This window comes from Hemicordylus capensis, chromosome 5, assembly GCF_027244095.1.
Source record: "Hemicordylus capensis ecotype Gifberg chromosome 5, rHemCap1.1.pri, whole genome shotgun sequence".
In the NCBI taxonomy this organism is placed as follows: domain Eukaryota; kingdom Metazoa; phylum Chordata; class Lepidosauria; order Squamata; family Cordylidae; genus Hemicordylus; species Hemicordylus capensis.
The window spans coordinates 45,408,650-45,652,442 of record NC_069661.1 but is presented as its reverse complement, the minus strand read 5'-3'; the positions used below and the strand labels follow the sequence as shown (position 1 = coordinate 45,652,442).

At 43.0% G+C, this 243,793-nt stretch overlaps 5 protein-coding genes and 2 long non-coding RNA genes across 10 annotated transcripts; 4 read left to right on the top strand and 3 right to left on the bottom strand.

Annotated features, from left to right (window-relative positions):
* The first annotated feature begins 7,788 nt into the window (after positions 1–7,788).
* On the top strand, positions 7,789–95,797 carry TRPC3 (transient receptor potential cation channel subfamily C member 3). The gene is made up of 12 exons (XM_053257302.1): positions 7,789–8,398; positions 24,546–25,317; positions 49,499–49,684; positions 56,927–57,091; positions 58,936–59,152; positions 61,126–61,359; positions 62,942–63,206; positions 65,735–65,930; positions 73,190–73,399; positions 75,187–75,270; positions 88,619–88,694; positions 94,679–95,797. The coding sequence occupies exons 1-12, from the start codon at positions 8,160–8,162 to the stop codon at positions 94,819–94,821; spliced, it is 2,787 nt and encodes a 928-aa protein (XP_053113277.1). The 5' UTR covers positions 7,789–8,159; the 3' UTR covers positions 94,822–95,797.
* On the bottom strand, positions 49,491–51,627 carry LOC128327926 (uncharacterized). Its single transcript, XR_008308889.1, has 3 exons — positions 51,506–51,627; positions 50,416–50,480; positions 49,491–49,616 (listed from the first exon to the last, which is right to left on the bottom strand). It is a non-coding gene; the product is annotated as an uncharacterized LOC128327926 (long non-coding RNA).
* A 5,862-nt stretch (positions 95,798–101,659) lies between the features above and the next one.
* BBS7 (Bardet-Biedl syndrome 7) lies at positions 101,660–158,749 on the top strand. 2 transcript variants are annotated; one of them, XM_053256038.1, is made up of 19 exons: positions 101,660–101,863; positions 107,626–107,691; positions 109,611–109,673; positions 111,342–111,517; positions 115,671–115,857; positions 121,883–121,955; positions 133,268–133,384; positions 135,629–135,759; positions 136,471–136,555; positions 141,371–141,473; positions 142,587–142,779; positions 147,081–147,155; positions 148,618–148,683; positions 153,098–153,237; positions 153,798–153,962; positions 154,438–154,547; positions 155,393–155,496; positions 157,242–157,365; positions 158,096–158,749. In XM_053256038.1, the coding sequence occupies exons 1-19, from the start codon at positions 101,828–101,830 to the stop codon at positions 158,188–158,190; spliced, it is 2,109 nt and encodes a 702-aa protein (XP_053112013.1). In that variant the 5' UTR covers positions 101,660–101,827; the 3' UTR covers positions 158,191–158,749. The 2 variants fall into 2 exon arrangements, with proteins under 2 accessions (XP_053112013.1, XP_053112012.1); XM_053256037.1 differs by having other exon boundaries at positions 101,661–101,863; positions 158,054–158,749.
* A 6,779-nt stretch (positions 158,750–165,528) lies between these two features.
* CCNA2 (cyclin A2) lies at positions 165,529–176,046 on the top strand. The gene is made up of 8 exons (XM_053251444.1): positions 165,529–165,874; positions 168,274–168,523; positions 169,183–169,295; positions 170,133–170,356; positions 171,582–171,786; positions 173,363–173,476; positions 174,606–174,739; positions 174,883–176,046. The coding sequence occupies exons 1-8, from the start codon at positions 165,722–165,724 to the stop codon at positions 174,929–174,931; spliced, it is 1,242 nt and encodes a 413-aa protein (XP_053107419.1). The 5' UTR covers positions 165,529–165,721; the 3' UTR covers positions 174,932–176,046.
* A 5,156-nt stretch (positions 176,047–181,202) lies between these two features.
* On the bottom strand, positions 181,203–197,907 carry EXOSC9 (exosome component 9). 3 transcript variants are annotated; one of them, XM_053258149.1, is made up of 12 exons: positions 197,722–197,907; positions 196,424–196,518; positions 195,087–195,206; positions 194,884–194,986; positions 193,729–193,866; positions 190,867–190,949; positions 190,439–190,571; positions 190,035–190,123; positions 186,065–186,211; positions 184,721–184,911; positions 183,571–183,646; positions 181,203–181,454 (listed from the first exon to the last, which is right to left on the bottom strand). In XM_053258149.1, exons 1-12 carry the CDS (start codon positions 197,785–197,787, stop codon positions 181,376–181,378), a joined length of 1,320 nt encoding a protein of 439 aa, XP_053114124.1. In that variant the 5' UTR covers positions 197,788–197,907; the 3' UTR covers positions 181,203–181,375. The 3 variants fall into 3 exon arrangements, with proteins under 3 accessions (XP_053114124.1, XP_053114125.1, XP_053114126.1); XM_053258150.1 differs by having other exon boundaries at positions 196,424–196,604; positions 197,722–197,871; XM_053258151.1 differs by lacking the exon at positions 196,424–196,518 and having other exon boundaries at positions 197,722–197,852.
* Positions 197,908–218,727: 20,820 nt separating this feature from the next.
* Positions 218,728–230,818, top strand: SMIM43 (small integral membrane protein 43). The gene is made up of 2 exons (XM_053251653.1): positions 218,728–219,414; positions 229,617–230,818. Exon 1 carries the CDS (start codon positions 219,095–219,097, stop codon positions 219,278–219,280), a length of 186 nt encoding a protein of 61 aa, XP_053107628.1. The 5' UTR covers positions 218,728–219,094; the 3' UTR covers positions 219,281–219,414; positions 229,617–230,818.
* LOC128325823 (uncharacterized) lies at positions 219,416–222,428 on the bottom strand. Its single transcript, XR_008307654.1, has 2 exons — positions 222,357–222,428; positions 219,416–219,631 (listed from the first exon to the last, which is right to left on the bottom strand). It is a non-coding gene; the product is annotated as an uncharacterized LOC128325823 (long non-coding RNA).
* Positions 230,819–243,793: the final 12,975 nt, after the last annotated feature.

The following is a 243,793-nucleotide window of genomic DNA, read 5'->3' as shown; positions in this document are numbered from 1 at the left end:
CTGCCCGATCCCACCATTTGTACAGGAAAGAGGAGCTCGCTAGCAGAGCTTCTCTCTCTGCAAAGGCTCTTTTCAAACTGACGCTTTGAGCGGAAAGGGCGTCCTTTCCGCTCAAAGCGCCAGTTTGAGAAGAGCCTTTGCAGAAAGAGGAGCTCTGCTAGCGAGCTCCTCTTTACTGTACAAATGGTGGGATCGGGCAGCTGGGAGGGCGGTTTGGCGGCGGCGTCCGCGGCGGCATTTTTCAGGGCCAATTTGGCCCTTAGTAATTTGGGGGGGGGGAATGGTGGGATCGGGCCCCAAGGTTTCCCCCCCGCCCGGCTTTACTGGCGGCGCCGGGCCTCGGCGGCTCTTCCCCCGGCGCCTCTCTCCTTTATTTGCGGAGGCCGCTTCTGGCCCCGCCGCCTCACCCGCACTCCCGCCGCCAGTTGCCCCGCCGCGGCCACCACCACCTCTGGCCGTGGCCGCGGCTGCGACGCCGCCGCCTCGCCCGCACTCTCCTCCCAGCGTGGGCGGCGGCCACTTCTCCTTCTCCCGGCCCCAACATGGCTGCCGGGTCCTGCCGTTTGTGCCTCTCTTGCTCTGTTCTGGGCATGCGCTGCGCGCATGCCCAAAACAGGCCAGGCACGAACGCACGCTTGGTGTCCATCCACGGACGGACACCAAGCGTTTTATTAGAGAGGATGTAAAGGCACCGGTCCCAGTACAGATACCTGGGGGACCCCACTTCTTACTTCCATTGTGAAAACTCTCCATTTATCCCTACACTCTGTTTCCTGTCCTTCAACCAGTTAGCAATCCATACATGTACTTTCCCCCTTATCCCATGACTGCTAAGTTTTCTCAGGAGTCTTTGATGAGGAACTTTGTTGAAAGCTTTTTGGAAGTCCAAGTATACTATGTCATCTGGATCACCCTTATCCACACACCCGTTGACACTCTCAAAGTACTCCAAAAGGTTGGTGAGGCAAGATTTACCTTTGCAGAAGCCATGCTGGTTCTCTACCAGCAGGGCCTGATTTTCTATGTACTTTACAATTTTATCCTTGAGGATGCTTTCCATCAATTTGCCTGGAACGGACGTTTAGCTAAATGGCCTGTAATTTCCCAGATTGCTCCTGGATCCCTTTTTGAAAATCGGTGTTACATTTGCTACTTTCTAGTCCTGTGGTACAGAGCCCAATTGCAGGGATAAGTTATATATTTTAGCAAGGAGGTCGGCAATTTCACATTTGAGTCATTTGAGGACTCTTGGATGGGTGCCATCCAGCCCTAGCGATTTGTTAGTTTTCAGTTTTTCCAGACAGTTTAGATCATCATTTCTTGTCACTTCTGTCTGACTCAGTTCCTTAGCCTCCATCCTTTAAAAGCCTGGTTCAGGAACAGTTATATGCTCAGTATCCTCTGCTGTGAGGACGGACGCAAATAACTCATTCAGCTTCTCTGCAACTTCCATATCCTCCTTAATAATCCCTTTCACTCCCTCATTGTCTAATGGTCCAACCGCCTCCCTGGCAGGTTTCCTGCTTCTGATGTACTTAAAGAAGTTTTTGTTATTCCCCTTGATACTTTTGGCTAAATGTTCCTCAAACTCTCTTTTTGCCTCCCTTATTGTCACCTTGCATTTCTTTTGCCAGAGTTTGTGTTCCTTTCTGTTCTCTTCATTTGGACAGGCCTTCAAATTTTGGAAGGAAGTCTTCTTCCCTTTTATGGCTTCCTTGACATTACGTGTTAGCCATGCTGGCATTCTCCTCGACTTAGTGGTACCTTTCCTCCTTTTGGGTATACAATCTAACTGGGCTTCCAGTATTGAGGTTTTGAGTAAATTCCATGCATTCTGGAGCGAAGTGACTCTCCTGATTTTCCCTTTCAGCTTTCTTTTCACCATACTCCTCAATTTGGAGAAGTTTCCTCTTCTGAAATTAAAAGTGTCTGTGTTAGACTTCCTTGGTGATTCTCTCCCTGCATGTATGCTGAATTTGATCGCACTATGGTCATTGCTCCCTAAAGGGTCGATGACACTGACATCACAGACCAGGTCCTGGGTGCCACTCAGGATTAAGTCCAAGTTAGCCTTCTCTGTGGTTGGTTCCAAGACCAACTGTTCTAGGGCACAGTCATTCAGCATATTTAGAAATTTGACCTCTCTGTCATTACCTGACTGTGAATTTATTGAGTCTATGTGTGGGTAGTTGAAGTCACCCATTATTACTGCCCTGCCTCTCCTTGACATCTCCCTGATTTCCTGCTGCAACTCCCAGTCACTGTCAGCGTTTTGATCCGGAGGGCGATAGCACATGCCCAGTAGCACATTTCCTTTCAGGCCTTGTATTGTCACCCACAGGGTTTCTGTGGAGGACTCCAGTCTACCTAGGTTTTCTAGCTTGTTAGATTCTATCCCTTCTTTAACATACAGTGCTACTCCACCTCTAAGGCACCTCTCCCTGTCCTTTCTATAGAGTTTATATCCAGGGAGAACAGTGTTCCACTGTTTCTCACTGTTCCACCATGTTTCTTTTATGCCCACTATATCTATTTCTATGTTAGCAACCAAGCACTCTAGCTCACCAAACTTGGCTTGGACGCTTCTGGCATTGGCATATAAGCATCTATACACTGAATCTCTTACCTGGTGTATGCTATATTTCTTTTGACTCTTTGACCAGCTGGCACAGCCTTCTGTCTGCTCTTTATGCGGTTCTGGTCTGTTCCCCTCTGGTTTATCTGAATCCTTTGCACCCTCACACTTTAAAGGATGGCTTTTGCCGAACCGGATACTGCCTAGCTCCCGTCGGCTATTCCCTTGGCATCATTTTAAAAGCTGTTCTACAACCTTTTTTATTTTAAGTGCCGGCAGTCTGGTTCCAGCTTGGTTCAAGTGTAGCCCATCCCTTTTGTACAGGCCTTGCTTGCCCCTAAATGTATCCCAGTGCCTAACAAATCTAAACCCCTCCTCCCGGCACCAACGGGAGGAGAATCCATGCATTGAAACTCCTCAGCTCTGCCTGTCTCACTGTACCTGCATGTGGAACAGATAGAATTTCTGAGAATGCTACCTTGGGGATCCTGGACTTCAATATGCTACCTATCAGTCTAAATTTGGCTTCCAGGACCTCCCAACTACATTTCCCCACATCGTTGGTGCCGACGTGCACCACGACAGCTGTCTCCTCCCCAGCACTGCCTAACAGCCTGTCTAGACTCTGTGCAAGAGGATATGGGCTCATCTTCCACGGAAGGGTTCCCTTCTAAAGGAGCATTTCCCTCTTCCTCAGACTGATGTCCTCCTTTCCCAAGACCTTCATTGTCCCTGACAGCAGAGGAGCTATCAGCTCTGGAGTCGGATGCCTCTACCACATCCCTGAAGGTCTCGTCCGCATGCCTCTCTGTCTCTCTGAACTTCTCCAGATCCACCACCTTGGTCTCAAGGGAATGAATTTGTTCCCTGAGAGCCAGGAGCTCCTTGCACCAAGCACACCCCCATGACTTCTGCCCATGGGGCAAATAGTCATACATGTGGCACTCTGTGCAATACATTGGGAAATGCCCCCTCCACTGCTGACTTTCTATCCTCATACTGGTCTTTTTGGCTTTTTACAGTATTTAGAGATAGTTTATTAGAAGGATAGGTCTCAGCTGTAATGGCCAGCTATTTAACTATCCAAACAGCCTTTCTCAAGAATATGAGGGAGAGATCAGTAATTATATGAGGAAGGGATTTGTACTTACCTTCTCTTCTCCACTGGGCTCCTTGTGATTGCAGGGACTTGTTCCAGGTTTCTGCGCACACCTCCCACTAAACTCCCGCAAAACTCCAACATCCTGTTTGCTATCCCTGTTCACTATGCTCTCGTGCCTTCACCTCTTATGTAGAGAGTAGGCTTCAAACTGAGACACAGGATGTGGCTCAAAGGAATGTGGGGCTTCCCACAGCCCTAGCTGACTCCACCCCCTCCAGTCAGGGAGAAACAAAATTAGATTTATAGAATCTGTTATTGTTTTAAATTGTTTTACTGTTTAATGTTTTAATTCTTGTTTTAATTTACGTTATTTTACTGCAGTATATAAGTATGCTAAATAGATAAATAAATAAATAAGTTTGCTTGTTGAGGAAATTAAATCTTGATTCCTGATGTTAAAATGGCATGCATTACCGGTGGTAGAACAAAACATAGGATATACTTACCCTGACCAAAATACTGACACATTCGGAAACAATCCTGTGTGTTAAGAAGACCCTCAAGACACAGCTGTTTTCTCAGGCTTTTAACTGAAATTAATTTTAAACAGTTTAATTGTTTTTATCCCATGAAATTATTTTAATAGTTTTTATTCTGTGAAAATGTTTTAATTGTTTTAACTCTGTTTTATATTTGTTGTGCTTTAAATTGTGTACACCACCTAGAGATACACATATCAGGCAGTATATAAATGTGATAAAATAAGAAAGAAAGAAAGAAAGAAAGAAAGAAAGAAAGAAAGAAAGAAAGAAAGAAAGAAAGAAAGACTTCTTAGGAAAAAATTGTACCCTTGCTTTAAAACAGCATACTCTACTGACTGGAAGTAAAAGCAAATTACCTCTGTTGCTATTTACTGATTTTTCTAATATTTGACTACCCATTGCCTTGAAATTGCATTTATAAACAATTACTATCCAATATGCCATAGAAATTGTATTGTTTTTCTATTTCTGAAATAAATTTCTTTTATTCTTTGCATTGTTTAGTTTATTGATGTCACTAACTGTTCCTGAAGAGACATGTGTTTTAAAATTGAAGAATTCTATCATAAAGACATCTTAAAATACAAGTTTAATAATACATGTTTTAGTAAGGCAAGTCGCCTGTGGAAAACAGTGGGTGCTTTCAGCTGGATGCCCTAAAGGCTGTTGCAACAGAAGGCAAGCGGCTTGCTCAGTTACTGTCTGGTCCACTGTTTTGCTTGGAGTGCCACTCAGACCAACCTCCATGAGGCAGCATGGTGAAGATCAAATCAGCAGACTTTGTCCATTTAAAGGAAGGAACCAGTTTGTCACAAATATATTTATTACATGTCTGTAACCATTGCTGATACATGCAGGGGCAGAGCTACAACTGGGTAGATGAGTTCAAGGAACATGAGCTGCCCAGCATCTGGGAGCTGCCTCACTCACCTCCCCGCTCCCCTAGGCCAGCTGGCCACTTCTGCTCCTGACGGCTACTGGCCACTCACCTGCCACCCATTTGCCATCCACACTGCCTCTGTCTGCCAGCTCCTGGGAGGCGGCTGGCAGTCATCTGCCCTCTGATTGCCCGGCACTCCTGTTGCTGCCGCTGCTGCCAGCCACCTCCCCTAGCTGCTTGCCCTGGCTCCCAAGACTGTCCTGCTTCCTTCAGGCCAGGCGCCTGCTTGGAATGATGGTACACATGTGTGCCCCAGTGGAGACATAGGAACACAGGGAGCTGCCATATACTGAGTCAGACCATTGGTCTATCTTGCTCAGTATTGTCTTCACAGACTGGCAGCGGCTTCTCCAAGGTTGCAGGCAGGAATCTCTCTCAGCCCTCTCTTGGAGAAGCTAGGTAGGAAACTTGGAACCTTCTGCTCTTCCCAGAGTGGCTCCATCCCCTGAGGGGAATATCTTACAGTGTTCACATTTCTAGTCTCCCGGACTCTGCTTAGCTAAGGGGACAAGCTATGCTTGCTATGGATAGGAGAGCTGGTCTTGTGGTAACAAGCATGACTTGTCCCCATAGCTAAGCAGGGTCTGCCCTGGTTGCATATGAATGGGAGACTTGATGTGTGAGCATTGCAAGATATTCCCCTCGGGATGGAGCCACCACTCTGGGAAGAGCAGAAGGTTTCAAGTTCCCTCCCTGGGTTCTCCAAGATAGGGCTGAGAGAGATTCCTGCCTGCAACCTTGGAGAAGCCACTGTCAGTCTGTGAAGACAATACTGAGCTAGATAGACCAATGGTCTGACTCAGTATATGGCTGTTTCCTATGCTACCACAAGACCAGCTCTCCTCTGGACACAGGGCCCTCATTCCCAGCGGGCTTCCAGACCCTTGCAAGCAAGCGTGAGTGGGGCAGCAGGAGTGGTGGAAAGATGGTATGGGTGAGTGTACATGCCATCACAGGGGCCAACACATCACTGTTCAGTGCCTGAGTGCATTTGGTACTCTGCTTAAGACAGCAAAATGTTATGGGCCCAAATCAACGGGATTCGAGGCATAGATCAGAGGTGGCCAACCTAAGCCTCTCCAGCTGTTTTCGGAGTACAATTTGCATCATATCTAGCTGCAATTTAGGGCTGGGAATGGTGGGAACTGAAGTCCAAAAATAGCTAGAGGGCTTCAGGTTGACCACCCCTACCCTAGAGTAAATCTTACAGTGCCAACAGTACGATTGCAGTACTGAGGATTAAATTCAATTCATTTTTACTAAAAGCTATAATGATACTGGGCACAAAGGAAGATATAAATATTTTGTTCTGACAATTACAATAATTTTTGCTCACTCTTTCTGTACAATATAGCATAATGAGATTCATTTTCAAATAAGAGGAAAATTTCTGCATTATTACTATTTTCAGCTTGGCTCCATTCATTTCCCAAAGTCTCAAAATCTAGACTTTGGCTGTGATTTTGTCAAAGTAAAACCAGTAAATATGTAGGGAGACACACGATTATGTATTACAACACCATGTAATGAGCTAATTGCCTTCTTGGGATTCGGTGCACTTTTTGTGGAACAGATTTGTGGAAGATGAAGACTGTGTCCTAATTGACTTCATATATGTTTTTAAAATCTTTAAAAGAAAGAAAAATCTGTGATTTTAATTTAAAATGAGGGATAGAATTTTGTGTGTGGAAACACTGGAATGCTCTACTGCCTTTCAGTGGGCAGCAGCCAAGGCCGATATTTTTCATTGAAGAATGTTGTTTAATAGGTATGTTTTTGTTGTGTGGAAAACAAAACAAAACCCTGGGATCCTGATGTTTGCAGTCTGAATTTTAAATGGATTGGATATTTTGATTTTTATGCCCTTTTAGTGTAATTTCAATTTGATAATGTTTGTGGTGTTGTTCTCATCCACATATACTTGTTTGTTGCTTTGAGCAGTCCTTTAGAAAAGTGGGGGTTGGGGAGCAAAAATGTTGAAAAGAAATAAATATAAACGAACAAACCTAACCTGGTTAGAATGTGCATTCAGACCCAAACTGGCGCTTTTCCCCTTTCTGTCTCGCATGGCCAACATGCATAGGCGTGCATAGAAATATCATCCCATCACAGGCGCTTCTAATGGGTCGGGTATATTAAAAAGCCCTTAACCCGAGAACGAATTCAGCATTTCTGTTTAATGAGCACAGTCGGATTAGCCATAACAACCACCCAGAAGCCTTTATTATGATCTATAATACATTGCGTTAAATGCTAATGGCACTGGCATGCCCTCTTTAAAAGAAAAGTAACGCGTGTGGGAGGTCCGTTGCCAGAAGCAAATGCCCTTATTAAAGGCAACGGCACAGAGCTGCTTTGGACTTGGCACTTACAGGAGTCAAGTTGCACCCCGGAGTACCCTTTTCTAGCAGCGCCTTAGGTCGCCGCCTTCGCCTCGCCTGGGTGTGCGCGGGAGAGCCTCCCATTTCCTTTGCTCCGGTGCCTGCCTGTGTGTGATAGAGAGGCTATACTCCCCCTCTTTGCCACCGCCCTCCTCCTCCTCCCCCCCCCCATCGCTAAAGGAGTGAAATTCTCTGGCGATGGTTGCTGCTGACTCGCCCTCTCGCCCTCCCCCTCTGAGTAATGAGGCTGTCCTAGCACGAGATGATGAAAAGGCGAGAGGGGAGAAGGAGGCATTGCTGCGGCGGCTGCCTTCTGCTGCTCCGGGGACTCCTTTTTTCCTCTTCAGCAGCGCCACGCGCCGAATCGCGTCCCGGCACGTTCTGCCGGGCCCGCCCTGGCCAGTCCCCATAGAGGCGCAGGGAAGCTCTCGATTTGATTGGGAAAGAGAGAGCGGAGCTTTGTCCCTTCACGCTGCTCGGCTCCCTTTGCTGGCCAAGGCTTCCCTCCTCTCCGTTTGCCCGCCAGCAGCCCCAGCGGCGCAGCAGAGTCTTGCCGTCCAAGGGCGGCCGCCTGTGCCAGCAGAGCAGAAGCGAGGCAGGTCGGAGGCGCCGCCAGAGCATGTCCGGCAAGGGCAAGAGAGGCAAGGAGCAGGGGAGAGTGACCTTCCCCCAGCAGCAGCAGCAGCAGCAAGAGGACGAGGATGAGGGGACAGCGGAAGAGCCGCAGCGGCCGCGCCGGGGCTGGAGGGGAGTCAATGGGGGGCTGGAGCCCCCGCAGCAGCAGCAGCAGAAGGCGGTGAAAACCCAGCGGGAAACCTACGGCTGTTACCCGCCCTCGCCAGTGCTGGGCAGCAGCATGTATGTGTGGAAGCAGCGGCCTGCCCGGGGCTGGGTCCGTGGGTGGTTGTGCGGTGGGTGGCGCCGCCGCCACTCTGTGAGAGGGAAGGAGACTTGTGGTTGCGCCTCTGCAGGTGGCTTGCTTGTTGGGAGGGATGGAGCCCCGAAGTTTGGGCTCTCCTTTTCCTTGGCTCGTCGTAGTCGACGAGCAGCCCGCCTGCTCCCGAGGATACTGCCTTAGCCCTCAGGATGGAAGTGGATGATGATGCCATCGAGGGGTTCTTGTTAGGGAAGGCACAGTTGACCGGGCGGTGCGCGGGGCGCAATTAGAAATAGGATTACGCTCCCAAAGATGGTCTTAGAGTGAATCGGAATTTGGGAAGACCAAAATTCTGCTCGAGAGACTAAGCAAAAGGAAAGGTTGGAGAAATGGGGCTACATCTGCTGGTATTCATGCGAAAGTCCTCTCCCCACCACTGATGCTGCTAGTACTTGGGATCTGGTGTGCAGTCCTGATCCACGGTTCTCAATGGAAGTTTGGCCACTGGTTTGAGTAATGTGTGGCTGCTTGCTCTAGCAGTTGGCTGGGGTGTGTCTGCAGCAGCAGCACTCTTATTCCATGTCATCTCAGTCTCCTGTTATCCTGAAACTAATCTTTCTGTGTTTCACTTAGATACATGCTTCATGCTTCTTTCTTCTAGAATTGCAGGATTCACTGTAAAGATGTTTTCTTAATTTCAGATCTGCAGCATTCAATTTATAACCCCCCACCACAATTTGCTGCAGTGTGCTGAAAAGTATGTATGTGGCTGATCACAACTCTTGAGATGGACCATGGTGTAGTTGGGTTTAACTTCTAAAATAAATTAGTTGGTGAATTAGCAAAGTCCCAGTGCATGGTTACAAATACACTGAAACAAAAGAGAAAAGGCGATGATAAGTAGGAAAGAGACGAGGACCTCGGTGCACAGTTTAGAGTGCTGCCAGATGGCCCTTCCTTAGTGATTGGTTGGTGGGCAACCAGAAATGGGCTAAAAACCTTTTAAAGAAGTTGTTTGCCTGCATCATTGTAACTCTGGCAACTACTTAGGCACTATGGCTGCTGTCCCCGCCCCCATCTTTATTCCGGGCAGCAGTGATAAAAGAAGGTGCTGAAAGCCATCAGATAATAGTGCGCAGGAGAAGGCAATGGTAAACCACTCCTGTATTCTGCCAAGAAAACCACATGGTTCTGTGGTTGCCAGGAGTTGACACCGACTTGACGGCACAACCTTTCCTTTTCCAGTCCAGATTAGCAAGGTTCAGCACAGGGATCTATACAGCCCCTGTGTAGACTGTGGGTAACTGATACTCTGATTCAGAATGATCATTCGTAAAAACTTTATCTGGAATTACTGCTGAACCAGCCAAGGGAAGGTATGTACCTTTTTAATGAGCTGCAAAGGGGGAAAAAAATGGAGCGCTGAAGAGCTCCATTGCAAAGGAAAAATAGGAAATTGAGTGCTAAAAGGATTTTACACATCACAGAGTGTAGTGCAAACTGTCCACTTTAAGGGTGCCAACTCTCTGAAGGTATTCCTGGAGATACCACGCCCCCCCCCATATGTTTTCCAGTAGTTTTAAGTGAAAACTTTTCACAGGATCAGCTCAGGATTGCTTTCCATAGTCATTCCTGGAGATTGATGCTGGCTCCTGAAGACTCCAGACCAATTCTGGAGAGTTGTCAACCTTAGTTTGCCCCCTTGCATGTTGTAGCTGATAGTAGTGCATAGTGAAAGATTGCTGGTCTAGATGCACATTCATGAAAAGTATTTGTCAGGGTTTAGAAACTGAAGGATGTCAGTGCTGTCTGTGCAGGCAGAAAAAGCAGTGTTTGAATAGCTGTAATGAGATTAGTGATATTTTTCCTGGGAGTTGAAATCTGGGATTAGAAGATATCTCTTGGTGAGATGAAAAATGGGTTTCTATTTCAACAGAATTAATATAGAGCTAAAAAAATATTGAGGTCAGAGACATTCAACCTATAGTCAGTGTAGGTACCAGGTTTAATTTAAGGCAGGATCACATGATCCCTGGAACGTGTGAAATAATGATTGAGAATTCCTCAATAATTGAACAAGTGCCTGGTGCCTTTTCTCTCACCAAGAAGTAACCACAACCAGTTTCCACACATCTTGGATTTCAAGTGACTTCTAGGCATGCACACTTCAGAAATTAGTTGCATCCTTCCTCCTTTTTCTAATGCCCTAGGTGTGATGGTTAGTGTGTAGGGCTCGAACTCGGGAGACTAAGGTTCAGAACCCTACTTAGTGATGCAGGTCACTGGGTGACCTTCGGCCAGTCACTCTTTCAGTTTAACCTACTCCATGGGGTTGTTGTGAGAGTAAAATGTGCCAAGGAAGAGCAATGTATGTTGCTTTGAGTTCCTTGGAAGAATGAGATAAAAATGTAAGAAATTAAATTTTGATCGCTCCTTTTTCAGTTTGTCTATGCATCCCAACTTTTAAAGTTGTCCCATACCATTTCCTAAACCAACCCACTCCAAAGGAAAACAGGGAGAGTGTTTCTCCAGCACTCCTGGTGTCTGCCCTTTGTGATTTCGCAGAACGCTCCCTGCAAATGTAATGGAGCTGTTTTCTTGCCTGTGTTGTTTAACATCTTAAGAGCTAGGTCACAGAATCGGGAGCATTTCAGGCACCATCTGATGGATATCAAGTCCAGCAATGACTGCCCTGTTTACAGACCCCCTTTCCACCTCTGATTTTATTTGTCCTAAGGAAGGCCATTAAATAGATATGATGCAGTTCTCCTAAAAAGAATATCTAAATGCCCAAGTGAGGAGATTGCCTTACCTTTCTTTGAGGTTTGATATGTTTGATGGAGATGTGAGACAGTGTCTCAGTCTAGCATGTTTTAATATCCTGCTGAATACATTTAATTGACATTGGAAGCATTTATTTAATAGAAACGGATGAGTCAGGGGTGTTTTTCTCAGACCACTAGAATAGCTGCTGAGAAGCTCCAGTCAGTTCAGGTTTTGGGAGCTGGTGTAATCATTTTGCTCTGCTGCCAGTAAAAAAAAACAAATTACCTTTTCTCCAAACTTTCTTTAAATTTTCACATGCCCAAGTACATTTTTCAAAGGGAAAGAATGTCACATTGAAAAAGGAGAAAGATGGGAGGATATTTGAAGGTAGATTCACATTTGTGACATTTGGTTATCAGAAATGCAATTGTGTTTCAAGTACCAATCTCTGTATTGGTTTTAGGAAACGTAGGGATTGGTAGAAGAGCTGCTAAATATGTATGCATTTGCTTTTCTGTTATATCCTGTCCAAAGACCTTCTCTTATCACAAAGGGCTCAGAATCGAAATGCTTTTCCATATGGTTTAAAAGAGTATATGCGTCATTTTTCCGAGGTCATAGCAATGCTCCTAAGAAGTGCTGTTCCCAAGTTTTGTTTTGTGTTACCAGACTGCTTTGCATCTTCATGCCCATACCACATGATAAATGAAGGAAGGGTGGGTTTCTCTTTAAGCTATAAAAACAAGTATGGCATAGATTACCCTTCTTCTGTGTCGAATGTATTGCTCTCCCTTTGCTTTTTGCAGCTATGAAGCGATAAGAATCTCATTGGTCAATGATACTAACATAAATTTACTTTCAACTTGCAATAAAATAGCAGCAGAGATGTTGGAGCATAATATCCTTCTTGCATTGCCTATACGATAATGAACAGTGTGTAGGAAATAGACAAAATAAGCTTGAACTTGTATACTCAGGAACATAGGAAATTGCCTTACACCAACCATTGGTCCATCTAGCTCAGTATTGTCTACACAGACTGGCAGTGGCTTGTCCAAGGTTACAGGCAGGAGTCTCTCTCAGCCCTATCTTGGAGATGCCAAGAAGCAAGCATGCAGTTGCTTTTCCCAGAGCAGCCTCATCCCTTAGGGAAAATACATGTAGCTCACATGTAGTCTCCCATGCAAATGCAACCCAGAGCGGACCCTTCCTAGTGAAGGGGACAGTTCATGCCTGCTACCAGAAGACCAGCTCTCCTCCTTACAGGAAGGTAAATACGACTTGATATGTACAACTGAGACTTTGTCAGATGACCAAGGTTTTCAAACTAGTGACTGAAGGATAGAAGTTATTCAAAAATAATAGATTCAATAGAAAGCAAGAGGAAGTAATATTATTTGTTGAAAAATTGTGTGCATGCAAACATGAGAGAAGTGATAGTTTCACTTTATTCCACATTAGTCAGACTGTATCTGAAGTACTGTATCCAGTTCTGGGTGCTTCACTTTAAAAAGGATGTAGACAAATCGGAATGGGTTCCAAAGAGGGCCCTGAAGATGATCAGGGTTCTGGGGGAGGGGAAGCTGTGAGGAAAGGCTAAAAGATCTGGGTGTGTTTAGCTTGGAGAAGAGAAGATGTGGTGGTGGGGATGTGATAGCATCCCTGAAGGCCTTTCACCAAGCACTTGTTCTCTGCCACCCCCAAGGGTGGGACTATATCTAATGGACTTAAATTACAGGAGGGTAGCTTTTCACTTATTAGGGAAAACTTCTTAATGGTAAGAACAGTCTGATAATGCGGCCAGTTATGAGGCGAGCTCTCCTTTTCTAGATCCATTTAAGGAAAGGCTGGACAGCCATCTGTTGGGAGTACTCTATCTCTGAATCTTCTTGCATTGAGCAGAAGGTTGGATTACAGACAGGATATACACCTGTCAGGAATGCTGTATCAGTTTCCTGCACTGAGCAGGATGTTGAACTAGAAGACCTCCAAGGTCCCTTCCATCTCTAGCATGCTATGACTCTTGAGGGCCTACAAAACTCCTTCTAACTCTGTGATTCTCTTCCCCCCCATTAGCTTTCATGCATTTATTTCAGATACTTTAAAAATGTCATTAAAATCAGTTGAGCCAAAAAATATGTCATACTGGGATCTATACACATGTACCAGAAAAAGAATAATTTGGTCCTCCCCCCGCCCCCCACCAATGGCCTGGATGGCCAAACTTTTTTCATTGGTCACAGGTGCTGAATACATTAGTAAGAGGGAGAGGCAATCCATCTGCACTCCAGACTTGCAGACATACTACTTGCTTCATCTCTTGGTCATGTTGAAACATAGGCAAGTCAGGACTAGCTGATTTATGTATGTGAGGCTGTTCATCAATACACTGTATACTCCAGTTGTACATCATAATATCAAAAACTGGTTTGGTATTAGCTTGGTTGTATACATGGACCATTATTTTTAAAAATTATGGCTATAAGAGGGAGATCTTTTGTGGCCATAATGTGCAATCTGTGAACACTACTAGAATCCACATAGTAAGTGATAACAGCATGTTTTGACATGGTACTTTTAATGATGCAAATAGTGATGCTATGACAATCTGGAAAATCTGTCCATCACATCACAGGAAGAAAGTATGCATTACTTGTTGGATTCTGAAAATCATAGTACAGTATTTCCAGTCTCAAAAAACTTAATGTATGCAAATGCCATGTCAGATAAGGGATGGGTGGACAAGAAAGAAAGAAGATAATCCATTTAATTTGTAATATATTGGTATAAAATCAGCAGTGGAATGCTTTCTACTAATCACATTTCCAATTGCCCTTTTCCCTTATTCAACCTTTGCTCACCCTTGATTCCTTTCACATAATGTCTTATTCACTCAAAAAGCTCCTTCACACCCACACTAACCACTTCCTGTGCCATGCCATCTCATACCCAGGGGAGATAAAGATTATGATTATAGGGATGTTTGTATGCTAGGAATGCATTCACTTTTTCTCATTTTGTGGAGTAATAATAAATTTGGTTTCTATTGGCAATAAAATGTTTGAGCTAGAGAGGAAATTTACCTCAGAGAGTGAGAATACAAGAAAATGAATGAACTGAAATTGTTCTTTCTCCTTATAGTGCATTATATTCTGCGTTCACATTTCAGTATTTTGGTCTTCAGGGATAACTCACATACAGTTTAATTCTTAACTTTATAATGAAAAACCTTCTGTCATGAGCTCCTTATTATGATGTATAAAATAAAGTGTTTCTAAAGAGGTAATTAATTAAACTCAGGCTGGTGATGAATTCCAAATATGAAATTAGTTCACAAGTTTCTAGACTTTGTCATAGGAAGCTGCCTTATAGCGAGTCAAACCATTCGTCTATCGAGCTCAGTATTGTCCAGGGCTGCACAACTTCAGCCCTCTTGCAGGTGTTGGACTACAACTCCCATCCCAGTGTGCCCGGGGATTATGGGAGCTGTAGTCCAAAAACATCTGGAGGGTTGAAGTTGTGCAGCCCAGGTCTACACTGACTGACAGTGGCTCTCCAAGGTTTCAGGCAGTAGTCTCTTCTAGCACTACCTGGTGATGATAGGAATGAACCCGGGACCTTCTGCATACAAAACAGATGTTCCACCACCACTACAGTCCCATTGTGAACCCCTTAAATCAAGGAGACAAAACTCCATTTGAGTCTCCTCCAGTATAAATTAGAGTAAATTCATACAAGCAGTTCTCATCATCAGTAATTTTGCAATTACTGTGCAGTGGGATCCACAAGAAATAGCCTTATCTTAATCATGATTACTTAGAAGTAAATCACCAGTACTTAATTTGCACAGCTCACATGGTACATTTAGTTAATAAATGATACATATTGGGTTCCATCCTAATGTTTCCTGACTCCAGAGGAAAATCTGCTCCAAAGATGTCCCTCCAGATGAGGCTCCTTTCTCCAGTGGAAGGAAAGCTTTGGATTAAGTTGATTGAATCCAGAAGAAATGTAATGGACTGAATCCCCTGGAGGAAGAGCTCCTTGTATCAAATCCAGAATTATCAGAATAAAACCCATTGGCCTGGTTCACACAGTTTGAATCTAGATTAAATGTGGGTTACCAACATTAGCATGATTGTGTGATACCATGCCAAGATGGTTTTGGACCCGAGATACTGTAATCTGCGATTCCCATCTCAGAATCACACAGTCACTCTGATGTTGGTAACCCACATTAAACCTAGTTTCAAACAATTGTGTGAATCAAGCCATTGTATTCAAAGTTTTTGTTCTGTGAATAGGACTCAAACAGAAAAGTTCCTGTTGTGGAAGAGACTCTCTCATTCACAGAGTAAACACTTTTGATACAACCCATGATTATAATAAATAATGTTCAGGATTTCACAGTAACTCACAAATGAGTCTGAAACATGACTATAGTCAATTTCATATTTGGCCTCTTTATAACTGAATTCCTGGATAGTGACACTGATTCTGATCATAAACTTATTAAGCATGGCCAAGGGGCTGCTTTAAGGACTTTGTGGTAGGTAACCAAAAATATGTATTTCATGTGTATGTGTCTGAGGGAGAGTGGTTTCCATATTATCCTCCAGAATAGCCAGTAGGTATGAGGGTATAGAGTTATGCAGCCCCACACATGTGTAAGGATTCAGAATAAGGCAGATCCTGTATACTTTCTCTCTCTAGCTCTTTAGAGACATTTCATATTTGGTGGCATATATGGCATCTTGGCAGAAGTACTTTGGCACACTGCAATTGTCCATTTGACTATTGGACGTAGTGATAGCAGTGCATTGGTTTCATGCCAATATAGCTCTGTGGGATCTATATTGTACTCGGGTTTCCAGCCACAGGAGCCAAAGAGAAACTGACAACTAATTCAGTTGTTCTGGAAGCTGTACACCTGCAGGGTTGGTGCTCACAGCCATTCTGCTGGACATTACTGCTGCTTTTAGAGGGACTAGTAAATTGAAGCCCATTCTTCCATGCTAGAGCAGCAGGAAGGGAAGATAGATGCAAACCGAACTTAAGAATGGATAATTCATTTAGAGAGCTGGTGTAATATACTGATTGAGAGTATGATCTCTCAGCCAGGAGTCCCTGATTAAAATCTCTCTATGAGATTTTGAGACTGTCTCAGGCAAACAGCTGTTCTTTCAGCCTCAGCATCCCCGCCCCCTGTATGTGTGAAATGAAAATAATAATAGTGACCTACATTATAAGAGGTGCTATAAAACTTATTGAGATTACTGATATGAGGAGCTTAAAACTCTAAAGCACTGTATAAATGCTTAATATTGTCAGTATTCATCATATTCATCTAGATGGACAAGGTTGTCTTGTGATTTGCATGGAGGAAGACTGTCATCAGAAGCCTTAAGGAACAAATGTTGCCAGCATCCTATTCACTTTTCACTTGGTTTTTTATGGCACCAAATTCTTTTGGAGTTTGCTTATTGAAATGCATTTTCTGTATTCTGTCTCTCCCTGGCAGTAGTTGTAAAAGACAATCTTCTAGACTGTTGCTAGCACTCAGTTAATCAATTCAACAGGATGTACTGAAGCAATAGGGCATCTGAGACGCTGGGGCTGTGGGCATGCGTGCATGTTCTCTGGTGCCAAATTCTCATGTGCCCGTCTATAAATTATTATAGAAAGAGGTGCTTTCCTCTTGAATTGCATTTTAATTTGAAGTTCATACACACAGCAGTAGGCTGCACATGCTAGTGAAATCAGCAGGTCAAAAGCTAATACTAAATCCTGTACTAATTAATTTAAGATTAAGGCCCCCCTGATTGTGCTGAGTGCTGATATCTATGTAATTCAGAAAAAGAGACGGTGGCAATGCTGTGTTTTAAAATGGATTATTGACGCACTGGAGACATTTTCCTGGTATTATTTTAGAATGTTCACTGCTCAACATTCCACACTAATGCAAAAAAGACAAAAAGCATTCAACAGTTTAGACCTATACACTGTTCCCTCTAAGGCGTGCTCATGTGCGCGCACTCACAAGTTTTCTGATGTCCGCTCAGTTAATTTTAGATCCCGCTCAGGTTGAATTAGGAAGGCCCCACTCTGAATGTGTGTGAGCACACAGTGCCCTGATACTGCCACCCAGAACAAAAATCATTCCGCTCAGAGATGAAAAAAATTAGAGGGACCACTGGACCTATACTTTCCAGCTTTAAGCTGGTATAATCCTGGCAGGGTTTCCAGTGCCAGTATTATGCAGACACCAACTGATCAGACTGGGATTATGCAGATACTGGTGATAGTTAATGAAATCCTTATGCACTGGCAAAGTTTATTCTAGTAAGGCAGAGCTGGAGAAAGAGGGAAGAGCCTGAATAAGATTTTTTGAGTTCTACTGAATTTCAACTGATTTATGAGACTGCCCATTTTTAGGAGATTACTAGTCCCATTATAGATTTTCCCCTTCTTAATAACTAGAGGATAACTCACTCTAGTAACTCACTCTAATAACTCACTCTAGTTATTCTATTCTATTCTGACTTACTCTAGTTAACACTCAACACATTATTTTCAAGAAATTCAGTGCTGGCCAACAGGGATTAAACTTCTAGGCATAATCATAATAATTCTTTATTTTAAGAATATCTTACCACAATGAAAAGTTGCCAATATGATTTAGAAAAATTAAAGCAAAAACAAACATTAAAAGATGGCCCAATCAATCTATTACTGAAGGAAGAACAGAAAAGAAAAAAATTAACCAGCCTGTGGAAAGAAAATAAAGATGAAGTCATTTGAGTCTTACAAGGAAGAAATCTTCAAAACAAATCACATATATTATCTTGACTTTGACATCCTGTAAAGCAGGAGAGAAGAATGATTTGCCTAGAACTATCTAGTGAGTTTATAGCAGAGATGAGTTTTGAATCGAGGACACTGAGATTAATAACTCAGTCTTTTTGGTACTGTGCTGCTGGGAGTAATGCACTGGAATATGCTCTTGAGACATCTTGAGAGGTTCATGTTTTCTTAGGAAATTCCTTTTTCCTCTAGCCAGTCTGCCTATGTGGACAATTTGGTGGTTAAGCACAAACTCTTAACTAATCCATGCAAAGGAATCTTGAGAATATGCTCTAAATATTAAATTAACTTTATTAATAAGAAAAGACAAATCATGGGTTATGTTCTCTTACACTAATCAGACTAACTAGTCTAGGATAGAAGAGCGTGACTTCTGGAATGTCACCTGAATTCCTCTGAACTACACTTTCATCCTTCAGGTTCTGTTGATGGTGGGCAACTATCAACAGAATGGTTGTTTGTTTTATTTGTTGTTGGTTGTTCTTTTGGCTGGTCGATGACCATAATAATAGTTATCCTATCCTATCCAGGTTATTTGATGTCACTGCCCAATCTATCGCATCTAACCAAAATGGAGCTTGGGATCAATGCAGGTCACATAATTCACATAGTCAATGAAGCACTATAACAACACTTGCTTGGCTGACTTCCTCCTTTTTCAGGTTAGAAAACATGTGCTGAACTGAGAGCATGGAAAACGATTGCCTGAACATACCTTAAGGGCATCTGCAACAAAAAACATTACTAGGCAGTTGTGTATTTGGCAAATCCTGACCGTAGGGAAGCAAGCGAAGATATCTTGCAAACACTAAGGGGTTCATTCTAGATAGTAGGCAAACTCTGATATTTTACTGTGAGAACCATGTTTTCAAATGATGGCCTTACTTTTTCCCAAATAGAAAAAAAATAGTGGAAATCACAAGAAGTTCAGTAATATTTATGTTTAAGTATGGTAAAGATACTTAAACATGCTTTGAGCATTAACTGCTCATTGGGCGTAAAATGATTGTTGCAACTTTGTGGGTTTCTGCTACTTCTTTTTCATGGATTGATGTGGTTCTATTTCTAGTTTTCCTCCCATCTAAACCAGCTGCTCTAAGTGTACTGCTGTGACAAACGTCCTCATAATAATTTCCTTTAGGAAGAGACCTGTATTAAGAGTAAACTTTATGCTGAAATGGTAAATAAAAACACATACATGTGGAAACAGGAATTTTGTGCAAGCTCCATTGAAATGAAGTTGTGCAGTAGCTGTTGGGATACGTTCATGTTGATGGGAGGCTGAATGGGTCGGGAGCTGAATGTGAACATTTTGTATATTCTCTTCATGGCTTCCATGTACCGTATACAACTTTGCTCGGCATTTTTCCATGCATCCTGTCCCTGTCATTTTTCCTCTACCCCATGGCAAATAATTGAAATGCTAGAAAAAGCAAGCACAAAATCAAGAATGCAAATGAAGTGCAGGTGTACTTAGCTATTTGACATACTGCAGTATATACAAACTTGCCTATTTTGGTTGCAGAACTTATTTTATTGCAGCATTGAATGACATCAAAATGCACACAAATACAAACATAAAATCCTGATGAAAAAAATGCTTCATTTAAAGCCATCTTTAGATTATTTTGGGAAGGAGAGTCCTTCCTCAAGAAATGAAACCATGAAACTCATCTATTCCTTACAAAACTGAAAAGAGTTTTCATACCATTATGAAATTTAATATGGAAAATCTCTTGGGTGAGGGGTGCAAGTTTCAAAGAAAATTAGTTCTTCAAAATGTGTTGTGTATTTCTGTTGTGATGGTCTCCATTTCCCATGTTATTCAAGGGAGATGATACTGAAAGAGCTGTGGGACCATTCTCTGTTAGACAAATAAAAGTATGTTCTCTTACTCCATTGAACAATCATCACTGTGAAAGTTGTTATGGGTGACATTTTGAATAAGGAGCACACAAGATATCTAGATTTCAGAGAATTCATGTGAAATCTGGCCAAGTTACAGCAATCTAAAAGCTGGGAGCAAGTGGTTATTTTATGTCATGCATCTTCAGTGAAAGCTGGCTCTAGAGATGCTGTTAAAGTAGTGCTGTGCCCTCTGGCACAGTCTAGAACTAGCTTCCTCTGGCTCTCCTCAAGTGCTGCAGTTTCTCCAATAATCTTGCACCTCACTATTTTAAAGAATAATTTTAATTAATAAAGACAACTGGGAACTTACTGCTTCCACCATGCTGCAGTTGTGCTAAGTGCCTTCTCCTGTGCATTTCCATGTGCAAAGGAGCCCAAGCTCAGAGACTTTGGACTAAGCACACTCAGTATAGCAATGATGATGGTGACAGAGATTTCAGGATGCTGGCCATTGGCAGTACAGCTTCAGAAGGTTTCTTTCCTGTCTGGCTGACTAAGAGTAGGCAGGGGTGTGGATGGCTGGCGGATGCTGGAGCTGGCCCATGAAGAACAATTTTGGGAGAAGATAGAAAAGGTGGGTGTTGCCATTTTGCTGTATTCCCCTTCTCCACTTTGTGCTTCTGTTGACAATGGTAGCAACTGACTCTTTGAAAACCTGTAGGGGAAGCGTACAGAGGAAGAAGTTGTGGGAGGGAATCCTTTTCTAGCACAGTTTTCAATCCAAGCTGGAGAAGAATTTGGCACATATTATTTGGCATATGTTCATACTTGGGGTGAATATTGTGAGCTCCCTGAGACATATCCTTCTGAGACCTGAAGTGCAACCTCAACAATGGGAAAATAAAACATTTTCCTATTGAAATGTTGGACTCAAAAGTTCTTAACTATGGCTGGATTGTGCCCATTGTGATATCATTGTATCTTGGTGTCCATTCCTACAGTCCTTGCACCACCAAAATTATATTTAAAGTCCCAACATTCAGTAGGCAACTTCATGGCTATTGATTACAGTATTGATTACAGTATGTATTCTCTTTAGACATGTATCCTGGTAATTCAGCACCATAAAAACTCCAAGTCACACTTTTAGAAATGCCAAGCTACAGATTGATCATCAAAGCACAAGCTACTTCCTTAGTAATATATTTTGAGAGGACCTCTTAGCCACATCAAGTATATGACTTTGTCACAAGATATTTAGTGGAAAATTTATTCATAACTGGCAAAAACTGTACCTTTAGAATGACGTGTCCTGCAGATGCTGACTTTTGTCTGTGGAAATGCACAATCCTTCCCTCTCTGTGCTAAGTGTGGTGGGGGCCAGTCGTCTTTTCCTCACAAGGGGGAGCAGAAAATGAAAGCTCATTACTCCCAGCTTTACTGCATGACCTTGAGAACACAGGTCATCCTCTCCCACTTCCTCTACTATGGGCCAAGGATGGAGCCTGGTGTAGAAAACCATCAAACTTTGATAGTTTTAGGCTAGCAAAAAAGAAACAACATATTGAAAATGTGTTAAAAACTGGGCATGGAAGAGCAGTAATTGTTGCTTAGGAAAAGTTGCTTAGGAAAAGATAAGTCAACTGCACAGCTAATAGTCAGAAATTCCATTTAATAAGAATATTTTTGTTCCTCCAATTTGCTGCATCATGGTGTGATGAAATATATACTGGAAAAGTAATAAATGCAATATTGCGATATTAAAAATTTACATGTAGTATGATAATTTTAGAGGATGAGGCAGAATGGACTCCATAGTTGGTGACACTGGCTTTCTAAGTGTGTGTGCTTCTTCCTTGGAAGATTGCTAAAGAAGACATGAACTCTTCCCTGGCAATTCCCAGCCTAATTGCTTTGTGCAGAGTCCAGAGCAGATTTATCCTTTCCCATTCATTATATATGTTAGTCCCCGGTGAATGCATGGAGGGTAGTGGGAGCAGGATCTGATGTACCTGATTTTCATGTATTCACAATAAGATCTGAAATAGCCCCCCATGTGCAGAAGTTCCTCCATGCATCCAGGAACCCTGCCCTCTACTCTTCCTGCAGTCCTTCTATATATTAACAATAAAATGCACTCCCAATTGACTTCTGGGTGTGTTACCTATAACCGTGGTGGTGTGACAGTGAAGAGGGAAGAGAGACTAGGTGCCTTTAGTATGGAATGTATCAATGAATGCTGTCAATTTCTACCTTTTTCTGTAAGATCTCCACTACCTATTAAGATCATCAAGAAAGGTCCATCTTGGGTTGCTGCCAGTTTGGAGGCAACTTGGGGTCAAGCCTTCTCAGTAGCTGCTCCTGGGTTGTGTAATGCACTCCCCATGGAAACAAAGGCATGCCATCCTTAGAAGCATTTAAGAGAGCCCTAAATTCTCAGTTTAAGCCTGGTTATCCAAAACCAGATTTAAAATGGGGGGCTAAGGATATGGGTGGGGTAAACACTTACGGCTTTGTAGCCGTATTTGCTGTCCTAGTGGATGATCTCCAATTGGGAATTGACAGAGGAAGTGTGACTCTGTTGGTCCTTTTGGACCTCTCGGCGACTTTCGATACTATCGACCATAGTATCCTTCTGGAACATCTGAGGGTGTTGGGGGTGGGGGGCACTGTTCTACAGTGGTTCAGCTCCTACCTCTCGGACAGATTCCAGATGGTGTCGATTGGAGACTGTTGCTCTTCAAAATCTGAGCTTAAATATGGTGTCCCTCAAGGCTTCATACTTTCTCCAATGCTTTTTAACATCTACATGAAACCACTGGGAGAGATCATCGGGGGATTTGGAGCGGGGTGTTATCAGTATGCTGCTGACACCCAAATCTACTTCTCCATGTCAACTTCTTCAGGAGATGGCATATCCTCCCTAAATGCTTGCCTGGAAGCAGTAATGGGCTGGATGAGGGAGAATAAACTGAAGCTGAATCCAGATAAGACGGAGGTCCTTATTGTGCGGGGTCAGAACTCTAGAGACTATTTTGATCTGCCTGTTCTAGTTGGGGTTACACTTCCCCAAAAGGAACAGGTTCGCAGTCTGGGAGTACTTCTGGATGCACACCTCTCCCTGGTATCTCTGGTTGAAGCCAGGGGTGCTTTCTATCAGCTTCAGCTGATACGCCAGCTGCATCCGTTTCTTCAGATGAACAACCTCAAAACAGTGGTACATCTGTTGGTAACCTCCAGACTTGACTTCTGCAATGTGCTCCATGTGGGGATGCCTTTGTACGTAGTCCGGAAGCTTCAGTTGGTACAGAATGCGGCAGCCAGGTTGGTCTCTGGGTCATGTCGGAGAGACCACATCACTCCTTTGTTGATAGAGTTACACTGGCTGCCAATAGGTTTCCGGGCAAAATACAAAGTCCTGTCATAACTTATAAAGCCCTAAATGGCTTAGGCCCTGGGTATGTAAGAGAACGTCTTCTTCATTATGATCCCCACCGCCCATTGAGGTCCTCTGGAGAGGTCCGTCTCCAGTTGCTGCCAGCTAGGCTGGTGGCCACACGGGGACGGGCTTTCTTGGTTGCTGCCCCGAGACTGTGGAATGCGCTCCCTACTGAGATACGATCCTCCCCATCTCTGACAATTTTTAGAAAGCATTTGAAAACCCACCTCTTCACCCAAGCTTTTTCTTTTCTTCAACATTTTAAGGTTTTAATTCGTGGTGATTTTTAAATTGTTAAATTGTTTTAAGTTTTTGTATATATTTTAACTTGTTTTATACTATTGTTAACCGCCCAGAGATGAAAGTTTGGAGCGGTGTACAAATGTAATAAATAATAAAATAATAATTATAATTATAGTGTTGGCTACTCTGATTGCCAGCAGCTCCTCTGTGTCCCAGGCAGCAGTGTCTTCAAGCCATGCCTTCTGCAATTAGAGACACTAGAATCTAACATCAGATCTTAGGCAGCACAATATATTCTCTGCTATTGAGCTGTGGCTCCTTCCAGACCAGGTGGTGTGGCCAGTGGTCCGTGGATCTCTGGATGGGTTCAAGAAGGTGAGAACTGGGAAAGTAGCCAGTCACAAGCAGTGTTCCCTCTAACAGGAATTCCCAGATGTTGTTCACTACAATTCCCATAATCCCCAAGCAAAAGCCACTGCAGCTGTGAATTCTGGGAGTTGAAGTCAACATCTGGGAATCCCTTTTAGAGGGAACACTGGTCATAACCCAGAATTACTGAAGGTCACAAAGGGCATTGGTATGACTGCACTGTTTTTGTAGGTGGATCGTTATGGTGTTGCTGTGAAGCATGTGAATATTGAGTTCTTGTTTACTGAATCCTATTACCTCCACACATTTCCATTGGCAATAGCCTTTGAAACATCCACTATGGCTAAGTTTAAAGAGGAGGAGCAGGAGTAACAGCAACTGGTAGGAATGAATTTGAACCTGTGTTTCCCAATGAAGCAGGTGTCTGAGCCAGACTATTTCCAATGCCCTCATTTCTTGTTAATACATCCCTGGGCAATGGATCAAAGTGGCCAACAATAAACCCAGGCAGACAGATGTGGATGCTATCTCATAAATGTCTATAGATGCTGGAGTGGTTCTGTCATAAAATCCCCACAGCGATTATTTCTTTTTATTAGGTTGGTGGATGGAAGCCCTTCTTTACGACGTATGACTGTAATGCGGGAAAAGGGAAGGCGACAAGCAATTAGAGGTCCCGCCTTTATGTTCAATGAGAGGGGCACAAGCCTGACTGCAGAGGAAGAGCGCTTTCTGGATGCAGCAGAGTATGGGAACATCCCTGTGGTGCGCAAGATGCTGGAAGAGTCAAAAACACTAAATGTCAACTGTGTTGATTACATGGGCCAGAATGCCTTGCAGCTTGCTGTGGGGAATGAACATTTGGAAGTGACAGAGCTTCTGTTAAAAAAGGAGAACCTGGCACGGATTGGAGATGCCCTACTGCTTGCAATCAGCAAAGGGTATGTCCGGATTGTGGAAGCAATCTTGAATCATCCTGGGTTTGCAGCCAGTAAGCGACTGACTCTAAGCCCCTGTGAGCAGGAACTCCAGGATGATGACTTTTATTCTTATGATGAGGACGGCACCCGCTTCTCCCCGGACATCACCCCAATCATTTTAGCAGCCCATTGTCAGAAGTATGAGGTAGTGCACATGTTGTTAATGAAAGGTGCGAGGATAGAGAGACCTCATGATTATTTCTGCAAATGCAATGACTGCACTGAGAAACAAAAGCATGATTCTTTTAGTCATTCCAGGTCAAGGATAAATGCCTATAAGGGACTGGCGAGTCCTGCCTACCTGTCCCTGTCTAGTGAAGATCCAGTTCTCACTGCTCTGGAACTCAGTAATGAGCTTGCCAAATTGGCCAATATTGAAAAAGAATTCAAGGTAAGTCTTAACTTTTTCAAACCTTCTCTATCTGCTGCATTGGCTTCCATGGATTCAGATACTTAAATTATGTTCTTGCATTTAATCTGATCCTGTTAATGTTGCTTCAGACCTTTAGGTAATCAATTTTGCTATAAAAAATACTTCAGCACTTAATATGAGCTGACTGTAATCAGAAGAACACATTACTCCCCCACCCCCAGAATAAATGAAAACTGGTTTGTTCGCTGTAACAGAAAATAATTTTTATTGAAGTGCACTCAGTCAAAATAATGCATTCTGAGCAACCAGCAAAACTCTACTTTTTTTAGTCTAGCTTCTAAATGAATATTCTTCTGTCTATTCACACCTTTTGAATGCTGTTTACAAGTTATGAAAACTACATGCATTTGTCATTTCCTTATTAGAACACTACAGTGTTCATTTATCTTCCAGAAATGTACTAGTGTGTTGAGACCAGCTGTTAAAATCTGTACAGATGTACCACCTCTCATTCTGCTTTTTTATTTATATCTGTTATAGTGCCAAAGAATGCTAATTACTCTTTTTTCAGATTATTCATAATTAGACTGATAAATGTTTCTGTCTTTCTGACTTTTCATACCTCACACAGTTACAAAGAATAGCCCTATCTGAGGCAGATCTATCTATGTAAAAGAAACTGGGTCAGAGGATGCAGGTTGTAAATAACATATTTATATAAACGGCACTACTTAGCTGTAGCAGATATTTTAATGGGGTCCTTCTGGTTCACTGTGGGATTCTGCTTCTTTAATTAACTTTTCCCCTAAATTATTGTGAGGAAGCAAAAGATGCATTAATCTTTGAAGCCTGTTCTGAGTCTGAAGAGCTGTGAAAAGATATGTGTGTTGGAGGATGGGACGGTGGTAATAGTACGTATATGGTTGTTGTATGCCTTGTAACAGCAGCAAAGGATCACTATGGTTCCATATATAATATACAACTCCAAATCTACCAAACCCAGCTATAGTGCAATTCAGCTCCTCCAGTGGCACTTCCAATGTAGAGTTTGCTTATGATGCAGGAAAGTTATGTTTAAAATTTCAAGTTTGATATTAATATGCATGGCATTAATTAGGATTCAAAGAGAGTTATATTTAATTACCTCCTGTTTTATACATACTTTTTTTACAATGCTTGGCTTCTGGTGTAATTTGTCTTGCAATGCAGCAGTTTGTTTTACTTTATTATATTACAGCTTTGTAAATCTTCTGTATTTTATATGCAATGTTATGGTGATCCTGTGTAGCATTGTACTGTCTTTTGTGTGCATACTTGGAAATTGCCTTTCTTTCTTGCTCGTTCTGCGTGATCACCTTGACTATTATTAGAGTTAGGATGATAGTGTTGGAAGGAAGATTGCAATGCTGAGAAGCCCTGACTTTCAGCTATTTACAGGTACAAGAATTTCTTTCAAGTCTAGCCTCTGGTAACACTACTGCTAATAAAGCAATATTTATGCAGATGACAGAAACATGAAGTTTTGATGTCGTGAATATAACTGAGCGTACATTATATTATTAATGGAACAAACGTTTGGTGCTGTGATAGTCTGGAGGTGATATAGACTGATATAGGCAATATAGATTGAAGCAAACAATGACAGCATTATGGAACTTCCCTTGCTTTCACCAGAATTAGCAAGTACAACATAGAACTCTTCTTCATGACTGAGAAAGTTGTGGGCTTACTGAAGTAGAGGAGCTGGGAGTGGTTGGGCTGAGGAGATGTGTCTGGGAAAGCAGAAGAGTGGGGATGTCGGGGGCAGTGATTTCACGGGTAGCGGGCAGAGGGAGATATGGTGGTTAGGGATGTGTGAATTGATTTGGGTACAAATCAATTTGTACCCAAATCTAGCTGATTTGGGTGATTTTGAGACAGAACAAATCACCTCTGTGGTCCATTTGCTAGATTTGGGTCCAAATCGAATTGCGCCAGATTTGAATCGAACCAAGATTCAGATCTGTCCTATTAATTTCCCCAGATTCCCAGCTTTCATTTTAAAAAAAGATTTTTAAAAAGCTAAAAGATTTTTTAAAAGCTAGCCCTTGTATAAGTGGGGTTATTGAGCAAAATGTGTAGTCACTATTTTTCAAGTGTTGGGATTCTTTGGTGTCTAATAACCTTTTCTCATAATGAATCCCTGTGAGGATTCATTATACACCAAAGAGTCTAAACACCTCAAAAATCCCTAAAATACAAACTGAGTACCCAATGGCTTGCAGGTTTGGTGGGGGGGGGTAGTTGGAACATGGGATGCCACTAATTCCCCACCCCCACCTGCAAAGCAGTGGGGTCAAAATGAACAGAAGAAATGAAGGCTTATAATGATTCCTCATAGGGATTCATTATGTGGAAAGGTTATTAGACACCAAAGAATCTAAACACTTCAATATTCAATATTCACTTCAATATTCAATATTCAATAAACACTTCAATCATAAACAATTCAATAAATATTCAACATTCAATATTCAATATTCAATAAAAACTTCAATATTCCTGAAAAATAAATGAAAGCTGGGGGGGGGTCCATGTTAGGGTTAGGATAGGGTGACTTCGAATCTTTATTATTTTCTATGGCAGAAGTATACAAAATCAGTAAAAACTTTTAAAAACTCATTAAAAATCAGTCAAGGAAGTGATCTGGAAGTGGGGGAGTTTGCGATAACTCCCTTGTCATGGACAAATCATCATCTGGTGGGGCTTAATTTGACTGCTCTATCTACTCTCTGCAGGGGTGATGGACCAATTAGAATAGTCCACCCCTGGAGGCTTATGAAACAGCCATTTTCGGACACTTAGTTTCCAGACAGCCCTTGGGGAATTTCCAGTGTTCAGAGCTGATGACTCTGTGACAAGGCCTTTGTGAATCTCTGGAACGTGGAAAAAGTCCACCCTCTCTGACTTGTTAGAACCCGATCTGCTCCTTGGTTTTCCTTGGAGCTTAGGGCAGTGAAATAACTCAGACAACAGCTGGAACGATGCTAGAGGTAGAGTTGTGATTAATCCAACTGAACATGGGTTATAGCCTGTTTTCAGGACTACTCCATAGCAATGAGGGTGGCGAAGAAACATTTTTTCTCCACCTACATTGCATCTTCTCAGTGCAGACCGGTGGAGCTGTTTCATGTAACAAAGACATTGCTCCACATCTCCCCAGGTAATGGGGGAGGAATAATCTACAGCCTGTTGTGATCAGTTTTGCATAGGTACATAGGAAGCAGCCGTTGTTAGACCATTGGTCCATCTAGCTCAGTATTGTTTACACAGACTAGCAGTGATTTTTCTAAGGTTGCAGTGTCTCTCAGCCCTATCTTGGAGATGCCAGAGAGGGCACTTGGAACCTTCCTCCTTCATGCAAGCATGCAGATGCTCTTGCCAGAGCGTCTCCATCCTTTAAGGGGAATAACTTACAGTGTTCGCATGTCTCCTATTCAAAAACAGGGTGGACCCTGCATTCATGCTTGCTACCACAAGACCAGCTCTCCTCTTGCACCACCTCCTTGCATGTCACTTTATCTACAAAGTTGCTGACATTCCTGCTGATTTGGATTTCAGGGTTATGGCAGTACCAGCAGATGTGCCGTGGGTACCACCATCTGGTCCTGTTTTGTTGGATTATTTTCAATTAGTGCAGCCTAAGGATGTGGACAACATCCTGGGCAGTGTGTGGGTGACATCATATGCTCTTGACCTTTGTCCTTCATGGCTAATAAAATCTGCCAGATTGTAATTCATGGCTAATAAAATCTGGCAGATGGTTGGAGGCTATAATCAGTGCGTCATTAAAGGAGGGCAAGATACCACCATACTTCAAGGAGGTGATGGTAAGACCATTACTAAAAAAATTCCTCCCTTTGATCTATCCAACCTGGACAACTATAAACCTGTTTCTAACCTTGCCTTTTTGGTGGCATCGGGATGTGGTGGCATCCCGGCTCCAGAGGGTTTTGGATGATATGGATTATCTATATCCTTTTCAGTTTGGCTTCCTTCCTGGATATAGGACTGAAACTGCCTTGGTTGCCCTAGTGGATTACCTACATTGGGAGCTTGATGGGGTATTGTGCCCCTGTTGGTTCTGCTGGGCCTCTCAGCAGTGTTCGATGGCATCGACCATGGTATCCTTGTGGACCGTCTCCCATGTATAGGGATTGGAGGTACTGCTTTGGAGTGGCTTCGGTCCTTTCTTGGGGGGAGGGCCCAGAAGGTGGTGCTGGAGGACTACTGCTCAGCTCCTTGGCCTGTGGGATCCTGCAGTGTTCAGTTTTGTCCCTCATGCTGTTCAACATCTACATGAAATTGCTGGAAGAGGTCATCCGGGGACTTTTATTGAGTTGTCAACAATATGCAGATGACACTCAGCACTATCTTTCCTTACTACCTGATCTTAGAGAGGCAGTGGATGTCCTAAGCTGGGGGCTGGAGGCAGTGATGGGTTGGTTGTGGACTAATAAACTGAGATTGAATCTGGGCAAGACAGAGGTGCTGTTGGTCAATAGGAGAGCCAGTCGGGATAAGGGGGTTCTACTGGTTCTAGATGGGGTTGCATTCCCCTTGAAAGAGCAGGCACACAGCTTGGGGGTATTGCTGGATCTGGCTATGCTTTTGGATGCTCAGGTGGAGGCGGTGGCCAGGGGTGCCTTTACACAGTTTCAGCTCGTACTCTAGCTGTGTCCCTTTCTTGAGGAGATCTGGCCACAGTTAGGCACACCTTAGTCACATCATGGCTGGATTACTGTAACACGCTTTACGTGGGACTGCCTTTGAAGAATATTTGGAAACTGCAGTTAGTGCAAAATGTGGCACACCTAGGATTTTATCCAGAGCCGCCTGCTGGGATTGTATTATACCCATTTTGAAAGAGCTACATTGGCTGCCAATTAGCTTCCACGTCCAATTCAAGGGGCTGGTTTTGACCTTTAAGGCCCTTAACGTTTTGGGCCCTGGATATCTGAGAAACCTCCTGCTCCCAAGGGTTTCTGCCTGCTTGACAGTGTCATCAAAGGGGGCTGTGCTAAGAATGAGGGAGGCTCGGCTGTCGTGCACACAGAACAGGGCCTTCTCAGTTATTGCCCTCAGGCTTTGAAATGCTCTCCTGGTGAGCATCTGCTTCTCAGTCTCCATCACAGTTTTTAGAAAGCAAGTGAAATCCTGGCTTTTTACCCAGGCTTTTATGAGTGTTGCTTTTTTTGCTGTTGCTCTGTATTTTATGGTCTTATAGTATATGTTTTAAAAACACTTTTAATTAGATTTGTATTTTGATATTCCAATTTTAATATTTTATTGTGTAACTGTTTTACAGTTTTATATGGTTTTAAATGTTTTGTAAACCACCTTGAGATTGTATAATGTAAGGCGGTATAAAAATCTTACAATAAATAATCTGCTAAGGTGTCAGCTTTGACTTACACTCAGAAAATGCAATATTTATGAAAAAGTATTTGATGGAAGAGTTTTTGATGAAAACTGTTTGATTTTCATCAAAAGTATTTCATGAAAGATTACAATTCGGTCTTGCAATATCTCTCTAGTGCTGCCTCATAGAAACTCCATTCTTTGCTTTTCTGTCTTGTACCTGTATAAAAACTCGAGATCGAAAAATGCATCATATAAAGGCTGTTCTCATGATGATTACTAGGATAGGAGAAGCCCCTGACACTAGTTTGGGAGTTGTGCATGTTCCCGATTGGTCATCCTGGGAATTCAACAAGTAAGGAAGGAAGAGGGGGAAATGCTTGTCTGTGAGCTGAATATGGAGATGGGAGGTACAGGGTACCTGTACAAAAGTACAAAAGCCATTTTCGCTGGGGATTCTGGGAGTAGTAGTCATCAACATCTGGGAATCCTTCTTAGAAGGAAAATTGGATCTGGGTACACATTCTGGGCTTGCTGCTGCTGCCTGCCTCCATACCCAGCTCGCAAATGCGTATATCTTGCTTATAGAATTCTCACAATGGTCAAACCAGGCATTGTGAGAACTAGGGTTGGAGGCTTCTCCTGCTCTAGTGATCATTGTGAGAACAGTCCTGTTTACTAAATTCCTTGGATACTAACTCATATAATAACAAATTAAAGCCACAGCTAAGGCAAACACTATGTGACAACCGAGAGGTATGAATGCCTCTCTGGCCTCATTAAATTTTTACAAATAGCAGCTGCAAAGGCCCCAATTCAGATTTGGTCCATAGCACGGAGAAGAGATGGTTAAACTCTTTCCTAATGAAAATTACATCTGCAAAGCTGCTATTTGCCCTGTTAGGGAAAACATATGTGCATTTATGCATCTGTTAATATGTCTATTTTATCTCTAAAAGCATAGCTACTAAAGTACATTGGTTTGGGAAAGGTCTTAGAAGACAGACAGGAAATGTTAAAACAAATCTTGATAAATATATAATATATAATTTCTCTAATGTGTTTATTTTTCATTAATAGGGCGAACCTTTGGAAGTTCTACTATTGTTGTAAGCTGCCATGAATTATTTTATGAAGAGTGGCAGCATATAAATCTTTTAAATAAATAGGTATTGATTAAACTCTTGGAGGCTAGAATGGAATTTGATTACAAAGCACAATGACTGAGTTCTAAGGAAACCCCAACAGCCAACTTCTGCCTGCAATTGCTTCCTACTTAGATTATGTTTGACAGGAGTGCCCTTCAATGCCCGGGAATCTTGCGGTAGGCTAGAGCTGGATTAAAAGACTGCTGTATTAGAACAAGGCATGTTGGTGCCCAGCATTGAATGAGGCTCTTGTGTGAGGGAGACACTTGGTAGATACAGCTTCTTCCTGCCCCGTTATTTTTAGGATAGGGAAAGTTGCAGCAGAAGGATTTCCTTGTCACACCGCTACTAAAGGTACATGAATTAAACAGGTTGACAGTAGGCAACTTTAAATGGTGGAATAAGGTTGTATAAGTGAAACAATGATGATACCTTTGGGGAGTGTAATGTAACTCATCAGTGCAGTGAAGCAAAAACAAAATGCTGCACAATAACATTAACACAACAGCAGCATCAAAATAACACCTGAGAAGAAGCAAGGGCCAATCTGCCCCATATATAGACTCATGGCCTACAAAATAGGTTTAGTACCAGGAGGGTGCAACGATCCCAAACTGATGCTCACATTCTCCACCCTTGAGCAAACATGGCAGCTCTCTGAGAGTCTGTGTGCCGCCTTCTGCTACAGGCAAAATGCTTCTCTTTTTGAATGGGTGGGGGTTCTGACTGAGTCCAAGCTGCTGCATTTTCTGGAAGCAGCGTAAGTCATTTTGTTAGGCAGGCCTTTGGTAGCTGGGGATGGGAATTGGACTTCAAGTGTAGGCATATGCTGTGTGTGTTACATTTTTTAATAATCTGTTTGAGCTAATTGGTGGGTTATGGTAGAAGCCACCGCTCTGGAAGTGTGCCCTAGGTGCCTTGCCATCCAAGAGCCAAACTGCTCGTGATGTTGAACCCCTCATGAAAAGATGGACTTAAACCAGCAAGTGGATTGGAAATGGCCCTTTTATGTCCAAACACAGTTCTTGGGACCTTGATTTGGCTTGTTACTGTGTCGTGCAATGAAGATGTAGTTTCTCCTGGGCCATTTTTTGTGCTGAAAATATTCCCCCAAGTAACTATTTGCTTCAGGATATTCAGAATACCACAACTCTGGACAGAACGTAGCTAATGCACTGACAGTTGTGGAAGCAGAGTAAGAGAGGGCATACAGTTCTGTCACAGGTTTTAATTGATTGCTTGCTGTTCCAGGAGGTTTTTTTTCTCAAGTCGCACAGCTTGCTAGAGAAGGATTTTCTGCTTCAAAATGGAGGTGGAATGTCACTTGAATCGTGCACTCGATTTTATTGCCATTTGAGGCACAGCAAATGTAAAAAGTCTTTGCCTTATTCTGCTGCAAATTCCTGTATGTTTGGAATAGATGAGTTCCAGGATTCTCACTAGCACTGTTGGCAACCATAAGGAAGTGTTTAGTCTATTAAAATTATTGCTACTTTGCAGCATTTAAGTCTTCTAATAGTGTACCTTAAAAGAACAGAAACTGCTGTTAGTCAGATTATCTTTTGTCAAGGAGATATAGCTGGCATTAATAGGTCTTTATAAAAGTTTTGGCATGATTAAGTGGAAAGAGTAATGCTGAGAAAACCGAATGATTAAAAGGTAGTGCCAGTAGCCTGGGATTGTTTCTTGATGGCTTGTGCCAATCCTGACATTTGCAAAGTCCTTCTCAGTATTGCACTGTGCTCACAGAGAGTTTTTGTAAGTAAAGTGAAGTGTTCCGTCAAGTCGATGTCGACTCCTGGCGACCACAGAGCCCTGTGGTTGTCTTTGGTAGAATACAGGAGAGGTTTACCATTTCCATCTTTCATGCAGTATGAGATGAGATGATGCCTTTCAGCATCTTCCTATATTGCTGCTGCCCGATATAGGTGTTTCCCATAGTCTGGGAAACATACCCGTGGGGATTTGAACTGGCAACCTCTGGCTTGCTAGTCAAGCCATTTCCCTGCTGCACCATTAGGTGGTACAATTATTTTTAAAGCAGGCCTGCTCAACTTTGGCCCCCCAGCTGTTCTTGGACTACAACTCCTATAATCCTCAGTCACAGTGGCCAATAGGCAGTAATTATGGGAGTTGTAGGTCAACATCTGCAGGAGGGCTGAAGTTGAGGTGCCCTGCTTTAAAGCAATAATAAATTTTACCAGCTGGTGTTGATACCTTTGCGTGTGTGCGCTCTCGCTCTCTCTTTCTCTCTCTCCCCCCCCAGGAAATACTTTTATGGAGTTCTGTTTGTAGCTTTAAACATCCTCATTCTTTCTCTTTCTTTCTCACACACACCCCTCCCCCCTCCATACAAGTATTTTCTGGATCCAGAAGGATGCTGTTAATCAAAAGGAATTGTATACATTTATTGTTGATTAACAAACAGAAATATATGCAAGACGTTTCGGCTTCCGCCTTCTTCATAGGAAGCTGCCATAAACTGAGTCAGACCATAGGTCTATCTAGCTCAGTATTGTCTACACAGACTGGCAGCGGCTTCTCCAAGGTTGCAGGCAAGAGTCTCTCTCAGCCCTGTCTTGGAGATGCTAGGGAGGGAACTTGAAACCTTCTGCTCTTCCCAGAGTGGCTCCATCCCCTAAGGGGAATATCATACAGTGCTCACACATCAAGTCTCCCATTCATATGCAACCAGGGCAAACCCTGCTTAGCTAAGGGGACACGTCATGATTGCTACCACAACTCTAGCTCTCCTCTCTTCAGTTGCTCTGATGTTATATGAAATGTACAGCAGCTGCAGTAAGAGTTATAGAATGCCCATGATGGAGTGTTTAGCAGACTAGAATTGGGCCTCTCATCCCAGACGTCGGGCATGGTTTGCTCGCCTTTAAAACGCAGGGAGAGTTGCTCTAGCTGTGCTGTGAATGCGGTGCTGGGTGGATTTTACCTGCAAACCACACCCCCTGTGTCTGATGTCAGACGCTGATGTGACATACTGGGTGTAGCTAGGGGGGCTGCGGCAGGAAGCTGTACCCAGGCCGCTGCTGGCCTCCCTCTGCACCTGATTTCATACGCTCTTCCAGTCCTGGTACTCTTGAAAGTAGATTGTGTCACAGAGATAGATGTAGGTGACCCATCATTTTGAATCACATCAGTGTGATCCTAGACTGCTGAACCACTCCATCTTGGATATTCTACAACTCTTACTGCAGCTGCTGTACTCTTACTGCTGTAAGAAGACGGAAGCTGACATTTCTTGCACATTATATTTCTGTTTGTTAATCAACAGTAAATTATACATATTTACCACCAGGTCTCTGCAGTAGATGGAACACTACATTCTCTCCCTGTGGTCTCCCCTCCTCTGCTTTTTGTTGCTATAAGTAATACAAATATTTTTATTTATTCACTTACTTACTTATATCCCACTCTTCCTCCAAGGAGCTCACAGTGGTGTACATGGTTATTTTTATCCTCACAACAACCCTGTGATGTAGGTTAGGCTGAGAGATACATGCCTGGCCCAGAGTCACCCAGTGAGTTTTATGGTTGAATGGGGATTTGAACTCTGGTCTTCCTGGTCCTAGTCCAACACTCTAACCACTGTGCTTCTGTTGAGATTGTTGAGCCATGCTTTTCCATTTACTCTATAAATGTCTATCCAACGGGAGCCTCACACATGATCACTTCCTCCCCCTCCTACCTTGCTTGTACCTCACAGATAATCAAAAATTGGGAGAGTGCTCAGGTCCCAGACTTGAATAGGACACTTGTCCTACCCTATTGAGGGTTGTATGAACTGCCTTATAAAGTAGGGAATATGTCTGCCACAATATCAGTAAGCTATCTACATATCTCTTAATGTTGTATTAATGTATTAACTCATATGTGTGTTTATCAAAATAAAACAATAACATCTGAATATCAGTTGAAACAATAATTAAGTTAAAACTACAGCCAGCAATTTAAAAAAGAAAGCAAAACTGCAGATAAAACAATGGCATAGCATCAAAGCACCAAGATTATGGAGCTTTGATTATGATTAAACACACATATGAGTATAAAATCAGATGGGAGGCACAACCAATTAAATATGAAATAGTGTTTTACATGCTGCTCACCTTCCAAAGAAATCAGAGTAGTTCTGGGTTCCAGGGTGGGTGGGGGCTTTCTACCCAGTTCCTAGCCACAGTCATGCCCAGATCTCCATAGCTTCATTGTTTGAACTACACAGGCACCTTCAGACCATTAATGGGGTAGGTTGTAGGTCAGGTTTTTGCAGGGTCTTGCAGAAAAGGATAAATGGTATTTGTGATTAATCGAATTATTTGATGATTGCTAATTTTTCAAAATGAATTTATCATTAAAAGGGCATATTTCAGATAATTAAAGGTGAAAAACAGCAAGAAGAAGCCTGTGGGGTAATGCTCTAGAAAATGTTTAAATACTTTTCAAATATTGGGTCTTAATTTAAAGTCATTTTAAAGTAAAGACTAGTTTTGTATAAAAATGCCCAGGTGACCATTAGGTAGCAAATTCAAAGGTAACACAGTATAGACAGTATTTAATTAAAGAATTTGTTTTATTAAGAAGAGTCCAAAATGATTTAAAGATTTTGAAAAATCAGTGGATTTGGTGCAAGGGCAAAAGCAAAATAAAGAATTGTTTTTCAAAAATCTGGAAATAGGATTAACAATGTAAGTTCATTGCTATTAAGATTGCAATCCTAAAATTGCTCATTAGGGAGCAAGTTCCATTGAACTTCGTAGAACTTACTTCTGAGTAAATATACATAGGATTGTTCTGTATACAGAGAGTACAATTCATCTGGTACTGTTGTTGAAATCTTCACTTCAATAGAGTTTGCATGGAGACCCCTTGTGAGACCAATTGAAATGAACTGAGGCTGCACTGCAGTGGCATCTGGTGAATTGTGTCTACAGGTGGCAGTGCTGAATCATGCCCAAGTCCCATTTATTGTGTAGCGAGATAATACATTCGAAAAATGGTAAAGGCTTGAGTTTCCTTGGCTCCGTTTATTTTTAATCTAGTCCATGAAGAATGGACTTTATTGAAGTTATAATGTTACTGAAGCATATGAGATGTTGTAGAAATGGACCTCAAAGCAGAATAAGAGTGATAAACTATTTAAGTGTAGGGAGAATGAGTAGCAATATCCTGTGGATGAAAGATTTAAGCATAGATGAAAGAAATACAGAAAGAAAGTGAAACTATTAAAGTGTGTGTTTATGTTCTCTAAAATCAGTTGCTCAGATGGATATACATAGCCAATTTTGCAGAAGAGGTGATGAAAATAAAAGCTCTGAAAGTGAAGGAGTCTTGGGAATGCTTCACAATTGCAAAAGGAAGTCAATTTGATAAATTGAGACACAGTAATAGATATTCCGTGAAGATAAGCAGGAAGGGTAGGCTAAGAAAAAGATGTTTATGTCTGAGCAGCCAAGTGCAAAAAGTGTAAATGTTAGCAGTGGGGCTACAGGCAGCATTGACGTAACTAGAAACTATTTAATGTAAAGAATAGTCCACTGATAAATATGGTTGTGCTACTTAATGAGGGCAGGAAACCGTATACAGAAGAGCAATCGATGAGCCCTGGAAGGAAGGAATCTGAGCAGCCTTGCACAAATATATAGATAAAAGGAAGATGCACTGACAGTAACTGGAATTGAAGAGTCTTCCCAGTGATACAAAGACTGATAAGCTGCCATGATTGTACTGTCTCGTCTTTAACTATTTTGCGTGGTTGACGTTAGCAACTTCGAATTTATGTCTTGGTGGTAGCATTTGGAGGGAGTTGTATATGTTTGGTTTTTTTTTTGTTTTTTTAAGCCAATCTCTTTGGACAGCAATAGCTTCAGAAGCACTTGAAGTGCTGGTAATGTTTGGAGGGGGGCTGGCTCATGCTGGTTGCCTTGTGCCAAGAATTACCTTGGACAGGGGCGTAACTACCATTAGGCAAGGGGAGGCGGCTGCCTGGGGGCCCCCATGCCTCGAGGGGGCCCCCAGAGGCAAGTCACATGAGGCAAGTCACATGACTATATATTGTGAAGTGTGTGTGTGCATCAGCGAGGGGCCCATTTTAAAATTTTGTCTCTGGGCCCACTCCAGCATTGTTACACCCCTGACCTTGGGGTCATTTTCTGACGAATTGTAGAGCTGGCCACTGGAATCGTTTTCAGTACTTCAAGCTGTGTTGAAGCCTCTGCTCACAGAGACATGGCAAAACATAGTTAAAGGAAAGCAAGCTCCAGTGCCCCCAAAGATGTCTACAGAAAATTTGTGGGTGGGTATATTTCAGGGTGGGGGTGGGGTTTACAAGGCTGATTTAAGCCATTTTGTTCCATTCACTTCAATAGGAAGAAGTGGTTTCTGGATTACAGCTTATATGTGCAGAGGGAGATGTTTTCTATAGAAAAAATAGAAAATAGTTTCTAAAAAAATTAATACTGGGTTTTAAATGTTTTAAATGATTTTAATTGTTAATTGATTTGATATTTTAAATGGTTTTAATTGTAAACCAGATGCAAGCTTTGGGCAATATAGAAATGTTTTAAATAAATAAATAAAATAAAAGAGGCTTCCTTGGTTTTTGCAGTAAAAAATAATTCTTGTGCAAAAGACAGCTGGAGAGATGTGAAAAACAGTGGCTGGCATCCTGACTAATGCTGTACTTGTACAAGGATGTTGCACTGGTGTGAGACTGTCGCACTAGCAAGTAGCGCAAACTCTGATGCTTGTGTTCCATTTTTGCACAAGCATAAATAAATTTGTGTTTGTGCAACAAGGTGTCCTGCTTCTTCTGAGTAGTCTCTGTCCATCACACAGATGGGCTTCATGCTTGTGTGAAGAAATATTCGGAACCTATGGCTCCTCCCCTCCACTCCTAGTCATGTGCTCTGCACCCTTCTCCTCAGTTCTTTTTCATCCACCGAGGAAGATTCATCTCTAGAGAACCTTGTGAGCTTTAAAAATTCATTTAAAATTCACTTTTATTCTCTTTCTTATACTTTAATATTCAGTCATTCTCTTTTGTGTTTTGCTTTAGATCACATTTTTATTCCTCCCCCTTTTTCCCCTTGTGGGGAGGGAGGAAAACTGTTTTCCTGCCCAAATTGTATGGCCAAGAAAATTACCAGATAGCCAATCAGCTATCTCCTCTTCTGACGGCCACATTTTCTGTCTTTTCTGTCTGGGGGAATCCCATCTAGTGGCAGCCTGCTCCTACTGTCAAAATTTCACATGCCGGGTGAGGAAAAATAGAGTTTTGAGGCTCCACTTGTCTCTGTGGGAACGAGCTCTGTCAGCCCCCAGTACTATGGAGCATTCGGCCACTCAAGCAACGATTCACCAGGGGGTGATTAATGTCCCACAGGGAAAGCCTGGGACTCTGCCTCTGACTCCCTTAATATAGTGCCAGCTGCACCAGTGGTGCTACTTTCTCGGACCCTCAGTGGCTGATGGATACGGCGCCCCTGACTTTGCCACCCTCAGGTGATAGCCAGAGCCCCAAACCTGGGCTCCCTGATGCCAGGCAGCAGGCTCTGTCTCTTCCACAGAAGTGGCAAAAAGGAAAGAAAACTTCCTGATGTCGACATGCCGGCAAAGCCAAAAAAGAAGCGAGTGCCGAAGACTCCCAGTCCTGGACCCTTGTGCATGCGCAGACAGGACTCTGCTGGCTCTAGTGCCAGCAGCAGCCCATCCATCCGAGGCAGCTGCAGAGTCGAAGCATTCTTCACCCCCGGCGCTGAAGGCTCAGCTCGCGCTTGAAGAACTGCTGGGGCCAAAACCACCGTCCCGACGGTCCTGGGGCGAGGAGCAGACTATCCCAATTAGAGACATGGGGATTTTTAACTGCCCAGACCGAGCTGCCTCCCTGATGCTTTATCCAGACTGGGCTGCCTCCACTACAGGGTTAGAGAACTTATACCCATTTAGAATGGAGGCAGATTTGGAAGAGGAGTCTTGGCATTCCAGTTATTACAGATCGCAGGTTAACTCCCCTTGTCAGATTGGAGGAAGACCAAGAAGGTCCACAAATTCCCCCTACAGGTCCATGGGAGACTACAATTATGATTTACACTATGAGGACCCAGGGGTTGATAACCAGGCCTTATTGATTATCACACAGGGCCTCTGGGAGACATCCTCATCTGTCCCACCAACTTCATGTAAGTGGAAAATGTTTACAAAGTGCGAACTGAGGACTGCACAAGCACCCTGTTCCAAACTCAATAGTTGTAGAGGCAGCCCAGTCTAAGTCCAGATACTGGATGCTGTCCACTCCTATGGACAAGGAGGGCCGTAAGTTAGACTTGGTTGGCAGACGCTTGTATTCGAGTTCCACTCTTCAAATGGAGATTGCAAACTGTCAAGCGTGTATGTCACGTTACAGCCACCTATTGTGGGAAAAGCTCTTGCAGCATCTGGAGGCAATTCCATCTACAGAGAAGGAACCTATTCTAGCTCTGCAATGTGAAGCGTTTAAACCGAGCAAACGACGGTTGCACACATCACGTCATTCTACAGACTGTGCAGCCAGGGCTCTTGTAAGTTCTGTCTCTCTCTGGCGCCATGCGTGGCTGCATTCTTCTGGCTTGAGGCTAGGACTCGCATCAAGGACTTGCCCTTCGATGGCTTGGCCTTGTTCGGAAATCAGACAGACGAAACAATGGAATGTGTCCAAAAGTTAAGGAATTCTGCCAAATCTATAAGCCTGTCTTTATCAAAGGAATCCAGGTTTAACAGACCCTTTTGGACCCAGAAATCTTATTCAGCTCGCCAGTCCATGCTTTCAGGGTATGACCAGTCCTTTCGGCAGCCCCGCTACTCTCAGTACAAGAAGAGACCATTCTCCTCTGCCAAGTCCTCTCAGCCTAAGTCCAACTCTACCTCCTTCAGTAAAAGAGCCTGACTTCCCCCTGGATTGGAATGTGTCTTGACGCCATATCTGGATACCTGGGAAAGCATCACCTTGGACACTTGGGTCCAGACTATCATACGTTTAGGATACACGATAGAATTTATGGAGTGTCCCGAAATTAAACATGGTTCCGATTCAAAGTGTAGTGCAATGTGCCTGACTATCCAGTGTGTTGGCATGAATGTGCAGTCAGTAATTACAGCTGTCTAGCAAATCCTAATAAAAACATTTATTATTATTATTTCTTGTTTACACAGTCAGACAGGTGTTATTGACTGGTTTGTTTTATCCAGACATCGAGTCCTTCCCAAGGACCTGGGATGGCTGAATTTTATTGTCAGTTGTTATAGATATCATCGCAGAATATAGGCTGTTCCCAGTAAAGCTGCTTTTTGTAATTGGCTGATGGTGATTTCTGTGGCTCCTATGGTGTTGAGGTGCTCTTCAAGGTCTTTTGGAACTGCACCCAGGGTGCCAATTACCACTGGGATTATTTTGGTCTTTTTCTGCCACATCCTTTCAATTTCAATTTGTAGATCTTTGTATTTGGTAATTTTTTCTATTTCTTTTTCTTCTATTCTGCTATCCCCTGGTATTGCTATGTCGATTATTTTGACTTGTTTTTCTTTCTTCTCGACTACAGTTATATCTGGTGTATTGTGTGGCAGATGTTTGTCTGTTTGTAGTCAGAAGTCCCATCATATTTTTACATCTTCATTTTCTTCAACTTTTTCAATTTTATGGTTGCACCAATTTTGGGCTACAGGTAGCTTGTATTTTTTGCAGATGTTCCAGTGTATCATCCCTGCTACCTTGTCATGCCTTTGTTTGTAGTCAGTCTGTGTGATCTTTTTACAACAGCTGATATTATTATTATTATTATTATTATTATTATTATTATTACATTTTTATCCCACTCTTCCTCCAAGGAGCCCAGAGCGGTGTACTACATACTTGAGTTTCTCTTTCACAACAACCCTATGAAGTAGGTTAGGCTGAGAGAGAAGTGACTGGCCCAGAGTCAAACAGCTAGTTTTATGGCTGAATGGGGATTTGAACTCGGGTCTCCCTTTAGAGAGCAACAGAGAGAGAAGGAAGAAGGGAGGGCTTAGGAAAGGGATTGCAGTGATTAGTAGGGAGGAGAGGATGAGGGAGCAGGCTGAGCTGTTGAATAGGCATCTCACCACTTTCACAGAGAAGACTTCAAAGGACTTGTTCGTTGCTAGGCTTGGGAACAATATAGGCTTCCAGCAGTCAAGTAGGCTGGTGGTAGATGCTCAGAGCAAGGCGGGGAGAGAGAGCACCATGGCTGAGTAGTCTTGACGTAGCAAGACTGCATAGCAGAAGTCACAGATAGTCCCTGTCCATGGAAAGAATTCCTGCTTTAGCCCCGTGGCTTGAGCAGCCAACTCTGGGATCATTCTTGAGCAAAGATTTGCTGGTTAGGCAAAGCTTGTTGATTTGCCGTGTCTCAGAGACCCCCTTTTTATACAAACTGGTCCTTTTGATCTGTCATGAATCTCAAAAGTGTAAATTGCTGTTCTCTAGATCCTGTTTTCTGACAATTACTGATCAGTCTCAGGATATTAGTTCAGTCCAGGATATATCTTGATTCCATCTTCTGTTGGCTGTTCTCAGGATACTTTGTATTTCACAGACTTCCTGGTCCCAAAGAATGTTAACTGTCAAAGGTATATAGAAATAACCTATATGTGTGAGACAGCAATTAAATCATTTTCTTTTGTGTCCATCTACCAAGGGTGTAAAGCCAAAGGTGTTAGGAAAGAAGCAAAGCTATATGCGTGAGACTAGTTAATCAATGCATCTGACTAAGGTCAAACTATAGAGGTGATATCAAACATGGTAAACATTCTGTCAGAGGAAGATGGGATTAGACTATGGCTCTTCCAAAGTCATTACCTGAGAGCAAAGCTCAGACAGTTGTAGGAGTTAATCATTTCACTCCATTGAACTCCTGTTACAAGGAATTTAGTGATTCTTTGCAACAGGGAATCTCTCAATGGAATTGCTGGCAAAGGCACACAGGCCTCAGCCTGGCCTGCTGGGCTATGAGTTTGGGTCCAATATGAGTAGCCTGGGCCATAACAGTGTTCAGACCGGATGCATTGTTCTTACCTAAAGTGGTCCATAAACTTACCTAAGGTTTCCACCAGTCTCAGTTCATTTTTTTACCGACTTCTTTCCGAATCCCATGTCTGCAGAGGAATGTAGATGGCATACACTGGATGTTAGGAGGGCGCTGGCCTCTTACATTCAGCATAAAGAGCCTTTTAGACTATTCCCTGCTCTGTTTGTGGCATATAGTGCACCATGCAATTATTTATTTTTTTTTTTTTACATTTATATCCCACTCTTCCTCCAAGGAGCCCAGAGCAGTGTACTACATACCTGAGTTTCTCTTTCACAACAACCCTGTGAAGTAGGTTAGGCTGAGAGAGAAGTGACTGGCCCAGAGTCACCCAGCTAGTTTCATGGCTGAATGGAGATTTGAACTCAGGTCTCCCTGGTCCTAGTCCAGCACTCTAACCACTACACCACGCTGGCTCTCATGCAAGAGCCACAGAACTTTGGCACAGTCCATCTCGCCTTGGATTGTTCAGGCCATGAAATTGGCATACCAGGTGGCAGGGATGGACCCTCCGTCATCTGTGAAGGCCCATTCTACTAGAGCAGTGTTTCTCAACCACCGGTCCGCAGACCGGTGCCAGTCTGCAAGGCATTGGGTACTGGTCCGTGAGGCATCACTAATAAAATCCCCCCCCCCCGCAAAAAAACAATTTCGGGCTAGCGGGGGCCGCCAGGAGCTCATTTCCCACCGGGAGCTCATTTCTGCCTTGGGATTATTTTAATGAAAGGTGGTATATAAATTTAACAATTAAAAATTTTTCCAGGCAGCCCTCACTGCTGGATAATGTTCATTTTGTTTCCTTGAAATGAACATTATCCAGCAGCGAGGACAAAAATTCTTTTTGGGGGGTGCCAAGGGGTGGGGTTGGGGGCAAAAGGGGTGAACACATTTCTAATGGCTGGACCAGGAAACTGCACACAAATAGTGTACCAGTCCAGGACTCCAAAAACATTGAGAAACACTGTACTAGAGCGATAGCTACTTCCCTAGTGTTTGATCGTGGACTTCCTCTGGATTCAATTTGTCAAGTGGCGACCTGGGCTTCACCCACATCCTTTATAAGACACTATGTTTTGGATTTCAAGGCACATAATGATTTAGCCTTCGGCAGGTTGGTTCTGCAGGCTGTTTTCCAGTAAAGGGCTGTGAGGCCTCTGTCACTCCTGGTCTGTAACTCTGCTCCGTCCTCCAATGATGATGTGAGAGCTTGTGATGCACCCATCTGTGTGATGGACAGAGACCACTCAGAAGAATTTCAGGTTGCTTACCTGCAACTGGGGTTCTTCTAGTGGTGATCTGTCCGGTCACACACCTGCCCATCTTTCCCGCTGCATAATTATGTGGTGGCAGTCTCCAGAACTGAGGAGGAGGGTCCAGAGCACATGACTAGGAGTGGAGGGGAGAAGCCATAGGACTATGTAGAGGAAAGTAAAGACAGCTTGGAAGGTTCCAAACATCTTTTCACGCAAGCGCGAAGCCCGTCTGTGTCACTGGACATATGACTACTAGAAGAACTCCAGTTACAGGTAAGCAACCTGAAGTTTCTCTGAAGGGCTAAGACAGATAGGTTCAAATGTGGGGTGGGTGGGGTTTGCTTTAAGGCGTAGGGAGGGTGCCCTTATCTCACCTGCCACACTTCCTCCTCTGGCGCTACTTCAAAAACAGCTGGTGTAGGGCATCTGTATACTCTCTTGCTGCGCAGTCAGTGTAAAACTGGAAGTGGTGAGTGGCACAGGCTTGTTGGGGATCTCCTCACAACCCACCTTCAGAATTATCTCAGGAGGTTTGTCTGAATCCGTCTCTTCCCCCACTCCCTGCCCCCGAGTCCACCTTGGGGAAATCAAGTGGATCCTGACAAAAGATGTGCAGCCTGGGGCATACCTCATAATTTTCAGGCAACTTTTGCACAAGAGTGCAGTTCCAAAAATCCCTGTGATATAATGCAGCTATGAAATCTTCTTGTACTAGGTTAGTGTTGTTCACTGCACAAGTTAGGATGTTGGCAAGTGTTTGCATTCCATAGTGTATGTCAAATTTTTCCTTAAAACTTCAGTTCCTGCAATCACTGCATTACAGTAGAGCTGGTCTTGTGGCAACAAGCATGAATTGTCCCCTTTGTTAAGCAGGGTGTACTCTGGTTTGCATCTAAATGGGAGACTACATGTGAGCCCTGTAAGATATTCCCCTTTAGGGGATGGGCCGCTCTGGGAAGAGCACTTGTATGCAGATGGTTCAAAGCTCCTTCTTGGCATCTCCAAGATGGGGCTGGGAGAGACTCCTGCCTGCAATCTTGCAGAAGCCGCTGCCTGTCTGTATAGACCAGGGATTCTCAATGTTGGGTCCCCAGGTGTTATTGGACTTCAACTCCCATAATCCCCAGCCAAAGGCCACTGAGGCTGGGGATCATGTGAGATGAGGTCCAATAAAATCTGGGGACCCAACGTTGAGAATTCCTGGTATAGACAATACTCAGCTGGATGAACCAATGGTCTGACTTACTATAAGGCAGCTTCCTATGTTCCTACAGCCAATTCACATGACCTACTGACATGCTGAGAATGTTGGCTGTATAGCCAATCACATGATGTTTGATATATGATGAAGTGGTTGTGACCAGGGGTATATTAGTGAGGTTAGAGTGGGCTCTGGGACAAAAAGTGAAGATGGGTCTCTGCCCCCCACCTACCACCATCTTCTTCAGAGAGGCAAGAGTGGGAGAGCAAAGAGCAAGCTGCTGCTCAGCTGGTGGACTCCCTCTTCTTCAGGGGCCCAGGAACAGTTGTCCCCCACTGTTCAAGTACAGCTATGCCCCTTATTGTGGCATTGTTTATGTGCCCAGCTTGCAAGTTGGGACAACATTTGCTGAGTCACTACTTCATCTACTTTTGCCAGATTTGTGGTGATGTGGGTGGGATACACTGTGAACAGTGATTTTAAGTACAGACTTGTGTCAAACATTCTAAACTTTGCATGGATGAATTCAGCTCGGTTTGACTATGTGAACTATTTTGTATGCATCGTGCCTGTGGTAGGTGGATATTGACTGGTATGAGAAACCTTGAAAATAGTTTAGCTTGAAAATACCAATTTGAAAAGCTAGAGGGAATCAAAAAAGGAGGCCAGTAAAAATAGCCCCTGGATCTACACTCTTTGAATTTCTGTGACCTGAGTATAGAGTAAGAGATTGTAGGGCAGCTCCCACAAAGGGCAGTTCCCACAAGGTTTAACCATACTGATGATAGTAACTGTGTGAGTATTAAATGATTTTCTAAAATAAGAAAATAAACTCCTCCCCTAATTGAGGAGCTGTGTGTGCTCCTGTTTGCCAGTTGTGTGTGAGTTGAAATCAGGGTCGGAGGAACCATCCGTACTCATCCGCTAAGCCGCAGCTGGGTCGGAGAAATTTCCCTCCTGCCTCATTCAGCAGCTGAGTACAGCTGCTGGGCAGGAGGGAACCCTTTGACCCAACTGCTGCTTAGCAGGCAAGCATGGATGGTGCCTCCAATCTTGGTTTTAATCTTGGTTTGCCAATCCAATCTTGGTTTGCCAATCACACATGATTGCTAAACGGGAGTGTGCACAGCTCCTGTATTAGGATAGGAGGCTTCTCCTATCCTAATTACGATCGTGTGAACTGCCCTTATGACTTTTTAAGTCCTAGGTGTAGCTATACTGATGATAGCAACTATGTGAGTTTTAAATGATTTTCTAAAATAAGAAAAGGGTGGAGATGCTTCCTACATAGAGGGCAAGACATGGGGACAAGTAGGGACATGTCATTTAAAGCACAGTTCTAAAATATTGTAAGGAAAAAATAACTTTTCAACACTGTTCAGCATTGCTATAGCAAAAGCCCCCAGTCTCAGGAAGTACTATTTAAATTCCCAATGAGAACTGTGCTCTCAAGAATGCCTGAACAAAAGGACAATTTGTTTAAAGGTGAGAGACAGTAATAAAAGATTTATAGAGAACTGTGGAAGGTAAGAGACAGAGATAACTCACAAATGTAGTAACGGAAAGGAAAAGTGAGATGGTGGGCAGACAGGTTTGCAAAGTGACTGACTTATAGCCAATATATAGAATATTGTAGTGTCTTCTGTGTGGTGCTGCTCTTAATTGCTGTTCAGAAACCTCAGCCGGTGTAAAATGTGGTGGTCTGCCTTTTAGTGTGTTTTCAGGAGCATATTAGACCAGTGCTCTGGTGCTTCTTTTAGCTTCCAGGGACGATTCATGATACTACATTTTACTCTACAAAGGTTAAAGCCCCTACATGACTTGAGCCCTGCATACCTTTAGAAGGGATCTCCTCCCCTGTGGTCCACCCCAATTTCCCAGACCAACCAAGAGCACCATCTTAAGCATGGGACGGGGAGGACTTACAAAGCATATCAGTGGTGTACAAAGAAGTGTTGTTGATGCTTTCTCAGTTCTGAAACTCTCTTCATCTTGAGTGGTTTTAAAGCTCTGAGCCTTCCAGAAGTGCTGCAAGAACTTTCCATTTTTATTCTATTAAGTAGCTAAGGATAGGCTTTTTTTAAAAAACAAGTCTGAAATTTATATGTTAATGTTTTGTAATTATTTTCACAGTTGCTGCTAGCCTCATAGCCTTTGTAGACAAGAAGGGTTTTTGCTCAGATAAACATAGAGCAAAAACATTAAACATTATTTTGTGAAGGTCTGTATATCCCAGGCATAGTTGCAGTGTTGAACCACTCTCATTAATAATAGAAGATCCAGTATTGGTTCCCAACATTCCAGGGAAACTGCGGCTAAGTTGTCAGTGAAAAAGGAACATGAAATGTCGGTCCACTTGGGAGCAAAACAGAATAGTTTCAAAACAGAGTAGCTTTTGTTCATGAGAAGCAATATATCCCCCATTTCATAATATTTATATTATTATTCAGCCAATTGTTTTAGACGATTTTGTTTGTTTTCTGTTGTTGTGCCTAGATCCTCTGGATGGGGTGGTATAAAAATGTAATAAATAAATAGCTTGTGAAATGAGAACCTGTATACTAATTTGTGAATTAGGGATGTGCACAAACAAGTTTGGCGGTCCCTTTCCAGAGTGCCGAACCTGTTCATGCCATTTCAACAGGTGGCGAGGGGTGGGGGGTGCCTTTTAACAAACGGGTCTCCTTACTTGCTCATCCCCTTCCCACTGCTTCCCTCCTGCCGGCACTTATTTTAGAAACAGCCGTGCAAGGCTGCAGTGAACGCTGGCAGCATCAGCATGCAAATGAACAACAAGTGTGTGCCCCTGATCAGTTGCATGTTGATGCCGATGGGGCTGCTGGAAGGAACGCTGCAGCTCCATGCAGCTATTTCTAAAACAAACACAAACAAACACCAGTGCGGGATAGTGGGGAAGCGGCAGGGAGAAGGTGAGCAGGTAAGGAGCTACTTACCTGTGTGTTAAAGGCACCCTTCCCTGCCCGCAAGGGAGTGCATGAACAGCTCGTGCACATCCCTATTGTGAATCTGCATAATTTTGAATATCCAAAAGTAAAGTGTGCCGTCAAGTTGGTGTCGACTCCTGGCGCCCACAGAGCCCTGTGGTTGTCTTTGGTAGAATACAGGAGGGGTTTACCATTGCCTCCTCTTGCGCAGTATGAGATGATGCCTTTCAGCATCTTCCTGTATCGCTACTGCCCAATATAGTACCAGCGGGGATTTGAACTGGCAACGTTCTGCATGTTAGTCAAGCATTTCCCCGCTGCGCCACTTAAGGTGACCTTTTTGAATATCTACACAATCTAAATTAAAAAATGCATACTACCTGAGTATCTATGCACTATTTTTGCAACAATCATTGACAAGATATGGTACAGCCTCCAGGATGAAGGGTTTTTAGAATCAGACTGGTACCAGTTGAGGGCAGTTGCATTTGACTGATGTCAGTTTTGAGAATGATGTAGTTTTAGCATGGTTAATTAAGATAAAGTTCCAGGTACACTTTATGTTCTAGGACAATATACTGTCTGTCTACAGTGACAGTACCCTCCTATTTTAAAACCAACTTCAAATTTAACTCCCACCTGAATTTTGCTTATTCCTTTTGCTGGCTTCTGCTAATTGTATTTACCTTAAATTGCTGTCTGTTTTTCCTATATCGTGTCATTTTATTGCATTATGTTTCTAATGATTTTTTTGTGAGCTGTTTAGGGGGCCTTCAACTGAAAAGCTGCTATAGATGACCAGATAGATAAAAACACAAATAAATAGTGTATCTACCTACACTTTTCCAGCAGTTTAATTTAAATACTGGATTATCCCTTTCCTGTCTTAAAATGTATATTGATATCTGTGTGTCTCTGCATTTTAAAGCATCATTTCGATACTGTGACAGAAAAAGAGGGCAAAGGTCTAGGTATAAATGTGCAATCCAGCCTATTTCAGTAGTGAGAGTACATATAAGTGCACATGCTAAATACTGTAAATGTGTTTTATTGCATTACTAAATTGCTACAGTTATTAATCTGAACTGTATTTTTTCACTGCCTGCTAAATAAGTCTATATTATGTTAATCAGGTCATTATCTTTATGTTTTTGCTTTTTAGAATGACTATCGCAAGCTGTCTATGCAATGCAAGGATTTTGTGGTTGGTGTCCTTGATCTCTGCCGAGATTCTGAAGAGGTAGAAGCCATTCTGAATGGAGATTTGGAGGCTGAGCTGCCTGAAATACAAAGGCACAGAGCTTCATTGAGTCGTGTCAAACTGGCAATTAAGTATGAAGTCAAAAAGGTAACTAGCTAGCTCTTTCCAGTAATATGATGTGTAATGTGTTCCGTCATAAACTGTACATATTAAGTCTGTTACAAGGTTTGCTAGCTTTCTATTGGAACTATTCTTTCTTGTCAGATTGATGTCAAAGAAAAACATCTGAGAACCCAGTCTTTTAAAACATGAAATTGATTTGCTGTTGTTCACAACCTAATTCGGAAGTTCTTAACCTGGGACCCATGGGGGTCCCTGGGGGTCCATTGGGTGAGTCCAGGTGTTCTGTGGAAAATCTTTGCTGCACTGAATTTTATTTGTTTCCTGGTGAGCCAGAAGAAAGTTCTTGAAACTATCTTGAGTACTTATTTTTTCCATAGTTTTTACTGGAGCCTTATGAAAATATATTATATAAATGGGGTGGATCTGTGGGGCCCATAGGTGCAAAAAGGTTAAAAACTATGGATCTAATTTAAGTGGTTGGATGTGTGCATCTTTGTCTGTAGTAAAGGCAGTTTAAGGTAATTGCTATGTCTTCCTCCACTTCAGCATAAAGAATAATTGAATCCCTGCTGATATGTTTCCCAGACTATGGGAAACACCTATATCGGGCAGCAGCAATATAGGAAGATGCTGAAAGGCATCATCTCATATTGGGCGGGACGAGGCAATGGTAAACCCCTCCTGTATTATACTAAGGACAACCACAGGGCTCTGTGGTTGCCAAGAGTCGACACCGACTTGACGGCACACTTTACCTTTTAAATGAATGTGATGTTGAATGCCTTCGTCACTCTTGACTGCAGTGACATTACCCTCAACCCTAAAATAAAGAGCATAATTCAGCCAAGTTAAGTACTTCAGTGTCCCTCCCATTTATTTCAATGGGCAATGCACCCCCCCCAACCAAAAACCAAAAACACCAAAGCCCATATGCAACTCTTCCATTTAAATCAGGGCTGCTCAACTCCAGCCCTCTTGCGGATGTTGGCCTACAACTACCATAGTCCCTGGCTGTTGGCCAATGTGGCTGGGGATTATGGGAGTTGTAGTCCAAAAATAGTTGGGCCTAATTTGAGCAGGCCTGATTTAAATCAATGGCACTTAAAGTATTTTACTCTGGGTGGAGTAAATTACTATTATTTGTGGATCAAAAGTGCCATATCACGTTCATGCAGAAGAGCTTTTAACTTCTAGCTGATTTCTAGAGGTATATTTTGTTCCTGAAACAATGAGGTCCAGTTATAGCTTGTAAAAACATTTCTGTTGTGATATATTTCTAGGAGTTTGCACTAACAAGAATCTTTAGAAGAACTTAGAAACTAAAATCTTTGTGTACACACTTGCCAGCATTAATCCAGCCCTGCTAGAAGCATCAGCAGAAACTGAGTCCAGCTGAAGGCAATAGAAGGCTAGCCTTACCCAGGGAGACATTTCACCTGTCCAGGAGGACAATTAATATGGCCAGAGAAAGAGGCATGAGGAGGGAGAGGCAGGGGCCAGAATAGGTCACAATGAGAAGAACAGGATCTTGGCATTGGAAGCTGCCGTGGTTCTGTGGCTTCCAGGACTAGGATGATGCTGTCCCTTAAGGAACCTGAAAGTTTTCCACAGCCAGCTTTTCGCTCGCATGTCCTCTGGGATGGAGCGGGAGCATTCACATATTGGGAAGATTTACCTCGAAGTCCCTGTAAGCTATTGGGGAGCACTTCACACACAATTTGGGTTTTTCACTGCTCGTTAGAGTGCAACCCGATTTATACTAGAGGTTAAAAAAAAAATCCACTTTTTGCATTGGGTTTTTTGATAGTGTTTGCAGTAAAGTTTGACTTTGCAGTAAAGCCTCACAGAAAACTCGCTGTAAAGCCTGCTGTGTGGAGAACTCCCTCAGGCAAAGACAGCCGAGGACGGATTCAAGTGGCGGTCCGTGTGCTGCATCCGCCACGGCCCCCCCAGCCCCACCCCCTGCATCTGATATCAGACGCAAGGAGTGTTTAGCCATGCCCCCATGTCTGACATCAGATGCAGGGGCGTGGTTTTACTCCCAAATGGGGCTGTCCGGCCCTGTTTGGGAGCTCAATCAGCCAGCGCTGCAAATGCAGCACTGGCCGATCTAGCTTGGGAGCGAAATTGGCCAGTGCTGCATTCTCAGCGTGGCCAGAAGCGACTCTCCGTGCCTTTAAAAGGCGGGGAGATTCGCTCTGGCTGTACTGCGAATGCGGCGCTGTCCGATTTCACTCCGAAACAGGGCCGTGCGGCCCCGTTTGGGAGTGAAATCACACACACCGTGTCTGATGTCAGATGCGGCGGGGGGGGGCATGTCTGGAGTGCCTCTAATTGGTGGCAGCCTAGATTCTTTGAACCCGCTTGCCCAATGGTGGCTTCGCCCCTGGGCAAAGAGCTTATCTGTTCCTATCAGAAAAGGGCAACAGGGATACAGGGGGACTGAGGAAGATTCTACCTCCATCCTGACAGACAGGATTGCAGCGAAGGTGAAACAACTTAGTCAACACTGTGACTGGCGTTTAGTGTGTCTGTATCCTGCTGGGATGATCATGAACCAAGCAGTATTGACCTTCCATCTTGTGGGCTAATGGACATCATGCCACAGATAGGATGTTTTTAAGAAAAGAAAAGAATTAAAACTTTGATGCCATGCTTTTATAGCAGTTTTATAGCTCCAAATGTACATGCTATAACTTTATGGTTGTTTTTATAAAATGATTACAGGAAATACAGTGACACTCCATTAGTTATTAATATTAATTATTAATAATAGGATCCTAAGGGAAAAGGTTACAAATTTGTTAAAATTCACCTGCTTGCCCATTTCGTTTGTGGGTTGGTTGGGTAGTAGGTTGGACCAGGTTGTTTCAACATAACATTTTGGCCATCTGCATTTTGTTTCGAGCTCAAAACAGAACACAAAATCCATGCTGTGCATATTCCTAGAAAATAGAGTTCTCATTCAAGTAACATGCTAATATACTACTTACAAAATCCAAGGTGTTTTTTGTTAGGGGCTTAACACATGTAAAATTATGTAATATATTTCCCACTAGCCATTCAGGAAAATAAAATGGGATTACACTTTTAACTGGGTTTTTGAATTGTGAGACTGAATGAACATTGCATTCTTTGGATGAAAAATTTGGTTGTTTGTTATCAGTCAATAAAATGCTGCTCTCTCTTGTATTGTGAAAGTGACTGTATAAAACTCAATTTTTTCTTACCGAATGAATCTGTTTTTGTGCATGTTAAAATGATAAAAAGTACTAGTTAAGGGTGTCTTTATGTAAGAGAAAACACAAAAGGAATGCTGAAAATGCCACTGGAATAGGTGGTGACTGGAAAATTATTTGAGATTCAGAATTTTGAAAAATATAGAGAAGGCAAAGTCCTCAAAAAAGAGGCTACAGTAAATAAGGCTGGTGGTGTTTAAAAAGCACTGGTTTTGTGTGTTTGGAAGAAGAGGAAAAAATGCAGCTACTGGTTGATAAAATCAGCTCTAATATGCTTCAGGTACCCTTTTGAACTGCTGTCAAAAGGCAGCTCAAATAGCCATTGACAAATCTCTCTCCTGTCTTCTATGCTAATCTCTTCTGCTGAGTTGCCCTATCTGCAAATGTGCATATGGAAAAAAATATGGACAAATGGAAACTGTTTCTTCACATTTTTAAGGCTGGCATTCCAAGATGCTCTGCATTCCTCAGGCTCCACTAAGAAATGCTGGCTTTAAAATCAGAATTAACATGTTGCTATTAGAGAAATTCATTTTTACAAGCCACAAGGCAGAGTATCCCTGACTGCTGGATATCTGGAGGCAAGGAACAGGGCAGGATTATTGCATGATTTCCTGCTTGTGAGTATTTCATAGCATATGACTAGCCAGATGGCTGGATTCTAGATGGATCTTTGGTTTGATCCATCAAGGCTCTCATGTTCTCTTTGAAGTAACATTCTAAAGGCTTTTTCCACTGTCTATTTCTGATACTTCCTAGCTGTGCCAACAACACCTTATTTGTTCTCTTGAAGATCTTTCTTTTACTTCCAGTTCACTTTTCTTTAAGGTTAGCTACAGGTGAAACTCGGAAAATTAGAATATCGTGCAAAAGTCCATTAATTTCAGTAATGCAAATTAAAAGGTGAAACTGATATATGAGACAGACACATTACATGCAAAGCGAGATAAGTCAAGCCTTAATTTGTTATAATTGTGATGATCATGGTGTACAGCTCATGAAAACCCCAAATCCACAATCCCAGAAAATTAGAATATTACATGGAACCAAGAAGACAAGGATTGTAGAATAGAACAATATCGGACCTCTGAAAAGTATACAGTGTACTGTGCTTGATTGGCCAGCAAACCCGCCTGACCTGACCCCATAGAGAATCTATGGGGCATTGCCAAGAGAAGGATGAGAGACTTGAGACCAAACAATGCAAAAGAGCTGAAGGCAGCTAATGAAGCATCCTGGTCTTCCATAACACCTCATCAGTGCCACAGGCTGATAGCATCCATGCCACGCCGCATTGAGACAGTAATTGCTGCAAAAGGGGCCCAAACCAAGTACTGAATACATATGCATGCTTATACTTTTCAGAGGTCCGATATTGTTCTATTCTACAATCCTTGTCTTCTTGGTTCCATGTAATATTCTAATTTTCTGGGATTGTGGATTTGGGGTTTTCATGAGCTGTACACCATGATCATCACAATTATAACAAATTAAGGCTTGACTTATCTCGCTTTGCATGTAATGTGTCTGTCTCATATATCAGTTTCACCTTTTAATTTGCATTACTGAAATTAATGGACTTTTGCACGATATTCTAATTTTCTGAGTTTCACCTGTATTTCCTCTTTTAACAACAATAGAAGTCATCCAGTCAGGACAGTTAGAATGATGTGTGCATTCTGTTGCACTTCAGTAGGCTTTCCTTGTTTGTTCCTCCTTATGCACCCTTATCTCAGTATCTCACTGTCCCAACAAAATTGCCTTCTGGATATGAGGGAGATGGGGAAGAAGGGAGACCAAAAAGAGAGCGAGGAAGACCAAAAAGAAAGCGAGGAAACCTCTGATATAGATCAGAATGCCTCACTGATTTATATTCGGCCAAATACATGTTGGATTAAACCCTTTAAGGGTACTTTCAAAACTTAATAAAGCACTTTAAAAAGAGGCTAAAGCCAAGAGATCTCACCACAACTCTGCTATGCTGATTTCTGGATATAAACAGTAAATAGGCAATACAGCTTCATCTTCACAAAGAGAAAAATAAACCAACAACAACAAAGGAGATTCCCAAACTGAAACAAATAAGCTGTACAAAAGGGACCAATTTGTGTTGTAAGAGCCTCTCAGTTCACATTAGTCCATCCTAATCCATTTTGCTTACATAGATGATGACTACTGTATTACTTTTTAAATCTACCATCCCATTTTAGGCCCAAAGTACATTAATAAATGGTCTGGTATGCTCATAAGCCGCACTCATTCCCAACCATTAGTTCACATCAGCTGACCATTAATTAATTGTGGATGATTAACTAAAGGGGGGGGAGTAAACCAGAAGATGTAACACTATGAATGCCTCCATTAATTATACTAGTCTGTGTAGCTAATCTCATCAATCCTCAATAGCTGTCTTGCCATTCCCTCCTAGGCAATCACTTTGGCCTCACTGCTGTATTTGTTCAGCGGGCTGACTTATTTTGTTTGATGCCTTTGTGTTCTACTTCATTGTGAACCTAGACTAATAGCTCCCATATATGAGAGAAATGTTTCAAATAAAATGCCCATTTACAACCAAAAAAGAGCAACTCTTAATATTTTTAGTTTCTCAAAATGCATCTCTCCAATCTCATTTGAGCCTCTGGAGGTGTTACTGTGATGTTAGCAACTTTGAAGCACACTAAATAAACAAACCTAATAATAGCATAAAATTTTATGGCGATAACAATTTGTACATTCAAAACCTTTAGAAGCTGAAAATAGCCCATGAGGAAAAACCATTTGGGGAAGCTTGTCATTTAATATTATTTTCAAACTAAAGGCCTTGGATTTAAGAACAGTGGCAACATGTGAATGGCCTGTTAATATATAATTTTAGTAGCTGATAATGAAGTTTATAAAACAATTAGTGAAATTACATTGGCAACATCAGAATCAAAAGGAGTTGTTTGCTACATAAATAATCCCCATGAGAATTTCCACATGGCTGAGTAGTGCTTGATGCACAAATGCTTGATAAATTTTTGGAGCTGGAAGGTTCAAGTCTTGCTAAATTTCATACTGTGTAGATGCCTCCAATTCACAAATGAAAATGGAGATGTAATTTATTAAAGAAATCAAAAGTAAGGTAAAAGTAGATTGCTGTCCACATTGCTCCCAGTGATTTGATGGGTAATTTTGCTTTGCATGGACTTTGCATTGCTATATTGGTCACTCATAACCCAGTATAAATACAATCTCTGGGTCTATCCCACATTTTTAAGGCTCTTTAATTGTCTTTGCTGCAATGACATTGAAATCAATCATCGAGTAAAACACACACACAAACCTATTGATTTCAATGTGCTTAAGTGTGCCTGTGACCATTGTTATGTTAATTTATTGCAAAATGTATCAGGTTCCCTTTCTGCTCCTGTAAGGAGGCTTCCACTCATGGAGATGCTGTGTTCCCTCATCTTCATGGGAGGCCACTTGTTTGAAAGACCTCAACTTCAAAATCTCACTCCATGCTAACAGAGTGGCCCTACGGGACAGACAAATCATCATAACCTCTTTCACCGTTCATCCTTTTATTCCATGTTAAAGTAATACTTATTATTGTTAAATATTATTTAAATATGAAAAGGATATGTAGGAGAGGATTAGGATTACACAAAAGAAAAAGAGCACTTCATGTAAGTGGTTTTGCTATGTAAACTGCTTTGATATTTTTTTTGTTTTTAGATATATACATATTTTTAATAACCATAAACTCAGTCTCTTTTTTGGCTAGAGAGGAGCAAGACCTGCAGTGTGCTAATGTTTGGCTTGAGTAGGAATTAGCCCATAACATGTTGGTGCCCTAATGGCTGTGACTATAAAAATGCTATGAAACTTCAAAACTGAAAGCTTGTGTCCACAGCAGAAGTATCTGTTTTATTCAGAACTGTACGTTCTTTGGGAATGAGAGAAACAATGCTTTGCAAGAAATAAAGATATATTTACATGTGCTGTAATGACTCTGTTATGTTGTTTCTTCTGTTACCCACAGTTTGTGGCCCATCCAAATTGTCAGCAACAGCTATTGACTATCTGGTATGAAAACCTCTCAGGATTACGAGAACAGGTCATCGCTATCAAGTGTCTAGTTGTATTGGCGGTTGCGTTGGGCCTCCCATTTCTTGCCATTGGCTACTGGATTGCACCATGTAGTAGGGTACAAGGTTTTTTTGTGTGTTTCATTCATCAGTTCTGTTTCAGAAAGCCTTCTGCTGTTGTGGGCTGGAGAGCACAGCAAAGCTCATGCACATATTTCTGTGTTGATGCCTAGCTCAGACAAAATTATCAATTTGTTTCCATAGCACATTTCAATGTACAAAGTGCTAAATAATTCTTATTTTGTAACTCTGCCATGTAAACCAATTTGGAGTATGTATGGATTTGTTAGTAGAGGGGAATAATCTTCTACTTGCGCAAGCAAAATAATGCTAAAGTATAACAACATAATATGCTTCTAGAGAGAAAGTATATTATGATTGTTCACTTTTAACGACCTGGGGAAATGTATATATTCTGCTAGGCCTATAATAACCTTAATCTACTTTTAAAGGTGCCTTTCATCCACCCACCCCACCTGGCTGCCCTTTAGAAAACTTTTCAAGAATTCTCCCCCACCCCCCGGCCACCTTTGCTTGTAAAGGGAAAACTTCGCAAGATTCTCCTTTACAATCATAGCCCCTCGATCCCAAACCAGTCCACCATGGACTGGGTTCAGTTTGATCTTGGACTGGACCACCTGGTTTGAGGCGAACTAGTTTAGGATCGAATGGTTCGTGCACACCACTACTGAGGACTGTGGAGCCCTCAGGTACAGGTGTGCACAGACATTTTGCGTGGTCCGGTCCAAATTCAAATCTAATTTGGACCAAATTGTGTGTATATGAACTGGTTCAGTTGAACCGATTGTCTTGGCTGGTCAGTTAGACAAACCAGCTTGAAGTGGTTCAAAGTGGTTTGCAATGGAACTGCTCAAACCGGCCGAGTTCACAGCGGTCTGGTTCGCGATCGAACTGGTTCTGTACATCCCAACTTCGGGGACATATTTTTGGGTGGGTGGCATAGATGGTCTCTTGAAGAAGGGGAGGTAATAAAAAAATCACCCCTTCCTCAGTGCACTGGTGCAGTTAGACTGAAAGTCTTGTTATAATAGGACTTTCAGTCTAACTGCACCAGTGCACTGAGGAAGGGGTGATATTTTTATTACCTCCCCTTCTACTTGCACTGAACCAATGCTTTCTAAATCAGGATGGCAGCCACTGAGTTTAATGGGACTTATTCCTAGTAAGTGTGTTTAGGATTGCAGCCTTAGAGTGCAGCTTTCTGAGCATATTGGTAAGGAAAATAAACACACGGGTTTAACTATGTAGTTTAATGATTTTTTGGTCCAAATTTCTAGTGTACATTTAAAAAGAAAATTTTAGTTGTTTCTTATAAAGATTAATTTTTATCAAATCTCTAATGCATTATTTGGAGAATTAGTAAAAAAAAACCCCAACCAGCTGAAAAAGCAAGCAAGTAAATAAAATGGCATCAGTTTTCTGGGGTTGTGGAGGAGAGTTTCAAGTGATTGGCCTCAAGGGGGGTGGGATTAACCATTAATGAAAAATAGAAATAATAAAAAGATAATAGTCTCATACAATCCAGATATCATAGATTGCAAAGGTTTTTGGAGTATTCTTTAAGGAGGCCTCTTTTTTTTTTTTTTCCTTGTCGTGCTGAAAAATAAAGCATTGTGAATTATCTGGAGACCATTTTCCAGATAACTGGCACTGCAACTAGTTTTGGTGTACTTGAAACCCCAAGTATAACATTCCCTAAGGGATGTCTGAAAACTGATTTAGAAGAGTGATTATAGTTGTACAGGGCATGTAGAAAAGTATTCCTACATTCTAATATAGCATTAGATATATGGGTTTTCTGCCTTTAGAATATTTGTTGAAACTGAAAGCATGCATAGCTAAAAATAAAAACAAACCCATGTATTTTGCTTTGCTTTCCCAGCTTGGAAAAATTCTCCGCAGTCCGTTTATGAAGTTTGTGGCACATGCAGCCTCCTTCATTATTTTCCTGGGCCTATTGGTATTCAATGCTTCAGATAGATTTGAAGGCATCTCAATATTACCGAACATGACTGTTACCGATTATCCTAAACAGATCTTTCGGGTTAAGACTACTCAGTTCAGCTGGACAGAAATGCTGATCATGGTATGGGTGCTTGGTATGTACATGTCTACATCTCAGTGTTACCTAATTTGTTTCTACAGAACTTAGTTTAGGCAAAACTGCTTTCTGCCACAACCTCTGTATGCTGCTCCAGAAACCAACAAGATTTCCAGTGGCAGGTCTCCTGGCAGAGGTCTGGCCCATACAATTAATAATACACACCATTATGGCTCAGATTTCTTTTTAGGAGACCAAGGGCAAGGACACACTTGGAAGTGCATTATTAGATTCCTCCTCTCTTGATTATTTGGCATTTGATAATCCACATTTCAGTGTGTAAAATAAAGAGCATTGTGTTTGAGATAATGTGAAATTCTATCCAGAACAAGCCTCATGTTTTTGCAGGCCTTGTACCAGAAACTTCAAGTACACCCTTCACCCCCCCACACACACACTCTTGCATGCACATATACACACAGAGAGTCTGACTTGTCAGTTGCTAAGTTCTGTTGGGCAGGCACCCCTTTGTTGGGGTAGCCAAGTGCAGGAATGCTGCTAGCCTGGGGCTCAGTTCTTTCTGGCCTGAGTCCCCTGCCAAGCTCTTCCTCCACTGACAGGGCAAGGGACACTATGCTTGCTTGCTTGCATGACTACTTGCTTGCTTGACTGCTTCCATTTCTGACTTTCTTCCCTGGGATCAGAAGAGGCTATCGCTGTGGGTTGTGAGGACTGGGCGGTGAAACATGAAGACTAGCTGGATGGGTAAATGAGACTCCTCACTCCATTGCTTGAAGTGAAGAAAGAGAGTCTGGTCCGGGCCACTCAGCCTAAACTACCTCACAGGGTTGTTGTGAGAATAAACATAACCATGTACCAAGGAGTCCATAACCTCTGGGCTCCTTGGAGGAAGAGTGGGGTATAAATGTAAAAATAAAAATAATTAAATATCTTGGTCAGACCATGGCCGTGCAGAGAAGCTGAGCTGTCAGCTCTGCTGCACATAACTGGGAGGATTGGAGTAGGCTCCTAAATGGCAGACAAAGTGCGTATCTCAGCCTTCACAGACACTGGATTGGGACCCCAAGACACAATGGACTGGCTGGGTTTCAGAGGAACACACGGAAGCTAGCTTACATTTTAAAAGGTCACCAACAGTACACTATACCTCCCATTCTTTATTGGATTTCTGCCTATTGGATAATAGCGGAGTCATGCATATAGGCAGCACTCACCTGTGTTCTCAATGTCTGTGGGTCTTGGCAGCTGCCCGTCCATGATGACATGTGGCCTTGCTCTATCTGTGGTGTCTAATCTGTGATGGCTTATTCACACATGAAAGTCACCACTTAATGTTGCAGTAATCGAATGATGAGTGAACCAGCCCTAAGACTGTCATTCAGTAAATGATCTTGCACAAAGCACGGGGCCTGTTCAGATTCTCAGTTCTGCCCATGAATACCTGTGTGCAGTGAGACTGGGAAAAGCTTATGCCCACCCCTCCTGTGTGCATAAGCTCTGTAGCCTGGGGAGATTAGGGTTCAGCATCACTCTTCAGAGAGGCCTGTCACTGCATTACGGTTGTGGTGTGGTTGTTGCTTCCTCATGGCTCCGCTGCTCCAATAATTTAGGAATGCTGAACCCACGTGGGAAGGGGATTATTTGAGGAGAACCACTGCACCACCACCACCCAGCCTCTGATGCTGTTGTGGTTCTTCCTACATAATCCATATCATTTCTTGAGCCACATGTAGTCTGTATATACAATTGGGGAGGTGCTTCCAAGTGGTGATTTGTGGCAGCTTCGTGCCGCATACTCACATGACAAAACAAGGAAGTGTGTGTCCTTCATATGCGACAAACCACACATGAAATTCATGCAACCTCATACATGTGAATGGCTTCCGTATAGGTTTCTTGCATTTTGTGAAGCGCTTCTGACAGAAATATAAATGATCTTCACTTGTGCATATCTTTTGTTAATGGTCTTAGTAACCTTTTTGCTATGTCCCATCATGTTCTTTGTTTCAGGGATGATGTGGTCTGAGTGCAAGGAGCTCTGGCTGGAAGGACCTAGGGAATATATTTTGCAGCTCTGGAATGTTCTGGATTTTGGGATGCTCTCTATTTTCATTGCTGCGTTCACAGCCAGGCTGTTAGCGTTTCTGCAGGCTACAAAAGCCCAACAGTATGTGGACAGCGAGATTCAAGGGCCAGACCTCTCTGTGGTCACACTTCCACCAGAAATAGAATATTTTACATATGGTGAGTCCAGAGATGCTTCTGTGTTTCTGGTAAACTTCAGGTGGTTGTATTTTTAAATTAAATTATTATTATTAAATTATTATTATTATTATCTCTTGTTTACACAGTCAGACAGGTGTTATTGACTGGTTTGTTTTTATCCAGACATCAAGTCCTTCCCAAGGATCTGGGATGGCTGAATTTTATTGTCAATGTTGTTGCTGTTGTTATAGATATCGTCGCAGAATATAGGCTGTTCCCAGTAAAGTATTATTATTATTATTTTACACAGTCAGACAGGTGTTATTGACTGGTTTGTTTTATCCAGACATCGAGTCCTTCCCAAGGACCTGGGATGGCTGGATCATCATCATCATCATCATCTTGTTTACATAGTCAGGCAGGTGTTATTGGCTGGTTTGTTTTATGCAGACATTGAGTCCTTCCCAAGGACTGGGATGGCTGAATTTTATTATCAATGTTGTTGTTGTTATAGATATCGGCACAAAATATAGGCTGTTCCCAATAAAGTTTGTTGTTGTTGGCTGATGGTGATTTTTGTAGCCCCTATGGTGTTGGGGTGCTCTTAAAGTTGTTTTAGAATTGCAAATAGGGCACCAATTACTACTGGAATTATTTTGCTCTTCTTCTGTCACAGATTATTATTATCATTATCAATATTATTATCATTATGACTGCCATTCCTTGAGTGTAATCTCATATTTATATTAGATATAAGATTTCCCCACGCACAGTGTTTTTTGTTTATCCTTAGCTTGAGCGTATTAGGTTTCTAGTGCACTGTTGTCCTTCATCTTACAACTTTAATTTACAGAAGGCAGCATGAGTTTAAAAAACATCTGGAGAATTATGAAAATAAATGCAATTACTTTCTTTAAAGTAATTTTAAGAATTAAATTGCAATTACTTCAAAAAGTATTTTGAAAGTGTGAATTTATGCAGGTTGAGTCTGTAAGGTCAATGACTAAGAAACTGTAACAGGAGAGCCTTCTTAATCGTGGGTCCAGCACTCGCGGTTCCGCATATCCGCGGTTGGGTAATGGATACCTGACTCAGTATATATGAAAAAACCATAGTAAAAAAGGGGTTAGACTGGTGTATCTGCAGGTTGGAGGTGGCAGGAAATGACCTTGGCAGTAATTTCTGGCCACCATTTTAACCTTGAGAGCTATTTTGTGGCTCGTTGCTACAAAAAACAGGGCAAAAACATTTCCAGGTGCTTTTTTTACACTTGGGACTCTTTGCAGGCAGTGGAGCACAGTAGGGCACTTTATTTGTCTGTTTTGTCCATTTTAGGAGCAGTGCAGGAACCTAAACCCCCAATTTTCATTCACTTTAATGCCCCATTATCTGCAGATTTGCTATCTGCATGCGCGTGCACACCCACACCATGCTTCTGGGTTCTCCTGTATTTGAATGGTGCATGAAAAATATTGCTCAGAATATGGGTGAATTCTACTTACCCCAAAATATATATTTGGCTCTATAAACATTTAGCTATATAAAGATAAAGGTCTTTATATACATGTAGAACAATGTATAATGTACATTAAATGTTTCTCATTTATGGCATTTCTTCTAGCTCGAGATAAATGGCTCCCATCTGATCCACAGATCATATCAGAAGGTCTTTATGCAATCGCTGTTGTGCTTAGCTTCTCTCGGATAGCTTATATTCTGCCTGCAAATGAGAGTTTTGGTCCATTACAGATTTCACTTGGAAGGACTGTTAAAGACATTTTCAAATTTATGGTTCTTTTTATTATGGTATTCCTTGCATTTATGATTGGGATGTTCATATTGTACTCCTACTATCTTGGAGCCAAAGTAAATGCAGCTTTTACTACGTAAGTACAAAGTGTATGCAACAACAGGTAAAAATAATTTTGTCCTTTATGTCTGGTGCAGTCAGATGGAACTTTGTGGTATGGATGGATGTACACGTACATATACATCATTTGGTGATTGATCACTCAATCCCTTGGGATAGATTCTGGTGGTTGTTCCTGTTAATATTGTCATCAGTACACATTCTGCCTTACATACTTGCACAGGCAAAAATAGATAGTTCCCTGCCCCTAAGGAACTTATAATTTAAGTAGGAAAACAAAAGAGGGAGAATAGGGAGGGATGCATGTGGGCAGATGCAGTTATACATACGTGAAGCTTGGTTTTAGTTGAGATTGAGAGTTCCGGGGTTGCCACTTAAAGCCACAGTGTGTGACACCTGCAATCGCATGGGGAACTGGCTGTCTGTAGTTTGATCACATGCTTAAGTCTGTATTACCAACCCTTCCACAACCTCTAAGAGTTCCAAAAGAGTAGGAGGGTGGTAATGCTACACTCAGGATCAAACTAGATGTTCACCTAAATACATTTTAAAGATACATGCTTATTATAATGGAGAGCATCTTTCAGAAAAACACTTCAAGGGCCCCAATTCTGATTGGGATGATGGGAAGAAGGAAGCTAACTTTTCATTTTGTGCCATTGTCCTGCCCCAAATCATCCTCTTAAACGACCATTTGCCTTTGAAGTGGCTCTCTGCAGCAAAGAGCTGTTTCAGGAGCTCATCAAAACTTCCTAGGGTGAATTTCTGTGGGAGAATGGCATGAGGGAAAAGAGTTAACCTTCTCCTCCTTGCTGTCCCAGTCAGGATTGGGCCCCAATGGCTGTTTAATCTGGAAGAAGAGGTGCTTTGAGTTTTAAACACAGCTCTTTGGGATTTTTTCCTTAATGGAATCCTGATTTCTGTGAGCTTCCAGGGTAGCTTTAATGTTTGCTTGTTATAATAAGAATCTAATTTATTTTCTATATTGTTTCTCATAATCAACATTGATAAGATTTGTGTAGTAAATCTGTACAGTCCCACAATTGGACAGAGTATAATCAAGCCAGAACTAGAGATTATTTTTTTAAAATCGCAGCTCTCATCTCATCCTCTAACTCCTGTGCAAGACTCACCTACTGTCAAGCCTGCTGTATTGACAGCTGGTCCTGTAGAGAAAGGCAGCCAGACTCCTCGAAGCAGATTTTTACAGCCAGATTTTAATTTCTGCCTAGAGCTTTTGTTGCCTTCTTACCTCCCACAGAGGTTTACTATCAATGACTCTTGGTAAAGAATTAGGGGCATTTAAAGTGTATATCCGCCCCCCCCCCAATATAATATGAAGCATGCATACCTGAAGTGAGTGTACTTTTTAGCCTACTTTCCAGTAGGCTTATGAGATCACCCGGCATTCCGTATGTGTTAGTGTCTGTGTGTAGGGACACCTTAGTGGTGTAGTTTGTGATGATGTCACTACTTCGATTCAAGATGGTGTATGCATAAATGTTTAAAGCACAAGTGGGCTAACTTGTGGACCACATAACTGATTTGAACCAAATTTGGTGCAGTTGTAGTGAGTGACACAGAGGGACACCTCAACGGCATGGTTTGTGATGATGCCATCCACCCCAATTCAAGATGGCAGACATGTGAACACTTGAAGCACAATTGAGCTAGCTTGTGAACCAACTGATTTGAACCAAATTTGCTACAGATGTGGGGACACATAGGGATGGCTCAAGGGTGTTGTTTGTAATGATGTCATCCATCCTCATTAGAGATGTTGGAGATGTGGATGTTTGAGATGCAAGTGGGTCCAGGAACTGATTTGGACCAAATTTGGTACAGTTGTAGGGATAGTAAAAGGAAAGTAGGCAGATTAGTTCTTACTAGAATAACTGGTTTATTTTCATTTTGTCCTTTCTGCTCCCATCTTGTTTATGAGGGGCTTTAATGAAAAGTGTTGCACTCTCATTTTTCGTTTTTTTATGCCTTGCTGATATCCAAAAGGTTAAGCATGTTTAACCTGTTGAATTCACTGGGCTTGAGCATATCTCACTTTATGCTGGATTTCATTGCAGCCATTATAATTGTGGGTAATTACGCTCATACAAATAACAATCAACACTAGTTAACTCTGTAAAGGGTAATTGTTGAGAGACAGAATATCTCTTTCACTTCCTCAAGGCCTTCCTGGTTGTTCTTGAGATGTTATTTCCTGTGTTAAAGATTTAGTTAACCTAAGTTGTAAGACAGCATTCTGCTATTTGAGAATATATAAAAACAGCAATATAAAACTTTCCCGTGTCCAACTTAGTTCTGTTGATACAGTTCACTGGGTACATACATAGCTGGCAATGGGTAAAAAAGGCACTGGGGAATTCAGTTCTCTGTGAAAATATTTTATGTTGTGTTGTACATCTTTTTGTATAATTAAATATTTACAACAATACCTTTGAATTCTCTATAAAAACTATAAAAACCATCTAATTAGGAAATAAGATATATTTATAATATAATTCATTAATGTTCTGTTCTTCTATGCAGAGTTGAAGAAAGCTTTAAGACATTGTTTTGGTCAATATTTGGCTTATCAGAAGTCACATCAGTTGTCCTCAAATATGATCACAAATTCATTGAGAATATTGGCTATGTGCTGTATGGAATATACAATGTAACGATGGTTGTGGTTCTACTTAATATGCTGATTGCTATGATCAACAGCTCATACCAAGAAATTGAGGTAGGTTTCGTTACTTTTTGCTTCATTTTGGTTAAAATGAATAGTGATCTCCTCTTACAAGTTTACTGGAAAAATAGTGTGCTTCCAAGTAATTTCTTCTTATGGAAGAAATTTTGGTTTAGATTTTTCAGCAATGTATAAACATTCTGGCAAACGCTGGTTAACTTGGAACAACTTAGACCTTTTTTACAGAGGAACTGTGAATGTTTTGGTACATAGTTTTGATTAAAACACTTCAGAGATGTTTGAAGTAGTTGTTGGACCATGGACCACCACTGCTTTAAGGCAGTTTTGTGTGTGTGTGTGTGTGTGAATAAAAGTGTGCATGCGCCTGGAAATTTTAAAGGCTATTATTAGCTGAGGTTTACCCCTTCTGTCTAAGGAAAATTTTTGTTGGAGATGGGCTTTAAGTGTATTGACCTTTTGCCCCAACTACCCTAATGACCACTGGGGCTCTGAGTGGTGAGATGGTGAGTAAGAGTCTCCCTAACTATTCTACCTGTCTCTACCCCATGACCCCTTATATGACTCTTCAGGTATTTCCTGTTGAGAGTCAGAATCCCTTCCTTTCCTCTTAGAGAGCAGATGGAAACCTCTATCTCTCAACCTACCTATTCATTATGTAGCTGTAGATTAGGGTTAGGTCTTTCCTCTCCAAAGCTGTACTTCACCAATAAATACTTAGTATTTATTCTACAAGAATCTCCATGTGTCTTCTATAAATAGCTGCAAGAACTAAACTTGGCAAACTACTCTGTAACGGGAATGGGTGCCTTCCTTTGTGCTCTGCTTGCTTATCTATCTATCTATCTATCTATCTATCTATCTATCTATCTATCTATCTATCTATCTATCTATCACATTTTTATACTGCCCAAAACATAAATTCTTCCTATGATAAAAATTACAACCCCCAACAAATTTTGCAAAAGTATATGGGCTAAATTTAAAAGCCCAGTTTGATTAGTATTGTGGGTCTGTCATCTGTGGTATAGTGTAACCTTGTTAACCAGACACTGCCATGGCATAGCTTACTTTGCTGTGTAGCACCCATGTTCTCAACAAAATGATAGCTGTCACATTTAAAGATAAAAATGTTGAAATGAATGTGTTCTGAGACCTGTATCTCCCTTTCCTTCTTTTATTCTTATCTGAATCTTTTACTTGAATGATTCTTGCACTGTATCTTTTCTGTAGCCATTTAATGCCTGTCAACATAATTTTTCCTAATGTGCAGCAAAAAATTGATTTATGGCTGTGACGTTCCTTACATAACCCAGCCAAGGAAAGTAGGAACTTGTAGGATAATGCCCTGGCTCACATCATACATATGTGGTAAACACTTTGCAGACTTTAAAGATGTGTCCTGTGGCAACTGGCAAGTAAACCTGGATCAGGGTCTATGTGTGTTCTACAGGAAGGGGTCAGTAATTCTGTATTGTTCCAACTCTTTCCTTCCTCAAATTGTGTGTGTTTGGGTGGGTCTTTTGTTTAATTTTATTTTAAATCTCACTAAAGTATTGGAGACAGTTATGTCCCAGTCAGTGTTCCCTCTTAACAGGGAATCCCAGATGTTGTTTACTATGACTCCCAGAATCCCCAAGCAAAAGCCATTGCAGTTGGGGATTCTGGGAGTTGTAGTCAACAACATCTGGGAATCCCTGTTAGAGGGAAAACTGGTCCCAGTCGAAGTGAAGGTTTAAAGAGAGAGAGTTCCAAGATACTGGGGGCTCAAAATATGGAACAAATTCATACTTAACAACATAATAGTTGCTTAATTGATGATGCACCAATGTAGTTAGGAATATATGTTAAAACTTTAATTTACCAGGGACAGTCCTTTTCTCTCTCTCTCTCTCTCTTTTTTTGTAGTTGTCCCTGGCCCATGTTTTGTCCTTTTGGAGATATTTGGGGGATGTTTGTTTAAAATATTGTTGGAGTGTGCACATGTATGTACTCTAGTTTTTCTTCCATCCCCTTCCGGGGAGGAGAGCTGGTCTTGTGGTAGCAAGCATGAATTGTCCCCTTAGCTAAGCAGGGTCCACCCTGGGTGCATATGAATGGGAAACTAGAAGTGTGAGCACTGTAAGATATTTCCCTCGGGATGGAGCTGCTCTGGGAAGGGCATCTAGGTTCCAAGTTCCCTCCCTGGCATTATCTCCAAGATAGGGCTGAGAGAGATTCCTGCCTGCAACCTTGTACAAGCCACTGCCAGTCTGTGTAGACAATACTGAGCTAGATGGACCAATGGTCCGATTCAGTATATGGCAGCTTCCTATGTTCCTAGCTGCCTATTCAAAAAAGCGGGCTCTGTGTGCATTGCAGCTGTGTGTGCATTACATTACATTACACACACACAGCCTAACACTCCCTGATCCTGTCCTAAAGACAGCTTGATACCAAGACAAGTCCTTTGATCAGGCTGCAACAGAGTCCTACTCTCTAGGCCATGAGCTAGGGTGGCAGGAGGGCTCTGAGTATCCCTTAAAAGACTTAAAAGTACCCCCAAGGGAACAACTGCACTATGCAGTTAGGCATTCTGTTAAACATTCTTAAGTTTTACAAAGGGAAACTGGTATGGCCAAGTTTGGTAACAGCCGTTTCAGAAGCCAGTTCAGTACAGTCTAATGTAGAATAAATGAAGACAGCATATGGTGGGCAAAACCTTTAGTAATGTATGAGAGAAAAGTGTGGAGATTGTGATCCTTAGAAACAAATAAATATTACATTAAGCCTGTCATTAACAGATGGGCTTAGGTAGTGGGTTGGAACACACATAACACACCAACACACACCTCTCTCCTTCAGTTAAACAAAACTGCTGTGGAGCTCCTGATCCATCCCGTTGAATCCTGATCCAGCTTGGAATCACAGGGTGGAGGAGTTAACACTTGTGCTGTTTTTCCACTGGAAATCTCTCTCCAAAGCTGTTCTTTGTCTCTGAAACAACTACTTGCTGCAAAATGTGTAATTTGCATAACTGCATAATTAATTCTAATCATAGAATTAGAGGATATCCTAGTGCAGGAACCGCCCGCCCCCAGCCCACACCAGTAATTATTTCCGTAATAAATTGTCTTATTCCATCAGCACATTATTCTTCGTTGTGTCAACAGAACTCTAGGGTGCCACTGATTACTTTAGTATGAAAACAAATAAAAATTTACTTGCTTAACCTGTGCAGAGCATCTGCACACTAGTACTTGATTGCTCCTCTCACCCCCTGCCACAGCTCCCCTCACCTCAGAGATCTCTCCACCCACACCTGAGTCACACCTGCTCCTCCTCCTACATCCCTTTGTTTCCATCCCCCTCACCATTCTTGGTCACTCCTCCATCCCTTTACTCCATCCCCCTCATTCCTTTTGGTTGCGGCTGCAGCATTGTGGCACCTATTGGCCAAGCTGCAGCCCCCTATCCCCAGAGACCTCCCCACCCTCACCCGATCCCTGCCCATCCCCACGGGAGCAACAGCAGCAGTGATTGACTGGGCCATTCCTTTCTGCCGCTGCTGCCATAAACACTTGTTCCCCTCAGGCTGCTGACAGGCCCAGGCCTGTCCCTTGGCTACCTGTCTCCCTCCGCAAATGGTCTCGGTAGCCCCAAACAGCAGCAGTGGTTGACTGGGCCCTTCCTTGCTGCCACCGCCATGGCCACTCATTCTCCTCAGGCTGCTGAAAGACTTGGGCCTATCCCTCGTCCTTCCTTCCTTCTCTCTTCCGCTTCCTTCTTTTCCTCTTTTCCTCTCTCCTCCACTCACTCTTCTCCTGTCTTTCTTCCCCTCCCTTCTCTCTCTCTCTTTTTCTCTCCCTTTCTGAGTTAACAGATCTTGTTTCCTCATCTAATTCACACAGCAGCTGCCTCCTTCTCCTGATGGGGCTCTTTCTTCCCTCATGACCCCTCTCTTTGCAGACCCCTGCCCACTATCCTTTTATATATATATGTAGAAAATTCCTCTCCTCTACAATCAAGAACATCTTCCAACCAGTAACAGTTGCATTCCAACTGACCTTAACCATCACAGGCTCCTCCTCCCTATCTGCATATGGAATCCCCACTGCCGAATCACCACAGTGCCACAGGCTGCTCCTCCCTATGTGCATATGGAATCCTCACTGCCCAATCACCACGGTGCTTCTTCTCTCACTGCCCAATCACCATGGTGCTTCTGTTTACGAACTCTCACAAGAGCAGCCACGCACAGAAATTAGCCACAGGTACACCTTAGAGAATTTATATCTATATCTATCTATCTATATTCCAAAATACCAGAGTCTTGTACCACTTTAAAGACTAACAAATGTATTGTGGCATAAGCTTCCATGGGCTAGAACCGCTTCATAAGTGGCTTCAAGTGTTAAGATTAGTTAGCAAAGAGAGAGAGAAGGAGAATGTGAGCAGGGGGAGGAGAGAGAGATTGACATACGCTCATGAAAAAAATGTAAACGACAGGGCCAAAAGGCGATGAAGGACAGGTACAGCTCGTGACATTTTTGTGCAAAGTTCAAGTTTCTCTACTGTGCCTATCTTGTAGTGGCTACTCTTTGTTTTCAGTCTGTCTTTGTCACTTAGTTTCTTCATATCATTGGATGGGTGCTGTAGTTTCCAAAATACCTGATGCAGATCCTTCAGGTATCAGCTCCTGACTGATGAACTGGAACAAACAGAGAGCTGGTGTGATGTAGTAGTTAAGAGACTGAGCCTTCAGGCCTTCCCTGGTTTGAAATTTGCCTCTGTCAAGAAACCACTCACTATGTGGTGAGTGAACACACCACTCTCAGCCTCAGCTCTCCAGCTGTAGTATGGGAATAAGAATCCTTACTTTACAGAAGTGTTATAAGCATCAAGGTAATAGATGACCTTCCATACTTAAAAATTACTGTACAAATGCAAATTATTAACTAAGCTTTATTTATATACCAACCCTTCCGTACACAATACTCATAAACATGTTAAAAGAGTTTAGCAATAAAAGAAAGCAGTGTAATAAAATACAACAATAAAAACAGCTGCATCACAATAAAGTAACATCAGAAAGCTGGTTAACAACTCAGCTGTTGTTTTAAATGGCCTGGGAAGACAAAAAAGAGTTTTGCCTGGCACTGAAAAGACAAACAAATAGCTCTCCCTGGGTTGTATTTTAAGACTTGGCTGTATACAATGGGTCATATGTTTGCTGTTGGGATGATAGCTGGAAGCATTCCATGTAACAGTCAGTGGGTTTTCACTATAAGGTGGAGATTTATGTCCATTGCACACTGGTATCCAGAAAGTGAACCTGTTGCATAGATTCATCCAGACTTAAGCTGATAGTGGGGTGGAAGTTATTGAAGCCTAGATGGAATTTCTGAAGGGTCTTCCATCAAGTGAGGTGGCTTCCTTGCCTATTCTGTTAACCTGTAACACTAGGAATACTGGCCAACTTACAAAGCAAGGAACTGCATGCAAAACTAGCACTGTTGTGTTAGTGCAAGAGGATGCCTTTGTGTTGCTGTTTGTTTGTTTATTTAATAAATTTGTATACCACCCACTACTGAAGTCTCTAGGCGGTTTGCAGCATAAAACAAACCAGGAATAAAATAAACTTTAGTTGTGCTAAAAGGGGGATTGTGCAGGAGTGCTATTGTGCTACAGCGTACTTGTACAAAAGTTCCTGTTGAAATAAACGAGGCATGCCACATTTACACAACTGTTGCAAGCTTGGAACACAAACTCCAGGCTTAGTGCTATTAGACAGCACAAATGTTTTGCGCTAGCCAAAGCCCTTCTTTGTTTGTTGCTCTGGGTATCAGTTGCTGAGTGCTATGACCACACCATACTAGTACTTGCTTGCTTAGGTTAATGCCAACTTCAAATAAAAATGTGTAGTGTGCAAATGTTAAGATGATGACTAACACTGCTTTTCTGAGGTTAATTATTCAGCACTCTGTGGAAACATATTTTTCTGCTTACCATGTTTAAAGCTCAATTTTAATCTTAGATGCATATTAGGAGCACACTGGCACCTATCCTAAAACATCCATTGCTGCACGTACACCTGCAAGATGGCAGATTTTCAAAGAGGTTAATGCCTGCAACTTTATCTTAAATTAGCACAAGTCCTTCAGGTACTGATAGCCAGACTTCATCTACCAGCAAGCTTTTTATTATGATTCAGAGGGACAACAAAACATGCCATTATGCCATTTAAACAGTTCATTCTGAATATTTGTGTACAATGAAATAATAAACAATGGATAATAGTACATGTTATATATAAAAACAAGTGGGAATGTTTGGTAAAACTATTTGATCCATACTAATCTTGAGAAATGTTCTAGAACACTACGATTACTACTATAAATATTTAGATATTTTAGTATATATAGCTTTCTTTTGCAGTTATTGAGAGAAATTGAGATACTGTACATGTACAAATTAGACTGGTAAATTCTAAGAAAGATTAACTCTGCTTAATGATTTTATTCATTACATTTTTATTCTACCCTTCCTTGAATGAGTTCAGTATGGCATGTCAGCCCTGTGAGGTATATTAGGCTAAAAGTGACTGACCCATAGTTACCCAGAGAGATTCTTGGCTGAATAGGGATTTGAATCTCTCCAGTGTTAGTCCAACCTTCTAACTACTACACTTCACTGACTCTTTGGATTTTACAAATGGTAATGCTTTCCTCAGCTCAGCAACCTCTGACTTCTATGAGACTGGTTATTATGTTCAAATAACCAGTTTATTATTTAGCCCATTGCATTATACTATCTGGTGGCTTTCAAACAAAATGTTCATAGTAATCTACTTTTGGAGCAGTGGGAACATGCAACAGCAGTTTGAGATATGGCATAGGGGGTCCTGTTGTTCAAAGGAACAAAATCAAAAGTCCCTTGGGTATGGCAAACCCTTGGTCATGCCTAAAAGTAGCATTTTGGATCCTGGCTGTAATCTGTGTTTCCCAGTACAAAAGTAATGTTTTTAAAATGTATCCAGGGGCTTAAGAATGATATGATATGGGGGGAAAGCAGACTGCAATCTTAAACATACTTGTTAGGAAATGTCCCATTGAATTCAGTGGGTCTTATTTCTAGGTAACTATGGTGAGGATAGTATGAAAGAGTTGTACCGATTCATGAAAATACACACTGGCAATTTGATGAAACAAAACCAAATATTTAATGCCAACAACATTTTTCTTGTTTTGATAGTGAGAAGTGGTGCATAACCAGGATCTTGAAAAGAATAATACATTTTTCTGTTTCTGATATAGGATGACAGTGATGTGGAGTGGAAATTTGCTCGCTCTAAGCTCTGGTTATCATACTTTGATGATGGAAAAACCCTGCCACCTCCATTCAGTCTTGTACCAAGTCCAAAGTCCTTTTTTTATTTCTTCATGAGAATTTTTAAATTGTTTAAGTGCAGGAGGAAAAGGCTACAGAAGGATATGGAAATGGGAATAGGCAACTCAAAATCCAGGGTAGGCACAAACCAGACTTATATGTATTTATTTATTGTTAATTTTTAATATTGCCTTTCATTAAAACAATCCCAAGGTGGTCCACACAGAAAAATTAAAACAAGACTATAAAAATTACACAATTAAAATATTAAGCTAGAATATAACAACATAGATCTGACTAAAAAGATTTAAAATATAAGCACAATATAACCATACAAAGTACAAAGCAGTAGCAGTACCAATCATATAAAAGCCTGGGCAAAAAGCCAAGATTTTGCATGCTTTCTAAAAACTGGAGCGAATAGCCAGTGGGAGAGCATTGCATTATGCTTCATGGTATATTATTATTTTTCCAAACCTTTACTGCTTCTTGAATCCAGGCGGACTTGTACAATTGGATGGGACTATGCTCCCCCACCCCCAAAGACATTTTTCAGCAAGCTGAAATCATGCACTGTCACTTTCTTCTATGAGGTAGCATGACCAGACCTTGTTGCTAAAAGTGTACTGTGTTATGGATGGAGCTACACCTAATGTCAACTCGGTCAGCTCAATCTCTTGGGGTGAAGACATGTGTAATATATGTTTAGAACAATAAACCTGACTTTGAAATGCTCTCACTGATTCATTCCAAACATGCCTTTTCTCTCCAGGGTTAAATTCTGACAGAATCAGTTATTCAAACCCAGGAGTAATCTTGCATGTTTAAAAACATCCTGCCTTTTTTTAAATGACAAAAATGGCATAATGAATTCTGAATAAATTTGACATATTGCATGTCACATACGTGCCACCTCTTTAAAAAAAAAAAAAAAATGGCAACATTGCCTGAATCGTGGGAGAAGGGGAAAGACTCACAACTTAACCAGCATTTGGTTCACTGGTGTTTGTGTCTGCTAATGAAATTGCAAAGATGTGAGCAAGCTGCCACCCCCCCGCCCCCACATGCAGGGCCGGATTAAGCTAGTGCGGGGCCTGTAGCATATGTTATAAATGGGCCCTAAATTTAAAAAAATGCACAAAAATATTAAAACATAATTTTTTTACTTGCATAGTAAAGTAATTCAATTTTTTTCATTTGCTATATTTTGGAATATGGGAGACCAAGCCACAAACTCACATTTACTACAACAGTGAACATTTATAATTTTCAAAGTGGTTTACATAAAAAATAAAGAGTGGATAGATGATTCTCTGTCTCCAAAAGGCTCACACTCTAAAAAGAAAAATGTGGTAGGCAGCAGCAACAGCCAATGGACAAATGCTGTGCTGGACCGTCTCTTAAAAGGCACATTTAGCAGAAAAGGGATATTTTATCTAACATGGACCAAATAAAACAGGTAAAGTTTTAATTTAATTCCCAGTTGGAAGCCGGGCGTGCGGGGCCCTTGAAAATGCGGGGCCCGTAGCAAATGCTACATTTGCTACTACGTTAATCCGCCATAGCCCACATGACTGAGGGATGCACTGCGGGTTTTCTTTCTTCACAATTTGTTGCCGTCTCCTGATTGCCAACTGTGAGCCCATCAGTCTCATGTGGCAGAAGTCTTTATACCTGCTGAAATGTGGATTATTTTTCCAGATTCCTGGTTCAGGGAATAGTTAAAATATGTATTCTTCCTGAGCACATCCTTTACATTGGAAAAAAAATCTGTGCATAAGTGGTTTGTAGAATCAGAACTCAACTGGTTTATCTTGGAATTTTATGGTGAAAAATATGTTTGTGCAATCAGTAATAAGATGATGCTGGTTGATGATTGCAAACTCAATGGAACAGATTCTAATTTACATGTGTTCTTTCCTAGCTAAATCTCTTTTCACAGTCTAACTCAAGGGTTTTTGAATCGCACAGCTTTAATAGCATTCTTAATCAGCCAACACGTTATCAGGTAAGTAGTTTTCTTGGGCAGCTCAAACCACTGTGATCAGGTGAATACTTAAACTACAAGCTCCCATGCTTTTGAAATGTTGGGTTATCACAGTATGAACAAAGAAGACTTCATTACAGATCTTTTAGTTGTTTAACACAGGGGTTGTAGGAAGGGACCATTACCCTAGCGTTATATTATCCTGTGTTTCCTTTTCATAGCAGTTATGCAAACCCTTTAAACTACTTTTAAAATGTGGGGAAGGTTTGTAGATTTTGTGGCACAAGTTGCTGAGATGGAGCCGCTCTGGGAAGAGCAGAAGTTTTCAAGTTCCCTCCCTGGCTTCCCCAAGATAGGACTGAGAGAGATTCCTGCCTGCAACTTTGGAGAAGCCACTGCCGGGCTGTGCAGACAATACTGAACTAGATGGACCAATGGTCTGACTCAGTATATGGCAGCTTCCTATGTTCCTATGAGAGGAAAACTCTGATCAAAATGCTAGTGAATATATGGATAGTGTAATCACAACATAAAGAGCACTCATTCATGAATAAATTCAGAATTATTTAATTGAACTGACCTATGAGTAGGTGTTTACGATAACTTATTGTATTTTGTAGCTTTCTTTAACCCTTTTTGTCTCTTATGATTTAATGTGTTATGTGTTTTTATTGTATGTTTTAATCCTCTGTTGTGAGCTGTCCAGAGAACAATTTTGTTATGGGGTGGCTGACAAGTAAAGTTTATTATTATTGTTAGTTCTGTGATATTTGCAATGAAAACTGTAAGAATAATTGAAACATCAAATGAATGATGGAATGCATTCAGCTGAAAAATCTTACAGAAATGCTAGCTGATGAAATGGCTGCAAAGCTAGCTGATGGAAAACCAACACAGAGCTGAAAATATAAGTGGTAGAATGTAAATCTGACCTTATTCTTTCTCCAAATTCAGTTCATGATATTGGTTCAAAGAACAAATGGTTCTAGCCCTGAAAGAACTGGAACATTATTATTGTTGTTGTTAAAAGTACCAATTGTGTTGGGTGCTATTGCCCATTTGAGACAAAAGTTCAGCTACAGAGAAATATTCTAACAAAAGGTCAGAATGTTATACATGCCATCTCAAAAAGTTCAGTGAGAAAAAGATAAATGATTCATTTATTTTAAATACCAATCTGCAGAAATAAACACAAGCATATTATTCAGATACAGTGATATGAAAGATTTTCCCATGCCCTTCTTTATTTTTACTGTTGATGGAAGTCTGACCTTGAGCCATATAATACATGAATTTTTTTTATTTTTATTTTCTGAGTTAAGGACCCAGAGACTGGCTCTTCAGCAGCTGCTATAGTTGAATTCAAGGAAGGAATTTGAATTCTTATCTAGCCTGACAATTTTGACACCAGGCCTTGAACAAGAGGCACCTTTTACCATGGTGATTCCCTTTATTTAGCAGGGGGAGAGTAACTGGCCCTATCCACCCCCAGCACAGTACTTCCAGTGACTGTTGCTGGTGTCTATCTTATGTTTCTTTTTAGAATGTGAGCCCTTTGGGGACAGGGATCCATCTTATTTGTTTGTTATTTCTCTGTATAAACCGCCTTGAGCCATTTTTGGAAGGGCGGTATAGAAATCGAAATGATGATGATGATGATAGAGGTCGAAAAATGTAACCAACAAATGCAAGATCTAATAATAACACCAGAATTAATAAGTGAAAGAGCAAAGAAAATTAAAAATTGGACTGCACCAGGCAATGATGAACTGCATGGCTTTTGGCTTAAACACCTAACAAGATTTCATAAACAACTATCAAAACAGTTCAATCACATTTTGCAAGGAGGTGATATTGAACAATGGCTAATAACTGGGAAAACTCATCTCATAGTGAAAGACCCAGCAAAAGGTGCAGTTCCAAGTAATTATAGACCGATAACCTGTCTGCCAGCTATGTTCAAATTACTAACTGGAATAATAGCAGATGAAGTAATGCAACACTTATTAACTAACAAACAGCTTCCAGTTGAACAGAAAGGAAATTGCCTGAACACCAGAGGCACAAAAGACCAGCTGCTAATTGACAAAATGATTTTAGAAAATTGCAAGAGAAGAAAAACAAATCTAAGTGTTGCATGGATTGACTACAAGAAAGCCTTCAACTCATTGCCTCACACATCTAAAATGTTTAGAAACAACTGGTATCAGCAAAAACATTCAGATATTTATTTAAAAAGCAGTGAGCATGTGGAATACACAGTTAACAATCAATGGCGAGACACTTGGACTGGTTACCATTAGAAGAGGTATTTTCCAAGGGGACTCACTATCTCCTCTGTTGTTTGTAATCACCAATTGTACAATCTTCCAATTGTAAATTGGAAGTGAATACATCAGGAGAGTTAGAAAAATCCTAAAGTCCAAACTCAATGGCGGGAACACCATACAGGCCTTAAACACCTGGACTATACCTGTTATCAGGTACACTGCGGAAATAATAGACTGGACCCAGGCAGAGCTAGAGACGCTAGATCTTACGACCAGGAAAATCATGACCATCAATCATGCTCTGCACCCCCGCAGTGATGTAGATAGGCTATACCTCCGTTGCAGCTCAGGTGGAAGAGGAATGCTGCAAGTCCATCAAACAGTAGAGGAGGAGAAAAGAGGCCTTGAAGAATATATCAAGGACAGTGAAGAAGATGCACTTCAAATGGTCAATAATGAGAAACTATTCAACACCAATGAAAGAAAGCAGGCCTAGAAGAAAGAACAAGTCATGAACCGAGCAGAAAAATGGACAAATAAGCCCCTGCATGGTCAATATTTGCACAATATAAGTGGAAAATCAGACATCACCAATGGCTTAAGAATGGCAACTTGAAGAAAGAAACAGAGGGTTTAATACTGGCTGCACAAGAACAGGCACTAAGAACAAATGCAATAAGAGCAAAAGTAGAAAAATTAACAACAAACAGCAAGTGCCGCCTTTGTGGTTTTCCACAAAGCAGATGAAACCGTGGACCACCTAATCAGCTAGAAAGGCATGACAAGGTAGCAGGGATGATACACTGGAACATCTGCAAAAAATATAAGCTACCTGTAGCAAAAGATTGGTGGGACCATAAAATTGAAAAAGTGTTAGAAAATGAAGATGCAAAAATATTATGAGACTTCCGACTACAAACAGACAAACATCTGCCACACAATACACCAGATATAACTGTAGTCGAGAAGAAAGAAAAACAAGTGAAAATAATCGACATAGCAATACCAGGGGATAGCAGAATAGAAGAAAAAGAAATAGAAAAAAATCACCAAATACAAAGATCTACAAATTGAAATTGAAAGGCTGTGGCAGAAAAAGATCAAAATAATCCCAGTGGTAATTGGTGCCCTGAGTGGAGTTTCAAAAGACCTTGAAGAGCACCTCAACACCATAGGGGCCACAGAAATCACCATCAGCCAATTACAAAAAGCAGCTTTACTGGGAACAGCCTATATTCTGTGACGATATCTATAATAACAGCAACAACATTGATAATAAAATTCTGGCATCCCAGGTCCTTGGGAAGGACTCAATGTCTGGATAAAACATACCAGTCAATAACACCTGTCTGACTGTGTAAACAACAACAACAATAATAATAAGTTCTCCCCACCTGCAAAAGGTATATACATTTTTGTCAAGTGGGTGGGAAGGTCGCACAGAAGGCTAGAAGCAGCTGGCAAAAATGATACCATTTTGAGATTCACCTGCTGGCACAGTTGCACTCCCACTTACACTGGGACTAACAATATCATGTCCGACTGCGTCCTCCCAATTTTTACAGATAGCAGATGTAATCACCATGGGCAGGAAATCAGAAGTCTGCTCCAGCTCTTTATCACTGTGGTGATAAAGATATGGAGATGGTGGCAGGACTTTAGCATAGGGGCAAGGAATGGCAGGAGGAGGAGCTGGTGCCTCCTGGCCAACCCAGCTCAGCCTCAGGAGAGCAGGATGTGGTGAGGGCAAGACCTAGCCATTCTAAGAAGTGGAATGATAAGTCCAGATGACTGGGGAGAGGGCAACCTTGCTGGGGCTCCCTACTATGAAGTAATGTCAAGGAGCCATCTGGAAGACATGTCTGGAGCGAAGACTGGAAATAGTCTCAAAGCTAGAGGAACACTCTGGGGAGAGAACCAATGATACTTGCCTGTGAACCAATAAAGGTAATTCCCTAAGCACTGTGCTTTCTTGCACCTGGGTTTCCCTTGTGAAACCGTAGCATTTGTAGGGTAAACAACTCTCTCCCCAGTCATACACTCAATGAGAGCAGTTAACTGTTTGATGTGAACTGCCATAATGTTATCCCTGCTGAAGCCTTTGCCAGTTTTCGCTTTGTTACTGGGGCTGTTGCTTTGCTTGCATCAGTTGGGAGAGGAAAGTTTGCTTATGAACAGCAGGGTAAATTTTATTTTATTTTAAAAAGCAGTACTGACACCTTGTGGTGAAAGTGTCTTGCAGCATTCAGAGGGAACTGATCAATTGCAGACTTTGTATTACCTATTCAAATGCCAAATCAGCTTCAGTATTTAGGTGTGGATGTTACCAAGGGGCTTCTACTCCATATGTACAAGATTGCTGCATTGGGATAAGGACACATTGGAATAATCTGCTTTCTAAATGTTAAGGGTGTCTTCCACCCTCTCCTACATGTGGCCCTGGAGAAAAATGGGGCTGTTAGGTCCATGTAGGGGCGGTGTGCAGAGGCCTTCCACTTACTGTAATGGCTAGGCATGTTGTACTGGGCCTGGCACTCTATGTGTCCATTGAATCGGGGAGCTAAAGGTCTCAATTTGGTTCCATGGGGATCCCCTCCTGTCTGTGTAGTTGTGTGATGGAAAGGATAGATTGTTCCCTTCTAGGAATTTAAAAGCTCAGTACAAACCAGCAAAGACTGGAAATCCAGTTGCCCAGTTTGATAAGGAGCAGGGCTTGACAAATCCCAGGCTCCCAGGGAGCCATGGTACCTAGAAATTTAGCGTGGCACCTAGACTAGGATATTCAGAGGTATCTGAATTTTTAATGAAATATTTATTTGTCCCAGGAAGCTTTGTTTCTGTTTTAAGTATGTTGCTTGCTAAGGAGTTAAAGAGATGCCCCCTTCTTCAGTGACCATCACAAAGTCTGGTAATTTTATAAAATGTCCATTATCTGGCTCCTAAATTTTTGGGCTTGCTGCTAGATCTAAAGAAAATTTGTCAAGGCCTGATCTACAGTATGGAGTTAGCCTAGTAGATATAACTGGCAAGTGAAATCCAGGTTTCAATGCAAATTGTTTACATGCCAAGAATGGATACACAGTGAGAAAACATGTCCTCCTCTGCTATACCTATTAAATTGATGCAGTTGAGAGAGTCTAGTAACGTTCATTCAGGTGACATTTACAGAAAAAGAGAATTTTTCTTCCTTAAACATAAGTAAGTGGGGTCCCCACAAGAATCTTTACTGGTACCAGTGCTCCTTAACTTGTTCATAAATGATTTAGAAGTTGGTGTAAGCAGTGAAGTGGCCAAATTTGCAGATGACACTAAACTATTTAGGGTAGTGAAATCCAAAACAGATTGTGAGGAGCTCCAAAAGGATCTCTCCAAACTGTGGGAATGGGTGACAAAATCGCAATTGTGGTTCAGTGTAAGCAAGTGTAAAGTGATGCATATTGGGGCAGAAAACCCCAACTGTACATATTACCCTGATGGGGTCTGAGCTATCAGTGTGACCAGGAAAGAGATCTTGTGGTTGAGGTGGACAGCTGGTTGAAAGTGTTGACTCAGTGCATGGCAGCTGTGAAAAAGGCAAATTCTCAGTCGGTGTAGGAGGTCACCCAAGCTTGGGATTACATCCCCCCCACATACTCCAAAAGGCAGGAAGTAGTCATACTTGAAGATCCTTAACCCAGTGCATGTGGGCAGATCTCCTCAGTTCTACTTCCTGCCTTTGCTCCAGAAGGCTCGCATTACAGCTCGCTGGCTTTGGCCTTGTTAACTAGGCCTCTTCTTTTCTTCTGCTTATATTTGTATTATTTTTGACTATTTCCAATCTATTCTTCACCTGGTATTCTACTACTATTAGTTTTCTCTAGTTACTAAAGAAAAAAGAAAATAATAATAATTTTAAATTTTTTAAAAAAAATTATTTCATGTCTTTTCTTCTACTGTCCGTTCTGTTATTCGTTACCTCTCCTCTCCTCTTGCCAACCTTTTGGCCGATGTCCGCTAAGAAGACCTTCGGACTCCTGGCCATTAGGGAGAGATCCGCCCATCAGTGCCTGTTCCCGCCAAAAACTCGGGACTGCGCAAATCCTGTAAGGAAAATGGCGGACGTATCAGATGACCTCGCTGGCGCCTGTAGGCCACAGCGGTCCTCTTTGTCTCCAGATACCGGTGAGGAGACTGGGCGCAATCCATGCCACCAGCAATCCACCGTAGCAGGACGCAGGTGACGGCACCAGAATCGGAGGCTTCCTGACAAGGAGGCCCCGTTGGTGGCCAGATACCGGTGAGGAGACTGGGCGCAATTCATGACACCAGCAATCCACCGTAGCAGGACACAAGTGGCGGCACCAGAATCGGAGGCTTCCCTACAAGGAGGCCCCGTTGGTGAGAGAGCTTTCGCCCGGCAGCGTGAGGAGGAGGACTGCCTCAGCGAGTATTGGGGCCGCGCCGAAAGGAACGTCAGCAGGTGTGGCCGCCCCAGAGCCTGTCGGAATCATACGGGGAAGACGTGCAGGATGATGAGGCAGGCGGTGCTGAGCCCGTGGATGGGGAGTCAGAGCACCCGTAAGGCCATGAACAGCTCCCCCCGGTAAGATCGGGACTTGCTCAGGGGGGGAGGAGGTGAGTGCAGATGCCCCCTATGTGGCCCCTCCCTCAGGGCCTACTCCTACAGGGAATGTGGGGGTTCCCAGTGATGCTGCCACTGTAAAGGGCTGGATTCAGGAGGCCGTTCAGGTCTCACTGGCAGCGGCGCTTAAAACGCGGAAGCCTGCAAGGCATTGCAAGGCAGGCTGTGATCCATGTGTCGCCCTCAGACTCTCAGGAGGAGACGGTGCCCGCTAAGCAGCCCAGGGTGGCTATACGCCAGGACTCTGTGCCCTTGGGTAGGGGGAGGTCTTCAGACGAGTCAGGAGAGGACTTCCCAGATTTATTGCCACCCAGGGTCAGTGGGTCGGAGACATTGCTGGGCAACCCAGACAAGGGGCCCTCCTCCTCGGAAGAGGGGGAGATTATTGAGGACTCTGCAGCAAACTTACACAGTCAGAGGCTCTCTCTTATGGTGGATTTTCAGCCACTAATTAACCAGGCTATTGCTGCGCTTGATCTGTAGCCAGTTACAGAGGAACAGATCTCTCCTGTGTCCAAGGGCTCCTTGGTGCTGCCTAAGGCTAAGGTACCACAGATTAAATCAGTGATACCTGAGGGCTTTACTAATACCATCAAGGAGGAATGGGCGGCTATTGCGACTCCCAAAGCGTATGTTGGCATTGGCTAGCAAATTGTACAACTTTGAGGAGGAGACTCTGGACTTGCTGAAGGTGCCACTTACGGATGCTCACTTCAGGGCCCTACTTAGTAGCATAGTGGTACCCAAGGATGGGGACTCCTCTTTTAAGGAGCCAGGAGACAGAAAAGCAGAATCTGCACTGCGCAGAACCCACGAGGCTTCAGCAATGGCCACCAGAGCTGACACCACTGTGTCCTTGGTGTCTAGAGCATCGGTCTTGTGGATCGGCGAGTTACCCAATGACCCTCCCACTGATCAATCTAAGATGCAGCGTAAGCTACTTCGTCTGCAGAGGGCGGCTGCCTTTTCAGCGGATGCTACTCTGGACATTGTTCAGTTCTCGGCACGTGTGGTCAGTGCAGGTGTCCTGGCAAGACGCAACATATGGCTAAAATTTTGGAACTTGATAATACATCTAGGGCTAAATTAGCTGCTGTTCCCTATGCTGGGGGGGAAGCTAATTGGGGATGAGGCCCTGAAAGAGGTCCTCATTGAAACTAAGGATAACCGCGGGGCTCTGCCATCAGCCCCTAGGAAGGAGGACAAGAGTTTTAATCGTAGACCGACGCAAACCTTCAGGGCGTTTAGACCTCAGTTTGTCAGAGGGAGCCTTTTAGGCCTTTTCGATCGCAGTGGAACAGATCCAGAGGCCAAGGCAGGCAAGGGTTCACTCAGCAGAACCATCAGTCTTTCGGAAACCAGCAGCGGGACCCCAAGCAGCAGTCCTGACTCCCACTCAGACAAAGTGGGGGTCCGCCATTTGGCCCGTTTGGAAAGAATCCATCGACAGGTGGGTTCTTTCCATTAGCCTACACGGGTACGAAGTGGAGCTGGCCAGCCCCCCAGGAAACAGATTCCTCCTTACCCCTAGATCCGGGAAACCGGAAAAGCACAAGGGGTTGTCCATGGCCATTCAGTATCTGGTGGCTATAGGGACCATAGAGGAGGTCCCACCTCTTCAGAGAGGCAAGGGCATCTATTCTGTGATTTTTACGGTGCCAAAAAAGGATGGATCGGCCAGGGCAGTTCTCAACCTATGCCCAGTCAACCACTTTGTGATAAAAAGGAGGTTCAGGATGGAAACCCTTTGTACCATCTCAGAGGCATTGCAGATGGGGGACTACATGGCTTCAATAGATCTCCAGGAGGCCTATTTACACATCCCCATTCATCCACTCAGTCGACATATATTCCGCTTCTGCTACATGGGGAGGCATTATCAGTACAGAGCCCTTCCTTTTGGTCTCTCATCAGCCACCCGAGTTTTTACAAAGGTTCTAGTCTGCTAGTGGCCACTTTATGCACTAAGGGGGTCCACCTGTATTGTTACCTCGGCAACTTGCTCAAGAAGGGGCAGTTCAGTTGGCTCTGTCCAGAACAATGTCTGTGTTACGTGCCCATGGGTTTCTGATAAATGTGGGCAAGAGTCACCTGATGCCCACACAGAGCCTTCGTCATTTGGGCATGGTAATGGACACGTCAGTAGGCAAACTGTTTCTGCCACAGGATTGGATGGAGGTCTTATCGTCACTGGCTCGTGTGATTGCTTCGAGACTGTGGGCCAGCCTTCTCAATCTAGCAAGTTTGTTGGGTCTCATGGTGGCGGCTATGGACTCGGTGCCTTGGGCGAGGTTTTCATCTACGCCAGTTACAGTAGGCTTTCTTCCCTTACCAGCACGGGATTGCCCTCAAACGTGACAAGAACATTCCTCTCTAGGTGTCTCTTCGCGAGTCGATTCGTTGGACGGCCCGGGGAACCTAGACAAGGGCAAGCTGTTCATAGAACCCGAGAGAGTGATGGTCACGATGAATGCCAGCCTATCGGGCTGGGGGGCTCACTGTTGGAACAGTTCTGCCCAGGGGCTTTGGTTGGTGGAGGAGTCGCTCCATAGCATAAAGTGGCTCAAGCTGTGGGCTGTCTTTCTGGCCCGAAGAGCCTTCACACCCTTGGTGAAGGGAAGGAACATCTTAATGTGTACAGAACAACTTAATATCCATTCTGGGCCATCATGTAAACGGAATTTCCAATGTTCGGGCAGATTGGCTAAGACAGCAGGAGATCCAGCCGGCAGAATGGGGCCTGCACCCTCAAATATTTAGGTGGCTGACAGAGCGGCTGGGGTGTCCCCAGATAGACTTGTTGGCCTATCCTCAGAATGCCAAGATTCAGAGGTTTTACTCACGTTTCCCGATGTTGGGGGCAGAAGAGACGGATGCGCTATCGGTGCCATGGCCTCCATGTCTGCTGTATGCATTTCCTCCAGTGCCGCTGCTCTCCCGTTGCCTCAGGAAGCTGCGGGGTTCCCGGGCATCCCTGATATTGATTGCGTCTTTTTGGCCCAGAGGGCCTTGGTTTTCCGAGATCGTCGACTTGGCCGTAGGTCATCCACTCAGTTTGCCAGACCGTCCAGTTCTGCTGTGTCAAGGTCCAATTTACCATCCTTGCGTCTAGAAAGTGTTCAGCCAACAAGATTTACCAATCGACTTGGCGTAGTTTTCTGCGCTGGACAGCAAAGCGCTCCCTGCAGCTGGACAAGTGCAGGTCGAGGGGATTACTAGGTTTTCTCCAGGATGGTCTTGTGCTTGGTCTGAAACCCAACACGCTTAAACGCCGGGCGGTGTGCTTGATCCAGATGTTGTTTCCTCATCAGCGTTTGTTCAGGCGTGGCACTCTCTTCTACGCAAGTTATTGAGGGGGGCAGCTTTGTTGTCTCCTCTGGTCTGCCATCGTTTTCCATCATGGGATTTGCATATTGTGTTGTGGGGTCTGCAGTTTTCCGCCATTTGAACCACTTTGATCTGTATCATTGCAGATTCTGTCCTGGAAGGTGGCCTTTTTAGTAGCTGTAACATCGGCCAGGAGGGTTTCTGAATTGCAGGCTCTGTCAGTTAAGAGTAATTTGTGTGTTTTCTCTAAGGACTCTGTGAGACTTATCCCGGATCCTTCGTTTATCCCTAAGGTAAAGTCTCAGTTTAATCGTGAAGTGGACATTTAATTACCTTCTTTTTGTCCGGATGCTCGTCACCCTGCAGAGAAGGAGTGGAACCGGGCGCAGGCTTTTCGTAAGTCAGATGCTCTTTTTGTGGCCTTTAAGGCTTCTGAGATGGGATGCAAGGTCTCTTCAGACATTATTGCTCGATGGGTCCGTTCATGCATTACGATGTTGTCTAAAGCCCAGAAACTTTCGGTGCCTGGTCAGATTACGGCGCACTCAACTACATTGGCAGCCACTTCCGCTGTGTTATCTTCACTGGCGTCCCATGAAGAGATTTGCAAGGCGGCTACTTGGTCGTCGCCTTTTACATTTTCAAGGCATTACAAGTTGGATGAACATGAAGCTGCCAGAGCGGCATTTGGTTGGAGGGTCCTGCAACAGGTCCTTCCGGGTCAGTAGCTCCAGCTTGGGTATTTTCCCTCCCATGGTTGGTGCTGTGGTATGTCCCAAGCTTGGGTGACCTCCTACACCAGCCGAGAAAGGTACATTGGTACTCACCGTGAAGGTGTCTTCTGGCTGGTTTAGAAGAGGTCACCCAAGGCCCGCCCGGGTTGTGTTAGGCTGGAGCTGATGATCTGGTTGTAGGGGGGCAGTTTTTCTGTCTTTCTCTGCATTATTGTTTGTATATTGTTGTATATTCCCTGTTGTGTTCTGTGGTTTTCATTCCGTAGCTTGAGCTGTTTTAAGCACTGAGGAGATCCGCCCACATGCACTGGGTTAAGGATCTTCAAGTATGACTACTTCCTGCTTTTTGGAGCATGTGGGGGGGATGTAATCCCAAGCTTGGGTGACCTCTTCTACACCAGCCAGAAGACACCTTCACGGTGAGTACCAATGTACCTTTCCATGCTAGGGATCATTAGGAAAGGGAGTGAAAATAAACATGCTAATATTAAAATGCCTTTATACAAATCTATGGTACAACCACATTTGGAGTACTGCATGCACTTCCGGTTACCGTATCTTAAGAAGGCTATTGTAGAACTGGAAAAGGTGCAGAAGAGGGCAACCAAGATTATCAGGGTCCTGGAGCACCTTCTTTATGAGGCAAGTCTACAGCATCTGTGGCTTTGTAGTTTGGAAAAGAGGTGACTACAGGGATGAGATGATGATGATTACATTTATATCCCGCTCTTCCTCCAAGGAGCCCAGAGTGGTGTACTACATACTCAAGTTTCTCTTTCACAAGAACCCTGTGAAGTAGGTTAGGCTGAGAGAGAAGTGACTGGCCCAGAGTCACCCAGTTAGTTTCATGGCTGAATGGGGATTTGAATTCGGGTCTCCCCGGCCCTAGTCCAGCACTCTAACCACTACACCACGCTGGCTCTGTGATCGAGTTGTATAAAATTATGCATAGAGTAGAGAGTGGACAGAGAGAAGTTTTTCTCCCTCTTGTGCAACATTAGAACCAGGGATCTTCCTCTGAAACTGAAGGCTGGAAAATTTAGAACCAATAAAAGGAAGTACTTTTTCACATAGCATGTCATTAATCTATGGAATTCTCTGTCATGGGATTTGGTGATGGCTACTAGCTTGGATGGCTGTAAAAGGGGCTTAGACAAATTCACGGAGGACAGGTCTATCAATGGCTACTAGTTTGGTGGCTATAGGCCACCTCCAGCCTCAGAAGCAAGATGCCTCTAAATAACAGTTGCAGGGGAGCAACATAACTGCGGGGGGGGGGGCATGCCCTCACCTCTTGCCTGTGGGCTTTGAGAGGCATCTGGTGGGCCACTGTGTGAAACAGGATGCTCAACTGGATGGGCCTTGGGCCTGATCCATCAGGGCTGTTCTTATGTTTTTATTAGTCTGACTCAGCAGGAGTCAGTTTCATATACTGAAAAGAGAACAAAGATGCAACTTTGGGCTTAAGACATGGTGGAAACAGGAATGTGCAATGAAACCATTATTTGCTAAACTAGGCTAAGGTTTATCTAGATGGCAGTTTATTCCAACAAGAACACAAATTCTAATGGGATATTTTTCAAGGTATCTAAAATATGTTTGAACACATCACATCATTTCTTAGCACCATCTGTTGACAATCCATGAAAAACTTGTGCTGTTTTCAAACCAGAATAAAAGTTTTATGGAAAATGCATGGGTTTTTAAATCTCCCATCAGAATTGATGTTCATGTTGGATACATTGCTGTCTACCAGGGGCGTATCTGGGTGTGTCAGGCAGGGCACATGCCCAGGGTGCCACTTGAAGGGGGGGGCGGCATTTTTTATTTTTTATTTTTAAATGGCTACTGAAAACAAAATTGCCACTGCACATGCTCAAATGGCCTCTGTGAGGACCTAGGCCATTCCAGGCCTCGTAGAGGCCGTTTGAGCATGCACGGTGGCCATTTTGTTTTCAGAGGCCTTTAAAAAAAATTTTTTTTTTAAATGGCCATCGCACATAGTCCCTGCGAGGCCCTAGAGGCCAGCAGGGGGAGGGGAAACCTTTGCAGACCACCCACCATGGCCCCCCGAAGGGCCTACAGGAATTTTTTTAATAATATATATATAATCTAAGTCACTGTACACATATTCAGTTTGGCACTATGTACAGAAAATCAGGGCTTGTGAATACTGAGCTGAAGCTTATGAGCAGGATTGTATTCATTTGCTCTTACTTTGTCTTAATAATATGGCTATTAATGATGAGTTTGTCTTTGAATCAGTGTTCCATACTTTTGGAACTTATTGCCCTGTTCTGACCATGTTTGCTCAAGTATAAGTACCACTGATCGAATGGAATTAACTTCTAGGGCTTAAAGATTGTAATTATAGACTGGGCAAGATAATGAACAATTGTTTTTGTTTCCTTCAATAGCAAATCATGAAGAGACTTATAAAACGTTATGTTTTGAAAGCACAAGTTGACAAAGAGAATGATGAAGTCAATGAGGGTAAGATCCATTGTAAAATAAATTATTTTGCTTGTACAAACAGTGTGGTCCTATTAAGGTTTACTCAGAATTAAGTCCTATTCAATTGGGCTTTCTCCCATGAAAGAGTGGGCCCTTTCTCATAATCACGGACCTGGGTGGGAGAGCACATGGAGAAGGAGGCTACAGAAGCTTATCTCCCCCACAGAGGACCGGAACCTAGTTGCTGGGTGTATGGATTGTGCACCCAGGTGATCAGCTGCTGTCCCAGGCAGCAGAGTTGTGAGGGCTAGAACGCATCATCCCTGCACCTGGTAATCTGACAATGCACCACCCAAGTGCGCGGTGCATTATAGGTATCTCCTTGGCAACAGGCGGCTGACCCTTAGTGTCTCAGCGCTGGCTGAAAGCAGCCGGTGCTGACACACATTCAGATAAATAGGGTTCTTCTGAGTGGTCTCTGCCCATCACACAGATGGGCTTTGTGCTTGCATGAAGAATCGTTCAGAACCTCACAAGCTTTCTTTTTCATCTCTCTCTCCAGAGCGGTAGTTAGGCTCTTCCCCCTGTACCTAGGTCATGTGCTCTGCAACCTCCTCCTCAATTCACCTTCAAGGGAAATATTGCGAGCTTTCAAGTTACCTAATTCCTATTTATTTTCACCTTTTATTCTCTTTTCATATTATCTATATACTTCTTCCTGGCAGTTTTGTACCTTTTATTTATATCACATTTTTTAAAACAACAATCAACCCTCCCCTCACACCCACTCGGGTGTATGTGTGTGTGGTATAGTTGTCAACCGCCCTAGTGTATGGCCGGCAAGGTAACGTTTAAACATTGTACTTCGTGCCAGTCTGCTGTCCCCTCCACGGATGGATATACTGTATGCTTGTTCTGCTTAGGGAAAATGCACCTAGTTTCTTCTTGTATCCATTGTCAGAACTTTACCCGTCAGGCACAAAGAAATAGAGTATCAATGTGCCGCTCTCAATGTGCCACTCCTTTGGGTGGCAGACCAGCCCATCCTTGCTTGCAGGGCACAGCCCCAAAATTGACCTGAGGCCCCTGATGGAGTACCGGAACCGATCTAAGTCAGCGAACAGGTCAGACTGCCAGTACCTGGTGAAGAAGGAGGGGGAGTTGGATGAGGAGTTGGTGCTCAGATGGCTCAGGAGCCAGGGACTACTCTCCTCCTAGAGATCTAAAGCACACAGATAGATCCCCATGTTCACCCTACCACTCCATAAAATATTACCTGTATGTTGACCTAGATGAGGAAGAAGGCAGGTTTTCTTCCAATCCAAGGGGAGATGACAGGAGTGCTACGATTATGATAGAGAAGGTCGCCGAGTCACCGGCACATAATAGTGGAGCCTCATACAGACCCAGATCTCCATGGTATATGGGTTCTGACCAATCTTACCAGCCCAGAAGGAGGTTCCCATCACCTCCCCGCAAAATGTACTGTTACACAGAGCTGTCAGTAGGTTGGCACAATAGAACACAGAGTTCAGTGCCTGTGAAATATACTCCTGCACCTTTGGCACCTTTACAGAACAAGACGGTGACTACTAATCAGACTGAACCTAGGCTGGAAGTTCCGCACTTAGTCCCCCCTAGCTTAGCTGTGGAAAAGACTGTCACATTGCCAACCATTGAAAATGCAACACCTGTGCCTCCAGAAAAAAATTCTGGAGTCAACAGACGCTGAGTCAGGCTCGGAGGGAGAATCAGACACCACTTCTTCACAGGAGGAGGTTACAGTGTCCACACATCAGGACCTCATGGAAAACCACCATCTCCATCAGAAGACCTAAAGTCTTTTGCAGCACAAGTTACCAAGACGGCAGCATCCCTGGGTTTGCAACTCCTGGAGGAGACCAAGGCTTCCCCCAACCCATTCTTTGATGTGACTGAAGAGAACTCACAAAAGCTGATGGCTCTTCCCATGAACCAAGCCCTACTTGAGATTGCACACAGCTTCTGGGACAAGCCATCATTGGTCCCTCCTACTTCAAGGAAGGTGGAAAATTTCTATAAGGTTCAAACAGAGGACTGTGCCTTCTTACATAAACATCCAGTCCCCAACTTGATTGTTGTAGAAGCAGCACAATCCATATCCAAAAACAGAATGTTGTCCACCCCACTGGACAGAGATGGGCGTAAGGTGGTTTCTGTGGGAAAACATCTGTATGCAAGTTCAACAGTTCAAATCAAAATTGCAAACTAGCAAGCATGTATGGCCCGCTACAATCGCCTGTTATGGGAGAAGCTTTCTCAACATCTAGAAACTGTTCCATCAGTGGTAATCCTTTCTCTGCAACAGAAAGGCTGCAAGCTGAGTAAGCAACTTTTACATATCTCTCCCCACTCCATAGATTGTGCACCCAGAGTGTTGACAGGGACCATCTCCCTCCGTTGCCACGATTGGCTGCGCTCTTCTGGCTTAAATCCTGAGGCAAGGACACATATAGAGGACTTACCTTTTGATGGATCAGCTCTGTTTGGGACTCAAACAGATGAGACTATGGAGCGTGATGAAAAGAAGAGAAACACTGAAAAATCCACGAGTTTTTCCTCATCCTCAGGTTCAAAATTTAATAAACCCTATTGACAACAAAGGTCCTTTCCTCCCCGTCCATCTACAATGCCAGACTACGACCAGTCCTTTCGCCAACCCCGCTACTATCAGTACAGTTCACAGCACAAAAAATAGCCTCTTTCCAACTCCAAGCCTGCACAGCAAAAGTCCAAGCCTGCTTCTTTCCACAAGAGAACCTGACTACCCTTGGTTCAGGACATGTTTGAGACCATACCTAGAACAATGGGAGCACATTACATCAGACGCTTGGGTCCTCACCATCATCTGCCTAGGTTACACAATAGAGCCCATCTTCAAAGAGACTTCAAGATACCATATCTCTTCCAGAACAGTTGGGTCTAATTGTAAGTTACCAAAAGTCACAACTAACCCTGGTGCATCAGATAAAGTTCTTGGGAATTATGTTTGACTCTACTACGGCCGCGGTGAGTTTACCAGAAGATAGTATTCAACACATTATGGACTTGGCCTACCATCTGTGCAATTCAACAACTCATACTGTATGCCAAATTCAACATATATTAGGTCTGATGGCCTCCACAACCGCAGTTCTACCAACAGCCAGACTGCATATGAGACTATTGCAGCGTTGGTTCCTGGACGTTTTTCATCCAACCAGACATCACAATTCCAGGCTGTTGGATCTTCCAAACCATGTTCAAGTTGATTGGTGAACTTCACAATAGAATCTCCTTGAGTCCACGCCATTCAATGGGATGAATTCTCAGGCGCACATTACTATGGATGTTTCTGATGGCTGGGGAGCTCACCTCAAAGGGCTCCATCTAAATGAACACTGGTCCAAAACAGAGGCAGGTCATCATATCAGTTACTTAGAGCTGCTGGCCATCTTCAAGGCCTACAAGGCTTCATACCGGAGATATCAGGCCGACGTGCAGATTATGACTGACAATACCACAGCAAAGGCCTATATAAATTGGCAAGGCAGGACAAGATCACACACCTTCCTGGCTCTGGCACTGGATCTCTTGCATTGGGCATTTCAACATCAGATCCATCTGTTTGCCATCCACATCAAAGGCCTTCAGCAACACTCTGGCAGACAGTTTGAGCAGAACTCAATCGCTATTCCATGAGTGGAAATTACACAGGGGTGTACTTCACAACATCTTTCAGAGATGGGGGAAACCCCTCATAGACTTATTTGCCAGTGACCAGAATTTCCTGTGCATTGTCTATTACTCCAGAGCAGGTGTGGGGAAGAACTTTATGGGTGATGCCCTTGCAGTCACTTGGGTATGTTTTCCTATCTGTTTCCTCCTGTGCCCCTACTACCAAGGATTCTTCAAAAGTTGGAGAAGGAGGGCGCAGACTGCATACTGATAACGCCATGGTGGCCGTGTCGACCTTGGTTTCCACGACTACTACAACTGTCCAGGAGACATTTCCGGCGACTTCCCCTTTTCCAGCACTTCTTTCACAACAGTAAGGGAGGCTCTTTCATCTGGATGTGCAGAGGCTTCATCTAACAGCATGGAGGATCCAGCTGTCTGGCCCACAGAATTGACAGAAGTCATGTTGGCAAGTAGGAGAACCTCCACTATGACCTCTTATAGAGAGAAGTGGAAACGCTTCACGGAATACATGAGGAATGATGGTGATTCAGCCAAGGTGTCAATACCATTTATCCTGTCCCGCCTATTATAACGCAAGAAATCTGGACTTTCATTATCCTTGGTTAGGGTCCGTTTGGCTCCCATAGTCACATTTTGGATGGCTCCCCCTTCCTCTCCATCTTTGTTCATGATGCGGGAAGTTAAACAGTTCTTAAAAGGGTTAACATACCTTCACCCAGATGAGCCTCCTGTAGCCCTGCCATGGAATGCCACGTGTTTTGTCAGCACTCACAGGGAAACTTTTCGAGTGCATGGCAACACATGACCTTCGTTTGCTGACTTTGAAGACAGTTTTTCTAGTTGTAATTACATCTACAGATAGGGTGGGAAAACTAAGAGTCCTCTGTTCTGACCCACCTTATTCAAGATTCCAGATTGAGAAGGTCGTTTTGAGGGTAGATGTTTCCTTCCTACCAAAGGTTGTCTCAACTTTTCACAGATCACAAGCCATTTCTTTACCTGTATTCTTTCTGAATCCGACTTCAGAAGAAGAGTGCAGATGGCATACCTTGGATGTTAGAAGGGTGTTAGCCTTATACATCCAGCATACAGCATCCTTCATGTCATCCACGTCATTGTTTGTGATGTACAGTACACCACGAAAAGGCCAGAGAGTGTCTTCACAATCTGTTTTGGTTTGGATAGTACACTCTCGAAAGCTAGCATATCAAGTAGCTGTGTTAGCCCCTCCTGCTAAACTGAAGGCTCATTCAACCAGGGCCTTGGCTACATTCACAGCCTTTGATTGGGGACTCCTGTTAGACACAATCTGTCAAGCAGCAACCTGGTCTTCACTCACGACCTTTATAAGACATTGTGCCCTGGATGTCCAGCCTTGCAATGACTCGGCCTTTGGGAGGTCAGTTTTGCAGGCTCTGTTCCAATAGAGTGTTCATTGTTGCCACTGTTACAGGGTTTATTTCTCTTTTAAATAAAGAGTTCATTGACATCTGTTGTTACAACTTAATCTGTTTAGCTAGAGTTATTGATGTCACTGTGATACTCTTTTTCATCCTGGGCTCTGCTTCCCTCCTCCAATGTGATAGGAGCTTGAGATACACCCATCTGTGTGATGGACACAGACCACTCAGAAGAACTTCAGGTTGCTTACCTGTAACTGGGATTCTTCTAGTAGTCATCTGTCCAGTCACACATCCTCCCATCTTTCCCCACTGCAGAGTTGTATGGCGGCAGACTCCAGAGGTGGTACAGGGGTAGTGAGGACCTACAGTAGGTACAGGGGTGGGGAGGAGCCTAACTATTCATCTGGAGAGAGAGATTAAAAAGAAAGCTTGTGAGGTTCTGAATGATTCTTCACGCAAGTGTGAAGCCCATCTGTGTGACTGGACAGATGACCACTAGAAGAACCCCAGTTACTGGTAAGCAACCTGAAGTTAAGGGGGGCACTTGCTTTAACAGCTGGGCTTCATAGCCAGGTCTGTCACTGAGCCCACATGGTCTGCTGTGTGGCTCCCGGCAATTCTCATGGGCAGCCGAGCCCAGGCTTAGCTGCTCGTGAGAACAGCCTCAGTGCTTAGGATTGCAGCCTAAATGCTGTAGAGACATATAAAAAATGTTGCTACTGAGTCAGACCATTGAAGGTAACTGGTTTGGTTCAGTAATAAATAATAAAAATAAAATAAATAAATAAATAGTTACAGTAAAAAGCTTGTTTTTTCTGTGATTTTCTGTAAGCAATACAGCAAAGTAGATAACTGTTTAAGAACCTCTCTAAGGCATGTTTCTTTTTGTCACCCACACAGGTGAATTAAAGGAAATTAAACAAGATATTTCCAGTCTTCGTTATGAACTTCTGGAAGACAAGTCTCAAGCAACAGAGGAGTTAGCAATTCTCATCCATAAACTCAGTGAGAAACTCAACCCAAGTATATCACGATGTGAATGACCTAGAATGATGTAACCTGACTTAATCCCTGAACTTTGATCACAGCACAAGCATTGGCAATAATATTTCTGAGTGACTTATACTTGAAAAATGTATTGTAGATTTTTTAGCACTAAATAACTTTATGTACAGTTTTGTTTGAAATACAGTCCTAGAAAATTTTATGACTTTAAATGCAAAAAATGTTTAATGTGTATTATAAAGCGTATTTTGCATTTATTTAAAAAAAAAAACATGTAGTTGTATCTGAACAATCTTGCATTGCTAATAGTTTTCTGAACAAATGTACATTCTTTGCACTGAACAAGGCAGGGGCAGTGGGGGCTGGGGGGACATTGTGGATTAAATCTGTCCTCAAACAGGTGTGAACAAGGTTCTGTGGCCGTAGTGACAAATGTCAGCCAGATCAGTGAACTATTACTTGAAATTACTTTGGGCACAATCAAGCCGAAGTTAAGCCATGTTTAACTAACATTCTCTCTCTCTCTCTCTCTCTTTCTCTCTCTGCATGTGCTTTCTACCCTGAAGTCAATGAAACATACAGCCTAATCTTAAGTATATTTATAGTCCCCCTATGTTCAGTGGGGCTTAGTCCTTACTATGGGTGCATACGATGGAAACCTTTTAAGTGCTAAGCTTTTGCTGGATCATGCCCCTGTGTTATTTATCAATTTTCTTCAAGAAAGGAAAAAGCCATGGTATGGGCAGTGAAGATAAAACTGTGGCTATAATATTAGTAGTGCTGTTTAACATACACTTAACTACATATGTATTTTTCATAATATCTGCTTTCAGAAAATAGGAATTGGTTTTGTTTTTTTTACTTTGAGCAAATGTGAACTCTGTCAAAATATACATTTTCATGTGGCGACGATAATTTTTTAAAATTAAGATACTATGCAGGGCTGATATTTTGTTACATTGTTCTAAATACTGCCTCTGATGCTTACTTGTTAAATAAAATATTCATACTTTAGACATTTGCTTTTTACAGTTTAGCAGTGGATTTTAGTGAGTGGAATACTACAGAGATCCCTTTGTACATTTAATCAGTTGAAAGTAATAACTTGAGATAAGTCTTTAACATATGCCAAGGGAGGGATAACTAAGTATGAAGATGTAATCTATAAACACACCCTCATTCTGGAAAACCAGGGAGTGTTTATATAACACAGGGATTCCCAACAGGGGGTAATAGTACCCCTAATGGTACTTGAAGGACTTCTGAGGGTACTCGGAGCCCTCTTGCCTCCTTACACTGCAGCCGTACTTTGTTCTGCATCTGAGAATCACCAGTTTGAAACTTGTCCCATTCATTTCAGTAAGACTCCTTATTAGAAACTTTGCGTGGATGTGGGCCAGTGACTGTATTAACCTCTTTCTCTAGCTGTAACACATAAATCTGTGTCTTTATGTATATATGTGCATGCATGCGTACACACACACACACACACACACACACACACACACGTACTTTATAGTTAAGAGAAAGGCTACTCCAGTCACTGGCTTACAATCAGTTGAAGTTACTCATAAGCAGTCTTATGGAAATTAATAGGACAATCTTACTTGTCCCGTTAATTGTGAAAGTATTGTTGAGTAACTTAGTCTGGATGTAAGCTAGTGACTGGAGTAACCAAGGGAGAAAGTGTTTCCTCTGTAGTGGCAGGGGAAGAGTGATGAGATGCACTTAGAGGTGGAAAAATGACACATTGCTTCAGACGTGATTGGGGTTTGAGCCAGGCCTGGTCAGGTATCAGATGAAGCAGACAAGGAGCAGTGGGCAGAAGGCATGGTCACAGCTGGGCTGGTGGTTGGTTGGATACCAGACAAGGCGAGTCTGTAAGGTTTCTTGCTACAACAACTTGCTTGGACTGCTGGGCTGACTTGGAGGCAGAGATCTCCTAGGGACCAATGCATCACCATTGGACTAAGGGGTCAGTTAACTAGATTCAGGCTAGAAGGTACCCTGTCTGGTTTGTTGAAGAGCCAGAACAGAGGTGGTGCAGGAGGTTCAGCATAAAAAACTGGCTGTTGGAGGTTCCTGCTTGAGATTTCCCCTAGCACTGTACAACATAAGGCATGGCTACATATTTGAAGCTAGGAGCCGCAGCTTCCAATATCTTCCTTGGCTAGAAGTAGAGATTATAACTGGCAAGAGAACATTTTCCAATAAAGGCATGGAAAATAACCCGGCCAGCAAAAAGTCTTGGATTTCTATACCTCTTCACATGCTTTCATTTGCAATTTTCTACTGCCAAGTTTCTGGTTATACTTTATTGTAGAATATTATGGCAAATTTACCCCTTGCCCAGTTTTTAAAGCTTCAATGAATGAAAGATGTTTATCAGGGTCTTTCCCTTTCCAGCCCCAGCACAGCATCCTATAGTGACCCACAGGGGTGTGAAGTCATGACAACTTACTTCAAACAAAGAGTTAAGAGACAGCCTTCATTTGAACAAGTTGGAGATACTACTGTACAAGATTTATAACTCACAGAACAGGACACCCCCCAGGGAATGACAGATTCTGTATCTAACTAAACCAATCTCTGTTGATAAAGGTGGTAAAGATAAAGCAGAAAAAGACTATGAAACAAACATAGTGAATCAAAAATGTCCACAACTTGTTTCTCCAGTACCAGAAGCTGCTGCAGGATGACAAACTTCTAGAAAGGAAATGTTATCCAAAGGACCATCAGATGGACAAATTGCATTACGTGGCAATTTGTCTCAGTAGGAGGCATTACAACATGACTACAAGACAAGGAGCGAGGCCTAAAGAAGGTTGGCCATCATGAGCTATAAAGGAGGTGTCATACAGGGAAAAGGTCATCTGTACATCAGACTAGTTTACCCTCCTCCTTGGGACATATTAGCTTCTGAGGCATGACTTTCTATACCAACAATAGAGCCTACTGAGGATTCTGTGAATGTTTCAAATGCAGGTCACAGATTACCGAGATCGGATCTAGTCTGACGGAGTTTTTCAAGCACTGTTTGTTTAACCTTGGGAGATGCTGACATCTGGGCTTTACATGAGGATTTAAGACCTGGTTTGTACAAGGGTGGCTATTTAGCCACACAGGATGAAATTGAAAATATTTTGGATGAGGAGTTCTAAACTAATTTCATCTATTCGGTTCCTAACTTACGAAGATCTGAAAAAGCAGTACGTGGTATGCTTCAGATATGTAGGAACTGATGATGAAAAAAGAAATTGTCAATATCTTGTTAAAAAAAGAATGATGGATGTGATGGATTTCCCTATGGGGGATCTGAAGGTGGTTATTCAGCCGGAGGGATCCAAGGAAATTGATAAATGCTTAGCCTCATAGAGAGCAAATCAAAAATTTTGGGCAGGGTGTAAGATTGCAGATTGACAGAGCCTGGATTTATTAAATACATCCCACTGTACAAAGAAGATACAAAGGTGCTTATGATAGCTTTATGAACAACCACTGTCCCACCTGAGGATGTGACAGTATGGCTACACAGACATGTGGACCTCTTGATGGGGACCCATAAGTGTTGAGATAGTTGTGGAATTTGGACTGGCAAGTATAGGTGTATTGTGGCTCTGTGTAAAAATCCAGTCACGGTGGCAGTACACAGTGGCAGTGTTTGGAGTTCAGACATGCTTATTTTTGGTGACCTGAGGAATACTATAATAAGATTTATGTGGAGAGGATGGCCAAGGCTGCCTGGATTGCAGAGGTGGGGAGGCAGAGAGCAGTAGGGGAAAAACATCGGAAAGCTCTTCAATTCAAGAACCGCGAAAAGACAGACCAGGAGACATGCCTGGTAGACTTGCAAAACTTCAGGTTACAGCAGGAGTGGGGGACTCATGAGGAGACTGAAAAGAGACAGCAGATTGACAACTGTGATTAGACTTTGGTGACCTCATGGGAAAATAAGAACAATAAATGGGAAGAAAGCCTCTGAGAGGACTTCAGGCAAATAAAATAATTTGGTATAGTAAAACAGCTTTGAGTAACGTGGAAGGGATGGAGGAAACTTCTTCTCAGGGTGATTATATCATGCCTTCTTCAAAATATGACAGTCCCTACCAAAAAAAGAAGACAACCAAAAAATGTGAGATTGGGAAAGACATCTACCAATATCGTAAGTTATATTACACGTGACATTAAGTTTTTGGTTGAGGAGAAGGCAGTATGGATGAAAATGGCTGAGGACTTGAGAAAGAATCTTACGGAGGCTACAAGGGTTTTAGAAGAGTTGAAAGTAGAAAAACAACATTGTTTGGATTTAATAGCAAATAAATCCTTATGAATCAATGAAAGGGAAAATGGATCCTAATATGAAACATTATGATCGTGCAGTGGCTGAAATAGATCAAGAGTATCGTGCTCTAGGTACTATGCAAGACAAATTAGAGCATCAGAATATGCAACCAAGGAACATAGATAACAAAATTAACAAATCCTTTGAAGCCAATTTAGGCCACAATTCTCAAAGTCAAGAGTTCTCTGACTAGTAATATTGACCAAGAGTCCAAGATGACTGTTGCAAAAGAGGGAATACCAGAAACTCTTTTTGAAATTAGTACTGAGGAGGGCGTAATTAAAAGCTGGGAAGAACTGATGATGTAATTAAGAGCTGGTTGTAGAGGACATGTGACTGGCAGAAGAAAGTTTTGATATAAGGGAGTATCCAACTTTTCTTTAAAGAGTATTTCCCCCTACCCAAAAAACACATCACAATCCCCACTAAACCCAGACCCCTCTTGGGACTTGTTTGTTTGTAGCAGGGTTACATCTCGGACTCCTAGTGAATCTGAGTGGGTAGATGTAGAGGTTAACACCACTAAAACAAAGGAGGGTGCGCAAAGCCCAGAGAATGAAATCAATTTCGATGAATTATTGGAGGCAGATCTTCTGAAGCTTGCAGATATTCTTCACAAAATGGTTTAATTATTTTGTAATTTGTTCCAGTCAATCAACTTTATTATGCTCATAGACCAGCGTAAGATACAGGGGGTCATTACATGATGCAAAGTATAATGCATAATGATACATTATAAGACAAAAGGAAAACATTAAAAGGAGCATTAGGAACATTAGACATAAGGAACATAAAGGCATTTAAACGCATATTAAAGGTAAATTGTGCTGTCAAGTCCATTTTGACTCCCGGCATCCACAGAGCCCTGTTGTTCTTTGGTAGAATACAGAAGGGGTTTACCATTGCCTCTTCCCAGGCAGTCTGAGATTATGCCTTTCAGCATCTTCTTATATCGCTGATGCCTTATATAGTCCCAGCCGGGATTCAAACCGAGAACCTTCTGCTTGTTAGTCAAGCCTTTCCCTGTTGCAAGACTTAAGGTAGTAAAAGACATATTAGGACATAAAATAACATACAAAGACATACAAGACATAAAATATATAAAAACTATTAAAAGAATAAAAGGGGGGGAAGCACAACGAAGGGTAATTGCATTAAAACCTAACTGATAAATACTGTGAGACAATATAACTATAATAAGAAGTGCAAAGGTATTGCACAAAAAAAGGGAAGGCACACAAGTCTTTCAGGTGGTGCGCTGTGTTTGGGTTCACTGTAGCAAGCAGGAGCCAGCAGGAGATCAAACTAAAACTGCTTAGACTCACTGCTTACCAGCGCCCGACGGATTTTGGATGCTGCTACACAGAACCTGGCAATGTTGTATGTAATAGTGGTCTTTTTAAAAAAAAAAATCAAATTTTTATTAATTTTAACAATAATAACATTAACATTCACAACAAATAAACAAATATGGACGTCCCGCTCACACCTCCTCATGAATCATCAACTATAGAATTAACCCTTGCTATGATAATTCAAAACATAAATTTAAACCTTACAAACACGATTTTAATCTACCCCACCTGCAATTATTACTAAATTTCAAACCCTGTTGTAAAATCAATAGTAGGAAAATAGTTCTTTAGATACAACAAGAATGGTTTCCAATCTTCTTTAAAACATTCTAAATTTTGATCTCTTATCAATATTGTAAGTTTTGACATCTCCACATATTCCAAAATTTTTATCAGCCAATCTTCTTTTGAGGGCAGTTCATTACTCTTCCATTTCTGTGCATATATTATTCTGGCCGCCGTGGAAGCGTACATAAAAAATGTTAAATTAGCTGTAGAGAATGATCCTTGTGTTATTCCCAGCAGGAAGGATTCTGGCTTCTTAGGAAATGTCATTTTAAATATTTTCTTTAACTCATTATATATCATGTCCCAATAGGCCTTAGCCTTCCTACAGGTCCACCGCATATGAAAAAAGGTTCCTTCGGAGTGTCCACATTTCCAGCATTTGTTTGAAACACTTTTATACGTATGTAATAGCGGTCTTAGAGTCAGTGAGCAGCATGTGTTCTGCAAGCAAGATTCCCTGGGTGTCAAGGTGCAAACGTGTCAAAAAGGTCAAATGAGAGTAAAGGAAATAGTACAGGCACATCAACGCCTAGGAGTTATTTGCACATGGCTTCGTGCTGCGGGGTAAATGTTGAGCGAGGTCACTTCAAAGTCCACTTGCGGCATTGAGGGAAGGCACTCCGTTTGTCGCAGAATCAGCCGCCCCTTCCTTTTCCCTTTAGTCCTCGCTCGCTCCCCACTCTCTGCCTTCTTGTCTTTCTCCCTCAAAACTCCATGAGATTATCTCTCCCTTCCTCCGGATTTTGAGACGTTCCTGGCCGAGATTGGCGCCTGCTTATTCAATCACAAGGCGCGTTCAAAGCCGAGCCCGCCCCTCATCTTCACGCCGCGTCCAATTGAGGCCCGGTTGGGTCGAGCCTGTGCAGCAGCAGCAGCAGCAGCAGCCGCCGCCGCTTTGTCACCATGGTGATGGAAGGACTGGCGGTAGTTTAGGCCGCGGTTTTTGCCCGGTACCAAGCATCGCTTTGGGGAGACAGACAGACGAACAGCCGGGGGCGATTCGTGAAGGGGAAGCTATAAACGCGATTGGCCTTGTTGGAGCGGAGAAGGCTGTCCGCGATGGACCTGAGCCTGAAGCGGGTGGACTATCTCCAGGTATACGGGCGGGGAGGCGTGTGTCGTGTGTCTGTCAGTGAGTTCCAGCTGCGCTGACCCGCGCGGGAACCAGAGCAGCGGCGTCCTCGCTGGCTCTCGCAGTTACAGCCCCTGCCTGGGGAGGGAATGGTTGCCGGTCTGCTCCCTTTGTTTCCTTTCCTAGACTGTCAGTGCGCCTCCTGTGTCTTTAACTGCTGCTTAACAGGCAGGAATTCTTAACAGTGATGGCAAGTTTCATCTGCCCGCCAATATGCAGCTTTTGAAGGCAAAGGAGGAGCCCTGCCCGGGAAAACGAGGAGCAAAAGGAGCCCTGCCCGCTGAGAAGCGGCCGGGGGCAGCCTCGCTTTCTCCGCGATTCCTTTACTTCTAGTGAGGGAATCGCTTCTTTGCCTCGGAGTTCCTTATTCGCACCACGTTTGTCCCATTAATCTGCAGAGAGGGGAGGGTTGCTGCCCGATCTAGGTATTTATTTCCCATCGTCTGGGAAACATACCCGCCGGGATAGGAACTGGCAACCTCTGGCTTGCTAGTCAAGTCATTTCCCCAGCGATATAGGAAGATAGATCCTGAAAGGTATACTGTCATTCATGCTGTGGGAGTGATGGCAATGGTAAACTTCTGTATTGTACCAAAGACAGCCACAGGGCTCTGTGGGCGCCTGGAGTCGACACAACTCGATGGCACACTTTACCTTTCCGGGAGGGCTGCTAGTGAAAGTGCTCCACTGTTTTGAGAAACCACAAAAATGTTCTTGTTCTGCAAACGTTTAAGCTTTCAAGCTTTGCAGAGATCTTTAAGGAGAGTCAGCTATTTGTGTTGAAGGTGCTACAAAATATTTCTTGGTCATTTTTGCTGTAACAGACGAATACTACTGCTATTCCTCTGGAAGACTCTCCTTGCAATGCCTGTGTTGAAACAAATGGAAATATATTGAATAATGTTGTTTTTTCTTGTTTGATTCCCCCCCCCCCCCCCACACACACACCCTTTCTTTTTGGTATTAAACACAGATAACAGCACAACTCTGTGTAGGTTTACTCTGAAGTAAGCCCCACTGTGTTCAATAGATCTCAGCTCTAAGCAGTGTACTAGTAAAGGTAATATGTGCCGTCAAGTCAGTGTTGACTCCTGGCAAACACAGAGCCCTGTGGTTGTCTTTGCTGAAATACAGGAGGAGTGTACTATTGCCTTCTCCCATGCAGTATGAGATGATGCCTTTCAGCATCTTCGCTGCTGTGCAATATAGGTGTTTCCATAGTCTGGGCAACATCAATATAGGTGCTTACCATAGACTGTGAAATATACCACTGGGGATTTGAACCAGCAACCTCTGGCTTGCTATTCAAGTCATTTCCCTAGGCAATTCTAAACACTAACTAGGATGTAATCCTAAACATGCTAACTAGGAAGCCTATTGTGTTCAGTTCATCTTATTCCCTGGCAAATGTGCAGCCCAGGTGTATGTCACATATTTTCAAATCTAGATTTGTAGCGGATCTCTAGTGGGATATAGAAAACTGACTTTGTACATGTGTGTTTAAAATTATAATTTAAAATGTGAAAAAAATTAATGCTGTATTGAAATTAATTGGCAGATAATCTTAAATATTTGCATCCAGTGTATCTACCTGTAACACTTGGATGGAGGGACATTTCTGCTGTGATAATCTGTCATGTCACAATTTGTGATGCAGTCTACTTGCTCGTACAATGTTCTTTGGACTGGATTATGAAGGTTATTTAAAAGGGAATTTCTTTAAAGCCATTGGATAGACTTTACAGCTCAGTCCAATTCATGCTTATTCTGAATTAAATTCTACCAAGATCAGTTGGATCTACATTCGAGCTGTAGGGGCATAGGATTTCAACCCCAGGTTTATGAATATACACAATATTTTACATGCATTATTCTAACTAATCTCCTGCACTAAATGAAGCATCCATTTAAATGTTTACATAAGCAATGAGAATAATAACATTAATTATTATAACAATTGTTGTTAAATATTGATTTTATATGCACATGCATTTGCATTAGTTACAGATGTCACTTGTAGTTGGTTTGAAATTTTAAATACTGTTAGAATTGTTGGTAGACTCAGCAGCACAGAACTGACGCATCAGAATCCTCTTAAAGTTGGCCTTCTGCTAGGGATTTGAGCAGTGTCAGCTGATCTCATTGTCACTCCTTTCAAGCTTACCTACTGTTGGCCTCTACTTGTCCACTATTTTCATGTCTTCTTCCATATTCTTCCTATACCTGGGAAGCTTTTCACTTGCTGTCAAGCTCCCTCTCTTTCTCTTTTGTAAGTCTGTTCTGAAGCCCCACATCTTTTGCCTGATTATACCTGGACCATCATTTAAATTATTTAAATTTATTTTACATTTCTATCTCACGCTTCTTCCAGGAGCCCAGAGTGGTGTACATGGTTATGTGTACCCTCACAACAACCCTGTGAGGAAGGCTAGGCTGAGAGATACATGACTGGCCCAGAGTCACCAGAGAGTTGGCTGAATGGGGATTTGAACTCGGGTCCCCCCAGTCCTAGTCCAAAACTCTTAACCACTACACCATGCTGGCTTTCTAGTAAAATCCTAACTTGATTTTACATGCTCTTCCATTGCCCTCCATACCAAGGTTGCCCATGCCTGAGGTAGGGCACCAAATGTCACCAACCATGGCAAGCAGCACCTTGCATACCAAATGCGCCCCACTCATTAGCTGCATGCAAAAACATGAAGAGCCACTGTGCTGCTTCCTCGTCCTTTCGCTCTGTTTCTTGGGCTTAAAAACAGAAGGATAGAGCGGAAGAGAATGTACAGACATTGCTCTAGCTTTCTTTTTTAAGTCAAGAGAGAACTGGGGGAGGAGGACCAGTAGCAGTGGGCAGCAGAGCTATTGTTTGGTGACTGCTCAGTCTGTTTCATGGACGGGGTGGCCCTGATCAATCCCCTTGTGTCTTTTCCTGCTCACCCCCGTTATTGTTTTGCTCATCTATTACAGACTGGATAATAGCCTCTTGGCATGCACTGTATCAGTTCGCCCTTTTCTGTGTTAGAGAGTTGAAGGGGAGATAATTGTCTACCCCACCCGCAGCGGAAATGCACAAGTAAGGAAAGCACTGCTAATTAATGTCTGTAGACATGGAGTTAAAGTTCTAAGTAAAGTGGTTCATTTAGGAAATACAATGGAGATATAGGAAAGGTCTACATGCCTAGACTGAATTCAGGGAGAGGAAGAGGAAATCTGTCTCTCAGGTGAGAAAAGGAAAACTGAGACTAACAAAGGGGAGGGTAGAGAAATCGTTGTTAGAGAGGGGATTCCCTTTGGATTCCCAGATTATTAAGGTGAGCAAACTCCATGGCGGAGGAAAACTCTTCCAGTTTTGCTAATAAGGCTGCAGCTCTGATTTGGGTGGGATACTGCTGGGCAAGGGAACTGAGGAACTCTCTCTTTCTCTGATACTGCAGTCCTTTGGTGTATGAGGTGGCTGCAGCTCTAATTTGGGGGTGTGTGTGGAACTCTTTCTATACCGCCATCCCTTGTGATCCTAGGAGTGGGGTTGGAATGTGGGGAAGCAGAAAGCAAGCATGGAAGCTGTGCTTCCTGAATCTCTCCCATGTTCCTAAAGGGAGAAGACCCTGACCTGGGAGGTGTCCTTGAGGCATGGCAAGCAGAGCGTTGGCCCCACTTTTTTAGCCCCCATGAAAACTAACTGGAAAGGGGTCCTGCACTGGCTGATTTGCCCCAGGCCCTGCTCTAAGGACACCCCAGGGGGAAGGCCAAGAAGATGAAGATAGGAGCAGAGCAGGAGGGTGTATGAAGGGAGGACACTGCAGTTAACAGTAATGCAAGAAACACAGTTCTACAGTTAATAGTGGAAGAAAGCAAAAGCCCAAGAATAACTAACAACGGTGCCAACAGGTGTGCAGAGTACCTTTTTCTTTCTTCCACCATTAACTACAGAACTCTCCTCCCTCCATACACACACCATTAAAGAGCAGGGATTCTAAGGAAGATGGAATATTTCTTGATAGGGGTGATGGGTGGTGGTAGTTGTGGGGTGGTATCTCTGCCTTAATTTAAGGGATGCCACAGATCTGCCAGGTATCTCTTTTGCTGAAGAGACCTTCTGCTCTGCTCCCATCTTCATCTTCTTGGTCCTCCCAGCTCAGGGTCTTCTCCCTTTAGAAACGTGGGAGAGACTCAGGAAACACAGCTTCCATGCTTGCCTTCTGCTCCTCCACACTCCATCCCCAATCTTCAGATCACTAGAGAACGTAGCAGAGAGAAAGTTCCTCACCCTTCTCCAGTATCCCCCCAAATCAGAGCTGCAGCTGCCTCATGCACCAAAGGCCTGCAGTGTCAGAGAAAGAGAGAATTCCTCAGTTCCCCCAACTTAGCAGTATCTCAGCCAAATCAGAGCTGCAACCTCCTCATTAGTTGTTAGCAAAGTTGGACGAATCCCACCCTCACATAGAGTTTGTTCACCTTAATAATTTTGGGGCCTGTTAGTTGGCAGCAAAGAAGACGTCAGAGAAAACCCAGCAGAATAAACTGCAGTATATGTGCCCCAGAGAAGAATGGGAAAGAAGGGGAAATCACATCAGTGTTTTCAGCCTCTTTCCAGGATTGCTATTTTCAGTTAACTTTACAGTACTTTTAAAGGAAAACTATTACAGCTAGAGCACAGATTCTTTTTTCTATAGGCATTGTGTGAGTAACAGTTGACAACACACTGAATTCTGAAATTCAGGAAAAATTGTCCTTTAGCTGTTTGTATACACTGTTGATCTTTTTATGCCTCTTCATTCCCCGTGGTTGCTAGCTGGGAGTGTTATACCACCCTGAATGAATCTTTTCCGCATTTAACTGATAACTACCCATTTGTGCTGTGCATAGTAGGGGTGTGCATGGACTGGTTGACGTGGTTTGGTCTAAATTTGGACTGAACTGTGCATATGCAGACCGGTTTGATCAAACCGAGAGGGCATGCCCTCAAATCCTGCCTGTAAGCTTCCAGTGGCATCTGGTGGGCCACTGTGTGAAACAGGATGCTGGGCTAGATGGGCTTTGGACCTGATCCAGCAGGGCTGTTCTTATGTTCTTAAACCAACTGGCTAGGCTGGTCAGCTTGGCGAACCAGCTCAAACCAGTTCAAAGTGGTTCGCAGTTGAACTGATTCTGCACATCCCTAGTGCATAGCACTGTGACACATCTGCCACTGTCTCTTGAGTTGCTAGACGACTTGACCTCATATTTTTTCCTTCTCTCTATACTTAGCCAACACACACACACACACACACACACACACACACACACACACACACCCTACCCACTTAGGTGAATACTTCATGCTTTTTGTGTATTCCTATGCAAAGCTCAAATCTATACAAGATTAGCACAGTCATCAGTCACTAATAACAATTGCTGATAAGCATAGTGACCATTGACAATTGGGTACATTTGAGTTTTGCATAGAAATGTACTTGCCTGCATGTCATGATCTTTTGGCCCTACAGTTGAAAATATACATATTATAATAATATATTTAAAGGTACCACAGGATTTTTGTGTGTGTCAACTGTCATTAAAACTAGCTTTTGACACAATCTTAATACTGTCAGGGTATCTGTCTTCTCATACAAAACAGGCTCTTTAAAAAAACTTATTAATATTGTTTATATGTTGGTGGTACACTGTATTTTGAAATGTAAGACTTGAAATATTTAGTAATTCCAACTCCCCCACCCCCAATTAGGTGGGAGTGACATCTCAGAAAACCATGAAGTTGCTTCCTGCATCTGGACGTAAGGCAACACAGAAGGTACAGAAATGTATCCATTTAAAATATTTCTATCCGATGTTAACATGTACAGACAATACTTTGAGGACAAATAGCTCTAATGAAATAGAAATAACATAGTCTCTTAAGAGCTTTTTTTAATCTAGTTTATGTGAAGTATCCTCTTGAGACTGCAGTGCCTTGAGAAATGGGTCTTTTAATTTCAAAATTATATCTGTTAAATGCTGCAGAACAGTTACCGGAAACGGTGGTGTAGTTTGTTGCTGCACTGTTTTGTAATAAGTAGATCTGTTCAGTGTTAATATATATATTATTTTTATTATAGGAAACTACTATATTTAGGAATTTGAAGATGGCTATAGCATAGTGTGACTGAGCAGTGAAGAGTTAGCAGCTTTGGATGGGTTGAGAAGTTTGTTTGTATTTGTTTTTTAAAATACCTTTTTATTATTTTTCCAACAAGATAACAGAAATAGGAAAGAAACATAGAAAAAGAAGAAAGATAAAAGTAAATTTACAGTTAACATCTCTTGGACATCTCATAATTACATACATCAATTGGGGGTTCAGCAGCCCTCTGTTTTCCACCTTCCAACACACCTTCCAACACGCCGTCTATTCTAGAAAGAAAAACCGAATCTTGGATGAGGGTGTTGACCCTGTGCTAAATTGTAAATTATGAAAGGTTCCCAAATACAAATAAATGTTTCATCTGAAGTATTCTGTAAGTAAGCAGTAACCTTAGCCATAGAGACATATTCCCATAGCTATAATAACCACTCATCTACAGTCGGGATTTTTTGTTGTCTCCATTTAGCAGCATATAAGATCCTGGCTGCAGTAATCATATACAAAGACAGCTCCGTATACTTGGTAGGAATATAGAATTTAGTCATATTTAACAGAAAACCTCTGGAGAATCAGAGAAATTTATGTCTAAAATTTCTTGCATCTTAAGGTGAATTTCCCCCCAGAATTGTTGCGCTTTGCTACATGTCCACCACATATGATAAAATGTCCCTGCATGGCCCTTACACTTCCAACAATCTCCAGAGTAATTACTATCCATCTTTGCAATCATCATGGGAGTAATATACCAGCGAAAATATGTTTTATACTAATTGTGACAAGGGATGGCTAGAGAGGAGAAAATTGCTGTATATGCTTTGATGATTTAAGAATGAAGTGGAGTTTTAGCAGAGCAAATGGAGAGAAAAGACATTTGATTGATTGATTTCTATAAATTTTGTGTAACAATCTGTTGATCTCACACACACACACACACACACACACACACACACACACACACAAACTAACTTCTGAATCTAAAAGGAAGGGATTTTTTTCAATGTTACATAAGGAAAAAACCAATGTGACCTGGTGGCATTGAATACAGGGACAAAGGAGAATTCAAAGATAAAGCCTAAACTTTGTATCTGGTCATAGGGAGGGTGGTGGTAATACTGCTGAAATTAATCAAGGAGAAGAAAGCTTTAGAGGAAAGATTATGTTCCTTTTTTATGTACTAAAACAGCAATGAGATATCCAAGGCACAATATCAGAAAGGCATTTGCAGCTGAGTGACTGGATAGAGGAAGAAAAGTCTGGCACAGGAACCTATCCTGTATTTACCTGAATCCAAGACTAGGTTCCCCCCCGCAATTTTTTGATGTTAGACATCTTAAATTCAGAGTCCTCTTCCTTTCAGGTAAATACAGGTATTTAACCTGTATTTTTAAAAGAGGGTATTCTTATATTCAGCATTGTCTTCTATTCAAGTAAATACGGTAGTTTGTTATCATCCTCATTGAATACAAATACATTTCTTTTCTTTGAATATATTTAGAACTATAGCATTGTTTTTTGTAATTTTGTTTTCTTTTGTACATTTATGCAAAAATAAAAAGTATATATAAAAACTTATCTTACATTATTGATAGGTTGTCATTGGAGATCATGATGGTGTTATTACCTGTTTTGGTATCAAAAAAGGAGAAGCTGTGGTAAGTCATTTAATAGTTTATATAGTAAGTTGTTCTTCACCTCTTCCTCATCATGATGACTGGTGAGGAAGAGGTGAAGAACTCCTTAATTTACAACCATATGCACTCACTAAACTTATTTAGGGCAGATCCTTGCTTGGGAAAACTGAAAGGAAAAAAAAGGTTTGATTTTGTGCTTGTGGTTTTATTCCAGACGTTTTCAATAGAGATAAAGAGTGCGATCCAGAGATCTGCATAAAACATCTACACATCCACTGGAGTAAATTGGCTTCTCTCCACAGAGCTCTCAATGTTTTTTTCTGAACTTGGGGTAGAATTTTGGGAATTTGGTGGAGGGAGTTATTTCAATAAACTCTATTCCCTGAAGACCCCTCTGCTATATAGCTGGTTGAGCCAACTGCTGGAAAACATGGACCTTATCACCACCTTTCATCACTTTGTGACCTTCATAGGAGACTGCTGTAATGTGGCTTACATGGAGCTGCCTTTGAAGTCTGTTCAGGATTTTCAATTGGCACAGAGTACTTTTATGCATCTCATTACAGGAATTAAGAAGTGTAAACACCTTCAGCTTATACTTTGGCAACTACACTAGGTGCATGTGAGCTTCCAGGCACAATTCAAGGTGCTGAAATTAGTACAGAGATTTGCAGATTATCTGGATCAAGTGTATCTTAAAGAATGCCTCTTCCCACATGTCCCCCCCCCCCCCCCGGTTAAGCCACAGAGGTTCCGCGCCTCTTCACTTAACTTAGATTTGTGAGATGCTAGAGCAGGGTGGTCTCAGCTGTGACCACTGGTGGCCATTCAGAAAAATACATCATTTCTTCCTCAAGGAGGAAACTTAGGGACAAATTAAAGTGTCCCTGTGGTCGATGTTCTGTTTGCTTTTTTGACTTTTTATTCACAGGCACAGCATAGTTGCTAGTGTTTGGGATGTTTTGAGGCTCTGTGTATTTGATGTAAATGAATTTTGTGATAATGAACTTATTTCCATTGTAAGCCACTTTAAATTTAAGATGAAATGAGATCAGATTGCTAATCCACATACCAAGGCTCAGGAAATCCACTAGTCTACTAGTCTGTGACAAGTGAAAATGATCCCTGACGAGTGAAAAAAACTCGTAATGCACCAGCATAGTTCAAGAACCATCTGATGAGTAAAATATTTTGTCTGGCTAGTGAACTGAGCCAATGTTTCTTGACCCCTGGCACATATCAAATAATTTATTTATTTCATTTGAAATAGTTATATCTCACCCCTCCAGCACAGTGCTGCTTAGAGCAGTTCAGAGCAACAGATCATAATAAAATAATAATAATTTAAAGCATATTAAAAATACATATATTTTCTGTGTTAAAATGGTATTAAGCTTCATTTTATGATGACACAGAACATTATTGGCCTACTTTCCACATGGGAAGTCCCCTTTTGAGATTGTCTTGCTGTCCATGTGTCCATCCGTCTTTGCAATGCCTACACTGATTTGCACCAAATTGGGTGCAGATGTTGATGTTGCATTACCAAATCTGATGCAGATGTTGTCCCCACATGGGGACACCTGAACGGTGCAGTTTGTGATGATGACATGTACGCTGATCCAAAATGTAAAGAAAGTAAGTGGATTAGTTCTCACCTTGACTGCTTGTTTTTCTTTGCCTTTTTAGCCAGTATTCAAGACCTTACCAGGAGAAAAGATTGCACGGTTAGAACTGGGAGGTGCTCTTAATACACTCCAGGAGAAAATCTTTGTGGCTGCAGGATCTGAGGTTAGAGGCTTCACAAAGAAAGGGAAACAGTTTCTTTCGTTTGACACCAACCTCACCGAAAACATCAAAGCTATGTATGTATATTGAAAATTGTGTAGTAGTGGTGGTCTTGGATGTGTTGCTTTTATTAAGTGCTCATTTGTTATCCTGGTGAATGAATCAAATATCTGACACATTTAAACACTTTTTTAATAATCACGTGTATTGAATAGACTTAAATTTAATACTGTTTCTTTGATTTGAATCTTTTCCAACTATCTCCCCCTCCCAGTGTTCCCTCTAAGGCGTGTGCATGTGCGTGCGCTCACAAGTTCATTGATGTCCGCTCAGTAAACTTTAGATCCCGCTCAAGTTGAATCAGGAAGGCCCCACTCTGAATGCACATGCACGTACACTGCCTTGATACTGCGACCCAGAACGCAACTCATTCCGCACATAGATGAAAAAAATTAGAGAGAACACTGCCCTTGCCCCCAGTATTGTTCTATCTGCATGGTTTTGTTTAAAGGATAAGCTTCAGTCTTGCACTTGTGTAACTGAAGAATTTTGCCTTTGGAAGCATATGTTGAAATGCAGTTAATTTAATAGAAATACAATAAGCATCGACTGACATCCAGACTAAAATACTCAGTGGAAATCCTATTAAATTTATTTATTTATTTATTTGATTTGTATACCACCTTTCCAAAATGGCTCAGGGCGGTTTACAATTAAAACAAACCACTAAAACAGTAAGGAGCTAAAACAAATTAAAAAACAATATAACAATTAACAATTTAAAAACATTTTAAAACAACAATTAAACAATTACAGTGATTAAAAACCCCAAAATCGGGTTCTGAATTTTAAAATAGACCAGATATTAAAACCCCCAAAATGTAGGAAGCTGAGAAAGCTTGGGTGAAAAGATGGGTTTTCAGGTGTTTTTTGAAAACTGCCAGAGATGGGGAGGATCATATCTCAGCAGGGAGCGCATTCCACAATCTCAGGGCAGCGACCGAGAAGGCCCGTCTCTGTGTAGCCACCAAATGGGTTGGTGGTAACTGGAGACAGACCTCCTCAGATGACCTCAATGGGCAGTGGGGCTCATAATGAAGAAGACGCTCTCTTAGATACCCAGGGCCTAAGTCATTTAGGGCTTTGTAAGTTATAACTAGCACTTTGTATTTTGTCCGGAAACCTATTGGCAGCCAGTGTAACTCCATCAGTAAAGGAGTAACATGGTCTCTCTGAGATGACCCAGAGACCAACCTGGCTGCCGCATCCTGAACCAACTGAAGTTTCCGGACTACGTACAAAGGCAGCCGCACGTAGAGTGCATTACAAAAGTCAAGTCTGGAGGTTACCAACAGATGTACCAGAGTTTTGAGGTCATTGATCTCGAGAAACTGGCACAGCTGGCGTATCAGCCAGAGCTGATAGAAAGCACCCCTGGCCACCGCCTCAACCTGAGAAACCAGGAAGAGGTGTGAATCCAGAAGTACTCTCAGACTGTGAACCTGTTCCTCTTGGGGAAGTGTGACCCCATCTAGAACAGGCAGATCAAAATCGTCTCTAGAGTTCTGACCCCGCACAATAAGGACCTCCATCTTATCTGGATTCAGCTTCAGTTTATTCTCCCTCATCCAGCCCATTACTGCTTCCAGGCAGGCATTTAGGGAGGATATGCCATCTCCTGAAGAAGTTGACATGGAGAAGTAGATCTGGGTGTCATCAGTGTACTGGTAACACCCAGCTCCAAATCACCTGACGATGTCTCCCAGCGGTTTCATGGAGAAAAGCATTGGAGAAAGTACGGAGCGTTGAGGGGCACCATACTTAAGCTCAGATTTTGAAGAGCAACAGTCTCCAGTCGACACCATCTGGAATCTATCCGAGAGGTAGGAGCAGAACCACTGTAGAACAGTGCCTCCCATACCCAACACCGTCAGATGTTCCAGAAGGATTCTATGGCCGATAGTATCGAAAGCTGCCGAGAGATCCGAAAGGACCAACAGAGTCACACTTCCTCTGTCAATTCCCAATTGGAGATCATCAGGCCAACCAAAGCAGTCTCCACCCCATAGCCCGCCCGAAAACCAGTTTGAAATGGGTCTAGATCATTAGTTTCCTCCAAGACCGCCTGGAGCTGAGAGGCCACCACCCTCTCAATTACCTTGTCCAGCCATGGGAGGTTGGAAACAGGCCTATATTTGCTCAGCTCTGAGGGCTCTAATTAATGCAAGCTTCTTTAGAAGAGGTCTAATGTTTGTCTCCTTAAGACAAGTAGGCATCCTGCCCTCCCTCAGAGAAGCATTTATGATTTCCACCAGGCTGCTTACAACAACCTCCCTGCTAGATTGATCAAGCCATGTTGGACAAGGGTCAAGAGAACAAGTGGTAGGCCTCACTGCTCCAAGCAGCTTGTCCACATCCTCAGGAGTCACAAACTGAAACCGATCCAGTTGAATCACATTAGAGGAGTCGTTGGGCACCTCCAGCTCAGACATCAAATTAATTGTCGAGTCTCCATCCGAATCCAAGAGATTTTATCTGCGAAAAACTCTTTAAACACATCACAGCGGGTAACTGATTACTCCAAATTCTGGTTCAATGGAGGCAGGGGGAGGGGGGGGCAGATACTAATCCCCTCACAACCCTGAACAACTCTACTGGATGTGAACTCGCAGAGGCAATACGGGCAGAAAGGAACCGCCTCTTTGCTGCACGTACTGCCTGAGCATAGATCTTTAGATGTGCTCTATGTTACAATCTGTCAGATTCGAGTCGAGTCTTCCTCCTTTTGCGCTCCAGTCGCCTACTTTGCCACTTCAGCCCCCGTAGATCTTCCGTATACCAAGGGGCCAAATTTGAAGCAGGTCAGAGGGGACGCTTGGGAGCAATCGTGTCTACTGCCCTGGTGAGCAAGTTGTTCCAATTCTCAACCAGGGCATCAACAGGATCACCAGCAAAGCCAACATTAAATCCCTCCAAGGCTTCTTGGAATCTTAGTGGATCCAATAACCTCTTTGGGCGGACCATTCCAATGGGCCCCTTGTCCCTGCGGAGGTGGGAAGTGGTTGTAAGTCCAACCTTAACCAGATGGTGGTCCGTCCATGACAATGGGGAAATCACAGGAGTCCCCACCCACGGAACACGACCCTGATCAGAGTAAAATACCAAATCAAGCATGTGACCTGCAATATGCGTCGGTCCAGAGCCCACTTGGGATAGGCCCATAGTTGTTATGGCCGCTATGAACTCCTGAGCTACTCCGGACAGATTGGTCCCAAAGTGAACATTGAAATCCCCCAGCACCAAGAGTCTGGGAGACTCCAACGCAAGTTCCGTGACCAAGTCCGTGAGCTCAGTAAGGGATTCCGCTGGGCAGCGGGGCGATCGGTACACCAACAGAAGTCCCAATCTACTCAAGTACACACTCAAGTACACACATTCAATATGGTCCGATACCCTGACAGGGACCCTGGTAAGGGAGATGTTATCCCTATAGACCACAGCCACCCCACGTCCCCTCACCTGCTCCTCTACAGAATATCCTGGAGAGAGAAGCTGGGACCAAACTGGACCACTAGCCTCCCCCAACTAAGTCTCGGTAATACATACCAGGTCGGCCTGGTATGTATTACCGATTAGGTAGTCCTTTAGAGTAGCTCCTGAGTAGTACTATTAAGAAACTTAATCAGAATGTCATTCATGGAAATTAGTTGAGTCATTCAAATTTAATCAGTTAAATTTTAATGATAAGGCTAAAACAGTGTGGCATTTCAGCTGCATCACAATTACATTACATTAAATTTTGTAACTGTTTTTTCCACAGTACCATCTGTACTTTATGTGCATATTACTTTAATCTACTGTAATTGATGTAGTTGCAAAATGTAGGGTAGTTTGACATCATAACTTTATTAAATACTGATGATGTGCCAGAAAAATCTGGTGGTTATATTTTCAGCAAAATGTGAAACCTATTATTGCTACCTATAATTAAAACGTTAGTGTATTGGCTCTTGCTAACCCAAAGTAAACAAAATTTATAATATGAATACTAGCTGCTCAGCATTTTTGGATATATATTTTTGTGTGTGACTATGCAAATTGTACTTTATCCAGTAACCAAACATTATTTTGTGGTACTTACTGAATTCTACCTTCAGTTTTAGGAATTAGTGATGAATTGGATTCAAATTGATGATATTAATAATAATAATAAATTATTATTATTTTTAGGCATATATCTGGAGCGGATCTTTTTCTTTGTGCGAGCTATATCTATAACCATTATTGTGACTGTAAGGACCAGCACTACTACCTATCAGGAGATAAAATCAATGATGTTCTCTGTCTTCCAGTAGAGAAACTTTCTTGCATTACACCGATATTGGCATGTCAAGATAGAGTTCTTAGAGTTTTGCAGGTAAACCTTATTTGCTTATTGCCATTTTCATATATTGATAGCAGGACCAGTAAATAGCCAGTAAACATATTGTTGGGTTCTGTTTCATGAAATAGAGAACTTAATGTTTGGTTTTATTTTGTTTGGAGCCTCTTATTCTGTCATGACTCCACAGAGCCTTCAGGACAACTGCAGAGACCCATGTGTTGTGCATGTAAACACACATGCACTTCTCAGGGAGCTGCAGCCAATCCTTGCTCTTTGGTGCATATGGCAGGAAATGCATTTACTGTGTGCACATGTTTCAGATTGATGGTGTACTGTGTACACACACACACACACACACACACACACACACACACACACACACCACAATTTCCTGCTTTGGCCGGATGCAGATGTGCACTATAACTGCAGTTAACACTAACCAGAGTTAAAATTCCAAACTCCAATTTGCGTAGCAGACGTACAGTGAACTGCTGTTAGACTAACTGGAATAGAGGGAGAGGGGAGCCCCTCCCTGCTGCATGGCCTCCGAGCCCAATCCCAGCTGGCTCTGCAGCCAGACTGTGGGCAAAGTGTCACCACGTCAGCCGCTCGGCCACGTTTGGCTGCAGTCTCCAGCGGGGCGTGCCAAGCATGATTCTGCATTTTCGGAGCGCCCCGTCCACCCTCTACAGGGGAAGTGCATTGAAAGCCCTTTAAATTTCTTGCAATGCCAATGCTGCTTCTGCCAACCATGGCACTGCTGCCCCCCCAGGTGGCCCTGCACCCCGAAAGCACCGCACAAACTCCAATTCCCTGGGGGGTTGGGGGCCTGGGAGAGGGGGATGGAATCCCATTTTCATTGCGGGAGGAGAGGGGAGAACCCACAAGATATGCAGATGGGGCGGGCAAAGGATGCTGTGGGGTGGGGTCTGTACCGACATGACCAGGGAAGATGTTGCAAGGGGAGACCCTGGCAGAGCACTCCAGCCAACCCCATCACTAAGCCGTTGCAAGCAGCTTGCTGCCCAGTTAGCTCACACTCTTATGAGAGGGTCAGTCTATTGGAGATATGCCTGTGCCTGTTAAGGCATTATCCTCACCCGCAGACTGCAAGCTCATGAGTTGAGCTGGCCACTTAACCACCAGGGACTCTCTAATGGCCCCCCCTAAAATCTTTGTTGAAAAATAGTGGGGGAAATCCTACTTCCCTCTCCCCAAATCCCTCTGCAGCCTTGCATGTACTTCAGAGGATATTCCCACACTCCATCTGCCATAGCCTGGCCATGCACATGGCTGTTGGGTGAGCCAATGGGACAGTACATTCACTCAAGCTTTAAAGGTCCTGGTCCTGTCTGTCTGTGCACCATATGCAGATAAGCGGGCATGGGGAATCGTGGGAAAGGGCACTCTCCTCTGATCCCCTGACCCTGGGGCAGCTGAATTGACTGCAGGGGCTGCTGGCGACAGTGCACCTGGGCACAGGTCCAAATGGACAGGCAGGGGACTGGTTTTCCAGGCACCTCAGCCACTGTCTCCAGGAGCAGGAGAGCAGTTTCTGGGATACCCCTGCCCGCCACTTCCCAACACACAGCAACACAGCTCTACTTGGAGCACCCATGGACTAACACTCTCGTTAATGGGTGTAGTGTGTGTGGCCATTTTGTGGTCACACTCATCATGTTTTCAGGAGGAGTAACCAAGGCCTTATTCATGAGTAACCAGGGGTTGCAACCCCTCCCCCCTGAGGAAGTGGCTGGACCCCACTTCCCCACCCTTTTTGTTGTTGAAAAAAAAAGAATAGATTCCCTGAAACCTCTCCACACTCTTCCCCTATGTGGACCTGTAAGCACCCAGAGGGCATCTAGATGCCCCCTTTCCCCTTGCTCTGGTGCATATGTGGTGTTAGTTGAGGGCTAGAAGCTGGCACAGACCTTTTGACCCATTCAGAACTCCGGGTTCCTGGTCCACCCTTCCTCTGATCTGCAGGCTTGGGGATGGATGGGAGAGGAGAGCCCTTGCTCTCTGGACAGTTCTAGAGAGTGGGGTGGCTGTTCCAGGGCGCTGTAAAGGGTAGCCCTGTGCACATGGACATGTAAGCAGGAAGGGGGCATGGTATCACAGCAGCCTGTCTGTGGTCCCCAAGACTAGGAATGTATTTCCTGGGATAGCACTCCCTGTGGCTGTGAGCCAGAAAGCATCCTCGTTCTGTTCAGAGCACCCATGGCCTGACGCTCTCGTGAGGGATGTGTTAGGTGGAGGTTAGGTGGATGAATGTATTGCCCTCTTGAATCAGCTATGTTTATCCTGGGCAAATCACTTCTTTCCTCTCCACTCTGATGATCCCTCTCATGAGCTGTCCGGGGATGTCCCCGTGACCTGTCACTCTCATGCCCGGCCACTGACCCTTTGGTCAAGTGATGAGATCCTTGAAAAAAGATCTCAACTGACCCAAGACAGTGACCTGTCCTGCTCATGAACTAGCCTCTGTGGGCACAAACTCTCCAAAGGGGAAGGGGCTGGGGCCCCCTTTCCCACCCTTTCTGTGTGAAAAACAGAACTTGGCTGCTCCAGCTTCCTCTTTGGGGGCCTGCCTTTCAGACCTTGCCAATAGCCCCCCCCCCACACACACACACAAACCATTTGCATGGATGGTGCGGGCAGTGGGCTGCAGAGCAGACCCTTCCAGCCATTCAGAACTCCCAGGCCAGGGCTGGTGTTCCGGTGTGTGTATGTAGATCTTGAGTTGTGATTCCCAGGAGTAGATAGCCCTGGTTTCCAGCCAGCCTGGGATGGCTGCATCGCCCATTGGGGGCCACAAGTAGAGGTGCACATCTCCATATTGGCGGATGGGTTTGACAGTGGCTTGGTGGCAGTTGCTGAGACCTTGCCTGCGTGCCGGCCCCTGCAGCTTTCCTGCATGGAGCATCCTCCCTTGCTCCCCTCAGTCTGCCACTCTTGTGAGAGAGAGCGGTCCATGGGCAAATGGGCAATTCTGCCACACTCTGAACCACTACTGCCACAGTGGCTTCACCTGTGGACTATCCTGCTCATGAGTAAGATTTAGGGAGCAATTATCCCTTCCCCTGGGGAAGGGGCTGAGCCTTCCTCGCCCTTTCTGTGTGAAAAATAGAACTTGGCTGCTCCAACTTCCTTGCTTGGATCAGCCTTTCAGACCCTGCTAATAGCACCCCCACTCAAACCATTTGCATGCATGGTGCAGCCAGTGGGCTGCGGAGCAGACCCTTCTGGCCATTTGGAATTCCTGGGCCAGGGCCGGCGTTGCAGCATATGTAAATCTTGAGGCGTGGTGATTCCTGGGAGTAGAGAGCCCTGATTTTCTGTCACCCTGGGACGCTTGCATTGCCCGTTGGGGGCCATGAGTAGGGATGCACATCTCCACATTGGCAAGTGGGTTGGCAGGGCGCAGGGTTTGACAGTGGCTTGGTGGCAGTCACCGAGACCAGGAAAGCACTCGCCCAAGTGCCCATACCTGCAGATTTCCTGCATGGAGCAGCCTCCCTCGCTCCCCTTAGTCTGCCACTCTCGTGAGAGAGCAGTCCGTGGGGTAATGGGGTGCTTTTTATCGTAAATTGAGAGCACCACTTTGTACAACATGAGTATCATCTCATTCATTTGGCATTCATGGCCCACAGATGGTTCTTTTCATGAGTAAGGAAGCAAATATCCCCACCTGGGGAAGGGGCTGGGCCTTCCTTCCCCACCCTTTCTGTGTGAAAAATAGAACTTGGCTGCTCCAGCTTCCCGACTTAGTTCTGCCTTTTGGCTGCCCCCTCCCGGCACTATGAAGGGATGATCTGCCTGTGCTTCCACTTGGGGTTTCTGTGCTTGTTGGGGTGTTTGTGCTTGTGGACACCCATGACTGTTGCCCCCAAGTGGCTATACAGCTTGACAGGCTGGCTAGTCTGGGATGGGGTCGTGTTGCCATCCCTATAGCCTGGTAACTCCATAGCTGCAAGGCTGACAGGAGGGGCGTGGCTGGTTTTCCGTGGCTGGTTGCCAGCGAGAAGTGCCGAAAGCATGGAGAAGCTACATCCTTGGGTGGGTATGAGCCACTGCATCTATGATTGGAGTTTGGAAATGGGCATGTAACCACGGTTATGGGTAAATCTGCCTTCGGGCGTAATAGTTCAGCCGCAAACCCACGGTTGTTGGCAACGAAGGTTAGAGAAACCATCAGGTCCCAATTGGAGTTTGACATGGCAAACTGGAGTTAACTTCAGACCCTTAGCCATGGTTTTGCATGTTCGGGAGTACAAACTCTGGCAGCTTTAACTGCAGTTAAAATGTACATGTGAACCAGGCCTATGTATGTGAACTTGGGGAAACTGTGATTTGTTCTAACTGTAGTTTGTGAAAACAAACCATAATCAACTGTCAAGATTCTGGCTTAGCAAATCAAATCACTCTCTATTACGGTCATGAACCAGCATAAAATATAAAGTTGATTACATATTAAAAGAGAAAGTAACTAAATGTATCCAAGATGATACAATCCCTAAAACCAAAGCAGCAGTTGCTATTAAAACCTGTCCATTACATTTTAAGAGCCTAAAGAGGCATTATTAAAAGGAATTATAAAAAGAAAATAACAAGTATATTATAAAATGATATTCATATAAGTATAAAATGAAGACATGAAAAGATGAGACAATCCCTAAAATCAAAGTGGCAGTTGCTATTAAAACCTGTAAGAGCCAGGATATTAGATAATTTCCTAAAAAGGCATCATTAAAAGGAATTATAAAAGGGAAGTAACAAGTATATTAAAATGAAGACATAGATTAAAACCAGGTAAAAAATAGATGATGGTGTTCTGGCTTAGCATTACAGCCAAACTGGGCCATATAATTTTATGAGGCTATTCACACGAGCGAGCAAAACCGGGCGAAGGCAGCCCAGCCTGGTTTTGCTCACTCATGTGAACCACCAGGATCGCGTCCAGTCGCGGTGGCTACGTGGTGGCAAACCCGCCTATGTAGTTTCCAGCTTAAATGAGGTTAAGGGAGCGAGCACTCCCTTACCTTCATTTTGTTTTAATCATGTGTCTGCTGTGTCTGCTGCAGGGGGTACACTCGGGGTGGGGGAGGGGATCCCCAAGTAATGCACCATGCACCTGCACGATGCATTATTGGGTCATCGGAGGTGGGGCACCGCACAGCAACGCTTCCCTGCGTCCGACACCCAGAGCACCTGAGTGAGGCACGGGAGTGCTACGGGGAAGCTGCCCCTCATCTGGGCAGGCGATCTGCTCGCCCAGAGACCAATGGAGGACCATCTGCAGGGAAGGGAAGGTTAACCCTCCTTCCCCACAGCCCCAGCCCCAAAGCTCTTCTCACTGATTGTGAGAAGGGCTTCTATATTTCAGTTTTTTCCTAAACTTTTGCAGTTTGTGAGATTTATGACTTATAAATATTAAAGAAGGCAAAACAGATAAAAATTAATTAATGAGGCAAAATGTACTATACACTTTGAAAGTGGGAGAGGGGGAAATATTAAACACACAAACCCCTATCTGAAAATCCTGTGTTTGTGGATAAGCTCAAGGATTCTTGGTTGAGTATCAAAAATGATGGGTTGGGATTTCTGGGCAGCCTAGCCCCTCTTTCCTTTGATGACAACCCTGGAATTGGGTCAGCTATGTTTTTCTTCTTCTTACCCATATTCTTTTTCTATAGGTCCCTTACTTTTTTCTTGGTTTGCTGGACTTCTCTATTTCCCTCCATGTCCCTCCCCCCGCCCCCCACCTTGATGCCCCTTGCCTGTCCATTTCCCACTGTCCCTGGGCTCAGCTTTCCTTTTATCCTTACCCTGTCTTTTTCATTTGTATAAATGGGCCTGGTTTTGGAATAAGATTGTGCCTCTGGAGTGGATTGGCTGGGTTAAGCCCTAAATTTCATTCAGGACTCAAGGCAAAAGTACAGTACTGTTTTTTAGAGAACCTTGGTTACAGGTTCCTTCCTTTCAGTTTAAAATTCAGGGGAAAGCAAGGGTGGGAGCAGATTGTATTATAACAGTGTTCTTACTTCATTTTCTTGAGGGATCAGATTTGGTGTATGAAATGGAAGTCCCAGGTCCACCTTCTGTTTTAGCTTTGAATAATGGAAACGGTGGTAAGTAGAATGTACTGATGCATTTTACTTTATTTTAATGGAAAACACAATGTGGGCGTTATTAATTATTTAACAGTTAATATTGCCTAGAACTCGACACTTTGAGTATATAAAAAAATAAATGGAATCAAAACTTTGGGTAAATACTGAGCTCGTTTTGTTGACCTGGAGTTGAATTGGTTCCTGAGAACCAATGAATACATCTCCCTAGCTGAAGCTAAACAGGTCTAGGTCTGGCCAGTGCCTTGATTGGAGACTTTCTGGGAATCCCATACTGTATATGCTGTGCTGAGTTTCACCATGGAGGAAAAATGGGATATACATGTAATACATAAATATGTTGTAATTTAATTGTAGGGATATGCATGAAGCATTTCAGCGCCTCTGTTGCAAGGCACTGAAACACTTCAAGCTGCCCCCATTGAACCGTTTCGGCAGGGGGCACTTTAAAAGAAGGTAGGCAGGTCTTACCTGCTCCTCCATGCCCCCACCAGCTGCCCCAGCATGGCACTGATGAGATTAAACACCCATTGCGCAGCTGTAGGGCTCCCCCCAGCAGCCTGCAGGTGGCGTTGGCACAGAAATGATGTCAGAGCATGAGCAGATGCTATCTTGAGTGGTCAGCATGGTGTTGTTGACTACTCAAGATGGCGTCCACGCATGCTCAGTTCTGTGCTGACGGGCTGCTGGGAGGAGCCCTGCAGCTGCGCATGCACCATGCTGGGGCGGCAGTGGAGGTAAGACCTGCCTTTCTCCTTTTAAAGCAACCGCTTTCCCCTCCCCCAGATGTGCACAAAACACTTTCTGCACATCACTATTTCATTGTGGAGGGAGCATTGGTCACTCACCATGAAGGCTCCTTCTTGCTGCTGGGTCCAAGGGCATCTCACTTGTGGGTTATGTGATCTCATGTGACTCCAGAGGCAGGACTAAGTTAATTAGTTTCGCTTTTGAGGCTGGGAGGAGCTAACCTACCTCAGTTCTTTTAGGCCAAGATGCGATAGGTACTTCAAACTCTAAAAATCTGGTAGAAACTAGGAATAACAACATGTCAACAAACAACCTGACTAGATTACTGCTGCTATTCCTGTCTGGTAATGTGGTCAATAATATAAAACATACCATAAAATAAGTTGTTCAGAAAAATTTGCAGACCTTGATCCCCTGGTTTCTGGACAGTATACGCCGGCATCAAGAGCGGGTTGAGACACCCTTGGACCCAGCAGCAAGCAGGAGCCTTCACGGTGGATGACCAATGCTCTGTTCTCTGCTGCTGGAGTCCAAGGGCATCTCACGTGTGGGGACATACCACAGCCCTAAACCAACCGGGGGGTGGGGGAGCTGGGCACTTACTGTGCAGGAAGGAACTGTTGCAGGACGCACCTCCCAAAAGCTGCCTGAGCGGAGGAATAGGCGTCCAATTTATAATTTTTGGTGAATGGATAAGCAGCGAGGTGGCCGCATTTGCAGATGATACCAAACTCCTTCAGGTAGTGAAATCCAAAACAGATTGTGAGAAGCTCCAAAAGGATCTCTCTAAATTAGGAGAGTGGGTGACAAAATGGCAAATGCGCTTCAACGTTGGCAAGTGTAAAATGATGCACATTGGGACGAAAAAACCCAACTTCAAGTATACATTGATGGGATCTGAGCTGTCAGTGACTGACCAAGAGAGGGATCTTGGGGTCGTGGTGGACAGCTCGTTGAAAGTGTCAACTCAATGTGCAGCAGCTGTGAAAAAGGCCAATTCCATGCTAATGATCATTAGGAAGGGAATTGAAAATAAAAATGCTAATATTATAATGCCCTTATAAAAAACTATAGTGCGACCACACCTGGAGTACTGCATACAGTTCTGGTTACCACATCTAAAAAAGGACATTGTAGAACTGGAAAAGGTGCAGAAGGGGGCAACCAAGATGATCAGGGGCCTAGAGCACCTTTCTTATGAGGCAAGGCTACAATACCTGGGGCTATTTAGTTTAGAAAAAAGTCAACTGCGGGGACACATGATAGAGGTCTATAAAATCATGCATGGTGTGGAGAAAGTGGATAGAGAGAAATTCTCCCTCTCCCATAACACTAGAACCAGGGGTCATCCCATGAAATTGATTGCCAGGAAATTTAGGACCAGCAGACGGAAGTATTTTTTCACACAGCACATAATCAACTTGTGGAATTCTCTGCCGCAAGATGTGGTGACAGCCAACAACCTGGATGGCTTGGATAACTTCCTGGAGGAGAGGTCTATCAATGGCTACTAGTCGGAGGGCTGTAGGCCACCTCCAGCCTCAAAGGCACGATGCCTCTGAGTACCAGTTGCAGGGGAGTAACAGCAGGAGAGAGGGCATGCCCTCAACTCCTGCTGTAGGCTTCCAGTGGCTTCTGGTGGACCACTGTGTGAAACATGCTGCTGGACTAGATGGGCCTTGGGCCTGATCCAGTAGGGCTGTTCTTATGTTCTAATGTGGAAGGTGCCTGCCAGGTGGCTGTTCTGCAGATATCCTGGACAGGGGCGTTGGTTGAAAAAGCCGAGGCCACTGCAGACCTCGTGGAATGGGCAAGACTTTTTGTGGGTGCCCTGAGATTTTGGATTCGTAGTCTAGTGTTATGCATGCCTTCAGCCACCAAGGTATGGCGGTGGGTGCAACAGGTTGCCCCATAGATTGTGGCAAAAAAGGAACAAAAAGAGATTCAGAGGACCTAGTGTGTTTAGTTTTCTTAATGTAAAGTTTAAGGCACCTGCACACATCTAGCTTGTGCCAGGCCTACTCCGCCGGATGGACTGGCTTTGGACAAAAAGAGGGCAAAATAATATCTTGAGACATATGAAAAGGAGAAGCCACTTTGGGTCGAAAAAAGGAGCCTGGAATCAGTTTCACAGAGTCTTCAGAAAAAATACAAAGGTTTTTATGTATAGAGAAGGCCCTGAGCTCAGATACCCTGCATACAGAGGTAATGGTGATGAGGAACACCAATTTGAAGGTGAGTATGCGTAATGGAATTGAGGAAAGGGGTTAGAAGGGAGGACCCTGGAGAGCCTTAAGAACAGTATGTAAGTTCCAGTTGGGAAAACGATAGACCTCTGGAAGGGACAGGAGGGTAGCCCCCTTCAGGAAATGTTTTAGGTGAGGATGGCGCTGCATGGATCTCTTTGATGTCCCCGAGATAAGGCCCACTAAGGAAGCGGCTTGGCGTTTTAAGTTATTTGCAGACAGTCCCTTATCCAGTCCATCTTGTAGAAACTGCAACAGGTGTTTCATGTTGGCGGACCCTCTGTGTAGTCTGTGATGTGCTGACCATCTTAAGAAGGCTCTCCATGTATACTGGTATATCTTGTTGGTGGACAGCCATCTGAATGCTAACATAATGTTGAGGACTGTGGCTGAGTAGCCATGTTATCCCAGGAAGCGCTGTCCAGTTTCCAGGCGGCTAGCTGTAACCAGCCTGGATCTGGATGACATACTGGACCTTGTCAAAGAAGATCTGGTGTGACGGGAAGCATCAGATGCGGTTGAGTGGTCAGGTTGGTGAGTTCTGCGAACCACGGTCTTCTGGGCCAAAATGGAGCCACTAGGATAAGTTGTGCTCTCTGAATCTTTGAATCTGCACAGTACGCGTGCCAGGAGTGGAGTGGGAGGAAATGCATACAGGAGGTCCTCTAGGCATTGGGATGAGAGTGCGTCTATCGCTTCTGCCTAGTGACATGGTAACCTTGTGAAGAAGCTAGGAACTTGTGCATTTATTGGGGTTTCGAAGAGATCTACTGCAGGAAGGCTGAAGTGTTCCGTGATATGTTGGAACATTTTTGGGTTGAGACGCCATTCCCCCGGGAGCAGGTCTGAGCGGCTCAGCCAGTCTGCTATTATGTTCAGGTCGCCCTGAATATGGCGGGCTGTCAGGAATGCCACACGGTGTTCTGCCCGTTGAAATAGTAGGATTGTTTCTGCTTGCAGGGACCTGGACCTTGTTCCCTCTTGGCAGTTTATGTGTGCTTTCGCCGTGGTGTTGTCTGTGTGGATGAGCACATGGCAGTGGAGAATCATGGATTCGAATTCCCGTAGTGCCAATCAGATGGCTCTGAGTTCCAGCCAGTTGATGCTGTGTTGGCGTTCCTGTGTCGACTACCTGCCCTGAGCAGACCGGTGTAGGGAGTGAGCTCCCCAGCCCCTCTTGCTGGCATCTGTGGTGATTATGATCATGGGAGGCTCCATTTTGGCCCAGGAGACTGTGGTTCGCAGAACTCACCAACCTGACCACTCAACCCTTTGCCCACTGACAAGTGTGGGGAGGAGTGATCCACCAGCGTAGGGAGTACTGATGGTGTCAGGGTTACTTGCCTGTTAGACTTCACTGCAATGTCTGCATGGAAGGGTAGCAGGAACCACTGCAGAAGCCTCAAGTGGAAGTGGGCCCACAGGACTGACTCCAAGGTTGCCACCATCAGGCCAAGAAGCCTGAATAGGAACATCAAGTACGGGAGTTCTGAACTCAGGAACTTGTGGACTTCTGTCTCCAGGGCTTGTCTGCATTCCTGTGGGAGGAATAGCCTGTTGTGCTGAGTGTCTATGAGCACTCCCCGATGAAGAATCTGGTGCCTTGGTTGTAACTGGCTCTTTTTCCTGTTGATCAGGAACCTGTGATTGTTGAGAGCCTGAAGGGTGGCCTGTAGGTCCTTCTGGGCTGTCTGACATGTCATGGATTTGATGAGTAGATAGTCCAAGTACCCATAAATCCTCATGAGCCGCAGTTGTGCTATCACAGGCGTCAAGACCTTTGTGAATATGTGGGGAGCCGATGAGAGACCAAACGGGAGTGCTCTGTATTGGTAATGACCCCTGAGTACAGGAAACACAGGAGGTGGCGACTGTCCTGGTGGATTGGAATGTGAAGATAAGCCTCCCTGAGGTCTATGGACATGAGAAAGTCCAAGTAGTGGAGCGCCTCTGCGATGGAGCTCAGGGACTCCATCCGAAAGGTGCGTTTTCGTGCAAAGCGGTTCAGGTGTTTTAAGTCCAACACGGCCCACAGGGAACTGTCCTTCTTTGGTATGGTGAATATTATGGTGTAAACCCCTGAGCCTTGCTGGTGTAGTGGGATGGATTCCATGGCTCCTATTGCCAGGAGATGGCAAATCGCCTCTTGTAGAACTTGATGTTTTTGCTGGCGTTGGGAGGTCAGGGTGGTTAAGAATCCGTGAGGAGGTCGGCTGGTCAACTCTATGGAGTAGCCCTCCGTGATGGTGGAGAGCACCCACTGGTCTGATGTGGTGGCCTCCCAGACGTGTCAGTGAGAGGAGAGGTGACCACCGAGGGGCACCTCTCCCACCCCGTCATGCCTCTTGTTTGGACTGCTTGTTTTGGGCAGCGAATGAGGCCCTGTTTCCAAAGGCCTGCCTGGTTGTTCTAGGCCTACTCCAGTAGGGACGCTGTGATCTGAAGCCCCTGTCTCGGCCTCCAAGGGGGAGCGAAAGGACTGAAAAAAATGCCTTCCTTGAGGACGGTCCTGTTTTGTTTTTGTTTTGTTTTGTTTGTTTCTGTAATGCAGCAGGCATGGATTTCTTTTTATCTTTAGACTACACCAAGATGTCCTTTAAGGCTGCGTCACCAAATAGCTTTTCGCCATCATAAGGAACTGCGGCTAGGTTGGTCTTTGATGCAGCGTCTACCTGCCAGTACTTCAGCCACATGTTGCGAGGGCCTACCACTGAGGATGTGGCTGCTCTAGATGCAAAATGCAGGCAGAAGAGTAGCATCTGATATAAATGTTTGCACCTTGTGCAGCTTTAATAGGGTTTGGTGCAGTCTGGCTGGGTCCGAGGGCGGATCCTGGATTAAGTCATCCAGCCAGACTAGAGACGCTCTCGCCACCATCGAAGCGGCTGCCGACAATTGACAAAGTTGTTGATTCATTTGTACGTTTGAGGGCCCCTTCAAAGCTTTTGTCTGTGGGGTCCTTAAGGACTGACTCCCCATCCCTGGCCAGAATTGCGCCAGAAATAAGTTGGATGATCAGAGCATCCGTAGGGGGTGTAGTGAAGATTTCACTGTCCTCTTACTGGAAGGTATGAAGCCTATTAGCCACCGCACTAGCCCTTTTTGAGAAGGTGGACAGTGTCCATTCTGTTTCAACTGCTTCCACAAACTGTTTGGGGAGCGGGAGAAACATATTAGAGGTCTTTGCCCCAGGAAACACCAGGGCATTTTTCCCGGTTGGTTAAAGCTCTTGAGAGGTGGGCGGGCTAAGATCTAGGGCATGTATGGTCTTGGACATGAGGGACGCCAAATCTACCGCCTGGAAAATTCTGATGGGTGCTTCTGAGGACTCTGGCTCTTGGCTACCGTACCATTCGCCCTCGGATCTTGGTTGCTCAGGATCTCCCCCACCCAGTGGAGATGTAGGGTCAACCTCTATAGGAATGACTGGAATGGGCTCAAGAGGAGGTCCTTGTGGGGTCTCCTGAGGAATTTTGATGGGTATGGCCCCTGTACCCCTTGGGGTTAGTACTCTGGGGTTAGGGGAGCCATGATCAGAGAGCTCAGATGAGTGTACACTGCGTTCACTTTGTCTAGACCTAGATCTGGCTTTTTTAGACTTTTTCATGTGCTTCTCTCTTTCTTAGCCTTTTTTGCTTTTTGGACTTCAGTTTATCATATTTCTCAAAGGAACTTGGCAATAAGTCCTCAAAACATGACCCCTAAGTAGGTGGCATATCCCATTTGAGTTAAAGTCTGGGTTGTGGTTAAATTCGGGATCAGACTAGATGACCTTGAGGGGACCAGGGTGGGGGGAGCAGCAGGTTCAGTAGATTCATCATGGGCCGAGCTCACCAATTCAGATGTGCCAGTTGTAGCTGAGCTCCTCGTCACCACCCTGTGTGGGGGGGATGGGTGGGAGTGGAATTGCTTTGTAAGAGAAGTGCCCGCTGACATGATCTCAGGTGCTGTCCCTGCCTTACTTTGTGTCTTCTTGGGGGCTTTCTGGCCAGAAGACACCATTGCCAGTTGGATTGGGCCCACGAGGCCTTCCATGTGCCCCGCGAGGCCTTGATAGGCGTGCGGGGGTAGCGGGAACGCTGCTGCTGCTGGCAGTCGGCAGGTAGGGCTGGAAGGAAGTGGCAATGGAGTCAACACTCGGGCTGCTTCCCTGCCCTCCGCAATGGCCACTGGCCCTGTTTGCTGTTCTGGAACACCGCTGAACAGCTGATTGGAGGTGGTGGTGCATTCTGGAGCGTTGCGACTGAGAACGGAGGCTGCCGACAAAGTCTGCCCTGTAGTGGGCCTCGCAGCAGTTCAGAAAGCCAAGAGACGGCCTGAACTTTTTTCTCCCTCCACCCGGCCCCCGGTACTCTAATATGGAGTACCCTGCCAGCCCTTTCCATGCAGTATAAAGAGGAAGAGAGAGGGGAAGAAAAGGTGGGGGGAAGAGGCTGAGAAGTGGAGGCCAAGTTAGGAGGAAGGAGAGAACAACTCAGAAGAGTTGGGAAGGAGCTTCCTGGAGCCTTGCAGGACTAAAAGAACTGAGGTGGGTTAGCTCCTCACGGCGTCAAAAGTGTAACTAATTAACTTAGTCCTGCTTCTGGAGTCACATGGGATTGCATAACCCTCACATGAGATGCCCTTGGACTCCAGCATCAGAGAACAATAATTTGTATGTCAAAACCTGACCCTTAATTAGACCTACAGCACTAGGAGTTACCCTAGTTTGAACCCTGCACAAAACCCATTGCCTTGTTAACCTTATTTTAATTTTATTTTATTGTATGTAATCCTGCACTTTTCGACAGGCTTACATCATTTTTAAAAAACTGATAATCCTGTCCTATAAGGATTAATAATACTGTCCCATAAGGGCTCACAGTCCTTTTAAAAAAAACAAACAACAAAAACAATACAAATACAACAAATATTTATATACCGCTTTTCAAAAACAGTTCCCAAAGCAGTTTACAAAGATAGATATAAATAAGTAAATAAATAAATAAAAATGGCTCCCTATTACTTATTTATAAATAGGTAAATAAATAAAAATGGATCTCCAGAGGGCTCACAATCTAAAAAAGAAACTTTAGAAACCAGCAACAGTGCAGGGAAGTGGTAGGTTTTCTCTTTTCTCTAGCGTACTATGAATAGGCGGGCCCTGGTGTGAGCCAATAGGGGTGTGCACAAAATCAGCTTGCCTGGGAATATTTGGTTTTGTGCCTCCTGGCTTAGCTAGAATTTGAGCTGGTTCTGGGGTTCTAAGTTTTTTTAAAAAATATTTCACCAGACTCACTGCTGGGTCTGGGTTGGTGGTGGCGGCTCTGTGTGTGTGTGTGTGTGTGTGTGTGTGTGTGTGTGTGTGTTCCATCTCCTCCTGCCCCGCCGGCCTTCTCCTGTTCTAAAAAGGGCTGATTTGGCCCAGTTGGGGGCCATTCTGGCCCTTCCTCCAGTGGCAGCAGCCATTTGGGAGGCTGCTGCACATGACCAATGGGACTCTGTGTGGCTGGATCATGACCCAGGGGAGGGGAAGATGACAGAGACACCCCCCTCATGTGCCAACCCGAACCTATCTCAATATTTTAATGTGTCTTTTTTATAATCTTGTTTTAAAATTTTATTGTGAGCCGCCTTAATGAAAGGCAGGGTATAAATTTAACAATAAAATAAATAAAAAATAAATATTGGTGAGTCTGGAGGGGATTTTTTTTTTAAAAAAAAAACTTAGAACCCCTGAACCAACTCTGAGCCGGCTCAGGGGACTCGGCTTGAGGTCGGGCGGGTCCTCAAGCTGGCCTGGTTTGATGGCGAACCAGCTCAACCTCGAGCCGGTTTGCACATCCCTAGGAGCCTACTGTGGCAGAAGACCTCTCACCCATGTATGTTTCTAGGAGAAGAGGGAACTGACATTATTTTAAGTGTTAATTAGAGGGACATCACAAAGTCCTTTTCCAGTGTCCAGGAAAAAGTACCAGGAGTCCTTGCTTGAAGGGTGCAGGTATCTCCTCTGGCTTATATTTTTGCAAGTACTTTTAAATCAGTTATTCATTCATTCAGTCTTTATTACGGTCTTTGACCAATAACACAACATCTAAAACAATATAAAATTTTAAACATAGCCATATTAATAACATAACTGTACATTGGATCTAACCATTAGCGAGCAGAGTGCAATGAACTCGTATTGCAAAACAACAGAATTTTGCCACTGTGTGTATGATAGGTGAATTCACATCTGTTAGATATTTGGTGTAGAATTCATCTGATCAACCTGGCAGGTTATGTAAAAGAGTGTCAATTAACCTTTGCCTAAGGTCTATATAAAAGACACACTGCAGGAGCACATGTACAACTGATTCAATCTCTTCAGAGTTACAGGGGCAAAATCTCTGTTTAACTGGAATGCTATTGTATCTACCAGCCAATAATTCTGAAGGGAGGGCATTCATACGGGCCCTCAAAAAGGCCCACCTATGTTTGGGGAAAGTGAGAAGAAACAGATAATCTGCTGGGTGAGTTCTCATCCCACCACTGAGCAGGAGGAATGACATAAATGTCCTTGACGGATCTTTCTGAAGCTCAATATCCCAGATCAGGGTTTCTTAACCTTGGGCCCCCAGATGTTGGACTACAACTCCCATCATCCATGCACCCCTGCTTGATCCCCATCCCCCGATGTCCTAATAGGCCTAGATAATTGGCCCTGCCAGTTGCATCTCACTCTAAGGCTTGTATTGTCATACAATTTGATCAGCAGCAGCAAGAGCACAAAGGCCATGTCTGGGGATAATGGGAGTTGTAGTCCAACAACATCTGGGGGCCCAAGGTTAAGAAACCCTGTCCCAGACCCTTCATTTAATAAGTTCTTTGGCCCTGTCCAAACCCACAGAGAGGATGGCCTCAGGTGAAAGAACATAGGTACGGAGTTTCTTGACACAGTTCTCCCACCAGCTCGAGCAGTGCCTATTGAATAGTAACAAAGGAAGGAGCCCAAAGGGCAATATGTTGATTTTTGCCCAATTTATTAGTATTAAATACCAGGCCCTGGCTTCTATCGAGATAATGCCCGATTCCAATCTCAAAAGTTGCATTAGAGATGCATTTAGGAGTCAGATATAATATTCTTAAGAACCCGGCTTGGACCTGCTCCAGGAGGGAATAGTTAGTATAGGGTCCCAGCTGTGCCCCATATAAAATTTGAGCCATCGACTTTGTCTTGAATAAGTTGATGGCAGCCAGAATGAACATCCCTCCTTGTCGCCTGTGGAAGCTGAGAATTGCTGATGTACCTCTCTGTGCCTGAGCAGCAGCATAACTGATTTGGGCAGTCTTCTTCCCAAATTCCTAAAATAGGACCCCCAAATACTTAAAACATTTAACCTGCTCTATGTTGTGATTGTCAATCCTCCATTTATATTTTTTCCTCCTGTTGGAGAAGGCCCAAATTTTGGTTTTCTGATAATTAATATGCAGTTGCTCCTCCTTGCAATAGAAGGCTAAGGCCTTAAGAGCTCTTCTCATCCGCACTGGTGACTGGGACAAAAAGACTGCGTCATCCGCATATAAAAGTACGGGAAGCCATCTTCTGCCAACTTTGGGAAGTGTATATCTAAGCCCTGCAGGCACTTGATTAAAGAGTTTACATAGATATTGAACAATGAAGGGGCCAAAATGCACCCCCCCCCCACCCAGATGTCCTAATAGGCCTAGATAATTGGCCCTGCCAGTTGCATCTCACTCTAAGGCTTGTATTGTCATACAATTTGATCAGCAGCAGCAAGAGCCTCTTATCAATTGAGGAGCCTTAGTTTCCCCCCATTGATTCATTGTTTCCTCTAAGTCTGCAGCTGTCCTGCCATGTGTGTTGTATTAAAGTGGTTGTTGCTTGGTTTCTTGATCCCTTTTGTCAGCAGATCGGTGGGTCAGAAGTAATGACATTCTTCTCCTGGAACTACTTGGTTGAGTTCATTCCACTTTGACTGGGATACCTCTGGGCAGCTATTGGGAAGCGGGGGTGGGGGGAGTGGAATGGAAATGTGGTCTGGAATTTTTCAAAGATCTTTTCTGCCATCTTCTTCTGAGCAGAACGTTGAGAGCAATGATAATGGCCTGACTGTGGGGTGTGTTGGCACAGGGGTCACTCATTATTGCACCCTAACTGCTATTTCTTATAAAATAAGGCAAACAAAGAGCTTCTTCTGCCTTGTTTTTGAGACTTTTCCACAAGCCAACATGAAAGAAAATAACTCAGAGTTCTGAATCAAATAAAAGTTTATTGAAACCTGCTAGAGAATACTACAGTACTGTAATCATGACTTTAATTTGCATTCTTAGGTGACTCTGGTGAAGAACTTCTATTTGCGACCTCTGATGGCAAAATTGGTCTGGTACAGATTTCTGGGGTTTCTCCAGAAGAAAAGTGGAAAATTGGAAATGAGAAAAAGAGAGGAGGTAAGTGTCTCATTTTCCCCCTGAGATCATGGTTATATAATTATAGCTGATGCAGTATGAAATAACTTGACAATTCTCTTTATAACTGTGGTTTACAAATTGTATTGTTTAAGAAATAAGAAATATCTGATATGCTACTGCCATTCCAAAAAAAGGGATTGACATCAGTTCTAGCATGGCATCTGGTTATGATGCTTATAACGTGTGAATTGCCTCCTAAAGTAAAGTGTGTCATTGAGTCGATGTTGACTCCTGGCAAGCACAGAGCCCTGTGGTTGTCTTTGGTAGCAATTGTTTTTACTGACTGCACTTCCTAAAAAGCTGATTTGGGAAGCTTCATGTCTGGGACAAAAATCAATTCCACCACCTTTCCTTACAGTTCATTGTATTTCTTCCTTAGCATTTGGCCACCCTTTTATTGCTAGGCCACTGCTGCAAGAAAATTAGATGTCATCTGACTTAGAGAGAGCACAGTATGCCTGCCTAAAGGAAGAAGAGGCTTCTTCCTATTCACTGTCTGTTGAGGGAGGCTTGTGTGGATGTATATGTATTAGAGAGAATGGGAATACATGCAAATCTGTGTATGTAGACCTGAGTATCTGTGGCTGTATCTTGAAAGAAGTTTGGGTTTTTCTGTGCTAGATGTCTATCAAAATTTATTTAAGGCATTAGTTATGTGAATTTGACCTGGCAGATCCACACAGACAACATTCAGGAGTCTGCTACTTTCTGGTGCTGTAAATTACACCATGTTAAAGAGGCAAATGTACCTGTTTCCAATTTTCCACCCCCACAAAAAAATCCATTGGATACAAACCCTGGGATGTATTGTCCTTGTTCACCTGCCACTTCAACAGGACAAATGTGCAGCCAGTCTCCTTTTAATCTTGATTAGCATTTGATGAGAAAATTAAAAATACAAATGAAGCAAGTCTGATTGCAGTTCTTACCATGTAATCAGTCTGGCTTTGATTTTGCATTTGTGCAGCTTTCACCAGAGGGTAAACGAGAAATAAATAAAAAGGACAAGAATCCAGAAGGACAACCAAAACCAGAAAAGAACACCCAAGCATCCTAGGGGATAGCACAGCTGCTACTGAGTAACAGAGCTGGGTGGTTATATGATTCTGATTAAGGAATTAATGTCCCAGCTTCATGCAGCTTCATGCAGGATTAATGTTGTTACATTTATGAAAAGGAATGCAAAGATCTAACACTTCATCAAAGTCAGAGATGCTCTCTTGCAGTATAGACATGTGATTGCATGTGAGTGTAAAAGAAGGGGGCTGGTGTACACCTTACCATCCCATGGGCCAGACTAGAATTGATAACGCTTCTTCAGCCCAGTACTAAAACTCTGATTTGAGATGATGTGATTTACTTTGGAAGCACCGTATTTGATCTTTACTACAGACCTTAATGTCATGCCTTCCAGAGCACTTTTTTGGGTACATCTTAAAAATCTCCACATGACTTCAGGTTTCTGATCAAGATTAGTGAGCATGGCCAGTTTATACTTTTTATGGTAGACATGGCTTGCCATACATACATTGGAAAGGAGATACCAGTACACACATGGAAGATGGTGAGGCTGTTCACACAACCAAAAACCTGTCCTATCCAGGTTTGGGAACTGTGCATGCTCCCAGTTTCCAGTTTTGTGAAAGCAAACAACTAGGTAGCAGGAGGGAGAAGTGATTGTGTGGGAGACAGGAGCTGGGTAGGACAGTGTTGTCCTACCCAGCTTCCATATCCAACATTTGACCAAGGTAGGAGGAAAAGCTGCCGAAAATTGGGAGGGTGCACAGATCCCAAAGCTGGGTAGGACATTTGTCCTACCCAGTTTTTGGTTATGGGAACAACCTTGGTGTGTATTGATGCTTTGCTGGGGGGGGGATCCCCACAATGCACTGTGCACTTGTGTGGTACATTGTGGGGTTTCTAGAGGCCAGGACTCATCGTCCCAGCCCTGCACGCATGCAGTGCTGATTGTCTGGGAGTGCATTTCACACTCCCAACAGAAGAACTTGGTCGTCTGGGCGGGGGAGTAAGTTTACCAAGCCTTTCCTCCCTCCTGCTGCCCTGTCCGGCTGGTCATAAGAATGACCTCTGTGACTCCCACAAGGGAACACTATCTATGTTACTTTAATGTTATTAAATACTGTTTGCAAATTGCCTTTGAGATTTGAAAGATGAATTAATCCATCAGTTTTATATAAATCTGTTTTGTTTTCTATTTTCCAGGCGTTTTATGTATGGATAGCTTTGACATTTTGGGAGATGGAGTTAAAGAACTGCTTATTGGTCGAGATGATGGAATGTTAGAAATCTATAACTTTGAAAGTGCAAATAGCCCTGTCCTCAGATATGAATATGTAAGTTTATTGTGCCAAATATATTTAGGGAACAAACCACCAGTTTGGTGGGTTCTGTATGGGTGGAGAATGTGAATGTATTTCAGCCTGTAGCTAGAATTACCAGACTGCAGTCTGTGCTGGTGGTGAACCCAGGGAGGCCACAGCATGCTAATCTGTGTGTTCCTTGCCTGCTCCTTCTTCACAGCCCTGGAATATGTCCGAGCAAGTCCAGAAGGACTCGTGCCACTGTTGGCACACACCTACATTTCCTGCACCCCATACATAAGGGCTGGATGTTGCCCACTGCTCATTTCTGAAACTAATAGAAACATCTCACTCAGATCCCATGGATTCTAGTTGTGACCTATAAAACCAGAGCTTCCATACATGGCAAGAGTATTTGTTTATTTTCTCATAAATAAGTTCTCTTAATCTCCCCCCATACCTCCCCACCCTGATGACAAACCACTCTTTAAGAAGAGGTTAAAGCCGAGGATTTTTGATAGAGTTTGGAGTGGGGAGTTGTTGAATGCCCCGAGAGTGCATGTGGGGCAGTGCTGTGGATCATGTGAAGTGCTTCTATGGAATTTCCGAATGTACTGTGTTCAGAAAAACAGATGTTACAAAGATGGATTTCTTTTTTCACATGGGACGCAACTTCTTAATCCTTTATTTAGAACTCAAAGCAATTGGTTTATGCATCAAATGCTTTTTCTCTCTTATTTTTAGGCCTTTTCAGAAAGTGTCACATCTGTCCAAGGTGGCTGTGTTGGGAAGGAGGGCTATGATGAGATCATAACATCAACATATTCAGGTTACTTTCTAAATACTTCAGATTTGTTTGTTTGTTTTGTTTAAATAAAGCTCTATGGTGTCTTTCTGTCTTCAAAAATGCAATCAATGTGATTTGACAAACATAATAAAATAATCACAAATCAGTTGTGATTATTAATAATCACAAACTGAAAATGCATACAGCATCTGTAGAGATACTGCATAGAAAACAACAGACTCAATTTATGCAAAGCAAAACCTTGGCAAAAGGGGATGGTTTTTGTCAGTTTTCAAAGAGGCCAAGAAGGCAGAGACCAGACCAGACTCTCAGGATAGGAACATAGGAAGCTGCCTTATACTGAGTCACACCATTGGTCCATCTAGCTCAGTATTGTCTACACAGACTGGCAGTGGCTTCTCCAAAGTTGCAGGCAGGAGTCTCTCTCGGCCCTATCTTGGAGAGGCCAGGGAGGGAACTTGGAACTTTTCTGCATGCAAGAAGACAAATGCTCTTCACAGAGCGGCCCCATCACCTAAGGGAATATCTTACAATGATCACACATGTTGTTGACCATTCAAATGCAAATCAGGGAGGACCCTGCTTAGCAAAGGGAACAATTCATGCTCACTACCACAAGATCAGCTCAAGTCTCACTTTAGCCACCATAGCAATCTGGAGCACAGCCGCTCCAGATGACTTCACTGAGTGAGCAGTGTCACATGGAATAAATTGTGCCTTCGGGTATGCTGGACCCATGCCATTTAGATAGTTAAAAGTCAAAACCAGCACCTTGATTTGGGCCTGGAAACAATTCTGGAGCCAGTTCAGATTAAACAAAATTGGAGAAATATGCTCCACAAGCAGCCTGGCAGCAATATTCAGCTTCCAAACAGTGTTCAAAGGCAGCACCACGTATGTTGCAGTAATCAAGTCAGAATGTGATGCAAGTATGTGTCATGGATACCAGCTCTATATTCACTCGTAAAGGACCACAGCTGGTGTACAAACCAAAGCTGTGTGAAAGCATTCTTGGTCACAGCTGAGATGTGGGCTTCCAGGAGCAAAGTTGGTCTAGGAATACACCCAATCTGTAAACCTGACCTTTAGAGGGAATGCTATGCCATCTAAAACAGGTTGAATACGCAAACTCAGATCAGCTTTTTTACTGACTATCAACTGACTAAGTTTGTGTGGGTTAAGCTTCAGTTTATTAACCCACTTTCATTCAGTGCCCACCTCCAAACCCCAGTTAAGGGTTTCCTCTTTGGGATCAGGTAAAACTGAGACTTGGGCATCATCTACTTATTGGTGACATCCCAAGCCAAATGTCCTGACAGAAGCAGTTTTAGTTAAATGTTTAATAGCATGGGGACGTGCTGTGGGACCCCATAGCAGATGAAAAAAACAGGAAGCACCCAAACAGAAAAGCGAAAAAGGAGACAAAGTTTCACATTGCTGTGAAAACTTTTATTAGCCCAACACGTTTCAGCCGAGGCCTTTTTCAGGGGCAAAATTTGTAGTGTTTCAAAGAGACCTTTTTGCAGTGGACCTTTGCCTTCTTACACCAAGCTTGGTGTAAGAAGGCAAAGGTCCTCTTGTAATACTACAAATTTTACCCCTGAAGAAGGCCTTGGCTGAAACACATTGGGCTAATAAAAGTTTCCACAGCACTGTGAGACTTTGTCTTCTTTTTTGCTTTTTTTGTGGAACTCCATAGGTAAGTAGTCAAGGAGTTGAACAGTAGCCAGGTTGGTCTCTGGGTCATCTCAAAGAGACCATATTACTCCTATACTAAAAGAGCTACACTAGCTACCAATAAGTTTCTAGGCAAAATACAAGGTACTGGTTATAACCTATAAAGTCCTAAACAGCTCAGGACCTGGTTATTTAAGAAAACATTTTCTTCGCCATGAGCCCCATTATCTGAATATGTTCGTCTGCAGTTACCACCAGCACATCTGGTGGCTACGCAGGGATGGGCCTTCTCTGTTGCTGCCCTGAGACTCTGGGATGCGCTCCCTGCTGAAATAAGAGCCTCCCCATCTCTGACAACTTTTTAAAAGTTCCAAGGACTTATTTTTTCACCCAATTTTTTTAACTGGACTGTGGAATCTTTAAAAAGATTTCAAGGTCTTCATTGACTTTGACCTTCATTGACCCAAACAACATTTGTTTGATGTTGTAAACCACCCAGAGATGGAAGTTTGGGGCGGTCTACAAATTTGAAAAATAATTAATAGATTTCCCCAGCTTGACCTTCTGAGATGTAGGTCCTAAACCAGTACAGAACCATCAGCCAGGAACAACCCTATAAGGTGGTCCAGAAACTGGTGGTACTGAAACACAATGAGAGGTCCAGCATACCCACAGAAACACACCCCTCATGAGCTCCTGTTCCCAGCATAGGTAATCTGCCAAGGCAGCTTCAGTCCTACAGTATAACTAGGTTGAAAATGAGACTGACATGCATCTAAATAATCCATCTCATACAAAACTACCTGTAGCTGAATTCCCATAACCAACGGTGATAAATATGGATTGATCATTGTACATATAACAAGAGATAAAATAATTCTGATATTCAGAGGGTGAAGATAATAAATGCAGCAATCTTTCTTTTATTAGAAAAATGGCACAGCTCTTCTCTAATTCTTCTATGAATCCTGTGAAATCAGGTGACTCGAAACGGGCCATTCTGTTCTGAGCTCAGAACAGGCCCTTCATTTGAAGGGTGTTCTGTTCTGAGCTTAGAACACTTGAAACGGCCCATTTTGAGCATGGAACATTCCACACATCCCTACAGTATATAAATGCAACAATTAATTAATTTATATTTATATTCTGCTCTTCCTCCAAGGAGCCCAGAGCATGGTGTACATGGCTGTGTTTATCCTCACAACAAACCTGTGAGGTAGGTTAGGCTGCGAGAGAAGTAACTGACCAGAGTCACCCAATGAACTCATGGCTTTATGGGGTACAGTACTCTAAGTACCACAACATGCTGGTTGATTGTTTTGAAATATTTTAATTGATGATGGTCTTAGATTCTATATTTGTGACCTAGACCTGACCTAAAAGCAATCTGAATCAGTCATGTTGATAAACACAAACTGTTTAATTTGCTAGAGGACTGACAAGTTTAAATGCTGTCGGATCCCTTCCCTGTGCTCCTGTGTTAGCTTCCTTTCAGTGCAGGATGCAGCAAAACACCTTCTGTTTCTTAGGCTGTGCAATTCTAACAGAATGTGGCAAAACTGAAGAGCATTTCTCCATGAGTGCTTATACATTATAGCACTTCTGTGTTAAACTGGAATTGTGGGAAGCAGTGGTGAAAGAAATTCACGAAGCAGCACCTGTGCTTGGCTAGTGGTTCCCACTTTGGCAAGCACAGATTGGCAGGAGATCAGGGTGAGTTGGGAATGGGTGTTGCGTGACTTACGAAAATTGGATTTGCTGAAGCTGATCCCAAACATATGCAACCCAAAGCCATTTGGGATTGTCTGAGGTAGGCCAGGGCCATGGGCAGCTGTATCTGAATCCAGATGTGGAGAACATGTTATCCGACATGTGGAGGCTAGTGGAGTTGGCAGTAAGCAGAAACCCTCCCTAATCCAGATACCATATACCTGACAGTTGCTGGGCCTGATTTTACACACCCTTTCTACTTCTGGTTAGTCCAGCTTCAGACCCGGAGGTTCCTAGTTCAATCCCCAGAGTCCCTGACAGTGGATCCCTTTGAGTGAAGGTCCCAAGAACCCTTGAGATCAGGTTATGTTGAAAGTTAATGACTCGCTCAAAACTATGAGCTTCATGGCTGATTGAGGGTTTAAACTTGGCTTCCATGTTGGAACCAATTACCCTAATAATAACTTCTGCTATACTATATATCATTTCTGAAAGAGTTAGGAACGTTATGGTCCTTATGGATGGAGAACTCAAGTGTCTCCAGGGAAATACAGATGGACTTGGGGTGACCCACAGATAATTTGGTTTTGCAAGAATCTAAAGAAGAAGAAAACACTCAAGGGGGCCAAAATCCCTCAAAAGTGCTCCCATATTAGTCAGTGGTACAGAATGTCTGTGAGCTCAGACACTTAAAACTCAGTGGCAAGGAGTGGGGGAAGGAAGTCTTCAGCAAAAAGAATGAGAAGTTTCTCAGCTTGTTTCTGTAAAGTTGTCTAATACCATAGAATAAAATGCAGAAACTTTGTGGCTCTCTTACAAGTCAGGTAACGCTTCTGTTCTGAAAGGGAAGGAATTAGACATAGTTAATCTCCCAGGTGCAGGTGGGCATGTTTTGAGGGAATTTCCTCAGAACAGCAACAACTACTACTATTATTGATATACTGCTTTTCAACAAAATAAGTTCTCAAAGTGATTTACATAGAAAAAGAATAAGGAAATGATACAAGTGCCCAGCTCTATGAGAACAGTTTAGAGTTCAGATAATCACAATAAGTCGTAATAAAAGAACGGGCCTTAGCCTACTCTGTAGCAGTTGCACAAAGCTGGAAAGCCCTGTTTTTTAACAATAACGCTTGAATGACAGCGGGATGAAAAAGAGGTAGAACTGAGCACCAATGCACCCTCCTCGCCACCAAAAAGCCCCCCAAAACCAGGGGAAAAATTGCACATGTAGTAAGACCCAAGTTAGAGCAGGGAACCCTGTCTTTGTTGCTAACTTCTGTTTTTTCAGCTAGAGGCTCAAGTAATACATGCATACCAAGGATATAATGCAACATTTTGCTGTGGGTCCATATCTGTCTGGGATATTTTCCTAATTCGTTGTTTTAGGATAAGTTTTACAAATTACTTTCTAGAGTATTTTCATAATTTTTCATATGTGCCGTTTAGGGTGGGTGGCAGGACTTACTACGGAGCCTCTTGATAGAGAATGCGGATCAGGGGATGAACTAAAGATGAGTCATGAAATGCAGAACAAGATTTTATCCTTAAGGTAACATAATTTTTCTTAAGATGCAAGATGGGAATAACTATAATAATCTTTGCCATTTCTTGGCACACATTCTGAACACTTGGATCTAAGCACCTAGCTGTGTCATAACTAGTTGCTTGGCCACTTGTTGGTCAGCTTACAAATTGCCCATCAGAATATTTTGCGATAATACAATGATCCATTCTGTTATGCATTTAGCTGCATCATTTGGCTCTCTGTAAACTCCCCTGAAGGTCTTTTCTTTCTAGTGAGAAATTGCTGCTGTTCTAATGTACTACAATGTAGAGATGTGCACGAATTGCAATTTGAATAATGAATCGCAGCACATCCCCCGCACCTTTAACAGGGAGGAGAGCGGGTCCATACCTCCTCCACTTCCTGTTTCAGAGGTGATCCCCACAGCTATCATTGCGCTTCACCAGCTGCCCTTGCACTGTGCCAGCACGCACATGGCCACACATGCATGGTAGCCATTTGCGTGGTCAGCAACCAGCTAACCATGCTAATATCCGACACACATGCATGGAGACCATGTGTGTGCCAGTGTTGCACTAGGGCAGCTGGGGAAAAGCCACTGGCTTGTGATGATAGCTGGGGGGAGTGCCACCAAAACAGGAAGTGGCGAGCAGCGGAGGAGCAGGTATGGACCTGCTCTCCTCCCTGTTAAAGATGTGGGAGATATGCTGTGATTCACTGTTTTAATCTTGTTTCATACATTTCCCTACTACAATGGATTCCTTCTGCCTCTTTAAGAATTGTATTGCAAAATAGATCTAATGTGTCTGGAGGGGCAATTGTCCCATCCTGCCTCCCTTGTCTAGTATTAGAAAAACTAGAAAAGGGATATATCTGTAATTCAAAGAATGTCATTCCACTATTTTAAACTTTTTGTGCAGTATTGTGTGTGTGCCTTTTAGGATTAAAATTTTGCTAATAAGAAATGTGAACCCAACAACGTTGCCTTTATTTCTGATAACTTTATTGCATTTTTATTCCATCTAAATGGAAAAGAGAATCTAAATTTTTTATCAGGCACAAACTTCTTATCTAGGGTAACTTTGATTAAAGGTTCACATACTGTTTTATTGTTTGCCATTCTCTTGTTTGCCAAAGGAATGAATTAGAACAATTACAGATCAAGGTTCTTCAAGAGCGTGAAAAGTACCAGCTATTCTCTCGATCTAGCACTGCTGTTTCAGCAGTACCAACATTCAGTGTGAATGATAAGTTTACGTTAAACAGAGATGATGCCAGCTACAGCCTTGTCCTGGAGGTCCAGACAGCTATTGATACTGTCTTGCTACAGGTGAGCGTTTGTAGTAGGCGTGGGTACTTAAAAATGTTTATTTCTTAAAAATCCATGAGCCTGGGTTAGCGCTCCCCGCCTCCCCGCAAGGATACATTTATCTTAAAACTGGATGATCTGGATCGTGATCTGTTTCACTCTTAAGAATGGGTTATGCACCTGCACAGGACCATACAGGCAGAATTGACTAGCTCCTCGAAGCTCTTAGCCCTGCCCCTTGCACATGGTGCACTTCCTTAGTTTGGGCAGGCTAGTGTTTCTCCTCGGTTCCTTTCTGACCGCCATTGTGTCAGCACCTCAGGCAGTGAGCTCCTCGGATTGGATCAGTTTCTGTGGAAACAAAATAGAAATTAGTTCAATTATTACTTTATCCTCTGACTCAGACCGGACCAGACTATTCTTTTTCTCGACATTTCCATTTTTATCACGGCTTTACTCGGCTAAGACTCGGAACGGACTCTTGACTATGTATTCTTGTTATTTCCTCTAACTATGGTGAGTGACTAGTCTCTCCTCCCTCTGAAGGGTTAACAGGAAGTGAACCCCTATCCTGACTGACAGGTCGAGCCCTGGAGGTCACCAGCCTGTCAGTCCACCAGGTGAGCGGGACATGAGACCTGCAGGGGGGAATTCTGGGAGGAAGAAAGTAAGTTTGTGCTGGGAGTGCAAAAGATATGCAGCAATGGAGTTTGCTACAGCCGGATTACTATAGATCTTTGAAAAACAGGATTGCAGGGGGGCTTGATTCTCATCAGGAGTTTGGTGAGTTCAAGGGAATAAAGCCAGGGCTTTTGGCTTCCGGAATTTCTTTTCTTTCTTTCTGGATTTTGGAAAGTTAAGGATTTTTAATTATTCCAAGGCAGCTTCTCTGAGCATTGCTGATAGGAGTCATTCCTGAGCTAAGTGACAGAAGGCTGCTAAGAGCTGGTTAAAACTAGTTCAGCCAGTTTATTCATTAACTGACCTGAGTAAAGAAAGGAAATGTTCCACTACCCACATTCCGCAACTCATGGATAAGAAAAAGGCCTTTAAACGTTGTCTCCGCTGCAATGCCAAATTCATCTTTGCCTACTTTATTTGGGGGAGGAACATAACTCAAAGGTTGCTATACATCTTTCCTCCTCACCCCCTGTTGAACAGAGTTCTGGCGATAATCCTACAGGAGTCTGCAGATTGTATATTGTGATTGTTCCCTGGTGGCCCCGACAGCCATGGTTTCCACAGGCACTCAGACTGTCGAAAGGTCGTCACAGATGTCTGCCTCAACGTGAGGATCTTCTAACACATGAGGGCGGAAGGCTTCGCCATCCTGACCTGAAAACTCTCAATTCTTGGCTGGTGTAGGAGGTCACCCAACGTGGGATTACATCCCTCCACATGCTTTAGAAGGCAGGAAGTAGAAATACTTGAAGATCCTTAACCCCTTGCATGTGGGCGGATCCCTCCAGTTCTACTTCCTGCCTTAGCTCCAGAGGACACAATTGCTTGCTCACTTCTTGGTCATTGGGCTCTGTCTTTGTACTCGCTTGTTCTTGCTGACCTGAAAACTCTCAACTTGACTGCCTGGAGGATAGGCTTTTGAGTGACATCCTCCTCAACAACAGGAAGAAATCTACTTGCATCAACCACAACAGCAAGTGGAAGCGATTTAGGTGGTATGAACAGAAGCACGGTTTTCTGCCTCATTCTGCTGCTTCTCGCTAAGTCTTGTTATACCTCATGAACCTGAAGCAGCAGAAGCTGGTCAACATTTCCATCAAAGTTCGTCTGACTGCTATGTCTGCTTGTCATCCTGGATGGGACGGAAAGACAGTTTTCTTGCATGCTGACTCCCAAGAGATTTCTAAAAGGTCTGAACAACCTCTACCCGCCTATCTGATGTCCTACTGAACAATGGAGCTTATCCTGTCTGCTCTAATGGAGCCTCCTTCTGAGCTCATGGCAACGGCCCTTCTTAAACTTGTGATACTAAAAACAGCCTTTTTTGTTAGCCATAACGTTAGCTTAGTGGGTCAGCGAACTAAATGCCCTTCGCATTGCTATGCCCTATACTAAATTTCATGAGGACAGGGTAGTACTTTGCCTGGACCCTGAGTTTAGGTCTAAAGTGGTTACAGACTTCCATATAAATAGCGGCATCATCTTACTTCCCTTCTTCTGGAATCCAACAATGGCTCTGGAATGTTCCCTGCATTCTTTGGATGTGAGGTGCATGCTTCTGTTCTACTTGCAGCTGACCAGGCCCTATAGGAACGCAAAACAACTTTTTGTGGGTTACAAAGGCAAAGTGAAAGGCTGCCAGATTTCTAGACAAAGGCTATCCCACTGGATTGTAGAACTCATTTTCCTGGCCTACAGACATCAAAAGGTGGAGCCCCAAAGACCATACGGGCTCACTCTGCCAGGGCTTATGCTACCTCTGCCGCCCATATGGCTGGCATTAAGCTCAAGGACATCTGTACTGTAGTAACTTGGTCTTTTGAGCATACTGTTGTTAAACACTGCAGCTCAGGCCAACTTCGGGAGGGGTGTGCTTAAAAGGGTCCTACGTAGCATACTACACCCACCTCCAGACTGACAGCTTGTTAGTCACCCATTTTTATGAGTGCAAAGGATCACAATCCAGATAAACAGGTTGCTCACCTCTAACTATTGATCTGGAAGTGATCTGTTGCAGTCATAAGACCCTTCTACCGGCCTCGCTGCAGTATGCGAAGTGTCGAAACATGTTTACAAGAGTAAAAAGTGCCACTCACCTTTTCAAACTGAACTGAATCTATACGATGATTGAATCCAAATGTCGGTCCTTCAGGAACTGAGGAGAAACGCTAGCCTGCCCAAACCAAGGAAATGTACCACATGCAGGGGCGGGGCTAAGCATTTCAAGGAGCTAGTCAATTCTGCCCAAATGGTCTCGCACAGGCGCAGAACCCATTCTTATGACTACAACGGATTACTTCCAGATCAATAGTTACAGGTGAGCAACCTGTTTATTCCACTACATACAAATAATAATAATGTAATGACACTTTGAATCTTGCATTTGTGCAGAATGAATAATTGTTTCTGGAAAAGATGGGTCACTTAATCACTCCCTTCTCTTGATGCTCAAGGATGTAGTGAGGACATACTGAGGCTATAGGTGCAATAATGCGGAAGGACATATTAATAATGCTGAAGGACGTACTGTGGGTGCAGTCTGAAGGAAGCTGAGCACACCTAATCTCACTAAAATAGTGACTGACATCCTCACTAATAAAGCATGCTCGATAGTAGGGTCTGTGGGGCTGCAGCTGAAGCCCTCGCAAAGCTACCCAGATCTTCCTGCGCTCTCCCTATTGTGCAAGAGGGCTAGTATTTTGGCATGTTAGCTGCACCCCAGAAGCTCTCTGTAAGAGCAGAAACATGTCACTGACCCTCAGCAATGTTTCTGCTCTCACAGAGCACTTCTGGAGCGTGAGCAGTGCTTGGAAGTATTTGCGCTCTGGCATAATAGTGTGAGCGCAAGAGGACTGGGGAAGTTGCATGCTGGCTCTAGATGCATCCCTGCAAACGTCTGCTTTGTTAGGAAGGATGTCAGCCACTGGAATTTAAGTCCATAGTCAAATGATTGACATCTCTTGATGTAAGTGAGATTCATATGCACCTAACTTTCTTACCCTTTGGCTGCTATCCTGCATCACTATAAAGCTCTATTCAGACATTATGCCATACCTGCATTCAGATGTCTGCACACATGTACATGTTTTTGTGTGAATGACTGCACCTGCATTCATTTTAAGTGAACCTGGATACAAGTTCCTCAAATGCATGGTGCAGATAGGAAGCGTACTGCTGTACCTGTGCTCAACAGAATGTGAATAACTGTACCTGTGTGCAGGTCTGTACCTGTATATAGTTTACAAAGACTGTGAAGGTGTTGGACATAACAAGTGAATAGGGCTTAACATTTGTTTACATTGACATATATTTATGCAACTATTAGGCTGAAATTCTGCACTCAGTTATGCTTGTACCAAGGATTTGCCAATAATATGTGTTATGGCTTGTGTTGGTTGTAACCTATTTCCTTTTTGCCACTTCTTGGTATGTTCCTATATAATATACATCTTTTCCTTTTTATTGTGTGTATTACTGTTGGGTTATGTAGGGTAACTAAACTGTTGCTTAGTATACTTAATCAGAGATCTAGTGTCTTTTTTTACTATAAGATTCTCAGGCAACATTATTTATCTAAAGAGAGAAGGTGTTCTTAAAATACCCTCATGCTCATCTTCCTTGTTATCTGTTTGTCTCCATAGTGTGATGTTCCAATAGACCTAAAGGATGTGGACAAAAATTCAGCAGTTGTTAGCATTGTTGACTGTGAATCTGAGGTATTTAAAATCTGAAACCTTTTTCAAATAACCCCAAGATCCTATGCTAAGATCAATTTTGTTCCATTGCATATACTCCAATAGCATTTACTGGATAAAGCTTTTTAATAGGGATGTGCATGGAACCACGGAGGCGTGTTCCGGCACTTGGGGGAGTGTGGCTTTAAGAGTGGGGGGGTAGTACTTACCCGCCCCCGCTGCTCTTCCCCCTCCGGTGCTGGACTTGGTTAAAACATTTTTGGGGCTGCAGAGTTCCTCCCTGCTGCCCCTGCCCCCGTCGTTGCCTGAAACGGCTGAAAGAGCTCCCAAAGTTCCAAGAAGTAGAAGCTGGCGGTGGGCGTGCCCGTCGCCGCCGTTGGCGGTGCGCACACTGCATACGTTAATGACGTATTACATGGCGCATACGTCAATGACGGTTAAATGTTTTAACCAAGTCCAGCACCGGAGGGGGAAGAGCGGCGGGGTCGGGTAAGTATTACCCCCCCGCTCTTAAAGCCACACCCCCCCAAGTGCTGGACCGCCGGACCAGCCAAATTCTGGACCAGTCCGGAGGCCTTTTGCATGGCTCCAGACCGGTCCGTGCACACTCCTACTTTTTAAGGCTACTAAGTATTAAAACCAAGGGTTAATTTGAAGCTTGTAATCTGAAGATACATTGTGACTGCTGGAGCTAAGCAGATCTGATGGGAGCAATAGGCATTTTAAAGAAAGAAAATGGTGCCACAGTTAATCCTAAGGAGAGCAGTCTTATTGGGTTAGTTTTTTCTTTAGAACTTTGTAGGACAAGGAAGAGTATAATGAAAATAAAATCTTACTTTGCTGGAGATGTAACAGAGAAGAGCTCCCTGTACTGTAATGTTTTGTTACTGAGCAGAACCTTTACTGAAAAATCTGCCAACTGACTAGAAGAACAGTCTTCAGCATGCTTACGTGGAACCAAATGCCATTGATTTCAAACTGATACAGGGGATTAGGATTTTATATAATTTCAATCTTTAAAAGATGTTAATAATTCTAATTTTTGTGCTTTTAATTTTTGTGCTTTTTTGTGATATTTTCGATCTAGTGACATTTACTATATTACATTATAGTTTTAAGATTTTTAAAATTGTTTCTTCTCTAGTTTCTTCACTTCACTAAAGGGTCTTCTTTTAACACTTTGGCTAATGTCAATGTAGTTTATGGCATGTGTGATACCAACTTTATAACAATTAGCATAACTATCTTTTCAGCTTTAGGCTGAATAAACGTGGGGAATTTGTGTTTGTAAAAAAAATGTCTAGAAAAGGTATTCTAGTTTTCTTTTGAGGTTTCAGCTAAAAGTTTCAAAAACATCCTGTTGATATTTGTAGAAAACTCGTGTTACTAAAATGACCTAACTGCTTTGGTTGTGAACAAAATGAAATCTAAGTTGATGTTCCTGTTTCTGAACTCACTGTTTCTAATTGTCAACATTCCATAGCCAAATGGCAACTTCCTCCTTGCTACATATCGATGTCAGGCAAACACTACAAGGCTGGAGCTTAAGGTAAAGTTTATTAGTACTTAATATGGTTTTAAAATGTGTTTTAATTCTAACTTGCTCATTGAAGCTGTTGATTGTCTAAACTTAGGTTACTTCAGAGGGCAGCAGTAACAATAAAGGTCCTGGGAAACAGCATTCGTGAGAATAGATTGAAGGTCTTTTTATTTTAATCTAGAAGAGAAAATTGACCTTACTTTGGTTCTCCTGATTCATGAAATTATGTCTCAGTTTTCAAATATGTGAAAGATTGTAATAACACAGAGCCAAGTGGTTTACCATTATTTATTGTCTTAAAAGTCACTAGGCAATTGACTATATAATGGAAGTATTTAAATGCTGGAACAAGTCTACTGAAAGAGATAGTATTGTTCTTGTGTTTTTATAACTAAGTTGTACTGAAAGAATGATAAAAATTAATCCTCTTTTCAGTGCATAGTGTCTCAGATTACTTTTGTAAGTACACCCATTTTATCATGGTTAATCTAGGAGAGGAGAGCTGGTCTGGTGGTAGCAAGCATGACTTGTCCCCTTAAGCTAAGCAGGGTCCGCCCTGGTTGCATATGAATGGGAGACTAGAAGTGTAAGCAGCACTGTAAGATCTTCCCCTCAAGGGATGGAGCTGCTCTGGGAAGAGCAGAAGGTTCCAAGTTCTCTCCCAGGCTTCTCCAAGACAGGGCTGAGAGAGCGATTCCTGCCTGCAACCTTGGAGAAGCCGCTGCTAGTCTGTGAAGACAATATTGAGCTAGATAGACCAATGGTCTGACTCAGTATATGGCAACTTCCTATGTTCCTGATCTTCCAGTCTTCAAATAATGGGTTCTTTGCTATTAGCTAAATGTCAGTTGCTGATGTTGAGTCACCCATTATGGCTGTTTGCCCAAACATCCCCTCAAATTATGTGGCCTGTGCCTGTGGGCTTCTAAGAGGCATCTGGTGGGCCACTGTGTGAAACAGGATGTGGGACTGGATGTGTCTTGGGTCAAGAAAAAAGGCCTCCAGTCCATCACTTTCCCAGCAAAGGATGGTACTGTGATGGCACCAGAAAGAAGTGTCCAGAATATGTTTTTAGCACAATCATGATGAAAACCAGCTGAAATGGAGTGAGAACAGAATCCATTACATTTTAAGGGAAAACTTATTTCATGTTAAACACTTTAATAAGATCCGTTGAAAGATTTATTAGAACATAGTTCCAGACATTTACAAAATCCCAAAATGTTATATCTGCCTTGGAGCAGGTGAGAGATTGCAAATGTTAATATATGGGATTGAGTATATAGATGGTCCAAATATTTTGTTTAATACAAAGAATCTATATAATCTACATAAATGGCAACCTTTATTAATAGTATTGGGGATTTTGGCCACTGAACAGAGCTCCTTTTCTAGAACCTTAATTCACTGAGTAACAATCCATTTGAAGAAATATGTGGAGTGTCCCCACTATATGTTGTTGATGGAAATGCCTCGGGGATGATTGGTTGACACCCCAGTTCTGGTGAATGTGGGGAATTTAGCTCAAAAGGGGAGACAGTTCCAATCAGCCTTAATTTGTGCAAGCGTATGAACTCAAGAAAATCAGCTTGAAAGAGAGGTTTTAATTAACAAAAAGGAGTTTATTGACAGAGAAGTAATAAGAGAAATAGACTAAGTTACTAGGTGGTCCTAACGTAAAAGCAATACAAATATGTTTAAAAACCAGACCATTATAAGGCACATTTAGCTTAAAGTTCCAGATTGTGTGTAAATTCCCAGATGGGCTAGAGAGAGTTACTTTAAGATAGAGGGGCAAGGTTTCAGAAATAAGAGAAAGGGATAGATTCAGCCCTGAAGGAGCCAGGCAAGAGGCTATATCACCTGTCTTCACGAAGATCCGAATCGGGCAGCTGGAGACTAACGTCCACCCAGGGAGGTGAAGTGGAAAGCAGGAGAGTTGAAGGAGTTATTGGGGTTGCTCACAAGGAAAGTTCCAGCGTGAGGCCAGCTGGATAGATCAGCAGGGGGATGGATCTCAAATCAGGCACAATAAGAGCCAGCGTGGTGTAGTCGTTAGAGTGCTGGCCTAGGACCGAGGAGACCCGAGTTCAAATCCCCATTCAGCCATGATTGGTCAACACCTCAGTTCTGGGTGACTCTGGGCCAATCACTTCTCTCCCAGCCTAACCTACTTCACAGGGTTGTTGTGAGGAGAAACTTAAGTATGTAGTACACCGCTCTGGGCTCCTTGGAGGAAGAGTGGGATATAAATGTAAGAAATAAATAAATAAATAAATAAGCTAAGCCTCAGTGTGAGGGCAGCGAATTGGCCAGGCAGATAGTGATTTCAGCTCAGGTGGCCCCAGTGAAGGGAACACCAAGGTGGTCTGCTGGAGTTCTTGTTGCAGTCTGATGGGGTCCTGAATGAGAGGCACAAGCGAACACTGCAATGTTTTGCAGTGGGAGTGCCAGGTGTATTGACTTTTATTAGAGAATGTTTAGCATTTGATTTACAAAAGCAATGCAGCATTGAATAACATTTCCAGATAAAATATGGACACTTACAACAGAAGGCACGATTGCAATAGCAGAGATAACATACCACTGTACACGAGTTCCTATGGGTTTGGGTAGAGTCCAGTTAAAAGAGGTCAGTGAGAGGAATGTCCAAAAGGTCCAAGAGCGGGTCAGATCCCGGCCTGACCTTGCGTGTGGCCAGCAGGGCCATGCCAGTCTTCTTCTGTCAATTGCAGCCTCTAGGAGTAGGTCCTCGACTGCAGATGTTCCTCTCCAGGTCCAAGGGTGCTGGGTATTCTCCAGGGGTGCTGTCAGCGGGAGTTTGTGGTGTTCTTGGTTGTTGTGCTGGCGTGGTTAGTTTAGCATGCAGATACACTACAGACCACATTCCCGAAGTGTGAGGTTACATACATGCAGGTCAAAAGAGCTATAAGAAAACAAGTTTCCATCTGAATTAATGACAAGCTGCAAGGCATTGCCAGTGTATGCAGGTCATCCTTCGGTTCCATGTGTATGTGAACCTGGACAGAGTCCAGGGTAGAGCCCAAGCCAGGGAAGCAGGTGGCACGTTGTCTGGGGTGTCCTCTGGGGGTTTCCAGGTAGTCTGGCATCCTCCTCCAGGGAAAAACCTCACTGGGCTTGTCCGCAGCTCTGGTGGAGCTCCTCCCTACCACCAGGGTAGGGTGGAGCATGTGTTGGCTTGCTCCCAGTGGGCGTAGCTAATACACAAGGAAGCACATTGAGTCATGGGGTTAGGAATACTTCTATCCCAAAATGTGCCTTGGGGGCACCTTGCTGTTGTCATGCTTTGTTGAATAGGGGAGTTGTCTGTACTCTGTTGAATACAGGCTCTTTAGGAATGCATTGTGTCTGATTTCCCTTCCTGGTTGAAAAGGTGTGTGAAACCCCTGCTGTATTACAGGCTGACTGTAATGAAAACTAGAGTATGATGCAGGTGTGTCAAGAGTATCCTGTGCTGGGACTCACTCTCCCAATAATTCTATCAAAAGTTTTGATGGGCACCTCTTCAAAGTTACGTCACTGACTCATCCCTATTGTAATGGAGTCTGCTGTTGCACTTGTCTTATCTGCCTTCCCTTCCTGGCCTAATTGCTTTGCTAACAGGAAGAGGGGAGTTTATGATCTTGAATGCCAGACACTTGCAGTAGCTAGTTCTGCTGTTTGCTTAGCTGGGGCCCCCTTGTAGAAAGAGGGAGTGTGAATCTAATCCCCTTTCCAATTTGTGGGGCTTGTAGCCAGATCTGGGAGCTACCAGTCCACTGCCAAGTAAGTGACTTATCCCCATGTATAACATAGACTGGGAGCTCACTTTTCAGAGCAGCTCCTGAGCACAGCAAAGGTGTAATCTCCAAGGCTGCAGTTGCAGTTGCAACCAGGGAGGCTTCTGGGAGTGGGCAAAATAAGTTCAGTTGTTAACAGTGTGCAAGAGGCTGGCAAGTGCTGTAAAATTCCCTGTTTCTGGCAGCTCAGTTCTATATGCAGAAAGGTCTCAATCCTGAATTATTTGTACATGTTCTCTAAATGTTAGCTTGTCAACAGTTCAAAGTAGATGCAAAGTTTGACAAGGCAGTTTTTCAATTCAACTTCTCAGTGGATCCTTTCATCCTTAATTTCCAGGCTGTGTATTGTATATTATCATGGCACTAAACAGTAGGTAGTTGTATAAAAATCCTTGACTACTTATCAGACTGTATAAAACCTCTTGCATTTAATTTTAATATAAATTACAAATTTGTGGCGGGAGTGGTTTCTATACAGTATTATTATATGTTTTCAAAATTTTAAGATTTGTGTCTTACTGGTTTGATATGTTCACCATCACAGGCAGAACTGGAGATTTTGAATATTGAGATTTTCAACTAAAATGACAATAAATTCACACACACACCTCTTTCCTGGACAGATTCTGTCAATTGAAGGTCGGTATGGGATACTACAAGCATATGTAACTCCAAGAGTTCAACCAAAAACCTGTCAAGTTCAGCAGTATCAGATTAAGCCACTTTCCCTACATCAAAGAACGCATTATATTGATCGTAACAGGTATTTTCCAGAACAACTGGCAATTTTAGTGTAAGCTTGGACTAGGTTACTGCAGGTCAGTGCTGACTTGAAGCTGATTTAGGTAGGAGCTCACCTGCAGCATATGTAGTGAAAACAATGGGAGTTTGTGTTGGCACTTCTGGAAGTTGTCTCTTTGGATGGCTTATATCGCACTTCACTAAAAGGAAAATATCTTTCTGCTAAAATTTAACCACCACAAAACAACTTACAAAAAAGTACAAAGTTGGAAATTCCAAGTTAAGTAGTACTTTGATATGATAGTTGCTATGGATTAGATAAGCTACTATTTTCTTGTGGCCCTCGTGGTCTTTCCCTCTTCTGCCTTGTCTTTCTGGGCAAAAAATGAAATTGTATCTCAAATAAGTTTTGATTAATGGGGTTGTGTCCGCTTGTGCAGATTGGCAAGCACGAGTGTGTGGAACTCTGTTGCTTCACTGAAGTAAGAGGGAATGAACTGTTAATATGTTATAACTTCAGATCTTTGAATATATTTAGATATACATTAGTCTCCTAGTAACTAATATTCTTTTTCTGTTCAGGCCCATGAATACATTAACTCTCAAAGGCCAGTTCAGCTTTGCTGAAGTTCATTCCTGGGTTGTGTTTTGCTTGCCTGAAGTTCCTGAAAAGACACCGGTGGGAGAGAGTGTCAGCTTCTACTTTCAAAACACCTTTTTGGATACACAGCTTGAATGTACTTACCGGTAAAATGAAGCACAATAGCTGAAGCATGCTGGTTTTGTTTGAAAGGTAGTAAATAAAATGCTGAAATGTAGATCCCAGTTAAGTTTAGCAAAGGTAGTTCTTAATGGGGGAAAAGTCCTGTTGGTTTTAACAAAACGTACTTTATGGAAAGGGTATTGGAATGAGGATGTTCTGAGACTTCTCCAACATGATGGGACTGCAGATAAGATTGGGAAAGAGGGTTAGTTAAAGTCAAATTACAAACTCCCAGAGAGAGCCTTGAATAAGTTTATTAGTTGTACTGTTTGGAATTCATACTTTTACATGCAGTCTTCCAAATACATCTCTGCCAGGGTATTTTTTGTGTAAACGCATGAGCAGGAATGAGGGAGATGTGATTGCATATGTTCATATGAATGATGGGAGTTTAAAACTTGAAGAAGTAAAAGGCACACATGTTGTTCTAATTTGCTGTATCTAATATTCTTTGTATAGGAAAGGGGAGGGATACTTCAGATCTGACAATATATCCACGATATCCATTCTGAAAGATGTGCTCTCTAAAGAAGCCACTAAAAGGAAAATCAACCTCAATATATCATGTGGTAAGGACTTTGTCTTCTCCTCCTCTCTGGAAAATTCTTGGCTTCTTTTAGCCTCTGTAGGAGTGGGGGACCTGTTAAGATGGTCCATCCGCAAAGGCTGATGGATCCGGACAGTTTTGGGGGATTTTCCTGTTGCTGGAATCGGTGGCTCTGTCAGTACCTTTGATGGTCTCTGGAATGGGGACGTGATTCAGGCAATTAACACAATCACACCTAAATGCCCTCTACAGTTGGACAGAACTCATTTAGCTCCCTGGTTGTTGAGAAACCTTGGTGCAGTAAAGCAGGCACGATAGTGGCTGGGGCAATGTTGGAGGTAAACTTGCAATGAATATGCATGAACTATAGCTCATTTTGGAACCTACTCTATTACAGTGATGGCAGCAGAGGTTTTCCCCACCACCATTGCATCTGTTCATTGTTGGCCCATGGAGCTTTTCCAAGTTGCTCTATGTCCCACCAATGTCAGGGGTTCAGTTGGCAGTTAGGATAGGACCTTCTCAGTGTTGGTTGTAGAATTCCTTCCCTAGGTTGTAGAATTCCTTCCTTACTGAGACTTGATAAGCCTCCATGGTAGCCTTTCATTAAAGAGTTAATGAAAGAGTTCATTAAACACATTCAGGCATGTGTTCGCCAGCTACTGGTCTGCTGTGGTGTTACTGCTGTATCTGTGCTGCTGTGTCTTTTTACTGCATCTTTGTACTGTCTTTTACATTGTTTTATCATATTGTTTATAATTGTATAGCGTGTATTTTCAAATAGAAAAGTTGTATCAAATATAAATTTAGTTTGTATATATAAATGTGCTAAAAGTTTTGAATTGCTTTCTTGTGATCTTATTCTAGATATAAATGAAGTATCTGTGAATCACACCTTGAAGCTAATTCACCCAAAATTAGAATACCAGCTGATGCTAGCTAAGAAAGTAGAATTAATAGATGCTTTAAAAGTAAGTTAAGGGTAGGTGGCAAAATATACAAGTATTGAGGAGGGATTCTGTGGTAGTTCTTCTTGAGACTTGTTTATGTTTCAAAGTTTTAAGTGTGCCACTGGAAATGCTGTAAGATTGGTATATTACAAACCTTGATACTGGGATAACATATACAGCTAGGGTTAATTTGGGATGAATTTGTGCATCATGGATATATTCTGCAGAAGGTGACTGAATAACAGCCATAGATGTAAAAGTGCCATAGAATGCACTTTCTTCCTACAGTAAGCCTTCCAAAATATACCCTAAACTAAAAATTGAGTAAACTTGGAATGATTATATGTGAATCCAATAATTTTTAGAAAGCTGAAAGGGGCTTTGATTCTCAGATGTAATGTAAACAAATATGTTAAACTCCAAAAACACCTTAATGCTGAAATCATATTTGCTATGCTTCCAATTGTACTTGGAAGCAAGCGCCATTGAATGATAGAAGTTGTGTCTTACTTAAACGTGCATAAGATCAGAGGCTGTGTACAATTTCTGAAGAGCAATGAAAATAACATCCCCTTTAACACTACCATGATATTAAAGTAAAGGTAAAGTGTGCCGTGAAGTTGGTGTCGACTCCTGGCGCCCACAGAGCCCTGTGGTTGTCTTTGGTAGAATACAGGAGGGGTTTACTATTGCCTCTTCCCGTGCAGTATGAGATGATGCCTTTAAGCACCTTCCTGTATTGCTGCTGCCCGATATAGGTGTTTCCCATAGTCTGGAATACATACCAGTGGGGATTTGAACCAGCAAACTGGCTTGCTAATCAAGTCATTTCCCTGCTGCGCCATTAGGTGATTTACCTCAATGTAATATCTGTAGCTTAATAACTATACAAACATAATGTGGTACGGAAGGGAAAGATTCACCAGGGTGTGAGTGTTTAAAGGGTGAAACCTATTATTTCTTGTCTTAATTACAGCAATGAGCAGTTTGGGGTTCAGTCTCTTTAATTCCTAAAGGAATTAAAGAGAAACACAAAACAAAAGAAAGAAAATGTATTTGATTGATGGGATAGTGCTGACAGGAATACGACACTATTGTTTTTCTTTCAAAAGAGCCATATGGGAGATACCTGGAAAATGTCTACTCCTTTGCTTATTTAAAAGCAAACAATTTAAAGAAACTTTAAAAACAATTATTTGCCATGGAATAAGTAATTCCTCAGTATCCAAAGGATTTCTCTACCTCAATACTGAAGAGGTTTCTGCAACACGGTGCAAAATTCTTTGGTGCTAGTTTTGGCATTTCCCAACTACTGCTTGAACTGCTACAGAAACTTTTAAAATTGGTTTACCTTTGTAAGGCAGTAAAAATCAATGTGTATGTTGTGTGGGCAGTGGAAATCTATCATCTTTTTGATAACTTTAAAACTATAAAGTCAATAGTGCAGTTTTTCTGCACAGAATTATTGCAAATAATGCTGCTAATAACATGCAGATATCAGTGATATGAAACTGCAGAGAATGCTTTTTGTGAGGGCTGGTTTTGACTTTGTGGATGTGGAAAACAACCCTGGTGATAATCCTCTTCAGTCTCTTGTCAGTCATGGAGGCTCTTAGCAAAAGGTTGCAATTACCTAAAAGATAGTGCAAATCATATCTCAATAAGATCTTATCTGTCTTTGCCCTGCCTCCTATTGGATTCATGTTTCTTTAAGCTTTTTTAAAGTGTATTTGAATAAGAGTTAATAAAATTAACATCCATTTAAGGAATTACAGGCTCATGAAGGAAATATGGACTTCCTGATTCCAGAATATCGCAGCATTTTAGAGGAGGCAGAGCAGCTGCTCCAAGAGCATGAGAAACAACCTGCATCCCTTGAAAGACTTTACGGTTGGTTCATTAACACAATTTTCCAGCTTTTCTCTGGTATTGCTTTTCTTTGGGATGAGTTCTTTTAAAAAGAGGTGTCACTCCTATTCTGTCTTCCTACCATTTACTCATGAAGGGAGAGATTTCAGCTTCTTGGACAGGAGACAGGAACGCTGAAACATAGAGGCTTCCATGAAGAAGTCTTAATGTGCACGTGGTTGCCCTCAAATGCAGTGCTTTGCCTTTCAGTAGTGAGTTGTTGTGCATTCCTTTCGATGTACTGATCTGCAGTCTCTCAGAATGAAGGCAGAAGCCCAGACGTATCCAAGAGCACATAAGCTTGGGATGGGGGTGGTGGTGTCTGTATTGCTAATTGCAGTGTTTAGGTGTGATACTAATTTTATTACCCTTCCCAACATAATTTTGCCTGTGCTGGAGGCATAAAATGTATGTGGTTGATCAAAGTGTCTTTGATTTCAGTTGTACCACATTGCTCTTGTTTTTGCTAAGATTTTTGACAAATCTCAACAAATTAAACCTTGTAAGTGATGCAAACCACTTTAAAGTTTTATCTCTCCCATTGACACAAAGACTTGCTAAAATAATTGTAGTCTTGTACCAAAGTGTTTCCCCCCCTGATATATATATGTGTGTGTGTGTGTGTGTGTGTTAATCACAATAATTTGTTTTACAATATTTTTATCTTCAGGTATGATTACAGATCTATTCATAGATAAATTTAAATTCAAAGGTACTAATGTGAAAACCAAAGTTCCTCTCCTCCTGGAAATTTTGGGAAGCTACGATCAAAATACATTGCTTGCCTTTTTTGATAGTGCTGCCTAAGCTGCAAGAATTGAAACAATGAAGTCTCTCTAAATAAAAAGTAGTGGATGCAAATCAAAACAATTGGAATTTCATTTTTACATCATTTAAATGTTACTGTATCATTTTATGAATTTGACACAGAGGCTTGTGTTTTATTAAGCATTGTTTAAAAAATGGCTGATTTAAAAATTCAAGAATATACCATCTATAAATCATATATAAGATTTTTTTTTGCTCTGAATGGTGGTTGAAATAATTAGCAAAATGTGCAGCCAGATCAAGTATGTATATTCCAAAGATTAGAAAATGGGAAAGCATTCCCCATTTATTAGCACTTAAATAAACTATACCTAGATTTTAATTATTTTAACCATGTAATGTGAAAATTAGGAAGCTTGGACTCTGGAGCCATATGAAATTGTGTCCAATACTCTCTGTATACTGAGTGTTACAGTACTGTATATTTTGTGTATTATAGATAATGATGTATATAGAAAAGAAAAATGTAACTTACAGCAACTATAATTTGTTTAATTATTCTAATTCATAAATTTTAATAAACAATTTTTAAAGAGTGTGTGTAAGTCTCCAAATTATATTGGATTTGATGTAACAAGCATTTTAAAAAGTTATAAAAGTTTAAAAAAAGATGGCATTCTGGGAAGGACAGAATTGTATTGCTCAGCACCATTCATATTACAACAGGTAATTGTGTCATATAACTGTGTACACAATTTACATTGTAGGTGCAGCTGTAAGAGATGAACTACTCGGAAGAAGGTTTTCTAAGATAAAAAAAATAGGGTTTCTTATGATAAGGAAATGTAATATCCCTGCAACAAAAATGAACACTTTAATGATCATGTGTGTTGCATGCTGTCCAAAGTAGTAGCAACTGTATAATTTACTGCTTTGGACAGATGTGGGCTAGTTGGAAGAGTGGTGGAAATATAATGGGAAATAAAACAATAACTCCATGAGGCAATTCTCGTGACCAGCCGAAACTGGGCTAAGGGAGCCCAGCCAACAGGAGCCGCATGGCTCCCAGCGGCAAGCCTGCTTAAATGCCCCCCCCCCCTTAAATAAGGTTATCAGAGTGCATGCTCCGCGGCGCTAACCCTGTTTTTCTGATTATGTGTCTGCCACGGCTGCTTGCAGCCACGGTGGACACACTCAGGGAAGGGGGTACCCCAGGAATGCACCATGCACTTGGGGTGGGGGGCACCTCATAGTGGTGCTTTCCTTTGCCAGACCCCTGGAGCTGCCAGGCAAGGTATGGGCGGATGGCAGGAGAGCCGCCGCTTGTCTGCACTGCCGCTCCGCCCACGCAGGTAACCCCTTCAGATCATCTGCGGGGGAAGGGAAGGTCAACCCTCCCCCGCAGTTAACCCTGGCAGCTCTCCTCGCTGATAGGAGAGCTTCCATAAATAAATCATGAACATCCAAGGTGGCAAAGATGCAGGGAATGTACTTTGAAAATGGTGCCTGCAAGTTATGGAATTAGAAATGGATTACACAGAGGAGATGGTGTTGAGGAGTTCTTCTATGTACTGGGTGGGGGAGAGAGAATATGGTGGAGGGAGGGATTGCCACTTAGAGGTGTTCCCTGAATGGGCAGGGAACATCCACTTTTGGGGAGCTCATGGATGACCTGCTTTCAGGCTTCTATGAAAGGCTGCAACACTTTGAGGCATGTTTGTATTGAGAAGGGTGAGTGTGCATTCATACTCTGTGAGTTGCACATAATGTGGTACATCTGTAGGCAACGGCAGGGGTGATGGTGTCCCATTTTCCTTCAAAGAGCTCAGGGAAGCATACAGAGGTGTGAGACATTTTATTTTCCTACCAATATTGTAAAGTCAAAATGGTAGCCTGACATAGGAGAGGAGAGCTGGCCTTGTGGTAGCAAGCATGACTTGTCCCCTAAGCAGGGTCTGCCCTGGTTGCATATGAAAGGGAGACTAGAAGTGTGAGCACTGTAAGATCTTCCCCTCAGAGGGTGGAGCTGCTCTGGGAAGAGCAGAAGGTTTCAAGTTCCCTCCATGGATTCTCCAGGATAGGGCTGAGAGAGATTCCTGCCTGCAATCTTGGAGAACCTGCTGCCAGTCTGTGAAGACAATACTGAGCTAGATAGACCAATGGTCTGACTCCGTATATGGCAGCTTCCTATGTTCCTATATCCAAGGCCATGCAGCAACTTCTCTCATCCTGGAACCCAGCAGCCACTGGTACAAATCAAGCACAATTCTAGGAGCAAGGAAGGAACTAGATACAAGACTGCACAGCTCCTGATTCCAAGTTATCTTTCATAATGACTAGAACTGTGAACACGACATGCCATATCTCATTTGCACACAGGGGATCTTTTCAGCCGCTACTTCCAGCAGGAGCATTCGTGTGCCCCCTGAAAAGCTGCTTCAAGGCTAGGTGCCCTCCAGAACTGAACCCCATGAGTGGTCACTGATAGAAAATGTTGTCACTCCTTGTGTGTGAGCAGAAGCACTTTCTCCTAGTACACTGGTGGGGAGAACACTTTGGAGGCCCCCACTCCTACGCAGCTCAGACACGATTACCCAAGCTGAAACACTGGCAAAGGGCTTTTTAAACTGCTGCAGTGAGCAGTAAGAGGGGCTTTGGCAGAAGCCACCTCTTATTATGTACCTCTGCTGTTCATTTAAAGGTAAACTGTGCCATCAAGTTGATTTTGACTCCTGGTGCCCATAGAGCCCTGTGGTTTTCTTTTGGTAGAATACAGGAGGAGTTTGCCATTGCCTCCTCCCATGCAGTATGAGATGATGCCTTTCAGCATCTTCCTATATTGCTGCCGCCCGATATAGTATCAGCGGGGATTCGAACTGACAACCTTCTGCTTGTTAAGCATTTCCCCACTGCACCACTTAGCGTTAGTACAAATGAAATAAAGGGAAATGGTATGGTGGTGTTAAGGTACCTAAAGGAAAGGCTGTGTCAAAGCCTCTTTTCTATTTCCCCCGGGGCAAGATGGCCTGAGTTTCAGCTTCTGTGGGAATGAGTTGGTAGGCAGAGGCAGAACTAATGTTGCTGATATTTCAGTCCTTGTGGAATTCATAATGAGGACCCTGTTAACAGATTATGACTTCAAAATATTCATGGTGAAAGCAGGCTGCATTACTGTATTTTATGAATTCCGAGATCAATAATGATTTCAGCTAGGAAAACAACCAGGCTACTGAGAAAAAAATTCCATGTTGTTAAGCTGAGCTTCCTGCTATGATTGCCAACTCAAAGAGAGGACTTGTAGTTCATAGCACTTTGGGAAGACCAAGAGGTATGTGCAGTAACAATTGAGCACTGCATAATTAAATATGCAACAATTAAGCACTGTAATAGTTGGAGTGCTGGACTAGGTTCAAGTCCCCACTCGGCCATGAAACCAACTCACAGAGCAACCTTGGAATAGCCACTCTTTCTCAGTCTGACCTATTATATATAAGGATGGTGTGAGGACAAAAGGGGATTACAGTATTCCATATACACCACAATGAGCTGGAGAAAGGGATATGAAAGCAAATAATACATATTGTGCTGAATGCTTACTTAACTTCCCTGGTAAGAATATTTTTCTCTTACTTTCCAAAGGGAGGAAGGCATATGAGAACAGCATGTCCACATGTGTCCATGTCCCCTTAATAACTTTAAAATTTACAGTCACTTACAAACCAAATTTGCAGCACATGGGAAGGGATCTTAGAGGACCCCCAATGTTTTTTGTTTTGTCAGTCTGCCATATTATTTTGTCAGTCACTCAAAGTATGCAAAAAATACCCTGGGGGTGGGCAGGACTGGACCAAACATTTGGGCTTGAAGAGATACTTTAATATTTGGAAAACATTTAAAGAAATGGGGGGAAATTCCAGCTACGTTAATTGATAGCTTTAAAAAGTGTTTCTAGCACTTGGAAAGAATTCCCCTTAGCGGGTGAAATATAAACTGCGCTATCTGGGCCATTTTACAACAAATCTGCACCAAATTTGGTGAGGTTCTGGTGCTAGTCATCTGGTTGATATGAAAAATGTCAAGAACACTGGTCAGATGGCTTGGCTTTTATAAGGAATAAAAATTGGATTATAATTGTAGAATGTTAGAACAAGCCAAAATAATGTAATTATAGGTAATAAAAAAGTCTGCCAGTTTAAAACCATAGTTAAAGTGATCTCATTTTGGCTCAAGCTCCACAAACCCAAGAAACTGGAACCTAAGGCTAGTGCCTTAACAAATTTGCCACTGATCAGTAATGATACTGTGCAATGTCACAAATTGTGCTCACTTCAAACTTCCCTCCATGCACCCACACTGTTCCTGGGTCTTTGAGGCCCAAATCAAGATGTGGAGGATGGAACACTTGGCACCAGCAAAGATGTCCCACGTTGTCCTGGTCCTGTACTGCCATATGAAGCATTTGTGTTGCTAGAGGAATTCTGCTGTGAGTTGACTATGACTGTTTGTTGTTTCCATCATTTGCTCGCCGGATGGGTTCAACAATTGGGAGGAGGTCCTGTTCTAGAATCCGTTATCATTCTTATCCTTACAAAGGAGATTTTATGGTGCATTCCAGTAAAGGCTAAATGGCAGCAGTGTTCCCTCTAACAGAGATTCCCAGTTGTTGATGACAACAACTCCCATAATCCCCAAGCAAAGGCTTTTGTAGCAGGGGATGCTGGGAGTTGTAGTCAACAGCATCTGGGAAGCCCTGTTAGCGGGAACACTGGATGGCAGCACCATCTTGAGCTTGTCCCGAGCTCAGGAAGAAACTGAGGATCATCTGATAACCTATCATGGTTTGCCTCTCTTCTGTCGAGGACAATAGACTTAAAGGTAAAGTGTGCCGTCAACCACAGAGCCCTGTGGTTGTCTTTGGTAGAATACAGGAACGGTTCGCCATTGCCATCTCCTGCACAGTATGAAATGATGCCTTTCAGCATCTTCCTATATTGCTGCTGCCTGATATAGTCTGGGAAACATACCAGCGGGGATTTGAACCGGCAACCTCTGGCTTGCTTGTCAAGTCATTTCCCCTCTGCGCCAAGTTTTTATTGTTGTTGTTGTTGTTGTTATTATTATTTTATTTATTCGATTTCTATATCGCCCTTCCAAAAATGGCTCAGGGTGGTTTACAAAAAGAAACAATAAATAAATAAGATAGATCCCTGTCCCCAAAGGGCTCACAATCTAAAAATCTATAAGATGCGAAATACTTAGAAGGTGGTCCCATATACTATAGAAAAGGGATTCTCAACGTTGGGTCCCCAGATGTTATTGGACTTCAACTCCCATAATCCCCAGCCAAAGGCCACTGGGCCTGGGGATTATGGGAGTCAAAGTCCAGTAACATCTGGGGACCCAACGCTGAGAATCCCTGAGGGAAGCTGCTAGTGTCTTCTGTAGTCCCTGCTCCCTTCAGGTTGTTTTTAAAGCTTCAGTGGGCACACAAAGAACCAGAAGAGGATTATTATTATTATTATTATTATTATTATTATTATTATTATTATTAATAATAATAATTTGATTTCTATACTGCCCTTCCAAAAATGGCTCAGGGCAGTTTACACAGAGAAATAATAAATAAATAAGATGGATCCCTGTCCCCAAAGGGCTCACAATCTAAAAAGAAACATAAGATAGACACCAGCAACAGTCACTGGAGGTACTGTGCTGGGGGTGGATGAGGACACTGTCCCAGCAGGGGATAAAAGCAATAGAATTTTGAGGCTTATAATTGTGGAACCTCCCACCCCGCACCCTTGCTACGTGCCTTAACGAAAGGGCATTTCTGTACCCCTTTAATACAGGCACTACTGTGTCTCCCTTTGTAAACTATGTGCAACAACCAGATACCAATTCACAGCTCACGAGGGAGGGGGACCTAGGTAACAGTCTTTGTCTTAAAAGAGGTGGAAACCAGGTTCTATTAGTTTTGCTTAGAACTACTTGTGCCTAATTAGAGTGTACATATATGAAAGCTTGTTGGTGGGCTGGGGGAGTGGAAACCAACTACCAGCCATTTAAAATGATCACATAATTATCATTTTCGTCTGAGTGACTTCAGACCAGATGAAAACGTTTGGAAGGGCTAAGTACAGGTGAAACTCGGAAAATTAGAATATCGTGCAAAAGTCCATTAATTTCAGTAATGCAAATTAAAAGGTGAAACTGATATATGAGACAGACGCATTACATGCAAAGCGAGATAAGTCAAGCCTTAATTTGTTATAATTGTGATGATCATGGCGTACAGCTCATGAAAACCCCAAATCCACAATCTCAGAAAATTAGAATATTACATGGAACCAAGAAGACAAGGATTGAAGAAAAGAACAATATCGGACCTCTGAAAAGTATAAGCATGCATATGTATTCAGTACTTGGTTTGGGCCCCTTTTGCAGCAATTACTGCCTCAATGCGGCGTGGCATGGATGCTATCAGCCTGTGGCACTGATGAGGTATTATGGAAGACCAGGATGCTTCATTAGCGGCCTTCAGCAATTCTGCATTGTTTGGTCTCATGTCTCTCATCCTTCTCTTGGCAATGCCCCATAGATTCTCCATGGGGTCAGGTCAGGCGAGTTTGCTGGCCAATCGAGCACAGTACACTGTATACTTTTTAGAGGTCCGATACTGTTCTATTCTACAATCCTTGTCTTCTTGGTTCCATGTAATATTCTAATTTTCTGGGATTGTGGATTTGGGGTTTTCATGAGCTGTACGCCATGATCATCACAATTATAACAAATTAAGGCTTGACTTATCTCGCTTTACATGTAATGCGTCTGTCTCATATATCAGTTTCACCTTTTAATTTGCATTACTGAAATTAATGGACTTTTGCACGATATTCTAATTTTCCGAGTTTCACCTGTATATTTCCCAGTCATACAGAATATTAAAGAAGATGCTTGCCTTATCCAAATCACACGATGGTCTACGGTCCGGACTGGCAGCCGGCAGCTCTCCCAGTCCTCAGCCAGAAGGCATTAATTTGCCAGGAATTTAAAAATTAGGTTAAAAGAGAGGAAGTCCAGGAGACACGCAAGCCTTTGCAAACCTGAATTTCCTACAATTAAGGACCGAGCCATGGCCAGAGAACTCTTCCTCGAGATTATCGCCTGTCCTTATTTGCCCTGGAGCGAAGGTAAACAATGGCTTCCTTTTACCCTGATTGAATCAGTAGCGGGAGTCAGAGATCTCACACCGCCCTGCTTTCTGCCCACGTGACCTACGCCCTCGCGGCCCTCCTCCTTTTTTTTTTAAATCGCCATGTAGTTCCTGTTTCCTCCGAGCACCGCCCTTCGCGTTTCGTACCTCCTCGGAGCTTTTCGGCCCTCGTGGGTGGCCGTGGCCGCGGTGACGCCAGAAGGCCCGCGCTCCGATTGGCGGATTCAATCGTCGCGGGCTACTTGAACAGCGAGAGCGAAGCGGGCCCAGCACGAACAGCTGCCGAGGGAGGGCTCTGCCTTGCCGCGCTGCCCGGCTTGCTTGTCCCGGTCCCGCAGTCGAGCGCCGCCCGCGACCATGCTGCTGGGCTCCTCTACCGCCTCGGATCGGGAGAACCAGGAGAATGTGCCCCCGGGGGCGAAGGAGGCGCCCCATCCTGCAGCCGCGCCGGGAGCCCGGGCAGCGCTGGGGCTGCTGCGGGTTAATCAGCACCGGCCCGCCCAGCCGCAGGTAAAGAGAGACTAGGAGACCTTTGGGGCGGGAGGGATGGGGGTCGCCTTCCCCGAGGGTCGAGTGGGGCCCGAATTCCCCCCCAGATCCGCCATCTTAGAGCCCCTCGGGCTCTCTCGTTCCCTTGCCGCCGCCTCCCCTAGCCCGTCCCTGCAAGGAAGCCTGCTGGTGGGTGCCTCAAGGAAGGCGCTCCCCGTGGGGAACGCGATGAGGGTGCCTGAGCTCTTGTGTGTGTGTGTGTGGGGGGGTGGCTTGGTGCTCATGAGACCGGCAAAGCCCAGACGGGGCTGACCGGAGACCGAATCCGCCAAAGAGGCTCCCGGCGCCGGCCAGGGCTTTGCTGTGCCAGCAGATGCCAGCCCTACCCGGAGCCTGGCGGGTCAAAGGCGGCTTGGCGCCCACTGTCGGTCCGGGGAGAGCGCCAACTTGCAACGCGCCTCTGCACTCCCTGCTGCTGCTAATGGGGCTTCTCTGCCTGACGCCAAGCGGCGGTGGTGATGCTGCTCTCGTTACTAGCCTCATCGCAGTCCACGCGCAAGAGCATTGGGTGGCGCGCGTCCCCACCCCCCGCTCCGGAATGGCTGCAAGGACTTATAGAATTGAGCCCTTTGCAGACGGGGGACCAGGAAAAGTGTAATTCTGCTTGCTCTGTAAACCGTTTTGGAGGTGGCATATAAGCAATAGTAAAAAAACAGTAAATGCTACGCGGGGGATGATTGGTGGTCTTCCAGGAAGATCTTGTAGTGCGCTGTGCTCCCGGCCCCTAAAAGGAACTTCCCTCTTCCAGGCGCCTGGTGATCACGCCTAGCAGGGGGAGGGGAGTTTCACGATCGAGGTTCTCCACCACGTCCCCTTGAAGCCTCTTTCCTCTGTGCTGAAGGGCACAGAGGGCCCTCCTGCAGATGTTGGCTTACAATTCCATAATCTCAGGTTGTTGGCTCCTGTGCCTGGGCATTATGGGAGTTGTAGTCCAAAAACAGCTGGGGGGCTTAAGTTGAGCAGGCTTGTATCTGCTTTAGGAGTGGCTAACCTTATACTTGAGTATATTATATCTCCTACTACAGTAGTAGTGGTAATTCTGAAGTGTGGCAAAGGGTGGCCTCTTCCTGAAACATCTCTGCACAGTGCAGGAAGGGGAGTACTCTAACCTTGTGAAGCTCACTATCCTCCCTGCTCCCTCCTACTTACTAAACATTGCTTGGGCTTTGAGGGAGCCAGTTCCATCCCCTCTTCACCCTCCATTTTTGTATTAAATCAACTGGCTCAAGGGCTCTCCAAATTCTATAGGTCCTGGAAACACAAAAGGCCACTTCACAGGATTTAAACTCTCTTCTAACTTCAGTAATATGAGCTGGAAAACATTTGAAAATGAAACACTTTCCTCTGAATTTTCTGCCCCACATCACTAGTGAAATCGGATCAGTAAACCAGTGGGAAATGAATAACATACATTTGGGTATGTTAAAAAGATTCAGGCACTTTGACAGATTTAAACAATTCTGTGTAATGGAATAACTTGGCAGAGTTGTTGTGTTAAGATATTTTCATTATTCCAATATAACTTCCAAGTGAACTTTGAATTTGTTCATACTATAACATTTAAATTGCATTAAACATGTGCATTGACTCCCATTAATCCTAGCCTGCTCAACATAGGCCCCACCTAGCTGTTCTTGGACTACATCTCCCATAATCTTGGCAAAGAGGCACCTTTTAATGTGGTGATTCTCTTTATTTAGCAGGGGGAGAGTAACTGGCCCTATCCACCCCCAGCACAGTACCTCCAATGACTGTTGCTGGTGTCTGTCATGTTTCTTTTTGGATTGTGAGCTCTTTGGGGACAGGGATCCATTTTATTTATTTATTATTTCTCTGTGTAAACTGCTCTGAGCCATTTTTGGAAGGGTGGTATAGAAATCGAAATAATAATAATCCTCAGCCACAGTGGCCAATAGCCAGGGATTATGGGAGTTGTAGGCCAAGATCTGCAGGAGGGCCAAAGTTGAGCAGCCCTGCTAATGTTTTGTAATTCAACTACTTATTTGAAAAACATTTTTGTATAGTTTGTAAATAACTTGGTGTGTATACTAGATAATAGATCAAATAACACTGCGAAATTGTAACCCAGTCTGTTTAGAGAGGCAGGAAAACTTGCAAAATTCTGTCTGAGAAAATGAGAAGAGATAGTAGGGGAAACTTGGAATAAACTAGATAATGCATATTGTCTAATTTACAAACCTGCATACATAGGAAGGTCCCTGAGGATGTAGAAACTTGTCTCTTTAGGATGGGGTGGTGGCCCTATTGCACTTCCAGATCAGCAGATATTTGACCAGTTGAGCTTCCTGTTGGAAGGAGTGTGTATGTGTGCATGTACTAATGGTTATCTCTTGTTATAGGTTCCCCTTAGCCAAGTACCATGGAGTACAAATGATGAAAACTACATCAGTTTCCCTGTGGGCAAAATGGAGAATAAGCCACCTGCCTTCACCATCCACATGGATGAGCCTGGTGACACAAGACAGAAGAAGCATGTATCCAAAAAGAGCTCATCTAGCGAAGAGACATTAGGCTTGAAGGCAGCAGTTTCTTCAATGGGTACCAGAAAACCTCTGACCCCTATAGACAATCCAATGGATCTTAGTTCTGGTGAGTAACATCCTGGCTTATAAAAATGTTTGCACAGTTGCAACATGTTATGTCTTGGGCACTGCCTCTATAGGCTGGCAAACATGAATTTGCATGTTGTTGTTGAGGGTCCTTCATTTTTCTTGCACTGATTTGTTAGCATGGCAGGCTAACAAAACTTGTTCAGATCTAGTCAATTTCAGCTGTAACAAAAGGTGGGTTCACAGCCTAAAAGCCGAAACTGAATTTGTAATATCCAACTATATCTAAAGAACTTTGTAGGACCTATTACTTCAATTACACACAGCTCCCTTTAAAAGAGCAGCTGCCTTTTGAGACATAGAGCTGTGTTGGGCCACAACAGTGTTCTATTTTGGAGCAGACCTTGTAGTACTAAACTAGTTTGTCTTGGAAAGATTCTTAACTCATAGGCAACTACAAGGGGAAGGCCACTCTAGTGGTAGTTAAGCACAGATTTTTTCCTTGCTCTTCAGGTATTGGTTTCCTACAAAAAAAAATTCCCACTGAATCTCCAGTAGTATCCAAACACATTTTGTCTGAAATGGCACTGAAATCTATACTGTGAGATTATGGTACATAACCAAGGGCAACTGTAGAATTGAATTAAATTTGCAACTGGCTGCCTCCAAGTCAAAACAGTTTTATCTTCTGAATTTTAGGGTCCCCAACTATCATGGATATGTCGATAGTCCAAGAAGTAGAAAACAGAATTAACGTCAACCATGTACCAGACTACATTGAAGACATCTATAAGTACCTTAGGGAAATGGAGGTAAGAGAGCTGCATGTGTTGGGGTTGGAGAGACAACTACCTAACTGAGCTTGGGTCCTCCTTAACCTTGTGTGTATATAGAATTGCCTTGCAGTTGTAACGAATTGGGGTGGGGGTGTCAGGACATCATTTTTCATCATGATGCCTGCCTCCCACACCCTCACCTGAGAAGCCCAGCTGGTTGCTTAGGTATGTAGAAGGATAGTACAGATGCTAAGACATGGCATGAGAAGGGTGTGTGACCTCTAGCTACTCTGTAGGTTCAACCATCTTTGTGCAGTTAGTAAAAGGGATGGGGGCACTCAAATGTATAATACTAGTTAGTGGCTTGTCCTGTTTGATCCCATTTGAACATTGTAATGCACAAACTGTTGGGAAATGAACTTTGATTTCATTTGGGCTAGAACTAGATAACTTGAGTTAAGAGCACATTTGGTACTTTTGACCATTAGATGGCTAGGCCTAAGTTTGCTCCAGATAATCTCTTGCAAATCTGAGTTTCTTAGTATTATAGCCAGTGCCCTGGGCACTTGCATTTAATAGCAAGTAGTTCTTTGATAGTTAATGCTGTAACTCTCTGCATTAGAGGCTCTGAATTCTTACAGCCCATCATATGACAAGTGAACTTGTTTGAAGGGTTGGTATCTCTTTAAATGTCTTTATACAAAAACTAGGGGATTCTAAATGGGAACAGAAAAGTGAAGACTTTTTTGTTGCTGAGTAATGGTGCAGATTGGCTGTTTTTCAGTACAGAAAACATGAATGGGGTGCAAACCTGATGAATAATAGCAGCTTCTTAAAATGTAAGATGTAACTCTCAAGTGCCTTTTCTTGCAGGTAAAATGCAAGCCCAAAGTGGGTTACATGAAGAGGCAACTGGATATTACAAACAATATGCGGGCTATTCTTGTGGATTGGCTAGTGGAAGTTGGTGAAGAATACAAACTGCAAAACGAAACTCTGCACTTGGCTGTGAACTACATCGATAGGTTTCTCTCTTCAATGTCTGTGCTAAGAGGGAAGCTTCAGCTTGTAGGAACAGCTGCCATGCTGTTGGCATCGTAAGTAAATTTAACATCCACTGTGCTTTATTCTAGAACAGAGGTTCCCAACCTGTGGTCCTCCAGATGTTGCTGGACTACAACTCTCATCATCCCCAGCCATAAACTGACTGGGAATGATGGAAGTTGTAGATCAGCAACATCTAGAAGACCACAAGTTGGGAACTTCTGGTCCAGAACATTATGTTCTCTTTCAAACTTGGGGCTTCCATAAATCAGGGAAGATCATTCAGGTCTTAAGGTATAGTGTCCACTCCGATCATTCAATATTACAAATATAAGCAAGTGGGCTTATTCTAGGGGGATTCTTCCTGGTGCTTAGTGGTCCTCTGGTACATACTAGCAGATGTGTCCTTGTCAAACAAGATTTCCCCAAGCTAGTATTGGAAGTGCAGAGAATATCTTGTATTCGTAATTATAAAACTGCCTCAAGGCAGAGCACGGCAACACATTACAACATGACAAATTGGTAATGGGAGAGTCTAAATTGCCTTCCTACTGAAAGGCAATGTAGGAAGCTGCCTTATACAGAGTTGGACCATTGGTGGTTCATCTGGCTCAGCATATTCTGCACCAGGGCTGCAGAATGTTGACCCTCTAGCTGTTGGACTACAACCCCCATCATCCCTTAATGTTAGCCACCATGACAGGGGATGATGGGAGTTATAGGCAAACAGCTAGAGCAGGGGTGGGGAACCTTGGCCCTCCAGCTGTTTTTGAACTACAACTCCCACCATCCCCAGCCTGGGATGATGGGGGTTGTAGTTCAACAGCTGGAGGGCCAACGTTCCCCACCCTTGAGCTAGAGGGTCAATGTTCTGCAGCCCTGGTCTACGCTGACTGCCAGCAGCTCTCCAGGGTTTCCAATGGGCATTTCCCAGCCTTACCTAGAGACATTCACAACTGAACCTGGACCTTCTACATTCAAAGCAGATGCTCTTCCACTGAGCTATGGTTTTCCCCATGAAAATGAGTTCAGGCACCCCCAGAAGACAGAGAGAGGAAATCATGCAGACAGCCTTAAAGGTATTTCAGAGTTGCAGGGTTGGGGATATTCAATGTCTTGGCACCTGGAGTTAGCATGGAGAGCAGTCTCCCCACTGCAAACTAGGATAAGCTATTTTGCTGGGCACAGTACTCTACTAAAAGGTCACAATCCCATATTGATGAGGCAGGTCTTATTGATTACAATAGGCTATACACACTAATTTCCTTCCTACTGTAGAAAGTTTGAAGAAATCTACCCTCCAGAAGTAGCAGAATTTGTTTACATCACAGATGACACTTACACAAAGAAACAAGTCCTCAGGATGGAGCACTTAGTTCTGAAAGTCCTGTCATTTGATCTGGCAGCTCCAACTATAAACCAGTTCCTTTCTCAGTACTTCCTGCATCAACCAGCTAGTGTTCAAGTGCAGCATCTAGCTATGGTAAGTGTTGCTTCTGGGAATACCAAACCTAAGCAAAGTTTTCAGGGGTTCCCTTAGTTATTGTAATGTTAGGCTGTTTGTCTTTCTGACTTTGAAATTGGAATGGCTGTCATGGTTTAATGCTGCTTGAAGTAAGGATAGAAGTAGATACAGGTTGAGTATCCCTTATCTGAACTGTTTGCAACCAGAAGTGTTCTGGATTTTGGAATATTTGCATACTGTGATGAGATCTTGGGCATGGGATCCAAGTCTATACAGCTCTACCTTCTGTGCTATAGATAAACATAAATGCTTCCTCTTATCACTGTTACCCATAGGGGTATCTGCAGGCCTTTCTGACATTTTCGACAATACACTGTACCTTTACAAAACAGAGCACCAAACTGAGCAGGGAGTAGAGGGGGGGGGGCTTTCCCCTATCATCCCCCTCCACTCCTTTCCCTTCCCGTCCTCAATTTACACTTTGGCGGTGGCTGCTCAGCTTGTTCTCCCCCGCTCGCCTTTGTCTCTAGCGCCCAAGTGAGTGAGCTGAGGCGTTTTGTTTTTTGTTTTGTTACGAGGTGCTCAGCTGCAACAAGTTGGTGCTGTGGGCGCACGCTGTGGTAGTTTCCAGATTTTGGAGCATTCCAAATTTCAGATGTCAGGATTAAGGATACTCAACCTGTAATCCCTTTCAAGTGGCAGCCTATAGCATCCAAAAAGCTTCTCTGGAGGAAAAGCTTCATTGAGGAATTAAGCTTTCAAACTACTGCATATGCCTAAGGAAGTTTTCTTATAGTGGGGAGAGCCTTTAGACTGCTGTCACATAAGTTTACACAAGTGTCCCAGACACTTATTGGAGGGATACATCTCCCCTCTGTTTCTGCAGGGTGGGTGGGGTGCTCACACTATGAAAGGCAATTTAAGAGAACAGCTTCTTCATTATGAGCCCCACTGCCCATTGAGGTCATCTGGAGAGGTCCATCTCCAGTTGCAGCCAGCTTGGCTGGTGGCCACATAGGGTGGGGTCTTCTTGGTTGCTGCCCCGAGACTGTGGAATGCGCTCTCTACTGAAATGCAATCCTCCCCATCTCGTTACAATTTTAAAAAAGCATTTGAAAACCCACCTCTTCACCCAAGCTTTTCCAGCTTTTTATTTTTAAGTTTTAATCTGTTTGATTTTACATTATCTAAATTGTTAAGTTCTTGTGTATCCTTTTGTGGTGTTACCTACCCAGAGACAAAGGTTTGGGGTGGTGTACAAATCTGATAAATGAATACATTCAGAGAAGGGCCAATCCTTCTTCAATTACATTTGGCAAGGCTGTACAACTTCAGCCCTCTAGCAGTGGGATGACAGCTCCCATCACAGACTACTGGCCACTGGCTGGTGGTGATGGGAGTTGTAGTCCCAACAGCTGGAGGGCTGAAGTTGTGCAGCCCTGTTAAAAGTCTACTCCTGTTGCATGCTTAATTGGTATTGTGGGTATGCTCTTTAAGATCTACCTAGTGTTGCCTGGCTAACTCTTAAACCTTGAATAGCCTTAAGAGTTAGCTTTGTCTAGTCTAGAAGTGACACAAATGTGTTTTTCTGCAGTACTTGGGAGAACTGAGTCTAATTGACGCTGACCCATACCTGAAATACTTGCCATCGGTAATCGCTGCAGCAGCATTTCATATAGCAAGCTACACAATTTCTGGGAAAACATGGGTATGTATATAACATGTGGATCTCAAATACATGTTAATATATGACACAAAGACAAGCTGTTCCTTGAAACACATGTGCACATAAACAATGGGCAATTCTTTTGTTAAGGACTCTGACCTCACAGGTCTCATTCTGCAGGGCATTATTGGTCTTTATAGCCCAATCAGAGGCATTTTTCATGTTGTAAGAAGTGCATAGGCATTCTGGTAGACATACTGCCCGATGTTATGTACATGGTAGACTCTAACCATTGCACAAGAGCACTGTGTGCAAGCACAAAAAATGGTATAGAGTTGCATGACAGCTGGAGCCATATAACTGCCTCACTGGTGCAACTCAGCTTGCACAATCTTATGCTTATGCAACTGCCAGTGTTCCCCTGCATGCATAATGTTACACAGTATGCCAGCTGCTAAGTTAGAATATAACAGCCCTGCTGGATCGGGCCCAAGGCCCATATAGTCCAGCATCCTGTTTCACACAGTGGCCCACCAGATGCCACTTGAAGCCTACAGGCAGGAGTTGAGGACATGCCCTCTTTCTTGCTGTTACTCCCCTGCAACTGGTACTCAGAGGCATCCTGCCTTTGAGGCTGGAGGTGGCCCTCCGCTGCAGGTGGAGGTGGGCCACTGGAGGTTTGCCTTTGAGGCTGGAGGTGAGCCACTGCTTCATACTGAGTGCCTAGAACCTAGCCTTCATTTTAAAAACCCTGGAGATTTGACCCTGAGCACATGCCACAAATTGCTTGCTTAAGGGAAGTGAAACATGAAATGGAAAACCTACTTGAAGAGCATGGCATGTTCCACCAAATTATGGGGGCCTTAAGTTTGGGCTGAACACAAAGCAGGCTTTGCTCTCCTCTTCCTCTGAAACTAGAAATCAAAATTGCTGGCAGTGACCATAGTGGTGAAACCTCGAGGAGAGAACCTTCTCGTGACCCAAGCTTTGTAAGATTTGTCTACAGCTTTATAAAGGGGGAGAGTTGGGGTTGCTGTAAGCTAGTACTGAAGTCTGCTGTCCTAGGATAAAACAAATACCAAGTAGAAGCATTTTCCAGGCAGAAGAGTAGCTCTTGTACTTGAATTATGCTACCAAACTTGTGTAACCCCCAACACTATTTCTCTGGCAGACTGACTCTCTTGCAAAAGTGACAGGATACACAATTGAAAATCTTACACCTTGTCTCATGGACCTCCACAAGACCTACTACAGAGCAGCACAGCATACACAACAGTCTATACGGGAAAAATACAAGGCCTTAAAGTAAGTGCTTGCCAAAAATAGTTATCTGGTTCCATATAAACTGGCAGTAAACTAGAATGTGTACTGTCTAGAAGCCAGTTCATAGATGGTATACACTTCATCTCCAGCACAGTATCTAAGAGCTCATGTAACCTATCTTTCAGGTACCATGCAGTATCGCTCATCGACCCGCCAGAGAGGCTAAACTTATAACAATCAAGAAACGGAGACTTGACATCTCAAGTGTATATTAACCAACAGTAAATGTACAGTTTAAAAACTTATTTTAGACTTCTATCATTCTGGTATATTACCATAGAAAATTATGATGTGTTCTAATTTTTTATAAGGTTTTAATGTAAACTTTTGTACATGCAATCTTGTTCTAAGTATGTGGTGGAGCTCTTTTAAAGTTGTTTAAACAGGCTTAAACCATGCAGGTAAATGACTCAAATGTTGATGTTCATTTATAAATAAGAGCAGTGTAAATGGGGATTCTGACTCTAGAGGGCAAATCAAGATAGTTCAGTCGAGTCAATGGCATAAAGAATCCTAAGGGTGCCCCAGACTCCATGTATAATTAAGCTTACTGTACCACCTTTGGGAAAGTCAACTAGTGACTAAAACTCAAAAGGAAGCTATTGTGATGCTTCCTGTTTTCAACCATGATCTCCCAACTGGCTACCAGAAGCCTGGACCAGCTGTCAAGAATAGTCCACTTAGTACATGCCACTAAAGAAGCCAATAAAATACTGCATTAATCGTTCTTATTTTAACCCATTGTGTTGTGTCTGGAATATGAGGGAAACAGGTAATCATCTTGTAACAGGCCACAGGTAGCTAGTGTATTCTGAAAATTATTTAGGCTTGTAGTTGCTGAGGTCATGCACGAAGCCTGTCTAATAATGAGCAGACCTTGTTTCTGACCTGCAGTTACACCTGCTGTGTATTAAAGTCAACAGTTAATGAGGGGTAATGTAGTACTGAGCTGATGAGGGCAACCTTGATTCCGTTACTGCAGAACACTATTCTGCATTCTCGCTGCAGAAGGTTGAGATGCTTGGCATGGTCAGCTCAAGTCTACTTCTGGTATAGTTAGAGTACTGAAAATGGGTTAAGGTAGTGAGTATCCTATAGGTACTAAATCCTAGTTTGAGTGGTCATCTGTATTTATAATAGTGGCTATTTTATAACCATATTTAAGTAGGATTGACTTCCTGTAAACCAGACGTAAACACTGCTTGTTATGATGTGCTCACAATAGACCAATGCATGGACAGACCCAAGTGTAAAACATCTTGAAGCTGGTCAATAAAAACTTAAAGGAATGATGTCATTGATTTGCTTCCGAAAACAGATCAGCTAGTATTTCAATGGAGCGTTACAATCGGGCTACAAGAAACTTCGAGTGGTGGAAAGGCAGGATTAAAAACGCTGGACAAAGTCTCACACATGCATAAGGGGGGTTATTAAGCTGATAACAGCAATGAAAGCAACACTGGGGTGAAGGCTGTATTATGAGCCAAGAGAATAGAGATGGCCAGGTTCACAACCTGTGCAGTAAAAGTTTTCACAGAAACATCTTCCCTGGCAGGAGAAAATAACAGCTTTGTCTTGAGGGAAAGCACAGCTGCTACTACAGTTAAAAGTAGGTGAAACACAACCCAAAATATTTTCCTCTTGGAACAAAACCAGTGATACCTTTTTGAAAATACTAGGAAAAGGATGTCTATCCAGCAGGTGTTAATAGCCACTTGCACACCTGTGTGGTAAGAATTGCCTTTAGGCCATCAAGCAGGCAAGCTTTACCAAAAACTGCCTGCTTCCTAGGCTGATGCTGGGTATGTAGGTGAGTAACCTCCTTAGACCATCCTGTTGGTGTTGGCAAAGCTGTCTTCAGTGATTCCTCGATAGATCATTTGCTTCAAGTAAGCTAGAATCTGCTTGCTTTGCCTGGAGCACCAACTCTAGCAAGTGCTAAAGGACTAATTTGTCTTCAGGGACAAATTACAAGAGGGAGAAGCAGGCTATACTATATGGATGTGGAGTAGTTGTGCATCATGGGTGGTGAGGTAAAACAGCATTCTACAATCTTCCATTGCTGGCAATGAAGACTGCTTGGGAGTGGAGATGAACAGGTTGGTATTACAGCTGGATTTAGAACACTAAATCTTCCCTTCCCCCAAAAAACTGCCCTCTTAGATGGCATGTTAGTACGGGGAGACTTTATTTTTCTTCCCTTTTTGTGATGGGAACAGCAAACTGGCTGCTTGGTGTCCTTAGCTGTGGAAACAACTGTGAGAAGGGCCTCTGTCCCAACTAGTTATCTGGCTCAACTCCCACCTCAGGCAGGAGAAACATCTGGGGGGAAGAATTAGGGGTGTGCAATTCGGGTATTCAGTGATTCAGTTCGGGACCTGAACCGAATCACCCCTGTTCTGTTTTGTGCCCGAATATGGGCCACCTGAATCACCCTTGGTGATTCGAATCTGAATCTGAATCCGAATCGATTCGGGGGTGGAAAAAGGGGCCCAGGGGCAAAATTTTGGGGTGGGGTGGTAGTGCCCAATGGGTGGAGTCTACCACCCCAATTTCAGGGGAATTGGGCAAAGGGCTGATTTTTGGGGAATTTCTGAGGTTTGTCTTATAAGGTGAAGTGTGCTAAATTGATTACTTCCTCATATTCATAGTAATTGAGAGTGTGAAAAAGTGAAAGTGGGGTCATGAGAGTTGTTGAAAAAATCTCATTTGCTATGATAGAATGAGAATTCACACCTCAGATCATAGCAAATGAGATTTTTTTCAATTAAACAACTCTCATGACCCCACTTTCACTTTTTCACTCAATTACTTCGAATGAGGAAGCAATCAATTTAGCACACTTCACCTTATGAAGACAAACCTCAGAAATTCACCAAAATTCACCCCTCTGCCCAATCACTCTGAAATTGGGGATGGGTGGTAGCCTCCACCCATTAGGCACTATCTTCCAGCCCACCCCACTCCTTTGGGGCAGATCCACTTTCTGCCCCCAATCTGCCCCAAAGACACCAAAACTTCAAATATTCCCAAAAAATCAGCCCTCTGCCCAATCCCCCTGAAATTGGGGTGGTAGCCTGCACCCATTAGGCACTACCACCCCACCCCACTCTTTTTGCCCAGATCCCATGCTATGCCCCCAAACTGCCCCAAAGTCACTAAAACTTCAAAAAATCCCCCAAAATCAACCATGAGCGGAATCACCTGAATTTTTCAGGCCCGAAATTCGGGTGATTCAGCTCGGGCCCAAAAAATATCGGGGGACATCCGGGGTGATTCGGTTCGGCCCCAAATCACCCAAAATTGCTCGTTTTGGGCACAGATCATTCTGTGCCCGGAATTTTTTACACATCCCTAGAAAGAATAACCAACACTAGTGAATAGTTAACATGTCTCTGAGGCAAACTGCCTGTTCCCCCTATCCCATAGGACTCACATGCTTAGTGGTAGTGTAGCATGGCCTTTCATTTTGATTGATTTTTACCTCACAACTGGTTGTTCTTGGTCATATTAGATTTTAACCATCCGCTTTGTACCTCATAGGGAAAAGGGTTGTTGATTTCCTTGTAAAGGCATGAGAACACAGGACTTTCATAGGTGCATGGCAAGCAGGCATTCAACAGGTGTAACTAGCTAACATGAGTGTACAAGCAGCACCATTGAATATCTGCCTGTACTTAAGTTGCTTGACAGCCAGGACTTCAATGGAGGCAGTCCTGTAAGAAACTCCACTGACTGAGTTTCTGCCTCCCATTCAGCTGTTGGACACACAAAGCAAGTAGTGCTTCAACTACAAAAATTGCTATGCTTCCACCATGTCTGGAGCTGCACTAGGCCATTTGGGGCATGCCATTTAGCACATTTTTGTTCCTTTCCACACTAGTCTTGTAGCCTGCTACACTTACCATGTTAAATAAAGTTATGGCTTGTGTTTAAACCCAAGCACTCCTGTCTATAATGCTAAGGCAGTATTTACTTTTCTTGTTCTGACCTCAGTTGTGCATATGGGATCCTTTGTTTGAAAAAGTGAGCAAATTAAAGCAAAAAGCCTTTTATTTACAGGGAGAGTTACTGTTGTGGCAGCTGTAACTGTATACTATGGATATTTATATATCACTCTTCAACCAAAGTTCCCAAAGCGGTTTACAAAGAAAAGGTTCAAAATCTAAAAAGAAACATAAGGCAGATACCAGCAACAGCCACTAGAAGAATGCTGTGCTGAGGTTTGATGGGGCCAATTGCTCTCCCCCTGCTAAATTTTAATGTGTATTTATCTTACAAATTTTAAGTGAGTTTAATTCTGTATACTACCTAGATATCTTTATACAAGACAGTATATAAATTCAATAAATAAATAATATAAGAGCATCACCACTTTAAAAGGTTTCTCTTTGCTCAGTAGTAGGCATCCAAAAAACAATTCAATGGCTCATGATTTTCACATCATGGAGCTCTGAGACCTGCTGTACAGTCTCAGACCTTGTACACCATAATCAGAACCACAGAACCACCAAACTGAAGTACTTTTTCACACAATGCATAATCAACTTGTGGAATTCTCTGCCACATGATGTGGTGACAGCCAACAACCTGGATGGCTTTAAGAGGGCTTTGGAGAACTTCATGGAGAAGAGGTCTATCATCAGCTGCTAGTCGGAGGCTACAGGCTACTCCCAGCCTCAAGGGCAGGATGCCTCTGATTACCAGTTGCAGGGGAGTGACAGCAGGAGAGAGGGCATGCCCTCAACTCCTGCCTGCAGGCTGCCAGAGGCATCTGGTGGGCCACTGTGTGAAAGAGGATGCTGGACTAGATGGGCCTTGGGCCTGATCCAGCAGGGCTGTTCTTATGGAACCACAATTTGTCTCTATTCTTGTGCTGAGCTAACAGCACACTGTATGCTCAAAGGCACATGTTGGTTGTTGTTTTTTACATTGCTGTAACACTAATCCCGCACTCTACTGTTGCATAGGAAACTGCCTTCTGTCAAGTCAGACCACCTCAGCTGACTCGCAGTGGCACCAAGATTTCAGACAGGGTTCTTTCCCAGCCCTACCTGGAGATGTCAGGGATTGATGCAGAAACCTCCTGTATGTAAAGCAGATGCTCTGCCCCTGACCTATGGCCCCATCCCTATGACTGTGATTCTGCAGGGCAGTACAATATCTAAAATTGGACAAAGTCCCACGGCATGAACATCATGACTCTCCTATCCTAGTCCAGCACTCTAACCACTATACCACACTTGTACCCTTCTATCCAGCCTCACCCCCATCCCTAGGTGTGACCAATTGGGCTGCCTACAGTTCACAATGCCAGACAGCAAGAGTGCCTCTGTGTGTGTGTGTACCCCAATACAGCATGCTCCTGGCACAGTGCACTGTGGGAAGCTGGAGGACTTTCTCCTCTCTCTGGCTCCCAGCTCTCCTGTTTGTGTGGGCACATGAGCAGCAGAGCCCTGATCAGGCTCTAGATCATTGGGTGTGGGGGGGCACACTCCTACCTCCCAACCCCCCCTCCCCACACCAATTCAGTCATGTGAATGACTTTGTCAGGCTCTATCCACTCCCTTCTCTGATGGGGCAGTACACATTTCTGGATGAATAGATGTCTCATACAAGTTGTAGTCCCATTCTTCTTCTGTTTAGCACTGTACCCCTTTAGGAAAACTTATCAGTTTGCAAATGGTAAAATAATGCAGAGTAAACTTCTGTTTCCCTGTGCTTACCCTTTTAAACAACATACCCTGCTGTAAGACTACAAGTTTTCTATTTGCCCTGTTTCTTTTGCAAAGATATAAGAGGGTCAATCCTTCCAACCGACATCCAAACAGGCATTAACAGATAAACACATGGTACACATACCCTCGGAAAACAGAAAGGCTGCACATGACAAGGGGGGAGAGAAAACGAGCCCAAAGAGGAGACCCAAGAAATAAGTGTTGCTTGCCTTTGCTACTTGTTATTCTCTAGAATTTCTCCCTCCCTCCTTTCCTAATCTCAAAATGATGGCCAATAAATTGGCACACTTCATTTTTTATTTCCCAGCAATAATTGGTGTGTCACATTTTTCACAGGACTGGGTTCAGCCCTTCTTTGGCCAACATCACCTCTAGCCCAGTTACATATTGAGTTGTGGACCCTTGGTGTAAAAGGTGGCAACCCTATATACACAGCACATCTTCCAACACATGGCACCCATTACTGTAAATGTAACATCTGGAATAACTGAGGTGGTACTTGTTTCAGAAATGGCATACTTTGCTGCTTAAAAGGCTGAGAAACTTTTGTATGCAAGAAAGAGATACACGAACTATTCTAAAGACTGAATGTGTTGAAAGTATGGTTTGAAATGGAAAAGGCAGACTATAGCAGCCAGAATGCAGTTCAACCTTTTGAAAGGCTGCTGTTCTCAAAGTCTAAATGAATATATATGCTTCCACAAAGCTGATTATAGGATTTTTATTGGAAAATAGTTACTCTCTCTTTGTATATACATACACATCACTTAGACAAAGGCAGTGCTCTATTACAGGTTCTAGCAAAATATATGAATTTACAGGATACAAACCATGAAACCTGGATCTTATTTGTTAAGGAAGCATTTTAATGTACAAATGTTTAACGAGCCAGTCTTTTTTTCCTCTTTTTGGTAACTGGTTTTTTACTTGTGTTGTCTTGTTTGGAAGAAGACTCTGTTCTGTTAAGAGGGGGGAAATCATGTGAGTGTGCACAAAAGCAAAAGCAGATCTACCTTTCTGTTGCAAGTGGATAAGGGCCTGCAACAGTGTTCCCTATAAGGCGTGCGTGTGCTCACACATTTTTTGATGTCCACTCAGCTAATTTTAGATCCTGCTCAGGTTGGATCAGGGAGGCCCCACTCTGAATGCATGCGAACACACACTGCTTTGATGATGCCAACTAGAACAAAACTGAAATGGAGCTCTGGAGACCCTGCACCATCTTGGAAGGTGTGCACAGAATGCTGGGAAATCTAGCCTTTTCCAGTGCTTTCCTCCTAAAGCTCTTAAGAGAGGGCTCCTCCCAAAACTGAGAAAAGTGGAGCACTGTGCAGAGGGCAGCACAGTGGGAAATGGCACTCACATTGAAGGTTTTTTGCCAAAGTGGCCTCCACTGAAAATTAGTGAAAATCACTGGCTTATGTGCATGCTTCCTCTGCCCCCAGAGTCAGAAATTTCCATAGGCACTACACCTAATAGTCTTGAACTTTAAAACGTTTGCTCATGGACAAGAAGCAGAAATCTATTCAAAATAAAGAAACCAATTCCTGCAACTGAACAGTACAAGTCCAGAACTATAGAATATAGAGAGAGCTCTATGTATGATTATGGGCCCTAATCTACTGCAGAAGCACCAGGATTTGTTTTCCTAATTTGTAGACTGCCCCAAACTTCCATCTTTGGGCAGAATTAACAATTATTAACACTTCATTTTTCACAAGGGTGGGGAAAGAGAAGGAAGAAAACAGTGGCCCACATGCAGACTAGTATTGCACAACAACGTTTCTGTGCAGTGCACACCAGAAATGCATAATGCAGCATCCATAAGGCATGTGATCACTGAGGCTGCTTTGCATATTTAGACAAAAGGGCTGATGACCACAATATAATCCCCAACACACCCCAATGTCAAGATTTACAAACAGTGCCTCTTTTTCATTGCTTTCCAAGTTTTAGGGAGCACTCAGGGAGTCATTGGAAGCAGCCTGTGAACTCATTTACTGTATAAGCAGTATTCCATGACCACCCCAGTTATGTGCATGGTTACCATTCCAGGTAACAGATTACCTTTTCTCCCCTTGGCATGCAAACCTGACATTTCACAAGCTGGATCAGCTCATTAAGGCCTGAGCAAAAGACATCTTACATCATCTTCCCACTGGCATTCATCACTACTGTAGTCAAGAGCCACAGACTATCCAGCTGCCTGTATGAGGAAGTGTTTCGCCACAGAGACAAACATCTAATGCTACCCGGCCCTGGTTGCTAAGCAGCATTGTGAAGGGCTGTATGTGTTGCTATTTTCCCCTGTGGCCACCACAGAAACTTTTAAAACTTTGCTCACAATTTAGGAGCAGCAGTTGAAACACCAACAGTAATATTATTAGGTTACTTGCTGTTTTATTAGGTTTGTTGATTGTATAGTTTAACTGTATTATTATTTTGACTGCAAACTTCCTTGGTCAGTCTCTAAATATAAATGTGGAACAAAAATCCCCTAATAAGAAAAGTTCCATCTTGAATATCCAAGTCTCTTTTCTGACCTAGATATTGAATCCAGCAATGCAAACCCCTCTCTGAATTGTTAGCTGCCCTTACAAAACTGGACTTGCAGGAATGAAACATCTATCATCATGTAACATGTATTTCTGTGATGAGAATTTTTGGCCTGTTCTCGCTCCCTTCAATGACTCAGGACAAGTAAGAATTCAAAACAACTTGCCTAGCAGGGCTACAGAGACTCTGTTCACAAGTCCCAAATCTTATACACTCAAGCCTTCTCCTTTCTCCCTCCCTTCCACAGTATCTATGATGTAAGCTACCCTTAAACACTTCTGCTCACCTTCCCTTATCCCAATCAATGCCTATGAGTTCATTTTTTCCTAGTCCTCCTTAATGTTCATATGCCTTAAGGGCCCCAATCTGAATGGCAAATCTTCCATGGACTAAGTCTAGCCTACAGACTTCCAAGTTAGGTCACCATGCCACACAGTTCAAAGCATGGTGCTCACCCTCTCTATACTAATTAGAGTATACACAGCCAGTTATGGAAAGATAAATTATCTCCAAGATTACCTCCTCTTTTGTGTCTCTTCCGGCTCTAGAATGATAACGTCTTCCTCTTCACTGTCAGATAACACAATTGTCTCAGCTTGAAGATACAAAAAGATAGGTTGCTTGTTGGTACACCATTTCCAAGAGCTGGTTTAGCTACCACCAGTGTTCTCTCTAACAGGGATTCCCAGATGTTGTTGATTACAACTCCCAGAATCCCCAGCTGCAATGGCTTTCACTTGGGGATTCTGGGAGTTGTAGTCAACAACATCTGGGAATCCCTGTTAGAGCGAACACTGGCTACCACAGTTGCCATGCTAAACTGGCTCAGCACTACACACCATTAGTGTCTTCTCCAAACTGCTCATCACATGGTTCTACTGCACTGGGCAGGGAGTTTCCACACCCATCCCATACCTTCCTGGCAATCACTGGGAATTGATAGGTATTTTCCATACAATTTGGAATCACATGATGAGCTGCATGTTACAGTAGCAGTGAGAGAAGACACCACAGGTATGCTGCTTCAACCAAGCACCATAAGGCATATGTTAATAAGTACACTAGCCCCAAGGTTCATCAAGTGCCAGCATATTGCTAATGAAGCCAGTTGTAGGACAACCTGTGTAACATTTCAGTCTCATAGGACACAGCGTTTTAATTAAGTTTCTGAATTATTTGGGTGGTTCTTTTAAATGCCAAATGTCAGTTTGCTACATGCTTTATTACTTCTCTTATCTTTCAAGAGCAGAGTAGTGCAGAAGACAGACAAAAATGCCGTTCAAGTACCATTCCAATCTATCCTTTGACAAACCAATTTCTGTGTTTCCATCCGTGGAAGAGCAGATAAGACAATGTAGACATTCAAGCCAGTAGCACTAATCCATACTTTCCCTAAGCCTAGCTAATTTTCTAGTATAATACTGTTCAGGTTTGTAATCAGAGAATCAACTGTGAGGATCTGGGAAGAACAATGAGCACAGTCAGAGGTGTTTTGAACATTTTCACTGCAGCCTATCATCCAGACCAGACCAATTTCAAAAAACATTTCCAGTTAGCATGTATCAAAGCAGTAAGAGACCTACAGAAATTACTATGCAACTTGAACCTGCATCTTCCTATTCCACTTTATCCATTTATCTTTTTAAAAAGCATTATTGAGGATACTAACCTTTCTGATTTTTAGTTCCAACACTAGCATCTCCCGTTTCCATATTCTGTTCTTCTGTTGTTGTAGTTTCAACTGGGGAAGCTTCATCTTCATCCTCTTCCCTTTCAGATTCTTCAAAGTCTCCCCATGAATTATCAACTCCTTCTCCAATCTGGGCTGTGCTAGGAGTCCACAACACTGCCTTTGCCAGACTATACTCATTAAGGAAAAAACTGAATTCACTGTAGTATGATGGACTTGGTGACTTAAATGGCCCTGACCTTGTGCCCCATAGCTTGGTGGAACATGTCCAATCTGTCTAGAATGCTCCACACAGCAAAGAATATGGGCTGAAGTAATCCACTATACTGGCAGAAAATGTGCAATCACCTATTTAGAGGCAGATTAAAGTTCACCTGAAACATAGCATAGTGGTGTCAATTTTAGGGCCTTTCTGCACAACAGCTTTAAGTGCAATATTGTCTAAACAGGTTATGGTGTACCTTCCAGATATCTTCTTCCCTAAAAGTTGTGCTGCTGTTGCATAAAGATAGAATATTTTCCCAACACTGGATGATCTATATTTTCTACTTGGGAAAGTGGAAGGTTTCCCCCTATAATGTATCTATTAGTTACGATGTGGCTATGCAAGCATCATGTTCACCTGCTGTGGTGTATCCGTGTTTGTGTGCTTGCTTTTTTCATATCCCTACGGGCTGTGTGCTATCCCTGATATATTAGGTGTTCATTTTGATTTTTCTCTCAAGGCTTTTCACTGAAAAACCAAGAAAAAGCAGTAGAAAGATTGCTGCCCGCTCTCAACGACCCACCACATCAGAAGTCTTCATTTGTATGTGTTCATTTTCCTTGCTGGTTGTATACTCTTCTGCTGTCAAAAGCCAGAACATGTCTCAAACCTCATTTTTTTTAAAGGTCTCCAAAAGCCATGATTTAAATCATGCAGAAAGTCTTTTGGATTCCTGTCTCCTCTTACGAGATCAACAGCATAATCCTCTCACATTGTTCTTGGGCACCCTCTTGTTTAGAAGCGTTCAGGTTGAGTGGTACAGCACATGCTAGCATTAAGGACTCAGGACCTTTGAAATGAGAATGGGAAACATGCATGTTGTTCTATAGTGGACCCTCTAGTACAAGGTTGCACAAACTTTGGCCCGCCAGCTGTTGTTGGACTACAGTTCCCATCATCCCCAGTAACAGCGGTCAACTGTCAGGGATGATGGAACTGTAGTCCCACAACAGCTAGAAGACCAAAGTTGTGCAACCCTGCAGACTGAGATTCTGTCACTCTACACACTCCCAAAAACCCAGCTCATTGTTAGACTGTAGCAACAACAAAAAAGATACACTTCTGAAGGAGGTGATGCTTTGGCAATTATTTCTTGTGCTTGCTCTTGTACATCATGAGTATCAACTGGTGCTTGTTCTATCTTAAAGGCAGTTATTCTCTGATTAGGAATAGATTCAGCAAATCCAAATTTCCCCCCTTCTTTCCTATTAAAGAAAGGAAGAAAAAGAGTTCCTTTAAAAGTCAAACTCTGCAGATGTGTCAAATCGACATGTTCCACAAAATGAAATTTGTTGCTTTCCTGATGTAATGCTTCAATATATCATTTGGGGATAAAATTTAGAGAGGAAGTCACGTCACAGTTTTGTGAGACATGTCACATGTCTAGTAAAATAAAACTGTCTTCCCCAGCTAAAAATATGTTATTTCCCTGCCAGAGGTTTTTTATTTAATTTTTTAATTTCTATACCGCTTTTCATTAAAATAATCCCAAAGCAGTTTACAGTATAATTAAAACAATGAAGTTACAATATGAATTATGAATATGATGAATATTTATATACTGCTTTTCAGCAAGAATTCCCCAAACAGTTTACATAGATATAAATAAATGAAAGTGCAAATTAAAAGTACAAATATTAAATATAAATACTTTTAGTACATATGTGGCACAGGTTTGAGGACCTAAATCAAGCAGGCTCATGTGCCTTGCACAAGCTGTACTTACAGCTATCTAACTCACAACTAGCAATGCTGGCAAAGTACAGAGTTAGGATATGCGTGCCTGTGCAACAGACTGAATTACTGAAGATCAAATTCCTTGCAAACTTATTAAGAATTTGGTCCAACTGGGTTTACAACCTGTGGCTCCCAAGCTGATCTGGCTCTATGAGTACATACTTTGTCCTCCGCTAGTATGATTCTAAGTAAATGAATAATAAAATGTGTATAATTATTTAACTAATTTGGTGGTAGTAGTATTTATTCATTCATTCATTCATTCATTCAGTTACTATGCCGCCCTTCCAAAATGGCTCAGGGAGGTTTACAATTAAAAACAAAGCAATTAAAACCAATTAACAGTTAAAACAGAGATTATAAAAACACCATAAAACAACATTAAACAATAAAAACAATTTCAAAACCCTGAAAAATGAGGTTACAACTTTAAAAACCCTTTACAACAGTTTAAAAACCCTGGAAGGCCAGGCCAAACAGATAGGTTTTAAGGGCTCTCCTAAAAATCATTAAAGAGTTCAAATTACAGATTTTTGCAGGGAGTGCATTCTACAGTCTAAGAGCGGCTACAGAGAAGGCCAAACTCTGAGTCACCACCAGACGTACTGGTGGTAACTGGAGACAGACCTCCTCAGATGACCTTAATGTGAGGTGGGGGATCATGCAGAAGAAGGTGCTCTCTAAGGTAACCTGGACCTAAGCCATTCAGGGTTTTAAAGGTAATAACCAGCACTTTGTATTTTGCCCCAAAACACATCAGCAGCCAGTGTAGCTGTTTCAAAACAGGCATAATATGATCTCTCCGAGTTGCCCCGGAGACCAATCTGGCTGCCGCATTTTGAACTAACTGAAGTTTCCGAACTATCTACAAAGGCAACCCCACATGGAGCGCATTGCAGTAGTCGAGCCTGGAGGTTACCAGCTGCTGCGCCACTGTTTTGAGGTTGTCTTCTTCAAGGAATTCTTCAATTCCTTGTCTTCTTCAAGGAGTCGAAACAGCCAAAGCTGATACAAAGCACTCCTGGCCACAGCTGCCACCTGAGATACCAGGGTGAGTCCTGGGCCCAGGAGTACTCCCAAGCTGTGGACCTGTTCCTTCCGGGGGAGTGTAACCCCATCCAGAACAGGGATATTTAACTCATCTCTCAGATTCTGAGCTCCTATAACGACCTCCGTCTTGCTTGGATTCAGGTTCAATTTGTTATGCCTCATCCAGCCCATTACTGCCTGTAGGCAGGCATTTAGGGAATGAACACCATTTCCTGATGATACAGACAAAAAGGAAAAGTAGATTTGGGAGTCATCAGCATACTGATAACACACAGCACCAAATCTCCTAATGATCTCACCCAGCGGTTTCATGTAGATATTAAAAAGCATTGGTGACAGAATGGAGCCCTGAGAGACGCCATATAACAGCTCCCATTTTGAGAAGCAACTGTCACCAAGCTCCACCATCTGGAATCTACCCAAGAGATAGGAGTGGTACTACTGCAAGGCACTGCCCCCTATCTCCAACTCCCCCAGGCAACCCAGAAGGATACTATGGTCGATGGTATAAATGCTGCCAAGAGATCCAAAAGAACCAGCAGAGTCACACTCCCTCTGTCGATTACTCGGTAGAGGTCATCCATCAGGCCGATCAAGGCTGTCTCAACCCCATAGCCCACTCTAAAGCCAGTTTGAAAGGGGTATCAGTTTCCTCCAAATCCGCCTGGATCTGGTCAGCCACCACCCTCTTGATCACCTTGCCCAACCAAGGGAGATTGGAGATTGGCCTATAACTATCCATCACTAAGGGGTCCAGGGAAGGCTTCTTAAGAAGAGGTCTAACCATTGCCTCCTTCAAACATGGAGGCACCCTACCCTCCCTCAGTGAAGCATTTATGATATTAACCAAGCCACCTGCAACAGTCTCCCTGCTAGATATAAGCAGCCAAGTTGGGTAAAGATCCAGAGAACAAGTGGTAGGCCACACCGCCCCAAGCAGCTTGTCCACATCCTCAGGAGTCACAGATTGAAAGTTTGTTATGATCACAGATCAGCATAAACTATTTTGGTAATGAGTAATCAACAGAAGAGAAGGGGTTTATTGAGAACTGCATTTGATTTTTCCTCTTATGTCAGTCACAATTAATATTGATTAGTGGTGTGTGTATGTGTATACATACAAACAGGAATGTGATGTGGTTCTCAAGATATTTCAGTAAAACACAAAAAAGTTACTATTCTTCTGTAAAAAGTTGCAGACCCCCTATAAATCTGGGCAGGGCTGATGAGAGTGGTGATGGTACATGGAAGGGGGCCTGGCTAGAGTTGCCAGAAATTTTTTTTGGCAGGGGGACAAAAAGATTTTTCACCAGGGCCTGAACCAGCTCTTGGCAGCCCTGAATCTGGGCCTGGTCTGTAATGGGCTTGTTGTGCCATGAGCCCTCCCTGTTGCCGTACAGTCATGTCTCCATTAGGTTTTAGATGCTGTTACAATGTGAATGATAGCACTGAGGGTCACCAGGCACCATGGGAAGTGTTCCTAGCGGCCTGGGATCCTTCTGGAATGTCACAGCAGACTGTAGAGCATACCAAAACCTTACCTTCCCCTTTCAGCATTGGTTGGGGGGAGATGAGAAAAGGAGAGATGGAAAGATAAAGAGGAAGAAAGAAAGCAGAAGGGGAGGGAGGGAAGAGGAGAAAGGATACTCACCATTGCACTAGTAGGTGTGGGCAGATCAGAGGGGTTTCTATTCTAAGAAAAGTTCAAAGAAGTTGTCCCAGATTTCTGACCATTTATCCAATTTATTTACTTTTAAGAGGGCCCATTTTTCACATGCCGCTAGCTCAAGCGGGTCCTGCACCCAATCCTAGAGGGATTGGGAGATTTCCACTGCCTCAATATTAACCTCTTGGCTACCAGCAAACTCTGCCATAGCCATTGTTTACAACTGGATTTTATTCCCCAGTCGGATGGGATAAACCCCAACACTACATGCAGATCCTTCAGTGTAAGAGATGAGTCCATCACTAAGTTAATTCGTATAGCAACCTCCCTCCAGAAGCCTTGCACTATGGGACATTCCCAGAACATGTGTGTTAAATTATTTTACTCAAGTCCACTTTAGATCAAACTGGAGAAGGAGAGGAACAGGAAAGCTCTCACATCACTACATGATTACCAAGTATACTTGATAACTTTCCATTTGGAGTCTGGTCCCAGAGTCAGTAATGCCCATTAACATGAAGCATTACTCACCTAACTTTACTCAGAACATTACCGCCATTATTCACAAAACTCACCTAACTTTCTGATCATTCTCCAAGGCTTTCTGAATTAGTTCTGTGATTTCTGCTACCTTAACCCCTGTTATTTTACTGCATCTCAGAACCTGTAGTAAACAAATCACTATTATTACTTAAGCAATCTCAAAGTGAAAAATATTTCTTTACAGGATGCATTTACCCAATTTCAGAAATAGCCAAGTTCTTAGAAACAGGCAAGAAGAAATCCACATGTGCTTCAAAACCCAGATGTTGAGGGGTCAAACAACAGCAAGGGGTTAAAGTGAGGGCAACATGAACTCAAAGCATATCCCAGAGGCCTTTGAACCATGGCAGACATGTTAAAAATAACTGTGGGACACTAACTACTTACACAAAATAAGACTATTTTACACCCAAATTTCAGCAAGTTGCACTGTTACCTGATCTTTTAACAGCATAATTCCACCACTGGACTGAATTGTACAAATTTCACGATGTTTATTCATGGCAATCACAAGGAGGCCATCCATTACACGTTCTTCCTGTTCACTAGGATCAACTAATAAGTAGGTCCTGAAATTATATTAAAATATACATTAAGAATTTGCCTAACAAAGCAGGATAAAGAGCCATACTATTCAACAGGCAAAGTAATACTGTATTAGGTGTATGTCTGAAATAGGTTTTAGTTATTTACATTTCACAAGTACCTACTGATAGGAATATCATAAAAATTAATCATGTCCCACCAGGCAGTGCTAGTTAATTTTTCAAATTAAGCTAGCAGACTACCTTTTTTTAAAAGAAAAATCTCTATTTTAGGGATCTCAACAACCAGCTTTCAGCCTGGGAAACAATGCTAACTTACCCTTGTTGGAAGAAAGCAAAGCTCACACAGATAGGCATATGGTGGATGCTGAGAGGGACAGGATCCCGTTCCTCAGGGGTGTACTAGAGATCCAACATACAGCATTAATTAGTCAATTGCATACACAATTAGAAAGCAGAAGATACATAACTGAGACATTTCACTGGAATAGACGCTTGAATGCTTAAAATTAAAGAAAAACCTGAAACTACCTTTTTGCAGCTTACAGCAAACAGTGTTCACATTGCTTTCATTGCTGCAACAGAATATGTTCCAACAAGATTTTTAAAAGAAGATGATTGGTAACATTATACGGTTAGATTGTCTCACAAACTCAAGCTGCTGAACTCTTTTTATTTAAACAGATGAAGCTTTCAATGTCCTATTCCCTGCTATTTTATGTATCAAGTCCAAATTAATACATGAATATCAGAAGTCCAAGATCAATAGGATATATTTTAAATGAGCCGCCTGGCTCTATTGGTATTATTGCAAAGAATTCTGCACTAAGTGTACCTTGATCTTCTGAAGCATGAGACTGCACTTAGGATCATTTAACATACATTAGTTATGCTTTAATTGCTAAGAAGTTCTGAATAGGATGTCTTGCTTTGTCACTGTTGGACCACTGGGATTCTAGTAAAAGACGACGACTGTATAAGACTGAAATCAGCCAACTCCTGTAGTAAATATCCAGTTTATTTATCCATCCAGCTATACCGCCTCAAACAATAATCTCTACACAGTGTACAAATAATTTAACACAGAATAAAATCAAACAGTTTGACAAACACACAACAAACAAAGCAATTACACAGAGTCAAAAGCCTGGCGAAAGAGATGTGTTTTTGAGGCTCTCTTTAACCACCACTAGAGAGGTCAAATTCTGCATCTCCGCAGGGAGTCCAGGGTAAGCCACTGAAATCAAAATTCTCCAGAGAAGCCAGCAGCAACCGTAAACAGATTTCTCCACTAGACCTTAAAGAGCAGTGGTGACTTTACAGAAGGTGCTTGCTTACGTATCCTGGTCCCAAGTCATTTAGGGCTTTATACAGGTGAAACTCGAAAAATTAGAATATCGTGCAAAAGTCCATTAATTTCAGTAATGCAAATTAAAAGGTGAAACTGATATATGAGATAGACTCATTACATGCAAAGCGAGATAAGTCAAGCCTTAATTTGTTATAATTGTGATGATCATGGCGTACAGCTCATGAGAACCCCAAATCCACAATCCCAGAAAATTAGATTATTACATGAAACCAATAAAACAAGGATTGTCAATAGAACAATATCGGACCTCTGAAAAGTATAAGCATGCATATATATTCAGTACTTGGTTTGGGCCCCTTATGCAGCAATTACTGCCTCAATGCGGCGTGGCATGGATGCTATCAGCCTGTGGCACTGCTGAGGTGTTATGGAAGACCAGGATGCTTCAATAGCGGCCTTCAGCAATTTTGCATTGTTTGGTCTCATGTCTCTCATCCTTCTCTTGGCAATGCCCCATAGATTCTCTATGGGGTTCAGGTCAGGCGAGTTTGCTGGCCAATCAAGCACAGTAATCCCATGGTCATTGAACCAGGTTTTGGTACTTTTGGCAGTGTGGGCAGGTGCCAAGTCCTGCTGGAAAATGAAGTCAGCATCCCCATACAGCTTGTCTGCGGAAGGAAGCATGAAGTGCTCCAAAATCTCCTGATAGACGGCTGCGTTGACCCTGGACTTAATGAAGCACAGTGGACCAACACCAGCAGATGACATGGCTCCCCAAATCAACACAGACTGTGGAAACTTCACACTGGACTTCAAGCATCTTGCATTGTGTGCCTCTCCATTCTTTCTCCAGACTCTAGGTCCTTGGTTTCCAAATGAGATGCAAAAGTTGCTCTCATCAGAAAAGAGGACTTTGGACCACTGAGCAACAGACCAGTTCTTTTTTTCTTGAGCCCAGGTAAGACGCTTCAGACGTTGTTTGTTGTTCAGGAGCGGCTTGACAAGAGGAATACGACATTTGAAGCCCATGTCCAGGATCCGTCTGTGTGTGGTGGCTCTTGATGCACTAACATCAGCCTCAGTCCACTCCTTGTGAAAGTCCCCAACACTTTTAATGGCCTTTTCCTGACAATCCTCTCCAGGCTGCGGTCATCCCTGCTGCTTGTGCACCTTTTTCTTCCACACTTTTCCCTTCTACATAATTTTCTATTAATGTGCTTTGATACAGCACTTTGGGAACATCCAACTTCTTTTGCAATTACCTTTTGAGGCTTTTCCTCCTTATGGAGGGTGTCAATGATGGTTTTCTGCACAACTGTCAAGTCAGCAGTCTTTCCCATGATTGTGATTCCTAATGAACCAGACTGAGAGACCATTTAAAGGCTCAGGAACCCTTTGCAGGTGTTATGGATTGATTCGCTGATTGGAGTGGGACACCTGGAGCCTAGACTGTTGAACCTTTTCACAATATTCTAATTTTCTGGGATTGTGGATTTGGGGTTCTCATGAGCTGTACGCCATGATCATCACAATTATTACAAATTAAGGCTTGACTTATCTCGCTTTGCATGTAATGCGTCTATCTCATATATCAGTTTCACTTTTTAATTTGCATTACTGAAATTAATGAACTTTTGCACGATATTCTAATTTTTTGAGTTTCACCTGTAGGTAAAATTACCTATATTCCATCTAGAAATTTACTGGTAGCCAGTGCAACATTTTTAAAACTGGAGTAATATGGTCTCTATGTGTTGTCCAGAGATCAACCTGGCTGCTGCATTTTGTAGTAGCTGAAGCTTCTGGACTATGTACAAAGGCAGCCCTATGTAGAATGCATTGCAAAAGCCAAGTTCCAAAGATACATACCAGAGTTACTTCTTCTCCTTGCACAGACACATCTGGCCTCCGAAAGTGGCACAACGCCACTATTGCTGCTATACTTGCAGCATCAATAATGTTTCCATTATGGTTTAACAAATGCAGATCCACACGAATTTGCCACACCTTGGAAGAAAAAAACAAGCCATTTCAGCTCTACATCAGACTTACGCTTTGCATGCATCATTTGTCATTGATAATGTTTATTTTGTTCTTGTGGTTTTTACACTGATATAACTGTTTTTATAATCATGTTAATATTCTCTAAGCCACCTATTTATTCTATGCACCTGTCACTTTCCATTCATAAATAACATTTACTTCTCATAGTAGCAATGCATTTTGATTGCTAAATAATTGTCATGCTCTGCTCTGTAATGTGCTGGCCACACATTTACCTAGTAAGTCCTTGTAAAAAAAAAACTAGAGAAAACCGGATATTGAGCAAAGCTCATGTGGATACAAACAGATGCATCTCTAGCCTCCGGTGGTTCACAAGGTGTGGCTAAAAATATGGAAAAGGATCAGCAGAAGAATTCAACATTACCTTCTCACCAGTAATCCCACACTCTGGAAAGTGACTGATATTTTAAGAGTATGCAGTTATAGGTGAAGGATACTGCAGTAGTACCTCATCAATGGGGATAAAAGTAAGTTAACAATTATCTAGGTGAAACCTTGCTACTGAAAAACCATAGTAGGTCTGAGTCTAATTTTCAGCAGAAGTCTGAATTATCTTTGCTAAATACCACAGATATAATAAGAGATAGGAATTTAGGACTGCAATCTTATGCATTATTTGGAAGTAAACCCCTTTTAACTCAGTGCACTGAATTAGGCTGCTGAAAACTAATCAGAGTTTAGCTGACTTGTCTAAACAACTATCAGTCAATATTTAAAATTACTTTAATAATGACTGTAAGAGTATAAAGAAAAAAAAATTGCTCTTCATAGCACTCAGTAGGAAGACTACAAAGAAAAAAAAAGGAAAACCCTCCAGTTCATCAAGTATGTAGAAATTAGATTGCAGAATTAGAGATTAATTGTTTTAATAAACTAGTTTGTGATTGAGAAGTATCACTTCTAAAAACATGAGAGTGGACTTCCTAGTATTAAGACTTCAGAATGAATGCACTTGCATACCTTTTCACCAGCAATGACACAGAGCGATTCAGTATCAATACACTTGGAGTTCCTTAGGCATCTTTCTAATAGTCGATTCAGTTTTACAAGAAGCTCAGACTGCCTAGAAATTTTTAGAAAAAGTTACTAACAAATGTGAAAATGGGCACAGTAATTTTCTAGTGCTACTTTTGCTTATTATAGAGGATGACAGACTCACATACCTTCCAGGCTCAAAAGCAGGTGATGCCATAGGAGAGAGCTCAAGATTAAAAAAAAGTATGCCTTCTGTTGCACGATTTGGCTTTGGGGAGACAAGTTCACATGAAACCTGTCCAAGAACTCTGCAAAACAGAACATCAACAGATTAAAAAACTCAAGCTTTTAGAAAGACACTGGAAAGTTATTCTGTTTGTTTACATTTTTAGGAAGCCTAAGGAGGACTTACTCCAGGTAAACTGCTCCTCTATGTTACAAACTGGAATTTTAAGGTAAGTAGCAGCAATTACCTCATGGCTTACAGGCAGAGTTGCAACATGGAAACTGGCATTACATTTTTATTCCCCACGAAACAAGCGATGAGGTTTATCTGTGAATTTCCCCACCTCTTTTTCTCTTGGTCCTTTCATCCACTCTCTCACATGCCTGCTATAGTGAGCAGGGCTCCAATACTAGGGATGTGCACGGAAAAGCGACGGGGCGGTTTGAAGGCAGTGGGGGTCTCCCTTTAAGAGCAGGGGAGGGTGAACTTACCCCTCCCCGTCAGCATCAGTGTTTATTAATGCCCATCGGGGCAGCAGCGTACCTCCCTGACGTCCCATTGCCGTCGTCTTCCGGATATGACCGGAAGTCACTGACATGCCTGCGCGCAGCGGCACAGGCATGCGTGCGCAATGTGTGTGTACTTGTGCCAGCGACTTCTGGACATATCTGGAAGATGAGGGCAATGGGGCAGCAGGGAGGTACGTTGCCGCCCCAATGGGCATTAATAAACACAGACACCGGCAGGGGAAAAGCGGCGGGAGGGGTAAGTGCACCCTCCCCCGCTCTTAAAGGGAGAACCCCACCGCCTCCGAACCAGCGGAACCTCCGGTTCCTCAAACCGGTTCGGAGACCCACAAAGGGCCTCCGAACCGGTTCTGTGCACATCCCTATCCAGTACACCTATTATTTCCAACTGCGGAAAGTACACTGTGCTGGAAGCAGTAGGCCGTTGAGCTGGTCAGCTATAGATGATCACATTCTGTTGCAAAATTCTAGACTCTGGAATGCTCTCCCGGTGGGTATCCGCTCCTCAGTCTCCATCAGTTTTTAGAAAGCATGTCAAATCGTGGCTTTTTACCCAGGCTTGATTATCTCCACTGCTGCTTCTTGTATTTTGTACTGTTTTTATGCTTGTGTTTAATTTTTTAAAATCAGATTTGTTTTTATATTTTTAGCTCAATATTTTAATGTGTCTTTTTTATAATCTTGTTTTTAAATTTTATTGTGAGCTGCCTTGGGATTTTCTTAATGAAAGGCGGGGTACAAATTTAACAATCAATCAATCATTAATAAATACCTGGTTTTCCCGAGCTCCACAATACAACAGCCATAGTCAGCACCAAAGGAAATGCGGATGTTTCTGTAATCATAGCACTGCCGCCCATCCAGACGCTACAAAGTCAGATTGGAGCAGTATTAGTGATGTGAAGTGAGGAACTGGGAGGAGAGCATCAGAGGTACAGAAATGGCTCTAAAAACTAACAGCAAATGGTCAAAAATTAGTTCATGCGTTTCAGTTAGCATATTCTAGTCCTCCCAAACATTAGGGCTGCCACCTTACTTCTGATTTTGAACTGTACAACAAGTCACCTTAAGTGGCGCAGCGAGGAAATGCTTGACTAACAGGCAGAAGGCTGTCGGTTCGAATCCCCACTGCTACTATATCAGGAAGCAATGATATAGGAAGATGCTGAAAGGCATCATCTCATACTGCACAGGAGGAGGCAATGGTAAACCCCTCCTATATTCTAGCAAAAAAACCCTCCACAGGGCTCTGTGGGCGCTAGGAGTCAAAATCGATTTGACGATACACTTTACCCTACAACAAGCAGAGGTCAACAGAGGGCAGCTTTCGGCATACTCCATGCCAGTAAGCATAACCTATTGACTTCTGCTTATGTAATGTTCTGCCTGTTAAAGATACAGACATCCTATCTGTAAGAAAAGAAAAAGACAGTGAAGCTCAGGAAAGATCAGCTGACCATTTCCACCCCACCCCAGCAGCTCTTCAATGTGTGCTTGAGATGGGAGGATTCTAATCTGTATTACTGGTGAATACAGAAGCAGTGGCCCGACTCTTATTCCAGGACCATTAATCTAGAGCTGGAGCTATGAGCATCAAAGTTTACTGCACACATACATGCTCCTCCAGGACAATACTAATTGAGCAAAGAGGCCCCTTTTTAAAGTGGTAGTCCTTTATTGAGCAGGGGGAGAGCAATTGGCCCTATCCAGCCCCAGCACAGCATCCCTGCAGTGGCTGTTACTAGTGTCTATCTTGTGCTTCTTTTTTTAGATTGTGAGCCCTTGGCGGACAGGGAGCCATCTTTTATTTATTTTTATTTCTCTATGTCAACCGCTTTGGGGACTTTTGTTGAAAAGCGGTATATAAATATGGAATATCAAGATCTTCCCACCAAAACACCACCACCCAACAAAGCACAAGGCAGGAACCCCCTGCGCGTCGCTTTTACAGCAAGAGCGCCCACGTGCAGACGGCGAACCAACCCTCCCACCGTTCCAGCGGCGTAGAATAGATGCCTGCAGCGTGGGTTATGCTATGTTTTATCCTATCACGCCATCTCCCTCTCGCACCTTCCGGTCCTCGATAGCCCGTAGCAAGAAGCGCTTCTCGCAGTTGGACAGCGGCGTTTCCTTCATCGCGCCCGCCGCTTCGTAAATCCCGTTTTAGAGCTAGTAGTCGCGCCCTTCCTTCTCTCTTGCCCTCGACGCAGACGTCATAGACAAGCGACGCTAATGTGAGAGCGCACGTTTAATGCGTCAGAGGGTACACAGGGTTTTTTTTTGTTTGTTTTTTTAAGGCGCTCAATCGGTGCTTCCGTTCACTTTAGCCACGAGACCGAATGTTGCAAGATCGTTGGGTGATGGGGGGCGGGGCAGGGAAATCTCGGCTAGAGAAGCTCTTTCCGCCGGTGGGAGCAGAGGCGCTTCAGGAGGAGCGTAAAGGGCTAGTTCGGAGTTTTTGGCAAACACTCCTTCATGCCCACATTCTTGGATTATTATTTTTCTTAACTTAAATTCGTTATGCATTTTTGTTTTACTTATTTTTAATATGCATTTGCGTTTCATTTGCACATTGTTTTAAATGCATAATTTTGCAGTGTGTGATCGCTGGATTAGAGTTTGTTTATATAGTTTGCCTCGCTAGACGGGGAGATACCAGTTAAATGGGGAGTTTTGGTATTAACTTTCTTTTTTTTTTTTTTTTGCAGAAATTTGCAAAAGAAAAATTTCAAACAGTAATAAAATTTGGCTCAGAAACACATAATTTGGATCATTACCTTGCTTTTCCGTTCTGTATTTCCTTTGCATTTAGAATATTTGCAAATACAATTGTTAAAAATTATGTTAAGCCTTCCAGGTTTTGTCTATGCATGTCTTTTGGCGTCACTACATCTTTTAAAAGGGTGACCATGTTCCCAAAAGAAAGTAGGATGAGCAAAGGCTTGTAGTTGGGAGGGGAGCTATTCCTGGACCAGCAACGACCAAATTTTTATCAAACCTACATTTATTTTAGTAATCTTGATCATGCCAAGCAGATATGTCAAACAAACAATGTCAAGCAAACAGAGTTTGGATAGTGGATCCAAAATGTAACTGACATAGCCACGAAAGAGGATTGTTAGGGAAAACTTCAAAATATTTAACAGAGATTCCTTTAACTTTTTGAAGGCTAATAATACCTTTAATTCCCTAAGAATATGTCCCATTACTGACTTCTTAATTATATAATAAGGTGTTTTATTTAGCTCCCCCCCCCCTTTTTCAAATATGTGTATTCTGCTGTTTCATAGAGTGTTGTGACACCAAATTTCCAAAATGTAGCATCTGCTCTTGCCAGGAGATAACAATGGGTGGGGTTTATGGGGAGTATAAATGAGGTTATAGTAAACAAGAGGTTTGGGGGAGTGTGTTAGGGATGAAGGGAGAACTTGTGGCTACTGCACCTTGTAAAAGGTGAGTAGGTAACATCCAAAGTTACTCAATAGTACTTAGAAATCTAAGTACTAGGGAAAATACCGTATCTAGGAAAATAGCGTATCTATGGAAAATAGCGTCTAGGGCAAACATTGAAATTGCACCCCCTGTCCAAACATCTGACACCCATCTTTCAGATAACTTTACCATAATATCAGCTGAAAAATACAAGTCAAGCTTGTTAATCTTTTAATATTTCAAAAACTATTTAGCAGTGGATGTAGCCAGGCCAAAAAATGCTGGAAACCTACACATTTCAGTATGCTGGGACTCATGAAATACCCAAATACTATGTGGAGGTGTACTTGGAAAACTAAACAGAAGTGCCTGTCTAATTCTCTACTATGCATTGTAGCATCACTATTACATAAGTTTTAAAAATCAATGGAGAATTTGACTTTTCCCAGATACTCGGAAAATAATTAAAGGATATGCAGAGTAAACTGTGTCACTACTTGGAATATATTCTAGTATTTCAGAAAGACAGTTCAAATGAGAGAAAGAGAGCAAGAAACTCCCAGTGGGCCTTAATACTAAGGATTTCACACTGATTCAAAGACAAACTCACCATTAATAGCCATATTATTAAGACATCACATTTAACTCACTTATCACAAGAAGCAAAGTAAGAGTAAATGAATACAATCCTAGCTCATAAGCTTCAGCTCAGTATTCACAAGCCCTGATTCTCTGTACATAGTGCCAAACTGAATATGTGTACAGTGACTTATATTATATTAAATTTAAAAAAATTACCTGTAGCCCCTTCGGGGGGCTTCCTAAAGGCTGTGGGGGGTTTCTGCAAAAATCCCCCCTCCCCCCGCTGGCCTCTTAATTCACTGCAGCAGCCTGTCCCGGGCTGATTTTCAGGCCTGTTTGGGTCTGCAAAGATCGGCGTATTGGCTATTTTGGAGGCTGCCACGCATGCTCAAATGGCCTTGGCAAAGCCTAGGGCCTCACAGGGACCATTTGAGCATGTGCAGTGGCCATTTTTAAAAATATTTTTTAAAGATGGCCACCAAAAACAAAATGGCCACTGCACATGCTCAAATGGTCTCTGGGAGGCCTGGTATGGCCTAGGGCCTCGCAGAGGCCATTTGAGCATGTGTCGTGGCCATTTTGTTTTTGGTGGCCATTTTTTAAAAAATCATTTTGAAAAATGGCGCCCCCTTCAAGTGGCGCCCGGGGCACGTGCCCTGCCTGCCCTACCCTAGATATGCCCCTGAAGTACTACTCAGAAATTACTCTAAAATGCTACTAAATTTCAAAAGGACTTTCTCTAGTATGTAAGCATAACAACGTTGACAACAGAAAGATATCTTCCAAGAGGAGTTGGGTTTTTTTTAAATCACTTTAAAGAAAAACAATAGTATGGTGCCTTTAAAGACTAACATTATTATGGTATAAGCTTTTGTGGACTAAAGTCTACTTCATCAGGTGCATGAAGTACTGCCCTATCAGCAGATAGTTGTCCCTTGCCAACCATGAGAGTTCAGTTCCCACAAAACCTATGGGCATCAGGGGGTTAGCGGAACCGCAGTCATGAATGCCGTGCAGATGGTCATGATGAGGAGGAGGATTAGGAAGGATGTGGTGAGGTAGAGTGAGGCGCAATCAGAGGGAAGGGAGCTATCAATGGGATGGGGCGGGGTCAGGGGGATTTTTATTTTATTTATTTATTTTTACATTTATATCTCACTCTTCCTCCAAGGAGCCCAGAGCGGTGTACTACATACTTGAGTTTCCCCTCACAACAACCCTGTGAAGTAGGTTAGGCTGAGAGAGAAGTGACTGGCCCAGAGTCACCCAGCTAGCATCATGGCTGAATGGGGATTTGAACTTGGGTCTCCCTGGTCCTAGTCCAGCACTCTAACCACTACACCGTGCTTTTTATGGGGAAGGGCACCTGCATCCTCATCCTCCTCCAATGTGTTCACAGCTGTAGGCAGTTGACAGCTGCTCCATGAAGTGCCAGGCAGCTCTCTGTGTGCTCTCTTGAAGAAGTTCAGGAGGGTTGTCAATGTGCTTGAAGGTCTTTTTGGACTTCTGTGTAGGGGCATATAAGACCATTCAGTCCTTGCCTGAATGTCCGGCTGCACTGCATGAAGGGGTCTATGTCCACTGCCCCATTTGCCAGCTCTGAGGCATGCTCGAGGAACCTGTCAGCTTTTCCAGGGTCAGCTTCATTGTGGCCCTCTTCTTCCTCGCCTGCTTCCTGATTACTGGATTATTTGATCAGGGCCTCCATCTTTTCAGTGTTGAGGTCTTGTGGCATGTAGGTAACTTTTAGAGAGGACTGGGTCTCCGTGGCAACACTGCCTCTGACGGCAGCCTAATTTTTCTTAATGGCATGGATGGTTGATTTGTTGACCCCAAACAATCTTCCACCTGCACTGTTGCTTTTGCCTTCCCTTAGGCAGTCCAGGACTTTGATTTTGTCCTACAGGGACATGACATGCCTTGCTGCTTGGCCACGGCATCTTCCTCTCCCTTTCTGGCATGTTCTGGAGCCATTTCGTGAACTTTTTCTCCTCTCCGCCCCCCTCCGCTTTCCTCCACTTCTCTATCTCCTCTGTCTTTCTCTCTCTTTCCTCTGCTTGTCTCTCCCTCTCCCCCTCCTCCATCTCTGTCTCTTTCACGCTTCTCGCGACCCAAATTGCACGATAACTCGGGCATACTCCAGTCATGGTAGGAAAGACTTCCTACAAAAACCCATTCACGTATGCTTAAAACTGGGTTAAAGAAATCCGTGGTTGGCAAGGGATGGCTGTATACAGAAAGTGATCTTTCTTTGAAGAATTCAGAAAATCTTAACATATAGTGTGCATTTATTTGTGATTGTGTCACATTTCTGCATTTTAGTTGTGATCAAAGAATGTACAAAATCTGAAAGAATGATTTACAAATGCAGTCTATGCTGAATCAAGTGCTTAGTTATTTTCTTTCTCAAGAATAATAGCATAGAGGCCTTCTAGCTTGCAGGGGACGTGTCTACAAATGCAAGCAGATAACTGGGAAGCTGATTAGGATACTGATTGTCATTTTGAAATGCAGGAACTGAACTTTGCAGTTGTTGGCCTTGATATACTCTCAAAAGATGAGCACATCCTTCCTCACCTTTCCTTCTGTTCTGAGCTATGGTCCCTTTCAACTAATATGTTTCTTGTTCCATGCCTCCCTGAAGCAGCTTATTTTAGGATTTTTAGTTTTACTCTAATTATAGTCATCTAATCAATATCTGTTTTAGACAGTTGCCTTATTGTTTAAAGTTTGTTTAGCTCTAGCATTGTTGAAAGTACTATACAGAATATAGGTTTGACATAAAAACTAGTCTATTAAGCACAGCTCCTATAGAAACTCTATTGAAATTAAGAGCATTTGGATGGGTTCCGTTCCTGTGTGAACTATTAAGTTCTATATTTATGGTAGTGTATAGGTTGCCCTGTCCACTGAGCCCCTTTCTCATGATCCCGTGGGAGGGCTTCAGGGCAGGCGGCTGGAAAGGCAGCAGAAGCTCACCTTCCCCACAGACGACCCAGCTGCTGGGTCTGGGAGGGCCAGGGTGCATGATCCTGCATGACCAGATGGTCCACGGCTTCCTCCAGCAGCTCAAAGGTGTGGGGGTTGGGACGTGTTGTCCTGGCCCCTGGAACTCCCACAATGCATCATGTGAGTGTGTGGTGCATTGTGGGGAAACCCTCAGTGGTGGGTATCTGGCTTCAGTGTTGCAGTGTTGGCTGAAAGCAGCCAGTGCTGCACACTATCAGGAAAATGGAGCTAAGGGAGCACTTACTCCCTTAACCTCATTTAGGACGTGGGCTCCCTAGGTGGGTTTGCCTCTGGCTGAAGTGCCACCAGGATTGGGTGAGATCCCGGGCTTGGCTGTGCGTGATAACAGCCTCACTAAGTAACACTTGCTAATTTGATTGGTTTCTGGCTTAACACGCATTAAATAAGATGAACCAAAGAAGTATGCACAGCCTGCTTTCCAAAGCCTATCAGTAATCTGTTAAAGGCCCCTACTCATACCCCCACTTACCAACACAGCTGCTTTAGAATTAGGCCCTTAAAAATTTGGAGAGGTTTCAGAACCTAATCAGGGAAGGGAATTAACTACAGAAATTTCTAAGGACAGCCTGCCCTCACATGAACCTGACCCAGGTGTTAAGATTATTTTAAAAGGGAGGCTTTAGGTAGCAACTGGAAAAATGGGCAAAAACTTTGTGGTGGTAACCTGGTTGTGGAGGTCGCTTAGCTTATTTTAATGCTGAACAGAGATGTGGTTGCAAATTCAGAAGAGCGGGCACTTTTCATGATGTCCCCCATGGCCATGCCCACCCCAACAGCCAGAGAAGAAGCCAAGAAGTACCAGCATTCCATCCCTGCGCATCCCCCTTCATCACATCCCTGGTGCTGAAAGCTACCTTGTGTTTTGTTGTTTTTTTGGTAAAATTAAAAGGCAAGATATAAATATCCCAAATAAATTTAAAGCTCAATGCAATGTAAGCCTCAAACATTTCAATACCATTGAAAAGATGTTTGGGCTTTGCAATAGGCAAGCATGTTAGCATATTCTAAAAAGCCTATGCTAAACCCATCAAAGCCCTTATTTCAATATATTTAACTCACATCTTTAATATGATAATCCTGGGATGCCAACTTATATTTATCATCAGGTTTATTCCCCAAGTGTGGGCTCATCCTGTTCCTACTGCAATCCATTAAAAAATCCCTCACATTGTTTAATAGTAACAGGATTATGCCCTAACTCTGTTTTACATTTTAATCAATTTCTATCTGACTTCTAAATTTCTCTGATTACAATTTGCACAGTAGTCACTTGCAGAAGTGTTATAAATTGAATAGACAAATCTGCATCCTAGCATCTCTTTATTTGTGTGTATGTATATACAGATGCACCAACTGTTACTTGAGAAATGTCCTACAAAATCTGCTATTTTGCTTTTCATGTTTCTTGATTTATGAGATACTTCAGAGAAGCAAGATATTTGTATCTCAGAAATGCTAACTTGTAAAGGAAAAGCAGATGAAAGGTTTCATCTCCCCACCCCTCCCCCAGGTAAGAATAATGAGTTAATGTAGAAAGTATTCTACAGATAGTTTAATAGGAGATAAAATGTGAATATAATACATATTAGCCAAGGTGTATTCTTGAACAAAAAGGCCAACATCCTAATAAGGCTCTTGTGCAAGGATGTTGTGCTAGCATTCTATACTACTACTGTTGCACTAGTGCAAACATGCTTGTACAACAAGGTGCCCAACCTGTGGTGTGCCTCATATTTTTTCAGGCAGCGTTTGCACATTTCTGAAAATCCCCATTATTTAGCACAGCCATGTGGTCTTTTTGCACTGGTGCAGCTTTGCTTCTTCTTCAAGCACAGTGTTAGAATGTCAGCCAATTTTTTAAAAAGTTGATACCATGCATTTAAACAGCTATAGTGCATATGATTCATCTAGAGACTATCACATTTTAGAGAAAAGTCTGTGCACACAGATTTATCTTATAAAGATAAGAGGATGCTATTCAAATGCAGACTTTTATATGATAGTACTGGTTTGTTGAGAGAATAATCAGCCGCATTTTGAATGTTTCAGCTGAGACAGTATACATGAAAAAGGGAGAATCCTGGATTTTTGTGTGTCGCTCTGAATACTGCCCTGTGTAAGAATCCAAGGGAAAGTCCTGTGGTATGTAAGGCCAAGGCAGTGGAGTTGAATCCGGAATATTAACAATTGGATATTATGTACAGAGAGGGAAGTACAGTCTGCCTTCAATGCTCTTGCTGCTGGCTGTTTGTTAGTGCCGCCTCTACTCCAGGACTGGAATACAGGTAAAGCCCCATTCAAAAGCTAGCCTGGATCAAGGAATGGATTAACCAAGAACACCACACCCCAAAATGTTGGGGTATCATTTCTGCTGAAGGTTAGGTAGCAATGGATACTATGAGACTCTGAGGACTCTCTGTCATTTACATCTAGGCATACCAGCACTGTGGCTGTAATCCTAAATGTACTTGAAAGTAATGATCATTCAATGCAGAGGGACTTATTTAATGTCTATAATAGCTTGTGTGAGTTCGGCGGGGGTGGGGGGGAGAGGGGGATGGATCATTGGGGGAAAGCATGTGGGGAAGGGTTAACTACCACTTCTCTGCCCTGAAGTTCAGATCTGGATTGCACCCTCCCCACTGTGGCTGCATGTAGATATAGAGAATTATAATAATGGAATTTAAAGATATGTTTGACATCATGTCTGATTTGTCCCTTGCCTCCAAATAAACCTGTTTAAGATGAGGCTGTAAGCCATCACTGTTCTGAAGATTAAAGCAGAGCAAGGACGGGAACTGCAGAAAGATTGTGAAACCAAGAACAGAGTGGAAATGGAAACTAGTTATAGTACATGAGAAATTATTTAGGGATAAATCACTGCTATTTAAGCTCCTAGGCAAAATGATCTGTCATAGATCCCAAGTACCATACTCATCCATAGCAGAGTTAATGTTTATAGGCTAAACGAATCAGTGAAAGAAAACCTCAGTATCAGTAAGCTGGCACATTGGTTCCAGCAACTTAAATTTGATGGGCTAATAAAAATGTAACACATGCTGCTGCTCCTGGCATCTTTTTTAATTGCAACGTGTTTCATACTGGTTAGTTACCACTTCACACCCCAAGAAGTATGCACAGTATCTATTGGTATAACATGATGCATGGAAAATACATGTATTTTATGCAGTACTTTTGAAAGAAAGGATTAGCTCAATTGAACACTTTATCGTCACTATCCTTTATTTGTATACAAATACAAACACACTGCATTTGGTAAGCAACTTAGGTAATTATTTTCACACACACGCACACCTTTCCCACAAAAAGTTCTCAAAGCAAATTACATAGAAGATGGTTCCCTGTCCTAAAAAGGCTCATAATCTACTAAAAACTCAAAGGAAACACCAGAAACAGCCACTGGAGAGTTGCTATGGTGCGCTTAATAGGGGAACTTGCTCTCCCCTTGCTAAATATAAAATAGCCACCACTTTAAAAGTGCCTCTGGCCAGTTGGCAGGGGTTATTAACAATATAGAGGGATGAGAGGCGATTGCATTTTTTATTTGAGGTTGCAGTTCTGATTCTAGTTAGGTGTTTTGAGTGTCATACAATTTAATGGGGCTTGAGTATGTGCAGTGGCATAACAAGCTCTGAAGAGGCCTGCTGTGTGCAAGGATTGAACATAGACCCATCAAATAATTTCCCCCAAACTATCAATGGGAAACTCAAATTAATAACTCTAGAAATCATCAGCACTAGCTCCAAACGAAAACTCCCAGGATAGAACCATATAAAATATGTATACATTTTTAGTATAGATAGGTGCCCACCAGCTACATCTCTCCCCAGTGCTGAAGGATGATACTTTCCCCCCACCTCTGCAGGTAGCAACTAATTGCCTGCAAGCAGCCTCAGCAGATACACGACCAAGAAAATGAGGTAAAGGGAGTGCTCACTCCCTTAACCTCATTTAGGCAGGAGGCTTCACAGGTGGATTTGCCACCATGTAGCCACTGGGATTAGGTGCGATCCCGGTGGTTCACATGAGCGTGTAAAACTGGGTTGGGCTCCCTTAGCCTGGTGTTGCATGCTCATGTGAATAGCCTCAATGTTTCCTTGGTGATGGCTAAAACTCCATCACCAAGCTTGAGCCATCAAGGTATGCAAGATGCAGGAGGAGAAGCTGCATCTCACAGGGTCAGCTTGGTTCCCCTCCTCCTATTTTAAGAATAGATGGGATAATCCTGGCAAGTCAATTGTGTTTCTTTAAAATTTACAAATGAGTGGTAAGGCTGCAAGGTAAGAAATCTCTTTCTGTTCTAGAACACAGATTTATAATGGCTGGAGGTGGTTTGAAATCAAGCAGTCTAGCAGATGAGACAGGTGTTTCAGCATCTCTAAATGCTAAATATTTCATTCCCGTTCTTGTTTGGCTCTGTAAATAACCTTTGCCAAAGCTTAATTCTAGAGACAGGGGTGGGGGGAAATGCTATGTTGCCAGGTAGTTATTCGCACATGGCTTTATGCTGCGGGGTAAATGTTGAGTGAAGCCACTTGGAATTACTCTTGCAGCATTGAGGGAAGCAGCCCCTCCCCTCTGCTCTCGGGTTTGGTTTTGTTCACATAAAGTTTTCCTTCTAGCCAATGGGTGCGGGGGGGGGGGGAGAGGAGAGTACATCTCTCTCTCAAGAGCTACATCTGCATTTGTAAAGAGAGTACCCCTCTTATGCTAATGATTCTATGTCAGTGCTTCTCCCTATTTGCTCTGGTGTTTTCAGAAAAAGTAGCTTAAAACCAGCATTTTAAATACTCAGAAATACCTTGAGATGAGCTAGAATTTGCAAGACAAAGCCTGACTTGTGTGTGGAGTGGGTCCAAGGATCTTGAGGGACTTCAGGGTAAGTTGGCTTGTGTGTGAACACACACACTCTCTCACAAAGGAGATTTAGGGAAGAAGCCCTGTCTAAAGCCTCCTGGAGAAGAATCTTCACCCTGGAAATAGAGCAACTTGAACAAGAAACTACAGATAAATGGACAACAGTAAGGCAACCTTCATTTTGGGAATTATGTGGAAAAGCTTATATATAGATATAGATATATAAAATTAGATTCTGCCAAGTTTAATAAAATAAACTCATAAGAAAAATAGTGATGCAAGGTAGGGAATGATGCAAGGTAGGGAACATAACTTGCTGCACTGTTTCAGAAAAAGGGGAGTGAAGAACTTAAGAACATAAGAACAGCCCTGCTGGATCAGGCCCAAGGCCCATCTAGTCCAGCATCTTGTTTCACACAGTGGCCCACCAGATGCCGCTGGAAGCCACAGGCAGGAGTTGAGGGTATGCCCTCTCTCCTGCTGTTACTCCCCTGCAACTGGTACTCAGAGGCATCCTGCCTTTGAGGCTGGAGGTGAACTTCAGATATTAACATCACCAACACAGAGGTAAGTACTCTATTGCTAAAGAAAGTAGTCATTTGGTTTCTTTCCTAGCACATGAGAGGCAGCACCATCACAATGTGCTTGATTAGCCGGAAAGAGTTGGCTTGAAATATATCGTTTTCAATCAGTTTAAGAAAGCAATAAACTCATAACAAAAAGTCTGTTTCAGGAAGGAGGAAGTGTAAAAGATCACAGGTGGTCACTACCACCAAGTCCTTCAGAGGTAAGTCCTTTCTTGCCAAAGCAAATGGCGGCTTGGTTTCTTTTCTGGCCCACTGGCCTTTTAAAGCCAAAGAAGACATCTATTATGGTTAATTGTTGATCTGACCCATTTTGATTACTGTTTTGCAGAATGAAAGGTGATTTTTCAGTTTACAAGGAACTGCATTCTATCTGTTCTCTCAAGAGAAAAAGATATACTTCTCCAAGCTAAATAAAAATACACTTTCTCTTGTATGGGAACAGACTTGTGCAGAGAACTGGATGGATGGGGAGGGGGGCATCTTTATTTCCAGGAAATGGATTGGCTTGAAAAGCATAAAACAATTCATGGTTTCCACAAGCTTAATAAAGCAATAAATCCATTTAAAAAATGGTTTGGGTTGAGGTAGGGAACATCAAAATTGTTGCTTTGCTTTAAGGCATGTGAAACATCACCAGTGTGGAAATAGGCCCTTAAGAAGCAAGTGGTTGCTTGGTTCCATTTCTAGCCCACTGGCCTTTCAGGCCATTCACTGAAGACCTAATGTGGAGACTTTGAAAGATATTGGTTTTCTTGTTGATTTTTAATGATTTTACTTGCTTACTCGTTGATCATTAATGATGTAATGAAGTTTCTAAAACTGTTTTAAAATGTCATAACTGCTCTGTTTCATGCATTCCCGGGAGTGCATGGAACCAGTTCTGTGCACATCCCTACCTTGCCTTCATATAAAAGGAGTACAAACTTCATTTTTTTGCACCCCATATTATAATTCTAGAATGGCTGGGAATAAAGATCTCAAAATTAATACAGGAGTATCACATGAAGTTAGCATTAAATGTGTCAGTGTTCAAGGAGATCAGTCAGCCTGTGAATTTGAATTTTAAAAAGGTTTATTTTATTTTATGTTTTAAATCATTAAAAATCAACAGGTGGATTGATCGCCTTGAACATTCACATGTTTCATTCTACAATCATGTAGGCACACCATGTAACATTTCAGAACTTTCTTCTCAGCCTTTGGGGAGTTATTAATATTTTTGAGTTTCTCATTGACTCCTATGGGGAAATTATGATTTAAATTGGAAATTCAGGCACAGCTCCCCCTAGTGGCAGCCTGTGTTCATTGCACATGTTTACTCAATTGTAGATCCACCTCTGAGTGTATGTAACAGAATGCAAGTTTTTAGCTTAAAGTTTTAAAAGCAGCTCAGCCTAACAACATCTTATATTCTCTCACTTCCTGCTACAAGAGTACTATTTGTGTTAGCTCTGGTTGTGGGGGTCCTCAAGTAAGATACTTGGTGGTGGGCCCCCACAAAGGTGCAGGCTTCATAACAAGTGTCAACCCGCAACCAGTGGTGGCTGGTAAAGGTGGTACAGGGGCGGCAGCGAGAGGTCTCCCCTCTCACTTCATGTGTGGCGGCCAAGTGAATGCTGTAGGTGGGGCCTCTGCTGCATGGAATGCTGGGTGAGGCACCGATGCTACCTGCAGAGTTCAGGCACCAGTGATATTGCCAGTTAACTCTGTTAAAGGTACTTCTCCCCACCACTCCTGCACTGCCCTCACCAGGTGCCACTGCCCACAACACTAGCACTGCTTGTGAAGTAGCAACTGAGGCTTGAAGTAAATTTTAAGGTGGCAGCGAGTATAAAGTCTAAATGAAATCTTCAGGAACATTTCTAAATCACAAATAACATCAAAATAACCTGCTAATGGCACTGGGAAGTGACAGGCACTAGTCTAGATGGCTCTGAAATTTAGTTTTAGTGTATGATATGTGAACAAGCAGCCACCTCCCAAAGAGGTCTAAGTTAAAAGCTCTGAGTATGCTATAGCAGTGCTATATGAAGTTAATGGAATTACTCTAGAGTAAATTGTTTTGGAATTGAAATAAGCAGCATCTTTGTGGCTATTTAGAGAAAGTGGTCTATAGGATGGAGAGTTTATATAAGTATGAATGAGAGGAATCTATTTTGGTCTTGACTGTGAAGAAAGTATAATTCTACACTGCTGAAACACTGCATTTCTTGCAAAGCAGGACAGTTTCTTTGTCTGGACTCTGATTGTGGTTTGTCTCAAGTTCCAGAGTAACACATAACATTCTAAATTATAACAATCACAACACAATTTTGAATATCGACACTGTTTAAATGACACTGATGCAATGATGATTTAAGTTTCACAATTTAAATGTGAGCCCTTTGGGTACAGGGATCCATATTATTTATTTATTATTTCTCTGTGTAAACCACCCTGAGCCATTTTTGGAAGGGCAGTATAGAAATCGAATAAATAAATAAATAAATAAATAAATAAATAAATAAATAAAATGAGACAATTATGTCAAAATAATTTTCAATACACTACTTCTTAGTGTATTGAACCCCATAGCAGTTTATCATTTATTTCGCAGGTGTGATGTAGTGCTAGAGTGTTGGTCCAGGACTGAGGAGACCTGAGTTCAAATCCCCTTCCGTCATGAAACTCCCTTGATTATTCTGGACCAGTCACTTATCTCTCAGCCTAACCAACCTCACAGAGTTGTGAGGATAAACACAAACATGTGCACTGCTCTGGGCTCCTGGGAAGAAGAGCAGGATACAAGTGTCAAAATAAACAATTTTCATGTGTTAAAATATAACTAGAAAATGCCTCACAGTGAAGGCCGGCTTGCCACTGGGCAAAAGGTACAACAGTAAAGGTTTCTAGGTGCCCTCCAGCAGAAAAGCAGAGAGAAGGGAAAATGGTAATTATAGTTACTGAATAAAATGCTTAATTGAGCTTGCTGACTGTTGACACTATCTGCATGCACAGCTTTCACTGTTCAAAAGTGAGTCTATATATTCATATGGATCTCTTGTACTTATTGATTAAAGAGTCAGAATGTGCAGTTGCTCACTGAAGGGGGAAAAGAGAGAAAAATGATCAGATATTTTAAATTGCTTCCATTTCGTGTGATGAATTCTTTTTAGATACAGCTTATTATTATCATGATACAGCAAGGATAATCTGTCTGCCAAAGAGTCACTGGAGTCTACTGCACTATTGGTTTCTACGGTGAATAAATTAGGTTAGGGTCAGGATAGCTCTTCTATCCTGATTGTAGCAACTTGCCCAAACTCCAAATTAATACCAACACATTCTCCTCAATCTACATCAAGTGCACCCCATCCAGGAGTCCTCCACATTGGTAGCGTGATCCAAGAACCCAAACCCTTTCCCAACACCATCTTTTTAGCCAGCTGTTCCCTTGTAGGATCTTGCATTCTCTTTGTGCATCTTGACCTTCCACCAGAGAGACTGATGAAAATCAGTGCCATTCCACCCCCACCCCTCCTGCCAGCCTCTTCACTCTCCTATCTTGGAATCTCTCTTTTTCTTTTGATATAAAGAAAAATCATAGATACACACTAATTTGTAAGCAGTTAATCCTAAATTCCTGGGTGTGGATGATGTACAGAGTTGTGACTTATGAAGACAGGACTCCTCCTTAGTTCAGCACATGAGCATGGATGAGGGACCATGTGGTCTTGTTGCATTATCCAGTCACACTCATAATCCAACAAACCACAGTTATTAATAATATTGCTATGCCACTTTTCAACAAAAAAAGTTGTGTGTGGTTTTTTTAAAGCAGTTTACATTGCAAAAGGAATGAGAACATAGTTCCCTGTCTCAAAAGGGCTCGTAGTCAAAGAAGCAGCACAGGAGGGACACCAGCAATAGCTCCAATAAGATGCTCTGGTGGATTGATTAGGGGACAGTTGCTCCCCACTGCTCAATATAAGACAGCACCACTTTTAAAAGGCTTTGCTCAGTTAGCAGGGAAGAAACCCAAACTGTGGGCCACAAGGAGGCCTGGTGATGGTTCCTTTCCCCAAAAGGGCTCAGAATCTTGCATGCATGTGCACATGCATGCACACACAACATCAGCAACAGTCAAGGGGAGGGATGCAATGCTATGCTGGGCTGAATAGGAACAGTTGCTTAATCCTGCTAAATCTAAGATAACTATCACTTTAAACGGTGCCAGTTAGCACGGATGCTTCCTAAACTGTGTTCCACAAGAAGGCCTGAAGACAGTTCTTTCCGTGTCCCAAAGGCCCCCCACTCCCTACTAAGAAGAAAGAATAAGGAGACCCCAGCAACAGGCACTGGGGGTGGGATGCTGTCCTAGGTTGGAAAGGGACAGTTGCTCTCCCCCAGTAGACAGAAGAGAGTCACCACTTTCAAAGGTGCCTCTTGGCCCAGATAGCAGGGCAGATTCCCAAATGTGTTGCACAACAAGAGGAGTCCAAAATGGTTCCCTGTTCCAAAGGGCCACATGCTCTGAAAAAAGACACAAGGGAGGCTCTGGGAGGGGTACTCAGGTGTGGTTGGATATGAACAGTTGCTTTCTTTCTGCTCAACAGAAGAGCCTCCGCTTTAAAAAATGCCCCTTGACCCAGTTAGCGGGGTGGTGGGGGGGGGGGGCTAGCAAGTAGTAGATAAAGCAAATATTGTAGAACCTCACTAAGTCTCCTCCAAAGGCAACAGAAGGGGGGCAGGGCTGCCCTTGAAACTCCTCACCACTTGATGAAGTGAGTCACAGCACAAAAGAGAATGTAATGATCATCATGCCTCACCCAGAAGGATGCTGAAGGCACCCAGGGAGGAAAGGCCTGCTGATGTCCTTGGAGCCTTTAACCAGGTCTGGAGAATAACCTTTCTGCTAGCACTGGCAGAGAAAAGCAGAGAAGAGAAAGAAGCAGTTAAGACGATAGTTGGAGTTTCTATAAAGGATGAAGTCACAAAGAGAATGCAGGACTTAAAATCCAAAACAAAACCTCAGTGAAGAAGAACCTTGTTGGATTAGAGCAAAAACATGCCTCTCTGGAGATGTGAACAGTTGTTGACATATTTCTAACAATAGCCTTATGTCATGTTAGCCTTCTGTATTTCTAACAATAGCCTTCTAACAATAATCTAACAAAACTACTATGGGATATGAAACAATAAGCGACAGCATCCTTATCACAGTGCAGAACCTCCTTCCAGTAGTTCTTAACTAAGCTGCAATCCCACTAAATAAAGGGGAAAGTTCCTCTAGGGCATGCATCGAGTATGGCCTGATTTCAAGCATCCAGTTCACTATTCAGAAAATATGGAAGGGTTGAGTGATAACCTCGCTTGAAATATGTACTGGAATAGCATGCTTTTCAATCAAAGCCTGAAGGAGCAACTGTGTACTGTACCTCCACCTCCTCTACTCTTTCCTTGAACAAGTCTATGCTTATTGCATGATTGTGGTTTTCTAAGGGCAACATTTGAGCATTTTTAGTATCCCCATGTCCCCGCCCCCCCCCCCCGCTTTATGCATGAGGCCTACTCTTCAAGCCACAGAGTCAAAGCCACACAAAAACATTCCACTGTCTTCCGTTATACGAGAAGCAGTTCTGGTCATGGTAAAATATTAAATAAAACATTAGATTTATGAGAAATAGGACAGGATGTCCTAGTATTTAAACACTCTCTGAGTGTTCCACAATTGTCTGCACAAACCCTTAATGAAAACCAGCAGCCCATTCTTCACCCAAGGGCTCTATTCCTACATTTATATAATTTACCTTTACTTATGTGTTTATCATTTTTGTTACACATGACACTGTTGAGAAGTATCACTCTCACTCTATCCCGATTTCATTTAAAAGTACAGTCACTCTGTCCTCAAACTGCAGGGTTTAAAGTTGAATATGTCCTTATCTCAGACTAATTGCTAATCTTGTGGTTTATAAACCTAACAGAAATAAACCTAACAGAAAATGCAGTCTGCTTCTCTAATAACAGACACATTGGTGTAAAATTATTTTTGTCTAAGATGAGAGATGTATTCACAGTATAATCACCCACCTCTTAGCCATTGCAATTTGCCACCTGCAGCAAATAATGATCAATTTTAGGTTTTTAGTCGATTATAATATCTGCAATAAATAGATACTAAATACCAGTTGCAGGGGAGAAATGGCAGGAAAGGGGGCAAGCCCTCAGCCTCTGCCTGTGGGCTTCTTGGAGGCATCTGGTGGGCCTCTGTGTGAATGGATGCTGGACTAGATGGATGCTGGACTAGAGCCTTGACCCTGATCCAGCAGGGCTGTTCCTATGTCCTTATACTTTTTTCAGTTGTAGTCACTCCTCATTCTACTTTTAGAATAAGAGCTATCCATGGATTGAAGATTTTAATTAACTTCTGTGGTTTGTCCAGGGCTGATCAATTAATTTATAACCTCAGAACTAAAACAACTTAATACAGCCCCTTCTACAGGTGATTTTATTCAGGGACATGATGTAGTACTGCAGGGATGGGCAGGGATGCAGTCCTGGTACTTTCCCCCCTCTAGGATCTCAGCAGGGACACAAAGCTCTTAGCTTTCTACATGGAAATAATGTGCTGCTCTTGTTATTCTGACCGTTTATTACTATTCTTCCTGTCTTAGGAACATAGGAAGTGCCCTATACCGAGTCAGACCCTTGGTCCAGCTAGCTCAGTATTTTCTACACTGACTGGCAGCAGCTTTCTAAGGTTGCAGGCAGGAGTCTTTCCCAGCCCTACCTGGAGATGCTGCCAGGGATTTAACCTGGGACTGTCAGCATGCAAGTCCTATGGTGGACATCCTAAAACAAATGACATGCAATGCCCATCGAAATGCACTGGTTCCTTCCAAATGGCCAGAGGAATGCAATGAATTTCCAAATGGCCATTTGGAAGCAACCCGTATATTTCAGTGGGCATTCCCTATCATCCGGTACATTCCCTAGAATCTACATGATCCTTGATTTCTTGTAACAGAACACCCCCAATTATTGCAACTGAGTGAGGGGTGTGGCTGTCAGGGTGCGTGTGGCCATGGGAGCAGTCATGAGGAGTGCTTGCACTTCTGAATTTGTGACTACATCACTGCAGGGATGTTGATCTGTTTCAAAGCAACTAGAACTAAATCGCGTATTAATTTTGGCCAGTCTAGAGAGCCACTTTGGAAGCCAAGGGACCAGCATACTCCTTCCTTTGTCACATAGCAGTGGAGATAAACAATCAGTGGAGTTAACCCAGTTAGTGCTTCTGAAGACCAGCCAAGAGACAAAACCTTTGGTACAGTTTAGCAAGCAACAGAATGATATCCAGAAACACGATACAAAAACTTGGCTAGGTCATGGCTTCGGCTGATCTTGGAAGGATGTCTCAGTTTTTAAATTTCCTGGTTCATGCTTTGGTTAGTTATTAACAGCACAACATCCTGAAGGGTAGGCAGCAACTGAAAAGTGCAAACATTTCATTGCGCAGTATAATATTTCACTATATTAAAATATTATGAAAAATTCCCACCTGACCCTCAAATTTGCATTGTTGGCAGGTGATCATATGTATTACACTGGAGGGTAAGCAAGTGAATGAGCCCTTGACAGAATAGCTGATATTATTAGGTCCTGTAATAATGTTGCATCCGTGGATACAGGAACAGAGTTGGCAGCTGGATTTGTGGCAGGATCTTGTCCTTGTGTTGGTGTCTCTGTCATGTCTTCTTTGCTATGAGCCCCACCGCCCACTGAGATCATCCCCACCAGGGCTGGCCCAACCACAAAGGTAACTAAGCGGCTGCCTATGGCAGCTACCTGTGGAGGGTGCAATTTCACCTAGCACAAGGCCCATGCTGCTGTGCCTGCTGGCTGGCAGTGGTGAGCGCGGGCAATGGGATGTGGAGCTTGGGGACGGGTCGATGGACACAGCACCCAACTGTCTCCCCCTCTCCTCCTCTGGCCTGCCCACTCTTCCTGCTTGCCCAGTCTTCCTGGAAGCAAGAAGAGAAGGTAGGCGAGCCGGGGGGGGGGCAGCGCCCTCCTCCTCTGCCTGCCCACCCGCCTGCATATCTGCCTAGACTGGTGTTCCTGCTTCTGGCTCTCAGAAGACTTGGTGCATGGGTGCGTAGAGAAGAGGAGGTGTGGTGGCAGTGCGTGCAGGACGACGGGTGTCCTGAGAAGCTCTGTCCTGCACCTGCCCTTGCTGCTGCCACCACCACACCCCCTCTTCTCCTCTGGTCCACCCTCCAGTCAGCCATTCTGGCAGCGGAGGAGGAGGCAGTGGGAATGGCGGCAGGGGCGGCTGGAGGTAAAAACACACACACACAAGGGGGGCCAGGGGTGGTGGCCAGGGGGCCCAAAAGTCCTTGGCCCAGCCCTGGTTGCCACTAGTTTGTCTAGTGGCTGCTCAGGGACAGGTCTTCTCTGTTGCCACCCCGACATTTTGGAGTGCACTCCCTGCTGCAATAAGAGCCTCCTCATCTCTGATAACTTTTTAAAAGTCTCTGAAGACACCTTTATTCACTCAATCTTTTTATCTAGAATTGTGGTTTAATGTTTTAATGTTTTGTTTTAATCTGTTTTATGTTGTTGTAAACCGTCCAGAAATATAAGTTGGGGCGGTGAACAAATATAATACATACCTACCTACCAGGCATGGAGCCAGCCAAATAGCGGTTTGGGTCTGGCTCCGCCTGGCAGCCCCTCTAGCAACATCCCATGTGCGTGATGTCAGGGACACGGGGCGTGGCTTGGGCTCCGGAAAAGCCCCGAGAGAACTCCCCCTGCCCATACCCAGGTTATGGAGAGCCCCAGGCGTGAGCTCCCCTGTCCTATCCAGGCAGTGTTTGCTGCCTGAAATCATCTATTTCCCTTTCTCTCCCTCCAGCACCACCACAGCAGGAAGTTACATGCAGCAACGGAGAACAGGTAAGGACCTGCTCTTTTTAAAAAAGATCCTTTTTAAAAAAAAAGATCCTCCCGCTCCCTGCTCCCCGCCCTGTGGCACTAAACTGGTTCGAATCTCGTCCAAAGCGGTTCAGCGCCAAACCTCAGTTCGTGCACGTCCCTAATGAAAAATTGAGAGATAAGCATAGCGCCAATTCAAAAAAGCAGTCCCAGGCAAAGCAGTCATCCTGGCTATGTGAAGTTAATTAACTAAATAATCGATACAGCAACAACAGATAGAGTCTGAGCAGTTAAACCCAGATATGTGAACAATGTGCCAAATGGCTAAGGAATGTAAGAAGTACAGTGGATGACTATTATTATGTGAGGCTAAATGCATGAGATAAGCACAATGATAATATACATCAGCAATAATAAGTGGTAATACCTAATAATAGTAGGTATCTAGTAGGCCACTGTGGGAAACAGGATGCTGGACTAGATAGGCCTTGGGCCAGCCTTGATCCAGCAGGGCTGTTCTTATAGTCTTTCTGGCTGGACTAAGTAACGTGGCACATGTAGTGAGACAAGAAACTCCAGCCTTTATTCAAGCCAAAATCAGATAGAATCAAACCTCCTGATAAATTTTAGCTCAGTAGTTTCTCATTGGAGTCTCATGACATTCTTTTGTTGTAAAGCAATTCTTTTGTTGTAAAGCAATTAGGTCAGCGATAGTGTGGGACTGAAATGTTCTCCCACTGATTTCTGAATTTTGCTGTTCAAGAGGGCAGTTTGCTAAGGGATCCCTAAAACCTGGAGCTGGTCCTGAAGCGTGCAACTCACATTTTCTAACTGGTGCCACCATAATCTTTAATTATGTGGAAGTCAGCAATCCAGGTTCTACGCACAAACAGCAACACATCCAGAGACACTCCAGTTGTGAGTACCAAATGGTAGTTATAGAATAAGTGAGTACCACAGTAATTTTGGTACTCCAAATTCCAGTGGAGTACCAAAATGGTGATTCAATAAGGGAGTGATGAAGCCCAGGGTTGCATGAGCTCAAGAATATGCCCTAATGCTTCCCACTCAGTGGTACAAGTTAAGCATCATTTTTTAACACATAGGTTCTTGAGAACACAAACCACACCACCCAGGACAGACTAAAGATGATCCCCACGCGCCACCCCCGGGGTATGTGGAGGCCCTGGATTTCGCCCAGAAGTCCAGGGGTAAGAGTGTCTCTGTCCCACTGCAGTTGTATGAACCATAGGACACCCTGCTCTTCCTTGCCTTTTGAGAGTTGAAGATGAGTTCATCAAGCGGGCAAACACTTCAGCCACCCGCAAGCTGTTTCCCTTCCAGAGGGACAATAGCCCAATGATTTCATTCCTCCCTGTAATTGAAACCCTCTCATTCCGAGCCAGAAATCACAGTTCTCCTATGGCTCCTCTATTAGTTCCTAGGGTGCAGCTCTTTCTTCCTTTGGGCTGCCCCCCTCCCCCACGCGATTTTAATCTGAATGAAGAAGCAAGGCATCTTCTTGCTGCTGGAGTCGTCCACCCCCCACCCACCCCCGCCTTTATCAAGCCACCCTCGTGGTCTGATCTTTAATCCAAGGAGGCCTCCCCCCGCCCCATTATTCTTTATCAGAGCAAGGGGAGCCATCAGAGCAAGGGGAACGATATATTTTAAACTGAATGAAGCAAGGGGCGGGCGGGCAGGTGCCAGTGGAAACTGAGCTCTTTCAGGCGCGGGGGATTCCTTTCCAGGCAGCAGCTGTTTGCGATTGCGACGGTGGCTGGCTGGTTTTTGATTCGGAGTGTGTCTCATCAGTTCGGCGGATCGCTGCCATTCGACTTGTCCTCCGGATGGTCCCAGCCTCCTTCCCAAGGAAGATGTGGCGGGCAGCCCAGCCAGGAGATCCGGGGGCGGCTGAATGCATCGATCTTCTGGAGGGGACGGAGGACCTGCGCAGGGCTTGCTTGTAAGTGACTGATGGCAACCCGGGGAAGCCAGCAGGCAGCCACAGCATGGAGTGGGAATTCAACTTGCTCCTCTACCTGGCGCTTTTCTTCATCTTGCTCTTCCTGCTTTTCCTCCTCCTCTTCGGAGTCATCAAGCAGCTGAAGAATTCCGTGGCCAGCACGGGGGCTCTCCAGCCTGGCCGCCACTCCTTGCGGGAGCCCTGGGGATTCTGCCGCGAGCAAACCCTATGAAGGAGCCCCCACCACGCCGCTCCGCCTCTAGGGGGCGCCCCGGAGCGCGCTTGGGCCAAAAGCACAGCCCCGCCCCCGCCCCCCGTCGCTTTTGGGGGGGCTCCAGAAAGGGAAAGAACGAGCTCATGCTGCAGGTGGGTTTGTTTTATTTTATTTTTCAAAATGAGCCAGGGATAAGGAAGGACTGCGAGATCCAACAGTTACAGGACTTTGGTCTGGGAAAGCTGAGGTCAGGTCCCACTTCTGCCATGTATGTCTTCAGGAATGTTACTCTTCCTGAACAGGCAAGTTCAAGTTTACTGTTCATTGCTGTAGGTCATCACAATGTCGCTTATCTGCAGCTTCAGTTTCCTATTTGCAAAATGTGACATTGACTATCCTATCTTACAGGGTTGTTGTACAATTTTTTTAAAGCACTGTATAAATAAATGGAACCACCTTAAGTGGCGCAGCAGGGAAATGCTTGATGACTAACAAGCAGAAGCTTGCTGATTTGAATCCCTGCTGCTACTCTATCGGGCAGCAGCAATATGGGAAGATGCTGAAAGGCATCAACTCATACTGCGCGGGAGGAGGCAATGGTAAACCCTTCTTGTATTCTACCGAAGACAACCACAGGGCTCTGTGGGTGCCAGGAGTTGAAATCGACTTGACGGTACACTTTACCTTTATAAATAAATGGAGGCAATTTTACTGACAGTGGCAGGAATCTCTGTGCAGGTTCATCTGTTTGACAGGTCTGTACTTTAATTAGTTCCTTTGGCCGAATTTGGATGTAATAGGAAACCGGAGGTCCCTTCACCTCCGGTTTCCCAAGCTGCACATCTGAACTGAGGAAACCGGAGTTAAGGGTGAAAAGGGACCCATGGTTTCCCTCGCCAAACTATACTCTGACCCTCCAGTCTGAGTGGAGTTTCACCACCCAACTCCAGTTCCGAGGCACCAGCATTACATCTGAACGCTGGCACCTCCATTTCGGCCCCGTGGTAGGGATGTGCATGGAACTGGAGACTGCCAGTTTGAAGGGGTGGTATCTTTAAGGAGGGTGCTCTTACCCTTCGTGACACATTTCCCTTGCCGGCGCTGCCTTTTACAATGGCCCAGCAGGGCAGGAGCATACCTTCTTGCCACCCCGTGCCTCCTCGGACCGGAAGTGAACAGAAGTGCCTGGTGCACGTGCACATGTCGCAATGCACATGACCCCCAGGGTAAGTTTGACCAGGGAGAGCTATAATTCAGAACTCTGAGGGGCTTTGAATTATTATTTAATACACATTATTATGTTGACTGGTACAAGTTAGGTTTCTTGAATGCAGCAGTGGGACATGGATAAACATTCAGTCAGCATAAACATCTAAAGCACTCCTATAGAATAAAAACAGTTAAATACAATGCACAGAATAAAACAAAATAACCTCACAGAGTAAAACAAATAGACAATTTTAAATGAATTGTAATCAAAAGCCTGAGAAAACAGGTGTGTCTTAAGGGCCTTTTAAAAAGCAACCAGAGATGTAGAAGCTCTTATTTTGACAGGGAGGGCAATCCAAAGCCCTCAGGAAGCCACAGAGAAGGCCCAGCCCCGAGTCCTCACCACCAGACAAGCTAGCAACAACTGTACCCCACCCCCCCAGATGATCTTAATAGGCGGCAGGGTTCGTAAGGCGCTCTCTTATGTACCCTGGACTATGCCGTTCAGAGCTTTATAGGTAATAACCAGTACCAGTAATAACCACACAGAGCCATTTTTGGAGGGGTGGTATATAAATCAAATAAATAAATAAATACTTTGTATTTCATTTGGAAACATAGCAGCTGCCAGTGCAATTTTTTTTAAAAAATGGTGTCATATGGTCCTTTCAGGTTGCCCCAGAAACCAACTTGGCTGCCGCATTATGTACCAGTTGTAGTTTCTGGACTACTTACAAAGGCACCCCCATGTAGAGTACATTCCAGTAGTTAAGCCTGGAGGTTACCAGCATATGTACTATTGTTTTAAGGTCATTTACCTCCAGAGATGGGTGTAGCTGACCTATCAGCAAAGTTGATAAAAAGTTATTCTGGCCACTGCCTCAACCTGAGAAACCAGAGAGAGTTTTGGATCCATGAGCACTCCAAAGCTACATACCTGATCTTGCGGGGGGGGGGGAGTGTAACCCCATCCAGAACAGGCAGATCTAAATCATCTTTTGTGTCTTGACCCCACATAATCAGTACCTCCATCTTATCTGGATTCAACTTCAGTTTGTTATTCCTCATCCAGCCCAATACCGCCTCCAGGCAGGCATTTAAAGAAGTTATGCCATTTTGTGATGCGGTTGATAGGGAGAAATAGATTTTGGTGTTATCAGCAGATTGATAACACCCTGCACCAAATCTCCTGATGATCTCTCCCAGCAGTTTCATGTAGATGTTAGAGCACTGGAGACAGTATGGAGCCTTGTGGAACTCCATACAATATATTTTGCTTTGCAGAGCAACAGTCTCCAACCGGATTTCCCCACCAACCATATATAGTTATGGGCTATATAGCCATGGGGACTCTGTGCCCATGAGAAGCATTTCCATCTTGTTTGGAAGGACCCCACTGAACTGCTTTGCCTGTCTGAGAAACTGGAAATGTGTGAACTTTCCAGTAATTATCAAATCTGTCTTAATTTGAGCCAAGATTGCACTGAGCTTATGTACAGTCTCAGCTCTAGAACCTGTGTTTAGTTTTGAAGACTTGGACTTCAACATGTGAAGAGGCAACAAAGAGGTTGCTTATGAATAAACACAAGTATAATTTCCTCAGTACTATGTCACCACAGTTCATTCCCTCAACAGCTGAAATTAGGGAATAGAGATTCCCTTCCAGATCGCACAATGCAGCTTCTAGTCATCGTGGTACATGAATGGTATCTCTCTTTTTAGAGACAAATAATTGCTTAGGTACTGAAAAAAGGAAGATTATCTTAATTTCAGACTGCTGTAGAAGAGTGTTTTACTGGTGGCAAGAAGCAACAGAAAAGTCTACATCTTTAATAGTTGCAGCGGAGTTGCTATAGAAAACTAATTGTTACCTTAACCTTCTTACCATTTAAGTACAGAATATGCCATCCAGAAGCACCATTTCCTTGGCATCCCAATTTGAGATTCCAGTTACACCCTGAAACGAAGCGACACAAAACTTGGGGCTTGTAGCACAAAACTCTGGTAGATGTTTGGGGGGGGGTGTTTATGAGTGGGGCTAGGAGGAAATGGAGCCCCATCCAGATTTATTTCTGGTTATGGGTGCAATAAGGGCCAGACTTGAGAGGGTCTTCAGCAATGTAACTTCTGTGGGTCCCTCCCACATGTCCCCCTCCCAAGGCTCATGTTGTTGGGGGTGGGTGGATTGGTGTGTTTTGAGGCAACAATTGAGTTATGTTCTGCCATGAAGTAAGGTGAAGCGGGCCGCTTTAGAAAGTGGATTTTGAGGGTATTTGTCACTCTTGCTTACTTTCTCACTTGTAGGTGAACTTAGTTTTACTACATGTTTGTAGAGAGAGATTCTAATGGAAATTGGTAATTTCTTATTTGTGATTTAATAGAAAACAAAGAAAGCAGAAGAGACAACAGAAGGGAGAAATTGGGGGTGAAGTTTAATAGAAAAAGAAAGGGAGTAGAAAAGGAAGGGGGTGCCCCAGTGTTTTTACTTCAAGCAGCCAAATTTCTTGGGACTGCACTGTCTGTTTTCTCCTCTAGGTGCCCTCTCCATTTACCAGGAGTGTATCCTAGTGGCCCCTGTGATGATGTAGGGGCCTCTGGAGGAAAGCTCCCATTTCCATATGGGACAGGAGAGTGACAGAAGAGTTCCCTTGCAGGGGTATAGCAAGGTTGGAGTGGGACCAGAGACAAGATTTTAAAATGCCCCCCCCCCCCACCTCACTGAAGCTCAGCTCATGAAATAAAGAAATCTTAAATGAGACTGAATAGTGGTAACAAAAAGCATATATATCTATATCTATATCTATATCTATATCTATATCTATATCTATATCTATATCTATATCTATCTATCTATCTATCTATCTATCTATCTATCTATCTATCTATCTATCTATCTATATATGCCACAATAGAACATGACATGCTGTTCTGGTAGCTCCAGGTCTTAACACTCACATCAGTTTCGGGGGATGAATACAACTGAAGGAAGCCCGGGCAGGTGCTCAGCTGAGGGAGTCAGTCATGTGACTTGCCTCGGGGGGGGAGGCCCCCCCCCCAGACAACTGTCTCCCCTTGCCCTATTATAATTATGCCCCTGCTCCCTTGGCTGAGAGAGTCATTCTGTCACCATGGAGACTATGGACACGAGTGGTCAGGGATAGGCAGTGGGGCCCCCTGAGGGCCTATGACCCTCAGCAGTTGCCCTAGTTTGCCCAGATTTAGCCAAACTTTAATTATTTCCTGCCTCTTCACCACTCGAACTTGGAACACGGCCGTCTTCTTTGCCTGGACATCCCAATCTTATTAGCTCAAAATCCTTTAACTCTGTTTAGTAGATCCCATTTAACTCTCAACATTTCGTCAGATAGTCAGCAGACATTGTTATTTTGAAGGTGGACGTGGTGGAGTGAACAAAGAACATATTATTTGAGATGTAAACACAGCAGAATGCTTGACAAAAGTCCTGTGGCCATGCTGGGACTCAAACTTGTCATGGATGTCACCTCCTTTGGCCTAGAATATTCTCAGATGTTATTCTGCACAGACCTGAAAGTATTTATGTCGTATTCCTCAACTTTTCCAATTAGGCTCTGAGAAGGCCTGGTTCAAATTGCATGGCTTTTAGTAATTTTTTAGTCATTTTTAGCTATAAATTTGGCTACTCTTGGAGGAAGGATACTGTATTAAAAGGACTGTGAGCATGTTTAATTTGGGATTATCAAAATTAACAGCACCCCCTAGAACTCAAGGCATTATTTGGATTCCACATCCCAGAATATGGTCACTGTCATTTTATTTGTCAGAAGATCTGATATCAGAATTGAACCCTGGAACAGCAAATGAGATGCAAAAAATATCACAATACTTTTCAGCATTTCAGAATTCCTGGCTTCTCTAACCCATATTGTTTTCTGCCAGATGTCCTTGTTAAGAAACTTGGAACTGCAACATCTGTGGACTGAATGAAGATAATTTTTAGAGAATAGGGAATACTTGTGTTTGTCTGCAGTTTGGAGAAGAGCAGACGGAATAGGTCGGAGGCTAACAGTTGTTTGAAAGAAAAATTATACACATGAATAAGTGATTTCATCTATATGCTGTAAATGGTTCCTGGCCACTTTTAATCTGGGGGACTGATGACTAGACTGTTAATCTTCTTGTAGAAGGAAGCTTATCATCAGGTCCTGACAATGTGCTCAGTGGCTGTGTTCTGACCATCACAATTTTCATGTGGAATTGATCACGGAAGAAGAGCAATAAGTTATCAGGAGAGGATATAATTTCTGCCATATGACTTGACGCCTGGTGATAGCTGCTAGTGTAGGCACCTATAAGTTGCTGAGGTGCAAATGGTATCCAGGTAGCATTGTAAGAAGTGCCCTGCTGTCCTAAAGGGCATATGTCCAGTAGCATACTCAAAATCCATTTGTCAGCATTTAATCTTTATTTGATACTCCTACAGAGAGTCACTGTCAACTAGTGGGTAGATTTGGATGTGGGAAACCTGATTTTAAATGCCAGTTCAGCAACAGAATCACTGCGCAGCCTAGAACAAATGAATGAAGTCATTCACACAAGCAAAAATTGTGTTCTACCCAGGTTTGGAAGCTGTGTGTGCTCTCAGTTTTCAGTTGTGTGGAAGCAAACCTGGGCAGAAGTGATGGTGTGGAAACAAGGTAGGAGGAATAGCTACTGAGGTTTCCCTCTGACCTTGCTTCCACACAATAAGGCTATTCTCATGATCGGTGGAAATCAGGCTAGGGGAGCCCAACCCAGTTTTCATCGATCGTGAGAACCACCCGGCTTGTGGGTGTGCCCAGTGGTTCAATGACAGCTAGCCTGCCTAAATAACCCTCCACCTAAACGAGCGAGCACTCTGTTAACCTTGTTTCTGTAATCGTGTGTCAGCCGTGGCTGCTTGCAGCTGCGGCATACACACTCAGGGTGGGGTGACCCCAGGATGGCACTGCGCACTCCTGCGGTGCATTCCTGGGGCTCCGGGGCACAGCATAGTGGCACTCCCCTTCCCCTACCCCCCCGCTCACCCTTCTGTCTCTAAAGCAGAGGTCACGCCTGGCCACCCAGTGCAGGCCACAGTCACAGCTTGGCTGTCTGGTGCAGTATAGGCCAGTAGCGTGGTGTGGCAAGAGACTAAAGAGGATTTGGGGGCCCCCAGGGGATGTGGCGCAGTGGGGAAATGCTTGACTAACAAGCAGAAGGTTGCCGGTTCAAATCCCCACTGGTACTATATTCGGCAGCCGTGATATAGGGAGATGCTGAAAGGCATCATCTCATACTGCATGAGAGGAGGCAATGGTAAACCCCTCCTGTGTTCTACCAAAGAAAACCACAGGGCTCTGTGGGTGCCAGGAGTCGAAATTGACTTGATGGCACACTTTACCTTTTACCTAGGGGGTGTGGATGCCCTGGGCTTCCACTCAGAAGTTCAGGGGTAAGAGCGAAAGTCACAGTATAGCTCCTGTTCATTAATTTCAGGCAGGTGTTTATGACCTGGACCTTTAAGCTGGCTTGACATGAGTGTAGATGTACAGTGCATGCAGTTGTCATTTCTGAAAATATACCTGCTGTGACTGACGCTGCTGGGCTAATGGAAGAGGTGGAGTTTGCATTGTGCCAATGCAAGTGGTCAATGTTTTTCTGGAGACAGCACTGGAACAAGAATTGGGTTGAAATTATAGGTTTAGGTTAAACATTAGGAAGAATTTCCCAGGGGGTTGGATTAGAAGACCTCCAAGGTGCCTTCCAATTCTAACATTCTGTGATTCCAACCAAAGGTACATTTGCACTAGCTCATTTTCACACTGTCTCTAAAAATAGTGCAATGGATTGGTGCAGTGCACGCAACTCATCTCTTGAACTGTCACTGATTTTCCCTGAACAGTATTCCATTTTCTGGTTTCTCTGCATGAATATTAGTAACCTCACAAACATTCATGTAAAGGAACCAGAATTGCAGAAAAGACAGAAGTACTATCTTTCCTGCAATTAATTTGGACAAATGTCTCAAACATCTTCCTCCTGGTTCTTCTTCCATCCTTTGTATTTTATGATCAGAGAACAGCTATTTCTTGAATTAATCATTTTCAGACAGATCTCTTAATACTGAGTTCACTATTCTCCTTCATGTGTTTTCTGCACTGGTAAAAGGACCAGAAGACTCCCATCTGATATCTATTGAAGGAATGTAGGCAGATAAATTCTCAGGATGCCAATTCTACCACTATATGAAATTAATGGTTCAAAACCAACAGATCCATCCTATTTAAGTAGCTAAAACAATAGATTTCCAGAGATGACAGGGGGAGAGTTGGTCTTGTGCTATCAATTGCCAATTGCCCCCTGTGCTAAGCAGGATCTTCCCTGGTTTGCATTTGGACGGGTGTCTACATGTGAGCACTGTCTGTGGTAAGATATTCCTCTTAGGGGATGGGTCCGTAGCTCGATGGTAGACCATCTGCTTGCATGCAGACGGTTCCAGATTCACTCTCTGGCATCTCCAGGTAGGGTTGGAAGAGACTCCTGCTTGAAACATGGGGGAGCCACTGCCAGTCAGTGCAGACAATATTGAGCTAGATGGCTCAATGGTCTGACAATGGCAGCTTCCTATGTTCCCATGATAAATGTAAATAGTGCAAGTGAAATAAGCAGTGAGAGCTTATGTCCAAATAGACCTTAAAATGCAGAATAGAGACAAGGGCCTTACTGGATAATGGAAGAGAGAAGTGAAAGTCAGTTCGCTGTTCAGCTCTAATCCAGGAGATGCTATGCACCCTAATTACTAGAACAATATTGACAAAGTACAGGAAAAGGGATGAACACACACACACATACACAGAGGACAAGAAGAAAACAGGAATTGTCTTTCTTGGTTAATAGACAACTAAAGGGAACATGATGATCCTCTACAAGAAATGGCAGAATTATGGAAACATGGCAGTTGTCATGGACTTCACTCATTACCTGATTTGACTCCCATTAGCTCAGAATGAAACATTGATGAGTTTTAATGGAGAATCAATAGTTTAATGAATCCACCCCTCCATTGCTATCCTGATTTATGGTCCCAGCAGGACTATGAAAACATCAATATTTTAAAAACCTTCTCATAGAAATCATCTTCAAGTGAGTCCATTATTACTCAAGACCTTGTCTTTGTCTCCAAAAGTGCTGCTGCAGGATATAATAATTAATTTCCTGATATTGTTAATCATATAGTGATGGAAGGAGTCATGATCTCAGTGTGCCAGATTTTGCTAACCAGTCCTAGGTGGCATCCCTAGGGCATGCTTGCAAGCCTCTAAGGGAACATATTTACTAGCATTTAGTGGCTCACATTTTATCCACCCTGTACTTACAGTCAGTGTAGTTAAAGTAGTGAATGTTTCCTGGTTCTCAAAGAGTGAAGGAAGGATCCTAATCCATTATTGCTGAGCTGGATAGCTTTTCAACTGTTCCAGGTGAATCGACACAAGCTGTGGGGACATGCACCCACACGTGTGTGCCCTGCCTACTGACACAAAGAACAATCTGCATTGGTTACAAAGGGCACAGACAGTATTTTAAATGAACTTCGAGGGTCACAATCCTCAATGTGTTTATAAAAGTAATCAGGGGTGTAACGAGGCTGGTGTGGGCCCAGAGACAAAATTTTAAAACGGGCCCCTCGCTGATACACACACACTCACTTCACATGTGACTTGCCTCTGGGGGGCCCCACGAGGGGTGGGGGCCCCCAGGCAGCCACCTCCCCTTGCCTAATGGTAGTTTCGCCCCTGAAAGTAATGCAAACGACTTTGGTATGGAAGTAAGCATGCTTAGAACTGGAGATGAAGCACAACACAGATCATTTTACTACAGAATGTGTGCGTTTAACAGCCTGCAGGTTTCACCATTTTTGTATAGCATCCTAAGGAAATGGACATTTCCCTGCAATAACCTGGTCCAAATGAACTGGTCTGAATACTTATACATTATCCAAACATAACAAATGAGGGGCAAAAAAGCCCAACAGATTTGTTGGGGATAAATTAGCACTAGGGGAAAGAGCAGTCATTGAGCCTGCTTAATATCTACCTGGGGTATTAAACTCTACTGCTTTTCATAATTTGTATTGCATTTTAAATTTGCAATACATTTTACAATCTTTACTGAATTAACTCTTAACAATGTCGTAATGGAGGAAGCCACTCCTATCACTATGAGACTGGCTTGCCCTAAACCTTATAATGGCATTCAGTAGGGGTTCAGAGGCTAATGTGTAATCAGGGACTTCTCTGGTTTGAATCTAGCCTCTGCCATGAATTCGCTAGTTGGCTTTAGACAAGCCACTCTCTCTCAGCCTCAGTTCTCTGGATGCAGTGAGGGAATAATAATACTTACCTTACAGGGTTATTGTAAGGACTACATCAAGACAATACATGTTAAGTTCTTTGCATACACAAAAAGCAGTCTGTACAAATGTTAAGTAGGATGATGATGATGATGATGGAAGTAGGACTTGAACCCAGGTCTTCCAGAAATGCCAGTCTCTCTATCCAGGTGTTTAAACTGATTCTACATTGCCAAACCCTATTGTCAGGCTAAGTATAGCAGAGACAACAAGACACACACCTGCATGTATGCATGCACACTCACTCACTGGGCAGGTTCCCATGCAACAGTGGCAGCTAAGTATGGGAGAGCCACCATTTCCTGCTGGGAGCACACTCCCACTTCTGCAGCTGTTTCCATCTTGTGAGAACCCAGAAATGTTGGGTAAAGGATTTTGGTGACTCACTTCAGCCCAACTTTGTCAAACAAATGTGGGTTACAAATGGGCTGATGGATGGTCACTGACATTCTCCACTCAACATTTCTGGGTTCTGATGACATGGGAAAGACGGCAGAAGTGCAGCACATGCCTGGCAGAATCCAGCAGTTCTTCAGTACTTACTTGCCACCGTTACATGGGAACTCAGCCACAGTCTCACTGTCCCACTTCTCTTTATCTCTTTTTCTAGAAACTCCTGCCCCGAAATGTACAAACTGACCAGCCTTATGTGTGTTGTTTCTTTTGGCTAACTGCTAATTTACACAAGACATGGTGTTAATGATTTGCTCAGGTGAGATTATCTTTTCTTTCCAGATGGACCTCCTGTCCCACTGGGCATCAGGACAGAATGTCAGGTCCTTGAAACAAACAAAAAAAAAGCTATTTGGAAAAAAACCAATGTGGATGAAAAGCTCTTACTGGAGATTGGACAAGTAGCAGAGTAACCAATAAAGCCATGCAGCTTAGCAAAGCTGAAATGTGTTTTAGTGAAGAACTATCATGTGTTTTAAAATGCTTGCCACGTTCTGTTTCAAAGTATGATTTTTTCCCAATCCCCACAAGCTTGGTCAACCCATAAATAGTGTCTCTCTTTGGGAATATGTTCATGACAATGGCTGAAAAGCAGGCATCTCTTTAGATTGCAACATAAACACGAATAAAATTTCATACAGCAATAACCTGTTTAATGTGATATTCATTCCCACACACTGATTTATTTCTTTGTTTTGCAAAATGAAATTTGTGCTCTCTTGTGATTTATGTATCTGTCTTCCTGGAAACACTGAACTGAAATAATAATGCTTGTAACAGGATTAAAGAGTATTGGCCTTCACTACTGATGATGAAGAGACTGGAAATTCTTATTTAATCTTTATTCTAAAAATCTATTAAACCAGAACATCAATCAATGGCACATCTACTGCAGAGCTTACAATGTTTTCCAGTGAATTTAAACAGGAAGCTTGCAGTGTCTCATTGACACAACCAGACAAGCTCAGTATAATTGAATGTAATTGCTTATATGGTTATCATATACTGTATATAAAAGTTCTCATCATACTCCCATCAAGTTCTCATCATACTCAAGGATGACTGTGAAACAGAATCCAATATGAGGTTATATAGATGATGCAGGGCTCTTAGTCTAATAGAAATTTTGCATATAATTTCCAGAAGAATCTCTTTATTATTCTGTAAAGGAAACTTTAAAAATATTTTAATCATTTTTAAAATTAACTTCATTGCAATACACATCCAACTGCTCCACCAAAACTTGTAAATTAACATACTAAAAATCGATTTGTGTGCAAAAGATGCTTCCTGAGAGTGATTCACCGCCCATGAATTCACTGGGAAAACTTCCATTGGATTATAATGGACTGGAATGTCCCAAATGTTTATAGTTTATTGTGTTTAAAATAAATGACTGTGCTGGTGATACAAAGTTCTGCAAATTATGATAAAATGAGATCTCCTGTTTACACAAAAAGAGTAATAAAAATTCAAAGAATATATATTATTTGGTGTCTTCTAGTAATTGTGTTTTATAGTCAATTATATTAGTAATCATTTTCAGATGTAACTGTCTATTTTGTGTGTAGTTTGTTTCATATGGTGAGAAAAGCAGTCATCATAAAATTTTATGGGCATGCAAAATGTGGATGAAAAATCAGTGCCTGACATACAGAACAAGGATGCACTGGTGCAGTAAGAGAGCAGCCTAACTGAATTTCCCAACTAACTGCACTGGTCCAGCAGCAAAGCAGCCATTTTTTATACCCACTCCTTTCCCAGGAAGCCCTCTTTGTCATCTGAGATTATGTCCCCAAGGGCTGTGCAACCTTCAAGGATATATTTTCAGGTGGCAGAAAGGGCTTCCTGGGGAAGGGGAGGTTGTCAAAAAGTGCCACTGCCCATTGCATTGGTGCAGTTCTGTTAAGCTGCTCTCTCTCTTTTTTAATTATTTACATTTACAGTGGTCCCTCGACTTACGAAGTTAATCCGTTCCGAACGCACGTTCGTAGGTCGAAATTTTCGTAAGTCGAAAAGCGCACCCACGGAGGTCTGGAAACATTCGTGAGTCGAGGAAACCGCATCTAAAAATTCGTAAGTCGAGGAAGCCGCATCTAAACCGGCAACGACTTCCGGTCATTTTTGTCGTTCGTAAGTCGAAAACTACGGATGTCGAGTAGTTCGTAAGTCGAGGGACTACTGTATATACCAACCCATACAAAAAGGTACCTGGGCAGTTCACAGTATAAAACCAATTAAAACATTAACATAATTAAAACAATTTAAAATACAATAAAAACTCTAAAACTGAAGCTTTAACACTGTAAACTAAAAGCCTGACTAAACAGGTCTGGTTTTAGGTTCTTCTTAAAAAAATTCAGAGAAAGGGAAACTCTAATTTCAATAGGAAGTGCATTCCAGAGTCCCGGGGCAACTCTAGAAAAGGCACGGTTTTGAGTCACCACCAACCAAGCCGGTGGAAACCACAACCGGACCTCCCCAGATGATCTTAACAGGTCGTGGGGTTGATGAAGAAGAAGGCTCGGACCCAAGCTATTTAGCGCTTTGTAGGTAATAACCAGCACTTTGTATTTCACCCGGAAACTTATAGGCAGCCACTGTGATTAGTTTTAAATGGGTGTAATATGATTTCTTTGGGCAGCCCCGGAGACCAGCCTAGCTGCTGCATTCTGTATTAACTGCAGCTTCTGAACTACATACAAAGGCAGCCCAACATAGAGAGCATTGCAGTCTGAATGTTACCAGCATATGCACCACTGTTTTAAGGTCATTTAACCCCATGCTAACTTGGCAAAGGGGCACCTTTTAATGTCATGATTCTCTTTAGTGAGCAGGGGGAGAGTAACTGGCCCTATCCCCCCCCCCAGCACAGTACTTCCAGTGACTGTTGCTGGTTTCTATCTTCTGTTTCTTTTAGATTGTGAGCCCTTTGGGGACAGGGATCCATCTTATTTATTTATTATTTCTCTGTGTAAACCGCCCTGAGCCATTTTTGGAAGGGCGTTATAGAAATCGAATTAATAATAATAATAATAATAATAATAATAATAATTAATAATAATAAAATATAAGAAACGTTGCTTAACCAAAAAATATAAGTGGAAAATCAGACATCACCAAGACTTGGCAATGGCTTAAGAATGGTTACTTGAAGAAAGAAACAGAGGGTTTAATACTGGCTGCACAAGAACAGGAACTAAGAACAAATGCAATAAGAGCAAAAGTCGAAAAATCCACAACAAACAGCAAGTGCCGCCTTTGTAAAGAAGCAGATGAAACCGTGGACCACCTAATCAGCTGTTGTAAAAAGATCGCACAGACTGACTACAAACAAAGACATGACAAGGTAGCAGGGATGATACACTGGAACATCTGCAAAAAATACAAGCTACCTGTAGTCAAAAATTGGTGGGACCATCAAATGGAAAAAGTTGAAGAAAATGAAGATGTAAAAATATTATGGGACTTCCGACTACAAACAGACAAACATCTGCCACACAATACACCAGATATCACTGTAGTCGAGAAGAAAGAAAAACAAGTCAAAATAATCAACATAGCAATACCAGGGGATAGCAGAACAGAAGAAAAAGAAATAGAAAAATCACCAAATACAAAGATCTACAAATTGAAATTGAAAGGCTGTGGCAGAAAAAGACCCAAATAATCCCAGTGGTAATTGGCGCCCTGGGTGCAGTTCCAAAAGACCTTGAAGAGCACCTCAACACCATAGGGGCCACAGAAATCACCATCAGCCAATTACAAAAAGCAGCTTTACTGGGAACAGCCTATATTTTGCGACGATATCTATAATAACCAACAGTATTGATGATAAAATTCAGCCATCCCAGGTCCATGGGAAGGACTCAATGTCTGTATAAAACAAACCAGTCAATAACACCTGTCTGACTGTGTAAATAAATAATAAAATATAATAATAAAATAAGAAACATCGCTTAACCGAAAAATATATACAAAAAATGCCAACAAGGAAATAATGATCTGCTATTACAAGGCTAGTCCAACTAGAAGAGGTTATTTAAAAAGAATGTACCAAATTTGGAAAGAGAAGCATCCAGATACAGAAATAACAGAATAAAGGCTAGCAGACCAGAGAAGATTCATAATAAGAAATAAAGTATTCACAGGAGTTGAGCTGGAAGAACTGCAAAGAACAACACAGGCTCAAGATATGGAAGAAGAATTACCACCAACTGAAGCAGTTGCTCAGGCGCAGGTGGAGGAGGTGTTGGAAATAGAAGATGCCACTGCTGCTGAACTGTTTCAAAATCAAAACCAGGCAACCTCCCCTTTGCCTTCACCTCAAAAACCCGAATGCTGTTTAACAGAAAAGCAACAAGAACTAAAGCAAAAAATAACTGAGCACATGAACCAAACAACCACCAGGGTTCGACTTCCAGCTCTAAAAACAGTTACCAAAAAACTACTTATTCAGGTATTAAAAGATATAAATGCTGCACTTGCAGAAATAACAACCAATAATTTGCAAGAAACAAACTAACTAATGTACAGTGCAGCAACAATAACAACACAAAAGCTTGGATATAAGATCAATGGGCCTGTAAAAAAAGAAAGTAGTACATCACCTAAATTGAAGATTAGATTAGAAAATAAAATCTCCAGGCTCAGATCAGATGCTAGTAAGTTGAAAGATATGAAAGACAAGAAGCTGAAGAATGAAAACACCAAACAGTATCTGATCCAAAAATACCACCTAGATTCAAGGAAAATTAGAGAAGTCCTGGAAATAATAAAGCAGCAAATAACAGCAGTGTCAAAGAAGATTAGCAGATATGAAGCCAGAACTACACAACACAGGCAGAATCTCCAATTCCAGTCGAATCAGAGACGTTTCTACCAAAGCATAGAAGGAGAAACTGCAAGAAACATAGAAACACCAAATAAAGAAGAAACAGTGCAATTCTGGGGGAAATTATGGGACAATCCAATAGATTATAATAAAAAAGCAAGCTGGATGAAAGAGGTCAAAAAATATAACCAACAAATGCAAGATCTAATAATAACACCAGAATTAATAAGTGAAAGAGCAAAGAAAATTAAAAATTGGACTGCACCAGGCGACGATGAACTGCATGGCTTTTGGCTTAAACACCTAACAAGCCTTCATAAACAACTGTCAAAACAGTTCAATCACATTTTGCAAGGAGGTGATATTGAACAATGGCTAACAACTGGGAAAACTCATCTCATCATGAAAGACCCAGCAAAAGGTGCAGTTCCAAGTAATTATAGACCGATAACCTGTCTGCCAACCATGTTCAAATTATTTACTGGAATAATAGCAGATGAAGTGATGCAACACTTATTAACTAACAAACAGCTTCCAGTTGAACAGAAAGGAAATTGCCCGAACACCAGAGGAACAAAAGACCAGCTGCTGATTGACAAAATGATTTTAGAAAATGGCAAGAGAAGAAAAACCAATCTAAGTGTTGCATGGATTGACTACAAGAAAGCCTTTGATTCATTGCCTCACACATGGATACTAAAATGTTTAGAAACAACTGGTGTCAGCAAAAACATTCAGATATTTATAAAAAAAGCAACGAGCATGTGGAGTACACAGTTAACAATCAATGGCGAGACACTTGGACAGGTTAGCATTAGAAGAGGCATTTTCCAAGGGGACTCACTATCCCCTCTGTTGTTTGTAATCTCCATGACCCCACTTTCACAAATACTAAACAAAACAGGCCTCGGATACCAAACATCTAAAACATCAAGTCAAATAAACCATCTGCTGTACATGGACGATTTGAAGTTGTATGGGAAGTCCCAGTCAGAAATCGAATCACTGCTAAACACTGTCCGTATATTCAGTAGCGATATAGCAATGGAGTTTGGACTAGACAAGTGTGCTGCATTAATAATGAACAGAGGGAAAATAACAAAAACAGAAGGAATAGAACTGTCCAATGGAAGCAAGATCAAGAACCTGGAAGAGAAAGAACCTTACAAATACTTGGGCATTCTCCAGGCAGATAACATCGCACACACTGAAGTTAAAAGAAAAATTGGAAGTGAATACATCAGGAGAGTTAGAAAAATCCTCAAGTCCAAACTCAATGGCGGGAACACCATACAAGCCATAAACACCTGGGCTATACCTTTTATCAGATACACTGCAGGAATAATAGACTGGACCCAGGCAGAGCTAGAGACGCTAGATTGTAAGACCAGGAAAATCATGACCATCAATCATGCTCTGCACCCCCGCAGTGATGTCGATAGGCTATACCTCCCTCGCAGCTCAGGTGGAAGAGGAATTCTGCAAGTCCATCAAACAGCAGAGGAGGAGAAAAGAGGCCTTGAAGAATATATCAAGGACAGTGAAGAAGATGCACTTCAAATGGTCAATAATGCGAAACTATTCAACACCAATGAAACAAAGCAGGCCTACAAGAAAGAACAAGTCAGGAACCGAGCAGAAAAATGGAAAAATAAGCCCCTGCATGGTCAATATTTGCACAATATAAGTGGAAAATCAGACATCACCAAGACTTGGCAATGGCTTAAGAATGGCAACTTGAAGAAAGAAACAGAGGGTTTAATACTGGCTGCACAAGAACAGGAACTAAGAACAAATGCAATAAGAGCCAAAGTCGAAAAATCCACCACAAACAGCAAGTGCCGCCTTTGTAAAGAAGCAGATGAAACCATGGACCACCTAATCAGCTGTTGTAAAAAGATCGCACAGACTGACTACAAACAAAGGCATAACAAAGTAGCAGGGATGATACACTGGAACATCTGCAAAAAATACAAGCTACCTGTAGTCAAAAATTGGTGGGACCATCAAATTGAAAAAGTTGAAGAAAATGAAGATGTAAAAATATTATGGGACTTCCGACTACAAACAGACAAACATCTGCCACACAATACACCAGATATCACTATAGTTGAGAAGAAAGAAAAACAAGTCAAAATAATCAACATAGCAATACCAGGGGATAGCAGAATAGAAGAAAAAGAAATAGAAAAAATCACCAAATACAAAGATCTACAAATTGAAATTGAAAGGCTGTGGCAGAAAAAGACCCAAATAATCCCAGTGGTAATTGGCGCCCTGGGTGCAGTTCCAAAAGACCTTGAAGAGCACTTCAACACCATAGGGACCACAGAAATCACCATCAGCCAATTACAAAAAGCAGCTTTACTGAGAACAGCCTATATTCTGCGACAATATCTATAACAACAGCAACGACATTGACCATAAAATTCAGCCATCCCAGGTCCTTGGGAAGGACTCAATGTCTGGCTAGGGGCATAGCTAGGGGAAAGGGGGCCCGTGTTCATCCCTCTCTCTGGCGGCCGCCCCCAGAGTGAGGGACATAATGAAGATAATAGGGAGGGGTGGATCTGGAGGGCCCTCAGGAGCTGGGGGCCCGTATTCTTTGAACCCTTTTGCTCAATTATAACTACGCCCCTGGCTAAAACAAAGCAGTCAATAACACCTGTCTGACTGTGTAAATAAATAAATAATTTATCTCCAGAAAAGGATGTAGCTGGCGAATTAGCTGAAGCTGATAAAAAGCACTCCTGGCCACTGCTTCAACCTGATAAATCAGGTAGAGGTTCGGGTCCAGAAGTACTCCCAGACTACATACCTGCTCTTTCTGAGGGGAGTGTAACTCTGTCCGGAACTGGCAGATCTAAACCACTTTCTAAGTCTTGATCTCCCACAGTGAGTATCTCTGTCTTGCTTGGATTCAGCCTCAGTTTGTTCTCCCTCATTCATCCAGGCAGGCATTTTGGGAAGTTAGGTCATTTCCTGATGAAGTTGACATGGAGAAATAGACTTGGGTGTCATCAGCATACTGATAACACCCTGCACCAAATCTCCTGATGATCTCTCCCAGCGGTTTCGTGTAGATGTTAAAAAGCATTGGAGACAGTATGGAGCCTTGCAGTACTCCACACCAGAGCTCTTGTTTTGAAGAGCAGCAGTCTCCAAATGACACCATCTGGTGTCTGATACCCTGTGCCTGATAGAATACCCTGTGCCTGATAGAAGTATGTCCGTGACAATCGTGCAACCTTCAGAGACATACCTTTGTGTGTTGCAGAGTGCTTTCACGGAAAGGAGTAATGGGAGGGGGATTGAATGTTGCTTATTGCTCCTTGCCAGGAAGCAATCTGTGTCACACAAAAGTATTCCCTGAGGGCTGCATGACCCTCAGGGACATATTTCTACCAGCAATAGGGATCTTTGAAGAAAAGGAAGGATCCCTGAAATTCACCCTTCCCTCTGCACACTGGCTTAGTTGGGAAGGCTGCTGTTGTGGGAGCACAGCTCTCAGTTTCACACCCACATTTGTAGTCTAGATGTCCAGCACAGAGTTGTACATGTGAAAGATATGTACATGTATAATCCAACAGATCCTACTTTCAGGTTATCACACTTTGTCAAGCTTGTTCATTATCATGTTCTACAACTTGGATTTGGAGACAACATGAACAGAACCAGTCTGAAAAAAACACCTTCTTGTATTCATCCCAAGTCTTTGTGAAGACAAAGCTGAATCAAGGCTATATTTGAAGGGAATTCCCACAATGTCATATAGGATACCTGCAAAAATAATGCCATCAGTCATGAGATCTGTCTAGCTTGTTCATATATTTTCGATTAATATCTCAAATTTGATGGGTCTTACCAGATATATTCAATTATGCAGATTCATTTATGAGTAGTCCTACTGACTTTAGTGAATCTTATCTGTTCATCTGGGCTATGTGTGAGTGACTCTGGATATTTTTTCAAACTTTCATATGTTTACAACTTCCACTTAAAATATGCAGAAGTACGCTTGAGTCACCTTAAGTGGCGCAGCTGGGAAATGCTTGACTAACAAGCAGAAGGTTGCCAGTTCAAATCCCCGCTGGTATGTTTCCCAGACAATGGGAAACACCTATATTGGGCAGCGGCGATATAGGAAGATGCTGAAAGGCATCATCTCATACTGAGTGGAGAAGGCAATGGTGAACCCCTCCTGTATTCAACCAAAGAAAGGACTCTGTGGGCGCCAGGAGTCAAAATCGACTTGATGGCACACCTTAATTACACTTGTTCTACATTAAGTTCCTGAATTATTTGTATTTGGTTGCAGGTCAATAGTTCAAAGTCCCCTTGTCCTAAAAAGTGAACATTGCTTTGCTTAGTACAAATGAGGCCATTCTCTCTCGCCCCTCTGCACACCTTGTAAACAATGATAAAAAGAAGAATGAGATTTTAAACCTTCCAAAATGAAGTAAATCAAACTTTTAAAGGTACATCTTATTTCCATCACAGGAATTAATTAAGTTTTGGTCACCTGCACCATCCTGAGATCTCAGATCAGCGAAGGGGCTGAAGATTAGCAGCCCGCTATCTCCCCTGATGTTTCCACTTGGTATTCCACAAATATTATAGCTCTTGTTCATGCATGCGAGGCCTGAGACTATTTACAGACTTTAATCACCATGGCTGATATGCACAGCAAGGAACCAATGGTGCAATGAGACAAACAAGCTAACAGCACTCCCAACCAACTGCATCAGTGCAACTTTTAATAACCTCCTCTTCCCCAGGAAGCCCTCTGTGCCACCCGAAAATATGTCCCTGAGGGCTGCCCTTACCTGGTATACCAGTACAGTTGGTTAGGAAGTGCTGTTCACCTGCCCTTTCTGCTGCATCAGTGCTTACTTGCCCTGTATGTCAGCCCATATTAATAGCTAGTATGAATTTCCGCTGGTGCTGTTCCTTATGACATACACTACCCATTGCTGCTTCCCATTTCTGCTCTATTATGGCTGCTAAATGGATCAATATTATCTCACTGTGTCATTTAAGTGGTTATCATGCCTTCTCTGTTTATTTCTTAAAGCAACTCATAAAATAAAAATGAAACTCTCCTAGCCCTGTGTGTGTCTTCAAGCTTCTTTGATTTGGTGATCATTTACTGGGCACATTTGTTTCCATTGGGCTGGGCCAATTAAGACGGCTCTTGTAGCAGATTAACAGCCTTTGTCTCAGAGCAAGCTCATGTGAGGGAAGGAAATACTGAGTCATCCCTGCTGAGCTGCCTGGCTAGGCTTCTCCTGAAACTATTTTGTATTATCAGTAGGTTCGAAATGCTGCCACCCCCCCCCCCTTCTAATTGACAGAGCTTGAACCTCCCTGGCTTGGGGTGGAATCCCAGGGAAAACTCTCTTTATTTTGCTGTTGGATAAGTACAGACATCTTCCACATGCAAGCCTACATGTGGTGAGAAAACTGATAGCTGCTGAATTTTTGAGGACATGCTAACTTGGCAAAGAGCCACCTTTTATTATTTATTTATTTATTTATTATATTTATAAACTGCCCCGTCCAAAGGCTCTGGGCAGTTTACAACAACTTTAAAAACACATAAAAACACACAATTCAAAACACAGTGCTAAAAACAATATAAAAACTATTCAAAAACAAAACCATTTCAAACCAATTAAAATACTTTTAAAAACACTTTACAAACCTTGGAAGACCAGGCCAAACAAATAAGTTTTTAAGGCTCTCTTAAAGGCCAACAGCGAGCTTAAACTGTGGGTATTTGCCGGGAATGCATTCCATAGAAGACCAAGAGCAGCTACAGAAAAGGCCCGGTTCCGAGTCGCCACCAGACATACCAGTGATAATCCTTTCTTTTAAGGATCTACAGTTATTCCATGAGGGATACCTCCATGCTGGTTTCGACCATGAGGAAGCAAAACTCAATTGCCCCTCACTAAGCCTTTCCGCATGTGCATCTCTCCAACAAAGACCGCCCTTCTTGTTCCCAGAATTCCCAGCAACTGCTCTCTAGGTCCCACCCATTTGGTGCACTGATTGGCTGCCCTGGAGTTCACCAGCCTGTCAGTCAAGACAAGGGTTTATTCCCTGTTAACTTTAGAGGGAGGGGAGGCTGATTACTACAGCTCTGTTAAACCATAAACAGAAATATGAATGTCACTCCAGTGCAGTCTATTTTCTTTTTGGTGCAATTATCTAAAGATATTGAATATTGTGTTTTAGAGACATTTTAATGATCCTTGTAACTGAGGTATGGATTTAGGCCATCAGAATTTTTCAGGTTAGCTTATTCTGTCACTTCTGCTTGATGCTTTCTGTTCATATTTCATTTATCTCTCACTTTATTTTGATTAAACCAAAGCATGCTTTCTTCTTCCCCTTGGGGTCTAGCCCCTGCCATTAAGAATTCTTAATACTGGAGTTAAATATGTATAAAATACCTTCTAATGATGAGGAGTAATGATTACCTCTCCTAACTGAGCAAACAGCCACCTTTAAAAATTGGTGATTCTCTTATATTTAGCAGGGGGAGAGCAACTGGCCATATCCAACCCCAGCACAGCATCTCTACAGTGGCTGTTGCTGGTGTCTACCTTGCTTCTTTTTAGATTGTGAGCCCTTTGGGGACAGGGGACCATCTTATTTATGTATTTTTCTATGTAAACTGTTTTGAGAATTTTGTTGAAGAGCGGTATATAAATATTCATGGTTGTCGTCGTAGGGGAGCTGATGTTACTGAGAGCATTTGTTTTAATTATATCTTGTCTACTTAAATCATTCATGCCTTAAGAATGAAGAACATAAGAATTGCCATGCTGGAGCAGATGAAAATTCCTCTGCTCCAGTATTCTACTTGCCAACTATGGCCAGACAGGTACCCCTGGGATGTTCACAACGCAGGACACATTTATGATAGCCTTCTGCTCTCATTTCCCCAGGAATCTTACAAGAGAACACATATTACTGTAGTACAGTAGGTCCATCCAGAACACTATCTAGTTAGGGGTTGCTGGATGAAAGTTAGTTATTACCACTTGAAGGCATGGACAAGATACTTAAGGATTGTGGCTTACTAGATATATGCTTGACCATTACATTTTCTGGCTCATAACATCAGGCATAAGTGGGTTTATTGGCTGGATCAGGGAAGACAAAAATGCCTCCTTGAGGGAGAGAATGGTCCTGAATTCCTTGGTGGTTGTGAGATCACACTTGAAAAACACTTCTCTGGACTCTTAGCAGCAGAGGATTAAGGGATAGGCAAAGTAGGCACCTGCCTACCGTGGCAAAATCTGAGGGGTGGAAAATTGGCCCCATTTCCCCCTTTTTTTACCTTTTGAAAAATGCCCCTACTCAGTGGCGGGATGGGGGCTCTTCTCCGCACATGTGCGTGTGCAGAGAGACCAAATAAGGGCTGCAGACTGGCCTGTGCAGTCATTGGGGGGGCAGGAGGGGAGCTGGAAAGAGCTCTCGCCACTCCCATCCTGCCGCCCGTGCAGCAGCATTTTTCTAAAGGTAAAAGGGGAGGGGGACTCCCCCCTTGCCCCCTCAGCCTCCGTGGCTGCTGCAGCCGCCATCCCACCACCACACAGTGGCATTTTTGTAAAGGTAAATGGGGGACTTCCCCCCTTGCCCCCCCTCCCTGCAGCCCTTTACTTGTAAAGTGGAGAACGGGGGCTGGAGGGGTGGGCAGCAGCAAATCCTTGGCTGCCTATGAGCAGCAGAAAGCTTAATCTGCCCCTCACTCTTAGGATTATTCTAGCTTCTGGCTGGTTGCAAAAAGACCCTTTTTGGGCAAAGTGATTGCTGTGCAACTCAATCCTCTTGGATGACACCAATTATCTAGATCCATTTCAGTCTGGTTTTTAGCTTCAGCTTAGTTGCCCTGATTAATTACTTATGTCGGGAGAAAGACAGGGGGTAGTGTGGCCCTGCTAATTTCCCTGGATCACTCGGCAGCCTTGAGAATCATTAACCATAGTATCCTTTTATTTTATTTATTTTATTTTTATTTAACATATTTTTATACCGCCTGATAGGTACACCTCTAGGCAGCGTACAAAATTTAAAATAATATTTAAAAGTCCACACAAATTAAAATACGCAAGGCACAATAAAAACAATAGAATAAAACAGTTATTAAAACAATTAGAATTATTAAAATTAATTCTAATTAAAAGCTTGTGAGAACAGGAGAGTCTTGAGGGTGTTTCTGAAAACAAACGGAGGAGGAGATGCTCTTATTTCAGCAGGGAGCATATTCCAAAGCCCTGGGGCAGCCACAGAACGAGCTGGTGGCAAGCCTAACAGGACCTCTCCAGAAGATCAGGGTTTATGACAGAGGAGGTGCTCTCTTAAATAGCCTGGACCCAAGCCATTAAGGGCTTTATAGGTAATAACCAGCACTTTGTATTTCACCCGGAAACATATCTGCAGCCAGTGCAATTTTTTCAAAACTGGTCTTATATGGTCTCTTCATGTTGTCCCAGAGACCAATCCGGCTGCCACATTCAGTACCAATTATAATTTCTGGACTACATACAAAAACAGCCCCACATAGAATGCATTACAAAGCCTGGAGGCTACCAGCATATGTACCACTGTTTTAAGGTCATTTACCTCTAGAAAAAGGTGTCGCTGACGTATCAGCCCAAGCTGATAAAAAGCGCTCCTGGCCCTGGCCACTGCCTCAGCCTGAGAAACCAGGGATAGCTTTGGGTCCAGGAGCACTCCCAAGCTACGTACTTGATCTTTCAGGGGGAGTGTAACCTCATCAGAACAGGCTTTTGGAGTGGCTGTCCAAATTGGGCAGTCTGAGTGTCTCCATTCCTCTCTGGATAGCCATTTCCAGAAAGTGTTGCTAAGGGACTATTGCTCTGCCCCATGTCAGTTATGCTGTGGGTGTGGAGTTCTGCAGGGTTTTGTTTTGTATTCCATACAGTTTAACAGCTGTATGAAGCCACCGAGATCATGTGGGGATCTGGAATGAGATGCCATCAATATGCTTATGACACCCAACTCTATATTCCTTAGATTAAGATAAAACTTAATGCTGGACTAGTATCGAAGCTGGTCTTGTGGTAGTAAGCAAGAATTGTCCCCTTTGCTAAGCAGCATCCACCTGGGTTTGCATTTTGGATGGGTGACTGCATGTGAGCGCTATAAGATATTCCCCTTAGGGGATGGGGCAGCCATTGCTAAGTGGAAGATATCTGCATGCTTGCATGCAGTAGGTCCCTGGCATCTCCAGGTAGGACTGGGATAGACCTCTGCCTGAAACCTTGAGAGAGCTGCTGCCAATCAATGTCGACAGACAGTGCTAAACTAGACGAACCAATGGTCTGACTCAGTAGAAGGCAGCTCCCTTTGTTTCCGTAAAAAATCAATAATGGACTGGATGAGAATCAATAAACTGGACTTCAGCCTAAGCAAGAGAGCAGTAGGTGGGAGGTTTGACTGTCCTGGGAGGTGATGTTATTTAAGAGTAAAATGTAAAGTGTGCGGTCAAGTCAATTTTGACTCCTGGCGGCCACAGAGTCCTGTGGTTTTCTTTGGTAGAGTACAGTAAGTCCCAATAAACTCAGTGGCTAACATCCAGACTAAAGCA

What these genes read in the sequence shown, in the direction of transcription:
- TRPC3 (XM_053257302.1), top strand. Translation starts at nt 8,160, where the DNA reads ATGTCCGGCAAGGGCAAGAGAGGCAAGGAGCAGGGGAGAGTGACCTTC. An exon ending in CCAGTGCTGGGCAGCAGCAT is followed by an intron (nt 8,399 to 24,545) that starts GTATGTGTGGAA and finishes TCTTTTTATTAG; the next exon opens with GTTGGTGGATGGAAGCCCTT. An exon ending in GTAAATGCAGCTTTTACTAC is followed by an intron (nt 63,207 to 65,734) that starts GTAAGTACAAAG and finishes TCTTCTATGCAG; the next exon opens with AGTTGAAGAAAGCTTTAAGA.
- BBS7 (XM_053256037.1), top strand. Translation starts at nt 101,828, where the DNA reads ATGGACCTGAGCCTGAAGCGGGTGGACTATCTCCAG. An exon ending in CATAACATCAACATATTCAG is followed by an intron (nt 136,556 to 141,370) that starts GTTACTTTCTAA and finishes TGTGCCGTTTAG; the next exon opens with GGTGGGTGGCAGGACTTACT. An exon ending in AATTAATAGATGCTTTAAAA is followed by an intron (nt 155,497 to 157,241) that starts GTAAGTTAAGGG and finishes CATCCATTTAAG; the next exon opens with GAATTACAGGCTCATGAAGG.
- CCNA2 (XM_053251444.1), top strand. Translation starts at nt 165,722, where the DNA reads ATGCTGCTGGGCTCCTCTACCGCCTCGGATCGGGAGAACCAGGAGAAT. An exon ending in AAGTGCAGCATCTAGCTATG is followed by an intron (nt 171,787 to 173,362) that starts GTAAGTGTTGCT and finishes GTTTTTCTGCAG; the next exon opens with TACTTGGGAGAACTGAGTCT. An exon ending in GAAAAATACAAGGCCTTAAA is followed by an intron (nt 174,740 to 174,882) that starts GTAAGTGCTTGC and finishes CCTATCTTTCAG; the next exon opens with GTACCATGCAGTATCGCTCA.
- EXOSC9 (XM_053258149.1), bottom strand. Translation starts at nt 197,787, where the DNA reads ATGAAGGAAACGCCGCTGTCCAACTGCGAGAAGCGCTTCTTGCTACGG. An exon ending in GTGGAGCTCGGGAAAACCAG is followed by an intron (nt 195,207 to 196,423) that starts GTATTTATTAAT and finishes TCTGTTTTGCAG; the next exon opens with AGTTCTTGGACAGGTTTCAT. An exon ending in AAGGAGAAGAAGTAACTCTG is followed by an intron (nt 190,950 to 193,728) that starts GTATGTATCTTT and finishes TTGGATCTCTAG; the next exon opens with TACACCCCTGAGGAACGGGA.
- SMIM43 (XM_053251653.1), top strand. Translation starts at nt 219,095, where the DNA reads ATGGAGTGGGAATTCAACTTGCTCCTCTACCTGGCGCTTTTCTTCATC.